This window comes from Artibeus jamaicensis, unplaced genomic scaffold (assembly GCF_021234435.1).
Source record: "Artibeus jamaicensis isolate MK-2021 breed Jamaican fruit bat unplaced genomic scaffold, CSHL_Jam_final contig_793, whole genome shotgun sequence".
Classification (NCBI taxonomy): Eukaryota; Metazoa; Chordata; class Mammalia; order Chiroptera; family Phyllostomidae; genus Artibeus; species Artibeus jamaicensis.
Window position 1 is genome coordinate 5,731,799 of NW_026521975.1, and position 283,149 is coordinate 6,014,947.

At 42.1% G+C, this 283,149-nt stretch overlaps 2 protein-coding genes across 4 annotated transcripts; one reads left to right on the forward strand and one right to left on the reverse strand.

Annotated features, from left to right (window-relative positions):
* The first annotated feature begins 30,929 nt into the window (after positions 1-30,929).
* GPR12 (G protein-coupled receptor 12) lies at positions 30,930-33,300 on the forward strand. The gene is made up of 2 exons (XM_037137142.2): positions 30,930-31,148; positions 31,844-33,300. The coding sequence occupies exon 2, from the start codon at positions 31,859-31,861 to the stop codon at positions 32,864-32,866; it is 1,008 nt and encodes a 335-aa protein (XP_036993037.1). The 5' UTR covers positions 30,930-31,148; positions 31,844-31,858; the 3' UTR covers positions 32,867-33,300.
* Positions 33,301-89,229: 55,929 nt separating this feature from the next.
* On the reverse strand, positions 89,230-240,623 carry WASF3 (WASP family member 3). 3 transcript variants are annotated; one of them, XM_037137146.2, is made up of 11 exons: positions 240,487-240,623; positions 227,512-227,607; positions 174,599-174,693; positions 129,198-129,340; positions 110,926-111,060; positions 108,839-108,992; positions 105,912-106,029; positions 97,212-97,378; positions 96,144-96,410; positions 94,449-94,816; positions 89,230-92,383 (listed from the first exon to the last, which is right to left on the reverse strand). In XM_037137146.2, the coding sequence occupies exons 4-11, from the start codon at positions 129,328-129,330 to the stop codon at positions 92,226-92,228; spliced, it is 1,500 nt and encodes a 499-aa protein (XP_036993041.2). In that variant the 5' UTR covers positions 129,331-129,340; positions 174,599-174,693; positions 227,512-227,607; positions 240,487-240,623; the 3' UTR covers positions 89,230-92,225. The 3 variants fall into 3 exon arrangements, with proteins under 3 accessions (XP_036993041.2, XP_036993038.2, XP_036993039.2); XM_037137143.2 differs by lacking the exon at positions 97,212-97,378 and adding an exon at positions 100,542-100,717; XM_037137144.2 differs by lacking the exons at positions 97,212-97,378; positions 227,512-227,607 and adding an exon at positions 100,542-100,717.
* Positions 240,624-283,149: the final 42,526 nt, after the last annotated feature.

Here is a 283,149-nt window from a genome sequence, read left to right on the forward strand (position 1 = left end):
CTTCTGCCCTCAGTAAAGTCTCACCTGTAAATGGGGTGACAGTTCCAATAATTGCCTACTACACCATGTTGCCTACAACAGATGATAAAGCCTTTGCTGCATGCGGTTAGTAAAACAAGACGTCATCTAAGGAGACAGCACACCCAGGCCTCTCTCAGGCCCGGACAGCAAAGGGTTTGGCTTCGGTTTCAGATTCCAGTCTGGGGACAATTTCCAGTAACCAAGCTCAGGAAAAACTGTAAGGGTGACTGACCCTTGGAGCAAGGCCCCTCACGAGGCCCAAGAAGCCTGACACTGCCCGCTGGATTTTCTGCTCCTGGCGCGTCTGTCCATCAGGGCGCAGCTGCAGGAAATGGAAACCACTCTGGCAGTATCAGCACGTTAGGGTTTAACACAAAGGTTCACGTTCTTACAAAATCTTTGGAAGGTCAGAGAGTCATGGCAGTATACCACCTTGGGCTTCCGGTTTCTGCTTTTAGAAGATAAATAGAAAGGACTCGGAAAACCTTTCTCTCTGCGGTATCCACCCTTGAAGGCGGGGCCTGGCTGTAAGTCACAGGCCGCGCCTCTGTGCTCCCCACCCCGCCCCCAGGGAACGGTGACCTATATGGGCGCAAGGGCCACCCAGAGAGAAGAAGCACACCGGCCGGCGCTGAGCAGGAGCAGCTGGGGGGAATCTGCACATTGCTTGTCGCCGTCTTGGGTCCTACACGCTTCCCTCACGGTGTCTGTCTGCTGGGGCCCGCCATGGTCATCTACTTGCAGTCAGAGAAAAACAAAGTGGACTTTTGACAGCGGATGCAGCCTCTATTGGGCAGTCCTTGGAACACAAACGGGGACAGAAATGACAAAGTCACTTCCCATGAGAAATATAGCTGCCGAAAGGACTACAGGACTCAGGCCAGGGCGTGGACCGCAGTGCTCTCTTCCCGGGGAAGCCCAGGGCCTCGCCCCGCCCTGGCAGACAGGGACGCTGGGCCACGTTTCTGCTGTCTGCCTCCGTCCTGGTGCGTTCCAGGCCTCACCTGTCAGAACCCTGCCTTCAGTCAGTCACGCCATCAGTTCCCATAGGTTTGACTTTATCCACCCACTTGAGATCCATTTGAGACAATCATTCTTTTCCGAAGCTCCTTCTCCCCCACCCAAACCATTCCTTAGGCTGTGACATTTCTGTAACAGACTGGTTTCAACAATGAACATTTGTTGCTCCTGGAGGAAACGTTCTGAGGGCGCCTGACAACCTCCCATGAGCACTTTCCCTTTCCACACCGCAGCTCGCATCTGCTTAGAACTGCCACCAGCCTGACAATTTCCATTCTCCAGTCCCAAGAAAGACAGAGGGCTCAAACCACGTGCTCTCTCAGAGCTGTCGGTCCTGGCAAGGCCAAAGCGGAGCAGAGGATCAGGAAGGGCGGGGACAGGGGGTGTGCTCTTACTGGAGGAGAGGGAGAACACCTCTGAGCGAGGAGCAGGGAGAATGGAAGAGGCCCTCTCTTCCGGACACTGGCTAAACTGGAGTTGGGTCGATACAGGAGACTGAATCCAATAAAGGGCAAAGCTGAGAGGGAAAATAAAAGCCGCACCTGGCTCTTCTCTTCACTTCCTATCTGTCAGCTTTGCTGACCTTCGTTATTGAATTCTTCGCTGCCCACGGTCATCATCATTCGCCGGAGGTTAAAATGAACTCTGAGGCACGGAGTTAATTTTTGTCTTTAATTCCAGGAAATTTCCCAGCAATTTACTACAACTTACTACATTTACTGCCTACTTCTTTAAACTATTTTTCTTGATATTATCAAATTTTTGTTTTTAAGTGTCTTATGTCTGTTTTACATTTTTTTAATTGTCTTAAATTATTTTGTGGGGGAGTAAGATAACATATGAGCGGGGACCCCAAAACTCTGATTTATTTATAAAAAACTGTGTACTTATTCTTACATGTTTAAACATGTAAGAATAAATTAAACTTCAGTCACCTTCAAAGTGCACCTTATTTGATGCAATACACCTATTAAGACATTTTTTTCCACTGCTCAAAGCAGTTTTTGAACCATCAATTTTGATGCCTTTTAGTGCTTCTGCCATTTTCTGTTTCACCTCTTCCACATCGGCAAGACATTCCCTTTGAGGACTTTTTCATCCAGGGTAACAAAAAAAAACGTCACTTGGGGGTGAGATCAGGTGAACGAAGAGGGTGGAACATGGGGGTCATGCCGTTCTCGGTCAACAACTGCTGAACACTCAGTGCAGTGAGGGCAGGTGCGCTCGTAAATCACCCATCATGAGAGGGGCTTTGAAAGAGTTCAGAAAAAACTCAGTGAAGCCGAACGCAGCCTCTCACAACAATACCAACTGGTACAGTGATACAGACGGGTTCCTAGAACACTCACCTAGCAGGGGAAACCTGTACTACAAGGGGCCCGACCTCCAAAAGATAATTCCAGGTTTTTTGTCCCCCCCATATAAGTGAAAAATAGCTAATATTTATTTTATGTTTTTTTACGTGGGTGCACCACTGCAGTGTAGAGTTTGGTGAAGAGGCTGTAGTGATTTCTGCTGAGGCGTCAGTAGATGGTAATGGATCAGCTCAGGTATTCATTCAGTTACTCACCAAAGCCTGTCAAGCACTGCTGTGTGGCAGCGCCATTCGGGTGAGAGGGATGTGAAGGCCACCCCGACGCTGCTGTGTCCTGAGAGAGCTGCCTGTCTCCGCGGAGATTTCTCCGAGTGCAACCTGTGGACCAGCATCAGTATCTCCTGGAAACTTGTTACAATGCTCATTCCTGGGCTCAGTCCCAGACTTAATGAATCAGAGACTCTGGAGGCGGAGGGAAGGGTAATCATCAGTGTGTTAACAAGCCCTGCAGGTGGCTCTAACACAGGCCATTTTTTTCAGTGGATGCTGCGCATTGGGTTTGATGTGGTTTTATACGTTTTTATAGACGGTGTTGTGTGCCTTTGTATATTGTTGGGGTGTGTTCTGTTAAGCAATTTCATCCTTCGGAGGACTAAATCAATCCTTGATTCTAGGTTTTATAGGGCGGATCCCGTCCTAATTTGGCCCCACCTCCAAGGCAATATCCTCTGAGATCACTACCTAATCCCCTGTGCATTATGAGGTCTTTCCTCCCTGGCTGACGGAGCGCACATTATGCCCAGTCCTGCATGAGCTCCATTGGTCTTTCTGTCTACTTCTCTCTGATGGTTGTTTCCTGGCCTCAGGTAGTCCCTTGCACACGCACTCATGTCAGTCCTCATCCACACACTCGTAGGACCCCTCTGCAGGCATCTGGAGTACTCTCTTTGGGAAGCTCCCTCTTCTCTGATATTTTTTCCTAAAAATTGTAGCCAATTTGGCCTCACTGAACTCTGATTCTGTCTACTCAATTCAGCCCAATCTCCATGTTCTGCTTGGGTTCCTTTCTCTGACATCAGCCTGGATGCTCTCTGCAGACTGCTGTTGACTAACCAGGGCAACGTAGGGCTCATTTCACTGTCTCCCTTTTCTCAGACGTTAGTATCCTCAGCTGCCTGTTGTCCAATGAATGAGAACTCTTGTGTCAGACATTTTGCCCATTGTTCTAGTATTAAAGCTGGGGGAGGTTCTGTGACTTCATCCTGCCAGCTGATGTGGAAGTTTCTCCATGCCGGGTCAGACGGGACTTCCACAGACATGATGTACCAAGGCGCTGAGAAGAGAAAAATGAGATAACAACATGAGACACGAATGCCTCAGTCTCTTGATGATTGGTTGTGGGCCGTGGCCCAAGGATAGCGAGCATGAGGAGCTTACTGGCAATTCGAGCTGTGCGTTGGGTCTGATGCGCACCACATTGCCAGAGATACGACATTACACTGTTTTCCCAGATGTGTCAGAAAGTGCACAGTGCCCTGCGAGCCTGCTGGGTAATTGGGCGTCTGTCTCTATGAAGTTTTTCCTGTGACCTGGAAAAGTCACAGCTACTGGTATTTTCCACATGGGTACAGCACGAAGTACATGGGAGGGAAGCTTGAAGATGAGGCTTGATTATGAAAGGCCTGAGTATTTAGCCGGAGAATTCCAACTTCTCCCACGCAGGTGCAGGGGAGAAGGAGGACAGACGCTCAGAGACATGTGAGCTGGTGCTCATTTGGGAAACATGTTTCAGAAGCTATTGGCATCGCCTGTGTGGCAAAAATAAGTATCAAATTTATATGTCACTGTATAAAATAAAAAAACTCAATAGTTCTATTCATCTGAACTCTGAGCCAACTATTTCATACAGACGCTACTTGATTAATGGGCTTCTCGTTTGGCTGAAGGAAGGAGGAAGAGGAGGAGCAGTACGCGAGCACAGGGATGACTGCAGACGCATCCGCTGCTCTAACGGGGGTAAGCTTGATTCTCAACCAGACACGGAGTGAGAAGCTGTGGATTCACAAATCAGTCGGCAGGATGAAAATGAGCAGAAAATGAGCCAGGAAGCGCTTTCTGGCTGACGGGGTAGCAACAGCCCCAGAAATAGATTAAAGAGTGGATTAGCCACGCAGCCAGGCTCAATGAGGCAGTGCAAAATAAAATGGTGGGGGAAATTTTACTTTCCAGAACCTCTCTCAAGATAAGTATGCAGTAGATGTGGTTGAAAGGAGTGTTGTGATAAGTCACTTTGTGGGCGCTAATGCCCTCCAAAAGTATGGCCCTGACATCCTCAGATGTTTGGCAGGAGACTCCTCAGTGGGGAGGAGGGTCAGAGCACCTGCAGAGCTTCTCTTGTGCTCAGCAGTGTCTGCCGGTGGTTCTTGGCGAGGTGACACTGCCTCCCCAGGGGCTTATGGGGCATGAGACTAGGGGAGCTACTATCACTTAGGAGACAGTGGCACCTGTAATGTGCAGAAAAGTTGGCATGATAGAGACGTGTGCCAGCCAAACACTGATGGTAAGAGGGGACGCTGACTCCTGCCTGCAGTGGTCTTCCCTCATCTCTCTCCCAGATAATCAGCCAACACGTATTTAAAGGCTGCTGGCTGGAAGGCACGGTTCGCTGTCCTGCTCACGTATGCTCAGTGATTGCTGGCCTGGGCCGTCCACACCTCTTGGCCTAGTTATCCCAGAATAGGCGACCAGGAGATTTAATAGCTCAGTGTTGGGGTTTCTACTCTTGCTTGCGACTGGGAGAGAAAAGACTCCTTTAGCCTGTGAGTTTAGACTACTGTAGCATGTGGGTTTCCCCAAGTCTGGGATAAAAGTCAAGATCACAGGAAGAGTATATTGGCATACCCTGGCTTCTCCCCTCACTTCCGCCATTCTTTTCCTCCAGTAGGGGAGGTCCCTGCTGTTGTTGCTAACAAGACCGCTGATGCTATATATCTGCCAAAAGCCAACGAGAGCCCCTCCAAAGTGATGGAAAATCACCTCCCATCACAGTCAAAGCAGCTGCTTCCTGCTCCTGCTCATGCCCAGTCCTTGGTCAGCACCAGGCTGCCCACCGAGCCCACACAGCGAGCCTAAGCCATCTGGTATGGCCAATGCTGCGGCATACGCTCCTCAGGGCATCCGGGCAGACTGGGGTCTCTGCCAGTTCAGGGAGACACCTGCTCCCTGCATCAGCACCTCCATTCACCATGGGTTTGGGGAGAGCTCGTCTCGGTTTCTCTCACACCCCTTCCCCAGGGCTGAGAGTGGAGTAAAGTCATGTGGACAGGCAGGAGGACAGCATGGGGTTGGGAGCCTGCTATGTCCCTACTAGCTGTCATCATCCTTGTTCATGGGACTCATTCTCTTGGGTTTGCTCTGCCCCAGCAGACCCCTTGTTCTGTCACAGAGACAGGCACCTGGCAGCCTGCACTATAAATGGCCACTCAAGCCCAGACTTGCCTGAAGTTCCTTGTAAACACAGGCTGTGTCAGGCCAGACCCTCCACTCTCAGCCTAAGGAGGGATGGGATGGTGCTTAATGGTGTTCTCCCTGGGACCTGGATTGCTCTCTGAATTGTTCTGAGATAGAAAAAGAGACTTCTAGGGAGAGGCAATACTTTCCAGGCCCCAGAGGACTTTCTGTGGGTCTTGTCGGAGGAACCCTTTCCTTTCTTCTGGCCTGCAGCTGCCAGTGTGGCCGACCTGGAGCATGCGGGTGCCCACAGGAAGGTCCCGTGTAGGGCAGCGAGTGAGGGACTTAGTGGTCAGTAGAATGGGAACTGCTTCTGGCTGCGAAAGTCTTAAGGTTCCCTTCAGGGGTGGGGAACCAGCTTTAATTTGTATTAAACTCTATAGTATAAAATAATGTTAATAAACCGTATCCTTATTTGGGACATCAGAGCAGAATATCTACCACTGAAATTCACCAGTCCAGAACCTCAACTCACCTGTGCAGGCCAGGCCTCCCCATCCACGGCCCGTGCCTGGAAGTCTTCGTCCAGAAGGCCTTATATCTTACTTCGCTGACCAAGAGTGAGAGAAGACTCTTTGAGACCAGCTAAGCCAAAGTCTTTAGAATGTTGATATCACATCCAAATTTGCTCCAGACTTAGGGCATAATGGGTAACTTCTATCTGCCTCAGTTAAGAATAAAAACTCTATCTACTTTACTCTAGGGGGCTCAGGTGGTTGGAGTGTCGTTCCGTACACCAAAAGGTTGTGGGTTTGATTCCCAGTCAGGGCACCTACCTAGGTTCCCAGTTCAGTCCCACGTTGGGGCGTGTATGGGAGGCAGCCGATCAATGTTTCTCTCTCACATCGATGTTCTCTCTCTTTCTCCCTCCCTTCCTCTCTTTCTAATCCTCAGATGAGGATTTAAAAAAATAGTACCTACCTCATAAATTGTGAGGATTGAGGATGTTTCAATATAAAAAGCACTTGTTGTTCCTTAAATATGCTCAACACATTTCCAGTTCAGTCTCTGATCCCAAGCCACTTCTGTGGCCAAAGGAATAGCTGTGGCCCCGCTGGATTCCTTATTTTGTGTCTCTAGTCACCCCCACGCTGGGACCTCTGCCCTAGGATGCCGGCATCTGGGTTCTGGGCCCTGATTACTTAAAACATTAATAATTGCTCACAGGCTCTTACAGTCAAACGTGGAAGTATCCGTTTTTCCCAACTGATTTCTAAGGAAGGCTGTGCTCTGCCGGGCGGTGATGCTCCCAAGGCCCAAGGCCCCTGAGCTTCTGTGTCTCCGTCTCTCTCATCTGAACTCCCGGGTCTGGGCTGGCGCTCCTCACGCACGGTCAATGATGGCTGCTCAGAGGGCTGTGGCCACCCTTCTGGGTCTGTGCATTATGGTGACAGAAAAGAGGGGCGCAGCTGGGGTTGAAACCCACTCTTTCCCTACTTAGAGCTGAAACTGTAAACAAAGTTTCCACTGTCTAAAATCTGTACACCATAATCATTTCCATGCAAGAACAATGAGTATCTACCAAGAGGGCTGAACTCTTCAGTCTTACTGTCTTCGTGTCAAGTGACACTTTCATTTACCATGGATGCATGGAGGAGGGGACAGGGGTCCCAGGGATGCTGCCCCGGACATCTCCCTTCTGTGACAACATTCTTTCCCCTTTCTCTATCATGAAGTGGGGGAGCCACAGGGTGGAACCTGCCTAGACCCCTGAGTTGCTACATGAAAGGGAGCTGCCTTGGAAAGGCATCAGAGCTGCAGAAGACTGTGTGTGAGTGAGATATAAATTCTGACACATTAAATAAAAGTGTGCTCTAATTCCCCATTATTTCTACAGGCTCCAAACCTTTAATAGGTTTTTCACTTCAACTAGCCGTGTGGGAATGGGACTTCGCTACACGCAGGAGCCAAGCACACAGAGCCCGTGCTCCGGTGATGGAGGAGGCTCATTTCTTTCAGTCCCAACACAGCGACACACCTGAAACTGAACTTCCACAGACACGAAGGCTTATTTCCGGCACTGCAGACCTGGTCCTTCCTTTGGAATTCACAGGTCAGCTTTTCTTAAGGGCAATAGTATCATAAAAATATTCTCTAGACTGGAAAAATAAGAGGTTGTTTTTTTCAATTAATTTTTTTGGTGACATTGGTTAGTAGGATCATATAAGTTTCGTGTACATTTCTATGAGGCATGATCTGTATGTTGCATCATGTGCCCACCACCCCAGGTCAAATCATCTTCCACCATCAACTATTTGGCTCTCTTCTCTCTCACCCTCAGCCCCCTTCTCTCCGCTCACCACCATATTCTTGTCTGTGTCTATGGGTTTCTTTTATAGCCCACAGAGGAGTGAAGTCACATGCTTCTTAGCCTTTTTTCACTGGCTTATTTCACTTAGCACAGTGTCCTCAAGGCCCGTCCATCCATGTTGTAGCAAATGGCAGTATTTCCTCTTTTCTCACCGCCGAGCACTATTCCATCGTCTATGTGCACTGCATCTTCCCTACCCAGTCCTCTGTCAGAGGTCACTTCAGTTGTCATCTGGGCCACTGCGAATGATGCTGCAGTGGACACATGGGTGCATATGACTTGGTGAATGAATATTTTTGAGTTTCTCAGGGAGATACCTGGAAGAGGGGTTGCTGGGTCATAGCATAACTCTATTCCTAATTTTTTGAGGAACCGCCAGAATGTTTCCCATAGTGGCTGAAGCAGTCTACATCCCCCCCAGCAGTGACTGGGGGTTCCTTCTTCTGCACAGCCTCTCCAGCACTTGTTATGACCTCTCTTGCTGAGAACAGCCGTTCTAACAGGTGTGGGGTGGCAGTTCATTAGCCTTTTGATTTGCATTTCCCTAATAGCTAGTGAAGTTTGACATCTTTTCATGTATCTGTTGGCTGCTTGCTGTTTGGTCCTATGTCTTTTGGAAAGAGGTGTCAGTTCAAGCCCTCTGCTCATTTTTTAATCAGATTGTTTGTTTGTGTGGTGTTTAATTGTATGAGTTCTTTGATTGTTTTGAACATTAACCCTCGTTGGAGCTCTTGGTTGCAAATATCAGCTCCTATTCAGTTGGTTGCCTTTTTGGTTGGTTGGTGGTTTCCTTTGCTGTGCAGAAGCTGTTTAGTTTGATATAATCCTATTCAGTTATTTTTGCCTTTACTACCCTTGTGTTAGGGGTAAAATTCATAAACTATTTCCTATGACCAAGGTCTATAAGTTTAGAACCTATGTTTTCTTCTATGTAATTTATTGTTTGATCTTATTTTAGGTCTTTGATCCTAAAATTTTGAATTTTTCGTTCATGGCAATCATCAAAGCAGCATGGCATTGGAAGAGTGAGTTTTGAATGAATTCCCTCTTTAGAAGCTCTGCTTGTTACACGTTGGACCCTCCACAGAGCTAAAAGGGAGCCCCAGGCATGAGACAGTCCCCGGACCCCTGTGGGAAGCACATTTGCTCACCAGGGTGATGCCTACTTCCCGTCTGTGGGGCTGTGCACTCCCTGATGTTCAAAGGGTTTTATAAATGACACAAAATACAAAATTTCTGTGAAAAGCCTCACTGCATACTCTGTTAACACAGTGAGGACATTATTATAAACACAGTACATCCTGGGTCCCGAAAACCAAAAGGATGCTGTCAAGGGACCGGGTCTGGGAGCTCAGTCCCACATCGTTCCACATGGCAGAGCGAGCCACTGAATGAACCCGAGAGATGATGTCCTCTTGAAAGGAGAGTACCAATTAGAATATGTGAAGAAAAACAGAAATTTCTTTCCTTTGAAAATTATGAAAATACCTCGTCTAGCTTCTAGGCAAGTTATCTGAACTGTGTTTATTCGGCCGAGAGGAGCCAAAAAGCAGACAGATGTAATTTACTGATAGGAAGTTTTGCTGAAACGTTGAATGGAGTATGTCTTTTAAAAGCACACCAACTTCTACATAAACTATCTCCAAAAAGATATTTCAATTAAGCAGCAACCGTGAGCGTTACCCTCCTTGGAAAAGTCTTATTTTACGGCTAATGAGAAATGCTATCTTAAATATGGTTATATTCAACTAATTGATATGACATGTTATAGCTAAATGCTTGCTGCCTTTTCCTCTTGACTTTATTATTTTTATTATGATTAATGGGAACAACCATTTAGATAGCCATCAAGGTGGATGGCAACATTTTTAAAAAGTTGTAATAAAGGAGGTCTCTAATAAAATAGTAAACAAAAAGGTGCTTTTTACCTCACTGACTGTACATGCACAGGGAGGAAGCGCGCCAGGCCAGCCCTCCGCTCCAGGTCAGTCCCAAACTTCTGGCCCCAAGGGGACAGCCCGGCCACCTCCATTCCTGTGGCACCAGAGCCTTATTCCTGGGGACAGTGGAGTGAAGGGACCCTGCACCTGCTCATCTGACGGTCGGCAAGCGTCTATTAAATCCCTGCCGTGTGCCAGCATTGTTTTAGCTGCTGCAGACATGGCCGTGGCTAAGACACACAGCCCCCATGCTCACTCAGCTTTGGCTCTAAGGAGGAATAGCAATAAGTAAACATGGTTTGTTGAAAACTGTTCTGGGGGACCCACAGGGTGCTGGGAGCATGGAAGAGCAGCGCCTCCCTCAGGCTTGGAGGGTGTGAGAGGCTTCCAGGAGGAAGTAGGACCTGAACTGAGAGCCCAGGGGTGAACTGAGCTTCTCTAGGCAACGAGGCCAGGAGAGAGAGAGAGGGTGTTCCGGGCAGAAGGAACAGCTTGAGCAGAAGGCCCTGGATATGGCTCATTTAAGGAACCAGAAGTCTTCAGAGGAGCCCCGGCAGCTGCCTGTGCCCAATCTGCAGAATCAGACCCTTGCTCTGGTCTCTGGTTAACAAGTCAGTTAGATTAACTGGAACTCTTTTAAAGAACCATCCAGAAAGTAGTGGCAGACATTTCTGAACAAAATGGACCAAACTGAGTTGAGACAAACCCTTAGAGTAAATAAATATATTTTCCAGAAACAGAGCTGGTAGCTTCCAAAGCTTCTCAAGTTTCTCTCCTGAAGTGGTGGCTGCATCTGTGACTTAGGAAGGATGGAGTCGAGCTGTGGGGATGTGCTGGGGATGGGAGTGGGAAGGAGCCTGCCAGGCAGATGGTGCAGGAGAGCCAAGAGTCAGAGCAGAAGTCTCAGTTGCCCAGGAATGTGCAGGCCCACCCGCCAGCCCAAACCGCGGACAAGAGACTGAGGGCATGGAGCCTTCCTGACCCCGTCGCCACAAACCCTCCCAAGCCATTGCATTCAGTTACACGGAAGAGGCTGTGAGGTTAATACAATCACAGGGATTGCCGAACAGTTCATGAAATCACAATAAAAGGATTGAATGACCACAATCTATTATTAATGTAAAATTTAATCTGATAATGAAGAATAATGTCACTGTGTTCATATCTTTCTGGGTGATCTATTGCTCTCTCCGCTCAGCAAGCACGTATTGAATATTTATTATTTGAGGCACACAAGATGCCAAACATTGGAAATATAAAGAAAAATAAGACCCAGACCTCAATTTCAACGAGTTGGGAAGAAGTCACTGCAAACAGCTCGGGAAGGGAAGAGTACGTTTTAGGTGTGTTTCCTACTTTTGTTCCTTCTGATAGCCTATTTCTGATGTGTTCCTTTTCATCAGTCACTTTCCTAGAAATTCTCCCTCATTATCACGTGATTTTATTGGCTGACAAGTCCTTAAAGATCATACAGCCTTGTTTTCAGACTGTTTGCGTCCCAAGGTTTTCTGGCATCCGGGCCACCCGCGGACAAGTGGGCTGCTCACTCACTCATTCCTTTGACAGAAGTATAGAAAACCTACTTGTTCTCCGCACAGCATGAGGCATTGAAGATATGGCAGAAAGTAAAAAAAACTGGAGGTGCAATTGGTCATGGCGGTCCCTGCCCATGTGGTATTGAGAGTCTGTGGAGAGGAACATGAGTGAAATCATATCACAAATATAAACTTATGACTGTGACACTTGTGTGAAGGAGAGGTATATGAGGTCTGTCCAGAAAAAGTCCAGCCATTGTTAATATAACGAGAACAGTTTGCATGACATCATGTAACCAGGCAGCCAAGGAGAGTGGACCGGAATGCGCATGTGTGAACAATGATGACTTCACTGTACTAGTATAGTCAGTGGGGGCAGTAGATGCTGTTGAGTTGAGCATGATTCTGTGTGGCCATCATATTCAAAATGATTGATCAAGTAGAGCAGTGAATCTGCATCAAATTTTGGACTAAGTTTGAACATACTTACACAGAAACTATTTAGATGATTCCAAAGGCTGAAGTTATGGGCAACTGGTAATTGGCAGCTTCATCACGACAATGCACCCACTCATGCATCTCATCTTGTGCAGAATTTTTTGGCAAAACATCAAATCATCTAGGTGACTCAGCCCCCTTACAGCCCATATTTGGCACTCTGTGACTTTTGGCTTTTCCCAGAATTAAAATCAACTTTGAAAAGGAAAGGATTTCAGACCTTCAGTGAGATTCAGGAAAACACACTGGAGCAGCTTATGGTGATTTGGAGAACTGTGTGAGGTTCCAAGTTGCCTATTTGAAGTCTTAGGTACACTGTTTCTTGTGTCTTTGTCTTATCAATAAGTGTCTCTTTTTCATCTCACATGGCTGGATACCTTCTGGACAAACCTCCTATCTCACATGGGAGTGTTGAGTAAAAGTGGGACCTGACCCCAACAGGATGCTCTGGAAAGTCTGCCCTGAGGCTGTGGGGGTTGACAGGAGGCCTGAAGGATACAAGTGCATTATTAGGTGGGAGAGGAAGGCAGTCACAGAGAGGAGTGCTGTGAGCAAATGACTCAAGATCGGGGAGATTTTGGTCTTTCCAACAGTGAGAAAGAAAGTCGTGGGTTGGGACTAAGGCAGTGAGGTGAATTGTGGAGCAAAATGAGGCCGGTATGCCGGGCCCTGTAAACCACACATGGATTTGGGTCTTTATGCTCTGAGCAATGGGAAGCCACTGAAGGAGATATTAATGATCACATTTGAACTTGAAAAGGTCTCTTTTCACACTGTGGAGAATGCACTGGCAGACACTGCACGAGTGTCAGGCCCGGCAGGGGAACTGCTAGAAACGCTTCAGGGAGGACACGATGCTGTGGACTCGGAAGCTGGTGGTGGGGAAGCAGCTGTAACAGGCGCTGCTTTGACCACACACACACACACACACACACACACACACACAAATGGATTGTGTGTAGGGTCCCATTTCTTTCAGGGTCTAGCTTTTTCATCACTATATGATGTTAAAATGGCTGCCAAGGGAAGGCATTGTTTGTGTGTTAGAAATGAACCCCAGCCCGGGCTCTCCAAGTGCCTCTGTGGTTCCCCCACTCAGAAACCCCTACACTTGGGGGGATCCTTGACTTTCCTGAAGAATTCATTAAATGGGCTCCAGGTCAGAATAAAACATTTTGACATTGAGCTGAAGGCCATGAACTCCTCTGGGAAGATCTGCACCCAGTTTTGCAGAGTGTCAGAGGAGTACAGTTTGACAAGGCACGGAAAGTCCTTTCCAGCCCATGCCACCACGTCACAGGATCCCTTTGAGGACAGCATAGCAGGCGAGGACAGTCAGAGCAAGGCACTTGTGGAGGGCTGCCCTCAGAGGGGTGGCAGGTGCGTCCCCATCTTCCTATAGCTTTGCTCAGCAGGAGCTGTGCCTGCCGAATTCTCCAGCAGGAGACGCGAGGCATGCGTGAAGGGCAGAGAGCACTGGCCTAAAAACCAGATGCTCTGGGGCCTCTTTCCTGGACAGCCAGACTTTGACCGCTGCCTTGACCTTTGACATACCTGGTTCCTCAAGCCTGCCTGACTCCTGAAGCACAGCCAGTGCCCTCCCTATCCCAGGGTCTTCCCTGAGTCCCAGGTTCTGTTTTTTGTTCCTGAGTCCTGACCCGGCCCTTTTAAAGCCCCTGCCCCTGAGGTAGGGAGGCTGGCCAAGCAACAGTGACAGTGCAGCCCCTGTGATGCAGACTGCAGGACATGCAGCCAGATATAACAGCTCTCAGAAACTTCTCGGTGACATTCCTACCCGCCCCCATATCTTCAGACTCAGGTCCCACCTCACATCAGCCCTGTTCCTTGCTCCATCAGACTAGACTTTGTGTATTTATTTTAAGCAAGTCATCATTCCACACCTCTGTGCTTCGTGTAAGCTGTTCCCTTTGCTACAACATCCTTCCCTGCCCACCATTGCTCTTCTCATGCTTCATTTCTTCTGAGACATGTCTCTGCTGTGACCCCCAAGGCTGGGTTGACGGTGCTTGCTGGAGTTCCCACAGCACCCTGTCATCATATATTACGTCATGGTGTAACTGTGGATCTCTCGCACTGCACTGAAAACTCCACTGCACTGTAAGCCTGCGAAGTTCATTCTCTGAGCCTAGCACTTAGCACAGGCTCAAAATGCTCTTTACTGATTGCATAAGTGAATGAACAAATGATTGACATCAGAGTGTGCTTGGGTGCACACACACACAGTGCAGCTGAGAGGACCAGCCACAGTTTGCTGCTGTTGGCCAGGCACAGAACTCCTGGGCCAGTCAGGTTTTGCTAACATAAAATAAAAGGCCTTTCAGCTCTGACTGGTGTGGCTCAGTTGGTGGGGCGCTGCTCTGCAAAGTGAAAGGCTGCCGGGTCGATTCGAGGTCAGGACACATGCCTGGGTTGCTGGTTTGGTCCCCAGTGGGGATGTGTACAAGAGGCAGCAGGTCGATGTTTCTCTCTGACATCAATATTTCTCTCCCTTCCTTCCCCTCTCTCTAAAAAAAGTAAATAAAGTCTTTATTTTTATTTAAAAAGATTTCATTTATTTATTTTTAGAGAGGGAGAAAGAAAGGGAAAGAAACATTAATGTGTGGTTGCCTCTCATGTGTCCCCTACTGGGGACCTGGCCTGCAACTCAGGCATGTGCCCTGACTGGGAATAGAACCAGCAACCCTTTGCTTCACAGTCCCGTGCTCAATCCACTGAGCTACATCATCCAGGGCTAATACAGTCTTTCTTTTAAAAAGGCCTTTCAAAGTGAAAGACAATAGGCATTTATCCAGATCAATAAAAGCAGCTATTTGGGAACCATTAATTCAGGCAGAGGCACAGATATGGTTCCAATGAGAAAGCAAAGGCAATGGGTGTTTCTAAGGAAAGGAAGGGGAGCAGTCACACCAATGGAAGGAAGACAGTCCTATTGGTGCAGATAACACAGCATAGTGACGTCCATTCTAAACAATGTGTTTCATTTTCAGTCCGGTAGTCATTTAGTCCAGTAGTCATCATAACTGCATTTGTGTTGTTATTGCAAACAGTTCTTCTGCAAGGCACGAGGCTGCTGAGGCGCAGTCCATCCGCGGGTTTGCCCTGTGTCAACATTCCGCAGGTTGGAGGCGGGATGCCCCAGGCAGGTCCTCTGGGGTGGCAGCTCCCGCTCCATCTCCAGGGGGCTCCGTGTCTACCACTGCTCACCGCTGCTTTTATCATCCACTTCACCCAGTGCTCAGAACTCAGGGCCATAGGGAAATAACACATATTCGAAGCCTTTTCATCTAGAAACAAGCGCAGAAGTGTATCTAATTATCTCTAGGTTATTTCATCTCCCAGGGAGAGCAGGATGTGGATAAAACCACACATCTAAAGCAGTCAGATTGCTTCCCTTACCAGTCATTTTTGGTCGCTATTGTTCTCACTTTCTGGGTGTGGTGAACACACCTACAACCCTTTATTCAAAATCTTTGAGGTCAAATGTGTTTCAGATTCCAGACATTTTCAGATTTTAGGAAGGTAATAAGTGCCAACATCATATTTTATGTAACAGCCCCAGGGTCTAGGACAGTATAATTAAACTCATTAATATTTCTGTAGCTAAGGGCATGAACAGTCACCCTAAGTGTAATGAGTTAAGATCCTAATTTTCCTCATGTTGTTTTAGGTCAGGCTTTGCCACCAGATAAGAGAGCGCTCCGATTTGGGACACGGGAATTGTACATAATGGATTATGTGCCTGTAATCCAAATTTTCTGGCTCGGCCCCTAAAAATCAGTTATTACACCTTCTTTCTTCCTTCTCTTTTGTCTTCCTTCCTTTGTTCATGCTCTTGGTCTGATATTGCAGGCTTCTCCTTGTCCCCAATCTTGTCATTCTGAATACCTCAGGTGTAAATGTCCAGGTAGTTTTCACTTTCCAGTCCTAAAGCTGCAGCCCCCTTTGCACTCACAGGGCATGCAGGCACACAGGGAGAGGGTCTGGACTTGGACTTCAGGCTGATGGAAACAGGTTTGTGTCTTACGGCTTTGCAGACTCCACAAGCTGAGCCACTTACAAAACATATGGGACCTCCTGTGTTTGAAGAGCTAACATTAAAAAGGACATTTCAAGCACCGAGCAACTCTCTCACCTCTCATTCGTTGGTTACCCAGGGAGGGTTATCAAATGGTTCCTAAGCAACCGATCTCATAAGACTCCAGGAGAACTGCTTTCTGGTTGCAAGTGACTTTCTGAAGCGGCCTGGAGTTACACACACCTGTTCGTGCCAGGACATAAAATCTTCAAAATCGTTCAATAAAAACAATCAGCTGTTTCAAACAGGACCCTGCAGTTATTTTACCCATAGGCAAATGCCGGTTTGACATCTCTCGGCTGGGCCTCAGTGGTGGGTGGTGGCTCCATGTTTTATGCAATTCACTCAAGAATTGCTACTTTTATTTGTGCAACCGAGTAAGTAACATTATTCACAATGGCCAAAAGGTGGAAGCCACCCAAGCACCAGGTTAACATATGGATGCTTAAACAAAACCTGGTATATGCATACAATAGAATATTATTCAGTCTTAGAAAGGAAGAATATTCTGACACGTGCGTCCCCATGGATGAGCTGTGAAGGCATTTTGCTAAGTGAAACAAACCATTTATACAAGACAAACACTGCGTGATCTCCCTTACAGGACACATCTGGAGAAGTCACACCAGCAGAGACGGCAGTGGCCAGGCGGTGGGGAAACGGGGATGCTGTTGAGTGAGCGCAGAGTTTCAGCTCTGTGCAGCGAGAAGATTCTGGGGGTTGACTGCACAATAATGTGAATATGCTCAACTCCACTGAGCTGTACACTTAAAAAGGGTTAAGATAGTAAATCTTATGTTACGTGTATTTTACCACAATTAAATATTTTTTAAAAACAGAAAAAAAGCTACTAAAAGGGGGGAAGAAAAATCTGACAGGTTACACATGGATTACGTGCAAAAAGCCAGGCACAAAGGTGCTCATCTGTGATGATTTGTTTTGTGTGAGGTAACCAGAGTAGTGAAACTCACAGAGGCAGAGAGGACGATAGTGGGTGCTTGGGGCTGGGAGAGGGATGGAGAGTGTGTGTTTCATGGGGTGGGAGGGCCTTCTGCTGCAGAAGATGGAGGAGTTTGAAGATGGACAGTGGAGACGGTGACACAACACTGTGAGTGTGCTAATTCCACTGAACTGTAGGCTTCATCGTTTGAGGGGTACATTTACATTACATGTGTTACCACAATTAGAAAAAAGAATTGCTAGTGCAAACAAAGATAACTCTCGTTTTGCAGAAATATTTTCTGCGTCAAGTGCTAACAGGAGCCTAAAATGATAGAACAAGGCATCGGCATGTACCTAAAACTAAAAAGCAAGAGGACAAAAATAGAACCGATCACATCCACAAAGAAAATCTTCCATATGATCTTGGGCATTTGCTCTTGTGTGTGAACACTTTGAATATACAGTGATAATGACTTTGAAAAAGAAGAACCAAGCGACTCTTGGCTTCAGGAAAACTAGGCTGTACTATCATTTATAGAAACAGGTGCCACTGGTTTTATTTGGAATTTTTTTCTCAACGATCTTCATGACAAATAAGAGCAGACACCATGTCCAATGAACCAGGGAACTTTGCTCATGGCCGTTGGCAAACTGCTGAGTTCCACGGGGATTGAACTGACCTCAGATGCCTCCACGCTCCAGCTTCCCAGCACTGCCGGGACAGCCAACTCCGGCCCGCAGCCTGCTCAGCAGCCAGGCTGGGGAGTCACACTTCACAACGTGCACAGTGAGTTTCCAGATGGCTCTCCACAGAGTCACATGTAACTGCCGTACGCGCCTCACCTTCACAGCGCTGGTTCCCAACCTTGGCCACACATAGACTCTCCAGGGAGACGTCACAAATCCGGGTGCCCGGCCCCTGCAGCCCGCCCAACAGAATCGGAATCTGTAGGTCCAGTGCCCACAGCTGAGACCCCTGTTTTAAAGTGACTATAATTCTTTATACGATATTTGCTAGAGTAATAAAACTATACATTTTCTCCTTAAAAATATATTCTCTATTGTCCTGGCTGGGTGACTTGGTTGGAGTGTAAGTGGTTGAATTATAGGCTAAGAACTGGCTTCTGGTGAACAAATATTTATTAAGTGCCTATTATTCTAGACACTGGGGATGAACAAGGCAACTTCTTAGCCCTTCTGGAAGCTCATTTCTAGAGGAAGCAGACAGATCCCTTTTGGGGCCAAACACATCCTTCCAGCTGGAGGGACTGCTGACCCAGGACACAGAGCTGAGCCCCTCTGGGGAGCTGCCTTTCCCAGGGGCTGCCACAGCCAGTGACTGGTCCATGAGGAGCGGGTCAGGGGGCAAAGGCCTGGTTTTCTTACCTTGATTTGGGGCACCCCAGAGCTATCCTAGCACTCCCAATGGGATTGGCAGTTGCTTCTGTTACCACAAAACCTCATTCCCTTGCCTCTGCCCGCTTTGCTGTCCTTGTCCCGCCTGCAAAGGTGTGGATCCCAAAGAACTTCCCACATACAAACCTCATGTTAGTTTTCCAGGGAACCTGCCTCACGTCCGTAACGGACATGAGGGTGGCAGTGATGTGGGTACGCCGAGGTGGCGCGGTTGCAGATGCGTGTGAAGGGCAGAGCTGCGACCGATTAAATGTGAGATGTGAGGCAGAGTGAGGAATCGGGGCTATCACCCAGGTTAAAGGGACACTCGGTGGGTGATACTGATGCTATTGGCTGAGATTCCGGGGCGAGAAACGCTGGCCACGGAAACCTTAGTGAGGTCTGAAAACTAAGGGCTTCCAACTACAGTTGGTAAATTATTAAGTAGTCCTCCAATAATAGCTATTATTTTTTTGCATTCTAAGCAGTTCATCTACATTAGGTACCTTAACTTGTTTAATTTTCACAGCAGCCCTGCAGGGCAGGCCTTATTTTCCTGCTCCCGAAACCCCTTTGACTCCTCACGTCGCACCCTTCTCCTCCTCTGACTCTGGCCAATAGGCTGCACTGGCCGTCTCTTCCTTCTTTGCATGTGCCAACACCCTGTGACCTCAGGCCCTTTGCATGTGCTGTCCTCTGCGTGGAGTGCTCTTCCCTCCTACCACCACCACCTCCTCCTCCGTTCTTCTAGCTGCACCTTCTTCAGCTATTACTTCTTCACAGTGGTTTCTGTCATTGTCCTCACAACAATGTTAGGTTCTCCTGATCAGACAGTACCCTAAAATATTCCTCTATTGACGGGCTGTATCGTATTCTTTTATTGAATAAGCGTATGCTATCTAATATTTCTTTCAGATTAACCTTATAATACTTCTTTGATGCTTCGCTACAATTATAATTACATGACCAAATGTGTGATGAACCTCTTCCTCGGTGGATTTGAAGCTCCCCGAGAGTAGGCACCGCCCTGCTCTGCTCTTGGTCCTTGCACGGTGCCCAGCACACAGGAGGCCCTCAAGAAACATTGGTCGAATGGATGCTGGAAACCTTGAGGCCTAATGAGATTACAGAACTTCCCCTAATTACCAGTAATTTTGTTGTAGAACTGGATGTGAACCCAGGTCTATTTGTCTCCAAAGGTCAAAACACATCATAATTTGCTGGCCAAAGTTGGGTGGGCTGCCCCGCCCGACTGGTCAGTGTCTGCACTGAGCCTTTATGTGCCACAATTCAAGAATGCTTCCCAGAACCGGATTAAAACCTGGGTTCCTGTAACACCCAGCTCTTCACTGGGACCCCTCCCGGAAGAGCAGTGAAACGATCATTTTCCCTCCACCCAGACAATTCTAAACCAGATTCAAGTGACATGTGTGCTCAACATGATGCTAAAAACTGGGAGGGGGGAGGACAAGAGGGAGGGAGTGACAGGAAGCTATGAAAATGGAGACTCAACTGGAATCCTCAGTGACTAAGACAGGGTTATTGTAACTGAGAAAGTCTTTTCTGAGTGAAGACGTATTCACTAGAGAACCCCTTTTATTTGAACCCTCACAGCAAATCTTTCTAAAACGGGTTACTTCATTTCCTTGCAATAATAAATACTTTTTACTAGACAAAAGTGACTCTGTCGTGATGCTAGAACTTCGCAGGGACCCGAGGTGACAGTCAGTGCTGTGATGGAGATGGGCGTGGCCAGGCTTACAGAGAGCGCTCTGCATCGGTGAGCTCACGCTGCTCACCGCCTCTTCCCGACGCTCAGCTGGTGAACAGGAGCAGTGAGGCTCGTCCGTGGGGACCACGTGTCTTCCCCCAGAAAGAATGGATGGGCTGCATCAGGGTTTGCCGCCCTAGTCTGACCACACCCCACCGCTGAGCTGAGTGCCACTCAGAGAGTTCACACATATATGTACGTTTATGTGGAAGTGAAACAAAAAATTTACGAAAAATACACTTTGTGATGCATTCTTTGATGTTTTTCTATTTTCTAAGAAATATTGTTCACTGATTTTATGATCTGCTGATGATTCCAAGGCAGCCTGAGCATCACCATGCCAGCCCTAGGTGTGTGGTTCTCAACAAAGAACTGGATGAGAGATGATGAACCATTTGTTGTTTTGAAAATTCAGTATCACATCATCTTGGTCATTTGCATCATTTTAATAAAAATTCAGTTAAAAAAAACCCACTTTCAGCCCTGGCTGGTGTGGATTGAGTGCAGCTCAGTGGATTGAGTGCGGCCTGCGAACAAAGGATTGCGGTTCGATTCCCAGTCAGGGCACATGCCTGGGCTGCAGGCCAGTTCCCAGTGGGGGACGCATGAGAGGCAACCACACACTGATGTTTCTCTCCCCCTCTCCTTCCCTTCCCCTCTAAAGATAAATAAATAAATAATCTTAAAAAGAACAACAACTTTCTGCTTAAGAGAGAATTCTGGAATGGTGGTAAATCTGGCTGATTGAGGTTAATTTAAAACCATGCCCCCACTCTGCACCCAGGTCCCTTGGGATTTACACCAAGGAAACAAGAGCTCAGTTTCATGTTACATGATCAAGGCCAAAGGCGTAGGCAGTGAGGGGAACACAGAGGGGAGCGAGGAACTGGGTCCTTTCCTCAGACTTGTCACCTCATCTGTGGTTTAAAGGGGTCGAAGTGGTGTTGCCACTGGCTCCTCTTCATTGCAAATGCCTATGTCTCTGACCCTGAGGTTTGCGAGTCCCCAAGACTAGTGTCGTTAGACGCAGGAGCCTCATGGCCATCGGTGGAGGCAGGTGAGAATATCCTGCTGGTCCAGCGGGGCCGGGCCCCTTTAATCCCACCCTGGACCGGGAGCCTCCCTGCTAGCATGGCGTGGCGGCCTACCAGCGGGGCCGGACCACAGGAAGACCGCATGGGCCTTGCCTTTGAAACCTCCCAGCAGCCTTGCCACAGAATAATCTGCCAACTTATTTTCCTTACGACCTGGGGCCTAAACGAGCTTCAGTGTGCTGGGGTTGGAAGACCGGGCCTGCAGCTCGTTTGCACCGCGGGAGGGGGCGTAACCACTGTGACTCACCTGTCAGCTGCATAGCGTGCTCAGCCAGCCCGGAAAGGTGTGGCTGCCTTTGTGCATCGGAACGTTCAGACTCAAGGAAAAGGATGAACACTAGGTTACCCTCACATTAGGGACAAAACAGGGACCTGAATCTGGGTATCTGGGTTTCCAATCGAATCCTCCAGTGCGTATTGCTTGAGCCTGAATGGAAGGAGGTTCAAGACCCGCGATAGCATCTTGCTTCTAAGCACTTCATGAGCACCTACTGTGTGCCAAGCCTTGCTCCAGGTGCTTCAGGTACATCTGTTAATTTAATCTCAAGACACAAACCTCATGAAACTGGCAACATTTCCTGTTTCCCAGCTAAGTAAGCCAAGGGTGGCAAATGGGGTGTTTGCACTTCCTCTAGGCCCGGGGTACTTTCAAAGTCCAAACGAGGGGGAGTGAGGCTGCATATGTCTTATTGAACAAAACCGAGACCGTCCTTGCCCAGATTCCTCTGAGTCATGGATAAATCCATTACAGAGGGAAATGAATTCAATTGAGCTAATTCAAATTTCATGCCACTTAATTTTAATAGGAAGAATATTAGCCTGTAAATAACACTTTTAAATAGTTCGAATATGAATACGTGCAATTCGATATTGAAGTGAAGATATTATTTCAACGTCATTTCATCTGATTCATCTCAGGGGAAATGAAGGAGGCAATTTAGGGGCCATAAGGAGTTGGCTGAAATGCTAATCAATCCGGGAGCGAATGAATAAAGCATTGTCGCACAACTGGTGACCAAAGCTTAAGCATCGTTGAAGCCTCTGGGGGCTCAGCCCAAGGCATGTAGGCGACCCCTTCCTCTTTGCTATCATTGCTGCCCCTGAGAGCCAGGCCCAGACCAGGTGCGATGTGGCCACAGCACAGGCTTCTGCACAGGTTCCTGCACTGTCTTGCTGCTCCCTCGTCTTTCTCCCTCGCTGCCTGTGAGCCCCGGTGTGCAGCGGCCATGCACCTTGGGGCATTATATCAGCAGACCCTCGCCGAGTGCCGATGGCCACTACTGCCAAGCGCAGGCAGCCCCGGCCTCTGCCCTCATGCACATTCCTCCATCTACAACTCCAGCAGCTGCAGGTCCCCCGGGACCAAACCCTGCTTGCCCAGCAGGCTTCATAAAATAAACCAACCACGTGTGCTTCCAACTTTCCTCAACCCCACAGCAGCACTGCCAAAGAAATTCTGGGAAGTGTTCAGGGACAGTCCAAGGGAGCTAAGAAAGGGTTTCCTGGCCGAGAAGGTTTGTGAAACCCTGGGGTAACTCAGTGCAATGTTTCTTTAGGGAAGACTCCTTGGAGCCGTAACATGCTAGTAAGTGCTATAATTCTCCTAGAAGGACATACAGCTTTCAGCTTTGCTGCCTTAGTTGGGTTCCCCCCAAACCCTTTGACCCTGAGTGGGCAGCACAGCCAGAGTGGTTTACACGCCATCTGGGCTGTGGTGGGTCCCTTCCTCCACCTGAAAAGTTACGCCAACTTGTTAGTCCACTTAACTGTGACCCAGAGAGGAAAGAGGGAGCTGGACATTTGTACCTCTATTCCCACGAGTCACTGGCAGACAGCTGCTCCAAGAACATAAATTTTCTGAGAAGCAGACTCAGCATAAGTAATTTATTTTGGACCTGATCCCAGGAGAAACCCTGTAGGGGTGGACAAGTGAGTCAGGAAAGAGAAAGCAGGCAATAAATAAGCTTTTTTTTTTTTTTTTAAAGCAAGTTACCCATTATGGACTAAATGCATGTATCCCCCTCAAAATTCCTATTTCACAGCACTGAGCTCCCGTGTGGCTGTGCTTGGAGATAGGGTCTTTACTAAAGTAATGAAGGTTAAATAAAGTCATAAGCGCGGGGCCCTGATCTGATAGGATTAGTGTCCTTACAGACACCAGAGACTTATGAGAACTTAGTGAAAAGGCGGCCATCTGCAAGCCAAAAGAGAGCTGTCCTCAAGGGAAACTGAATTCTGCCAGAATCTGGGTTTAGGACCTTTAGCTTCCAGAACTGTGAGGAAATCAGTTTCTATGGTTCAGCCACCTGGTGCGTGGCATTTTGTTATGGAAGTTCGAGCTGATGAATACATTTCCCCTGTGAGCGACGAGCTCAAGTCTGCTAAGAGTCAGAGTCAAACACACACCAGAGACTTGGTTGACCACAAGGAAGCAAACTTGAGAGCTTGAGCTGGAAGTCTCCAAATAATAATAAGGTATAAAGCAAGCTTCATCATGCTGGAGGTCTTGGCATATGTGGGACTGAGTGGGCAGCACAACCAGAGCAATTTACACAAACGAATTTATTTCTCACGGTGCTGGAGGCTGTGAACCCAAGATCAAGGGGTCGGCAGTGTTGGCTCCTTCGCTAGCCTCCCCCTCTGGTGCTCCTGCCTTCACTGGGTCTTCTCTCTGTCTGCGCATCTATGTCCTGAACTCCTTTCCTGTAAGGACACCAGTCAGACTGGATTAAGGCCCCACCCTACTGACTTCACTTTAACTCAGCGCCTTGTTAAAGGCCTTATGTCCACATACAGTCACATCAGGAGCGACTGGGCGTTAGGATGTGCACACATGAAGTTTGGAGGGACAACACAACTCAGCCAATAATACCATCACAATTCTGCTGAGAGCAAGGCAGGCTCTTGAAAAGGACGAAAGGGTTCTGAGGTGAACGGGAAGCATCTCAGATCTGATTCCACATGTTAGCATCTCTGAAAGAACCTGCCACTCTGAAGGGGGTTCTTCAGTCAGGGCGGAAAATCCGGGCTGAGTCCCACCCAGCATTGCCCAGGGGTTCTGTTAACCTCTGGGCAGCGAGTGTCCCGGGCCCACTGGGAAGACCAGCCCGCAGGCTGCAGGCCATCTCCTGCTGCCACCTTTGCAACATGCAGTTCTCCTCACTTCCCATCTCAATCCACTACCATTCATCAGAAATAAGGCACTCCTATGCACTAGGCAGGGTTCCAGACACCGGAGATACAGCGATGGAGCAAGTAGAGCTAGTATTAGGGGCAGGAGACAAATAAAGAGCAAGGTAAAGAAATAAAATCCCTAGCATGTCAGTGGTGTTAAGTGCTAAGGAGAGACATAAAGCAGGAAAAGTGAGCCCTGGCTGTACAGTGTCCAGTCTGGCTGAGGCCTCACCAACATGTGACTTTTGAAGAAAGACCCAAGGGAGGCAGGGGCGGTCAGGGGGTGTCTGGGGGGTGGGGAAAGCCTGGGACTACAGAGTAGCAGGACGGCTGGATGGTTCGAGACAACACGGGGACTCTGGTGTTACTCTGAGTGAGATCGGTCTGCACTGAGGGCTTTGGTGAGGAGGAACACGATCTCACAGAGACGCATTAAGAGCAGGCGGCAGGGAAGCAAGAGCAGATGGAGGAGGAAATCAGCTGGGAGGCTCCTGAGACGATCTAAGGAGACACGATGGTCGCCTGCAGCCAGGTGGGGCAGCGGAGGAGACGAGGAGTGATATTCTTTTACCTTATAATTTTTATTTGATGATTTAATAGGTAATTCACTGAATTGATGTCCTACAGTGTTCCTCTATTTTAAAAGGATTTTATTTATTAATTTTTAGAGAGGGGGAAGGGAGGGAGAAAGAGAGGGAGAGAAGCACCGATGTGAGAGAGAAACATCGATCCATTGCCTGTCGCTCACCTGTGCCCTGACTGGGGACTGAACCTGTGACCCAGGCATGTACCCTGGCCAGGAGTTGAATGGCAGCCTTTCCCTTTGCAGAACAATGCCCAAAGAACTGACCCATGATGGCCAGGGCACTGTTCCTCTATTTTTTCAAAAATAGACCTATTATTTAGAGAGGTTTTAGGTTCACAGCAACACTGAGCACACTTACAGAGAGTTCCCTACGCCTCCTGCCCCCCACGCACAGCCTCCCCGTCCGCCAGCACCCTCTCCGGGGGGCACATGTGTTCACGTCTGTGAACCTGCACTGACACGTCATTATCGCCCGAGGTCCACACTTCACGCTGAGGTTCACTCTTGGAGTTGTGTGGTCTGTGGGTTTGGACAAATGCAACATGATGCGCACCCACCATGGCAGTGTTACCCAGAGCAGTTCACACCGAGTCCTCGGTGCTGCATCTGTGTATCCCTCCCACCCCCAAACCCCTCTTTTATTGTGTCCACACTCGTGCCTTTCCCTGAATGTCACATGGTTGGAGTAAACTTTTCACACTGACTTCTTTTACTGAGTAACATACATTGACATGTCCTCCATGTCTCTTCGTGGCTGGCAAGCTTATTTCTTCGTAGTGGTACCTAATACTCCACAGTCAGCTTATACCACAGTTTGTTATCCCTTACCCATTGAAGAGCATCTTGCTTGCCTCCAAGTTTTAGCCATTAGCCACCCTGGGTGTATTTTGATGGTAAACAGAATTTCCTGCCAGGTTGGGTGTTCTGCAAGTGATGACTGCCGTCAGGAGGCCGAGGTATTTGGCCGGTGCAACTGAAATATAATAGGATTCGTGTGGATCCTGCTCACAGGCCGGCGAGCAGACACTACACTAGCAATGACCACACCAAGAGCTGCGGCCATTACTTACAGACCCTGGGCTTTCTCTGCACCAGGCTGGGATACCGGCGCTCTGTGCTGCGTCACACACACACCAGCTCCCGGAGGTCGATGCTGTTCACAGTCTCACGTTACAAATAGAGAACATCGGTGCATTGTTGACTTGCTCAAGGTCTGCTCATACCTGGCTTTGAGACTGTAAATATTTAGATGCTAGTTGGCATGTTGACAAAAATGTATCAGCCTAGTTAATATAAATCTCCCTAAACCAGAGTAAATTTGCAGAGAAATTAATGTGAGGCTTTGTGGGAGGCAGCCGGCTGGCCGTTTTCCCTGACGACAGCATCCAACAAGCTGCTGGCGGTGGAGCGTCCTAACCTCCGGGGAGTGAAGCGCGCGCTGCACAGGGCCTGGCAGGCGGCAGGTGCTCCACAAACTCAGTCTCAGTTTGGAGAGGCAAGGAAAGCTCTTGCGTGCCCAAAAGATAACTGAGTTTAGCCTCGGTCGGTGGGCCGGTTGGGTGGAGCCTCATCTTGTCCACTGAAAGGCTGGGGGGCTGACACCTGGTCAGGGCGCACGCCGGCTGTGGGTTCACTCCCGGGCGGATGCACGCAGGAGGCAACTGATTGTTGTTTCTCTCTCTCCCTTCCTCTGTCTTTAAAATCAGTAAGTGTATTCTTATGTGAGGATAAAAAAATTAGGAAGGAAGGAAGGGGGGGGCGGGACAGAAGGAGAGAGAGAGACAGGAAGGGAGGGAGGGAGGGAGGGAGGGAGGAAAGAAGCAAAGTGAGTTATCCTGCAAACAAGTAAATCCCAAATAAATGAATAAAAAACTTACCTTAACAGAAGTTCCCAGGGACTATCTCTGGAAGTGAGAGTACAGGTAATTTTACTTTTTAATTTTAGTTACAGGCTCCAAAATTTCTGTAACGAATATGTATTACTTTATACTGAGAAAAAACATTCAAAGTTTAAAACAATTCTAAAAACACAACAATATACATAGAACCGAGGCCGTGTCAGCACTGACGACAGAGCCCCCTTTCTCACAGACCCTCAGACTAAAAATATTTCCAGCAACATTACCTTTCTTTCTTGGTCTGATTTTCTCATGAAACATGTTTCTTCTCTGTTCAAAGTTTAAAGGGACGTATAAACAGGGAAAGGACTGGTGTGTTCTGGTTTTTTTGTAGGCCTCTCACTGTTCTTAAATAGAAGGCAGGTTTGTTTAAGTAGAGTATTAAATATGAAAGTATACTTTGATGGAGAAATTCTTTATCCTATGGGACATGGGATAAAGAATTTATACCACAAAGCCTAATAGAAATATATATGAATGAGCATCATGTGACATGTATAAGGATGTTTATCAAAGTTTTATTTGCAGTAGTCAAAATAACCCACGTTGATTAGTAGAGGGTGGATTAAAAAACTGGCATTTCTACAATAGAACATTACACAGCAGTCAAAAAGGTGGAACTACTGCCCCATGCAACCCATCAGTACCCCTCACAGAAATCATGCTGTGTGAAAGGAGCCAGACACAATAGCATATGGGGTATGTGATCCTACTGACATCAGTTCAAAACCAGGTAAACCTAATCTACGGTGTCTGGCTGCGGAAGAGTGGTTTCCTTCTCCCTGGGGGGCAGTAACTGGGAGGGGTCAAGAGGAAGGCTTTAGGGTGCCAGCAATGTTCCATTTCTCAAGATGGTTAGATGCCTCAGTAACTCTTCACCATCCAGTACACTTCTGAAACAGGTACTTTCTGCAGTAAAATTCACCGTAAGATAAAGAATTAGTAAAAATTAAACTTTACTTTGGACTCACGCTTTAATCTCAGGTGTGCTACAGACCCTTGGCTGACAGAAGACAGTATGGTTGAGCTGATCCACATCAGTGCCCCAGTTAAATACACACGGGGAGGAACTGACTGGTAACCATCAACATCAACAGGAAGCAGGCTGGTAACATTCCGACCCCATGGACGCTGGACAGCACTGGTTCAGGTCTGGCTTGCTCCAGCCCGTGATCTGGGACAGCTTGTGACTTACACATTCGATTACCCAGAAGGGTTAGTAAGTAGATGCAGGTGCAGGGTGATGGTGGTGAGGACACTGCATAGATGAAGACGGGCCCAGAGCTTTTTCCTCACAAAACGGTAATTGTTGTGAAAACGGTAATAGGTTGTAAAAATGCCCGATCATGCTTGAAGGTTTATAATTTCTTGCAAAGTTATAAAAAAAGTGACAAAGAGGATAAGTGATGAAAAGACAATAAATGTCACCTACTGAGGTCATCTGCAGCAGTGTGCTGCTATGGTGGTGAATACATTGAGAAGCACCTTGCAGACAGCTACTTCATGACCCACGTCACAGGGGCCATGGAAACCTATCCGCCCACCATACTGCAAGCTGTAGAGGACACCCAGTATCTCCCCACCCTGTGTCCCCCATTCACTTTTTCCCTCTAGGGAAATGCTCATTCCGTGAAGTTCAGATGGAAATGCCGTTGCGGAACTCGATGCACAACCCAGGCCTGGCCACAATTCATCCCTTCCCATCAGCCCTATGGTTAGTTCAGAGCTGGGCCCACACCAGGCTGGCCAGTCCTTTGGGAATTCCTCTTATCAGCTAGGAAGATGTCTCAGCATGCAAGCCAGGGGCCACCTGGGCCACCATCATGGCTGCATGGGAGATGCTTGTCTAGGAGAGGACAGTTTGAGCCTGGAAAAGACAAGAAATAAGTCAGGGACAGGGCCTGGCCAGGAATCTCAAGACACAGGTCGGCTTGTGCTCCTGCCCCTTTTCCTTCTCTGTGAACCACTGCATGGATGCTTCCCAGCCATGCGAGTCAACACCCATTTTTCTCTTTAAGCTACTTCGTATTGGATTTCTGCCCCTTAGCGACAAAAGCCTAAGCCAATACACCAATGAACATAGAAGTAGAAGTATAGTAAAGTTGACACTCTTTTTGCTGCAAGTACTCATTCAAGGGGAAGGATAACTGAACTGAACCGTGAATGCACAGCTAACTGTCCTGTTTCTTCCTCTAACTGCTCCCAGGATTCGCTGCAGAAACACACATACCTCTCCTACACCATCAGTTCTTCCTTTTTCCTTCTTTCCAAAGACTTTAAACAGGGGGTAAATTCCACTACTGAAAGCTCTGTGAGTGAGTACTATTGGCCAGAACAGTGCCAAAACATGTTGATTCATCATGTAGCACTTGGGAGGAAGAAGTACATTCATTTACCACATCATTTGCTGCCTGGTGTCATTGTGGCTTCATGCACATGTCTGAATCCGCATGCCCAGCGTTCGCATGGTTCTTGGCTGGTACAGGCATCCGATGACTCCCAGTCAGCTACAAGCGATTCTTAAAACTCCATAGAACCTTGCTTCTCCAAATGTGGACAAACGGACCAGCAGCATTATTATCACTGGGAGAGAGGATTGCAAATGCAGAATGGGGCTCTGCCGATTTGTGGTTGGGAACTGACAGGCAGGGAGAGCTGAAGAGGTCTTGCAGAGTCTGGAGTTGATGGATGGGAGGAAGGGAGGAGGGGAGAAGGGGATGTCAAGGGTGGGTGAGCTTGAAGGCTGGGTATGGAGTGACAGTGAGAACCAGGGGAAGGCTGGATGGTTAGAGAATAATGGAAGGAGTTCTAGGGTCCTGCGTCCTGCAGGCCATCTCTATTGGTACAGGAGCCTCCCAGTATATGTGAAGACAGGTAGTTGGAAAAACCTTCTGCTGATGGGGAAAGGCCAGTATATCAGGCCTTTTCCTTCTCCCATCTTTGAACTGGGAGACCATCTTTCAACTTAAGATCTATTATTAGGTGCTCTGGTTTTTGTATCCGGAGGAAGGCATAGGCTTGTAGAGCAACCTGCTATCAAGTTCTCAATCTTAGAACCTGTTGGTGTGTTAAAATGGAAAAATAAATGAACACTGCTACTTCAGTACCTAAGTGAATTGGTTTTTGGACAGCACCTGCAGGAAGCTTCTGCAGAAACTCAGTGAGTTCCCTTTGCAAACACAGCTCAAGGAGCACTTAATAAGCGCAGTCTGATGATACTAATGATGATTCACATAGCCAGGCCCTAATAAACAAACGTTCCTGGGAAAAAGTAATAAGGAACCGGGTCTAGGCACACCTAAGGAAAGGGACCCCTTTGGAATTGGGATGCAATGTGGTCAAGGGCAATTCCAGAACAGCTGGCTGCGCATTTTGCTGCTTTAAAGATCTGCCTCCGTAACCTGCTCACCCCACATTCCTGCTGCGAATCCTGAATACCACCCTAAGCAGTTCTTTTGACTGTGAATGTAGGTAGCAGTTTAGGGAAGGGCGGAGAGAAGAGGCCACTGGAGACGCGGACTCCCCAGGGAACCCTCAGGAACCAAGTAGGTCACGGGGCTCCCTGGCCCCAGCCCTACGCGTGCAGGCCCAGGACCGCCGGCGGGGCTGGCCTGCAGGGCGGCGGCGGGCAGCTGGGGTGACGGTGCATTTCTCAGCCTCCGGGTTCTCCGCCTCCCCGAGGGCGGTGCGGGGCTTCTGCCCGCGCCCCTTCGCAGCCGCGACCCGTGGGGGCGCGCGCCGATCTCTCGGGGCTCCCCGTGCGGGAGCGAGCGGGGCGGGCGCGGGGCCGGGCACGCGCGCATGCGGGGAGCCTGCGAACTCGGCCGCCGGGCGGGCGGGCGGGGAGAGCCGGGCGCTCCAGCCCAGCCCGCCGCTCACCTGGCGCCCGCCGCTCACCTGGCGCCCAGCGCGCCCCGGGTCCGCAGCCCCTCCCGCGCGGCCTCAGCCCCTCGCGGCCGCGCGCCGCGGCGCCCACCTGCGACACGATTCGCCACGTGCTCCGGACGCGCCGGACGAGCCCCCTCGGCCTGCGAGCGCCAAGGTGACCCCCTCGATGACCCCGGGGACGCGGTCCCGCCACCCTGTGTGTTCCCCTCGCGTCCGCCGCCGGTCCCCGCCGCCAGGGGAGCGGCGGCAGTGTCTGAGCATCTGTCGGTCTGTCTGTCCGTCTGCCTGTCTCCACACCTCCATTGCACACACCCGCCCATTGTGCACACGGGGAAGTCCAGACCCCTCTTTGTTCTGGCTGGGGGTGAGGACGAGTGTGAGCACGCGCGCCGGGGTCTCTTTTAGAGGGGGGCGCCCGATGGAAACGAGCGGTTTAAATGCGCGGTGGGGGTGGCGGCGGGCTCCGACTCCGGCCGCGGCGTGCGGGGCTCCGGCCGCCACGCGTCCCACGGCCGTGCGCTCCGGGTGCGGGGTGCGGTGCTGGCGGCGCGTCGCCGCGTCCAGCGAGCGGACCGTGCCGTCCCCGTGGGCCTGCCTCCCTCGAGACTGTGTTTTGAAGCCCTTTCCTGCGCTTTCCCCAACGCCACATGGCATTTTTTGCAGTGGGTTTTAGATCACGGAGACTTTGGCTTTTGTTTTATTTCGTAACAGTTTTACAATTCACAAAACTTGTGGCATTTGATAGCGGTATTGGAAGAGGGTCTGGCTTTCATTTCGTGTCGTTTTGCATGATGTTGGACTGTCCCCCTGGTGTACCTTTCCATTAAAAAAAATGTCTTTTCGTTGAAGAGGCCAGGGGTTAAAATGAACGGAGACCCGAAGGTCAATTTCAGCGGCTGGCTTCGGGATTACTTAGATGCCGGCGCTGCTCCGGAGAACGTCTCGGCTACTGCCTCCTCCCGGGTTCCTGTTGTGGAGCCACAGCCAGAGCTCGTGGTCAACCCCTGGGACATTGTCCTGTGTACCTCGGGAACTCTCATCTCGTGTGAAAATGCCGTGGTGGTCCTCATCATCTTCCATAACCCCAGCCTCCGAGCACCCATGTTCCTGCTGATAGGCAGCCTGGCTCTTGCAGACCTGCTGGCGGGCATTGGACTCATCATCAATTTTGTTTTTGCCTACCTGCTGCAGTCAGAAGCCACCAAGCTGGTCACAATTGGACTCATTGTCGCCTCTTTCTCCGCCTCTGTCTGCAGCTTGCTGGCCATCACTGTTGACCGCTACCTCTCCCTGTATTATGCTTTGACATACCATTCGGAGAGGACAGTCACGTTTACCTATGTCATGCTTGTCATGCTCTGGGGGACCTCCATCTGCCTGGGACTGCTGCCCATCCTGGGCTGGAACTGCCTCAGAGACGAGTCCACCTGCAGCGTGGTCAGACCGCTCACCAAGAACAACGCGGCCATCCTCTCCGTCTCCTTCCTCTTCATGTTTGCGCTCATGCTCCAGCTCTACATTCAGATCTGTAAGATCGTCATGAGGCACGCCCACCAGATAGCCCTGCAGCACCACTTCCTGGCCACCTCGCACTACGTGACCACCAGGAGAGGGGTCTCCACGCTGGCCATCATCCTGGGGACCTTTGCTGCTTGCTGGATGCCCTTCACTCTCTATTCCTTGATAGCCGATTACACATATCCCTCCATCTACACCTACGCCACCCTCCTGCCTGCCACCTACAATTCTATCATCAATCCTGTCATATATGCTTTCAGAAACCAAGAGATCCAGAAGGCCCTCTGCCTCGTGTGTTGTGGCTGCATCCCATCCAGTCTCTCCCAGAGAGCTCGGTCGCCCAGCGATGTGTAGCAGCCTTCTGCTCCCAAGCTCCTGCACACCCAGCACTGCACCCACCAAGCACTTCCACTGCCTGGCCCACGGTTGAGATGCTTCCCTCAAATTCCTTATACTGGGTTCCCTTTGGGTCCACAGGAACCCTGAGCATTTCAGTCAGATGAGTTAAGTGATTGAAGTGAAAATAATGTTACCAGTGTTTTCACCCTTTTAAAAAAAGGTGTTTAGTTCTTTGCTCAACATTTTTTATGTGTGTTTTGTTTGGGAATGGGGGAATTGTTTTGTATTTTATTTGGAGACAGGGTTTTTATTTTGTATTTTGATTGGAGGGTTGGTGGTGGTTCAGAAAGGAAGGGATATGACATGGCCATGATGTTATAAAAAAGTAAACTGGTCCCAGAGTTTTTACCTGGACTTTAAAATAAAACTGAGTTATTGAGGAAAATGAAGTTACTTTTGCCAGACTTTTTTTTTTAATGTCAAGGTAGATTTTTAACATTGCATGTAGCTAACAGAATGAAACCTCTTTCAAGCTGGTGAAAATATTCCACATGTTTGTGTTTGGAAGAGACCCGATTTTGTTAACATGAACTCAGCAATAAGTTACTGACACTGAAACTAGGGAGCCATTCTTATTCATCCTTCCTTTACTTCCAGCAGAAATACTCGGGTATTTCTGTGACCGTTGTAACGCTTTCTGCATGGTTGCCTGCGTTAGCTAGATCACTAGTTTCTAATGTCGCCATGGACCAGAATCAAATGAGTTCCTTTTCAACATAGGTTTTTAATATGGCCTTTTAAAGTGAGTGGCAAAATCGGTTTTGATTTACATATCAAGTGGGATTCCTCAGATTCACCCTGGTAGTTTCTTAAGTGACAGTCTGATTGTTTTCAGAAAACAAAAGGAAAAAATTAATAACTTTTGAAAGGAGATTCAGTTTATTTCAGTATATTCTGAAAAATAAACCAATGTAACGCTATCACAAAATATGAAAAACACCACTTTTTCTATCTTTAAGAATGCATTAATAGTTACTCTTGATTGAGACGAATAGAATTGATATTGTAAACCAAGTATTTCTGGTTCATATTGTCAGTGGTGTGAAATGCATTTGAAACAGGTAGTCCCTGGTTTTAATGGTTAATTTGTTTGTGGGTGCATAACGCCCCTATCTGACTGTCATATAGCATGTAAGTTCACCAGGGGCCATTCATAGAAAGCTAAGTTTGAACTTCTTTTCACCAAAAGAGCAACTTAAATGCAATAAAAAACATATTGCCTGTTTTCAGAGAGCAGAGATTTCATGAGGATATTACACAGGAGAACTGCTTTTAAACATATGGCAAAATCATCGTGTCTGGGAGCAGCATTCCCGGTGGTGCAGACAGACGGTCTGGGTATGGGCCTTCCCTCCCCGGACAGTGGGTTTGCAGCTGCATCTCTGCAGCCAGCGGGAGAATTTCTGTGCAGCAGGTCTGTTGAGCCCTTTCAGGTGGTGCTGAGACCAGTAGAAGGGTCCCGGGGGAATCATTAGCAGTAAATACCCCCCCGGTGTGTCCCCAGTGGTCTGCCCCCGCGGGTCTCAGGACTCTTCCGGCCACCTGCACACTGATGCCATCTCTCCAGAGCCCCTTCTTGTGCATCACAATGAGCAATGAATCCTCTCGAGCCTGTGTCTCCTCCCTTAGGCTACTTGTGGGGAAAGTTTAAAATATGTCAGAAATGGGAAAGGATCGTCAATGCATATTACCTTATGATCAACCTAATCAAGCGAACACCTTTGAGAAAATGTCTCCAACGTGTGATTGAGTTGGTATATTGATTAGAATGAGTCTGTTTTTTAATCCTTAAAGTCAATAGCATCTCCATGGCAGAAATAATTAAAGTCAGTGGGTTTGGTCAGGGGCTGGGAAATATTCCTAAGGAGGTTTGAGAGCAATAAACGATGTCTTTGTAGAAATGGTGGGTCTCTCCAAGCTAGAATTATAATCCTCATACTGCGTGCTGTTTCCACCGCCCTCTGTCTCCAGCCTCTCTCCTGGGGGCTCCACCCGCTCTCTTACTGCACTCAGTGCACGCGGTTGCAGGCAGGACGACTGAGGCTAAGCAGGGCTGAGAAATGTGCTTGAGGCCGCGGCTTCCAGGGCAGAGTTGGGCCGTGAACCCGGGTTTTCCAGCCTCTGTACCTGCCCTCTCTCAGCACCACTGCTCCCTCTTGATTTCTAACACATCATTCCCACTGCCTTTTAGTTCTACAGTTAAGATACACAGCTTCTCATGGTCACACGGGATGTGACTATCAGTACGGCCCTATGTAGAAAAGTTCTGTTTTTAGCATTCTCGTCTTCGCTCAGCATGTTCCCCTTTTGGAGCAAGGCCAGCCGACTCCCAGAGGCCCCAGCGCAATGTTTTACTGTGAATAGGTGAGGACACTCTCACTATAAGGCAATTTTCCCTCCGTTTGTTATTCTAAGCTCTAGATCATACACATACATCAGTATATATATATAATGTTCTTATCAATACTAGTTAAATGATTGCTTTTTACCTCTGTTTTTGAAACATCTGCTTTAAGCTAAGATTTTTCAATTCAACTATAACATGTTTACATTGTGAAGGTTTTTTGGAAGTTTATGTGGTTTCTGTGAGGTTAATTATGAAGAAGTGTGCACATGTCTTAATACATATGTCTATGTTTAGATATGTGTGTATACCTCTATATACACATGTAGCTTCGATAACATTAATTTTGCAACAAGACTAAATGCATCATGTAAAACAGTCATATTTCCAACAGTCCTGAGGTAGCAGGCATTCTTATTCCATGCAACCAAAAATTTTAGCTAGCAAAAAATTTCCGTCATTTCCAATAGAAACAGGTCTCCTGGACCATTTAGTTACCGTACCTGAATCCTTAGTTGAGGCTCACTATCCAGGTTGTAGCTATCCACGGTTTGGTTTCCTTTCATCCCTGTAACTCTATTTCCTTGTATCATCAAGCTTGTTTCTTCATTGTAAAGGGGGCCGTCTTCCTTCCTGGTACCTGGAGGCAGAGTTGGGGTGGAGGGGCAGAGCACCCCCTTTCCTGGCAGCCAAGTTCAGGTGGGAGAATTCCTCAACCAACTTGGTGAGTGAGAATGGTCTTAAAGTCCCCAGAATGTAAAGCGGGATTTAAACAAGTTTAAATGAGAAGATGAGAAATAAAGATGTATAGTGCCAATAAAATATCTTGGAGACTTCTTAAACATTTTTCTTAAAGAAATGCTCATCCATTATTAAAATAATGATTGATTTGTTTCATAGTAACATGTATAAAATTAAGACAACTTACTGACATACCAAATTTAAATTACATATTAAATGAGTGGTGTTATATGTCTCTACTTTGATTACATGCCTGGTGTAATAAAGAGACAGATTGCTTTCTTGTCTCCTTTAAAAACTGGTGATTATTGGATGGTTTTGATATCTGTTTGGCACCTTCAAATCTGGTGAGAATTTTGAAAGGCAGAAGTAGCCGATAGACTTCAAGGAAGTGTAAACATGGTTTGAATGAGCAGACAGATCGACTTTCCTTTAACCAACAATGCAGGAAAAATACTGGTGATTTCGACCAGAGACCCTCGAATTTAAATGTTTAAAGGGCATACATACCACCTAAGGATCTCGGTAAAACGCAGAATCTGCATTCTCACACGCCCCAGGGTGCTGTGGCGGCCTGCAGACAGCTGCGTGATGGTAACGGTCGCCCCTTCATCACTCCAAATCTTCTAAAATACACAAGTATGTGTTTTACATACATGTACTTAGGTCAGTGCACAGACAACTAACTAGTCTGTATTCTGTGGATGTGAACTTTGAACTTTTCCTAGAATTTCTAGTATCTAGTAAAGGTCTCTAAATATATTTATTCTATGCTTATGTTCTCACTTTTTAAAATCCTAATTACCATTATCTTAAGGCAATTCTCTCATAAGTTTTATATGTATAGATACACATGTGCATGTGTGTGTGTGTGTTTTCACATGCTGTGTGAGTGTGTGTGCCTAGCAACAAAGCCTCCACCTCCACTTCATCAAACGTGACCTTCTGGGACACGCGTGGTGTGTACGTGGGGAGCGGCATGTGTTTTCGTAAATATATTGAGATAATTAAGACAACAAATGTTGTTCTCTGTGTTCTAGAATTCAACTGAACTTATCCTGAAGCCACCTTTTCCTAGCCAGGTCCATCAGAGAAATTTTAAAATATCTCACCGTGGTTTTGAGATTTATCTGTAACCTTCTGTGACTTTTCAGCAGCAAAGTACCATTGATAATGGTCCCAGTGGTCGTTACATCCACTGTGCTTCTTCTCTGCCCCAGGGGGTGAGGACATCCTTTTACCCCATAGGAGTATGTCAAAGTACACAGCTAAAATGGATTTTAGAATATACCTTAAATATCTCCATGCTATAAAACATACAGAAGAAATCTAGGACAGTTTTAATCATCAAAATGCAAATAGTAACATCAAGTGCCAGCTTTCGACTGAAAATAGGTTTGGAGCCAAAATGAAAACATCTATGGGGCCCAGATGCCCCTGATACTCGACTCCCTGAATATTTTGAAAGGTAAGAGAACATCTTCTTGGCATTCTCTCAAAGGCTTGGGTGTGTGTTTCTCACCAGGCAGCGCCCTTCGGGAACCCACGGGGTTGCTGTTGGGTTGGTGACAGTGTTAGCCCTCCACGTGGGCTGGGGGTGGCCTCTCTTCCACACACGCTGTGGCTGCTGGGCTAAAACCCAAGGGGAAGCCGGTTCTGCTCCGACCATGTGCTTTCTTCTTCCAGGATACCCTGGAACTCTGAGCACATTTATTCTTGGACACCACAGAACCTAATCATTGGATGGAATCTTCTCGAGTGGCATTTTCTATACTGAATCGAAGTCGAGCTATCTTTGACACTGAGGTTCTGCACTTTCCCTCAGCGCTTAGTGGTGTTTCAATACCCTACTCGAATTCGGTTTGTCTTGGCTCAGCCCATGGAGATGCAGAGAACACTTCAGTCAAAGTTGACATTTATCCTTTGAAAATATTGATGAAACAATATTGTTCTTTTTCCAAGTAAAATGATCTCAATTACTTAAATCATTTTTTCAGGTTTATTTGACTTCATATCCTTTTGCTCACTTTCCGCATCCTTTTCCTATACCATCTGCCATTTCTCTGCCACACATTGGGCTGCCATAACCCACTAAACACAGCGCTATCCAGAGCGGAATGACTGATGGCCGGGCGCTGCTTGCTGCATAGCAGTGCGCCTCGCAGGCGGACCCCGGTCAGCGCGGGCGCACGTCCTGGGAATGTGTTCACAGGCAGTCTCAGGCCTCACCTGTACCTACGGACTCAGAGACTTGGGGTGCGACACCCCACAATCCATGCCGTGTAGCTCTGACTGAATCCCAACCTGGTACGAACATCATTAGTGGCACTAATGTCTCAGTGCGACCGGGACCTCTCGGGCTTTCCCCCGGCCTCTGCCAGGCAGCCCTCACGCTGTCCTCCTCTGGGTGGTTCGGCGTGCGGTGCTGCCTTGTGGTGAGTGCTCTCGCACTGGTTGCTGTTTGTGAGGTTATTTTCTTAGTCATCAGCTAGACTGAACTTCTGCCCTTCTATTAGGACAAGATCATTGTCATCGAGCACAACATATGACATGGTGAATTGATATAAAGACAATTCAGTGAAAGGGGAAACGTCTAGTCAGACCCGTCATCGTGGAAAGATGATTGTTTTTCTGTTTGTGACCTACGTGTGAAGCTTTCAGAATATGCCACAGTCGGGTCAGCCATCCAGCCATGTCCGTCCACACCCACCATCTCCAGTCACGTGACTTGTACACACACACACACATGCACACACATGCACACACAGTCACACTCTCCTCTCCTCTCACTGTACCTATTGCACCTTCATTCTCCAATACCCAGATCTGAAGTGTTTGGTGAGGAAGCCCAGAGAACCAGGACCTCGCTGGCGGGGAGCTGAGGCCCTGCAGTGCCCCACAGGCACAACTGGGCGAGCCCGTCAGGACAGAAACACGTGCTTCCAGACGGAGTGAAACGTTTTCTGGGAGGCAGGCTGGTTGACGCCTCACCCTGCCCTTACACTAACCTCGTGACCCTGTGATTTACAGTCTAGGAAATACAGGCGATAGTCAGATTTCAGCAGGACTTTCATGAATTCTAGGGCCCAACTGCAGGTTAGAACAAAGTTGCCTGAGTTGACACTACTAAGCAGTGTCATTTTCATGGGTGCTCTTCTGGTTACTTTTCTTTAGGAATGTGTGAAGCTGTGGAACATAGCCTATTTCAGATATGCAAAAATGCTAGTTAGTAAAGACACAGGACCCAGTGTAAGGCGCAGCAAATCCCACAGTAAGGGACACAGAGGGTCCCTCTGAATAGGCTTTGGGACAGAGGCAGCTGCTCTCCCAGCCCACGTGAGCCAGTGCTTCTCAGTGTGGGTGCATTTTCAGTTGAGAATTTGGGATGTCTTTAAGTGAAACTGTGAGTATTTCTGAGACATCTGAACCCAGAGGTTATGAGTGCAGTAACGAGAAGACCACACGCCTTACTGCGCCGGCCCCAAGCCCGGCAGCCACGGCCGAAAGCAGCCAGGGGTGCCCAGCGGACCTCGCTCTCTCTGGGTGTTCTCATCCCACATGGAGTCTGTTGCAGGGACAAGGGCTTCCTCTCCCACACCCACCTCCATGAATTTAACGCAAACCACACAGAGTGGAAAGCTGAGCTGGTCTGGGCTTTGGGGCTGCTTCAAAGCAGCAACACTGGATGAGCTGGTCTGGGCTTTGGGGCTGCTTCAAAGCAGCAACACTGGACGAGCTGGTCTGGGCTCTGGGGCTGCTTCAGGCTGTTCTGATTCAAAAATCTTCCCTCTGCCTAAGGTACTTGTTTTAGTTCTGAACAGTTGATGAATCCTGAAAGTTCTGTTCACATGGATATTTCAAAGCTTATTTCACTCTACCCAGCCTTACTGGTAGCGTGAAATTTCTTCAGCTTTTCAGACTTTGTTTCCCATTTAGTTACAAGCTATCTTTTACTGACTTAGTCCAGCAGAGGCCCATAGGATGAAGAGGTTCTGCTTGCAGGCATGAATAAACAACATGGACCACAGAAGCCATTCCTATTGGAATAAGGATAGGTTTATAATTTTAAGAGAAAAAGATGTGAACCAGTCATTATATAGTCTTCATTAATCAAGTGATTAGGAACACAGGCTGTGGCCCTAGAATCACTGGATTCATGTCCCCTTCTGTGTCATTTCCTATTGCACGGCTCTGGGCACATTGCTTACCCGTGGATCTCCACGTCTTTGCAGCACTGGATGAGATACAACACACGAAGGGTGTAATTTTGTACTTAGTGTATACCTACCGGTATGGCACTCTTCACTAGTATTATCATTACTACTGCTGCTAATGTGGCTTCCACCACTTAGTGAGCTGGCTTGCTAGATAAGAACTTTCCATGCATTCTTTCATGTAATTTTTTTCAGCAATGCTATGAGGCATGTATTGATATTCTCCACTACAAGGAAGGAAACTGGTACACAGAGAGGTCAAGTGACTTGCCTAAAATCACACAGCCTTTGTGTAGACCACTTGGTTTTGTTCTTTTTTCCAATTTTTATTTTTTATTGTATGTTATTGATTATGCCGTTACAGTTGTCCTGATCCCCCCCCTTTGCCCTACTCCACCCAACACCCTCAGGCAATCTCCACATCATTGTTCATGTCCATGGGTCACGAGTATAAATTCTTTGGCTACTCTATTTCCTATGCTGTACTTTACATCCTCTATCCTGTAACTATCTATTTGTACTTCTTAATCCCCTCACCTCTTTACCCTTTCCCTCCACCCTCTTCCCATCTGGCAACCATCGAAATGTTATCCATATCCATGATTCTGTCTCTGTTCTTGTTTGCTTAGTTTGTTTTTTAGGTTCAGTTGTTGATAGATATGTATTTTATACCATTTTATTGTTTATAGTTTTGATCTTCTTTTTCTTGAATAAGTCTTTTTAACATTTTATATAATAATAGTTTGGTGATGATGAACTTCTTTCGTTTTTTCTTGTCTAGGAAGCTCTTTATGTGCCCTTCAATTCTAAATAGTAGCTTTGCTGGGTAGAGCAATCTTGGCTGTAGGTCCTTGCTTTTCATGACTTTGAATAGTTTTCCAATCCCTTCTAGCATTAAAGTTTCTTTTGAGAAATCAGCTGACAGTCTTATGGGAACCCCACTGTAGGTAACTAACTGATTTTCTCTTGCTGCTTTTAAGAGTCTCTCTTAATCTTTAATCTTTGGCATTTTAATTATGATGTGCATTGGTGTGGGCCTCTTTGGGTTCATCTTCTTGGGGGCTCTCTGTGCTTCCTGGACTTGTATGTATATTTCCTTCACCAAATTAAGAAAGTTTTCTCTCACTACTTTTCCAGATAGATTTTCAATTTCTTGCTTTTTCTCTTCTCCTCCTGGCACCCCTATGATGCAAATATTGGAATGCTTGAAGTTGTCCCAGAGGCTGCTTATACTATCCTCTTTCTTTTGGATTCTTTTTTCTTCTTGTTCTGATTAGTTGTTTTTTTCTTCCTTACATTCCAAATCATGATTTGATTCTGACTTTCTTCACTCTATGGTAATTTTCCTGTAAATTGTTCTTTATTTCAATTAGTGTATTCTTCACTCCTGATTCCGATCACTTTTTAATGCTGCTGAGGTCCTCACTAAGTTCCTTGTGCATCCTTATAAACAGTGTTTTGAACTCTGCATCTGATAGATTATTTATCTCCATTTAGTTTAGTTATGGAGTTTAGATCTGTTCTATCATTTGGGCCATGTTTCTTTGTCTCCTCATTTTGGCAGCCTCCCTGTGTTAGTTTCTGTGTGTTAGGTAGAGCTGCTATGACTCTGTGTCTTGGTAGTGTGGCCTAATGTAGTGGGTGTCCTGTAGGGTCTGGTGGCAGAGCCTTCCCTATCACCCAGGCTGGGTACTTGAGGTGTGCCCTTTGTGTGAGCTGAGTACACCCTCCTCTTGTAGTTGAGCCTTGATTGCTGTTGGCAGGTCAACGGGAGAGATTTACCCAGGCCAGTCAGCTGCAAGGAGTGGCTTTAACTACTGACTACCAGCCTCCGCCTCTGTGTAGGATCAGCTGTGCACGGGCAGAGTGGCGGTGCTCCGATGTGGTCCATAGCTATCCACTGGATGCATTGGTCCTGGGGTTTCCTGGGTGGTGCAGGCCAAGATCAGCCCCTACCTGTGTTTTGGCCAGGTCACCCTGCCTGAGTTGTAAAGCAATCTGAGATGGCTGCTACTTGTGTGAGGCTTAGAGATGCCCAGGTGAAGCCAAGCTGTGAATCTAGTCTGGCTCCCACTGAAGGGAGCTATGGGGCTCACTGAAGCCAGCTATTTCTTGTTTGATAGGATTTAGAAGCCAAACCAGCCATTCTTAAGGAAAAGCAGCTTGGGTTTGCCCATAATTTGGGTTGGGAAGAGTCTCTGGGGATCTCTGAGGTTATCTCCAGTGTTAGCTATGTTGATGGAGTCTCATATGGCACCAGTTTGCGAGCTCTGTGGCTCTGCAGGGGGAAGTATTTAGGAAAGGGACGATGGCCTCTGCTCACCTCAATGCCAAGATGCGTTAGTTTCTCCCTTCATGCTGCTGGTGTCTTTCAAGCTGCTACCCCGGTGCTGGAGCTCAGAGGGAGTAAATCTCAATATGTAAGTCCATGTGTGGGTTCTTTAAGGAGCTGCTTGGGGCACTAGCAGTTTCTTTCACTGAATCAATCACCGTTGGATTTTTCAGCCAGAAGTTGTGGGATTGATCTTCCTGGCACTGGAACCCTGGGCTGGGGGAGGGGTTTGATGTGGGTGTGGGACTCCTCACTCCAAAGCTGTGTCTCCATTTTTACCTACTATCCATGGTTGTGGGACCCACCCTTTTCACATGTACACTCCTCCTACGGGCCTGGATGGATGTGGTTTCTTTAATTTAGTCGCTGTTAGACTTCCATTGAACTTGATTTCTGACAGTTCTGTGTGATGGCTGTCCTGTATTTTAGTTGTAGTCTTGATGTGGTTGTGCAGAGAGGCGAGCCATGCCTGCCCATGCAGCTATCTTGACCCAATGGGTGTTGGTCACTTTGTCAGGCATATCACTGTGACATACTGAGAAACTAGCGATGTCTGCTAAGAAGTGCCAGCCAGACTCACAGAGGGTGGCCTGTGCCTGAGAGTTCAGACGACTCTGAAGGCAGCCTGGGCCCAGTGTCAGCGGACTGGCATAGACGCACAGTGGGCACTCCACGACCTGAGCGGCGTGCCTTGGGGTCTAGACAGGCCCCATGAGGCAGAGGGATGCCTACTCTTTTAAAACATTTGGAGACTGCATTGAATGAACTAGCTAAGCACTGAAAGCACATGTAGGTGCTTTGTAAATGTAAGATTTAAATACATTTATTTATGTTTATTTAAGTCCACCAAAGTGTATGTTCAAAAAAGAGCTTAGCAACCAAAAGTTTGCATTTGTATAGACACGTATTTGCATGAATAAAAAATTCTTTAGAAACATTTTTTTTTAGTTATCTAATTTATGTGCAGACTTTTAAGACATAGCAGAGATTTTGTTTTCATTTTTATTGAAATGGATTTAGATGTGTCGGTAGTCACAGAGTCCACGTTCTCGAGCTGGAAAGGAGCTTGCACACATCTCACCTCACTGACCAGGAAGCTCCAGCCCAGGCTGACCTGCCAAGGTCATTGGCTTGGAACCGGGACTCAGACTGTGAACCCAAAATCAAGATTCCTTGTCCAGAACTTTATTCCAGGGGAGATTTTTATTGATGAGAAAAAGCTTGAAGTGAAAAGACCTGTCATTTGTTCCTTCCCAAGGCTGAATAATTTGCCATGACTAGTGACTATTAGAAATTGTTGTGATAATTTGAATAATAATTATTGCTACAAAGGCCATCACTTTCTGAGTACTCACTCTGTTTATACCATTCTCAGGGCTTTACGTGTATTACTTACCCATTCTGCACATCCTCAGAGGTAGATTTAAAGCGTAAATTCAAATCCTAAAAGGGGTGTCTACACATGCAAGTCAAGAGAAGCCCCCTGGCCCTACTTCCGGACCCACTAATCCTGTGCTCTCTGCATCCTGGAGCTCAGCACAGGTCTGGGCCCACATTGTCCAACGCTGTGTTCACTGAATAAGCAATGCTGTGTATCAGAAGTCATCGTACAGCAGCTTAAAGATTTGGCAAGTGCAATGGTCACTTTAATTCTTTGTCACAGCAGAGCCGGCAAGCCTTAAAGAGGGACATGCAGAGGTCCAGGACCTGCCGGAAAGTGTGTAGCCAGCTCCAGACCTTACAAGTCCGCCTTTCTAGCCTTTTTGAAAAGGGGCAACGATAATCTCTCAGGTGGCAGTGTGACGAGCTTGTGGAAATAATAATGGTACAACTGTTATTGAAAGTGACAACTAATGGCAAAACACTGGGAGATTGTTGATCCAGGTACTGTACTAGGCATTTTATTTATTTTTATTTATTTATTTAATTCTCACCCGAGGATATGTTTACTGATTTAGAGGGAGAGGAAGGGGGGAGAGAGAGAGAAACATTGATATGGGAGTGAAACATCAATCGGTTCCCTCCTGTACAGCCCTGCGTAGGGATCGAACCCACAACCTACGCAAGTGCCCTGACCGAAATCTAGCCTGCAACCTTTCGGTGTATGGGATGGTGCTCCAACCAACTGAGCCACGCAGCCAGGGCTAGGCACTTTACATAAACTAGCTCTTCAATCTTTACCATGACCCAATGACAGATATCATTGTTACCTGCACTTTTCTCATCTCCAGCGTTACAGGTAAGGAAGTTAAGGACTCAGAGACTAAGTAACACACCGAAGATCTTCCACCTGAAAAGTGGCAGGTCTGTCCACCACCATGACAGCCCGCTCTGCCACTGGACACACCCTTTCCCTTCCGTCTTGATGTTAAACTGGGTGTCTGTCCTTGACAGGCTTGTCTACTTGATACCGAGGGCAACTGCCGGAAGACGGGAGCTCAGAACCTCTTTGCTGTAACAACTCTAAATACAAGACTGTCTTCTATCACACGCTGGAGGGAGCTCCTTTGCCTCTGAGCCCAAGTCAGTGGACTGCATTCAGTGTTTGAAGAGAGATGCCTCTACCCCTACAGGCCCCCACAGCCCTGCTGGGCCACTGTGGCCCTGGACCTCTCAAAACTAGGTGATTTCATGAGCCTCAGTACTTCTGTAAAAGGAAATGTAGAAAACATTTGAAATTACAGAATGATAGGTACCCTGAAGAAACTCTCGAAATAAGATAACAAAAATAGGATTTTTTAAAAAGCAGGACAGTTAGTTGCTCTCTTAGTCCTCCTGAGGGAGAAATACAATTAACTGTTCTCCAGTCTGCCCGGTTTAGAAGCTTTTTTAGAAAATGGTCTACACTTTACATTTGATAAAATGCTTCAACAAAGACGAAGTTTAGCAGTCCATCTCAGTATGACAGTCAGGTGACTCACAGACCTGGAGACCCACAAATAATAATTCTTACTGCAAGCGACACTAGTGCACAAGCCTGCTTCCGTGGTGGGCGGGTGCGTGCATGCTTGCAGGCGGTGGTGCAGAGGTGTGGCCTGTGTATCCTTGTTCCAGTTTTGGCGATAACAACTGCGGAGGATGTACAAAATCAGGCTTGCTTTTTTTTTTTTTGCAAGAAATATGAAATAAAATTGTAAGAATGGGACAAAACAAGAGTTCAAGAATGCACACTCAGGTTTTCCAAACATGAGTTTTTTAAAAGCGTGCAATTCAATAGCTAGTGAGTTGTTTTTAATGTCAGTGTTTCATGTTGATGTTACCTATTTTGCATTGTGTAATTTTAGTTCTTAAATATTTACTATAGAACTATCAAAATTAAATGGTTACTGATTTATTTTATTTTATTTTAATTGCTGTTGAAGTAGTTTTCTGTCTTTTACTCCCATCCCAGCCCACCGCCCAGACTTCCCCACCTCCCTCCCATTTCCACCCCCCTTAGTTGTTGTCCATATGTCCTTTATACTTGTCCCTATAAATCCTTCCCCTTTTTCCCCTGACATTCCCTCCCCTCTCCCTTCTGGTCCCTATCAGCCTGTTTTCTATTTCAGTGTCATTGTTTTTATTTTGCTTGTTTGTTTATTTTGTTATTTAGGTTCCTGTTAAAGGTGAGAGCATATGGTATTTGTCTTTTACTGCCTGGCTTATTTCGCTCAGCATAATGCTTTCCAGTTCCATCCATGCTGTTGCAAAGGGTAGGAGCTCCTTCTTTCTTTCTGCTGCATAGAATTCCATTGTGTAAATGTACCATAGTTTTTTAATCCAGTCATTTACTGATGGGCACCTAGGTTGCTTCCAGCACTTGGCTGTTGTAAATTGTGCTGCTATGAACATTGGGGTGCATATTTTTAAAAGCTGTATCAACAGTTACTTGTTTTAAAACTGTATCAGCTGTATTTTCTGTTTTGATAACCTAGAAAAAGTCTAGACCAGGGCTGTCTGGTTGACATTTCTGTGTTGATGGAAATATTCTATGTACTAGCCAGCATAGTAACTACTGGCCTCATGTGGCTATTGAGCATTTGAGATTGGCCAGTGAGGTTGAGAAACTGGATTTTTTATTTTATTTCATTGTCACCCACTGAAATATAAAAAGGCACATGTAATTAGTGGCTACTGGATTGGGCAGCCTACACCTAGATATAATTTCTCATGCAGACAACTATAAGAAGGGTTATTTTAAAAAATAACTACAGATGTGATTTTTAGATATCAAGTTTCTGCCTCTCGGTGCTTTTCACTATTCCACCAGCTTCCAATTATACACTGTGCCCTGTTTTAAGAAAATCTAATGTGGAGATTTTAAATTGGTAAGACTAAAACATTAGGAGTGGTTATCACTTTGGACAAGAATTGTACTTCATAAGATTCATGTTGGTTTTTTTAAATAATACTTTTTTATCCTGCCTTTACATTTTAATTTATTTCATTAATCGAGGGGTACAAAGTTTCAGTTTTACAAAATAAGTCCTAGAGACCTACTGTACAGCAAAGAGCCTATAATTAACAATCTTGTATTGTATACTAAAAATTTTGCTAAAAGGACAGGTGCTGATAATTTTGCTAAAAGGGCAAGGGCAATCATACTAATAAGCAGTGGGTGTGTCTGTGCATTGAGGTGGTGATGGTTTCACAGATGTGTACTTTTACCCCCAAACTCATCGGGTTGAATACATTAATTTTGGACAACTTTTTTAGTGTCAATAATAGCTCAATAAAGAGGCTTTAAAAAAAAGATGTCGTACCAATTTTAACAGAGTTTGAAGAACATTAAAAAATATAGAACTCATTGATATGTGCGTTATCCCCCTGCCCCCACCCCCGCCACTACCGGACCAGGGCAGCAGGGATGGGAGAGTCAAGAGGTTCAAAGATTTCTCTCCCTCTCTTTCTCCTTCCCTTCCCCTGTCTTGAAAAATAAATAAAGAAAAATATTTTTTAAAAAATGGGTCTTCGAGCTGTGAACCGTGGTTTCAGAAGCACCAGACTGGCCATTAGGTTAGAGTTAGAGACAGTGCCTTTGCTCATGACATGTCTGTGTTTAGGTTAGAGTTAGAGCTTAGGTTAGAGTTAGGGACAGTGCCTTTGTTCATGACATGTCTGTGTTCCAGGCCAGCGGGGAAGCCGGCTGGACTGGGAGGGCCCACACAAAGTGGGTAGTCAGGTGTCTCCGGGCCCGGCCCTCATGGACACTCAGCGGGTCAAAGAACGGCGGGCATCATACACGCAGGTGTCTTCCGGTTCGACTGCCAGACCGCCTGCAGCATGGAATGCGTTTTCTTGGTTCTTACACAATACTTGCATTTTTGAAATTGTGTGTTTCCTACATTTCCCTCCCCACTGCTTCATTGATTTTTGAGGAATAGAGTGAGGAAAATGCAAGGTAATTCACAGTAGTCCTCTTTCATATAATTTTTCAGACGTTGCTTTCCCTAGGGGACTTGTCTTTATCTGAGCAGGGGACTTCAGCTCCACGCAGTGTGAGCTCCGCCTCCTCCCGTGGAGGTAGCCAATCTCACCACGCTGGCGCGAGAGCGGCTTTATCGCAGTGACACTGACTGGTGGCTGGCTGGTCGCATGAAGGTTCTGTAATTACCTTTCATACTGCCTCTTAAAAACTTGTTGTGACACTTGGATAGCTAATCCTTAAAATATCAGACATTAAAAATGCATTGAATTCTTTCTTCAATGTCTTCAAGGTTTCAACTCGATGAAAATCAGCTTCATGTGATTCATATGATAATGCACTTGATTTTAATTTTAATTTTTAAGGTGGTACAGATAATTCTTTTGTTGCTGCTGCTGTTGTTTTAATCCTCATCCAAGGATATGTGTGTTAATTTTAGAGACAGAGGAAGGGGAAGAGAGAGAGAAGCATTGATGTGAGAGAGAAACATTGATCAGTTGCCTCCCATATGCACCCCAACCAGGAATGCAACCCACAACCTAGGTATGTGTCCTGACCAGGGAATGAACCTGCAATATTCTGGTGCATGGGACGACACTCCAATCAACTGAGTTCCCAGCCAGGGCAGAACAAATCATTCTTTTTCAGGCATCACCATGGCACTATGCTGTAATTCTCTTGCTAAACTGAATGTGGACAGTTTTCTAGCTCGTGTTATAAAACTAGCCTAGTTTAAAACAAAATACTTGTCTATGAAGTTTGTATCATTTTATATTTGGTACAGATGACAAATAAAGTTTGCTTTGTAAAATGTTGTCCATCTCTTACTGTTGAATAGGCACATTTGTGGATTGCTTTCAATTAACCTAAGTGTACCCTTTAGAAATGAGGTTGCCTATGTTGAGAGTGTGGATGTTGAGTCTAGAAGTTGAGGTTTCAAAACCTTGGAAAAGCAATGAAATTTCATTTAATCGCCATGGCTGGTGTGGCTCAGTGGGTTGGGTGTTGTCCTGAAAACTGAAAGTTCACCAGTTCAATTTCTGGTCAGGGCACAGGCCTGGCTTGTGGGCCAGGTCTCCTTTCTTTTCCCCTGCCTTCCCCTCTCTCTAAAACTTTTTTAAAAAATCTTAAAATTTTTTCATTTAATTACATTGCTACAGAACCCTGATTAGATTTTCATATAAACTTCACAATTTCAGAATGTACAAGATCTGAAAGAGACAAAGATTATATGAATTGAGCCAGAGCTTAAGCAGCAAATAAATAAAATTTACATGTGCCCCAAAATATGAATTCCAATCTCGCCTTTGCGGATTTAGCTTGTTTTAGGACTACTTCTATGACAGCTATTATTGATTCTTTCCTTCTGGGCTGGGGGAGCCCACGGCCTGCCTGCAGGCTCCAAGAAGGAAGGTTACCAGCTTTCATCTCCTGTGTAGGGGTGCCCAGAATTTCAGCAGGACCACAGCCCAGGGAGGGTGGGTGTGGAGGGAGAGCAAACCCAAGCAGCACATGTCTTGTGGGTTGGAATTCGCCACCTCCTGTGCCTCTCCCAGCAGGTGTGTTCCCATGCTGCCCCAGGACTGCGTGTCTACGCAGAGAGTGTTCCCACGCTGCCAGCTCCGGTCAGTGGGCCCTACTAGTGCCACCATCTACAAGGCAGAGTATGGAGTCAGGTGAGGGAAGGCAGACATTGGCTTCAAACTGGCCAGCATGCTGCCTCATCACACAATATTGGTCTTTTTGTGACCCGCAAGGTTTACAGTCAGATTTTAGACCAGTCGGTCTACACCTTCTTCCTCTTAAAGATAAGAAAATATCTCAGGGGGTTGGGGAAGGAACAGGAGCAGAGCCCAGTCCAGAATCTAGGTTCAGCACCTCCTTTTCTCTGTAATCGGGGGGAGACATACAGGAGTCCCCTGGCAGAGGGAGCCATGTGCCGGAGCTCAGGGTCGGCCCTTCCATGGCCTCTGTTAGGGTGGCCACGGGGCCCAGCCCCACCTCAGAGAAGGCATCAGCTGTCTCCCACCCTGGGGGCAGGGGAAAAGAAACAGTAGAGAAATCCACGTATCTCAGTTTGTACACATTTAGGGTAGAAGTATTAGGGTGGTTGTAAAATTAAAAGCAAAATGAAGGCTGCCCTGACCATCTGAAGGGTCCCCCTTCCACCCCCCATCCTATGCTTCCTCTTTCATCAACCAGAGACAGAGGAGTAAGGCCTTTGCCAGAGTCCAGCCTGGCCCTGAGGGGGTGCCCCTCACCCCAGGGGGTACCTGCCTCTTTGGGCTTTTCCATTGGGGATTAAGCAAAGTTAGGTAATATCCTACATATGGGATTGGATCTATAGAATGGTCACCCGGGAAACTTCCTAGAGCAAGGGGCATGGGGTCAGCTTTACTCCCCATGTGTCAGAAAGCAACTCAAAGGGCTGTGGAGGAAGTGCCAGTGTGCACACCACACCGTCCCTGGAGAGTCACATCAGCCCTCACAGTGCCCCAGTTTTTGTGAGCTGTGAGCTGGCTGTGGTATGCGTGCTGTGTCCTCCCCACAGCCTGGCAGCGTGAACCTTGCCCTGGGGAAGGGTGGAAACTCCCCACAGGGCCACCCCTCCAGCTCAGGTCACCTAGTTTGCTCCATGCCACACCACCTCCGGCCTCCTTCTGGAACTGGGCCACAGCCCAGACCCTCCATCTTGCCCCATCCCACGCTCTTCCTTGTAGACCATCATGGGTAGAAATCACGTCCTCAAGCTGGTTGTAAGATAAATAACCCGAGCCACTTGTCCTGTGCTTGGTTGGTGCCTGCATTTGGGGAAACCTGTCTGGCTTCCAGAGCTCTTGCTTTCTGTCTGCGTCACCTCAGGGAAGTCACTTCGTGTCTCCACGCCCGAGTGCCCTCATCTGTGAGATGCGCCTGCTGAGATCATGGGCGCACAGCCGCATCTGGTAGGGCTCCAAAAGTGGAGCTATTTTTATTTTTGCAAATGAAAATTCTCCTGAGTGTCAGCATAAGCAAGTATCTTCTAACCTAAAAAAGTCAGATATTATTTGTTTGCCCAAATGGGTAAACGAAGCCTAGAGAAGTGAAGGGAAATATTGCAAATCATACCTGGAAAAATGCAGCGGCTTGGTGTGCATCTCCCACCGCCCGGCACGAGCTCTGTCTAAGGCTGAGCTGGAGCAACTGGCAGATGTCGGCGAGACTCTTCACAACAGTGAAGTCAAAGTTCTAGCTCATTGCTGACACTCAGAAAATTCGTAAAAGCTCAGAGGACACAAAGATCTGCAATTCTTTTGTCCCATTGGTAACCACTTGAAGTTGTGATGTATTTTCCTCTATTACTTATGAATGCTTCTCTAAAACCTCAGATCCCACTCTTAAAAGTGATGATAGTTAACCCTTGCAGGGCCAGAGAAAGTGTTAAGTGCTTACTTGCATTCTGTCTTACAATGTTTTAAACAACACGCACTTAATGTCCAGTGAACACATTTCTACGGGCGTGCATGGCATCCTTTAACCACATTCTTTTTAACAACTCTATAGAATTATGTCAAATGGAAATACTGTCATTTATCTCACCAGTTCTCTTTCCATTGACTCCCCAGACCATTCTCAATTTTATTATTGGAAATATGCTTCAACGAATAGCCCCATACACATGCTTGCCCACGCCGTGATTTTCCTTTAAGAACCCAAGAAGAGGAGCTACTGTAGCAGAGTTCCAAACCGCCTTCCGGATAACAGTTCACAGTCCTACCAGCAATGCATGCAAATGTGTCAACAGACTTTTGATTCCATTCTAGATACGTGTGCACAGGTGAGAGAAGCCAGAATGACTTTGCTGATTCTGTTGAGGGAATGGCTTCCCTTGCAGGCCCCACACCTATGGGACTATTGGCGGCTGCACCTCAACCGAGAGCACAAGCAGAGGAGAGACAAGCGCAGTTTGAGACCCCAGGCTCACCCCGAAGGTGGGCTGAGACCCGCCTTTCCTCTCATCTCGGCACCAGTCATGCTTCTGTCGTTCACTGTGTTCGAAAACGGTTGTAGACAAACTGAAATAAAGTCCATGTTAAAAGTGATTAAAGGCCGGAACATAGTCAGTGAGGAAAGATCAAAGGAATTGGGTTATTTGTCCTAAAGAAAAGGAGGCCAGTTAGTGACCTAATTACCCTCTTAAAGTTACAAAGAACTTGAAAAAGAGTGTGTTTTTCTTCCTTAGTATTAATGGAGTACTGAGTAAGCATAGATCACATTAAAACAGGATTTTTCCAGGTGGAGACCGGAAATGCTTTACACGCATTTTCTCATTTCATCTAATAGCCACCTTTTCATGGAGGTCCCATCTCCAGTTTACACCGGGACACTGAAAGGGACGACTTACCTGGAGAGGCCCCACAGCGCTCTGACATCCCCGCCACCCGAAGACCTAGCACTGTGCCTGGGAAAGCGTTTGTGTCTGTAAAGACCTAGTTACTGACTAGCGATCAAAGGTGGTAGGACTACGACTTGAACCCAGATCTGCTGGACCCCAAAGCCCAAGATCTTAACCACTGGGATACACTGTCGCCTGGCAGGGTCAACACCTGACGTGTTGCGCAGCTTCCGCACAACTCAGTATCGGCCGTTCCCTCACAGACGGGACAAAGCTCTTGGCCTTGTCCTCAGCTTCTTCCAAGCTCATGGGGGTACATTTTGGTTTCCACGTTTGTGAGGTCAGCAGAAGAGTCCATGGCTCAGTGTGTCCTCTCACCCTGACTTCCCCTTGGGCGTGCCTCTTCTCCATCTCTGTCCTCACCTGTCCCAGCAAAGGAGGCTTCTTCCCTCACCCCTCGCCCCTGGCCCTGAAGGGGGGGGGTCCTGAGGAGCTGATGGAAGCATCCACCCTCCCCAAAGAGGTCTCATCCAGGGAGAGTCTCACAGCAGCTGCCGAGAAAAGGACATTTACTCCCAAACATCTCGTTTAATAATATGTAGTGTTACCTGGCATGAAGATAGAAAAACCATTTTCTTCAGCTTGAGGCCACACAAACCTCCTGGCAAAGCTCTTTGCCCCGCAGCTGCCTGACCTCCCAGTCCCCTCGGTCTAACCACCAGCCCCCCCTCAGAGCACTGTCCCTTGAACTGCCACTGTGGGGTGCCCCCGGGCCTCCAGCCTATGAAATGCTCAAGGTCAGCATGTTCATCAAAGAACAACGTTGCCGGAGCCACCCAGGCACAGCTCAGGAGCCCTGGGTTAGAAATGGCTGGCAGCCTGCATTTCGAGAAGGAGCGGGGACTTGGTGGACAGGCGGAAGGTCACACAGAAACTCAGAGAGGACAAGCAGTTTTATTTTTTAAAGCACCCTTTCTGGCTGAAATTCAGTGGCAAAGGTGGGCTCAGAATTCGTGTGGGCAGAGTGCACACGTGATTTTGCACATAGTGTGGCTCTCCTGAAATTTCAAAGCTGCGCTGCACAGCACAGGCCGGTGCTGGGCCTCGGGTCGCCTCCTGCCCCCCGTCACACAGGACGTGGGGCACATGGGGCCCAGGGGTTCTCAGCCCACACTCGCCTCGATTTTTTTCTTTCTTGGTTAGTGAGGGCAGCAGGGACCGGAGCGCCACCTCTGCATGGGTGGTGGCGGATGTCCCGGTGAGGCCCATCCTGAGCCCTGTCACTCACACGGAGGCTGCCCCTCCTCCCGGTTCAATTTCACTCAAGAAAACATGCTGGGATGTAAGCGCGGGTGACAGTCACTCCCGAAACAAACTGGACTCTTTGAAATGGGTGAAGAGTCAATAATGCAAACTGCAGCTGTTTCTAGTCAGTAACGATCGCTCAGGACACAGAGGGATGCTGTGAAAACTTCGGAAACCCAAGGTAGGATTCTGAACTCTCTGGAGGGACAGAATTCCCACGCTGGTGAAAACAAGGCCATTTCTACAGACAAAACTCAGGCAGATGGATCAACACGCTGAGTGAGGGCAGAGGCTCTTGTTGCTGAGGGGTGATCACTCAAAAAAAAAAAAAACCACAAAAAACCCCCCAAACCTGAAAAGCTGAATGGGATTTGGGAAGGTGTAGCTCATCTTGGTGATGACCTGCTTCCTTCCCCGACCATCGCAAACCCCAAACCTGGGAGACAGAAATGAATGCTTCGGACTAACACACTGTGTGAAACCCTGTGCAGGTGCGAGTTGGGGTGTCTCATGACTCTGCCCCCCCACATCCAGCCCCCGCTAAGGAGGCTTGGACTCTGCTCACTCAGTTCCTTTTCCCCCAACTCCCAGTCCAGGAAAGTGTCCCAGGCTGGGGCTGGGGGTCAGAGTTAGGGGTGGGGGCTGGGCCAGAGAGCCCCAGAGCAGCTGGGGACATGTAACGAGTGTTTTTCTGGAGTCTTGCTGTAGGATCATAAATTGGATCTTTAATATTCTCCAAACGAGGCTAGTAACTATTGTCCCCCTCCTTCTGTTAGTATTATACCCGAATTTTAGGTGGGAGTGTGACTACCCGGAATAAAAACTACACTTACTCTCTCTCCTTCATTGTCCCTAAGGTGGCCGGTGGACTGTAAGCGAGATTGATGTGTATCACCGCCTGGAGAGGTCCTTCAAAGGAAGAAGCACGCCCTTCCCCCCTTCTTTCTTCAAGCTGGCTGGAACGCGTACACGGTGGCTGGAGCTAGACCAGTTTTCACAGCGGTGACACGCAATTCCCGTGCCGAGAGCCAAGGTGCCAGCTCGGGGCGCCCGCGACGTGGCATGCCGTTCCAGTCTGCACTGACCGTACTGCCTCCACCGAGGCCTCTGATGACCGACAACTTGCTCTTCCACCACCAGTTGCCTGTCCTGCTAGCCAGGTATGCACTGCCCTCGAATGACTTTCGATTCTGACTAGTCTTTAAATAACTAATGGAAGGTTTCCCCCTTTATTTGTTTAAACCACTGTTATCTGGGATCACCTATCCCTCACACATTACCTTGGTTTTAGTTAACATTGGTGCCATCCAATGTGTGAAAGAGAATGTAATATATGGCTAAGTGAAAGACATCAATTAGAGAAGGCTACAAACTATATGATTCCAACTATATGGCTTTCTCAAAAAGGCAAAACTATGTAGACAATAAAAAAATTAGCCCTGGCTGGTGTGGCTCAATGGATTGAGCGCTGGCCTGACAACCAAAATGTCGCTGGTTTGATTCCCAGTCAGGGCACATGCCTGGGTTGCAGGCTGGGTCCCCGGCTGGAGGCGTGTGTTTCTCTCCCTCCCTTTCCCAAATGAGCACTTGGGAAGGAGTCAACATTTCTGATTCTTACAGAAATGAAAATAAAAATTCAGGGCTGAAAATAAAAGTACCTTGGCAGAGCATCTACAGCCAGAATAGTCTAAACACCGAACTCAGAGAAAAATAAAACTTGGTCTGAAACAGTCCCCGGCATCAGCGAGTCGCTGGCTGGGCAGGCCTCCCACCCCAGCTGCTCACGGCAGTCCCAGGTGTGAGGTCTCACCGTTCCAGGCCAATGTCCACCATTAGATCTGGTGCGAGGGCAGATGCAGCTCAAAGGCTCAACGGCGCTGTCAGAACCAGGGCTACTGTGTTTCTGAGTGTGCCTAGAATGGAGAGAGCACCCGGAGGCTAAATGTGGGCACTCAGGCCGCTCTGCAGAGGGCCACCTCCCACCTCCACGGGGCCCTGGCCCTCCTCCACAGGAAAAGGTCGGACCAGCCGGGCACAAACACGATGACCATCTTGGCACATTGAGCCTCAGGGACCTCGCTGGGTGTGTTTTGTTGCAGAAGGCGGAGAGGTCACTGCCCCAGCATGTGACCTCTGGAGAAACACGCTGCGGCTGCTGGCTTTGCCAGGAAAGCAGGGCCACTGTCCTTAACGGCCAGTTCTGGGAAATGTCTGAAGCCACCCAAGGGGGACTGTTCAGAGGAGCAGTGTTGTCAAAACACAATCTGGAGGCAAACAGGGGAGGTGGCCTTCAATAACCTGAAGGATCCTAAAGCCTTTGCCCTGGCGAGTAAGTGTCTCCTGGAAGGACCTTCCAGACGGGATCTGGCTCGTCCTAAGCAGCTTGCCTGGCTCTTGCACTGATTTTGCCGTGGGCATGAGAGGGTTGTAAGGAGGGAAGGTGCTTTCTTTCCGCCCAGGCAGTGGTGGGTGCAGAGCCGAAGCTGCTCCCGCCCCTCAGGCTCCCGAGGATTGTGTCAGAGGGAACCACAGACTTCCCTTGGGCTGAAGTTGAAACAAGACCGCGTCTCTCTGAAGCGCATGGGTCTGCCATGGCCACGACCAAGTTCCAGAGTACAGGAGGAAATGAGCAGCACTTCTGGGTAACATGTTACCACCTCAGTCATAATAAAATTGCAGAACCCATGCTGTGATTCTAGGACTTTGTCTATTTCAACAAATATTTTCAAATGTATTAGCAGAAATACTTATCTTTTCAATGATGGTGTGATTTTTAGCAAAATCCCCTTTCTAATTCTGGACATTAATTTATGACTTCCTTTTTTTCTTTAACAGAGTTGCCAGGAGGTTGTGTTTTATTACTCGTCTAGAGGGACCAATCTTTGGCTTTCTTGATCCTTTTTTCTGTGCTTATTTTTCTGAGTTGTTATTTTTGGCTTTTATCCTCATTGTACTCTTACTTCTACTTCTTGGAAGTTTATTTTCCTGTTCTTTTTCAAACTTCTTGGGATACACTTTTAGCTCATTGATTTAGCATTTATTCTTGTTTTTACGTATGTTTTATTGATTATGCTATTACTGTTTTTCCAATTTCCTCCCCTTTATCCCCCTTCCACCCTGCATCCCCAACCCTCCAGCTTTCTCTTCACCAGGCTTAGTTCATGTCCATGGGTTGTACATGTAAGTTTTTTGGCTTTTCCATTTCCTGTACAATTCTTAACCTCTCCTTGTCTATTTTATGCCTACCACATATGCTTCTTATTCCCTGTACCTTCCCCCATTCTTCCCCTCCCCCTCCCCAATGAAAACCCTCCATGTGATCTCCACTTCTGTGATTTTTGTCCCTGTTCTAGTTGTTTGCTTAGTTTTCATTTTCATTTTTTTTAGATTCAGTTGATAGTTGTGTTTGTTGTCATTTTACTGTTCATAGTTTTTTATCTTCTTTTTTTAGATAAGTCCCTTTATCATTTCATATAACAAGGGCTTGGTGATGATGAACTCCTTTAACTTGACCTTATCTGAGAAGCACTTTATCTGCCCTTCCATTCTAAATGAAAGTTTTGCTGGATAGAGCAATCTTGGATGTAGGTCTTTGGATTTTATGACTTGGAATACTTCTTTCCAGCTTGTTCTTGCCTTCAAGGTTTCTTTGGAGAAATCAGTTTGTGGGAACTAGCCTGTGGGAAGTCCTTTGTAGATAACTCTCTCCTTTCCTCTTGCTGCTTTTAAGATTCGCTCTTTATCTTTAATCTTGGGTAACTTAATGATGATGTGCCTTGGTGTGTTCCTCCTTGGGTCCAATTTCTTTGGGATTCTGGGCTTCCTGGACTTCCTGGAAATCTATTTTCTTCACCAGATTGGGGAAGTTTTCCTTCATTATTTGTTCAAGTAATTTTTCAACTTCTTGCTCTTATTCTCCTTCTGGCACCCCTATGATTTGGATATTAGAACATTTACAGTTGTCTCAGAAGTTCCTAAGCCTCTCCTCGTTTTTTTGAATTCTTGCTTCTTCATTCTGTTTCATTTTGGGTATTTATTTCTTCCTTTTGTTTCAGATCATTGATATGAGTCCCAGTTTCCTTTTCTTCACTGTTGGTTCCCTGTACATTTTGCTTTATTTCACTTTCAGTAGCCTTCATTTGTTCTTTCATTTTGCAACTGAGCTCAATCAGTTCTGTGAGCATCTTGATTACCAGTGTTTTAAACTCTGCATCAGATAGGCTGTCTATCTCCTCGTCGTTTAGCTCTTTTTCCGGGGTTTTGATCTGTTGTTTCGTTTAGGACATATTTCTTCGTGTGGGCACACCTGTTACGTTGTAGGGGACGGGGGCTCAGGTATTCACTAAGGTGGGGCAACCCTCTACCTGCCCCGTGGGCTCTGTTGGGAGGGGGCCAGAGAGGGAGCAATGCCGCTTTCTCGCTACATTCCAACAGACTCTCCTGTGAGACTGGGAGTTTCTCCCACTGTGGCAACCCCTGTGGTCACTTGAGTCTTCAGTTTCCTACTCAGCCAGCCCCACCTCACTCACAGGCTTGCTGCCTCACCCGCTCAGCCTTCTGCCTCGCCCCAGGGGCCTCCCCACCTGCCCAGGTGCCTGCCTTTGTCTCTCCTACCAGTCTGGTGAATGTTTCTTTAACTCCTTGGTTGCCATGCAGCAGTTCCATGCAGTCTGATTTTCTGGCACTTCTGGTCATTTACCGACTTTAAATTGGTTGTTACCCTCCTTTTGGTTGTGCAGCAAAGTGAAGGGTTTCTATTTGTGCCTCCGTCTTGGCCAGAGCCTCCCTGATTTTTAGCATTTATTCTTATCTAATAGAAGCATTTTAAGGCTACAAATTTTCCTTCACATGTGGCTTTAGCTGTATCCAAAAAGTTTTGATACATAGTATTTAATCATAATTTAATTTAAAATTATTTTCAAACATCCTTATGGTTTCTTCTTTGTCCCATGGGTTTGTTGGAAAAGTACTGCCTAATTTCCAGACAAATAACAAGTGCCTTTTTGTTACTAGTTTTTTAGCTTAATTGTATTAAAGTGAAAAAATTACCTGTATGATTTTAGTCCTTTGAAATTTTGAGATTTACTTAACAGTTCAGTATACGCTCACTGCATCACTGTTCCCTTAAAAAGACTGTGTATTCTGCCCTGGCTGGCGTGGCTCAGTGGACCGAGTGCTGGCCTGCGAAGCAGAGGGTCGCCGGTTTGATTCCCAGTCAGGGCACATGCCTGGGTTGCAGGCCAGGTCCCCAGTAGGGGGCATGTGAGAGGCAACCACACATCAGTGAATCTCCTCTTCCCCTCTAAAAATGAATAAATAAACTCTTTAAGAAGAAAAGTCTGTATTCTGCAGCTGTTGAGTATAGTGCTCTGCATGTGTTTGTTAGGTCAGATTTGCTAATTGTATTGTTGTTCATGCTGTCCTTATTCTTACTTTTTCTCTTTATTAATGTCTGAAAAAAGGATGTTAAAATCTTTTGCAATAATTGTGAGTTTTTTCATAATTTGGCTTTATATATTTTAAAGCTGTATCATTCTATACACATAAATTAAGAATTATTATATCTGCCTGGACTGTTAAACATTTTACTATTATGAGGTATCCCTCTTAGCTTCTAATACTATTAAGCTTTTCATCCTAAAGCATAACGTGTCTAATATTAATAGAGCAATACCAGCTCTTCTACCTAGTGTTTACAAGCTCTATCTTTCTGAATCCTTTCCTTTTGAACTTGCTGTCTCTTCCTCATTAGATTCCAGACGTGTCTCTTACAGGCAGTATATAGCTGGGTTGTGTTTTTATTCAGTCTGGCAAACTTTGTATTAATTAATGTATTAATTAGATTATCCTATTTATAATAGATATTGTATATTATAGATTTTATAATTATTTTTATCCAGTTGTATGATTGCATTTTTATCTTATATACACTTTTTCATATTCTTCCAGTGGTTACCGTAAAGATTACTACTACGACATTCTAGTTGTGTCCCGGTCCACCATTAATGGGTCGGTCTGCTTATTTCTGCTGCGGTCTGCTTCCTGTTCCTTTTTGTCCTCAGCCCCAGACTGCTGAATGTGTTTAACCAGCTGTCCTGGCTGGGCCAGAGCTCAGGCTCAAATTGTCCTGCAAGCAGTCCGTGCTGCCTCAAGAATCCACTTGTAGTCAGGACTCTCCGCTGGGGGGGACACTCAGCCTTTGTCTGTAAGCAGCACTGGAACATCTGCAGGCCCATCTGAGACACGTGATGGGGGTGGCAGGTGGAAGCAACTTCCATGCGGGGTATCAAGGCTCCAGAGGGAAAAAATGCACTGCAGGGAGGAGATGAGGCAGAACACACCCACCTCTCCAGGTCGAGGTTCAAGAGGGTGCTGGTACCTCACTCCACCCTCCCCAAGATTTCTGGGCCATATGTGTGAACCCTGAGGAGCAAGATTAGCAGACTCTGGGCTGTGCAGGGCCACCTCCCTGAGGGTACCATTGACCGTGGGTGGGTCCTCTTCTCTCTGTAGGTGTCCCTGACTGGGAGGAAGTTGCGGGGACCTGAGATGAGGACAGTGCAGATCTGGCCCACCGTGTGAAATACCGGTCACCTTGCCAGTTGTCTGCAAAGGGCAGGTGCCCCCCGGCCTTCTGTGTGGGGGTGCACAGATACCCCCAGGACTGTTCTATGGACTCCGATGTGAGCATTCATGCGATTGTTTCCAAATTCACCAGCAGGGAAGCTGGATACTTGGGAGGTTTGTGGGAAAGAGGAGGCCACAGTCTAAACATGAAAACCCGCATGGGGGTATCTCGTCTAACAGATAAGGGGGGGTGAATGGGGGGGTTGGAAACCACCAGGCAGCAAACAGTCTTCTTGACAGGATTCAACAGATCTGAGGCTGTGTTCTAGTCAAATCTTCCAGGGATTTAATCAAATCTTATTTAGTGCTTCTTTAGTCATTTGTTTTTCCCCACGAATCTGCCTCTTAGACTGCCTTTCTCAGCTGAGACATCCCTCATTGTCCCCATGTCATGGCTGCTGCGGTGAAGCTCATTTCCAGAGTCATTCCCCTCCCAGACTCACCATAGCGGTGCCCAGGAGCCCATTAAGGGAAGCGGGGATCACTGCCCACCAGCCTTGATGCCTCAAAGTAACTCAAATGCCAGCTCTCTTCACAGGCAGCCATGGTGGCAAAGAGGAGACCACAGCCCTCAACCAGGACGCGGGGAAGACAATCAGTCAGAGCCTTTCCCTGAGAAGACAGGTTAGCAGAGGCCTGGAATAGAGCTGGACTCGTTTTTGATGGTTGGATGCCAACAGCTTTTAAGTTTTCCTCCTCTCTCTTTCCCACAGCTGGTCAGGAAGCCCCACGGGTTTTGCCTTTGGGGCCTGTGAGATTCAAAGCCCATGAGCCCCTGCCTGCGTGCCAGGCCCTTGCCCACACTCCCTAAAGCCCTCAAACTCCAAGCTAGTCTCTGCTCTCTGCTCTCTGTTCTCTGCTCAGGAAGCCTGCCCCGCTCCCCCAGAAGCCCCGCCATGCGAGTAGTGAACCTCTCCGCACCCTCTTGCTCTGCCTGTGCGGTGTCACCAGTTTCAACACGGAGCCCAGCTTTAGAGGAGTCCGCCTCGCTCCTGTAGGGCTCGCACAGCAAGGCCCAGAGGAGGAAGGGGCTGTGCACCGCACGGGTCCTGGCCCTTGCCGGCTCCTCAGTCAGTGTAGCAGCCCTACGTCTCCCACAGGAACAGGGTGTGCATTCACCTCATGGCTGGTCAAACGGCTTCCAGACCCAGATCTGTGTGGGTTTCTAGTGGGTGATGGGAGGGAGCCCTGCATGGTTACTCAGAGGACACAGGACAAAACCAAGTGTCACCTATAGAACCACCTGTGCTAAATCCATAGAGATTAAAAAGTGAGTATGTGACCCCTCCGGACAGGGAAATCCACAAAGCAGTTTCCTATCTCCTGTGATGCTCTAGACCCTGTTTTCTAGTCCCTTCCTGATGTTTTCCACTTCTGGCTTGCACACGCGTATATGCACAAACACACACACACACAGAGCCTGAGTGCTCTGGACGCCTCAGGCCCTGCCAGCTGCCCCAAGGGCTGACAAAGGAGGAGCACAGGCCCACCCGAGCCTCCCTGACACACCACTAGGGGGCACTGCACTGGGATGGCGGGAGGCTGGAGCAGAAAAACCAGCTGCTGAACCCAGCCCTGAAACTCACAAGACAGGCCGTTCAGCAAAGTCCTGCCCCTGTGAGTCCTGTGGAGACTCACGGAGACAACATGTGACAGCACATGAAATTTAACACACCATAAATTTTCGTTTTCTCTCTGACCCTATTTTCAAAAGAATTGTTAAGCTGATCTGATCTTACAGCAGACATTTTCTCCAACAGCCCCACCACCTCCAGATGGCACAGACCCTTCCCCTGACTCCCTGGGGAGGGAAGGGACAGGCTGGGGGGCTGGGGAGCAGCACCTGCAGAAGCTCTAAGCGCCCTCAGCCCTTTCAAAGGCCTCTTTTTGCCTCAGGCAGAAGTGGCCATTGCATTAACCAGAAAGAAGTTTTAGGAGGCACACAAGTGGATTTTTCAAAACCAAAAAAAATGCTAAGGTTTTCCAAACATTGTGAAATAATTTTTGAATAGTCTCCTTAAGAACGGTGTTCTCGCTAGGGTTAAAAAGAAGCAACAGGCCCCAATTGGAGTCACTTGTGCCAAGCCCCGCTTCAATGAACCAAGATTTAATACTCAACTTCATCTCGGCATCAGCCCCCAGGAAGGCACCCTGCCACCCATCGGCGCGGAGTTACCCGGGCAGCACTGGAGAGATGATCGGCTGACCCTTCCATTTCCCTCCAGAGGGCAAATGCACGCAACAATGCACTCTTTGCTAATAATTTCCATTTTCTACCCCCTTTCCACAACCCTGTGGAGCTCCTTTCTATTTTCAAGATGGGATGCTGCCCAATTCATGAATCATTCAATAAAGCCAATTAGATCTTTGATTTACTCAGGGAAATTATTTAATGCTAGCATTGAAAAAGGATCCTGAAAAATGCAATACAGCCTCCCTGCACTGTTTCCAAGGGAGAAAAAAAGTCAAATATCTTTTGGGGGGGACAGAGCTTTGGAAAAAATTATCTAGGACAGGGGTTGATGTGGGAAATGTAACTCTTGAATTTGGAGTATCAACCTAGCTCTGGACTACATGCCATGGCTTGAAAGCACAGTCTAACTTGGTATTTTGGGTTTCCCCAAACTCACAACGGAACCTAATTTTACTAGTACAGACCCATAAAACCCTGCCTTCGGATGCTGCATGAATCCAATTTGCAAGACAAAATGACCCTTCCAGGAGTGGGTCCCCTGGGACAGGCTATGGGCTGTGAATCTATTAATTAAATAAAAGACAAGTGCAGATGGAAATGCAGGCGGGGACCCTTCTCACCCCTACATCTGTTCACATGGCTGGGATTTTGATGAGGTGAACCTAGTGCACCTCAGAAGACACTTGCATAATACCTTTTAATTAAATTTACTGGTTAACAGGTTCACTCTGCAGGAGGGAGGAACACTGCTGCCAGGTCTTTAGAGCAGTCCACCCCAGCCTGAAAGAGCTGGAGGCTGGTGGCAATCTATTAGTGTGCTAGGGCTGCAGTACAAAGCATCACCACCTGGGGGGGCTCAATGACGGACACACATTCTCCCAGTGCTGGAAGCTAATGGTCCAAAACCAAGGTTGTCGGCAGGGCCGTGCCCTCTCTGAGGGCTCTGGAGAAGGATCCTTTCTTGCCCTTTCCAGTTTCTGGTGGCTCCTCGCATTTCCTGGCCGTGGCGACATCGCTCCAATCTTTGCCTCTGCCTTCCCATGGTTGCTTCTCCTCCGCGTCTCTGTGCGTCCTCTCCTCTAGGCACTGGTCCGTCTCAGTGGCCCAGAGCCTGAGGGGGGTCTTCCCAGGATGGTAGGTTTTCATTGGCCCTAAACACACAGAGCCGCAAGGAAAAGCAAGGCTCTTCTGGTTCTCCACCTTTGCTCCACTCCTGCCTGACCTCCAGTCTTCACAGACCTAAGACAGCCCAGGCCACCCGCCTGCCACCCTGGCACAGGCCAGACGATGGGACTCCCACGCTGCTGCTCAGAGCCCGAGTCCTCGTCTCAGCACTTCCTCCCTCAGTCAGGGTTCATCATATTTGTAGAACAGAAGCCCAACTCTGACCCACTGCAAGAGAAAGGAGTTGGTTTTTTTTTTAATTTTTTTATTGATTATGCTGTTACAGTTGTTCTATTCCCCCCCTTCGTTCCCCTCCACCCTGTCCCCCCATCCCCACCATTACCCCCCCTTTAGTTTATGACCATGTGTCTCCAGTCCTTTAGATTCTGTATTTCCCATGCTATTCTTGCCCCCCCATCTATTTTCTATCTACTGTCTATGCTACTTATTTTCTGTACCTTCTCCCCCCCTTCTCCTCCTCCCACTCCCCTGTTGCTAACCCTCCTTGAGATCTTCATTTCTATGTTTCCACTCCTGATCTCGCTGTCCTTTTAGTTTGCTTTCGTTTTAGGTGTGGTTGTTAATAACTGTGAGTTTGTTGTCCTTTCACTGTTCATGTTTCTTTAACTTCTTTTTCTTAGATAAGTCCCTTTAACATTTCATATAATAAGGGCTTGGTGATGATGAACTCCTTGAATTTGATCTTATCTGAGAAGCACCTTATCTGTCCTTCCATTCTAAATGAAAGTTTTGCTGGATAGAGCAATCTTGGTTGTAGATCTTTGGATTTCATGACTTGGAATACCTCTTTCCAGCCCCTTCTTGCCTGTAAGGTCTCTTTTGAGAAATCCGCTGACAGTCTGATGGGGACTCCTTTGTAGGTGACTGTCCCCTTAGCTCTTGCTGCTTCTAGGATTCTCTCCTTCATTTTAATTTTGGCTAATGTAATGATGATGTGCCTTGGTGTGTTCCTTCTTGGGTCCAACTTCTTTGGTACTCTCTGAGCTTTCTGGATTTCCTGGAGGTCTATTTCCCTTGGATCCTCACAGAACTGGTTGATTATACCGACAAATTAGACAAATATATGAAGGCAAAACTAATTGAAATGAATGGAATTGCACAGGACACCAATAGCAATGAAAAGGAAACTGGGGGACTTCCGCCAAGATGGAAGCATAGGTGGATGTGCCATGCCTTCTCACACAACCAAGATTAGAGACAACTAAATATTAGCAACAGAAAACACAGCCAGAACACGGAAAATTGAACTTTTCGTAAGTCCGTTAACAACAAATTCTTCAGCCTGACCGGTAAGGGGCGAAACCAGCGGCTGGTGAAGCGGGGTTGCACAGGACTCGGTCAGACGGACTCAGGCCCGCGGAATCCAGGCGCAGGGTCAGACCTAGTGAGCGACCCAGCAAGCAACCAGGCGAGCGACCGCGGGGGAGACAGCCGGGCCTGGGGCTGCGTGTTGACTGAGGTCGGGCATTTGTGCGCGGGTGGACAGGCGAGGGAGTGGGCGGTTGGACCGGGCCGGCAGGTCCCCACGGCAAGCAGCGGTGGAGGGCGCCACCATTTCCCTGTTTTGACCCCACCTCCACATACAGCGTCATAACCCAGCGACTCTGAGCGGCCCAGCCCAGGTGAACCACCTAAGGCACTGCTCCTCCGCACCCAGCTGTGAGAAGCGGCAAAGGGGGTCGCCATTTCCCCACTCTGGCCACGCCCCCACATACAGCGTCACAACCCAGCTACCTGGGAATCCAAGGCGCTGCTTCTCACACTTAAAGCGCCCGAACAGACCAAGAATGGCGCAGGAGGATCTCAGAGCCCCAGAGCCAATAGATCTAAGCGATGAAGAAATAGTAAAACTCACAGACGCACAGTTTAAAACATTGGTGATCAGGATCCTCACAGAATTGGTTGATTATACCGACAGATTAGACAAATATATGAAGGCGAAACTAATTGAAATGAATGGAATTGCACAGGACACCAATAGCAATGAAAAGGAAACTGGGACTCAAATCAATGGAGTGGACCAGAAGAAAGCAAATAATGGCCAAACAGAAAAGAGTCAAGAAGCAAGAATTCAAAGAAATGAGGAGAGTCTTAGGAACCTCCAGGACATCTTTAAACGCTCCAACATCCGAATTATAGGGGTACCAGAAGGGGGAAAAGACACAGCCACCAGTGGAAAACTTATTTGAACAAATAATAAAGGAGAATTTCCCCAATCTGGCAAGGGAAATAGACCTCTTTTCTTTTTTAAAAAAGAACGTTAGGAAGCCCCTGGAGGGCCAGAGAAAGGAGACTTGATGCTACATGCCAGAAGCAATATCTAGAGAGTTTCAAAATCTCTTCAGGTGATTCTTTTTTTAAAAAATTGTATTTAATTGATTATGCTATTACAGTTGTCCTGATTTGTTCCCCCTCCACCCCTCCACCCAGCACCCCCACTCCCTCAGGCAAACCCCACACCATTGTTCATGTCCATGGGTCATGCGTAGAAGCTCTTTGGCTTCTCCATTTCCTATACTTTACATCCCCATGGCTATTCTGTAACCACCGATTTGTACTTCTTAATCCCCTCACCTCTTTACCCATTCTCCCCTTTCCCCATCCCTTCTGGCAACCACCTGGTAACTAACTTCTTTTCTCTTGTTGCTTTAAGAGTCTCTCTTAATCTTTAACCTTTGGCATTTTAATTATGATGTGTCTTGGTGTGGGCCTCTTTGGGTTCATCTTCTTGGAGACTCTCTGTGTTTCCTGGACTTGTGTGTGTATTTCTTTCACCAAATTAGGGAAGTTTTCTTTCACTACTTTTCCAGATAGATTTCCAATTTCTTGCTTTTTCTCTTCTCCTTCTAGCACCCCTATGATGCAAATGTTGGAATGCTTGAAGTTGTCCCAGAGACTGTTTACAGCATCCTCATTTTTTTAGATTTTTTTTCTTCTTGTTGTTCAGACTGATTGTTTTCCCTTCCTCATGTTCCAAATCACTAATTTGATTCTCAGCTACATATATTCTATTGTTGTTTCCCTGTAAATTGTTCAATTAGTGTATCCTTTTTTATGCTGCTGAGGCCCTTGCTAAATTCCTTGAGAATCCTTATAAACAGTGTTTTGAACTCTGCATCTGATAGATTGTTTATCTCCATTTCGTGTAGCTCTTTTTCTGCAGTGCTGATCTGTTCTTTCATTTGGGCCATGTTTCTTGGTCTGCTCACTTTGGCAGCCTCCCTGTGTTAGTTTATATGTGTTTGGTAGAGCTGCTATGACTCTGTGTCATGGTAGTGTGGCTAGTGTAGTAGGTGTCCTGTGGGGTCCAGTGGCACAGCCTCACAATCACCCAGGCCAAGTACTTGAGATGCTCCCTTCATGTGGGCTGAGGGCACCCTTCGCTTGTAGTTGAGCCTTGGTTGCTGTTGGCAGATCAACAGGAGGGATTTATCCAGGTCAATCAGCTGCAAGGACTGGCTGTGACCACTGACCACCTACCTCTGCCCTCTGTGTAGGATCAGCTGTGCAGGGGCAGGGCAGTCGTGCTCCAATGTGGTTTGTAGCTGTCCACTGGGTGCGCTGGCCATAGGGTTTCCTGGGTGGTGCAGGCCCCCACCTGTGTTTTGACCAGGCCATCCTGCCTGAGCTATAAAACAACCTGAGATGGTGGCTACTTGTGCTGGGCACAGATGCCCAGGTGAAGCCAAGCTGTGAATCTAGTCTGGCTCCCACCAGAGCTCACTGAAACCAGCTATTTCTTGTTTGATAGGATTTAGGAGCCAAGACCAGCCATTCTTATGGAGAAGCAGCTCAGGTGGGCCCATAAGTTGGGTGGGGCAGGGCCTCTGGGGATCTCCAAGGCAGGTCAAACAGTGTCAGCCAGACTGAGGAGTTTCAGACCTGGCACGGGCTTGCTGGCTCTGTGGTGGGGATTTAGCAAAGGGACAATGGCCTCTGCTCACCTTGATGCCAGACACTTTGGTTTCTCCCTGTATACCACTGATGCCTTTCATGCTGCTACCCTGGTGCTGGAGCTCAGAGGGGGTGAGTCTGAGTAGGTGAGTCCATGTGTGGGTTATTGAAGAGGAACTGCTTGGGGCTCCAGCAGTTTATTTCACTGACTCAATCCCCTCTGGCTTTTGCAGCCAGAAGTTGTGGAAACTTATCTTCCTGGTGCTGGAACCCTGGGCTGGGGGGCCTAGTGTGGGTCTGAAATTCGTCACTCCCAAGGTATCCCTCCAGAATTTTTATCCATGTGGGTGTGGGACCAGCTCATTCTGCATCTGCATCCCTCCTATCAGTCCAGGTGGATGTGGCTTAATTCTGTAGTTGTCAGACTTTAATTTGATTTCATGGTCATCAGACTTCTGTTCAGCTTGATTTCTGACATTCCTGAGTGACGGTTGACCTACATTTTAGTTGTGATTTTGATGTGGTTGTGTGAAGAGGTCAGCCACGGCTGCCAACACTGCCATGTGATTACAGAGGCAAACCCATAGGTCAGGCCAGCAGGAACGACAGGCTGGAAGCTGCACTCACAGGTGAGATTTCTCCCTCCTCAGGTGATTCTTATGTGCAGCCACCATTGGTGACCACAGCCCCATGCCACCTAGGACACCCCTTCCCTATTAACTACAACCCGATGAACAGGGCAAAAACCACAGGCAGCTTTAAATGATTGTTATATTGAGGTTGCATTATGCTAAGAAGATTCAGCTAGTTTGTCATTTTGTCCTAATCATCATAAAGTGGCATTGCATGGCATAATTTAGAATCTTAATGAAAACTGCTTTCTTAGTTTTAATTGGATTCCAACTTGCAGCAGTCCTTCATAAAAATCTCTCATATATTATGCTTGCTATGCCAAAAATATTTTGTTAGCACTACATTTTAAATGAGGCAGCTCATTTTAAAATACATTAAAAGGCAATTATTCCAACACCATTTATGGAATAAACTGTCTCTAGCCCATTGTATGTGCTTATATTCTCAGTCAAATATTGACTATAAAGGTGTGGGTTTATCTCTAAGCTCTCCGTTCTGTTCCATTGATCTGTGTGTCTGTTTTTATACCAGTATCAGGCCGATCTGATGACTATGGCCTTATAGTAGAGCTTGATATTAGGTGGCATGATTCCTCCAACTTTGTTCTTTCTCAGGATCACTGTTGCTACGTGGGGCCTTCAGTGATTCCATCTACATTTTTTTAACTATTTATTCTAGTTCTGTGAAGTACATCATTGGAATAGTGATGGGAATTGCATTGAATCTATAGATTGCTTTGGATAGTATGGATATTTTATGGTGCTAAATCTTTCTATCCATGAACACGGTATGTGCTTTCATTTGCTTGTATCTTCTTCAATTTCTTTCTTCAATGTCTTAAAATTTTCCAAGTATATGTCTTTTATATCCTTGGTTAGCTTTATTCCTAGGTATTTTATTCTTTCGAAGTAATTATGAATGGAATTATTTTAATTTATTTTTCTGTTAGTTCATTACTGGCATATAAAAATGCAATTGATTTCTGGATATTAATTTTGAATCCTGCTACTTTGCTGAATTCATTCATCACTTCTAGTATTTTCTTGGTGGAATCTTTGGGGTTCTCTATGTATAGTATCATGTCATCTGCAAATAAAGACAGTTTTACTGCTTCCTTTCCAATTTGGATGCATTTTATTACTTCCTCTTGTCTGATTGTTGTGGCTGGGACTTCCAGTACTATGTTGAGTAAGAGGTGAAAGCAGACATCCCTGTCTTGTTCCCGATCTTAAGAGGAACATTTGTAGTTTTTGCCTGTAGAGTATGATGCTGGCAGTGAGTTTATCATATATGGCCCTTATTATGTTTAGGTGTGTTCCCTCTAGTCCCACTTTGTTGAGAGTTTTGATCATAAATGGGTGCTAGATTTTATAAAAAGCTTTTCCTGCATCTATTGATATGATCATGTGGTTTTTATCCTTCATTTTGTTTATGTGGTGAATCACATTTGTTGATTTGCGAATGTTGTACCAACCTTGCATTTCTGGAATAAATCCCACCTGATCATGAAACAATACCACTGTCTTACACCACACACAAAAATAAATTCAAAAGGATCAAAGACGTAAATGTTAGACCTGAAATCACACAAATCCTAGAAGAAAATATAAGCATCAAAATCTCAGATATTGCTTGTAGAAATTTTTTATTGGATATATCTCCCAGGCAAGGAAACCCAAAGAAAATATAAACAAATGAGACTACATTAAACTAGGAAACCATCAACAAAATAAAAAGACAACGCACAGTTGGGAGAACATATTCACCAATACATCTGATAAAGGGTTAATATCCAAAGTTTATAAAGTACTTACAAAACTGAACATAAAAAAACAACCCAATTAAAAAATGGACAAAGGACCTCAATAGACACTTCCCCAAACAGATGACTAGTGGACATATGAAAAGATGCCCAACATCACTAATCATCAGAGAAATACAAATTCAAACCACAGTGAAATACCATCTCACACCTGTCAGAATGGCTATCAACATTAAATCAACAAGCAACAACAAGTGCTGGTGAGGATGTGGAGAAAGGGGAACCCTTTTGCACTGTTGGTGGGAATGCAGACTGGTGCAGCCACTGTGGAGATACCTCAAAATTTAAAAAATGGATCTGCCTTTTGATCCAGTGATCCCTCTTCTGGAAATACACCTGAAGGAACTCAAAACACTAATTCAAAAGAATATAAGCACCTCTGTGTTCACTGCAGTATTACTTACAATCACCAGGATATGGAAGCAGCCCAAGTGTCCATGAGTGGATACAACAACTGTGGGACATTCACACAATGTCCCATTTATTTCTTCTTCTTGTCTGATTGCTATGGCTAGGACTGGAATACTAGTCACACACAAAAAAAAATTATACCCTTTGCGACAGCATGGATGGACCTGGAGAACAGTGTGCTAAATGAAATAAGCCAGTCAGAGAAAGACAAATACCATATGATTTCACTCATATGTGGAACCTAATGAACAAACAGAACTAACAAGAAAAACAGAGACAGATCATAGATGGAGAACAGATGACAGCTAGTGGGAGGGGTGGTACGGGGTGGAGGGATTGAGCAAAAAGGAAAAAGGACTCACGGACATGGACAACAGGGTGGTGATTGCTGGGGGGTGAGGGGTGTAAGGGGACTAAATAGTAATGGCAAAAAATATAATAAAGATTAAATTTAAAAAATTAAAAATAAAGTACACTAAAAGGCAAAAGCACATGCCAGCACCTCAGACATGGATGAAGCCAACGCTCGATTAGAGAGACCATACATCTGCCTGCAGGAGACAGACAGCATGAGCTCCGGAAGTAGCGTGATTCAGGATGTGACCCTGCTTGTCTGTAGCCACAAAACCCTGCCTAAGCCACCTGTTTCTCTGGGTGAGAAAAAGATCACAAGCTCCAACCGCTGTCAAGCACAGGGCCATGTTCCCCACAATCCTCCCAGCAACACTATGAGAAACACTGTAAGAACTTGCTTTAGTTCTGGGGAAACTGAGGCCCAGTCATAGCAATAAACAGTCTGAAATTACATAACCAGGAAAGGCAGAGAAAGGACTCAACACCAGGTCCCTCGGAGTCTAAGCCAGTGCGCTTTCTGTCCATGGCACTTGGGTGTAACTGTTCTGCCTGAGATCCAAACCGGTTCAGACTTGAAGACATCATGCTAAGTTAAATACGCCAGACACAAAGGGACAAACACGTGTGATTCCACTGCCGTGACATACCTACAGGGGTCACATTCACAGAGAAGGGGAGCAGAGTGCGGACTGCAGAGGCGGGGTGGGGGAGGGAGGTGCGTGGTGGTGACTGCAACAATATAAATGTCTTTAATGCCCCTGACCTGTATACTTAAAAATGATTAAGAAGGTAAATCCCAAATTAATGTTGAAGGTTTTAACACTCCTTTTAAAACAACTGGTATGATCAGTTTTTATCTATCGCTGCATTACATGCTAGTGACTAGAATAGAGGAAAGTTTTCCTCCTTGTGTACTTTCTCTGTGGAGGAAAAAATTGGATCACTCGGGTTTGGGAAGGCCTTTATAAGTACACAAAGGCAAAAAAAAATTAGTACATTTTTACATTAAAAAGTTTGCACCTCAGATAATTCCCTTAGTAAGATAAAAAAGTAAGTTTCCACGGGGGAAAGATATTTACATAATTTTATTTCATCATTAGCTAGCGTCCATAATTTATTACAAAGAGTTACTGCAAATCATTGAGATAAAAAAACATACCAGTAGAACGTGGGCCAAGGATGTAGACAGTTGAACAAAGAAGAAATACAGTCAATTCCTGAGGGGGAAAAAAGTAACTGCACCAGGACTGAAGGAATGCAAATTAAAATATTTGATCCCATTTCTCCCTTGTTATGTTGGCACACAGTAAGCAGAAGCATGAGGCACAGTATCATTAACAGCTTTGAGATGGACACTAACTTTGCTGGTTTGGTAGCTGACGTGACTCAGTGAATGACGCCTGGGCGTGTACATCGGAATCCCCGAAGTGTGCGCCGCCGGTCACCACCCCGAGGGAATCATACGCGTGTGGTCTGAAGCCAACAGACCTACCGGGACATTCTATGTCAAGGTCTACTGTTTGTAGCAATGAAAAATTAGAACAACATAAATGTCCTACAAATCCACATGCTGCTGCGTAGCAATTCCAAACACTTTTAAGAATAATATGCTTATGAGGGAAAATGTACAAAATATTTTGGGCAATAAAAGTATGAAACAGCGTATAATGCAGAAGTTCAATTATTTGAAAATGCATGATCAGGCACAGAAAATATTATGGGAATAATAGATGCTAAAATATTAGGGGATATAGATATTTTTCCTTTTCTTTTTTGAATTACTGTATTCTACAAGTTACAATAAATAAATAGATAAATGGTTTTTTGGTCTGCGTCCATGAATAAAGCATTACTTAACTCTCTCATCCAAAGGGAGTAAAGATGGAGGTGACGGAACCCTTGTTTCCCCTTGGCAGTGGGAAGAGTGGAGTGGTGGGGAGGGCAGGAGGGAGACGGCACACCTCGGGCGCTTCCACTGGCCACGCTGAGCCCGTCCCTGGTCCAGCGGTGTTCCGTGTCAGAATTCAGGATCTATTACACGGTGTACTGCTCAGGGTTCAGTTGCAGACACTGAAACCCAGTCTGGCTGATGTCAGCAGAAGGTGTTCACTGAGAGTTATTACTGGGTGTCATATAAAATCACTCCAAGGCTGGAGAAGCAGGCTGGAGGCTGTGCTTCCAGGAAGAGAGGGCTGAGCTGCCCACTGAAGAAGATGCTGCCCCGCCCCTACCAGGAAGCTGGCGGGCGGGCAGGTGAGACTCCAGCACCACTGCCGGCTCCACACAGCCTCTCCTGTGTGGGGCCCAAGACTCCACCACGCAGGGAGCTGGGGACCAGAGGCCTGCGCCTCTGCGACCACATCTGCACACAGTCCAGATGCCCGCCACCTTGCTGGGACGTGGAAAGAGCAGAAGAGTGGTCTGTCTCAAAATGTTTGCTTTCTCCTACACAATTTTACCATTCTAGGGGGCAAAAGCTGAATCCTCATGCAAAACCCAAACTGTGAGGGAGTTTGGAGAACGTGGTCTGTGGCGGTGCAGCTTTTGGCCGCGATGAGGCACACACAGCACCAGGGTGAGGAAATGGGGCAGCCTGAGCCGGGCTGCTCTGTCCCACACCAAGGCACGGGACTGCAGGAGAGAGACCGCACCACGGTCTCACAGACACGCGTGATTCCACGTCACAGCAGTGGAATCACACGTGTTTGACCCTTTCTGTCTGGTGTATTTAACTCAGACCCAAATTAAAGAGGCTTGAATTGTACGGACTTTTGTTGCTGTACTTATATAATAAGTAGTCCAGAAGGAGGCAGTTGCAGGATCAATGAATTCAGTGGCTCAGTGAGTTGAAAGCTCTTGTCAAGCAAAAACTGAGAAGGTCTGATATTTTATCCTACTTACAGTCTCATCCGTTAGCCTGCCAGCATTTCATGGCCACTGGCTGCCACAGTTCCTGCCTTCACAAAACATTACCCAGAGATGAGGAGCAAGACAACCAAGGTCTCTTCAAGCTAAGGTATGATGAACGGCCGGAGAACTGACGTGGTCTTATGTGAAGAAAATATAGGTGAATTACTGCTCAAGTAATGCAGTCCTTTCACCAGAACGTCAAGCTATTCCCATAAACTCCAAGATGACTTCTTTCAGGATCCACCACTGACCATTCCCCCACCACCAACCACTCCTCCAATGCTCAACTGTTGCTCCAAGATTGCATTTATTTTGTTTCTCTAGAGAATCCTGACTAACACAGGGGACATGAAGAGACCAGCGATGATTCTGCACCTGGGCAGGTCACCCTGTGTTACATACCTACTCTTCTGGGTAGTAGCAAGAGGGTTGCTAGAGTCACATAGCGGCCACTAAAGTCTGAGTAGACACAGGATTCGGGAGTCCTGGCCCCAGGGAACTCTATGGGGCCCTTTCTTCAGAAAGATCAGTAATGTAGCACTGCAGACATTCACGAGGCTGGCTAGCAGGTAGGACGTGAACCCTCTGCCTCAGCTCTGTCCAGGTGGTCAGTGCTTTGTGACAAAAGGAGGAGCAGATCCAGCCACAGTGAAGCTCCTCAACTTGGTGTTCCCCAAATCCCCGATTCCCAGTCCTGCATTTGCTGGGCTGGAATTATGGCCCAGAAAAGGCCCCAAGCTGCTTTTCTCTGCTCCTGGTTTTATCTGCTTGAGCTTTCTTCTGAGCACAGGCAAAAAAAAACCCAAAAAACCCTTAATCCTTTCCACAACACCAGACAGCCCCAGAAGTTTTGACTCTGAGGAGTGTGTTTTGGTTGGAAGACTACTGTTCAGAATGAATCGGCCCAGGCACCCAGGATGCAGAGTTGGAGCGGGCTGTCAGGGGTGTGCCCAGCCAGGAAGAAGGCCACGTGCAAGGTGTGGTGTGTAGGTGAGATCGCATTCAAGAGCAAAACTGAAATGTCAGCTTCCTACAACCAAGCCGTGAGAAGCCCTCTGAACTGACAGGCACAGGGCAATTTCCTATTGATGTCCGTGGACTTCCACAGGTGGGCTAGGTTAACAGAGACTAGAACCTGGAAAGAATTAAGCTAATGTCAGTTGACCTTGACAGGGTCACACTGTTACTGACACAGCTCAGTTGAGATTTCTACACTGAGACGCACTGAAAATCAAAACCAATGATTCAGAAAAATTCTCCCAAAACCTTAAATGCAATCACCCCACCTTCTGCACTCATTTACCTAAGTATAGCTTATACCAGATCACCTGTGAGTATATATATGCTTAATTCTCTTCCTGGGAGAAAGGGAGAGTGCCCCGAATCTTCGACAAGTCGGAGCGTAACACTGGAGAAGCCTGACGAAACAGTGACGGGAAGAGGGCGTGGAGCAGGGACAGGTTTCTTAGACCCAGATCCATGACGCACTAAGGCGACAGGCAGTTTGGTTTTCTACTTGAACTGCCTTTGGTCCTTTAACTCGAACTCCTCGGGAGTGTAGGAGGGAATGCAGATGTGCGGGCTGAGGCCCTCCTCCCTCCCACCATGTAACCGCCTTCCCTCTCCTCCAGCCCTCTCCGGGGGCATGAACAGAGTGCGGGGTGAGGGGAAGCAGCTGCACGCTGCCCTGCCGAAGGGGAGGAGGGGAAAGGGGAGAGGGGAGGGGTGCCTGCTGCTGAAGCCACGGCTGGACTCCCCCACTGCCCTCTGTAGAGGGCCTCGGGGCGGGGGGGAAATGGAGCCTCCCCTGCTGCCTCCCCCTCCCTGTCCCGGCCCCCCAGAGGGCCTTTGAGGACCCAAAGCACAGGTGCAGACTGTGTCTGTGACTTCCCACTGTCACTCGGCCCCGTCTCCACGCAGCCGTGGGCACGGGTGGCCTCACTGGCTGCTCTGGCTGACTCGTGCCTCAGTTTCTCTTTTACAGCAGGCTGATGGCACCAAACACTCACCTGTCAACAGTGTGTCTTGTGACTTCTTTTTCTGAGCCAGCAGCTCCGTCCAGCTTCATGGAACACAGCGGAAGACACGCAGTGAAGTTTCCAGGGCTGGAGAGGCCACTCCAGGAACCCGGCTGTTTAGTCGGAAGTGACAGCCACCACGACTTTAACACGCAGCTCTGTCCACACAGCCCTGCTCTCCACCCAGGTCTCGCTGAGTGTCATTCACGCCTATCAGCCAGCACCCAGACGGTACGAGGTGTCAGGGGACACGCCATGGAGACGGGCACCCGTCTTCTGACGGTAATGATCCCTACCTAACACTCCTGTGCTCCGGGCGCGAATCTGGGTGTTTGAGATGAATTAACTCCTACAGTTCCCATAACAACCCTGGGAAACACAGACTAAGTTCACGCCCCTTTTGCAGAAGTTTACCTAACTACTGAGAGGCAGAACTGGGGTCCAACCTGGGGCAGTAATCCTGTAAACACATACCTTAAGACAGAAGGAGGTACCTGTAGTGAGCGAAGGAAACGCAGAGTCTAAAGCCAGGAGAAGCTCTCTCCAGGGGCTGGGGGTTGAGGTGAAAACGCCAGAAGTCTTCGTGGCCATATTAGCAGCAACGGTGACCCTCTCTTCAGCACTCAGCAGACGCCTGGCCTCGTGCCAGGCCCATTACACGTATTAACTCTTCCAACCCCACACTCACCGCGAGGGGAAGCCATTCCCCATTCGAGGAGACCGAGGCGGCCTGGCCCCACTCCGAGCTGGGCGATGCCGGCTGAGGGCCTGGTCACCAGGGCGGGACTAGAAATTGGCAAAAACTGCAAATCAAGATTTTTTTAATTCTCCATTACCAGTACACCTCAGAGGCCAGCCTGCCCGAGTCACCCAGTAACCAAGCTGTGCCACCTCCAGAGAAGGCTCCCCCACTTCTGCAGGAAGTAAGGGCATTTGAGCCCAGTGACGTGCACGTCTGAATCCAGAACTAATGACTTCCAGGGCACAACTGCTAAACACCTGCTCCTCTCGGGTGGGAATGAAGACACCAGATCCATCAAGCAGACGTTCCATTAGGTGGGAATAGGCTACCTTCCAGCAGAAATAGCCCTGGGGAGCAGAAGTTTTAGGTTGACTCACCTGAATTATGTGCTCTTCACTTAAAAGGCTCAGCTGATGGGCTGGGAAGCCAGGTGGCTGCAGGGCCGAGAGGACAGACACAGTAGCGGCGCCCACCTGGGGCAGGTGGGAGGGCCCCAGGTGCCTCTGCTGGCCCCACAGGGTGGAGAGGGCTGCTGGGCCCTGGCCATACCTCATCCTCATTCAGACACGGAAAGCCTCTGAGTTCCTGGTAAATCAGCCGCTCAGAAAGGCCGGCCTCCGCTCTTCACAAGCACAGCAATTGTGTTAAACTGTGTCCAGCTTTTGCAGGGTCCTCTATGGTTACTGAATTTACTGCCCAGGCCATTCAGTCAGTGACAGGCAGGTGAGAAGCACTCCGTTCAAGGTCAGGGCCCTTCACTTGCCATTATGCTACCTGCACAGCCCCTGCCTATTCTTTCACCAAGGCCACAGTCTTTTGATGGCTGTGGTTTTAGAGTAAGTCAGAAGTCGGGTAGTGTCAGTCCTCCAACTCTGTTCTCCTTCCCTGCTCTGATGCCTCTTTGGGGTACTTTTGCCTGTTCCCCTTTGCAGCCCAGCTCTGGCCCATCCCACAGCGGGCTCTCCTAGAGAGAGGCCGGCCCCACCAGGTCTGTATGCGTTAGCCCGGTCAGGCCGCTCCTGCGGGTTTGCTCCAGCCTGCCCACGTCCTCTGGGAACAGTGGGCTGCTTCTGCAGACCAGCGCTGGGTCACTGTCTCGGGCAAGTGTTTGTTGTTTTTGCCACCAGCAGCCCGCAGGTTTCCATGGCAGCCACCCTCTCTTTGGAGAGGCTTCAGCCTTGGGGGGGGGGGTCCCTCTCTTAGTCCTGAGTTCTTTGATGTCTACTCTTGTTCAGCCTAGAAATATTAGCTGTTCTTTTGTTACACGAGAAACTCCCAGTAACTCAGTTCTTCTTGCCAACGCAGTAAGGAATTACAGATCAGCAAGTCTATTAGCATACAAGTAGGATTTATTGGTGATCGTTCTCATGGAGGAGAATGGGCCTAGTTAAGGTGGGAGTCAGAGCGGTGAAAGGCAGAGGTTCGGGGCAAAGCAGGGTGAGGGCGATGAAAGTAAGGGCGGCCAAAGCCCACAGTGGCCTGAGAGCTGAGAGAGCCAAGGGTGCCAAGCTGAGAGTCCTGTGTCCGGAGGACGTACACAGTTGGCGGGATGGGGTGAAGAAGTTCCATACTGACTGATGGAAGTGGCAAGGCCCAAACCCCCAAAAAAGGCCACCCCCCCCCCAACAAACCCAAACCACAGTCACTCAGTGACTGGAGCAGAGTAAAATAAAGATGTTGTCAGGTGAACACAGTAAGAGTTTTACCACCAGCAGATCTTCTCTCAAGAAAATTCTGAAATAACACACGGAAAAATCTGAAACGATCCCAAATGGAAGGTCTAAAATACACACAAATGATGACAAAAGTAATGATAAGTACTGCAATAAATCTATAAGGACACTGACTACATGAAACACCTCCATTTTATGAGGTCAAGAAAGAGAACAGCCAAAAGGTCACGTGGACAAAACCAAGGGCGGGTGGGAGCAGGGGAGGGTGGGGGGTTTGGCTGGGGTGGGGGGAAAAAGCAGACAACTGCAGTTGAACAACAATAAAATAATTTTTAAAAAATAAAAGAAATAAAATATTTAATTGAAATGCTTTAAAAATAATGACCAATAAATCACTCAGCATGAGAAGTAACAGGGCTGAATGACTGATAAATAAACAGGGTAGCTGGCTCCTTTCCATCCATCTTGATGACCTCACTGCTACGTAAACAGTAAGACACACGATCGTGATTCATGTTCCCGTCAACTCCCATCTCCAAAAAAAAGAACAGTCAATAATATTGTAATAACTACATATGGTGTCAGATGGGTACTGGAATTATTGGTGTGACCATTGGGTAAGTTATATAGTGTCTAATCATTGGGTTACAGAAATGAATAGTATATGTTAACTATAATTGAAACATAATTTATATGAAGTCGAAGAAGAGGAAGAGGAGGAAGAGGGAGAGGAAGAATAAGAAGGAGGAGAAAAATGTACGTCAGACAGGGGTTGCATGTTCCCTCGAATGTGTTCACCGAGGCCCTGCCCTCCCTGGGACCGCGTCAGCACTCAGCAGAGGTCTCTCTCTGTATAGCTGAGGAAGGTTTTTAAAAAACATGCTGATGGCAATCTTAATATATAACAGTAACCCATTAACAGAGTGAGGCATGAAAAAGACATAAAAGTTATAAAGATCAGAAAAGAAATAAAGCTGCCATGATTCAAAAGTGATAAGCATATACACATATATGTGAATAGTACATGTGAAAATACTTAACATAAAAGATACAAAAAGTATTTTAAAAAGTTACTGAATATATCCCTGAAAAATATAAACCAAAATAAAATGAGTGTAGTAATTTTGGTATTGAAGTGTTTTAAAACCAAAATTTTAAAAATCAGGAAGAGGAAAGACTATTGTAAATCAAGAGAAAATCAGTAGCTGAGTTACTGATTTTTAAATATTCTTCCTGAAAGGGATACAACAAGCAGACAAGTCACAATGAAATGTGTGGGGGATTTGATGAATGTGCCCGATAAGCTTGGTCAATTAGATATTAGGGAAAGAATCCGTGGGACCTTCAACGAGACACAGAAGCTCCGCGCATGCGGCCTGAAGGCCGGAGGCGGCGTCGGTGCACACGCGGCGAAGGAGCAGCGTGACTGACGCTGCTCTGACCTCATCGAAAAAAATACACCAGCAGTAAAGCATCAATTTATAAAACCCCATATAAATGAAAACTAAAACCCAAACGTAATGTAACAAAAAATCTTTGGGATAAAAGAATAAACAAAATTATTAAATGTTTGCAATGGAATGGCCACATGTTAAAATGTAGAGAATAAAGCTGAAGTGCTACATGTAAAATTAGTTTAAAATACATTTATTAGAAAACAACAAATGAGTTATGTTTCAATAAGCTCCAAAAAAAAGAAGAAGAAGAAACCCAAGCAAGCAAGCAAACCAACATCAACAGAGAGAAGTATAGAAATAAATGAAGTAGGAAATAATACGAAAAACAGAGATGAGTAAAACCAAGTAACTTGTTCTTTGAAAAGACTCCTAATGTAGGCAAGCCAGTAGTAAAACTAATCAAGAAAAGAAAAAGGACATTTAAATAAACAAAAACATAAAGTAAAAATAGAAGATGAAACAGACACATTTGTATAAAAATTTAAAATGTTTAAATAAAATAGAAATTCTGAATCGATCAAGCGCCAATTGCCCAAAACTCAAGAGCCCTTTGAAATTAGATCTAGTACTCTCCCACCGGAGGGAGGAGGAACCTACAGAACTAGTCACTGGAGTGACCTGGCCATGCTGCTTGGGCCAAGGTCACGGAGCGGAGCCAGGATCTGAGTCCCAGCGGCCTGGTTCCAGAGGCTGCCCTCTGTCCCCCCGTGCTTTCCTGCTTTGCCTGATAACATACGTTTCACAATGGTGAGCAGGAGCTAGGTCCTTCCTCTGTCACCATATCTAGCGCATCAAAAAGGCTTCATACATTTAAAAATAGTGAATTGCCCTGGCGGGTGTGGCTCAGTGGATTGAGCACAGGCCTGGGAACCGAAAGGTCACCGGTTAGATTCCCAGTCAGGCCACAGGCCTGGGCTGCAGGCCAGGTCCCCGGTGGGCAGCGTGCAAGAGGCAGCCACACATTGCTGTTTCTCCCTATCTTTCCCTCTGTCTAAAAATAAAATAAATAAAATTTTTAAAAAGTCAATTTTTAAGATAGGTGAGCATTCACTTGGTTATGAAATTTGCAGGGATGACGAGGGTCTGTAATAGAGACTCCACCACGTCATCCCTAGAGAAAGCCTGGGGCCTGCCCCCAAGGCAACGTTAGTCCTCTCTTGTGGGATCTTCCAGAAATATTTTCTGCACACACCAATAAAGACATGTATTATTTTTTCCTCTTTTAACGAATGCACATTTTATTTCACTTTGACAATGTATCCGGAAGATCATCGTGATTCATTTAACAAATTTTCATTCTTGGTAAGGTGGCAGAGTTCGTTACTGTCTCTGTGCTACAACTTAACAACATGTTGAGAGAACAGCAGGTATCTTCCATCTTTTGTCACTTCAAATAACGCTGGTGACCGTGTCACACGTGCACATGCATTTCTGCACATGTGCAGATAAAACTGAAAATATAAACTAAAAATAGAAGATGAAACACACACTTCTATAAAACTTCAGAATGTGTAAATTAAAGAGCATCTACATTGATCAACAGCCGGTTACTAAAATATCTCCAGCTATTACTAAAGCTGTGTGCATGACAAATTGCCCCGAATCTGAGACACCTAAAATGACGCCCATATTATGCTTGTTCCCAAATCTGCAGGTCTGGCAGGCAGGCTCAGTGGGGTCGATGGCCTCTGCTCCGCGGGGCTTGGGCTGCAGCAGCTCCCGGAAGGTGCTGGAAGCCTGGCCCACTCCTGGGCTGCCAACAGATGCTGGCTGTCGGCCGAGACCTTCCTAGACCCGCACCTCCGCCTGTGCCTCTCCGGGTGGCCTAGGCTTCCTCACAACCTAATGGCTGAGCCCCGGAAGTGGCATGCTACGAGAGGGATGTCACCCAGCTGTGTCATCCAAATGTTACCCAGCCTTTGGGGGGCAGGGCAGGGATAGAATCCACCTCTTGACCTGCAGTGGCAGAGTTCTGGAGGAGACGGAAGCCTAGTAATACTGTCACCACACTTCTGCAAAATCTGTCTGCTGCCGACATGTTTCCAAATATGGACTTGTTCCATCCCGGATATGTAGTTTAAATTTTAATAGAGGTTTGCCAACTGCCCTTCAGGGGCTGGGTACCAATTCGTGCAGTAGCAGTGCATGAGAAAACACACATCTGTTTAAGGAAGGAGTGAAAGGATTGGTGAAGTGAAGGGTTGAGTGAACCAGAGAGCCAAGTGCCTGCCCTGTGAAGCGGGTCTGAGGAGATACTTCATCATCTGGCCACTGGAGGGCAGTGTGTTCCCACAGAAGGGCGCAGGGAGGCACCCTATGAACGGTTAGTTAGTGCTTCAGCGACATTGGCCATTGGCGGGAGGGGAAGGAGGAGGCGGCCAGGAGTCTCCCCACAGCCAGGCCCTGGGCATTCCCGTTTCATCATTAAACACTCTGTGTGGACTGGGTGAGGGAAGACAGGATCACAGCTTTGCGTTTCATTTTGTCATCGCAGTATAGGTGGCCTCTGATCCTTGTGTCAAGTCCATCCAGACCCACAGGCCCAGAACTCAGAACCAACTGGCTTCTCTAGGGATCTCAGGGGAGTTGAGGCAATTCCTTCAAAAGCAGATTTCCAAAGGGTTTAGTTTTAAGGCTACAAACGCTGGGGCTGGCACAGCCTGGGAGGACTGGAGTTGGTCTGTAGAGCCCCCCCCTCCAGCACCTCCCCAGGAGACTCTGTCCCTCTACCCTCCTTCACAGAAGACCCTAGCTCAGTCCTAGGAACCACTCATAGTCACCAAGACACACACCTCGCCTGCCTTGTCTCCACTGCCCAGGGAGGGCCGGCGGGGCCCTGGGCGTGGCCTCCGGGACCAGCTAGCAAGATTTTGCCACTCCCCAGCTCTCCCTTGGCACAGATGCACCCTGCTTCTGCCTCTGTCCATATGGCCTGGCCACTGAACTTCACCTTCTGAGACCCCAGGCCCGCCCAGATCACCCATTCATACAGCCGCTGGTTTCCAGACACACCTACCCCCTGAACTCTGGTTGAGTTCTGAGTCTGTTCTCTAAACCATCCACCTTCCGGGTCCTCCATCCATGTGCCAGATGCCACCACCCAAGCACAAAGGTGCCCTGGCTGTGAACGCACCCACTCCACACAGAGGTGCCGTCCACAGAAGTGGCCGAGCAGCCCCCCTTTCCCTGGCAGGTCCCACAGTCCGCGCCTGCTTCCTGCCTCCCAAACATTATCACACGAGCAAAACAGAACATCTTGACAAGGCCGCTTGGAAGTCGGGATGATCCCAGTGGGAGTGAGCTTTCTAAAAACTCAGGTGAGAAGGCAGGTGTCCCCCTGCCCATCTCGAATGTTACCTCCACCACTGAGGTCCAGGGTGAGCTCGGAGAGGGGCGGGGAGTCGGGGACGATTCCTGGGAGGAAATAAAAGGTCTCTGAACATTACCACCTGCTTTAGACAAAGTCAGGGGACCAGCAGGCCTCTTTGGCCAGCCCTACAGCCTGCATTAAGAGGTACAGCATTGTCCAGATAGGCCAAGGTTGCTGGTTCCATCCCCAATTAGGGCACATACAAGAATCAACCAATGAATGCGTAAATAAGAGGAACAACAAACTGACCTCTTTCTCCAAAACCAATTTTTTGAACACAGGCCATGTTGCCACCTGCATTAAGCTCATCTCCTGCGGGAGTCCATCTGGGCCCCACCTTCACTTCCACTCGCAGCCCTGCCTCAGCACATGGAGGCGCAGCCACGGCGAGGGCCTGCAAACCGGACCGCCGAGTCCCCTGAGAAGAGGCCTCCCGAGGCCCCAGAGAGGTGGGGCTAAAGTGAGAGGGGCCCAGACATGTCAGGAAGGCCTGGCTTTAACCTTGGTTCTGGGACCCTGGGCTGATGACGGGGCCTGTTTCCTCGGAGAAATGACCGTGGAAACGGACATTTCTCACTTCCTAGAATCACTGTGCGAATTAAATCAGAGGGCAAATGCAGCCGTCTCAGCTCAATGCCAGGCACAGAGGGGCCACCACAGGCCAGTTCCCACCACTCCTCTGACCTTGCAGCTCGAACACCAGCTTCCACACAGGAGACGCAGGCATTTGGGCTGCACTCCGGCGCTCCCCAGCTGGGGGACGGAGTGATGGCTTGTTCTCCCGCTGGCCCCTCAGCAGGGCAGGGGTGTCAGGCACCAAGTGCTCTTGCCAATTAGGACCAATCACTGGGTCATTCACTGCTTGATTATGTAAGATGCTGGCTTCACACTGGTCCCTGTGTTGGTGGCCCAAGTGACATCGTCTCTCTCCTACCCTGGCTGACCTCTCACTGTTCCCTAGTTAATACCCACTAAGGAATTTGAACACAGGAAGCCCTACCTCCTGCTCCCACAGTCCTGAGGAATACACTGGTGCTAACCTAGTTCCAAAATTTCTTTCTTGCCAGGGCCTCAGAATAGACAGCGCTGCCCGGGGTTCGGTGTGTGCTGGGAGTGAGTCCAGCAGGTCCGTGGGGGGAGGGCAGGCTGGGCCCCCGGGCGGGGACACGTGGTTCTCCTCTGTGCGGTCCTGGGCCACCAGGCTGAACTCAGACGCGGGTCTTTTCCGTAGGAGGTGGAGGCCCTCCAGGGTATAAATCAGTCTCTTCGGCCGTTTGTCTTAGCAGAGGGCAGATGGCCAGGATTACCAGGTATGGGGCTAGAATGTTTATTCTGTTTCCCATTTAAAGTCAGTTAACTGGGAAAGGACACCCTGAGGGAAGCCCCAAATGGAACCAGTGAGTCCCACAGATTTACTGCATGTGAGGGAGAGAAGCCTTACTTCTCCACTGCCCAGCGTCACAGACCACTGCCAGCCCCCGACAAAAGCATCTCTGTCAAGTCCGTGACCCCAAGGAAATCAGCGAGGCGATCTGCTCTTCCACGCCTCCTCTAACGCAGCCTGTCCCAGCAGGGACCCCGGCAGAGCTCCTGTCACTGTTGCTCATTGCCTCACACACCTCAGCTGCCTGGGGAGCAGAATGTGCAGCCAGGAACGGCAGGAGTGGGAGGAAAGAAAGCAACAGCCAGGACGAAGTCAGGGGTAGGGAATCGGGCCCTGGAGGAAGACAAGGGAGCTCTGAAGAGTGTGTGCGCCGGCATGGCCAGGAGAAAACGGGGGCAGGTGAGGGGTGGGGGGCTGAGGGGCCGAGAACAGGAAGGAGCCACAAGCTGGAAGCTCTAGGGGATGGATGGTGACAGTGACAGGGGTATGAGGATGACAGCCACCGTGAGGATAACAGGAGTGGGATGCAGGTGCAGGACCTGAGAGCCACCCAGAAACAGGGGAAGAAAAGGCGCAGGGCTGGCTGGAGGCCCAGCAATGCCGGGCCAGGTCCCAAAGGAAACAGCGCAGCACTCAGGTCAGCCTGCAACAGACCTGCCGCCACGAGGGGGCGCTCGCGGAGGGAGCCGTCGGGTCCTTGGGGAGTCATCCGCTGGGGTCACTCACTGCGCGGTTCTTGGCCCCCGACCTCGAGGAGGCACAGGTCCTCGGAGCCCTCTATCTTGCTAATCAAATGAGTATGTGGTCCTTGAAATATTAAAAGACATTTCAAAGGAGCCGAAAGTTGACACCCTAACTTAATTATCAAGATCGCAGTTTTGATTTCAAAAGGGCAGAGGTGCATTTCAAGCCGCCACCAAGTACACACAGGAAAGGCAACGCCTTACCACGTAAATGCTAAGCTATGCTCCCATTCCCAGGACCTGCAGGCCACGAGCTCTCACATCCTCTGACTTCTGAACAGCTGAATCACATCTTAGAATATTAAATGCTTTCAAATGTCACTTTATGGCAAGTACCACTTGGTAGGTTCTAAATGACTCTCAAAGGGCATATTTTCTGTATTTGTCCTCACGGTGAACCATCTCTCAATTCACCACTTCTAATTGTGGTGCCATTTTTGAAGTTAATTACTCAGATGGCAAGCGCAAGGATGAAGGCAGGAGGGTTTGGGAAGATGACATATGCAAATACACACAGTGGAGAGCTATTGTGTTTTGGCAAATAGATGCCCGAGTGTCAGCTCTGTGAAGGATGTACACTTTAAAAGCAAATCTCTTTATCGTCTAAGTCCCTGTGGAGATACCTCTACAAGTCACTCACACGTCCAAAGGAAGTACGTGAGTCTCCTCAAGCCTCTGGCACACCTCTGCATTAGGGCTCCCTCCCAAGAATGCGAATTAGACTGCGGTACAACACGCTGTCATGGTGTGAAGACTTCTTGGTCTAAAGATCAGAAATCAGGCAGTGATGACGTGAGGCAGTGGTTATCACACTTTTAAGCAGTGAAACTCTTTCTTGGAAAGAAACCCCATAATAAAATATAAATATTATTTGTATTTGTGTAGACTTATCCCTCAATTGAAAACACTATTATTTGGTGGACATACAAATTTTGAGACTATAATTAAGGCTGGTAAAAGTAGTCTTAATCCCCACATTATTGATGCTCTATGCTCTGCTCACACAGTTTTGAGGATACTCCGAGTCACAGAGAGAGGGATACATGAGGGGCGTGCGGTTCAAAGCGCACCATGCAACCCTTGGGTACCACTCTGTTACATGAGATGCCACCAGTTCCGTTGTAGGACCCCAGCAAAACCAGTCTGCCTGGCAGAAACACTGCAATGTCGGTCACCTATTACAATTTGGTATTCAGCAGCAATCTGCATTTCTGCAAATTACATGTAATAGTATTTTTTAAAAATAAACACTGCATCAAATATTTATAGAATGAGACTCTTGGGAATGGAAGACTAGCCCAGTCCAGACCAACTCTTTATAGATAACTATAAACTGAGTAAAATACACTGCACAACTACTGAAGGCATCGGAGAGAAAGAAAAATCAGAAAGATATTAAAGGAGAATGATGCTTGGAAGGAAAAGCCTTTGGGTGCATTTCTTGTTTTTTAATGGCTTTTTTGCCAGAAGCCAGGCTCTGTCCTGCCATGCAGGGCAGCTGAACTTAAACAGAAAACCCATCACCTTGCTGGCGTACCCCACCCACAGCCTTACTGGCTGAAGAACTGACAGGACCAAGTGTAGAGTGACTTGGGTAGCAAGTGAGGGGAGAATCCCAGAAGCAAGAGCCAGAGAGGGGGATCCAAAAATTCTGTGTAAAACTGCTCCAACCTCTGGTTGATCCTATAACCAGACATGAACAAGGACAACTCAAAGTGGCCTGGTTAATAACTCAAGAGATTTCTGTACCTGTTCATTGTGCAGGATGAGGGAGGGGAGGATGGGAGGGCAGAACTAGGTCAAGTCCAGCCATGTTGGCTGCCTCCCTTTAAAAAAAAAATCAGTATTTTTCCAAGGAATATAACAGAATTCAGAATCTCTAAAATATATGATGCATAAAGTTTATGATATAATCCAAAAGTACTAGGAATGTGCTCAAGAGCAAAGGCAATCAAGAGATTAATCCTGAAAAGATCCAGATGTCTGAATCAGCAGGCAAGGGTTTTTAAAGAGTGAATGTAATTATGTTCCAAGAATAAAGGAAAATAGGCTTGTAATAAATGAACAAGTAGGAAATCTAAGCAGAGAAACAAAACTATACAAGAACCAATAGAAAATTCCAAAGTGGAAAAGACAATGTCTGAATAAAAGATTTACTAAATGGGCTTAGGAGCAAATTGTAGGTGACAGAATAAAGAGTCATTGAGCTCGAAGGTAGATCAATAAAAATCACCCAGCCTGCAGAACGGAGAGAAAAAGCAATTTTAAGTTGAAAGACCTTCAAAGAATGGTGGGTCAACTTCAGAAGGTCAAATATATGTGTCATAAGAATATTAAGAAGGAGAGGACAGAAAGGGACAAAAAATACGTTTGAAAAAATAATGCCCAAGTATTTCCCCATATCGTGAAAGGCATAAATTTACACAGTCAAGCTCAGTGAACCCCAAGCAGGATAAATACAAAGAAAGTACATCTAAGAATGTGAAGCGACATTGCTGGTACGCGTGAAATATTGCAGTCACTTTGCAAAATCTCTGGCAGGTTCTCTTTTAGGTTCTTATGAACCTAAAAAAAATAGCCCTGGCTTGTGGGTCTCAGTGGATTGAGTGCCGGCCTGCAAACGGAAATGTTGCTGGTTCGATCCCCAGTCAGGGCACATACCTGGGTTGCAGGCCCGGTCCCCAGTTGGGGGTGTGTGAGAGGCAACTGGTTGATGTTTCTCTCCTCTTTCTCCTTCCCTCCCCCTTTTTCTAAAAATAAATAAATAAAATGTTTTAAAAAACCACCTAACTAAAAATATATCTACCCACGACACAGCGGTTTCATTCCTATATATATCCAAGATAGGATGAACACAAATGTCCAAAAATTACCTGTATAGGTTTAATCTAAGAGAACAGATGAACTCACTGTGGTATATACTACAGTGGAACACTAGTCAGTGATAACAAGGAGTAAACAATACATGCAATGATATATGAATGAATTTTAAGAACTATGTCAAAAAAAGCCAGATGCAAAAGGATACATACTGTTTTACTGCATATACATCAAGCTGAAGAACAGGCTAAACTAATCTCTAGGGAAAAAAATCCCAACAGTAGTTGTTCCAGGGACCAGTACAGGGGAGAACGGACTTGGGCAGGGCGGAGGGAACGTCCTGAGGCTGTGGAAATGCTCTTCCTTAATGGCATCTGTGTTACGAATGTTGCCTTGTTAAAACTCCGCTTAATGGTATACTTAAGATGTGTGTATTTCACTCTAAGTATCTTTTACCTTAAAAAATATTAAGTACAAATAGTAAATTCTAGTCCGTGATATGAATACTGAAGGGTTCAGGGGTGAAGAGGCTGGAGTTTACTCTGAAATGCAGAAAATACGGTAAATGCTAGGTGGCTAGATGGACAGACGCAGATATATGGGCATTTACTGAACAATTTTCTTGTAGGTTTAAATTTTTCCATAATAAAATGCTGGAGAAGAGGCACATTTACCTAACACTTGAAGGTCTACTGTGAAACAAGGGGTCACAGTTGAAAAGTGAAGAATTAAGAGCCAAGCCTTGAGACCCACGCAATGCAAGCAGGGGCCAGTTTCCCGGCCTTAACACCAGGAAGCAAGGGCTGAGCACTGAGATCCTTTCCAAACATAACCCCAGTGGCTGCCTAAGGCACCAGGCTGTCCACACCATCAGATGATCCAAAGGGTGCAGATACGGAGACTCTCCGTACATCTGCAGCTGCAGCTGCGGTGACAGCTGCTGGGTCAAAAAGGTCCCTCCCTCCCATGCGCTGGGGACTGAAGACTTCCACCGCCTCGGTCTCCCGTCTCACGACACTTCCTCCTCCTCACACCTTCCATGTCACCGATCCTCTGGTTCCATTATCACCCACATTGTCCTTTTCACATCAGGGAAAGTAAATGCTGTCCCTGCCATCAAGAAACTCCTTTTCCTGCCCTTGGCCCTTCGTTAACTTCTGTTCATTCTTAGATCTCAGCTGCCCTTGGCCCACAGGCTACCCTGGGCCTGTCCCCTGCCCCCGACTGAAGCACTTGTCAGGTCACCTCAATCGGAGGGCAGAGGAGGGCAGAACCGGGCTCATTCCCTGCAGCAGGGACTTCAGATGACAGTGATGGCCGGCATTCACAACACTGTCAGAAATAAGCCAAACCTTTTAGGGTTAAAAGTGTCATTTTATTTCGATGTTACTTGTACATAATCTATATAGTAAGATATACAAACAGATAAAAATTGTTTGACAGGAGGTTTTTGAATACCGCTTTAAATCCAGTTCACATCAGTACCGGTGTTACTGCAGGATGGCAGACACTCGGGTTCAGAAACGAAAAGCACCTGTGCTCTGGCTGACGCGTCCCTACGTCCTTAATGGGTTAGAATGTATCACGTATTTCAGTCGCAAATTATCACAAAACTTTCACAACCTGGCCATTTGGTACTCAGAAAAGACTTTGAGAGTCTACAAATTCACGGAAATAAACATGTTAATTCTCTAACAGTATACGTTTCACTAAAGAAACATGTAAGGGAACGGAATCTTAGGGTTTGGTTTAGGCGAACAGAAGGAAATCGGCTACACCATGTTTGTGCTGCTGCCGTGTGACAGTGCGCAGTCAGGGCCCGCAGCCTGCTCTGTGCTGTGAAAGAGCTGGTAAGGTATCAACGTGAAATGCACGTGGGAAGAAGAGACTGGGGACGATTTAAAGTAACCTCACGATAATACAGAACTACTTTAAAATGTGAAAGTCATAGATATGAAATATGCTTTTAAATGCTTTTCTCTATTTGTTTTGGTAAATCCTTTTTGAAAATGAAAGCTGAAAATTCAACATAATCACTTTTTTCATATAATACCATATTAGAAAAAGTATGAACTTAAATTTTAGAATCAATCAAATTTGCTGAGAAAAATACTGCCAAAAATGATCGGAATCGAATTTTCGTCTTTTTCCATTCTTTTAGATGCTACAGGAAACAGCTCAGGGCACAAGGTGTTTCACTAGTCTGAAAATGAAGCTGAAAAATAACTTGTTGATGAAATTACAGGAAGAAAACTAATAACTAATAGGCTTATGAATATTCATGATAAAGTGCCGCTGATTTTACGGCAGTAAGATAGAAATAGAAGAAAGCTGACACCGGTAGCAGCTTCATGTGCCCTCCCCATCCTGAGAACAGAGGGACACGACACACAAAGGAGCGTCACCAAACACGGACTCCAGAACTGCAGGTCACTCCTAATCCAAAAGTAACAAAAACACAAAGCACTGTTACTAGTCAAGGCAAAATATTGTTACAAAGACAAAATAAGACTAAAAATGATAAAACCCCAAGAATAATGCCAACAGAGTAGGCCTCTACGTTAAAAAAAAAAGGAGAGAAATTTAAAGGCTCATTAATAACTACTGCTTATTATATTGCACAAAACTACAGTGACGGCCAAGTGGTGACCGGCTCCGAGAGGCAGGGACCCCAGCAGCAGGCGCGCAAACCGCCGGGGTGGCCGAAGGGGCTCGACGGCCTGTGTAATCACGGCCTTGGAAAAAAGATGCAGATGTGAGGCTTCTCAGAGTTTCAAAATCTATGTGACTAAACCCAACGTACGGGCTGCATTGATGACCACATACAAGCCAAGCCAGTGTCCACTCAGGGACACACAGACATGCTGGGGGGACGGGGTGGGGGTTCATTTCCGAACTCATTCACACAGCTCTGTCACAGTCCTGTTTACTGTACATTCCTACCATCGACCCAGACAGCTCTGTCTTTAGCTCAAGATTCCTCCATCATGATGGAGTATCACTGGTACCTGCCATCTGTTTGAAATGCTGGGCCTACTTAAGAACTCCTTGGTAAGTAAAGTGTCTTAGTGTATTTGTGCAGTCCTATTTATAATCAAAACCTAGGGTGCTATTTATTCCAGACAAGCCGTTATCCTTCACTCAAAATTATAAAATATAAGCTCTCATCCACGAGCTTCCCCACGTCTGCCTTCACCAGGAACATGAACCCTGTGGGTCTCCGCATTACCGTGTGGGAAGAGGAGAAGGAAGGGTGAAGGGGAAAGGAAGGCAATCTGCTACAGCTACAGGTCTAATCTAATCTGAGGTACTTGTTCAAATGTAATGTGCTGATGACAGTCTGAGAAAAGAGAACTGTGTGCTTCTAAGACAGAGCGAAGGCCCCGTCCCTGGGATGGAGCCCCGATCTAAGAGCTGGCAACACCTCTAGTCACCTGCACCTAGGCTCCAAGTTCAGACCGTGTGGAGCCAGGTGCTGTCTGGAGCGTAGGGAGCTAAGAACTCCACCCGGCCTCACTCAGGACAGGGCTCCGGGAAGGGAGGTCTCCTTTGCGAGCAGAGCCCACACTCGGCAGCTCTGCCCGACTCTGCCCGCAGTTTCCAGACCGTTCGCCCTGCTCTGCAGGGCTGGTGCCCAAGCTGAAGGGAAAAGGACCCTGTTCCTCACTTTTATCACTACTGAGCTGTTTACCTCGTACAGAAATCATCAACAAGCATTGACGAAGTGAATGCCCACTGGGAATCCTGCCTGGAAAGGGCCCTTCCAATTTCACATTTTATAAGAGCGTGCAAAGGCAGTGACATTATTCAACAGAACATTCAAATTCACGGAGTCTACCACGCCAAGAAAACGAAAGCAGAAGCATTGGATTCTCCTTACTTATTAAATCTTTCTCTCTAGAACCAGTTTCGGAGACACACACACACAAAGCTGAAACAGTATCACGTACTGATTGGAAGACGTCACTGTGATGCACAGTCATTGGCCTTGCCAGGGCCCAAGGCCAAGCAGCGCCACGAACACACAGCAAGTCTGCAGGATTACAAGGTACGAGTAAACCCAAACTGCACTAAACACTTGCATAACCAAGGAAAAGGAAGCCAACTGCTGTTTTCAGGACAATGCAATAGTTACAGCGTGTTCCTCATGTGCAGCACGATTTGCTATATTTAGTGGCACTTAAGTATTACACAGTAAATGCTTAAGGAACCCAGAATTTTTGGATGTGCAAAAGCAGTATCACGTTATTAATACAAAAGTCGCTAAGCTACAGGATTATAATACCACTATTTGGGTGTTGAGAACACTTAACATTTCCAATACACCTCCCCACACGGCCCCGTGCCGCCCGGCGACCCGCCTCAGTCAGACCAGTCGTTCTCGTCGAACTCGGAGTCATCGTCAGAGTCGCTGTACTCCACGGCAATGCGCCTGGACAGGATCGTGGCCACGTCGTTCCCCACGGGCTCGCGCTTGGCCTCTTGTTCACGCTGCTCCTGCACCTTTTTCAGCTGAATTCCTAAAGACACAATACACAGTTTAGATTTAAATCCTTTTACTTGCTCCAAATTAAAAGAAAACAAACTAGTAAGTCTACTTCACTGTCTTTTCTCCCTGCTGACACTAAGAATAAAAACAGTTTTGAAAATCTGAAATGAGAAAAGCTGGGAAAATGACACGTTTCACGACCAAAGAAAGTAAGGAGCACACAAGGTCATAATATTTTTGGTAGTGAAGTAAGGTGTTGAAATATAAAACTACTATAATTTCAGGGCACATGAACAACATTTAAGAAAATCGGAGAGCTGCACCATCCAACATGGCAGCCACTAGCCGCAGGTGGCTGTGCAGGTGACCGGCAGTGGCGAGTGGCTACCACGCTGAACCGTGTGGACTCAGAACACCTCTCTCATCACAGAACAGTTTCCGGCACAGGCTGGATGGCTCTTGGCTAACCTACAGAGGTGACTGACAAACATCTGTTTCAACAATTTATTGTCGGAATGGGTATGAAATCCAAACATCTACTCTCTTACCTAGTAAGTAACAAAGTGGGCTATTTTCTTTCTGAAACCATTTCTGATTTATCCAGTAGCTGTAAGACTAGTATTAAAATGTTCCCATATGACCTACACGTCCAGATTCCCCAAGTGATAACCTGATCACATTTGTTTTACAATCTCTATCGCTGTTACTAATATACACATGGACACTTTTTTTCTGGACAATTTGAGAATAAGTAGCATGTAATTGGGTACTTTGCCCCTAAAATATTTCATGTGTAATTCTCAAAACAACGATGATCAAATTCAGACTATTAGCAAAGACATAATACCACCATCCAGTCTACAAATTTTACTTAAGTTTTGACAACAGAGCTAATACAGCAAATGAAAACTGGTTTCCACCAGAGTTGGGATCCATTCCAGATCACCTATCACGTCCGGTGTCAAGTTTCATTAATGTTTCTCTATCTGGGCAGCTCTTGGTGTTTTATGACCTTCACGTTTTGCAGAAAGTCCTTAATCGGGGCTCGTCAGAGGCTTTCTCATGAGCGGACCCTCATGGGTGGACAGCTAGCTGCACGTGTATCATTGTTACCCGGCAGGGCTCACAGCTGTCGAAAATCAAAATGCTGTCCTATTATGACTCCAAGTTTGTTCTCAATAAGGTATTAAAAAACTCTGGGACTTTTTTCTTGACAAAATCAAAACGTGTCAATGACATTCCAGACAGACGAGAACGCTCGGGTCTGGAGGCGGGTGTGTGGGCCGCGCTCAGGCCTGGCTCGCGGGCGCTCTGGCACAGAGCAGAGGCGGCCGTGTCCCAGCGGTCCGGTGGAGGGCGCCACTGATGCCGCAGCCAGGCTCCCTCAGGCCCTGCCCGACTGAAACAACCGAACTGTGGCCAACAGACCGGGCAGCTCCTCGATGCTCGAGAAGCTTTCGGAATTATTCTGCATCCTGTTGGTGACCCTGGACCAGCCAGGGCTGTGGCCTGGGGGAAAGAATAAGAGGTGGGAAGCCGATGTGCAACTAGGGTCCTGAAGGAAGGCATGTGGGTGATGGGCCAGCTCCCCGGCTCTGATCTGCCCAGAGATGCGCTACTTCTGTTTCACAGCCTGCAGGTCCAGGGTCGGACTTGCATCGGACACAGGAGTTCTGCAGCTACATAAATGTTGGAAACTACTGGCTTAAGCATATCCAGCTAAAAACATGAAAAGTCTAAGCTATATCTTAGGTATTAAAAAAACAAAATCATTAATATGATCTCATTTTCTTTCATTTATACTTTTACCCTAAGAGTAGAACACAGAGAAAAGAGTTGATTAATTAATAATCATTTATATTATTTATTTCTAGTCAAGTAAAGCTTTCCTGAATTCTCAGTTCTTTATCATTATGTGTTTACTTTGCTGGCAAAAACACATCTATTATTTTTTAAAATATCAAATAAAGCTCCTTTAACCATATTCTAAAAACCAATCTACTGTAGGGAGTAGCCGTTTGAAGATTAGGATACAGCTGGTTGGAGACATAAATCTCTTTCTGAACGGGAGACGGCACCTTTGGGGACCCACTCACCCATTCGAATAGCAGCAAGAAGATCACTGCGAGCATCGCTTACGGGTGGCTGTGCAGTTTCTTGTCTCTTTGCCTCAGCTACTGGAGGGCCGTGCATGGGGGAAGATGAGAGAGAAGAGCCTGGGCCAGGAGGGCCTGGCGGGGGAGGTGGGGGTCCCGGGGGAGGTGGGGCCGTGGCCACCAGCCCTGTGGAGGGTGGATGAGGAGGTGCTGGGTAGGAGGACCCAGCTGATGCTGGGAAGGAGGGCTGCACGGGAATCTGGAGTGGACTGACAAAGGCGGTTTGTGCTGAAGGGATCATGGGGGGCGGTGGGGGAGGAGGAGGTCCTGAGGGGCTGTAATATTCGATGATCTGGGCTGGGAGCATCCTAATGAGAGAGCAAACACGGAATCATTAAAGCAGCAACCAAGGGCCACATGTGAGGTTCTGACATCCCTAATAGAAAGACCTCCCCCAAACACAATACGTATTGTCATTTGGATTTAAAACACTGCAGGGGCAAATATCTGCTCTTTGGCTTCACAGGTCTACATTATTCACTGTGGTGGAATTCACAACCATCCACTAAGATCCATTCAAAGGATAACCACTCAGAAAGTAACTTTCTGTGAAATGCTAGAACAAAATACACAAATGCTTCCTTTAAACTGGCCATCTCGAAAGCAGGGGGCTCACAAACTTGTCTTATAAGGGTTCTGTGGCCAATTAGATTTGGAAAATTCTGTATTTTATACCTCATCTCCATGGAAATTCTCCAAGCCCACAGTGCACATCAGAATGTCAAAAGCTTTAAAAAGTCCTACAGCCAAGAAATCTGCTGAATTCTGTTTAGTCAATGGTTTTGCTACACAACTGGACTCCAGACGCTCTTTCTGCCTGACACTTAGAGCCTCAGAACGAACTCTGGGTGGGAGTCCTGACTTAGAAAGAACCGGCGATGGGAAAGAGCCTGCTGCGAGGTCAGTGAGGGAGAAGACCTCTGAAAGCGGAGGGACGTGCGTCGAGGAGGTGACGCCGCTGCTCTGCACTGCAGAACACACGGCCAACGAAACACATACCCGGCTTTCCGGGGCAGTGACTCTGAGGGGTGACTCTCTCAGATTAGGGTTAAACCAAAACACGGAGGGCAAGGATAGCCCATCAAAACACAGGTGGGGGCTTGAATTACTAAATGTGTGAACACGAGGATCTCTCTAGGGGTGTTCGAACTGCCCCCATATGACAGAGAAAGAGGTGGCAGCATGATGACTGGGGAGCACCATGCAGCCGAGTGTGAGAAGCACACAGGGATGCTGCTGCTTTGTGTGGTGCTCCCGCCTGTGGTACGAACTCTCTGTGGTTCACCCGGGACACGTGCACAGTTCTGGGGACAGGGACAGGTGCACAAAACCACAGCTCCACCTTTCATTGATGCCTTGGCTTAACAACCCACTCAAACATGCATGAGCGTGTGTATTAAGGGAGCGTACATGAATACGGACACACACCCGAGAATTATCTGAAATTTAAAAAAAGTGACGTGACACTGCATTTTTAGACGTAATTTGTCATAAGCAATAGTATCTATAGTCAGTCATTCGGGCTACATTCTGGCCTCTAAAATATGATTATTCAATTAAAATCCTCATACTGCACACAGGGAGATTTCACTGCAGTGATGAGCAGCGATTCGAGTACGAGGAACACAGAATTACCCGTAGTCCGCTGGAGCCGCGGGCGCCGAGGCCTGGGGCCCCTCTGCAGCCTGTGCTGGGGGTGGCGGAGGCGGCTGCTGAGGTCTATTCAGGGCCATGTGCCTGGCCGAGGCAGAGGGAGGTCGGTACTCGTGCTCGGGGGCCTGGCCAGCTGGCCCATGGGGCGGCACATCACCCGCTGCGTAGGAAGGGGTGACAGGCTGCGGGTGAAGAGAATGGTTGGGAGTGGCCGGGTAAGAGTAATCTGTGACATCCGACGCGTGAGACCTGACGTTCAAGGAAAGGAGAAGATTAAGTTAAAAAGACTCCCCAAACAGGCACAAGCCTATATTTGAATAGTAACCAGTGCACTGAAAGCACACGTTTACTTCCTTTACTGTCAACTAGGTCTAACCCCACGAGAGCTTCCAAGCAACAATGTTATGACGACTTCAGTAGCAGGCTGAGTGTTAACATGGATTCAGATTCAGAGCTTCGGAGTGAGTAAGTCAGACAGGTCAGCAAGCAGGAAACAGCAGAGCCCCATCTCACAATATTTCAGCGTACCTTTCCGTCAGAGAGGGTACAAGTTCCATTTAATTTAAAGACAGTATGGAAGACAGAGGACTTCAGGGCCCATGAAACCGATAGCATCTCATCAGAAATTACAAAATGGCAGGTAAACTGGATAAATATTAACAGCAAGAACAAAAAAGGAAATCAAGAATGCAATATGGTGAAATGTAGTTTTCTCAAATAGAAGAAATTTATTTAGCCAAAAGAGAAAGAACACGGTGGAGTGTGGAAGGGCCTTCCTGTTTCTCTGAACGCACAGTTGCAGGGGAAACTCTGGGAGACACCGAGACTGCGTGTTAGCCGACAGCTCGGACGGACGCCGGCCAGGCCCTCGGGAGGCCCGGGGACCCGTGTGCGCCGCAGCTGCACAGCGCGTGGTGTTAGTAACGGACATTCGAGCTCCTGGCCTGGTTACGGGACACGTGGTCAGTACGGGGGGCTGCACATCCTCTCCCAACAGCCGAAGCGGGTGGGCGGCCTGAGGCCGGCAATCCAAGAAGCAAAACGACAAACCCTCTGGGCGTCCTGTCCTCTTTCGTGCTCCCTGCCTGCTCCAGGGTCCTCGCGTCACTCATAAACTCAATGCCCATTTTCCTCCTCTCCCACTCTTCTTTTCTTGTTCTGACTTTCCTCACGTGTGTGTGCTGGCTCCGGGCAGGACTCAGCTTGTGTTTCTCTCTCTGAAGGAAACAGGCAGACACACGTGGGGAGGGGGAGCGGCAGGGGAGACACCGGCTGAGCTTCGATCTCGGGATTCAGGCGGCGGCTTCCCTTAACTGGAGCACTGCAGGGCACAGGAAGGCTCTCTACAAAAGACTGCTTCCTTTCTTCCCTAATTGCAGTAATCATAATAACTAATAACACATTTTGTTCTGCCCTAGTTGCAGTATAAATTCTATATTATGATACACTTATATCTTTTGAACTACGTGAACTACTGGCAAGTAAGTTTAAAATATGCTTAATGGGGGAAGAACCTCAGCTATATTTAGATTTAACCTATTTTTAGAGTGTAAATAAACACCTAAAACTCTGGAGGCACTGGTGACATGTGCTTGACTCTGTGTGTGTGGCTGTGTTACAGGCCATGCATATGACTCTGTAAAGGAAGCAAAGTCATCTAGAAAAATACGGAGTTCTTCTCATGAGATGAGGAGCCAAGAATTGTAATTATTCTGAATAATTTAGCATTATCCTTATAAAGTAGCTTTGCGACTTGAGTTGAAAGAGGCCAGTAAAGAGGGGGATACCCAGATGGATGAGTGAGTAAGGAACGGGCAGGGAATGCCTGAATTGGAGAACTCCAGCAGGGGAGCGGTGGACGGCAGGACTTGGAGGAAAGGTGCGCAGGACAGGGAACTGACTGGGTGAAGTGCAGCTTACCTACGGGGGCCCAGCAGGCTGGAGGACAGGCGAGGAGTGCAGTGACTCTAGGAGACAAAGACCCCCACGAGGAAGGCACAAATCAGCCACAGAGACACTACGCCAATGTGGCCGTGAGCGGGGGGCCCTGTAACTCTCTGTTACAGGGCAGAGCACTGGTGAGAACGAGGTGATTTGGAAACAGGGAGAACACAAGGAGAGGGGCTCAGTGGGAGAGTCCAATGACTCCCCCAGGTGTTGGTGGGCAGACGGGTGGGCAGTCAGAGGTGCAACACAGGGTCCAGAACGGGATGAGAAAAGCACAAGGCCAGCTGGCGAGGCAGGCCGCACAGCCCCCGAAGAGTGATGACAGGGGGCAGTGGGCATTCGATCAACTCCTATCCTAAATTTATACTTAGAATCCCATCTTTCCTGATCAGTACAGAGAGCAAAAATGCAGAAATTTATTGTTAGTTTATGTGAACTGGGTTAGAGTATATTACTTACATGAGCAGCTTTATTATATGTATGCCATGAAACTCAATATTCAAACTTCTCCCAGTTATCCTAATATAGCCATGAAAAACCATGGCTCCAAATAACATTCAAAATATAAATATAAAAAATAAAGAAGGGAAAAGATTAAAAATACAGGACATGATCTCAATTTTGTAAAGGAAACACACACACCTGTATGGGAAAAAGACCGAGGGGAAAGCACACACTAACGTGCGAGTGGAGGTTTCTCTGGATAATAGGGTTTTGGATAATAGTTTGTTTTCTGTGATTTACAAATATAAAAATGTATTTTACTTTATAATAAGAAAGAGTGATATACTTTAGTAAAATAAAAAGTTTCCAAATTAATTTACAGGATGTGATCCAAGTACAATGATTAATTATAATCTATTTATCTAGTACACGTATTTCATGAGAGGCCATGAAAAACAGTATGAGACAAAAGCAAATTCTAAAGAAACAAAACTGGTAACTCCATTTGATTTTTGGAAAAATAAGTGAAGGTATATCTAAAAAAAAAACAGATACAAAGGCAAAATGCTAAAGCATCTGAGTGCGCACCAATTTGATACCCAGCATGGGGCAGTTATGTCAGATGTTGGAATATGAATCAACCATTCGACTGAGGGATTAAAAAATCATTTTCCATCTGTACCTATTGAACTAAAAGAATACATATGAAGTATTATAAAATAAAGTATATGTTCTGCATGAGTAAACAATACAACTAAATTAGCTCAAAAAACCAAAGAGCGAATCGACATCCTGGGAGCTGTCAAGTTTAAGTGCTCCTCCCACCCAAAGAACTACCAGCAGAACTGAATCATTATTCTTACTGTTGACAGAAATAAATTGACACCAAGATTCAAACTTGAGACGAGGGCTCAATTAAGGTCCAAATATTCTCTAATATTTTGCAGAAAACCCCTTATACAGAGAAATTACCTAGAACTGGCCTCATCTCCAACCAATGACTTGCAGCCCCTCTGGGTGGGAATGTTTACGGGTCCTGACCCGACGCTAGGCGGCTGCAGTGTGTGGGGCGCGGGCTAAACACTGACGAGGCAAAAACAAAACTGGTCTAAAAAGGACACAGATCTAAGGCCAGGTCCTGGGAGTTGCTGTTTTTTGAAACCTCTTTCAATCACATGAGAATTCTCTGTTCAAATTTTTAAGTGCTGACGGAGGACTTGGAGCAATTCTACAAATACAAGACAACTTTACAAGAGCAGAAGAGGAAAGGAAACTGTAAGTTAAAATTGACTACTTAGTTCCTGTTGTTCACTGACTCCCTTCTGTGACAAATGTGACTTACTGACCACACCATTCACACCTGTAAGAAATAGTTTTACTTAATTGTTAACATGTTTTGAAGTAAACGCCAACAGAATTCTTCTCCTGAAATCAGAGTACATAAGATTAGTGAACTAAAGAAATAAATCTCTTTTGTTCATCAGTTTTTAAAAGGCTATGAAAAAGAACAATGAAGTTACTCCTTAATCACATCAGTTGCTACCTACCAATCATTTTTTGATATCAAGTAGCAAAGAAAAGTCAACATTCTAAGCTAAATAATAAGACAAAGAATTAAGTGATTTACAATAAAAATGTAGGTCACTGGCAGTCATTAAGCCCAAATTCAGAATCCATGTTAAAACACTACTTATCTAGAGTAACTGAATAATAAACTAAGTCAGAGATACGAAAAAGCATACAACATAACCCAATGTTATATTGTAAACTAAATGCTGTAAAGCAAACTTTACAATGTTATGTTGTAAAGTAAATTAAAACCGCTTTAAATTATTTCAAATTCAAATACATGCATGTACACGCACATAAAATTTTTAAGGAAAGATTTGAAACATATTGTGGCCACATAAATGCCAAAGCTACTACTAGTCATTTCCAGGTAACAGTAAACCGAAGCGCTGCTCAGGGCATCACCACACACGCACACACCTAGTGTCTGGGGACAGGGATCCCTCGGAAGATGCTCCATGGTACACACTCTGAGACAACCTGTTGTCGGGTCTGAGCTCTTTGTCATACGCCATCATATTCCACTCCTGGCGCCTGTTCCTGGCTTTTCTAACCTTTTTCACCTCACGGGTGGTGCCATCTATACGCTTTTGCTCCTGAGGTCCAGGAAAAGAAAGCAAGCATGCCAAGACAGAAGGGAAAGGAAAACAGATTAAACACAGTTATAATGCTCCGGAACAAGCCTGGTGTGCGGACAAGAGCAAGTCCCCTTCCCATCACTCTGATGTTAGAAAATTCTAACACAGCCACTCTCTCACCCAACGCAGAGTAACCAATACTTAACTATTTAACCTAAATAAATAAAAATTACTCTGCTGCAACTACCAGAGTTTCTTACCGTCAGTTTCAATAAACATTTCTTGCCTTACTAGGCTTTTAGCTTGTTTTAAAGGCACCATATGTTTTAGATCTACATTATACAGATGAAATGTCTGATGACATCCTAGAGAAATCCCTTCCCACCCCTACGTAATTCTGACTGGTTTGTTAACATGCAATCATCTTTCAAAAGGAATTCAAGATGTTCTGTTTTCAGTTTCTAAAAGAAATACTCAAGCTAGTCCTGCAATGAGCTGAACCCCAAACAAAAATAAGGTAAGAACTTACCTTCCCATACAGACTCACTCTTGCTCCAGTCCTACTTTGCCAGCAAAAATGTATCCAATAAATACCTGGGTCTCACATAAGTGCTTCTTCAAAGGTGAGAACAATTATTTCTATGTGTGTTTGTATGTTTTTCCTGCCTCCCCCATAAATTTTATGCTCTCTAAGGACAAGAACTAGGTGCCTTTAAGACCTACACTCCTCAGACGGTCTCTGCACACGTGGTTTTACCCAGAGTGTACACTCAGTCATCAAGTCCAGGTAAGCTTATGGGGCTTACTACATCCCAGCCCACGCCAGGCAGTGATGATAAAAAGGACAAATAACAACAACAAAAAGACAGGTGTCTGTCCTCATGGAGCCTGCAGTCCAGTGGGGAGACTACACAATCAAAGAAATAAATGTGTAATTATAAAATGTGGTGAAACAGCCCTGGCTGCTGTGGCTCAGTGGATTGAATTCCTGCCTGTGAACCCAAGGGTCACTGGTTTGATTCCCAGTCATGGCATATGCCTGGCTTGTGGGCTGGGTCCACAGTTGGGGGAGTGCTAGAGGCAACGGATAGATGTTTCTCTCCTTCTCTTTCTCTCCTTTCCCCTCTCTCTGAAAATAAATAAAAAATTTAAAATGTGGTAAAACACAAATGCATTGTGTGTAGAATGCTGTCTATTCTGCAAGTTGGGGACAGTGCCTAGGAGTGAGTGAAAGGCAAGACCTGTATAGAGTGGGCATTAGTTTTGCAAAGAAGCTCACGTCAGATGCATGCCAAGAGGGGACAGAGTGTGGGAGGACTCTGACGAGCAGGGAGAGCATCACATTAGGAAAAATAAAAGAAGATAAGTGGTGAATGAGGGTGAATGAGGGTGAATGGCCCCCAAGATCAGAAAAAAAGACAAGATCTTAACGGCTACATTAAAAATGTTGTTCTTCTAGTCCTGTCTGAGTAGCTCAGTTGATTGGAGCATCATCCCCATATGCCAAGGTTGCAGGTTCAATCCTCAGTCAGGGCACATACAAGAATCAATCAGTGAATGCATAAATAAGTGAAACAACAAACTGATGTTTCTCTTTGTCTAAAATCAATAAATTAAAAAAATTTTTAAGTGTTGTTCTTTATCCCAAGAGCGATGGAGAACCACTGAACAGTAAGATGGGTGGGGTTGACATACTGAAGAGGAAGAGGCATTTGAAAAAAATCCCTCTAGTAATGGAGAACAGACCGAGGGGAAGGCAGAGACACCAGGAAGAAAGCCAACTCCGGGGGCCTGGCTGACAGGAAGGCAGGCAACTCAGGGCGGCAGTGCAGACAATGACTGGACTGTTTTTGGAGGAATCAAGGAGGCGCAGACAATGTATTGGCAAAGAACATCTAAATATGAAGTTCACAGAAAATATATAAAGAGTTAGTAAAGATGAACAGATATGTAATGTATATTAGATTTTTGGGGGGGTGGGAAGAAGGCTCATCAAAAAAAAATATCCACAGAGGAGGAAGCCTGTTGAGAGTATACACTGGTTTGGTGTTTTAAGGGTCAGAGGCAACATGATGATATCTTTCAAAATTTCAACTCACATTCAGCTTCTAGAAATTTACCCCAAAGAAATATCTGCATATGTGTACAGGGATACCTACTATAGTATTGTAATAGCAACAATTTAGAAACAACCTAAATATTCATTAATATAGTAATGGGTAGTTCATGACACATCGTAGTTTAGAATACTACACAACTATTAAAAAGAATGAAGTGTATCTCCAGTTATATCAATTCATGTGTATGCTTGTATGTATTAGTTGTATGTAGTACATTTCTATCTATGTAAAAATACTTTGTGTAATGTATATGCATGTATTTATGAATGCCTGAAAATAAAAATACTAAATCTAAAAATATGCATGCCAAACTGCTAAATGTTAATGTAGTCAGTTATGCCCAGGGGAAGGGAGACACCCCAAACTTTCCAAACTAATATATTGACTTTAGTGTAATTTGAGCATTTTACAACCAGTATCTATTGTGTGTATACTTCTAAAAACTAAAATTATAACAACAACAAAAGAAATAAAAGGAAGGAGATTTCAATGGATTCCAACATATATCCTGATTAAATTAATTATATGTTCCCCTTACTTTTAAGAGATGTTTGTTGACATATTTAGGGACTAAATGTTATAATAACTGTCTCTGTAAATGGTTCAGCCTCAGATTTGCCCACCAACATGTGCACACCACGCACACAGGGAACCAGGTACGACAAAGTGTTAGCAGTGACGTAGCCGTACTCTAACTACACTGACCGACACCCAAATCCTAGAAGAAGCCAAAGTTGTTTCTTAGCCCAGAATGATCTTTGCTACTTCTACTTAGAAGGCTCCTCAATTCTAAAGCACCCCGCCTCCTCCAGCACCCCCTCACCTACACATGAACACACATGCACCCACACACTGACTGATCTCGGTGAAGGACACCCCTGAGAGGCTGTCCTTGACACTCCACTTCCTTTTCACTGTCCTCCCCCACGCTGTCATCTGACCCACAGCATGCCATCTCCTTCAAAACACTCACCAGCAGTGTAACCGCATACTTAAAAACTACGTATTTACTTGAGTAACTTTTAAAATGTTTTTACACTATGAAAGTAAGAAAACAAAGTTCAAAAACAATGGAATTCTCATACCCAAATTTTCTAAACTAATTTTTCTTCAGAGAGACTAGGCAGTTCCAAATTGAAAGTGACATGCTTTTCAGAAACCCTGGAGGATTTCCAGAACAAAGGATATCTTGCTGCCTCATTTTCTGTTCTTACATAGAGCAGATTTGCATTACAATTTCTGAATTTCTTTCCCTCTATGAGTTTCAGGGGGCTGCATGACTGTTTAATGTTTGTTTTCCCCACTCTACTGCAATCTCCATGAGGGTGATAATCCTATCATTTGCACCACTGTTTATCTAGCATTTAAAGGCATTTAAAAAAAAGAATCATTAAATAAATGAATGAATAAGAAATTCTTATCAGAATTTTATGTGTTTGAAGAATGTGCAAGACCGCCAAGGAAATGACAACTAATTGTGATGGCCTGATTATCGTACGTAGGTAACTGTCCTCCCCTAAAGAACACTGGTGAAAAAATTATAAATATTTTCATCAAAAGTTATCACTGAGAAGGGAAACCTAGATGATCATTTGAAAGGCAGGCACATTTTAAAGGAAATTGCTCTTAAAATCCCTGGCATTTTGCCCTTTTACTACCAAGAGGTGTGGCCATCAAGACCAATATGACTTTATTAAGTATCTGTTTCTTTTCTGTTCCAGAGAATGGGATCTTCCTTTTCTTCACTTGATCACTTTATAGCTTTTTAGGTGGAATACTCCTCCATCTGAATGAATACTCAGTACCTCTTCCAAGACTTCCCAGTTAATCTCTCCAACCCAGGAGAGATTCACTGTGCACACCACGAGCAAAAGAGGAGAGGATGACTAACCAAGCCTATGGAATTCTCTCCTAGAGTTCAGTAACATCTTACACTTACAGTTCGTAAATTATTTTCATGTTCCCTATCTTAAATCCTGTTTTCAAATTTCAAATTATCTTCCATCCCAAACTGTCACCCCTACCAAGCAATATGTCTAAATGCCTCAAAACCTTAAGACTGAGAACCCACAAAAGGTAAGCAGTTCTCTTAACTAAAGCACTCTAATATTCATCAAGCACTCTAATATTCATCAGGCACTCTAATATTCACCAAACCAGGTGGTCATATTTTAAACAGCTTACTTGTGAAAAGTCTTAGCAAATATTAGCCTTTAGAGAATTAACTCTTCTTAGTGCTTAAATCTAATTTCTAGGCCCCAAAGGACATCAAAACAGAAGCCCCTACACCTGAGCAGAGTGGGCTTGTCCCTCCCAGAGTGCTTACAATGCAGGTGCTGGTCAGCCTTCAGACTTGCAATGACCTTGCCCACCCCTCCCCCCACAAAGGGATCTCCTTTCCTGTAAATACCACCCGCTGCACCTGCAGATCACACACACTTTCAATCCAATATGAACAGCCCGTCAAAGCATTAATTATACCTAAGTGGCAACCCAGCAGTGAAGAAAGCTTCAAAACAATGAGAGCAGATAACTATTTCTGATATGGAATGTTGACTGCTTTTGAAATCTAAGTGGGAGAAAAGTTCTAAAACATGGCCCTTGCTATTGTGGCTCAGTGAATAGAGTGCCAGCCTGTGAACCAAAGGGTTGCTGGTTCAAGTCCCAGTCAGGGCACACGCCTGGGATGTGGGAGAAAGGGGCACTTGAGAGGCAACCACACATAGATGTCTTTGTCCCTTTCTTCTTCCCTTCCCCTCTCTAAAATAAATAAATAAAGCCTTAAAAAAGTTTTAAAACATGGTTACAAACAAAAGTGAAATTTTAGCCACTACTTTTGTGAAAGCAAAGCAAGTGTCAGAGAACAAATCAAGAGATAATTTATTAAAAAATAGTATTACGGTGCTAATCCTAACAATATTACAAGTTAATACTAAGTTGTCAGTATCTTCACATAAATAATATAATCTCTAAAAACCTTCATCACTAAAGTGAACATCTCAACCATTCAAATGAAGAATTTACTGATGTCCTTCTACACAAGAATCCATTTACACATTTAGATGTGCATTTCCCTTACTGGAATTATTTACCTTTTGTCGCCTTTTCTCTTTCCTTTTGTCTTCTGTGTCCTGTAGCATTTTTTCTTTCCAGAGGTCAAAGAAATAGGAAGGATCAGTATAGAACTTCAGTCCGTCCTTTTTATCATCTCTATAAATCAAGGTATTACAAGTCAGAAAAAAGGGTTGTTAAATATCTACATATGAGCTAAGACAATTCACTTTTAACTCATGAGATTATAACATCTGCATGAGGCATTTTAACTGTCTTAGACATTAAGTATCTTAGATTTCCTTACTTGAATCAAAATCAGCAACTTTTTCCAGAATAATTAGCTAAAAATTCCAAATTTGGATTTAAGTATAGAAAAGTGCTCCTAAAAATCAAGATATGACTCATAAACAGTAATATTAAATCCCTTGATCATTTCAGAAATGTTCTGTTTATTCCCAAAGGGGGCCATACACAGAAACAGGTGGATTCTTCACTCACACACACGGTCACTTCCATTCAGGGTGTCAGTGTCATGAGGACAAAGATTAGTAATACTCTATCCCTTTTTTTCAACCAGGTTTGCCCAATATCTAAAAATTCATTTAGAAAAAAAGCAAAATATTGTGACTAAGATGACCAATGATGAAATAGTGTCAAAGTGGAAGTAACCCACAAAGAAAATTCACTTGCAGCCATTTGATTTTTAAGCATTGCTACAATTATTACGGTTTAGATACTATTTCAAGTCTTTATATAAGATATTCATTTATCATAAAACCAGTAAAAATGCAGCCAACATGAGTACAAAGTGCTAATATAAATCAATAATAAATCTCAAAATAATCATGATACTAAGTAAACACTTATTGTATTAATGCTTTAAAAACTAAAGAGGAAGAAGAGGAAGAGGGAGAGGGGGAAGAGGAGGAGGAAGAGGAACAGGAAGAGGAAGAGTTACGTGAATTACTCCAGGAGCAAAGCCTGCCTGCCCTTGAGGCGCCTGCTGTGCCCCGTTCTGGTGCACTCCTCACCAAATAATGAGGGCTGTTCTGCTCACTCACTCTGAGAATCACCAACAAACCAGTGCTTTTCATTCTATATCTAATCTCAGATTACTTAAAATCCTGCCTCTGTTTTCCGAAATCCCTAGTTGATGAGCACCCGAATTACAGGTTTCATTAATAACATTATTGCGAAAAAAATGTAATTTGTTTCCCTAAATACTAGGCCTCTGATATAGGTGAAGATAAAGAAAATCTGAGCATGAACTTGCTGCAAAATTTAAGATGTATAAAATTCACATTAAAAAATGGAGCTAATACTTAAAAGAGGGCAGAACTCACATAAGCTAACAAATGTTAACTTCGACATAAAAACATAGCAGAAGTGTCCTATGTTTATAGCAACTAAACACTTGATTTTTCAGTCACATCGCACTGCTCGTATATTAACTGTGTCATGAGCATCATACTCAAGTTCAAATGCAAAAGTTTGTGTTTTACATATGCAAAATATTACTGTATTAACAAAAAGTAGATTTGAATGGGCTCTGCTATTCTTAAACACACTATTAGAAAATCAGACATTTTTATTTTCCATAGAACTAAATACACACATGCACAATATATATGAGTTAATTCTTTATGAAATTAAAAATTTTAAATCACCACATATATTTCATGTTGATCTTGATTAGTCAAATGTGTTAGTTGAGTTTTCTGGATTTTCCCTTTAGGACAGAATATTTAGTGAAGTGTTTTACAAAAATCTCAGCAAGCAAGCCCTCAGGGCTCCCAGTACCTAAGTAAAACTGAAGCTGCTGACAAGCAAAACCGTGAGTTAAAACATCAGGCTTACAATAACGCTATTTACATATATCATTCATTTTAAATAAGTGTGCTAACACCTCCGGAGAGGTATACTTGTTCCTTGGTAAACTGGCATCTCGGCCCTCCTTTATCAGTGTCTCCGTGGCTCTCCCACATCCTTGAGAGAACATTTCTGTCCCTGCTGAAAGGACGGGGTGTAGTCGGAACTGCTGCGTTAGCAGTGGAGCAGTAGGTCCAAACATGGACTCTTAGACCGTGAGGAGGGACAGGAATTCAGACCAATGAAGACTCTGGGCACCCCCTGAAGAGGACCAATGGCCTATGAAGGCAGTAATTCTGAGAGGCAGGAACATCACCCACAGAGCAGACACTGTGGCAGTGAGGACGACTCCCTACCACAGTCTGTCATCAGAGGCTGAAGGAATATACTCCACAGGACGGGTAAAAAGATGGGCGAGGGACTCAGTGTGCAATGAGAAAGCACAGGACAAAGGGAGACAGGAAAGAGAGTGACAGAAAATATGGGAAGAAAGAAGCGATGCGGTGGGGGTGTAGCACAGGTGTTATAAAAAAGCATTTTTAGTTTCTTAATGTTAATTTTTTGCACTTACTTATTTTTCATTCTTTTTCTTGGAAGTCTGGTTTGGATACTGTGTCCTACCATTTTACAACAACAGAAAGTTAATGTGTTGATTGTATTTCCACTCTTAAAAACCCCTAATGCTGCAGAATAATTTTTCTGTATTAAATAACAAAGGTCTCTGCAGGGCTGCAATGCCGAGACGGTAATTTTGCTGCATTATAACCGAATTGTGCGTCTCCTTTCAAACTGACTCGGACTCCGAGGAACAACATAAGCACACACGATACTGCGTACTGCACCGTGCTCACTTCTACTTAAGATGCCTACATTGAAAAGCTAAAATTAGAACTCAAACATTTCTTGGTAAGTTTATCTATATTCTGAAATATAGATAAGCTTTCTAAAACTTTAACAATTCTGCACCAATGTCTAATTTCTTTGTCTATAATACTGCAATTCTTATTTTCGAAGTTGAAAGATTATGTTCACGGCGCCGTCACCCTCTTCCGCCTTCTCTGTGCTGAACAGGCCCCGGGAACACAGGAAGCCTTACCTGTACGGTGTCAGAATGTTCAGAGGAGGTGGCTTATCGCTCTGGTTGTAGATGTCCGCAACAGGGTTGGGGATGCTGTTCTTCGAAACCACTTGCTGGTCCTGGACTGTGGAACTTTTGAAAGCTTTTTTCATGTTGATATCCTGTAGTGACACTATTTAGAGAAAAGTCCCCCAAGTTGAGTCACATAAAAATATTTTAGCTGTTTAGAAACAAATATACTTTAAGTCACAATCATAAACATCTCTTAGAATAACCAAATAATATTTTTTAATTTAAAAACATGCTGAAGTAGCCTGTGCATTCCTTCCCTCTTACAAATCACAGTCATCTTTACGAAGTCAAGTCACAGCTTTCTTCTTTTGTAGCAATCGAATCATTTCATTAAACCTACTATTAGAGCATCATTATTTATTTAAATAGTACTTATTTAAAAACACACAGAAATATAGTTATGACTATAACATCACGTAAATGCATAGATCTGGGCATTCTGGGGCATAGAGAGGACATGTGAACAGTTAGTACTAGTTTAATTATAATATATGTAGGAAAGATTTCTGCAAAAAAGTTTTTAAAAATTGTTAAAAAAGGCATTAAGTTCTTCTGACACTATCATTCAGGAGAGACAACAAAGTTTTTCAACATATAGTCCTAAAAGTTAAGTAGCATGATACAAAACTATACTAAAGAGTGAGAAAATCAGGGCTAATTATACTCATTTCTTGTGTGTGAACAAATGTTACATCTCATGTATTAAGTCATCTGAATTTGACACAAACTTCCTAAGGTGAGCAAACTGGTTCATTCACCCACTTGACCAATGGAACTGAGACTCAGGAGATACCATCAAAATCTCATTAAATTTAACCTACAGGTTAACCTTTTCCAGTGTAAGTTTTATCACAAGCATTTCAGTTCCAAGGGGGGGAGGGACACCGAAAGAAGATAAATATTTAAAAATCACTTTGATACTAATTTGAAAAGTGAATGATTTACTTAAGATGTCAAAAGTCCTTCTCTAAATAAGCCAAGTAGCTATTAACATTTTATTTTTTAAAAGTAAAAAGATAAATTTTAAAAATCAGACTAAAAGGAGCATGCCTTTAGTTCCATTATTGTTGAAAAATCAGTAAGAATGTTTATAACAGATATTGAACTTTCAATGTTCTTCACTTTTGTTAAATTTCTAATTCATTGATTTAATTCTGCCCTTTGGAAAAAAATGTTAAATGAGGGATGAAGTCCATAAATAACCACATAAAAAAAATAAAATCTTCAACTTTTACTAATACAACTATTATAGGTCTAGTAGAAAAAAGTCAGATGCTAGGATCATTTTAATGCAATAAAAGAAATTGTAACTTCCATTATATAAAAATAAAAATAATTTGTAATTGAACATTTTTCTCCAAGTCAACATATAACAACATTTCTTATAGGTTTTTTACTGATTTTTTTCCCAGTCTAATCTCAATCCTTTATTCAAAAGACACAGCAAGTGAAATTTTAAAAAAGGAATTGAGTTTTAATTTCGCTGAGACTGCCACCATTTCAGGGTGTATCATCAAAGTGATTAGAGTTAACTACACAGAGTTTGCCCATATTAATACTATTTTAAGAGCTGGAAGCCTAAGGGGTTTCAATCAATGCTATTTTTGAGACATTAAATCACAGAGATTATTTACAGGCATCAACCCTAACAAGAATATGGGGGATAAGCCTTCATTCTGTCACACTCTGTACATATAACCTTCCCTCTTAGTTGGACCATATCTCTGGGTTGATTCTATCATTTTTAGGTAAGAAATATCTTTAAAATAACCACCAATAACATAAATTAGGGCTTCTAATACTGACTGCATTCAAAGAATCCTCTAAAACAAATACGTACTTTTTTTTTAAAGATAGTATGACATACGAAATAAACAAGATATCTTTTAATCACGAATTAACCTCACTGTTGTTCTAGCAAAAGATGAAAAATCAGCGTATTACCCCAGGGAAAAAAGCAGTAACTGCCCTGCAATCAATTACTATCTCTCGTCAAGATCACTTCTGGTTCACGCATTCATGCAATTACCTACCCTCTTCCACTGTTGAATCCAGTTGGGTAACTTTGACAGCAAGGCGATCAATTCTGTCTTGAAGAGAGTTTGCTCTGATGTAAAAGTTGTTAGCCTCATTAAACAGCTCACCAAATATGTCTTCAGCATGTTTGCCTATAGGAGAAAATGAATGGAGGGAGCCATCTGTTAAGAACTGCTGAGGCGGCCGGCACACGTTCTCACCAACGCTGATCACTGTCAACATGTGGGATTTTGTGTAAATGATCATGAAAACGGAGTGTCACAGTCAAGGGCCTTGAGAAGTTTTGAAAATTTATTAGAGTTGTTCACATATATTTGAAATTTACCCAAGTTGTAGAATTTTAAAACACCTCAGATAGTATAGAATCTTAATTTAATTGCTACATGAGCTATCATGCAAGTTGTTTCCACTAAATTAAACTTCTTTGAAAAAAAAATTACTCTCATTTTGTAAGCTTTATGCATAAAGAGAATCTCAGGACCTAAACTTTCCTTTTATTTCCAAGGATAATTCAATAAATCATGTTGTTTTCTAAATTTAGGATTTTATCTTATTCACAGAAACATTAGATATCTTACATCACGCCTCACACTTTCCAATGGCATTAAATTGTTGTAATTCATAGTCTGAAATCCAGTTATACAGTGCTGCCTCTGGAACTCTCTAAAAATCAATATTTTGAATTTCGAGTTAAATTTTTCTGTATGGATCACCTCTACATTCCTGTGAGTGCTGGACATGGCTACTTTTCTTCAAGTGTAATTAATATATTTCTGAAAATCTAATAAGCAACATAGGAGTCACATCTATGTTGAATTTCCAAATGCTAACACCATTCCTTTATTCATTCGACAATCATCCAGTAACTGTGCGCTCTGAACGGACCAGGCATATCTGCATCCTAACTCCTCTGACAGGGATACCATTTTTTAAGATAAACTTCCTTTTTAAGGACAGTTTTAGGTGCACAGCAAAAGTGAGCAGAAAGTACCGAGTTTCTCTACATCTCTACTCCCTCACGTGCACAGCCCGCTACCAACATCGAGCACGAGAGCAGAACATTTGTTACAACTGACGAACAAACAAAGACACATCATCATCACCCAAAGTCCGGTTTACATTAGGCTTCACTCTTGGCGCCATACATTCCATGGATTTTGACATATGTGTAATTGTGTGTACCTACATTTACAGCATCATACAGAATAGTTTCACTGCCCTAAAAGTCCTCTGTGCTCCACCTACCCGTCCTCCATGCAACCTCTCATCTTTTTACTGTCTCCATAGTTTTCTCTTTTCTCAAATGTCATATAGTTGGAATCATACAATATGTAGCTTTAGATTGGCTTATATCACTTAACATTATGCATTTAAGGTTCTTCCATGGTTTTTTTTTTCATGGCTTGAAAATTCATTTCTTTGTGTCACGGAATAACATCCCACTGTCTAAATGTATTACAGTGCATTTATCCATTTAGCTATTGATGGATATCTTGGTTAGTTCCAGTGCTCTGTAATTGTGAATAAACATTTTGGGGAAGATTTTTGTGTGAACATAAATTTTCAACTCATTTAGGTAAATAACAAGTAGCATGATTGCTAGACTGTATGGTAAGAGTATGTGTAGTTTTATAAGGGGCCAAACTGTCTTCGAAAGTGGCTGTACCACTTTGCACCAGCAATGAGTGAGAGTTCCTGTTGCCCCACATCCTCGCCTGCACTTGGTATTGTCGGTGTTCTGGATTTAGCCATGCTAACAGATGTGCAGTGGTATCTCTCTTTCATTTGCACTTCCCTCACGGCACATGATGTGGACCATCATACGCTTAGCTGCCACCAGTGTATCTTCCATTGTGAGTGTCTGTTTAGGTCATTTCCCTAATTTTTTTTATTTCCCCATTAGTTTTCTTACTGTTAACTTTTAAGAGTTCCTTGTATAGTTTGGTTACCAGTCTTTCTTCATGTTGTCTTTTGAAAATATTTTCCCCCAGTCTGTGGACTTGTGTTCTTATTCTCTTGACAGTATCTTTTGCAGAGCAGAAGTTTTTAGTTTTAATGAAATCTAGCTTATCAATTATTTATTTCATTTGTCAGGCCTTTGGCATTATATCTAAAAAGTCATTACCATATGTCATCTAGAATTTCTCCTATGTTCTCATCTAGTTCTAGAGTTTTATATTTAAGTCTGTGATCCATTTTGAGTTAATTCTTATAAAAGGTGTAAGGTCTTTATTAAGACCTATCATTTCTTTTTACTTGCATATTCTATCAATTTATCACTCAAATGAGAAGAGAAGCTGAACCTTCAGTGAGAAAACTTACTCGGAGCAAGAATGACCATTATGTTTTCCTAGCACTTTATGTGGTGCTCTCATATCCACTTTCCAGACCCTCTGCTGTGATCCTCAAGACCATACACTCAATGAGAGTGAGAACCACGTCTGTCTGTTCAGTGCCACAGCCCAGCCCTAAACCACTGCCTCCTGGCCCACACCTGTTCAATGAATGAGTGAACTCATGAGTTAAACAGGGAGCTACTGTTTTCACTTTCCAGATGACTAAACTGAGCATCAGAAACATGGTCTACTCAAATTTTATGACTAGTAAGTGGGAGAAATAGATCAAACAAAAACTTGGTCTCAAACTTCTAATTCCCTTCTCTTATCATATATTTTCCTGAACTTCCTTAACTAGAAATTAGTAACTTCCATGAATTATTTCAGGCCTCAAGACACTTGGTAATTTCCTGTTTACTTAATAAAATGGATGCAAATATTTTTTTGCTTAAATGGTTACTTTCAGACAGTGAATATTTCTTTTGAATTTAAACTAGTATGATTTTGTAAATTCTAACAGTGTAACTGTCTTAACAAGAGGAACTTTCTATGAAAATATGAGAGCAATAAAGAAATCAATAAAAACACCAGCCCACCACAGTTGAATAGCAAACTGCTTCTCCTAAAGTCACGGGTCTACAGTATGGCCCTCCGGAGTCTCTTTAAATTCTGCTGACACTTCTCACTCCCACAACATACAAAATGGTTCCAAAAAGGCAAAGAAATAAAGTCTTCATACAAATTATGTTTTTAAACACTATAGCTAGATGTGCTACCCAGAATTAATGTTTGTTTGCTGCTCTATAAACTTCTTCTGAGCACTAGACCTGTGTATCTAAATCTCCTGTGCTGATGTCCACGTCCAATCCCGTACAAGTTCTAATACAAACTAATTTTCACATTAACTCAAACCTGCATTCCCATGTTGAATGGGAATCATCCCGTTCGGATAAATGATTGTGCAGATAAACAATCATCCAAAATGAAGCCACCTGTGACTATGCCCTCTCTCTGCAGCTCATGTGTGTTAGGAATCTGCAAAAGAAACCATTCGCATGCCACGTTTTCATACTGACTGGGCCTGCAAACACCTTTTAACGTATTTCAGGACTACTGTCTTATGAAGCCTACTGGGGAAATGCCCACCCGTTCAACCGGATGGTCTGGAAACAAACACCATGCTCCAAATGCTTTACATTCAAGTCTGTCAGTAGTTTATTTTGAATGTCAGACAGAGTCAAAACGTAACCAAGGAATTTTTGTTTTTCTAGTTGACCACTTAGAGTTAAAAAAATTATTCCAGTGCAACTCCAAAAAAAAAAAAAAACACTATTCCTTTCCCTTCAGCTATGGGAAATTAGAAATCTAATTAACAGGGACAGCTTATGTCACCAAGAATGTGGGAGTCCACAACAGTCCCTTGCAAAAGTTACATCAGCATTCTCAAAGCAGGGCAACTACGATTAAGAACCACACTGAGACACTACATACACCTAAGCTGAAAAGGATACATAGTAAGTGCTCTCTACCTTCAGTGCTCAACCCTATTTGAAAAGATATATATGTAATTGATACTATATTCCCACTGGAAGTTCTTGAGTTACTGAAAGAACAACAGAAATTAAACACTTCCATATTTAATCTTTTGCCAGCTGCTGAAAGGTGACAAATGAGTAAAGAAGAGAATACTGAAGGAACTATATTTACTGATGAACAAGAATAAAGTGTTGCACCCTGGCTGGTGTGGCTCAATGGACTGAGTGCTGGCCTGCAAACCAAAGGGTCACCGATCCAATTCTCAGCCCGGGCACATGCCTGGGTTGCGGGCCAGGTCCCCAGTGTGGGACACGCCAGGGAAACCACACATTGATGTTTCTCTCCCTTTCCTCCTCCCTCTCTTCTCCTCGCTGAAAATAAATAAAAAATGTAAAAAAAAAAATAAAGTGTTATATTACAGTATTCATTTTTGCAACCAGTAACTTATTTAAACAGCTTGATTTTAATCAGTTTCAATGGCATGTCCATTAATAGCTAAACTAAAATAATTTTGAATTGAATTGAAGGCCACATTGAGGTAAGTGTAATTCATTCCTTCCTTATTGACAAAGAATCCTCTTATGGATTTATCAGGCCCATTTTGACCTTGTATACAAGTATGGCAGGTTGAAAAGTATGCCTCCACACTACCAGTGTAAAAGTATAAAAAAATTATGCATGGAATTTCAGTTGTATTTAAAAGCAAAGATTCAGTAGAAACCAGTATGTCTGTGATGAGTCCTTACTGTGGAACAAGAAATCATGTACAACAAGGTCCTTCAAAAATTTTAATACACACATCTAGCACCTAGATCTTGGGTGTGTCAAGATTTTGCCTTTTCATCCTCCATTATAAGGAAGTAGGTGTCTTGGAAAAATGACTGGTTCTAAAGCTCAGGGTGAAAAGGTACAAGATGAGCTTAGAACATCTTGCTGTGCTTGTCTATGAAAAGTAAAGAAGTACTCAGACACTGGTGGGGGCAGGTCAAAGGGACAGAGGAGCCACCCTGAAAGAGCTCTGGCTGACCAAATCTGGGAAAATGCCAACATCAAAATGAATAATAAAGACAACAGTTATAGCCAGACAATAAAATAAGAATCCATGAGTTTATACTGATAGGAATAAACGAATGAATAAATAGGGAAAGAAATGAAAACACTTGCGGCAGAATTTCAACTATTAAATGTAGAAGAAATTATAGAATAACAAAAAAATCACCATTCTGTATTGCTACAATAAGCATTTTGGGTAAAAATCATCAATGGATGCTCAGACTCGTGGGGAGAAGTGGGGTGGCGACGGGAGATTGCAGTCTTGATGTGTCTCCCCATGAGATACTTACGAAGTATGCAGGGGTGGGGGGACTTGACATTAGAAAATCCTATGCACAGATCACCAATCATGGATCAAGGTTAACATGGACACTTACGGGGCAAGCGGATAATCGGTGCTTCCTGATAAAACGCACCGACAACGGTGTGCCCCCACTGTGTGATAGTCCTGCCAATAACCTGCACCCAGTCATGAGGAAAACTCCGAAGGCACAGACCAAGGGGCGCTCCACAAAGTAAGTGGTTGGTTCCCAAAAATGTCAAGTCACAAAAGTAAAAAAAGACTGAGAGCTATTCCAGATTTAAGGAGATATGTTTATTAACATGTATATATGTATACATATATACATATACGCACCTATGTAGGGGAGAGTGAGGAGAAAGGAGGACTGCAGAAAAAGAGGCATCTCTGAGAAAAAGAAAAACACGGTAAAATGAAATATGGGTGAAAGTTCATCAGAATTCTTTGTACCGTTTTTGAGTTTTGTAAGACTGATATCATTTCAAAATAAAAATGTTAAAAATAGACTTTTTTACAGTACTCATAATAAAGTCCAGTCATGACTGATTTATATAACAAGTTATAATTAGTGAGCCCTAATTTTTAAAGGTTTTTTCCTACTATGAAAACAATCCATACTTATTATAAGAAATATAGAAAACATGGGAAAGTAAGTAGGAAAAATGGCCCAAAGTCCAATCTAAAAAATCAACTACTAACATTTTGATTTATTTAGTCTCTGCTGTGTTTATAAGTCTGTGAAAAGTCAAAGAACAGTATATACCCTGATTCTTTGAAATGTCTTTGTGAGTACAAATGTAGTAATACAACCTAATGGGAGAAAAATTGGAAAACTCAGGAAAATAAAAAGTACAAAGTGTCACCCATAGTTAAACTACAGTGAATATTTTTGTATACTCTTTACAATTTTCTAAGCATTTTATAAGAAATAAGATAACATGTTGATTATTATTTGCTGTCAATTTACCCAGCAAGTATTTATTAAGCACTATGTACCAGGCATTTAAAAATATACAGCAGTGAACACAGCCACAAAACTTATATCACACACACGCAGACAATGGCACATGAAGAGCAGCATTATGAAGAGAATAGGATGGTAAGGAAATAGAGAGGGGTAGGAAGTAAGTGGTATTTCGATGGTCACTAAAGGCCACCAAAGGTGACAAGGGAACTATATGGATAACCAGGAACCTTCCAGGCAGAAGGCAGAAACACACGTGGTATGTAAGAGCAGCACCAAGGAGGTCAATATGGCCCAGTGAGTGGAGGGAAAGTGGTAGCAGCAGACAGAGAAATGAACACCCTTCCCTTCAGGGGTGGGTGACTAGGACACAGCAAGGAAGTCAGATAGGAAGCTACTACAGAGCAGTTGGAGACTATGGTGACTCGGACTAGAATAGCAGCAGCAGAGGTGCCAATGGGCACACAAATTTGTTACATATTTTGAAGACGTTTGATGTTACAGAAAAAGAAAAAAGCAACTGAAGAGTGGAATTCCCATCTGCTAATAGACGGGGGAGAGATAGAGGAAAAAATAATTAATTCTGTTTTAGACACGCTGAGTTGAGATACATATTAGAAATCCAAGTGAAGATACCCAGTACATACAAGTTTGAAATCTAGGGGAGAAGCCTGAACTGAGGACATAAATTTGGAAGTCTCAGCAAAAAAAAAAAAAATTGGTATTTCAGGCCACAGGACCAGATGAGATTGCATAATGAACAGGAATAGGCAGCAAAGAGCGTCAGTGTCCCAGCCCTTCGGCACTCAGAGGTTGGGAAGATCATCAAAAGAGACTCAGTCTTTAAAAACTTCTAACTTCATATTTACTTTACCGTAGTACATTAGAATTTGCTATTTTTCCCCCCTCTTCTTGTGAATGTAGGAGTAAACACCAATTAGTGACACTGGCACAGAAGCCAGTGTAGAGGTGCAACAAAGTTTCCTCAGAGATGCTGCCAATGGATCAAGGAAGAGAGCGGCTGAGCACTGGATTTGGCAACTCGGAAGTCACTGTAACAATGGCAAGCAGTTTCAAGAGTGAATGGGACCAAACTTAATGGGGACAAGAGACAATGAGGGAAGTAAGGGCAGTGGCGATATGAATGGTTCTTTTAGGAACCTTGCTGTGTAAGAAGGAGCAGAAATTAGCACAGAGGCATGGGAGGTAAAATAGATCCCAAAAAACTGATCACCTGATTTTCTTCTTTTTTTGTACTTGAAAACTAAATAAAAAAAAAAAAAAAATAAAAAATAAAAATAATGACATAAAAAAAAAAAAAAAAGAAATGAGTCCACAGATAAAGGATGATCTCAAGTTTATTTAGTTGGAAAATTTCAACATACTCGTATTTATCAGGAATGATGTACATGGGGGATGGAGGATGCAAGCAAGAAGGTAGATGCATGAGCGTGAGGGAGAGGTAATTCAGTGTTTTAGAGAGAAACATGAACAGACACCATTTTAATGGGAGATGAGGGGGACAGGTAGTACAGAGGAATACCAGATTTGGCAGAAAGGAGATGCTTTGTTTTCCTCTCACTAGTTTTATTTTCCCAGTGAAATGAAAAAAGCAAGGTCACCAGCTAAGCGGGGAAGTTTGAGGTGGAAAGAGAAGATATAAAAGGGGCAGGAAAACCAATTAGTACAGGAATTACAGCAGGATTTCTGAGCAACAGTGAGGGCTCACAGAGGAATGTGCTTGATTTTAAACCTTTCTTCTTCTCTAACATAAGCATTTAAAGCCATAAATTTCCCTCTAAGACTTCTGTAACCAAATCCCGCACATTGGCATTTTGTGTGTTCATTACCACACAGTCAGAAATAGTTTTCAATTTCCGTTTTTATTTCTTCTTTGATCCAAGGATTATTTTAAAAGATGTTGCTTCATTTTCAAGTATGTGAGAATTACCTAAAATATTATAATTATCTCATCATCACCATACTGTTTACAATATCAGTCCTCTCACATGGACCACTAAATCGCCAAGCGTATATTCCACCATGGTGAACATGTTAACATTGAGAAACTGTGTATTCTACAGTAGGGTGGTTTAGTATTCTATAAAGATCAATTAAGTCACATTGGTTGGTAGCGTGGTTTAAATTTTCTATATCCTTACAATTTTTTGTCTATTTGTCCCATCAATTACTGAGAGAATTTTGTTAAAATCTCCAACTATGATTCTGGGTTTGTCTATTTCTTCCTATCTATTTTTTACTTTATGTACTTTGGAGCTCACTTATTAGGTTACATTTAAGATTGGGTATTTTTCACACACTCTCTTATCACCATGAAATGTCCTTTTTTATTTCTATTTTATACTCTATTTGATATTCATACAGCCACATAAGCTTTTTATGCTTTGTGTTTACATGGTATATTTTCCCAGTATTTTCTTTAAATCTGTGTTGTCATCCTTAAAAATACATGTTAGCTTTTAAGTAGAATGTTTCCATTTAATGCAATTATTGACATGGCTGGGATTAATTCTATCATCTGGGTATTAGTTTTCCATTTGACCTTTCTGTTCCTTATTCTTTTCCTGCCTTTTTCTGGGAGAATCAAGTAATTATCTTAGGATTCCATTTTATTCCTCTATGTGTTATCCTAGAGGTTACTGGAAATTAAAACATGCATCCCTAATTCACCAAGTTGTACTTCCAAATTTTATAGCATTTCATAAACAATGTTAAACAGTATAAATTCCATTTACTCCCCTCTACCCTTACAGCTCTTTATATATTTTATTTTACACAGTAAACAATCAATAATCTTTTAAAGAAATAGATATGAACACATAATCTTTAATCATCATTCTGATGATCTTTATTCCATCTTGTGGATCCAAGTTATCATCAGCCTGAAGAATGTCTTTTTTAGTGTTCTGGGGTTTTTTTTAGTGCAGGTCTGCCAAAGACTAATCCCATCAGATTTTGCTTAAATAAAAGGTCTTCAGTTCACTTTCATTTTTGAAGAACATGTTTCATTCGTTATAGAATTACAGAATGACCATTTTTTCCTTTTGTCACCTTACTCACTGTTTTCCGGTTTCCAATGTCAATATCATTCTTCACATTGTTTTCCTCATATTCCCTCTCGCTTCTTCTAACATTTTCTCTTTATCTTTGTTCTTTTAGCAATATTATTATGATGTGACTAGATGTGTTTTTTTTTCACTTACACTCCCTGAAATTTGCGGAAATTCTTGGATCTGTTGGTTTATATCTACCATCAGTATTCAAAAATTCTCATCAATATTTTGTCTGCCCTTCTCTCCTTCTCACCTCTTCCTCTGGAACTCCAATTACAAATTGGAGTTAGATCATTTGATATTGTCTCATATTTAGATGCTGTTCTTTTCTTATTCATTTTTTTTTAATGAATCAGTTTAGATAATTCCCACTGACTTGTCTCCAAGCTCACTAATCCCTCCGGCTTATGTCCAGTCTGCTATTAAGCCATTAAGTGAATTACCTGATACTGTATTTTTTCAGCCTTAGTATTTTTTTCTTAATAGTCTCCATTTCTCTGTTTGAATTCCCTATTTCTTCATTCATGTTTTTCACATCATTCTTTCTTCAAATGTATTTTTTGAAAAATATATTTTTATTTATTTTTAGAGAGAGGAGGGAAGGAAGGGAAAAAGAGGAGAGAAACATCAATGTGTGGTTGCCTCTCACACGCCCCCTACTGGGGACCTGGCCTGCAACCCAGAAATGTGCCCTGGGATCCAACCGGGGACCATTTGGTTCACAGGCCTGAACTCAATCCACTGAGCCACACTAACCAGGGCTATTTTTTTATTCTTTTTAGAATTTCCATATCTCTGCTCATATCATCCATGTCTTGAATACTGTTTACTTTTTCAAGAGTCCTTAGCATATTAATCATATTTATTTTAAATTCATGGCCTGATAATTCCAACATCCCTGCCACATCTCCATCTGGTTCTGATGCTTATCACACCTCTTCAAACTGTGTTGGTTTTTTTACCTTTAATATGCCTTTAATATTTTTAATTAAAAGCCGATCATGACACTGTTAAAAGGACCTGGGGTGTGGTGGCCTACAGTGATGTGTTGGGAAGGGGTGTGGGAGAGACGGTGTTCTACAATCCTGTGATCTTTTCCCCATATTGAGGTATAAGTAATTGACAAATAAAATTTATGTATTTAAAGTATACAATGTGACGATTACATATGAGTAAATTGTGAAATGATTACCACAACTAAGTTAATTAACACATTATCACTTCACATAGTTCCTTTTGGAAGGGGCACTTATAATCTACTCCTTTGATTTTCCAATATTCAACATAGTATTTTAAATTATTGTACAATAATATCGTGCAGTATTGCACCTTATTGTACAATAATTCTGAGATCTTATTCATCTTGTAATTGAAGGTGTCTACCCTTGACCAGCATCTCCCACCCCCTACCCCGTCCAAGCCTACAGCTCCTGTCCTGGAACAGCCATTCTGTCCTTCGTTTCTATGAGCTTGACTTTACTTTTAGATTCTACATATAAATGAGATCACACCGCATTTGTCCTTTTCTGTCTTATTTCACTTAGCATAATGTCCTCTACATTCACCTATGTCACAAATGGCAGGATTTCCTTCTTTCTTGTTGCTTAATAAGATCTCGCTACTTAATAAAATAAAAGTGTGTGTGTGTAGCAGTAGTAGTCATTCCCCCTTACTTGTGGTTTCACTTTCCACGGTTTTGGACCGGTGGACAATGTTTATTCTATAAAAGGGCCTGCTTTATGGAAGAAGACTACTTTAGGCTGCCGATAATCACAATCACGTGCCTGATGGCAAATCTTAACAGTCTATTTTTTTAGAAAACACTAAAACTTTCAAAATCTTCCTTCAAAGTTTTTAGATGACATACTTTAAAAGTGTAAATCAAAACAATCAGAAAATACCTATAAATCACTTATGACATTTTACCAGATGCCTGTAAACTCATGAAGTGGGGAAAATAGAAATGATAAACATTAGAAGTTTAATGATAAGCAGGACTGAACATCAGACTTAGCTGACTCTCCTAATCTGTGCTCTTCAGAATTATCATACATTGAAATACTGCAGTGTTAAAATCTATCTAGGGAAGGGAGAAATGAAAAGCAACCTAACTCATAGTTACTTCTATAAGCCCGTAAGGAAGTATTGCTGATATTCCAGGTGAAACGATGGGTTGGGAAAGTCCCTGAATTTCCAACAACTGTAACCTTCGGTGTGGAGGGGGCTCACATGACACTTGTCACCAATTCTACTGCTGGCAGACCTTTTACCTTATAGCTTAAGTATACATCACTTTTTACCTCTCTTCATGACTTTCTATTTTTGTCCATGAAAATGCAAATACTTATCTCAGTTTGAAGCATTAGATTTTTTCAAAAAAATCCTGCTGTTTCTCCAAGTAAACTTCTGTTAATGTACCCTTAACCCTGGCCTTAACTTGTATTGACACATACTTGTGATCTATTTCCATCTATATTGCAACTGAATCTGCCCTTTCCCTCTCAAATCCCACTGGACTAAAGACATCCAAGAAATCTATTCAGTGCATGCCTTCAAAGTATTTAAGTCTCTATTCTAAGTAGAACTGTACTTGGAATAATCAATTTATACAACTACAAATTTCAGATACAATTACATGAAGCAATTATACTGTAGTGCAATCCCTTAAGAGAGTATTTTTATGTCAATTCATTTGATTTGATATGAAACATGTGTACCAGAGGGTGGTTAAAATATTAATCACTTATTAAAATATCTGAGAAGAAAACAGACTTTTCTCATTTACTTATTTTAATATTCACCCTAGGATATGTTTATTAATTTTAGAGAGGGAAGATGGAAGGGAGGGAGGGAGGAAAGGGAGAGAAGAGACAAGGAGAGGGGGGAGGGAGAGAAAGACATCAATGTGAGAGAGAGACATCAACTGGTTGCCTCTCGTACGCTCCTTAACAAAGGATCAAACCCACAGTCTAGGTATGTGCCCTGACCAGGAATGGAACCTGTAACCTTTTGGTACAGGGGACGATGCTCCAACCAATTTAGCCACCTGGGCAGGGGCAAGCTTTTCTCACTTAGACAATTACTTGAAATGTAAAAATTAACAAAAAAAAAATCAAAATAACTTTTTCAAAAGAGAAGGATGTTTAAAATTAATGGAGTCTCAACGTTTATACCACTTATTAGAACTATTTTTGCTCTTTTTGAGGAACTTTGATAACTTATAAAACAAATATTTTTTTAAAAGCTGCCTAAAATAACCAGACATTTATCTATCAATTTGATACAAAAATTTATGATAGTGTCCCCCAATAAAGAAACAATGTACAGAATTGGGCAAATGTAGGTTTACAGTTGTTGATAGGGAAAATAATACAATAATTAATAAATAATAATACAAGAATAAAGTCTTGTGTTTCAGGTACGCATAACTATAAGTCTACTTTTGATCCCCCCTGTATAGCCCAACAGCAAAAAATGGTTAAATAATTGCCAATATTATATCATAAACTCTAGTTATTTAAAAATGTGTAAGAATCAACAAAGATGTTTACTATATAAGTAAGTATAGACTACAAAACCATATGTATGATGAAATACCACTTTTATAAAGTTAAAAACAAAGCATTATCAATGATTTTCTGTAATGAAAATTTTGTCATTTTTTGCTTTGTGCTTTCCTGTGCTCTCCCAAGTTCTCTGTATTATCTAATGAGCACCATTCAATATAACCAAAGCCTTGCGATGCACTGACGTTCTTCTAACTCCTTTCTCTGTGACATCTTGGGGGCCTTCTTAGGAGGGGAAAAGCAGGACAGCTATAGGACAAGAACAAGGACAAAGGGAGTACAAATAGCCTATTTTATTAAAACAGAACTTGTGCCATCCTGGGTACAACGGCCCTATGTTCCCATTTCCTTCTGTAAGCAAATTAAACCGAAATTTGATTGTGAGATACTATAATTTAAATTGTGCAACTAGTTGATAGGAATAGAAACATTCAGATTAATCAATGAAAATAATTTTTAAAAAGCACTCCTGAGTCAGTATTAACTGCTACACTAAACTGTTATTATTTGAAGGAAGAAAATCAACACCTCAGACCTACAAAACCAAGGATTTCTTTTTTACAATCATCCAAAACTGTTTTTAAAAGTAGCTTTCATTCCCCTTCCAACTGTCCCCCTTCCCCTGTCATTCATATTAAAAGTTAATTTAAAAAATCTAAAAATTACTAAAGACTAATTTCTCTTTCATCAGATAAAACTTTGAAAGATTTAGATCTTTTTTCTTTAACTATAAGGCTACACAAATTACAAATATCCCCTTTCTATAATTATGCTTAAACTCAATACCAATAATCAATATTTTCTCATTACAAAGATTCAAATCCATTAAAAGCCTAGTGAAAATCTAATGCTGACAAAAGTTCTGGCGCTTTAAAGTCAAGTATCTTAATTGAGTGTGATACTTGGTAACTGATAAAAAACCTATAGATTTCCCAGAAGCTCTCTAGAGTTGTAGGGGATTCAGAGGTCTATTTGGTATCTAATACCAAGATTCTTTTTTTTGCTTTCTGTATCATATATATCCTCACCACCCTGAACTGCCCCAGAGATATGATGAGACTCAGAATAAGCTAGTGAATCAGTGCCTGTATTGCTGGTCTTCCTTTTTGGAAAAGATCAAAGAAATTCATTCTGGACTTCTGGTCTCCTCTTCCTTCCTTAGACCACCAGAGAATTAGTTATTCAGGAGATTTTCCAGGGCAAGTCTGCTGCTCAGGCAGGTATGACCAGTCTAGGGTTAAGGCAAGTCCTTAAAGTTCCCCCAAGATGGCACTTGTAGTCAAGTTCTAGCCTCTCTCTGTATCATTTAATTGGACATCATCTATCCCCGATCTGGGGATTTGAAGTATTTGGAAGCTTTGAAAACAGGGATGTGAAAGGGTGAGCAGGGAAGTGGGAAAGATTAAAATGACCCATTCATTTCTGAACCTACTGAATAATGGTCAAATACTCAAAGGAATAAAAATATAGATTCTGTTTTGATAGTATCTTGGGAATTAATGGTCAAATAAAAGACTTTTAATAACATATTCATGCATTCCTAACACTTTAAAAATACCTAATAATTAAAAAATTAGAAAATAACATGAAGGCATTCTTTTAAATTCTTATTCTTCCTAACGATTTTAAATCACACAAAAATTTTGCATATAACTTACCTCATCTCCTATAGTATGTTTCTACTCAGTGGAAAACTCCAAAAAAAAAAAAAAGATTTGCCCAAAACACAGATATCATTTATTATGTATTAGTGTTATAGCAGGTCATAATAATTGCATATTTTCTATTTTATGACCATACTGATGTCAGATATATGTGCTTTTTCAACTTTTAAGTATGTACCAAATTGATTTCATTTGCTGTGTGTTGCACAGAGAGGGGTATTGAGTGAATGAACACTAATAAATAAACCACTGATAATCAGTAATTTGCTATTCCACCAGCAATTAACAACTTAGTACCTCAGTTTTCCAAAATTATCGCCCTGCCACATATCTCACCATATCCCTCTTTTTGTAAGGCTTTTTGGGTTCCGTGTACAGATGCACCCAAGGAACTTGAAGAAGGGGATTTGCTCTGAATACACCCATGCTCCTTGAATGGGAGCTGGAAAGGGCCCTGTGCAGGCCCAGAGACCCACTGTTCTCTCTTCCTCCCTGGGTCCTGTGGTCTCTCTCATGTTCAGCTCCAGGGTCTCTCTGCACATTCGTTTGCCTTTCTTCACCAACTTGCTTCCTCTGACTTCTCAAGCTCTGCCCCACTCCACAACTTTGGTTCATCACCATGATTTCTTTGGCTTGCAGGCAGCAGTCCTGGATGACATTTCAGCAGGAGATTCTATGATAATCTAGCAAATTTACTAATTCTTAGTTCAAACCTCCTGAGAATACGGCTCATCCAGCTCATCTTTTCAATCTATATGCACAGTATCTAATTCATAGACCACACCTTTGTTGTACACTCCAATCAGTCTCTAGAGTTATTCCTAGCCTCCTGTTTTAAAGCTCCCTAACTGATTCTGGTAGAGACTGGGCTGAGATCAACTGAGGCGACCTACCTGTGGCTGAATGTCCTTGAGGCCAGTACCTCACATGAGGCTACCGTGGATTACGTGTACAAAACATAACCAGGGCTAGAGTGGTACATTAGTTTCCTATGGCCACTGTATCAAATTGCCACCGGTTTAGTGGCCTACACCAACACAAATGTATTATCTCACAGTTCCAGAGATCAGAAGTCTGCAATCGAGGTGTTGGCAGAGCTGTGTTCCTCCTGGAGGCTCTAGGGGAGAATCCAGTTTCCAGAAGCTGCCTGCATTCCTTGGCTTGTGGCCTCTTCTTCTATCTCAAAGCCAGCAAGAGACAATTGAGTCTTTCTCACATCAGAAAGATTCTTTTACTTCCTTCTTCCACATTTAAAGGACTCCTCTGATGACACTGGGACCATCTGAAGAATCTAGGATCACCTTCTCTTAAGGTTAGTTGACTAGCAACCTTAATTCCCCCATGCCAAGCCCCAAAGACTACCTGCATATCTGAGGTTTCAGGGTTAAGCAGTGGACCTCTTTGGGGGGGCTGTTATTATCACGCTTACCACAGACTATGTGAAACAAAACAGACTATGTGATTAGTTTCACTTACAAGAGATGGTGGCCAGGTGGGCACCATCAACACAGCTAACACTGAACTGAGTATTACAGCATGACATACAGCTCAACCAACGAAGCAGTTCATGTGAATTTTCATCACTTATTCTGTATGTCAACAGACATTTCAGCATTAAGAACAGGAGACTAAAGCATACTTACAAAAATATATAAATACAAACAAATATTTTACACTCAATAATTTGCAAGGTATCTTTCTGTAATTATACAAATTTATACATTTTATCAACAACCACTACCAAAAGTCATCTGTAATTAGTTTAGATTCCAGAAGAAATCTGTTGTAAAATACATTTAAGTAACTTCCAAATTACTTTTCACTTTGCCAATGATTATAGATATATTAAAGCCATCATAAACAAATCAACAAACAATAAGTGCTGGCGAGGTTGTGGAGAAAAGGGAATCCTAGTGCACTGTTGGTGGGAATGCAGACTGGTACAGCCACTGTGGAAAACAGTATGGAATTTCCTCAGAAAACTAAAAATGGAACTGCCTTTTGACCCAGCAATCCCATGGCTAGGGTTATACCCTAAGAGCCCTGAAACACTAATTCAGAAGAACCTATGCACCCCAATGTTCACAGAAGCAAAATTTATAATAGCCGAGTGCTGGAAGCAACCTAAGTGCCCCATCAGCAAATGAGTGGATCAAAAAACTATGGTACATTTACACAATGGAATACTATGCAGCAGAAAGAAAGAAAGGAAGGAAGGAAGGAAGGAAGGAAGGAAGGAAGGAAGGAAGGAAGGAAGGAAGGAAGGAAGGAAGGAAGGAAGGAAGGAAGGAAGGAAGGAAGGAAGGAAGGAAGGAAGGAAGGAAGGAAGGAAGAAAGAAAGAAAGAAAGAAAGAAAGAAAGAAAGAAAGAAAGAAAGAAAGAAAGAAGGAGCTCCTACCCTTAGTGGCAGCATGGATGGAACCAGAGAGCATTATGCTGAGTGAAATAAGCCAGGTGGTGAAAGATAAATACTACGTATCACCTATAAGTAGAACCTAATCAACAAAACAAACAAGCGAGCAAAATAGAACCAGAGACATTGAAATAAAGAGCAAACTGACAGTAACCAGAGGGGAGGGAGAAGGAGGATAATGGGGGAAAGAAGAGAAAGGGTCATCAAGGAACATGTATAAAGGACCAGTGAACAAAGCCAAAGGGAGGAAGAATTGAGGGTAGAAGGTGGGGGTGGGTGGGGTGGGGGAAAGTGGTAGAGAGAAAATAGAGACAACTGTACTTGAACAATAAAAAATAAATAAAATGAAATAAAATTAATGAGTAATAATACAGTATAATTCTTTAAAATACTACTTATCTATCCATACTGTTTCTTCCTAAAAATAAAAGAAGTATTGTTTTTTAGGAAACATTCCCTGTGCCTGAGCCTACCACAATGTGAGATTTCATGGAGGATTTTCTAGTTATTAACAGAGTTTTTGAAAAACGTAACTCTGAAAACCTGTCACCCAAAATGCAGTGTCCACCAGCTAAACCAAAAAAGAGTGGGATGAAGTGAGAAAACAAGATGATATAAATGTAAAAGTTGGGGGGGAAACATTGCAACTTTAAAGAGCTTTGAAGGAAAAAGCATTTAAGTCCTAAAACATAGAATAGTCCTTGGGTATTTCATGTGAACATTAAAAATTAAAACAACAGAAAGGCTTTTTTTCCTCGTATTTGCTTATATTTATATAACCTAGGTATCTGATGTGTATATATGTAACAATCACATTTGACTTCCATTTGGAAGTCAGTAGCTGCATTTTAACTTTCAGTAGGTTAAAATTAGCAAATCTTAATGACTTTTTGGATTTATTCTTTGATTAATTTGTAATATTACTCAATCAGCAAATATTTATTGAGTATCTGCTTTGGGCCAGGCATATTACAGGTGTTAACTAGTTCTCAATTTATTATATTTTAAATAAAACTGTTCTGTCCAAGTTTAATGAGATACTTCAAAATAATGTTAAAAAACTAATTATCCTAACTTTAATAAGTTTTAAAAAATTATGTAACACTGCTTCATACCAACTCATTTGGTCTCATCTAATAATTTGTGAATTGGTCTATTATAACTTTATGTCTTCATCACATAAAGTTTGTGTCACGAGACCAGAGAGGGTGACAGTTAATTTCACACAGAGACGTGTAGGCTGCAGTCCCATCTTAGGACAAGCGCAAAACTACTGAATTGAAATCTATTTGCTAATATTGAAATTAATAAAATGCCATTAGTAATCAGAAAAAAATTGTTCGAGAAATGAGATGACTTACTCAGACTGCTTAACTGGCGTATAATAGCAGCAAGGGTACTGTTGGTTACACATTCAAGTTCGCTGGTAATCCCTTCGGGCAGGGCACCCCGGCACAGATGCCGGGGTTCGATGTTCCTCTTCACTAAAGGCATGGCTCAAAATCTGAAAATTAAACAAACATTTTTTTAAAAAGCTCCACGTACATTTTAACAAATCAAGTTTTTATTCCCTTGAAAATTGACTCTCTTTAGTCCTGCTGGTGTGGCTCAGTGGATTGAGCACCAGCCTGGGAACCAAAGGGTCACCAGTTTGATTTCCAGTCAGGGCACATGCCCAGGTTGCCAACCAGGTCCCCAGTAGGGGGCGCATGAGAGGTAACCACACATTGATGTTTCTCTCCCTCTCTTTCTTCTTCCCTTCCCCTCTCTCGAAAAATAAATAAGTAAATTTAAAAAAACAAGAAAATTAATTCTTTCCTAGGAATTTTCATTATCCTGACATTTCTACATGAAAGAATCAGTTAAATACGCAAAAGGTATATAGAGTATCAAATCTACTCATGCAACAAATCTTCTCATACCACGGTCGAAAATTCAGTGACTGTCATTTTGTCAAGATTGTCATATTGCCCAATTTGCAGGAGCAGAAACACAGAGAAAAGCCTAGGACTTTGGTGACATCTGTTAGTAATCAAACCAGCCCAAATGCCCACCTGGAATTCTTGTTGTGTGAGAAAGTAATGTCATATCTGGTTAAGCCACTGCAGCTGGGCTGTCTGTACCTTGGTGTAAAACTTATTTTCACCTGGTACAGTAACAGAATGGTCTACTATACCTAAAGAGCCAGATGCGGTCAGTATATAATCCATCTTTGCTTTTCTTCCACCTCTTCTCATACCTTTGTTCATGCATCTAAGAAATACTTTTTGAGGACCTGTCATTCCCCGCAGCATGTGAGGTGATGAGGACCCAATGTTGAGTGAAAACAGACAAAGCACCCCAATGGAACTTTAGTGAGGAAGTGAGACATTTATCCAACCACACAGGTTAATGGTGGGGTGGGGTTCTGAAACTGTGTGGGAGTGGAGTGCTGGCATCTCTGATGAACCATGGGCGGCCTCCCTGTGTAGGTGACAGACTGAAATCTGAAGGGTGAGAAAGGGCTAAATCACAAAGGGCCCTGTGGCAGAGGCGGTATGGAAAATGATGCAGGAGAGAGCAAAAGTGGTGCCAGATATATTGTGCAGTTTTCATTGACTGCCTCATGCCCATTAACATGGTGGCTGAACACAATGACCATATCCGGATATTCAAATACTACTGCATCTATTGTCTCAGGTGCATTGCCTACAGCACGTCACTTCCTGTGCTTCAGTTTCCTTCCTGTATCTACCTCACGGAGTAGGGAGTTACTGAGTTACCACGTCCATAATTACTTGGAACAGTGCGTGGAACATAGTAACACTCAAAATTATAACCAATAATATTAATTTTAATATATGTTACATTGTTATAATGTGAATTATTATTGTGATTATGGGAATAAAAAAAGAGCAGTTGACTCGTTGAGGATAAAACTGAATCATGAAAAACAACACTGTTGACATTAAAATTATGTAAAAGAAGCGGCACACACAGAGGAAGGAATGCTGTAACATGCAAGTTCCAAATACATGTCCCTGGGCCAAAGTGTAAGATTTACTGTGAGTTGTCACTCTTTCTTGGAGAATCAATTAGAATATGTATTAGGATGATAACTAATCACAATACAATAAACCAGAATTCGTGAGAAAAAAAGAAAATCATTAATAAACCTAATAAAAGCATAAAGGGTGGGAAAGGAAAATACTGAAAGCTGATCAGCAGGGACTCGTTCCATGAAAACTAGAAGGAAATCAAGCAACAAAACCACAATGTCCATAAGGAAGCACAGAGCAACAGCAGAGGGGCACACTTGAAGATGGCACAGAGAAGCTAGTAAACGGACAGACCGCAGGGCCCTGAATTCATCAGCAGTGTGCTTGGAACACTGCTTTGTGAGATGGGCATAATAAGCATGAATTAGCTTTTAAGTAATTTCTCAACAGAGTTTTTTTTTTAACAGTTTGGGATAAACATGAGATTTAGGAGCTGAATGCTGATTGCGTATATACTATTCCCCCTATCCACATTTATTTTGTCCAGGATGTAATGCCACCCTTTCCCCTTAATTTTAATCTTTGACATGCCCAGAAACATGCCAGCACAGCACCTCCCAGCCTACCACCCACATTTCTTTATACTCAGAATTATTCAGATAGATAGAATCTATTATGCACATACACACACAGGTCCCACCAGCGTGTCCAAAATACATCCGAAGCTAGTAACTACCTTCTCCCCTCCCCTTGACTGTCATTATGGCACACCCGGGAACTAGCACAGGCTGGTTTCCACTCTGGGAATCTAGAAAACGTTTACAGAATTTTCCTAATGCTCTTGGTTAGAAGTGCCTGCAGCTTGCTCTGATGCCCAGCCTAACCCCTGCCAAAGGCCCTCACTTACCTATTTGACGTCTCCTTCCTATGCCACAGCTGATCATATGCTAAGAACAGCGATGCTCCATGCATTTGTGGCAAACCTTGCTGACAGTACTAACCTGGAGACTTGCTTAAGATGTCATATGAGAACAAAAGGAAAAGCTTAATTCTATAAAGATGTATGAAGCATGTCTACCTTTTAGATTCTGATGCTTTCACATCTGAGGCCCTGCTGACCCTGCAGGGGCTGCCACTCTTGGGACTAGCCAATCCCAGGAGCTAGTAAACAACTCACAAGAGCTGGCTTTTCATATGCAAACCTACCAGTTTGGAGCCCACAGAATTCTCACACTCAGGACCACTATCCCCATACCTAATCATGCAGGACCAGGTACCAGACAACAAGAGACAACACCATGCCTGCTGAAATTATTCAAGCCAGCTGGTCCTAAACCTGCTTAACCTCCCTCACTTATTCTTCATGCCCTAGTCGTAGTCCCCACCTCCCACCTCAAAGTACTGGCAACCTCGTGCTTCGTCATGTGCCCTACATACACATATCTATTCAGCGCAGCCTTCACCTGGGCACTTTGCCTGCTGTGGTATTTCAGCTATGGCTAACTAAGCCTAGCCTTCATTTCTTGCTATCACGATACCTTTATTCGGAGCTCCCACACTTGCCAATATACAGAGAGAGGACAAGCTACTGTCTTTACAATTTTAGAAGAAGGATCTCATAGCTCCTTTTAAAAGTTCTAATTACCTAATAATGGCACTTATGGCTTTCTGATTGTGTGTAGTACTCTTAACAGATGTATTTTTTCCATTAAAGCCTTTATTTCAATTTGATACTAATCTGAATAAATTGAACAGCAAAGAATAGCTAGAGGAGAAAATGTTGGGTCAGTCATTACTCTTGAGAAGGCTTTGCAGAAACAAAAACAAACATGTAATAAACTAACCCAAACAGCCACCAATGACAAGTACGCCTCTCAATTACTTCACTAGAAGACCTGTGACCCATCTACATCCTTCTCTGAAGCCATTCCACAGATGCTTAAGGATGATTAGCAGTTATATAAGGTGTTACTGTTAAAACCTATAGTCTGTACAACTTTTCTGGGAAATGTTTCACTTTAGAGACACACAACCTGGTTCACATAACTATGAACTAGATTCCAGACAGCCAAAACCAGGCCACTCCTTCCCTAGGAATTTGAAAGTGGGGCCATGACATCAGCCTGGCTGCCGCTCTCCTGATCCGCAGAGTGGTGGTTCTCCTACCACATGAAACAGAGGCTGACCAAGTCAGTCAGAGCGCAAAACCAGAAGGAAATAACTGAAACCGGCACAGAGGAGAGGAAGACAAGGACTCCGCGGTGCCCTTGCCCAGTCTCCCTCAGACCGCACCATGGACTAGAACCTCCTCCCCTCTCCCCTTCATCAAGGGTCAGACTTGGGTCACGGTTTGATGGCTCTTCCAGCCTTTTCAAGCTATTTCCTTTCACACAGGCATTCCCCTAATCAAATCTTTGTAGGTGTAATCCACCTCAGTGTGTTTCTCAAAGGACCCAGACTAATTCAGGCGGCAAGGAGCGCTGCAACAATACAGGTTGTAAGATGGGACTCAGACTTGCTCTGTACCACTCCATGGGTCGACATGGATGCCATCCTAAACACAGGCAATGAACGGATAATCCTGTCACAAGGTCATGTTCAACTGTCAAAGACTTCACTGTTAAGTGACTTGGAATATGTCCTGGTGGAGGGAAATGCCGTGACATGCATAATAGTGCAGGCACTCGGACAACACATGAAGAAAAACACCTACAGAGACAGCAGAGCTAGCTCATTACTGCTAGGTGGCACAAGATAGTGAGGCACTGGAAGCTATTAACAGTTCATAGCTAAGTGTGAGAAACTCAGAGCCCTCTTGCTGGATACAAAGTGGTCCTCATCATGCCCTGCAATGGAAGTGTAGGCTGAGGACCCAATCATGAGAGTTACAGAATTCAGGACATTTGAATGTTCAGTCAAAGCAGGACTCTCAATATCCCAGGCCACAGCAAAGAAAACCTGCAATCCTGAAAACTGGATCAGGGACTTTCGGTGGGCACTGGTGGTGACGGTGATCCAAACACCTCCCACCGCCATGCCAGGGAGTAGGACGTTGACCTCACACCTCTGAAGTGGTCAGCACACTAGTGAGCTGGAATATGCTGCAGAGGCCTCTCTCCACGAGTCAGTTCTAGCTGCACAAATCTCTTCCCAGATGCCTTGTTGATAACTAGTTCCGGACCTGATGAAGCAGGCAAGAGACTGACATCATGATGACTTCATGGAAGGGGCAAGAGGTGGGCACCTAACACACTGGAGGCCTAGGTAAGGCACATGCTCCTTGGTGTGGGAGATAAACCCTGTGATGATGCAGAATCTGGCAACAATAGTGAAGTCTGTAGGGGCCTAGTGGTCAGAGGGATGCTGGGATATCCCCTCCTAAGTAAAAACATATCTTGCACCCACCACCATGAAGAAAGAAGCATAGTGCCTGTTAGGTGCAATCCTAGGACACTGCTCTGGCCCACAGACATGGTTATACAGTAAACTGGCAATTATACTTTGCAGCACAACAAAAACAACATATTTGCAACGACCAATTCGCTTAGGCATGAAAAGAACAAAATTAGCCGGGCGGGGGCAAATCCCCCCAACAGCCTGGTTATGTGGGCAGGGGAACCAGACTCTGAAAAGCAGGTATGGCAAAAGGCATGTGGGGAAGAAACCTGGGAGTGGGCATAGAGTGAAAACTTTTCCATCATATGTTAACCCCCACTGCAAGGTGTTCCACCACAGAAGCAGCAGTGGACGGAGAGAAGATAAGAGTCGCCAGCCCGCAGCACTGGTTCCTGAAAACCGGCCCAATGGGATCCCTCATGTCACCACATCTGACCAGGGGCCCACTCCACAGTGCAGGCATCGGGAGTGGGCGGGTCACGGCGGTGGGATCGCACACCACACCACTCGGAGGTGGACGGCCTTCTCGGGGTACACTGAAGCACTGCTCAAGGGAAACTGAAGAAATGGGTGCCACCATGCGGTCTGATCATGAAGTCAGACTTCCATAGGACAGCGCGGTTTAGGAGCCAGGGGGTAGATGTAGGAGTAGCCCCACTTGTCACCGCCACCCCCCAACCCAACCCCGGGGGCCTGTGCTTCATCCCTTCCCACTGGGCTCTGCAGGGCTGGGCATCTAGTCAGAAAAGGGACTCACTCTTGCCAGCAGCAGAGCCAAGGTCCCGCTGACCTGCAAGTTCCATTCTGGGTGGTACTCTGGACTCATTCTGCTTGAGAACAGAAAGTGAAGACAAGTCCCCATATTTTCAGAGGAAGCTGGCTGTGACCAGGAGAATGGTGGACTGCATTTACAAGAGGCCAGAAAGCAGCGTGTATGAAACCGGCTGGCCCATTTGGGATCCTTGCACATGTGAGCCCATCTTGGCATCTGCTTCAGAGAGGATCTGATATCTTACTGACCTCTAATACTCACTGTGCTAATCTGTGTGTGGATGTGGGTACACACGTGTGTGTGCTGTATCTACAGACACTTGCTAGAGGGTTGTACTTATTATGAAGAGCATTTCTCACAGTAGGGATTGGTTCTCTGCACTCTGTTTTATGAGTCCCCTTATAGAGCAACTTTGTGTTTGCTTCTACTGAGACCCTAGCACAGCAGTAAAAACCAACTTCTCACTGAAGAGTTTGGATTTCTCTCTTACTAGTGAAGCCCCAGGCAGGAGACAAGCTATTTTGCAGGGTTAGAGAGCAGTTTTTCTATTTAACTTAGAAGGAATCTGACAACCCTGTAAAAGTGCCAGGATTTACTCAGCGGACTCAGCTCTAGGCCATTCCTTAGGCTGGCTTGAGGCACATTCCTAGCTCGCAGTGCAGGAAAAGGAGCTCCCAGCACCCACCACCTCAGTGTACAGCCTATTTCAGCTCTCTGAGCTTCTCACCCCCATGGAGGAGTCACCAATTTGTCAGCATGGTGACGTTTTTAAAAAAGTGGAAATGTGGACACACTTTATCCAGCACTCGTATGTGTTCACAGCAACTGCGGGGCAAATTCCACTGCACAGTGTCACTTGTGAGGAATCTTTTCAGAACCCTAGGCGCCGCTGACTCATGCTGTAACTCACCACACTCCCCTGTCCCCATAGCCCTCCTTAAAGTAGTCCTCGCTTGTATTTTGAATGATAAAGGGACACTTATCAACTGTTGGCTAGGGACAGAGAAAAACAAAAAAGGAGAATAAAGTGACCCAGAGAGAACGACACAGATCAAGTATTACAGAAAATACAGCGGAAGTGTACACTCAACTCTGACTTATTACCTAGTCATACTGAGCCCATGAGCCCCTGTGTCCACTAATGACACCTTCCTTGCCCTCTTTACAGGATGTCGGGAGGCTCCCATACAAATATGTGCTGGGCCAAAAAACAGAAACAAAGCCTCAGATTCTAATGATATTACTTTATTTTTAATATCACAGTCATTGCTAAAATATGATCCTTAATGTTTTCTAATTTTATTTATTGTACAATTACCCTTAACCTGAATTTTTCTGAAATTTTACTTATTATGAAACTAAATGCCCAAGCATTGGCATTTGACTTCTCCAAGTACTGCTCTTTGGATTAAAATCAAACGATTAAAGAATTTAAAAAGTCCTATCAAGCGTGCTTTCTACTCTAAGACAACTATTTACCTTCCAATATCTTATTTAACCTCTTCTTTTTAAAAAGTTTATTTATTTATTCACTCATTCATTCATTTATAGAAAGGGGGCAGGAAAAAGAAAAAGAGGGAGAGAAACATCAATGTGTGGTTGCCTCTCATGAACCCCCCACCAGGGACCCAGCCCACAACCCAGGCCTGTGCCCTGACTGGGAATCACACTGGTGACCCTTTGGCTCACAGGCCAGCACTCAATCCAGTGAGCCACACCAGCCAGGGCTGACCTCTTTTTAAAAATTCCACATACTAAAACTGTTAAGTTTTCCTATGCCATGATTAATTGAATTTTTCCTTAAAAAATGAAATTATAGAAGCAATTCAATGAATGTCTAAAACAGTAGGGCGTTCTCTGAATGTCTCCTTCCATATACACACCTGTCCACACTGAACCATCTGGAACGCCTACTGGGATGAGCAGTCAGTCATCTTAGCAATCCAAATAACTGGCGGAGTTTTCCAGATCTTTTACTGGTGCCAATTTTCAGTTTAATTTCATTGTGTTTAGAGGACATGCTCTGTCTGATTTTAATTCTCTTAAATTTGTTCAAACTGCTTTATGGCCCAGAAAATGGTTTACTTTGTGAATGTTCTATGTGAACTTCAGAAAAATGTGTGTTCAGCTGTAATAACTGACAACGTTGTGATCTTATCCTTAACTGATTTTTATATTTTTATTCTATGAATTATTGAGAAAAGTGTTGAGGCTAACAATGATAACTGTGGATCTGTCAAGTTCTCCTTTGAGTTCTATTAGTTTTTGCTTATGCATTTTGAAGGTCTGTTGTTGAATGTATACACAATTTAAGATTATTATGTCTCCTTGGTGAAATGATCCCATTGTCATTATGTGATGGTTCATTACCACTGGTAATAATCACTGTCCCAAAGCCTACTTTGATCGGTGTTTATACGGTACAACTTTTTCCTTTTAATATAAAGGCCTTCTGTCTTTATATTACTAAGGTTTATTTTAGGCAGTTGAGTCTTGCTTTTTTATCCAATCTGACAATCTCTGACTTACAGTTGGTGTGTTCAGGTCACTGACTTCAAGGAAGTGTTGATACGGTAGAATTTAACCCTCTATCCAGCTAATGGCTTTTCTGTTTATCCCGTCTGTTTTTTGCTCCATTTTGCCTTCTTTTAATTATTTTTATATCATTTAATCTCCACCACTATCTTTTATTCACTTTTTGTTTTACCTTGGTTTTAGTGGCTGACCCAGGTCTTACTATGTAAGTTTACAGTATCACAATCTGCCTTCTAATACTAAAATACTTCATATTGTGCAAACACTGTAACTTTAGAATTGTATATTGGTTTTCTCCTTCCCATGCTTTGTCAGATATTGTCACATATTTTACATATGTAATAAACCCCACAATACGTTGTTACTCCTTTTACTCTTGATAGTCAATTCCCTAGAAATAAGTGAAAAATAATCTGTTTACATTTAGCCTCATGTTTACCTTGTCAAGGTCTCTTCACTTCTTTTGGTAGATCCAAATTGCTATCTAGTACTCCTTCTGCCTAAAGAACTTCTTTTAACATTTCTTACTGTACAGAACTCCCTTCTGCTTCAGTTTGTCTAAAAAAATCTTTATTTCTTAAAAGATACTTTTGCTAGGTATACAACTTTGTATTGACAGGGTTTTAGCACTTTTCCCCCTCCTTTTTGTCTTCTGGTACTTTAAAGATATTATTGTATTTCACTGTTATTCTTTTCTTTGTTCCTCTTTAATGTTTCTCTTCACCAAGACTTTCCTCTTTATCTTTGGTATTTCAGTAGCCTGGTGCTGGTATTTCTAGGATTTGAGGAGGGGATGAGTACTGTTTTGTTTGTCTTGCTTGGAGTTCTTGTATTCTTGTATCTGATCATATTCCATTAATTGTTGTGTGTGTGTGTGTGCGCGCTTCCATTAATTTTGAATAATTCTCAGCAATGTCTCTTCAAATATCTCTTCTAGACGGTACTTGCTCTCTTTTCAAGTTTCCAATTACATGTATGCTGGGCCAGTAATACTGTTGCACATCTTGGATATTCTGTTCTCTCCTCCCTTTTTTCTCTGTTTGTAAAATAATAGGAATATATGTATTTATGTTGCTCCCTGGTTCCTTGTACAGAGTTTTAAAAACACTTGTAATTTCCTAAATTCTACAAATGATAAGACCACTTGGTGCATCTTTTGATCTAATATTTTGTCTTTGACCCCAGTTCCTAACACCAAGCTATATATTCCTTAGAAATTCGGTGACTCTTGCTGTGCTCCTGGATGGTGGCTGGTCACCAGAAAGACTGAGCCATGATTAGAAGCTTGAAACTTTCAGCCCTACCCTCTATTGTCTGGAGAGGGCAAAGAGGCTGGAAATTGAGTTAATGATTGATCATGCCTACATGATGAAATCTCCATAAAAATCCCTAAAGTATGGGATTCAGAGAGTTTACAGGTTGGTGAACACATCCACATATTGAGAGGGTGGCGCATCCCAACTGCACAGGGAAAGAAGAAGCTCCTGCACAGGGACCCTTCCAGGACTCATCCTATAGACTTCTTCACCTGGCTACTCATCTGTATCTGTTATAATATCCTTTATTATATAGTAAACTGGAAAGTATAACTATTTCGCCAAGTTCTGGGAGCTGTTCTAGCAAATGATCAAATCCAAGAAGGGAATTATGGGAAACTGATTTATAGCAGGTTGGTCTAAAGATCTGGTGACAATCTGGGACTTATGACTGGTGTCATAAGTCATCTGAAGTGAGGGCAGTTTTGCGGGACTGAGCCCTTCACCTGTAGGGTCTGCCCTATTTCCAGTTCGAGTCAGAACGGAATTGAATCACAGGACATCCAACTGGTGCTGCAGAGATTTGCTTGATGTGGTGCTGGAAATGATGTGCATGCAGCAGAGAACCGAGAGCAGAAGAGAAACGCAGAGAGGATGCAGTCTTCTCCTACACACGCTGCTTTCTTTCCCTGCCTCTTCTGTTTCTCCCTACGTTCTGTTGACTTAATCCTCGGTTACCTGTTTCCTTCCTCAGCTTTGTCCAGTTGGCTAACAAACCTAACATATTTTTTGTTCCCAACCGTTTCCATTTAACTTTTTATTTTTAAGTTTCCCATTCTCTGTTGATATTCTCTATGGTTTAGTGCATGTTGTCCACCTTTTGTACTATATCCTTTATACATTAATCACAGCTATTCTAAGGCCCCGGTCTGGCAGTTCCCACACCTGGGTTATCTCTGAGCCTGTTCCTGTTGATTGCTTTATCTACTGACAGTGGGTTGTTGTTTCTTGCTTCTTTTTTGTACCATTTTTTACCCTGAATGCATCACTTGTAGAACAGTAGCAACTGACACAACATATTTCCACCTGAAAATGGGTTGCATGGACTCCTGGTATGACATTGGTACTGGGGATTGTATCAGCCTACCAGTGGTTTTACAGATCTGTTGCTGTGATTTATTATGGCACAGCAGTAGCCCCCCGCCCCCACAAAGGGCTGTGACCTGGTGCCAGGTGTGGGGTATGGAATGCCAGATTTTTCTTAGCATTCTCGCTCCACCCTGCAGTCCCTTCACACTTGTGTCACAAAGTATTCCCCTCCCCATGCCTTCCCTTCCAGCAGAGAACTGCTGTTGCTTTGTTTCTAGATGCAAGGTTCATGGTAGGGGCAGAGAAGTTCCAGTTCTCCTGGTCCAGCCTTAATCTGTGGACCGGGACCTCAGTGTGCAACCTCCTCAGCACATGCATCTCTTTTCCCCATGACAGCTCAACTCTGCCTGGTATTCGTCCCTGTCTCAGGCACAAGTTTTCTGCCTCTGATCAGCAGAAACAAAATTCTATTTGTATCAGTTACAGATCATGGGCCAGAGAGGTTGTCCTGCTTTTGCTACCATGCTTTGTCGAGAAAGCAGAGGATCTTTGCTGGTTACCAAGGGCAGGACAGAGGGGTTCCTAGCCCTCCACCAAAAGCAGTAAATATCTGCCTGGATCCTGGGGGGTAGAGGACTTGCTGCCCTCCCAGGAACTTTAGTGTTATAGAAGAATCTGAGGAAGCAGATGCCACATTGTGCCTGTCCCCAAGCACGAGTACCTCCTCTGTGGCTGTACCATGAAAGCGGTTGTCCCTAGTCTCCAGGGTTGCCTCTAGTCTTTCTCATGAGTGCCCAGTGGAGGTCTGAGATAAACAGCTGTGCACGTGACCTCCCCTTGTCTCTGGGCTCCCAATTACTCCACACTGATGTGTTAATTCACATGTAACCTTTAAGAACTCATTCTACCTACTCCTGCAGTGGTCATCTGTTCCTTCTTCCCACGCTCTGCTAAACGAAACAGCTCAAGTGTCCTGTCTCTCCTCAGAAGGGCTTGTTCCTCTTTAGAAGTCAAGAAAAGTTATTCCTTTTAGATTGTCTGGCTTTATCTCTTTCTTACTGATGGAAGCAATGTTCTCTTGTGATTTTTTTATATCCTAATTGGAAGAGAAACTCTGTCATCACAGTAAGAACAAGAAGACATTGGCTTCTTGTTAAGACTTTAAACTGCTAACTATATTCACAAAGGAGAAAAGAAAACTGACATTGTTGATTGAACATTTGAGCACGCTATTTTCGAAAGAAAAGGATACTACTACTGCATTAGTACAGATAATAGCTAGCTTTCATGCACAGAACATACTGCAATGGGCAGCATAAATTAAACTGAAACCTATAACTGTGATCATTCCCTAGTTTATATTGTGGAAGAATTGATGGGATGCAGAATAACTTATATTAACCACATTAAGTCCTTATTACATAGTTTTTTTTTATTTTTATTATTTATTTATCTTTAGAGGGGAAGGGAAGGAGAGAGGGAGAGAAACATCAATGTATGGTTGCCTTTTGTGCGTCCCCTGCTGGGAACTGGCCTGCAGGGAACCTGCCTGCAACCCCGGTATGTGCCCTGACTGGGATTCGAACCGCGATTGTCTGGTTCGCAGGCCCGCGCTCAATCCACTGAGCTACACCAGCCAGGGCCTTATTACATAGTTTAAAACTATTTTACTGGTAGAGCTGGCTGACAGTACAAAACTGACTGAATAGATTTTGTGATGGATTTCGTTCTCTACTTTGCAGACCACCCTGTGAGTTTTGAGAGCATGCACAGTTTGCAGAACCTGACAGGGTTAATGGTTCTGTCTTTTCTCTTCTTGATGTACTGGTAACATTTACTGATTGCTGAGTGCCTGACAATTAGAGTACAGTCCTCGGCAGAGCTAAAGCACAGGGCACAGACTATATTATACACACCAAATTAAATGTGCACAGACTCAGATGTCTGGCTTTTTAATCATGCTGACTTGTATCTAAGACTTTTGTACTCAGAATACAAGTGGCCTGAGCAGAAGTGGTCCAGTCCTGTCCCCATACCCATACAGTGCACACTGACAGAGCCCCTTCCTTTGACTTCCCACTGTGCCTTTTTTCATTTTGAAAGGCAAGGGCCATGTCTGCTTAACCCAGTTTTATGGCTCCCCGCTTGCCTATTAACATTCCCCAGAAATTATTCACCAGTAATAACACATTCGCACAGCCAAAGAGGAACCTGGGCTTCCTCAGCTCCCAAATGACTGTCACATTACCTTACAAAGCTACACGGCTTCACCTCCTCTTATAGTTAAGGTTCAAGTAAAAATTGTGATGCAGCTGGGGGTAAAAAAGTGCCTGAGGATAAATGCTTACATTTTGCTATTCAGAGCATGGTCCACACATCTCTGCATGAGACAGAGTAAAAGAAGACTGGCTTAGCAGCTGTAGACACAGGTGCTAGTCCCAGTTCTCAGCTAACACTGTATAAAACCCTGCGCAAGTCTGGTCATCAAGGTGGCTTTCAATTTCCTCTTTTGAAATCAGATTTGCTTCCCTCAGCTTCCCTCCAACTCTGACATACTTTGTTTCCTTTCAGTTCAACATTCAGCTGCCTTTCAGAAACGACATTTTGGATTCTCCTGCTCTCCAAACATCTCATGCCTTTTAATTTTGCTCTAGCCAGTGGAAAGTACAAAGAATAAACAGAAAAAACAAAATCCCTTTCTATCAAGGAATTCAAAATGGCCTAATAGGACATATAAATAAAGTTACAGTCAAGTGTGACGAGCACTACATTAAAGGCATTCCTCATACCTGGAAATTAAAACACAACTAGACAGACTCCTTTGAGGGGTGGGGTCATTGTAGTTGGGCACACAGACGCTGCACAATAAACATTAGAGATGGAAGAACAGAGTTCCTATTCAAGGCTTACAAGTACTATTCAGTTATTTTTTAAAATAAACTGGTCTTTGTGAAATAGCAACTAAATAATAACTATCTCGAGGTGGGGGGGGGTGAAAGTAGATTTATGTCTATGGAATAACATGGAGACATATCTAAATCTTCTGAAGGAAGTTTCACTCAAAGGTAAGAACTAATGATTTGTCTTTTGTGGGCCACAAAACGGCACCTCAAGACACCACAGGTAGAAGCTAATATGGTTTCAATCGAAAAGCCAGAGATTAGACATCTATGTAGAGATTTCCTTCTATGAAGGTTTTCGCCATTGGCTTTTGTCTTGTGTTTCTCTACTGTGGAAAGAAACCTTAAACCCAGTGAAGGTGAAGAAAAACAATCTACCCTAAGTGGGAGTACAGAGAAGTAAAGTGGAAGCCTGCTGAAGAACAGTCCTGGATCTCTTTCCCCATCCTTCTCTCCTGGTATAGAAGAGGACGGTAATAAAGGCTCAAGCCCCTCCCTTCCCAAAACACCCTGCTGTTCTACAACCTTCCACTATTCATTCCTACTTAATCTATACTTCAATTGGGTTTTTATGATCTGTTTTATCCTTTAGTTTAGATTTTTATTTTAATTTTTTTATCCTCATCGATTGGTTACCTCCCACATACACCCCAACTGGGGATTTAACCCACAACATAGGTATGTGCCCTGACCAGGAATCAAACCCATTCATTAACTTTTGGTTACTGGGCAATGTTCCAACCCATTGAATAACACCTGCCAGGGATTATTTAGTTTGGATTTTTAAAAATTTTCCATAAATTACTGAGTTCCTATTGTATGTAAAATATATTTAATAAGTATTCTTATTTTATTTTCAAGTCCTTTTATGGCTCTGGCATCCATATAACCAGATACTCAGCACATTTGTGACTGAAATACATTTTATGTTTGAATCTGTACCTGATTTATATTGCTTTTTGTGCATGAAAGTTTACTCTAGTGCATTTACTAATCCAGGAACCTCTGAAATGCTTTTACCAGGAAATACTGTCCTTTCTTGTTTTAACCAGACAAAACTAGCTATTTAATAAAATAACAAAGTTGTTTAGATAAATGGAACCTGGGAGATCTAGACTAACATTTTCATTTCACACTCAGAGATCCAAAGACAAACAAAACCTCTCAGACTATGGAGATTTGCCGAGGATGAGTAAACACTAGAATCGCAACCTCTGACTGCTGCTAGTGCTCTGCCCGTCACATTACAAGCCCCATTTGTAAACACAGGGTGGGGAAAAAGTAGGTATAGAGTAGTTCGTACAGAGAATAATTTATGAGGCACATACTCACAACTGTAAACCTACGTTTGCCCCACCTGATATACCAAAGTCAAGGCTACTTCATTTCTGTGTCTTATCAGTATATAAAGGCAGGCAAGATAGCAAAAATTGTATGCCTCAGTGTCCTAACAATCTATGATTTATAACACAATGCTTTTACTCTGTTCTCTCTCCTGCCCTCTATCCCTCCCAACGTTGAACTGCCATCTGCCATGAGTGGTTAACTGTGACTATAAAAAGAATAAGCTGGTCTACATTCCCAAGGTTCTACTTATAAAAGATATTTTCTTTTTATTTTTTCCCATTTTCATTATAGTTCAAGTACAGTTGTCTCCATTTCTCCCACCAGCCATATCCACCTCTCATTTGTGAACCTACTCCCTTTTGGCTTGGTCAATGTATCCATTATAGACATTCATTCATAACCCTTCCCTTTCCCCCGTTATCCCCTTCTACCTCCCCTCTGGTCAGTTTCAAAGTTGCTGGTTAAATTTTGCTTGCTTATTTTATTGATTAGGTTCCACTAACAGACCAGATCATATGGTATTTGTCTTTTACCGCCTGGCTTATTTCACTTAGCATAATGCTCTCCAGATCCATCCATGCTAGAGCAAAGTGTAGTAGCTCCTTCTTACTTTCTGCTGCATAGAATTCCATTGTGAAATATACCAGTTTTTTGATCCATTCATTTACTGATGGGCACTTAGGTTGTTTCCAGCACTTGGCTATTGTAAATTGTGCTGCTATGAACATTGGGGTGCATAGGTTCTTTTGAATTGGTGCTTTGGGATTCTTAGGGTATAATCCCAGCTGTGAAATGGCCAGGTCAAAAGGCAGGTCCATTTTTAGTTTTTTGAGGAAATTCCATACTGTTTTCCACAGTGGCTGCACCACTCTTCATCCCCACCAACAGTGCACTAAGGTTCCCTTTTCTCCATATCTTCGCCAGCACTTGCTGATCGTTGATTTGTTTATGATGGTCAGTCTGACCAGTGTGAAGCGGTATCTCATTTTAGTTTTAATTTGCATCTCTCTGATTGCTAGTGATGCTGAGCATCCTAGCAATGTCTCTGGACTCTCTGTATGTACTCCTTGGAGAAATGTCTGATTGGGCCCTTTGCCCATTTTTTAATTGGGCTGTTTGTCCTTCTGGAGTAGAGTTGTGTGAGTTCTTTATATATTTTGCAGATGATCATACCTCTGTCCAAGGTATCCCTTGCAAATATGTCTTCACATATGGTTGGTTCCCTTTTCATTTTGCTGATGTTTTCTTTAGCCATGCAGAAGCTTTTTATTTTCATAAAGTCCCATTTGTTTATTCTTTCATGTCCCTTGCTCTAGGGGACATATCAGTGAAAATACTGCTGTGTGGAATATCTCAGATTTTCCTGCCTATGTTTTCCTCTAGGGCTTTTATGGTGTCCTGACTTACATTTAAGTCTTTTAACCATCTTGAGTTTATTTTTACATATGATGTAAGTCAGCAGTTGAGTTTCATGTAGCTGTCCAGATCTCCAAACACCATTTGTTGAAGAGGATATTTTTACTCCAAATTATGCTTCTTCCCCCTTTGTCGAATATTAATTGACCACAGAGACTAGGTTTATATCTGGGCTCTCTATTCTGTTCCATTGGTCTATGTGTCTGTTTTTACACCAGTACCAGACTGTTTTGATAACAGTGGCCTTGTAATATAGTTTCATATCAGGTATGGTGATCCCTCCTCCTTTTTCTTCTTCCTCAATATTGCTGCAGCTCTTTGGGGTTGTTTATGGTTTCACATAAATTTTTGAAATGTTTCTTCTATATCTGTGAACTATGTCATCAGTATTTTAATAGGTATTTTTTTAATCTATAAATTGCTTTGGGTATAATGGACATTGTGATGTTAATTCTTCCAACCCATGAACACAATATATGCTTCCATTTATTTCCATCTTCCTTAATTACTTTCTTTGGTGTTCTGTAGTTTTCTGAGTACAGGTCTTTTACCTCCTCGCTTAGGTTTATTCATGGATACTTCATTTTTCTTGTTGTCGTATCAAATGGGATTTTTTTTTTCCTGATTTCTGTTTCTGATATTTCATTGCTGGTGCGCAAAACTGCCCTAGATTTCTGAATATTGACTTTTTATCCCACTGTTCTGACAAATCTGCTTATTAGGTTGACCAGTTTTTTTGATGGAGTCTATGAGGTTTTCTGTGTACACAATTATGTCATCTGCTTCCTCCTTTCCAATCTGGATGCCTTTTATTTCTTTTTCTTGTTTGATCACTGTGACTACTAGTACTTCCAATACTATGTTGAATCAAAGTGGTGAAAGAGGACATCCTTGTCTTGTTCCTGGTCTTAGGGGAAAAGCTTTTAGTTTTTGCCTTTTGAGTATGATGTTGTCTGTAGGTCTCTCATATATGGCCTCTATTATGTTAAGGTATGCTCCCTCTACCCCCACCTTGCTGAGTGCTTTTATCATAAATGGGTGCTGTACTTTATCAGATGCTTTTTCACATCTACTGATATAATCATGTGATTTTTGTCTTTCCTTGTGTTTATGTGATTATATTAGTTACTGATTTGCGAATACTGTACTATCCTTGCATCTCTGGGATAAATCCCACTTGATCATGGTGTTTGATCTTTTTCATGTATTCCTGGATGCAGTTTGCCAATATTTTAATGAGCAATTTAGTGTCTATATTCGTCAGCTATACTGGCCTATAGTTTTCTTTTTTTGTTGTGTCTTTATCTGGTTTTGGAATTATGATGATGCTGGTTTCATAAATATAGCTTGAGAGTCTTCCTTCTTCTCGGATTTTTTTAGTAGTCTATCAATGACAGTGGTTAGCTCTTCCTTAAATGTTTTGTTAAATTCCCCTGTGAAATATTTTGGTCCAGGGCTTTTGTGTGCTGGGAGTTTTTTGATTACTGCTTCAATTTTGCCAGCTGTTATCAGTCTATTCAGGCTTTATACTTCTTCTTCGTGCAGTTTTGGAGGATTATGTTTTTCTAGGAATTTGGCCATTTCAACCAAGTTTTCAAATTTCATGGCATATGACTGTTTGTAGTAATTTCTTACAATCCTTTGTATCCCTATTGTATCAGTTGTAATCTCTCTTCTTTCATCTCTGATATTGTGTATTTCGGTCCTCTCTCTTTTTTTCTTGATGAGCCTGCTTAAAGGCTTGTCAGTTTTCTTTATTTTTCCAAAAAACCAGCTTCTGGATTTACTGATCCTTATAACTGTTCTTTTAGTCTCTATGTCACTTAATTCTGCTCTGATCTTGGTTATTTCCCTCCTTCTACTTGCTCTGGGCTTTGTTTGTTGTAGTTCCTCCAGTTCTTGTAGATGTAGGGTTAGGTTGTTTATTTGAAATGTTTCTATCTTTTTTAGGTAGGGCTGTATCACTATGAACTTCCCTCTCAGGACTGCCTTTGGTGTGTCCCATAGGTTTTAGACTGTTGTGTGTTCATTTTAATTTTTTTCCAGAAACTTTTAAATTTCCTCCTTGATCTCAATATCAACCCATTCATTGTTTAATAGCATGCTATTCAATCTCCATGAATTTGAGTGTTTTTTAGTTTTTTTCCTTGAGAGTGGTTTCTAGTTTCAGGCCCTTATGCTGAGAAGACACATAATATGATTTCAATTTTCTTGAATTTCTGAGGCTTGTTTTGTCCTATAATGTGGTCTATCTTTGAAAATATTCCATGTGCATTTAAAAAGAATGTGTACTTTTCTTCTTTAAGATTAAAGGTTCTATATATATTAGTTAACTCCATTTGATCTAGGGCATTGTTTAATACTGCAAAATCCTTGGTGATATTTGGTTTTGATGAGCTATCCACTTTTGACAGTGGGGTGTTAAAATCCCCTATCATTAGTGTGTCGCTGCCTATATCTTTCCTTAAGTCCTCCAAGAATTTCCTTATAATATTTGGGTGCTCCTATGCTTATAATGTTTCTGTCTTCTTGATGGATTCTTCCCTTGAGTATTATGAAGTGTCCTTCTGGGTCTCTTTCTATGGCCTTTGTTTTGAAGTCTATTTTGCCTGACATAAGTATTACTACCCTGGCTTTTTCCCCCTGTCCAGCAAAGCTGGGAATATTTTTTCCAACCCTTCAGTTCTAGTCTGTGTAGGTCTTCTGATCTGAGGTGGGTCTCTTATAGGCAGCATATGTGTGGGTCATGTTTTCTTATCCATTCAGCTACCTTATGTCTTTTGATTGGAGAATTTAAACCATTTACACTTAAGGTTATTATTGATAGGTACTTATCCACTGCCATTTTATGCCCTTGGAACCTCTATTCCTCTCTCTTTCATTCTTTTTCTTCCTTTTCTTGGAACAGTCCCTTTAGCATATCTTGCAATGCTGCTTTAGAGAAGGTGTATTCTCTCAGTCTTCTTTTGTCTAGGAAACTCCTTATTTCACCATCCATTTTAATTGACAGCCTTGCTAGATAGAGCAGTCTTGGTTGCAGGCCTTTGCTTTTCATTACTTGAAATGTTTCTTGTCATTCCTTTCTGGCTTGTAGTGTTTCCACTGAGAAGTCAGCTGACAGCCTTATCAGGCTCCTTTGTATGTTACTAGCCATTTTTTCCCTTGCTGCCTTTAAGATTCTCTTTGTCTTTAAAAATTGCCATTTTAATTATGATGTATCTTGGAGCGGGTCTCTTTGGATTCATTTGATTTGGACCTCTGTGCTTCCTTGACTTGCATGACTTTTTTTCTTATCAAATTAGGGAAGTTTTCCATAATTACTTTTTCAAACAGGTTTTTTTCTATCCATTGTTCCTCTTTTTCTCTTTCCGATACCTTACTATACATATATCATTCTATTTCATGTTGTGTATTTCACTTAACTCTATTCTTTCTGAGACTTTTTTTCCTTTTCTTACTCTTTCTGGGTTTTTTTTTTTTTTACTGTCCTCCATCTTGCTGATTCAATCCTCTGCTTCATCTAGTCTGTTTTTGATTCCTTCTACTGTGTTTGTCAATTCAGAGATTGTCTTCGTCATTTCCTCTTTGCTCTTGTGGACAGTATCTATGTCCTTTTTCATGCTGGTGTAATTGACAGTAAGTTCATTGTAGCTTCCTTGTCATTTAAGGTAATTCTCACTGAGCTCCTTGAGCCTATAACCATTGCTTTGAATTCAGTATCTGATAACTGACTTGCCCCCATTTCATTTAGCATTCTTTCTGAGGATTCCCCCTTTCCTCCTTTCATTTAGGGGTTATTACTTTGTCTTCCCATTATTTGGGAGACCCTTCTTGTTAGTCTCTGCTTATTAAATCAATCTGTTTTGACTTCCTGAGTCTGTAGTATGAAATTCTATCGTAGGAGTCCTACAAGAATCAGTGGTGCAGTCTCCTTGATTTCCTGAACTGGATGCTTTTGGGATGCCCTGTATGCCGTTTATGTTGGATCTCTGGATGTAACTGGGTTCTGAATGTTGTTAGGATCCTCCTTGGTGGGTCCTGACCTCTAGCTGGTTGACTGAGGGTCACTCTGCCCACTATGTCCTATGTGCTGTCGTGCAGATGCTGCCAGAAAAAAGCCATAAATCCCAGGGAACAAACCCACATCTGCAAGTATCTCCCCTTGCCCCACAATCCCACTATCAACAACAAATGAACCAGTATTAATAAGAGTATAAAGAGATTAAGACTGTTAAAAGGAGAGAAATAAACTACAGTGTAAATTCTAGTGACTTAAAATGCACAAACTTGCTAGATAAGAAATGAACATTAAAAAGCTATGCAGGAAAGGAAATACTGCTAATCATAGAGAAGACCACAGTGGATTTCATCTTGGTAGCCTCTAGTATTTACCACGTTTTTTCCTTTCTGGGTCCAATTCTGGTAATGTCAGATGTTCACCTCATCTGACCTTAGGCAGTCTGCTCCAGGACTGCCATGGATCTGCTGTCTGTGACTGTCTCTCCTCCAGTTGTTAATCTAGTCACTCTGCATTCAGCAGTCAGGCTTAAGTCCCATAGGTTGGGGCAGAATCCCTCCTGGTGTTGGGGTTATTGTTTCCCCTCCAACTACTGCTGCTTGAAGGGGAGTGGTCTGCCTGAACAGGATGGCTGCTGTGTTAGAGGTGATGACTCAGCACCAGAATCCTGGCAAGTATTCTCCGAGCTCTCTCCCCAAAGCTTCTGTTCACAGTCTCTCCTCAGGTGTCTCCAGCTCACCCTGCCCCCTACTTTGTCAGAGCCTTGGGTAAGTGGCTGCACATAAAGATTTGTACACTGGTCTTTTAACAGCTCTTTGCATCTCCAGCTGTCTGTCTCCAGCAGAGAGCAACCTTGGGGCTTCTCACCACTGGTTGTTATCTGTGTCCTTTTTTGGCTCTGGTGCTCTAGGCTGGGGATCCCAGCTTAGAGCTTAGACCCCACACTTGTCAGGGGGATCCAACAAGTTGCTTAATTATCCCTCTGGCACTGCCACCTATGGGTGCCTAGACAGCTTTCTTGTGATTCCACTGTACCCCTTACCTGTCGGACAGGGCTGAAGATTACTCTTCTGTCTGTCCAAGATTATAAGGCTTCTCTGTCACTGTTGTTCAGTTGTTTCTACTGGGTAATTGCTCCACAATTTAGTTGTAATTCCAGATTGGTCCTGGGAGGGGGTTAGTGTGGCTTCCATTTACTCCTCCGCCATCTTGCCTCTCTCATAATTATTTTTAGATTAATCCAGTTGTTCAGAAAGCTACCATAATATTTTCTTCTAAGAGGCACTAAATAGAGTGGTTAAGACCATGCACCTAGAGCAAGACTGCCTGGTATTTTCTTCAAGAGATAGTTTTGTCTGGTCCTTCAAATACTGATACTGCTTCAGGGTCCCCTAATCTTATTCTGTCCTGTACTTCAATATATCAATATATTCGTATTGTGACTGGTCTTGGGTTAAACACTGTAGAATCCCAGGGATCTGTGTCCTTCCCATGTCAGACCAGACAATCATTTCCCTAACCATGATTCAGCATTTGAAATCCGCCAGAAGCTGTGCATATAAGACTGGGTATATATGCAGTTTCTAAGGAGATTTAGAGAAATGTTGTTGTGTGTGAGTAAGGTAAAGAAAATGACAATTTAACATAATCATTGGGCCAAGAGAAAGAGATCATCTCCTTTTCCCCGACTTGAAATTATAAGCAATTTACTGTTATTTTTAGGCCCTAACAATGCAAGGCAAATTTCTCAATTAAAGTAAGACATTTATAAGAACTAGGGTATAAGTGTATGTGTAGTTCTAGTTCATTTATAGAGAATCATTGCACAAGCTATGTAATTTAAATTGGAGGACTGAAGAATAAGAAACAAGACTAGGTAAGGAGAATGAACAGGAGCTTCTCCTTAGGTTTACTATCCCCCCAAATGACAAAAAATCTATATAATATCAACAACAGACATCCGGTGAAAATGGCAGCATAGGAAGAAATAGCTAGCCTCTTCGCACAACCACATCAAAATTACGAATAAAATATAGAACTGCCATCACTCAGAAACAACAGAAATTGAGTTGAATGGAAGTCTGACAATTATAGAATTAAAGAAACCACTTCCATTCAGACTGGTCAGAGGGTGCAGATGTGGAATAGGCTGGTCCAACACTTACTTGTGGTAGATAAAAATTTGGGAGGTATACCTTGGGAGTGAGGAGTCCCAGACCCACACCAGTCCCCAAGCTCAGAGTTCCAGTGTCAGGAAGATAAGTCCTCATAATTATGGCTTCAAAAACCAGGAGGAACTGAGTTGGTGGAAGAAACTGCTGGAGATCCAAGCTCCCTCCTTTGGAACCCACACGTGGATTCTCAGAACTCACCTACTCAGACTCACTCCCCTGCAGGACTCCAGCTTGAAAGGCACTAGTGGCATAAAAGGAGGAGCTGAAGTATCTGCCATAAAGGAGAGCAGAGGCCATTGACCCTTTCCTAAATCCTCCCCTCACAGAGCCATAGAGCCCACAAGCTCATTCCATATCTGAGACTCCATCAGTAATACTGGTTAATACTGTTGGAACCATTTTGGAAATCCCTACAGACTGCTGCACCCAACTTACAGGCCCACTCAAGCTACTTTTCCCATATGAATGGCTGGTCTTGGCTCATCTTTCACAACTTCCGGAAATCCTCTCAAACAAGCATCAACTGGCCTCAGTGAGCCCCAGGCCTGGTACTAGCAGTAGCCAGCCTAGGTTCACAGCTTGGCTTCACCTGGATACTTCCAAGCTCAGCACAAGGAGCAGTCATCTCAGATTGCCTTCTAACTCAGGCAGAGTGGCCTCAGGCAAAACACAGGTGGGAGATGAACTTGGCCTGCACTACAAGGAAAACCTCAGGGCCAGCACACCCAGTGGACAGCTACAGACCACGTTGGAGCACCACCTTGCCCCTGTGCAGCTGATCGTACATAGCAGTTGGAGATTACATGGCCACAGCCAATCCTTGCTGCTGACTGCCCAGGTAAATCCCTCCCATTGATCTGCCAACAGCAACCAAAGCTCAACTACAAGAGTGGGGTGTACTCAGCCCACATAAAGGGCACACCTCAAATACCCAGCTTAGATAATAGGGAAGGCTATGCAACTGGACTCTACAAGACATTAGGACACACTACCAAGACACAGAATCAAAATAGCTCTACCTAATACATATAAACAAAAACAGAGAGGCTGCCAAAATGAGGAGACAAAGAAAGATGGCCCAAATGAAAGAACAAATCAAAACTCCAGAAAAAGAACTATACAAAATGGAGATACGTAATCTATCAGATATAGGGTTCGAAACACTGCTTATAAGCATACTCAAAGAACTTAGTGAGACCTCAGCAGCATAAAAAAGACCAAGTCAGAAATGAAGGATACATTAATTGAAATAAAGAACAATTTGCAGGGAAACAACAGTATAGTGGATGAAGCTGAGAATCAAATCAATGATTTGGAACACAAGGAAGCAAAAACAACCAATTAGAACAAGAAGAAAAAAGAATCCAAAAAATGAGGATAGTATAAGCAGCCTCTGGGACAACTTCATGAGGGTCAGCATTCCCATATAGGAGGGTGAGAAGGCAAAAAGAAAGAGCAAGAAATTGGAAATCTATTGGAAAAAAATAATGAAAGAAATATTCCCTAATTTGGTGAAGGAAATAGACATGCAAGTCCAGGAAGCAAAGAGAATCCCAAACAAGATGAATGCAAACAGGCCAACTCCAAGACATCATAATTAAAATGCCAAAGGTTTAAGATAAAAAGAGGATCTTAAAAGCAGCAAAAGAAAAGCAGTTAGTTACCTACAGTGGGGCTCCCATAAGACTGTCAGCTGATTTCTCAAAAGGAGCTTTGGAGGCTGAAAGGGATTAGCAAGAAATATTCAAAGTCATGAAAAGTGGGGACCTACAGCCAAGATTACTCTACTCAGCTATCATTTAGAATCAAAGGGCAGAAAAAGAGCTTCTCAGACAAGAAAAAAATTAAGAGTTTATCATCACCAATCCACTATTATATGAAATATTAAAGAAACTTATTTTTTAAAAGAAGACAAAAACTCTGAACAGTAAGATGGCAAAAATACATAAAATACATATCAACAATTGAATCCAAATAACAAACTAAGCAAAGAAGAACCGAGATAAAACCATGACTACAGAGAGCATTCTGATGATTGCCAGATGGGAGAAGGGTGTGGGGAAAGGGTGAAGAGGTGAGGGGATTAAGTATAAATAGGCAGTTACAGAATAGCTATGGGGATATAACGTACAGTATAGGAAATGGACTAGCCAAAGAACTTATATGCATGACCCATGCACATTAACAAGGTGTGGGGATTGCCTGAGGGAGGGGGGAATGCTGGGTAGACAGGGGCAAAATCAGGACAACTATATTAGCATAATCAATAAAATATAATTTAAAATAAAGAAAATTGAAGCTGAAAAGAAATAATAAAATATCTACAATACTATAATACTAGGGAACTATAAATGATAGATAATCTCCTAAATTAAATGGCAATAGGATCAGATTAAAGGAAGAAACAAGCCAAACATGACAGAGAGGACATGGTCATCAGTGTTTGTCTAAAAAACCATAATGGGAAGCCTCATGCAATTCACTTCAGAGAACTACAAATACCAACCAACCATGAAATAAGAAGACTCCCCATTTCACTAGCAACAGGATAGTGGGGAAAAAATAAAATACTATTTCCCCCTTATCAAACTAACAAAAACTTAAATGTGATTCTATCAACTACTGGAAAAATAAACAGTAGTTATTTGATGGACATGTAAATACATTCAAATTGCCCTTCCAAAAGTTACTATATGATAAAACTAAGAATATCATGCCCTTTATCTGATATTTCTTAATCTGAGAGAAATAATCTTGCCCACATACAAGGATTCATGCACAAGAATGTTCACTGCAGTACTTCTTGTCAGGGTGAAAAAACTGGACATGACTACCCATAGGGGAAAAGCAGCTGTTCAAAGTAACAAGCTAAATATACACTACATGGAGTGAACTCCAAAACACAGTGATGAATGAAAAAGCAAAGTTCATAATAACTGTATACCATCTGTGCAAAAATTACTATGTGCTTCCTGTGTGTGCATGAATGCAAACACAAAAGACACATACATACACACGACTACCAAAGGATGGGAAGAAACACCCCAAATTAATAACAATGGTTACCTCTGTGGAGGATGGGTGGATGTGAAAGTCAAAGGGCCTTTTAATCTCAAACATGTTTTTAAGTTTTGTAAAGAACATATACCAGCATTATACGTGTAATTATTGTTTTAATTTAGTGCAGAAAGCTGGAAAATACTGAGTGTATCAGTAATAAACCATTACAGCAGAAAAAAGCTAATAAAGTCAACAATGAGCAAAAATTTTGATTTTTTAAAAAAATAAAGGCAGTTGCCCTGGCTGAGTGGCTTAGTTGGTTGGAGCACCAGCCTGTATACCAAAAGGTTGTAGGTTTGGTCCTCCGCCGGGGCATGTAAAGCACACGGTGATTGATGTTTCTCTCTCACATCAATGTTTCTCTCTCTCTCTCTCTCTCTCTCTCTAAAATAAGTAATATCCTCAAATCAGGATTAAAAAATAATAAAAATTAGAAAATAAATTAAGACACTAATAGTAGCCATCCAAATTAATTACAATAACAGGTGAACTGACCTATTAGTATAATAGTTAAGATTTATATAATGTGTTAAGCACCGTTAGGCACTTTACATATATTAACTCACTTAATTCTTAACAAAATGATATAGAAACTTTAAGTATTTCTCATCTACAAGGAAGGAAGGCGCCAAGAATTAAGTAAACTTGACCAACACTAGACAGCCAGTTTATGGTAGAGCCTGAAGTCAAACCCAGGCACACTGGACCCAAAGTCATTGCTCTTACCTAATACACCAGTCTAGTAATAGAAAGCAATGCACAAACTCAGTTTAAAAAAAAAACTCTAAATATTCAAAACCACATCTCAAACAAACAAAAGAAAAACAGGAAGGCTGAAAATTAAAACACTTTTAAAACACACCAGGCAAATGCTAACAACAAAAAGGGCAGGTATAGCAATAATGAGTAATATAAGACACAATAGAAACTCACATGAAAAGCAATAAAATAGATGAAGGCTAACCAACATTTGATATTGAGAAATGTTATCCCTTTTGTATTAGACACACCATTCTTATCTCAGAAACAACAAACATTGTAAGATTTGAATCATACAATTAATGAACTTTTAACTGATAGTATTTTTTAAATCTGTACAACGGAAGAATGTATTCATTTCAAACATATGTGAAGAATTGTTTTACAATGGGCATGAATTAAGTTATACAAAATGTTAACAAATTTCAAACAGTTGAAATTATATAACGAGTACAAATTACATAGTGAGTACAATTAGATTAAAAATGAACCATTTAATTAAAAGGGAGATGATGGTAAATTCTGTCTGCAGGATTTGCACCAATGATTCTGAACCCCTGCTCTGTTTTGTGATAATGACCGAGGTATTTCAGGCCAGGCCTAGAATGCTTTGATGGTGCTCCAGGCAAGCCAAGTCAATCCTGATCAAAACTGTAATGGCAGTCCAGGCTCAACAAACAATGCACTGACCACCCTACAGCCAACAAACACATTCACTGATTAAGGATCACTTCTACCCAAAGAGTGAGTAACACCCTGAAAAGGATTTACTCATGTATGCCTAGCTGAGAACCTGGCCCTAATCAAAGAGAATACAAACCAAATACACAGACATAAAATGGAAAAAAGGGAGGAAAAGAGTAAAGAAGATGTCAAAAAGTAACTACTTTGGGGGTGAGGAGGTAGGGAAAAATGTCAAAATAAAAACAAAAAATAATCCTACAACACTCCCAAAATATCATTCTGGGGTTAAAAGGGGAAATTTTCTAATAAAATAAATAAAAGTAAAACTCATATTTAATAAAGTGTTGATCATATATCTAGTATCTTTTATGTGCATAATATTAAAAAACTCTCAAAACTCAGTAAAAATATCCTGGACAAGAAAAAGCTGAAGGTGTTCATCACCACCAAACCAATATTCCAAGAAACATTAAAGGGTCTTCTTTAAAAAGAAAAACATTTAGAACTAAAGTATGAATAATAAAATGTCAAGAACTACATACCTATTTATATTACTATAAATGTAAATGGATTAATGCTTCAATCAAAAGATACAGCATGGCTGAATGAATGAAAAAACATGACCTGTAAGTCATATGCTGTCTACAAGAAACCCACCTCAGAACAAAAGATACACACACAGACTGAAAGTGAAGAGATGGAAAAAATAGTCCATGCAAATGGAAATGAAAATAAAAAGCTGGGGTAGCAATTTTGTATCAGACAAAATGAACTTCAAAACAAAGGTCATGCCCTGACTGGTGTGGCTTAGTTAGTTGATCACAGGTTCAATTCCCAGTCAGGGCACATGCCTGCCTTGCAGGTTCAATCTATGGTTGGGACACATATGAGAAGGCAACCACTTTGTGTTTCTCCCACTGATGTTTCTTTTCTTCTCTCTCTCTCTCTCTCTCTTCCTCTCTGTCTCTCAGCAATGAAAAGTGCTCTTGGGTGAGGATAAAACAAATAACAACAACAAAAACAAACCAAAGACCACCACAACAAAGATGGTCACTACATAATATTATAGGGATAGATCCAACAAAAGGATATAACCTTTGTAAACATTTACACACCCAACATAGGAGCACCTAAATAAATAAGTAAAACCTTGGTGGACATTAAGGGAGAGATTAACAGCAATACAGTCAAAGTAGGGGACCTTAACACCACACTGATGTTGATGGATAGATCCAGACAAAAAATCAAGAAGGAACAATGGCCTTAAATAACAAATTAGAGCAGATGAATTTAATTAATATTTTATTAATTAAATATAATTAAACAATAATTAATTAAACAATTAAACACTTCAATGCAAAGCAGCAGAATATATATTCTTCTCAAGTATGTATGTATACATATAAAACATTTTCTGGGATAGACCGCATGTTAGGACACAAAACAAGTCTCAATAAATTTAAAAAGACTGACATCATATCCCGCATCTTCTCTGATCACAATGGTAAAAACTAAAAATCAATTACAAGAAAACTAAAAAAACACATACACAGAGGCTAAATAACATGGTAATAAACCATGAATGAGTTAACAAAAAGCTCAAGGAAGAAATCAAAGATATCTTGAGACAAATAAAAATGAAAACACAATGACACAAAATGTGGGACACAGCCGAAACGGCCCTAATTTTGAAAAGGGAAATTCTAGCATTACAGACCTACCTCAAGAAAAAAAAAACTAAGATAAACAGTCTAACCTTAAACATAGAGAAAAAAAATAAACAAAGCCCTAAGTGAGTGGAAAAAAGGAAATAATAAAGATCACAGCAGAAATAAACAAAAATTACCACACATTCAGTAAGAAGTGAAAACCTGTTCTCAATGTATTCCAGAAAACTGAAGACCAGGGAATGCTCCCAAGGACATCTCATCATCTCATCTCATCATTTTATATCCTCATCTCACCATCTCATTATCTCATGTCCTCATCTCACCATCACATCTTCTCTTTATCTCATCCCCTCTAATAGCCTCATCATTTCATCTCTTTATCTCATATCACCATCTCCTCTCATCATCTCTTCTCAATATCTCGTATCATCTCATCATCTCTTTTGATCATCTCCTCTCACTATTTCATTATCTCATCTCATCATCTCTTCATCTCATCCCATCTGCTCTCATCTCTTCAAATCTCTTCTTGTCATCTCATCTTCTCACCATCCCATTATTTCATCTTCTCATCATCTCTTCAGCTCATCTCACCATCTCTTCAGTTCATCTCTTCTCATCATCTCCTCTCCTCTCCCCATTGCCTCTCATCTCATTATCTCCTCTCATCTCATCCTCTCCCCATCCTCTCTTCATCTCATCTTTTCTTCATCTCATTATCTTCTCATCTCATCCACTCCTCTCATCATCTCCTGTCCTCTCTACAGCACCTCTCCTCCTGCTCATCTTTTCATCACCTTGCTTCCTCATCTTTTTACCTCATCTCCTCTTTACCTCATCTCCTCATTTCTGCACCTCACCTCATCATCATCTCCTCTTACCTCCTTATCATCACCTCTTCCTTGTGTCACCTCATCAAATCTTGTCATCTCATTGTCTGGTCTCATCACCTCATCCCCCAACCTCACCACCTAATCTTATCTCTTCATCTCATCATCTCACCTCATTTCTCTTCATCTCACTTCAACTTCTCTTCATCTCACCTCTTCATCTCATTGTCTTTCCTCCTCTCCTCACCACCTCCTCACATCCCTTTACTGCCTCCTTGGCTCATCATGTCTTCATCTCATCTGTTCATCAGCTCTTCACCTCATCATATCTTCAATCTTTATCTCTTCACTCCATCATCATACCATCTCATCATCTCTTCACCTCACCTCCTTCTCATCTTCATCATCACTTCATCTCATTATCTCATCTTCTTAATCATCTCATCTTCTCTTCATCTTACCTCTTCATTGTCCCATCACCTCCTCCTCACCCAGCTTCACCTCAATGCCTCTTACTAGTGTCTCACCACCTTCTTCAGCTCAACATCTCTTTATCTCATCTACTCATCACCTCATCTCATAACCACATCTCATCACCTTTCACCTCATCACCTCTTCTCACCACCTATTACCTCATCTCACCTCATCTTCTCTTCATCTCAGCTCATCTTCAGTTCTTCCCCTTATCTGCTCATCATCTCTTCATCTCAGCTCATAATCTAATCTCATCATTTCATCACCTCCTCATGTCTTCCTTACTTCATCTCATCTCATCATCTAACCTCCTCATATCTTCATCTCACCTCATCATCTCACCTCTTCTTCCTCATCTCTTCATTTCACCTCATCATCTCTTCACTTCATTATCATCTATTCATTCCTCTTACCTCATCATCACTTCTCAACTTCTCACATCCTTTCATCTCGTCTGCTCATCATCTCTTTATCACCTGATCTCATCACTTCCTCATCTTACCTCCTCCTCTCTTTGCCTCACCTCACCTGACCATTACCTCTTTACCTCACTACCTCATCATCTCTTCATCTCATTCTCTCTTCTCATCATCTCATCTCATCTTTTCATCTCCTGATATCATATCTTCATCTCATCTCATCATCTCTTCTCATCTATTTTCTCCTCTACTCTCATAATCTCATCTCATTTCACCTCATCTCTTCATTTCATCATTTCATTTCATTTATACTGTTGTCTCTATTACATACAACTCCCATTTATTTTATGAAATTGTGCTTACCCTCCTTCCAAAACCAGACACTACACAAAAAGAAAATGATAGGCCAATATTTCTTATGAGCAAAGGTACAAAATTCCTCAACAAAATATTAGCAAACTGAATTCAGCAGTATATTAGAAAGATTATACACATGATAAAGTGGGATGTATTCCTGGGATACAAAGTAAAACTGCCATTATTTGCAGATGATATGAAACTATATACAGAGAACCCTAAATATCCCACCAAAGAAACTATTAGAACCGATGAATGAATTCAGTAAAATTGCAGGGTGCCAAATTAATATTCAGAAATTGCTTGATTTTTATGCACCAATAATAAACTACCAGGAAGAGAAATTGAGAAAACAATCCCACTTATAATTGCTTCAAAATATAAAATATGAACAATTAACTGAGGAGGTAAAAGATCTGTATTCAGTAAATTATAAGACACTAAAAATAGAAACTAAAGAATAAATAAAAGCATATACTGTTATCATAGACTGGAAGAATTAACATTGTTAAAAAGTATATACAACCCAAAGCAATCTATAGGTTCAGTGGAATCCCTATCAAATTACCAATGACATTTTTCACAGAACTAGAATAATCCTGTTTTTAAATTATATTTTATTGATTATGCTATTACAGTTGTCCCAATTTTTCCACCTTTGCCCCTCTCCACCCAGCCCTTCCACATACCGTTTATCCATGTCCATGGGTCATGAATATGTTTTTCTTTCTATTCTATTTCCTATGCTGTACTTTACATCCCCTTGACTATTCTGTAACTACCAATTTGTACTTCCTAATCCCTTCACCATTTTCATGCTTCCCCCTGGCCCCTCTCATCTGACAACCATCAAATAGTTCTTTGTATCTATGATTATGTTTCTGTCCTGCTTGCTTATTTTGCTTTTTAAGGCCCAATCACTGATAGACATGTATTTGTCACCGTTGTATCATTTATAATTTTTACTTCTTGTTCTTCTTAAATAAGATTCTTTCACATTTCATATAATTCTGGGTTTGTGGTGGTGTACTCCTTCAGCTCTTTATTAGCTAGGAAGCTTTTCATTTGTCCTTTAGTTCTAATTGATAGCTTAGCTGGATAGAGTAATCTTGGTTTTAGGTCCTTGCTTTTCATCACTTTTAATATTTCTTTCCAATTCCTTCTAACTTGCAAAGTTTCTTTTGAGAAATCAGCTGACAGCTTTATGGGAGCTCCCTTATAGGTAACTAACTGCTTTTCTCTTGCTGCTTTCTTTGTCTTTAACCTTTGACATAAGTAAAATGTAAATGCATTTTAAATTTAGCCTTATGGTGGGCATCTTTGGGTTCACCTTGTTTGGGACCCTCTGTGCTTCCTGGACTTTTATGTCTAGTTCCTTCACCAAGTTATGAAAGTTTTCTGCCATTATTTTATTAAAGTAGGTTTCCAGTTTCTTGACCTCTCTCTTCTCCTTTCAGTAACCCTGTAATGTGAACTTGGTATAACTGAAGTTGTCCCAGAGGCTCCTTGCACTATCCTCAGTTTTTGTTTTTTTTTTGGATTTATTTATTTGCAGCTCTGATTGGGTGTAGTTTGCTTTCTTATATTTCAAATCACTGATAGGATTCTTGGCTTCATTCACTACACTATTGATTCCCTTTAAATTGTTCTTAATTTTAATTAGTGTATCCTTCATTCCTGACTGTTTTTTTTTATGGTTTCCATGCCTTTTTAAAAAATGCTGTTGAAGTTTGAAGTTCAGTGAACATCCTTATAACTAGTGTTATGAACTGTACATCTAGTAGTTTGTCTCCATTTTGTTTAGTCCTTTTCTGGAGTTTTGTTCTGTTCTTTCATTTGGGCCACGTTGATCATTTGGCAGCCTCCCTGTGTTTGTTTCTATGGATTAGATAAAGCTGCTATGTCTCCCAGATTTTGTAGAGTGGCCAAATGTAGTAGGTGTCCTGTAAGATCCCATGGCACAGCTTCCCCTCTTACCCAAGCTGGGAACTCGAAATGCACTCACTCTGTGGGCTGTGTACACCCTCCTCTTGTAGCTGAGCCTTGATTGTTGTTGCCACATCCAAGGTCAGGCACCGTCTATGTTCTGCCCAGGGTCACACAGCATAAACTACAAAGAGATCTGTAGATGGCTGCTACTTGTTCTGGGCTTAGAGGTGCCCAGGTACAGTCAAGCTGTGAACCAAAGCCAGCTGCTGCCAGTTCTGGGCCTTGAGGCAACATAGAGGTGACAGAGTTCACTGATGCCAGGTGCTGCTTGTTTTGAGATAATTGAGGAAAATCTGAAGCATGGACCAAGACAAGCCATTTGTTTGGAAATACTACTAGAAAAGCTTGGGCTGGGTCAAAAGTCGGGTTGGGCAAACCCTCAAGGAACCACTGTGGTGGGACAAACAGCGTGCGTGAACCAGGTTGATGGAGTCTCAGATATGGTACCTGCCTGTCAGCTCTGTGGCTTTGGGTAGAGAAGGCACAGAAAAGGGACAGTGGCCTCTGCCAGCACTGCTGTCTGGGAGAAAGCTGACCCCCAGCTCTCACTGGAATGCTGGACAATTCAGTTCCTCCCTGTATGCCTCTGATGCCTTTCAAACTGCTGGCCCCATGCTGGAGCTCAGAGCATGAGTGTAATTCTGTGCATGGGCCCTTTAAGAATAACTGCCAGGAAGTCCAGAAGTTTCCAGCTTCCATAGCCTCAATCCTCGCTCAAGTTTACAGCCAGAAGTTTTGGCATCTTCTCTTCCTGGGACTGTAACCCGGGGCTGGGGGGCCTGGTGTGCAGCTCAAACCTTTCACTCCTGCGATATCCCTCCCAATTTTTAGCCACTACACGTGGGTATGGGACCAACCCACTCTGCGTCTCTGCTCCCCCTACCAGTCACAATATAGCTTCTTCTTTAACCTGTAGTTGTAGGAGTTCCATTCAGCTCCATTTCTGATGGTTCTGATGGTTTTTCTATAGTTTAGTTTTAGTTTTGATGGCTGTGTGAGGAAGTGAGCTGTGTGTACCTATACCACCATCTTGACCCCTCTCCAATAATCCAAAAATGTACATAGAACCACAAAAGATCCCTAATAGCCAAAGCAATCTTGAGAAAGAAAAACAAAATTGGAGGTATTGATATATATGTATCAGAAATAAACCCAAGTCTATATGACTAATTAATTAATAACACAAGAGGTTAAAGACAGTCTCTTCAATAAATAGTGCTGAAAAAACTGGACAAATACATGCAAATATAATGAAATGACTACTTTATGCCACATACAAGAATAAACTTAAAATAAATTAATGACTTAAATGTAAAACACAAAACTGTAAAAGTTCTAGAATTGCTGTCAGGAATTTTGCATTTTCTTTTATCAGGAATATGACATTGCTCTTAGTAATATTTTTTTGAATATGTCTCCTTGGGCAAGGTAAACAAAAGAAAAAAATAAAGAAATGGGACTACATCAGAGTAAAAAGTTTTTTCCCAAGAAAGGAAATCATCAATAAAATAAAAAGACAACCTATTGAATGGAAGATATTTGCTAATAATATATTTGATAAGAGGTTAATATCCAAAAATATAAAGAACTTATATAGCACCCAAAAAACCCACCCACAATCCAACTAAAAAATATGGGAAGAGGATCTGAGTAGACATTTCTTCAAAGAGAACGTAGAGATGGCCAATAGACATATGAAAAAACGTTCAATCAATATATCAACAAAGAACAAATGTTGAAGACGATGACGTGGAGAAAATGGAACCCTTCTGTACTGTTGATGGGACTGCAAATTGCTGAAGCCACTGTGAAAAATACAGAGGTTCCTCAAAAAATTAAAGATAGAATTAGCTGTATGACTCAGCAATGCCACTTCTGTGTATTTGTCCTGTAGGGGACCGGTTTGTCTTGGCCTGGCAAATGTGACGCAGCTCTGTATGGAAAACCTACAGATGTGAAATGGTGGGCAGGAGCCAGACCTTCAAACCGAGTTTTCCCAATGGAATCAGGCCTAGAAAATACTTACAGACTGTTATGGCTTGCTCTTGCTAAAACTCCCTCACCCTGGTCTAAAGCAACAAATGTATATTGTTTATTCTCAAGGTAACTTCCAAAGCCTGTGTGAGCTCTCCCAAGGACAGAGCTAATGAGCTCATTGCCATCCCCCTCTGCATGCTATTTTTATTCCCTTGATTGTACCTAGAATGTGGACAATAATGTTCTGTGTGATAGATAATAAATTTTTCTATGATGTAAGACCCCAGGAAAACAATAAAAGCCTGTCTAGGCAAGGGTCAGGGCACTCCCCTCTTGAGGGAGTGGGCAAGGCACCATAGGCACTCTCCCCTTGAGAGAGTAGTCGTGCCTGTTCCCTTTTTCCACACAGGATTGTTGTCGCCTGTGCACTGATTCTTACTGTCAACCACAATAGGCAGACTCTGCTGGACAGGGTCTGCAACATTGTCCAAAGAAATCTAAAACACTAATTTGAAAAGATACATGCACCCCTATGTTTACTGCACATTATTTACAATAGCCAAGATATGAAAGCAACCTAAGCATCTATGGACATATGAATATATAATGAAATTGTGGTACATATATAACAATACGATGGAATACTACTTGGCCATAAAAAAGAATGAAGTCTTACCATTTGCAACAACATAAATACCCAAGAGGGTATTATGCTAAGTGAAATAAATCAGAGAAAGATAAGTATCATGTTATTTCACTTATATGTGAAATCTAAAAAAAAAACAAAATGGAAACAAATCGATGGAAACAAACAGATACAGAAAATAAATCGATGACTGCCAGATGGGAGAGGGTTTGGAGGCTGAGTAGAAAAAGTGAAGGAATTAAGAAGTACAACTTGGAAGTTACAAAATAGTTACTTGGATGTAAAGTACAGTATAAGGAATGTCATCAATACTATTGTAATAATTATGTATGCTGTTAGGTAGTTACTAGACTTATGGGGGAATCACTTCATAAGTTATATGTTTAACCATATGCTGAAAACCTGAAACTAATATAATATTGAATGCTAATGTAATTGAAACTTTTAAATTTAGGAACTGAAAATAAATAAACAGAACTCAATACAATTATCCGACTGAAAACAGAAACAAAATACGTGAACAGATACTTCATAGAAGAATACAGATGGCAAATAAGCACCTGGAGATGTTCAACATCTCCTAGTCATTAAGGAGATACAAACCAAAACCAAAATGAGATACCACTACATACCCAAAAGAATGGCTAAACTTCAAAAGACTGACCATCCCAAGTACAGATAAGGATCTGAAGAACCTGGAACTCTCATACTCTGCTGAAGACAATGTAAAATAACCCAATCACTTTAAAAACAGTTTGGCATTTTCTTAAAACATTAAGCACACACTCATCCAGGAGATCCAGTGATTCTACTCCTAGGTGTTTATGCAAAATAAGTAAAAACATTTACCCACATAAACACTTGTACGTGAATGTTCACACTTTATTTGTAATAGCCAAAGTAACCCAAAACTCCATCAACAGGTGAATGGATAAATTAATTGTGCTAATAGAATAACGTATACATGGAAAAAACATGGATGAATCTCAAGATAGTTATGCTGAATGAAAGCCAGACCAAAAAGAAGTATATACTCTGTGATTCCATTTACATTACTACAGTATAGTGATTTATAAGAAGAAACATGTACTTATTCTTCATCCTCATTTTTTGACATAGAGCTCCTAAAAACCTGGGAATTTGTTATTGCCAACTCATGACTAAGAGCTTAATTTTGATAATCCTAACAATCCCCTGTGTATCTCACATAAGTATATTAATGAGGTGACTTCTGGGAGGCCCCTGAGGATGGGGCTGGTTTCAAGAGGAACCAGCCATGTGATCAAAAGGTTGGATCCCCACCCTCCAGGCTACCCACCCCCACCTCCCCACCTAAAGGGAGAAGCCATGGAAATTGAGTTAGTCACCAATGGCCAGTGATTTAAACAACCATGCCTATGCAATCAAGCCTCCATAAAAACCCCAAAGGATGAGTTCTGAAAGCTTCTAGGTTGTCCTCACACCAAAAGGGTGGTGCACTGAAAACTACACAAGTATAGAAGCTCCATGTTAGGGACCCCGCCATACCTCGTCCTACGTGCTCTTCATCTGGCTGTTCATTTGTACCTTTAGCATCTTTTGTAATAAACTGGTGATCTAGTAAGTAAACTGGTTTCCTGAGTTCTGTGAGCCACACAAACTAATTCATCAAACCACTGTAGGGTGTCACAGGAACCTCTCAATTAAAGTTGAGTGGGGTATGGAGCAGACTTGTGAAACAAAAGCCCTACCTGAGGGATCAGATACTATTTCCAGGTAGATAAATATCAGAACTCACTGGAACTGCAGGACATTCAGCTGATGTTGCCAAGTTGCTTGATGTGTAGAAAAGCCACACATCTAGTATCAGAAGTGAAGCAGTTGTAGTGAAGTACTGAGAGTACAGGAGATACACAAAGGAGTATTTTTTTTCTTTACAGCAAGATTCTGTGAGATGCAAACTAATCTGTAGTTACAGGGAGCAGATCAATGGCTACCTGCAGGTTGGGGACACATGGGGGGGGAGATGGCAAAGGACCATTAGGAAACTTGTGGGTAATGATGTGTTCATTATTTTATTTGTGGCCATGGTCTTATGGATATATACATGTCAGAACTTAAGCTATACATTTTAAACAGCTAGAATTTATTGTATGCCAATTATGCCTCAATAAATCTGTCTAAAAAAGGATCAGTGGAGGTGGGTGAAAGATAAAAGCAGAAGATAAAGTGGGAGGTCACTGAACATTTATTTAATATTTATATTCTAACAACATGGTCAATGAGAAATAAACCATGAGCCACTAAATATTACAACAAAAAAAACAAATATAAAAAATAAATTTAGTGACTGCACAGGCGGACCTCCAAAAGAATATTTACAAAAGGCCACAGTTAATGGCATTATTAAAAACAGCAAGCAGAAATGCTAACTCGATTCCTTAAAAAGGTTTTCCTCCTACACAATTCTCTCACCTGAAGGGAATTCATCTCCACCGACCTAATCAGATAGGGTTCCACTTCAAAAAGCCTGAATACAGACAGCTCTTCTTCAAGGGGTCTGGCATTCTGGCCCAGCAGCCATACCAGGGAAGTAGACAGAGTGACAAACAGAAGCTCCAAATTCTTCAAGATCCGAGCCCTGGAGAGGTAGTTATTCAGTCCCACTTAACCCCAGTCCTTATTTAAAATAAGGAAGCAACAGTATCTGCTTACCTTGAAGTACTGTGACGAGATGATACACTTGAAAGCCATGAAGTGGAACACACACACTAGACGTTATGCCTATGAAAAAATACTTGACGAAAAATTTCACTACCTCCCTTTTCACTTTAATTAGATAAGATGAAGAGGCTAGTTATCAGAACCACAATCAGACTGTGATCAATATGAAACGCTCATAAGCTATTCACTACATTAAAATATAGCAAAACATCAAAATACTCAGAAGCTAAAACCTCGAAAGTATTTTAACACTTACTAAGGAGACATACCTTCCTGAAAAACACCAAACTCAAAAAAGTTGACAACTTCAAAAAGAATTTTTAGGTACTCAGAATCTACTCATTATGTATGACCTATGGCCTCAAGTTTTCATTTTTAACAATCTTTAGTTTTTGTTTCTAATTATTTAGTTAACCATAAAAGTTTTTTCAAAAATGAGTTAGCATTTTTTCTTTCTGCTAAGAAAGATATAGCACATATTTTTTCTTTTACTCTTTTGCCTCAATTATTTGAGAATGACATTCACCAAACAAATTAACAAGAAAAATCCAAAATGCATTAAAAATAAATTTAAGTTCCTAAACAACAGATTATAAAATACCAAATTAAATGTTTGGCCCACTGTGTAAAGGAACCAATGTTACCAAACCCTGAAAAGCATGCCAAAAAATAAGAAATGACCACTTTTGTTGGTCAAAAATAGCCAAATTTTGTCAATTTTATATGCATAAAGAAAACAAAATAATATAAAGTCAAAACAGGAGTAAAGCTATATTATACATGCTACTAAACCTGAGTTTCTGTATTTTTAGAAATAAAAATCATCATGATGGTAGTATTTTTGACAACTAGAAAATGTGTTCATGAAAGTTAAATGGTTATTTGAATGAACTATTCTCAACAGTCTGACCCATGAAAGCAGGCAGAGGAATACTAGATGATAAAATATCTCAAATTTGCAACTTATGTGCTTGAACTCAATCATCAAGCCTGGCACCCTATCAGCTCTATCCTTCTCGACAAATCCGACAGTAAATCCTGATTACCATCAAAGAGGATTAGCCAGGGTTTCTAGGTAACTTCATAGAAAATCACCTAAGAAGCAAAATCATAAAGCTATATTGGTACACCAGTTTAAAGATGATAAATGAGAATATTTTACATATATGAGCATTTTCTATACATTGTCTTTTACATCCCACTACACCTTTACAGGTTGGTATTGCCCCTACCTACTTAACAGATAGAAAGAAATTAGGGCTCAAAAAGTAACTCATCCAGAATGACATGATTAATAAGTATAAGAACTTAATTGAGTACCAGTTCAGTCAGATGTCATGTTTTTTTGTGGGAGGGATGAGGTATAATAGACATTAATATTATATTAGTTTCAGATATACAACATGATTCAATATTTGTATATACAGTTGATCCTTGAACATGGGCACAGGGGCGCTGACTACCTACTGTAGTAAAAAATCCATGTATAACTTAAGTCAGTCCGCTGAATACCCAGATTCCCAACTGGGATGGAAAATAAATTTTCCCCCCGAACATGTGTTTCTATGTATAAGTGAACTTGTGCAGTTCAAATGCATATTGAAAGACTCAACTACACTGTGAACTGATAACCACAGTAAGTCTAGATAATATCTGTCACCATATATAATTACTAAAAATTTTTTTCTTGTGACTGAGGATTTTACAGTCTACTCTCTTAGCAACTTTTAAAAATGCCATATACAGTAAAATTAACTTTGGTCACTATGCTGTACATTATATTCCCAGGACTGAATTATAACTGAAATTTAGATGTTCTGACTCCCTTCACCCATTTCTCCCACCTCTTACCCACCACCTCAGACAACCACCAATCTGTTTTCTGTGTCTATGAATTTGGTTTTTGTAGTTGCTATTAATTGTTGTTTTTAAACTGCACATTTATATAAGATCAATTGGTATTTCTTTTTGTGTCTGACTTACTTCACTTAGCATAATGCCCTCAAGGTCCATCTGTGTTGCTACAAATGACAAGATTTCATCCTTTGTTATGGCTAAATAGTATTCCATTGTATATATATCGCATCTTCTTTATCCATTTACCCATCAATGGGCACTTAGATTGTTTTCATATCTTGGGTATTGAAAATAACAATGCAATAAACCTGCAAGTGCAAATATCCTCAAATTTGTGTTTTCCTTTTTTTCAGTTACCCAGAAAAAGGATAGTTGGACCATACAGTAGTGCTATTTTTTATTTTTTTTAGGTACTTCCATACTGTTTTCCAAAGTGGCTGCAACATTTTACATTCCCACTGGCAGTGTACAAGTGTTCCCTTTCCTCTGCATCCTTGCCAACACTTGTTAATTTCTGTCTTTTTGATAACATCCATTTTAATAGATGTGAGCTATTATCTCATTATGGTTTTCATTTGCATTGCCCTGACAGTTCATGATACTGAGCATCTTTTCATGTATCTGCTGACTATCTGTATGTCTCCTTTGGAAAAAATATCTATTTAGATCCTCCACCCATGTTTAAAGCACAGTGTTTGAGATTTTTTGCTATTGAGTTGTATGAGTTTCTTATATATTTTTTCCATACTAACCCCTTATAAGATATATGATTTGAAAATACTTTCTCACTTAATAAGTTGTCTTTTCATTTTGTTGATGGTTTCCTTTACTGTGCTAGAGCTTTGTGCAGTCCCACTTGTTTATTTTTGCTTTTGTTGCCTTTGCTTTGGAGTCAAACGCAAAATTTTATCTCCAAGACCAATGTCAAGAAGCTTACTACCTACGTTTCCTTCTAGGAGTTTTATGGTTCAGGTTTTTCATTCAAGTCTTTAATCCATTTTGAGTTAATTTTGAGGTATGCTGTAAGATAATGGTTTAGTTTATTTTTCATGAAGCTGTCCAGTTTTCCCAAAACCATTTATTGAAGAAACTATCCATTCCCACACTGCATGTTCTTGGCTCTCTTGTTGTAAATTAATTGACCATATAAGTGTGAATTTATTTCGGGACTCTATTCTGTTCCATTGACCTCTGAGTCAGTTTTTAAGTCAATACTATACTGTTTTGATTACTATAGTTTTGTAATATAGTTCCTTTTTTCCCCCAGGAGTCTTTGGCAATTTGGAGTCTCTTGTGGTTCCACACAAATTTTAGAGTATTTTTTATTGTTTTACTTCTGTGGAAAATTCCATTGTAATAATTTTTCTAACCCAATTCAAAACCAGTTCCCTCAGTTTCCAGTCTTTTAATATTTCTCCAACAAAGATCCTCTATTAACATCGCCATTTGAGTATCCTTTGTCTGCTAGATACTCTAGCATTGTTTTAAAGTTTTCAGCAGCTCATCAAGATTACAAACTTCCATAAGGCACAAAGTTTCAGTTATAAAATAAATAAGCACTAGGAATGTAATGTACAACATGACTATGGCAACACTGCTGTATGCTACATAAGGAAATTGTTAAGAGAATAAATCCTAAGAGCTTTCATCGCGAGGAGAAAAACATTTTTCTTTTTTCTTCTTTCTTTACTTCTGTTATCTCTATATGAGAAGACAGATGTTATATGAATCTATTATGATAATCATTTTACAATATATGTAAATCAAACCTTCATGCCTTACACTTTATACTTATACAGTGATGCAATGATGTATATCAATTATTCTCAATACAACTGGAAATAAAGATTATTGTCCTCCTTTTACAAATGAGGGAAATGAGGATCAAATGAAGGTTTTGCTCAAAAGCAAAAAAAAAGTCTATTTTTCAGCATTTGAACCCGAGATTTTCTAGTAACTGCCTAGAAAGTTTTCAACTTACACTGCCTCTATTGTACCACTTTACCATCCCAAGTATACAGCACTGACTGATTTGGTCACTAATTAAAGTAGAAATGCATAGTTATTCAATTATATACTTGTATACATCTGTAAGCATTCTACTTATGCTGAAAAACTATTCTATTACAAGAAACTTAAAAAATGATTCCAGCAAACCATCCAGAGACAGTGTCTTGTCAAATAACTATCCCAGGCAATTGGGAATAGGGCTTGAGATTTCCTTAATTCTACACTGCCAACCATCATAAAATTAAGCAAGCATTTGAAAATTATGTAGCAGAAATCAACAAGCAAAATACATGGCTTATATTATCACATAAAACATGTCAATGCATTCTAAGATATAGATAGCAGGCAAACAAAACAATTTGAAATCATCCAAAGCCAAATGATAGTTACAAGAGATTTAACAAATATTTTGTTTGCCCTCTTAGGTTTTAAGAGAAAATCTTGATTTTGTTTCACTTTCTTTCTTTATAACAAAAAAGAGCCATTTAATAAAGTTTTAATGCATAACTTTTAAGTACTGCACAGAGCTGTTTGTACTATTAATAGAAAGAAAATGCTAAACTTAAAACTCCCAACAGGTTATGCTGACTTTTAACTTTAAAGAAAATAGAAACTTAAAACCACAACCGAATATAAGTGTTGTCTTGGATTTTATGATTTTCAGATCATAACCACAAAAACCTAAAAAAATCCAGTTGATGTTGTCTACTGGCATTGAGTATCTATTCTGATCTCCTCCGAGCCTTTCCTCTCTATCACAGAGGCTAGAAAGCCAAACTCCACATTTCTCAGGTCCTTTGCTATGGTAATTCTGAATTTGATTTGTTTTCTTTCTTTACCCAAAGGTCTTCTATTTCTTCTTGCTTTACTGCACTGACTAGGACAATTCTGAATAGGAATGTTGATTAACCATCCTTCATTGTTCCTAATGTTAGGCAAACATTTAGGTGCTTCACAAGTAATTATAGTATTAGCTATAATGTTTTCATACATACATATTATTAAGGTGAAAAAGTTCCTGCTCCCTTCTAATCCTATTTTTTCTGAGTTTTTATCATGAGTGGATGATAAATATTGTTAAACGTTTTTTCTACATTTATTATGAGGATCATACGGCTTTTGAAAATTCAATTGTTTAGTTTGTTGCTACTGTGAGCTGTACTGATTTATTTCCAAATGAGGAAGCAATCCTGCATCACTGGAATAAACTGTACTTTGGTATGACATATAATCCATTTTATACAAACTCTATTCAATTTGCTAATATTTTATTGAGAAATATCTTTGGTTTTTTTTGTATCAGAGTAATACTGGCCTCATAAATTAGTGTTCCCTCCCTATTTTCTGAAGTTTATATATAACTGGTATTATTAATTTCTTATTAGGTTGGGAGAATTCACCAGTGAGTCCATCTGGACTTGAGACTTCTTCTGGGGAGCATTTTTAACTACAAGTTCAATTTCTTGAGTAAGGTGGTAGCTATTGCTATATCTCTGATGGAATTCGTCCATTTATCTAAGTTTTAATATTTCCTTATCTTCCCTTTAAATATCTGTGGGGTTTATACTTATGGTCTATTTTCTGATACTAGAAATTTCTGCTCTCTCTTTTTTTTCCTGATTACTGTGACTGTATATTTATCAATTTGCACATATTAGAAGCCAGAAAGAACAATTTTCTGTCTTCACTGACTTTTTAAAATTATTTTCCTGTTTTCTATTTCAATAATTTCTGCTTTTTATTATTTTCTTCTGCTTGTTCTGGGTTTCATTTGCTCTTTGCCTTCTAATTTCTTCAGGTGAAACTTTAATTCTTTTAAAACTCCTGTTTTCTAATATAAGACTTTAACACTGTAAATTTCCCCTTGAAGTAATGTTTTAGGTGTATCCCATAAATTTTGATGTTGTATTTTCATTCAATTTAAATTAATTTCTAATTTCTTTTTAGACTTCCTCTTTGACCCATGGTATTTTCAGAATATAATTTGAAAATTTGAAATTAAATATAATTTCAAAATATTTGGAGATTTCCCAGTTATCTGCCACTGATTTCTTGCTTACCATATTTTGTTGTGTATAATGTAGTCCTGTGTATAATGTGATACCGTGTTTTGGCCCCAACTTTCAGAAAAAAAATTCTTTCATTTTAGTTTTTTAATTCAATTTTTTATTTATATTTAAAAACAAAACCAATTATCATGTTCCAGGGTATCATTTTGCATAAAGATATCATTATTGCTTTTTAGAGTTATACTTTTAATGCATAAGCATAAATAAAAGAATTAAAAAACATTTATATAGATACAAATTATACATGACAAAATACAGTAATTCCACTGTAGTCAAAGAATAGACATATTCCTGAAAATTTATCTGCAAAGTATGAGAATTAAATTCACTTTTCCAACAGTAAATTAATAAAGTGATATTCCCAAAGTAGAACTGAAGTAGGATTTGAGATCAAGTCTTCTGTCATCCTCTCCTCTAAGCAGGGGTGTCCAGCCTGCAGCCATGAATCCCAAGATGATTATGAATGTGGCCCAACACAAAACCATAAATTTACTTAAAGCATTTTAAGAATTTTTTGTGATTACATGTCACAATGCATTTAATGAGTGGCCCAAGACACTCGTTAAAGAGCTCTTCTTCCAGGGTGGCCCAGAGATGCCAAAAGGCTGGACACTCCTGTGTGGATATTAAAAGAGTATGTCCTTTCTTAATACCCATCTCAAATCCAAAGGCCTGCTATTTCCCTTCTACACTTGCCCAAAAAAGCAGGGGGGGGGGGAGAGGAGGACACTTCCACATGCATCATCTCATTTGATTTTTACAACTCTACAAAACATTAAAGGCAAGTGATGGCATTTTTATACATGAGGAAAGTGAAGCTCAAAGGAATATCTTATCTGAATAGTGTGCTATGTCTTATTACTCTTGCATTATCCCTCAAAGACAGAGCAGCATAAACCATTTAAATCCTTAAATAATTCAAAATCTCATATTAGCCACTGTTGGAATCACCAGCACTTCAGTTCACTTCAGTTCAGAGTAAGAGATGGTAAAAACTGACAAGTTTTATCATCTTGACTTCTCTTACCAACTCACTATTAACAAGGTTCAGAGAATAAAAGAACTACTTAAACCTCAGGAGGTAAAAAGTAAATGGGCAAATATATAGGGGTGAAAATGAGACCCCAGTTTAATAAACTACATAGTTATATTTAATATTCACATGAAATATGAGAATATATAAAATTCTTACTGTTGATTAAGATTCAAAGACAAAATATTAAATATGAAACACTATCTCAATATTTCTGTTAAAATATATTAACATTTAATACTTTAAATATTAATGTATTTTTCCTATTTATTTCTAATTAAAATTCTAAACTACAACATTACGAAAATTAAATGGCTTTAAGGGTAGAAGGCACACACTCTTACCGTGTCAGTGTTGACTTAGGGATGTAGAAATTTCCCTCAGGCAGCATCACCACTTTGGCTCAGATATCAGTAGTAACAGCAAATCAAAATTAAAACTAAAAAGAAAAAAAAATTAAATACTGGCAAGCAAAACGCATTCAAGTCTTTAAGAAAGTCATAAATTCAAATTTCACATTTTAACAATTTCATCAAGAGAGCTCTAATCCCAGAAGTAGTTCTTTTTAATTTAAAGCAAGGAGCTAATGAGGTATGTGAATTCCTATATAATTCCAACTCCCTAACCTGGAGTAAGCTCTGAAATTAATTTCAATGAATCATAGTAAATATTAACCAAAGGGCAAAAAGATAAAAAGCCAAAGATATTATAACTTTATTCAACTGATATGCTCAATTCATTTACCAAAAACAACACCTACATTTTAGGTTTTGTTACAGACCACAAGAACTTACCCTTCACACAGGAACTCTATCAGATATGAACACCTGAATTAACTTGACACAAAAATATTTAAATTCAAAAAAATCTTGGCAATAATTATATATATGTTTTTTGACTGACTGTTGCTCTATTACAGTTGTCCCAATTTCCCCCCATTGTTCTCCCATAACTTACCCACACCCCGCTTCCCAGTCAATCCCCAACCTCTTGTCCATGCTCATGGGTCACTGATACCTGATCACTGATTAGACCCTTTCTTTCCTGTCTTATGCCCCACCCACCATCCCTCTAGTAGTCACTCACTGTCAGTCTGTTCCTTGTTTCCATACCTCTGGTTCTATTTTGCTTGTTTGTTTTACTTACTAGGTTCCTCTTATAAGTGAGATCATATGGTATTTGTCTTTTGCTGCCTGGCATTTTTCACTTAGCATAGTATCCTCCAGTTCCACCATGCTGTCATGAAAGGTAGGAGTTCCTTCCTTCTTTCTGCTGCATGGTATTCCATTGCAAAATATACCAGTTTTTTGATCCACTCATTTACTGAGGGACACTTAGGCTGTTTCCAGCACTTGGCTATTGTAAATTGTGCTGGTATGAACATTGGGGTGCACAGGTTCTTTCAAACTTGTGTTTCAGGATTCTTAGGATATGATCTCAGCAATGGGATCGCTGGGTCAAAAGTCAGCTCCATTTTTAGTTTTTTGAAGAAATTCCATACTGTTTTCCACAGTGGCTGCACCAGTCTGCATTCTCACCAACAGTGTACTAGGGTTCCCTTTTCTCCACATCCTCACTAGCACTTGTTTGCTAATAATGGCCACGCTGATCAGTGTGAAGTATACCTCAGTGTGGTTTTAATTTGCATCTCTCTGATGGTTAGTGATGTTGAACATCCCCTCAAATGCCTCTGGGCCCTCTGTAAGTCCTTGGAGAAGTATCCATCTGTTCAGGTCCCTTGCCCATTTTTTAATTCGATTCTTTGTGTTCCTGGTGTTGAGTCCTGTAAGTTCTTTATATACTTTGGAGATCAAACCCTGTACAAGGTACCATTAGCAAATATGATTTCCCATAGAGTTGGTCCAATTTTCATTTTGCTAATGTTTTCTTTAGCTGTGCGAAAGGTTTTTATTTATTTTTTGAAAGATTTTATTCTTATTTTTAGAGAGGGGAAGGGAGGGAGAGAAACATCAATGTGTGGTTGCCTCTTGTGGGCCAAAAACTGGGAACCTGGTATGCAACACAAGGCATATGCCCTGACTGGGAATTGAACTGGCAACCCTTTGGTTTGCAGGCTGGTGCTCAATCCACTGACCCACACCAGCCAGGGCTGTGCAAAAGGATTTTAAACTGATGTAGTCTCATTATTATTTCCCTTGCCCTAGAGGGAATATAATTGCCAATATATATTAGCAAAAATATTGCTGAAAAGGATATCTGAAATTGTATTGTATATGTTTTCATCTTGTAGTTTTATGGTGTTACTGTGTATGTTTAAGTCTTTTATCCATTTTGAGATTACTCTGGTACTTGGTGGTCCAGTTTCAGTTTTTTGCATATACCATTCCAGTTCTCCCAACATCATTTGTTGAAGAGGCTGTTTTTACTTCATTGTATGCTCCTGCCCCCTTTGTCAAATATGAATTCACCACAGAGACGTGTTTATTTCTGGGCTCTCTATTCTGTTCCATTGATTCATGTGTCTGTTCTTATGCTACCACCAGACTGTTTGGATTACAGTGGCCTTGTTATATAGTCTGACACTGGGTATTGTAATCCCTCCTACTTTGTTCTTTTTTCTCAAGATTGTTGAGGCTATTTGTGGTCATTTTTGATTCCGCATAAATTTTTGAAATATTTGTTCTAAATATGTGAAGTATGTCATTGGTATTAGGGGATTGCATTGAATCTATAGATTGCTTTGGGTAGGATGAACATTTTGATGATGTTAATTCTTTCAATCCATGAACACGGTATATGCTTCCATTATTTGTATCTTCTTTAATTTCTTTCTTCAGTATTCTGCCATTATCTGAGTACAAGTCTTTTACCTGCTTGGTTAAGTTTATTCATAGGTACTTTATTTTTCTTGTTGCTATAGTAAGTGGAACTTTTTTCCTAGTTTCTATTTCTGATGTTTCATTGTTGGTATATAAAAAATGCCTTCAATTTCTGAACATTGACCTTGTATCCCACTATTTTTCCAAATTCACTTATTAGTTCAAGTAGTTTTCTGGTGGAGCCTATAAGGTTGTCTCTGTACGTTGTCGTGCCATCTGCAAATGACAGTTTTACTTCCTCCTTTACAGTTTGAATACCTTTTACTTCTTTTCCTTTCCCGATCACTGTGGCTAGAACTTCCAATACTATGTTGAATAAAAATGGTGAAAACAGAGACACTTGTCTTGCTCCTGGTCTTAGGGGAAAAGCTTTTACTTTTTGCTTTTTGAGTATGATATTGGCTGTAGGTTTCTCATATATGGCCTTTATTATATTGAGATATCCTGGCTCTATCCCCACTATGCTGAAGGTTTTTATCATAAATGGATGCTATACTTTATCAAGTGTTTTTTCAACATCTATTGATATGATCATGTAATTTTTATCTTTCATTTTGTTTATGTGACATAATTACAGTTATTGATTTGCAAATATTATACGATACTTGCATCCCTCGCATAAATTCCACATGATTATGGTGTATGATCTTTTCAATGTATTGCTGGGTCTGGTTTGCCAATATTTTGTTGAGGATTTTAGCATCTATGTTCATCAGTGATGTTGGATTTTCAGATTCTTTGTTGTGCTTTTCCTTGTTTTGGAATTAGGGTAATACTGGTGTCACATACAACAAGCCTGGGAGTCTCCTCTGTTCTTGAATTTTTTGAAATAGTTTGAGAAGGGTAGGAGTTAGTTTTTTACTGTTTGGTAAAATTCACCTGTGCCATCCAGTCCAGGGCTTTTGAGTACCGGGAGTGTTTTGACTACTGCTTCCATTTCACTAGTTTATATTAGTCTTGTTCATACTTTCTGCTTTTTTTGCATTCAGTTTTAGTAGATATTTTTTCTAGAAATTTGTCCATTTCGCCTAAGATGTACAATCTTGGCCTATAGTTGTTCATAGTAATTTCTTACAATCTTCTGTATTTCTATGGCTTCACTTGTAATTTCTCCTCTTCTGTTTCTGATTTTATTTATTTGGGTCCTTTCTCTTTTTTTCTTGATGGGTCTGGTTAAAAGCTTGTCAACTTTTATCTTTTCAAAAAGCCAGCTCTTGGATTTATTGATACTTTAAATTGTTCTTTTAGTTTCTGTATTATTTATCTCTGCCCTGATCTTGAATATTTCCTTTCTTCTACTCAGTCTATGCTTTATTTGTGCTCGTTCCTCTAGTTCTTGTAGATTTGGGGGTAGGTGGTCTACTTGAAATTTTTCTATCTTTTTTTTAGATAAGCCTGTATTACTCTGAACTTCTCTCTCAGGACTCGCTGTATGCCATAGGTTTTAGACTTCTGTGTTGTTTCCAAATGTTTTGATTTCCTACTTCATCTCATTATTAACCCATTTATTATTTACTAGCATGTTGTTTAGTCTCCATGAATATGAATGTTTTTGAGTTTTTCCTTGAGGTTGGTTTCTAGTTTCAAGCCATTAAGATCTGAGAATATGCTTGATATGATTTCAATTTTCTTGAATTTGATGAGGTTTGTTTTGTGTCCTACCATGTGGTCTATCTTTGAAAATGTTCCATATGCATCTGAGAAGAATGTATATTTTGCTTCTTTGGGGTGAAAGGCTCTGTATATATCAATTAAATCCATTTGAGCTAGAGTGTTGTTCAATGCCACAATATCCTTGTTGATTCTTGGAAGATCTATCCATTGTTGACAACGGGGTTTAAATATCCCCTACTATTATTGTATTGCTGTCAATATCTTTCTTGGAGTCCTTCAAGATTGCCTTATATACTTGGGTGTTCCTATGTTGGGTGCATATATGTATGTATAAAGGGTTACATCTTCTTAATGAATTATTCCCATAAATATTATGAAGTGTTCGCCTGTGTCTCTTTTTATGGCCTTTGTTTTGAAATCAATTTTGTCTGGTAAGTATTGCTACCCCCGCTTTTTTTTCATGTCCATTTTTTGGAATAGTTTTTTTTTTTTCCCCATCCCTTCACTTTCAGTCTCTGTAGATCTTTTGTTCTGGCATGGGTCTCCTATAAACAGCATGTATGCAGGTCCCATTTTCTTCTATTTTGCTACCATTCAGCTACCCTCGTTTTTTGATTGGAGCCTTTAATCCATTTACATTTAAGGTTATTACTGATAGGTACTTATTCAGCGCCATTGTTTTCCTTTGTACCTGTGCTGCTCTCTCCCCATCTTTTTCTTCATTTCTTAAAGCAGTCCCTTTACCATCTTTTACAATGCTTGTTTGGTAGAAATATACATTTTTAGCTTTTTTTTTTTGGTCTGGCAAACTCTTTATTTCACCTTTCATTTTAAATGAGAGCCTTGAAGGGTACTGGTGGTCTTGGTTGCAGGTGTTTGCTTTTCATCACTTGGAATATTTCTTCCCATTACCTTCCGGCTTGTAGTGTTTCCATTGAGAAGGCAGCTGATAGCCTTATGGGGACTCCTTGTGTGTTACTAGCCATTTTTCCCTTGATGCCTTTAAGATTCTCTCTTTGTCTTTAAATTTCGCCATTTTGATTATGATATATCTTGGAGTGGGCCACTTTGCCTTCATTTTCATTTAGACCCTCTGTGCTTCCTGGGCTTGCATGGCTTTTTCTCTCATCAAATTAGGGACATTTTCTGTCATTACTTTTTCAAAAAAGATTTTCTAGCCTTTGCTCTTATTCTTCTCCTTCTGGTATCCCTATGATATAGATATTATTATGTTTCATATTGTCCTACAGCTCCCTTAACCCCTCTTTGTCCTTTGACTTTTTTTGTTTTGTTGTTCTGTGTGGAAATTGTTTTCTACCTTGTCATTTAGCTTGCTGACTTGATCCTCTGCTTCATCTCACCTGCTCTTAATTCCTTCTACTGTGTTCTTCATTCCAGATATTGTATTGTTCATTCCCTCCTGATTTTTACTGATAGTTTCTGTCCTTTTTCATGCTGGTGTAGTTTGCAGTAAGCTCCTTGTAGTTTCCCTGGAGTTGTTTTTTGTTCTCACTGAGCTCATTGAGCATCTTTATAGCCATTATAACCATTATTTTGAACTCAATGTCTGATAGTTTGCTCGCATCAATTTCATTTAGGACTTTTCTGGAGATTCCGCCTTTCCTTTCAGCTGGAGGTTGTTTGTCTCCCCCTTTTAGGTGACTCTACTTGTTTGTTTCTGCTTCTTAGACTGATCTGCCTTGACTCCCTGTCTTCATGGTGTGACCTTCTGTGGTAGGAGACCTGTGGATTTAGTGGTGCAATCTCTTTGATTTCTTGAACTCAATGTTCTTGGAATGCCCTTTATGCCATTTACGTGGGCTGTCTGCTTATAACTGAGTTTTGGCTGTTGTCGGGTCATTCTTTGGTGGGTCCTTCCCTCTGGCTGGCTGAGAGTCACTCTGCCCACCACATCTTGTGTGCTGGTTGCACAGGTGCTGCCAGAAAAACACCAAACAGCCCAAGAAACAAACCCATACCCATAAAATTAACCCCTACCAATAATCACAATATGAACAGCAAATGAGCCAATAGTAATAAAAGTGTAAAGTGATTAAGACTATTATAAGAAAGGAAAAAAGAGTATGAGCTAACTGAAACAAGAATGATTTTGAGAGAGTTGAGGGAGAAGCACTAAAAAGAGTAGGGAAGATGTATAAAGGGAAGAGAGAAAGAAAGAAGAATTTACATCATAAATAAAAGAGGGAGGGAAGAAGACAAAATAAAGTTAAGAGAAGGGAAGCATATAGTATTAGGTTTAAATAGAAATTTAAAAACAATAAATTATTTTTTTAAAGTAGTGAGAAAGAAGAAAAAAGGAACAAAATTGGAAAAAAAGATCCACTACAGCACCATTAACAATACTGAGCAAAGATTAATATAGGTGGCAGGGGCATAAGAGGGGGGAAAAGAAACAAAAACTTCAGAGATGTCTAGAGGAAAAAGAAGCGATTTTCAGATAATAAGAGGGAGAAGGAATACTAAGAGTGAGGAATGAAAACCAGGCTAAGATAGATAGGGAACTATCAAAATTTAAAACCAAAGAAAAGGACAGGAGGTAGGCAAAATGGAGTAGGAGAGGGAATGATAAAATTTGAGATTTGAAATACAAAAGTAGTGAAGATCTATAAATAAAATTGGAGGAATGCAACAACTACCACCATATTCACAACTGATAAGCAGAGATTTGATAAGGGTGGAGAGAATAAGGTATTTTAAGAATGGGAAAAAGAATGTGAGATGAATAATGACAAGAATAGTAGTTTTGAGAGGCTGGAGAGGGGAAAAATAGTAAGGGTGTGTAAAGGAAACAAGTTGTAGCAAGAGAGTATATAAGATTTGAAACAAATATAATAATAAGAAAAGGTAAAATGAAATAAGAGAAGGGAGGAGCAAAATATAGGATTTGAAATAAACTATACTATAAAAACTAATGACTTAATATGCACAAACTTGAAGGTCAAGATATCCACATTTCTTGAAGGTCAAGAAATGAATTTTAAAAAGCTATGCAGGAGAGAAAAATAACACAAATCATGAAGAAGTCCACAGTAGAATTCATCTCACTATTTTCTCTTTCTGGATCTGCTCCTGGTGATATCAGGTGGTATTCCAGTCTGGCCTAGGCAGCCTGTTTAAGGCTACCAGCAATCCACAGCTTGCGGCTGTCCCCTTCCATTGTTAATCTAGTCAATCTGAAATCAGTAATCAGGATTATTAAGTGCCACAGGGTGGGGCAGAGTAATTCCTGGGAGGGGGGCAGCTATTGCCTCCCTCAGGCTGATGACACTTGGAGGGGAGTGTTCTGCCTGAGCAAGATGGCTCCTGCAGTATGGGGGATGACTCAGCATGGGCATCTTCTCAGCTACTCCCTCAGTTCTCTCCCCAAAGCCTCCATCCCCAGACTTTCCTCCAGTGTCTCTAGTTCACTCTACCCACCTTTTGCCAGGGCCCAGGATAAGTGGCTGCAGTCAAAATTATGTTTGTTGGGCCCTCTAAAAGACTCTCTGTGACTTCAACTGTCTCTTCCTGACAGCCAGAAAGAAACCCTGCCACGTTTCACAGCTAGATGTTAGTTGGGTTCCTTTCCTGGCTCTGGTACTGTAGGCTGAGGAGCCCAGCTTGGGGTTTAGAACCCACACTTCCCAGGGGGAACCCACCAGCCACTGGATTTCCCTCGTCTCACATCTATATACATATTTTAATAGTATATAACATGGGGACAAAATAACAAAGATTGAGTATCTGTTGAATTGACCCCATAAAGTGTTTCCAAGATAACTGATATTCACAGCAAGCCTATAAAACAATCTGACATTTGTTACAATGTGCTGGAGCTGTGAGGTAACAAAGAGTAAAATACAGTTTTCTCCCAAGAAGAGCTACAGTTTACTTATAAGAGCTACAAGAAAAATTAGTGACTAAGCATTTACTCATTCAGCAAAACTTTACCAAGCACTGTGTATAAATCAGTCCCACTATAAACAGTGCAAACACAAAAATAAGTAAGAAATTGAATGCTCATCAAAGAACTCACAGTTTCATGAATATAACTAATTATAATACAATATAATAAGGTAGATGGCTAAAAACAATAATATGACACTGAAAGTGAGGTGGGGTATATAAAATAGCTTCAGGGGAAGTTAAGACAGATGAGGAGGAGTGAGACTAGGGAAAGGCCAGGCAGAGGAAAGGAGAGGTGTACAATTTCCATAGGAAAAAAAAAAAAAGCAGCTTTCAGTCTACTACAGAGAACTATCTGGACATGCATGAATTATATGCAGACCTTTAGATAATAAGATCCTACATAGTCAAGACTGTCAATATCTTTTTGAAAGTATGAAAAAAATAGAAAGATTATTCAATGGCATTCTAATTTATGTAAGTCCTACTAGCTTGCTTATTTAAAACTAAAAGCAGAACATAATTTTCTTCTATTTCCCTAGGAGCAGCTGTAGAGCACACTCTTGATTATAGAGAATAACAGGGAAAAAAGTGAGTTTTTCCTAAGTAATTTGGGTAAGTGATCACCTTATTTCCAAATACAGAGAACTGCCCCTGGGTTTTAGATTATGCAGGCAAAATTTTACTTCTCCCAGATCATCTTATTTACATAATTTTGAAAGTAACCAACACTATACATTTCACTTTAGGGATTTTTTTTAGCTATGTTTTTTGAATGACCATTTATGTTTAGTAACATGTACAAACTCTTCCTTTGGAAAACACAACTATGAGTTTTCCCATTTTGTGAAAGGCTATGTAACTATTATTTCATTAATTAGCTATCAATCAGTGAATGCTTTACTCAGGACTAAGCATAGTGCTAATATGTGTAATAAATATTTAACTTACTCTTCACAGGGCCAGTGATAGCTCCATTTAAAAATAAGGAAATTGTCCTCGCTGGTGTGGCTCAGTGGATTGAGTGCTGACCTGTGAACCAAAGGGTCGCTGGTTCAATTCCCAGTCCAGGCACATGTCTGGGTTGCGGGCTGAGTCCCTGCTTGGGGGCATGTGAGAGGCAACCATGTATTTCTGTTTCTCTCCCTCTCTTTCTCCTACACTTCCCCTCTAAAAGTAAATTTTAAAAAATTTATTTAAAAAAAAAGGAAATTGAGGACTGTAAGGTGACTTGGCCAGGATAACTTAGCTTAAAAGAAGCAGGGTCAGGATAGGTATGTCTGGCCAGTCACTTTAAGTACTGTGTCAGCCTTTTTCTTTCCTACTGTGCTGATAACATGTCTAATATAAGTCATAGACTTTTATTTCTATAACTTAAAGTTATAAACTATAACCATAAGGTATTGAAATATTAACTAGATTTTGGGAGCACGTGACCTAGTTTTACAGGGCAAAGTTATCTTTAACTCCTCTGAAGTTACAGGTTAAGGTTATTAAGGGTGAAACCCAGCACCTCTACTAAGAGGTGCTATGTTAGCAAGCACAGGGAAACACATTTATATGCAGCACTGAAATTCAAATTCTGTTTATGTCCCCTGGCTAAGCTCTGAATGATGCCAAAAATGTTCCTTTGTGGCTAGTCTAGGAGCAGAGATGCCGTGTGATTTCCTGCCAATGGGCTTGCATTCCTGATGTTCCCCCCACATGAAAGCCCTCTTTTCTTCTAGTTTCCATACATCATAATTGTCTCTTGTATTCAGAATGTAACCTGGTGCAGCCTCCATCACCTATCCATTCATTGCTCTATATGCTAGATACTTATTTTTTTATGGTAACAGGTTGGGCATTGTATGTGGCCCTCCCCTCAATAATTAAAACGCAATTCTGCACCTCCAAGAAGCTCTTGGTCCCCCAGAAGAAAAGTCATAGAAACAAGGGATTAGCATTCAGTGTGGTAAAGGTATATACATAGTATCAAGAAAACACAAGGGAAGGCTAACTGCCATTGGAGATAAGGTGTGGAGGGAAGGATTCAGAGGGCTTGGTAACATTAAAGCTTTAATTCAGATGACAGAAGATGAAGACCTAAAATGAGAGAGGGCAGAAAGCTTTAACGGGAACAAACTTGAGATGTAGCTGTTGGATGATGAAGTGGATGGGACGCTGAGATGTATCAGAGGGTGAAATCAAAGAACACTGTGGCAGCACGGTCTGGATGGACTCCTTGCAACGGTGAACATGTTTTATGGAGGGGCAGCACCCAACATGGCAGCAGAACACTTGACAGAGTGCTTGAACTGTGGCTAGTGTGACTAATGAACTGAATCTTTATTTCATTTTAATCAATATTAATTTAAATAGCAACCTGTGGCTAGTAACTATGGTACTGGACAGTGCGGCTCTTAAGTTTTCAGGCTTGAGATAAGAAGTTAAAAGCTTTATTATCAGTACCTGAGATAAGAATACCAAGATGAAGAATGCACAGATGTTCAAATATTTGTTGAAAAAAAATGAATGAACAAGTAATAAAGAAAGGAACAAACTGCTTGATCTTTAAGAACTCCATCCTCTAACATCCCATCAAACGAGTATCTATCCTTGCGCAGATTTCAAATAAGGTCCTCAATAAGGTGACACCAAAATGTATTCATACTGTCTCCAGACCTCAGTTCAACCTGTAAAATAGTATTACTAAATTAAAATTCCTTATGTTAGTCATGCAGGAAAAAAAACTCTATCATGAAACCATAGCAAGTCACAACTGGGAAAATGCTCACAAACAACAATAAGCCAGGACAAATAACTGTCTAGGAAAATATGTCTGTTTCAGGAAGGAAGGGAGGGAGAGAATAGGGGGAGTGGGAAAGGGCCAGAGAGAGAGCTTTATGACGAGTTCAGGTCATTTCAAATGCACTACAGACCATTTACCTCCTAAGCAGTTCAGTTTACATTCAGCTTACATGCCTGTGTCCTCTGGTGAGAGAAAGGACTGAATTTTTCTTATGAAATGTCTTCTTTTGTTTTACGGAGCATTTTAAAAGATAATAAAGTTTTCCCTAATAATATGTCCTTTAATCTTAGTTATCCACAACATCCAAAGTCAATATAAAATTAAAAATTCTGTGACATGAAAACATTTAACCTGAGAACAGGTTGTGTCTAAATGACTTACTGTTAATCTGCCAACATTATTCTAATCTGATTATATTAGGATTTGTTTACTATTTTGGTCCTTGTCATCTCTCTTAAGCTTCTGAATTCCAGTTTTAGAAATGAGAAGCTAGCATATTACAACACTCACACATGTTCCAGGTATCTGCTTACTCCTTGATTTTCCAGTGCTACCTTCTTAACCAAACTCAAATTCTAAATTCCTCTCTATCAATGAGATCGTGCGTGGCATTAATGTTCTTACCTACCCACAAATAAAGCTTTGTTTACAAGAGTATTAGATACTTTAGAACATGTAGCTCTATAAGCTTCGGAGAAACAGATCTCATCAGAATGTCTAGTACGAACATTTTTAGCAGTAAGTACATGGCTAACACCCTTATAAAACAGCAATCTTTGTGCTTCCCTTGGCCTCTCAGGTTGGTTATCTGAGCCTCAATTCCCATTGCTAGAATGGTCCCACATTTTTTAAATAAGAGCCTGTACGAACATACTTACCTGGCCCCATTATTCAATCTAACCCATAAGGGAGCTTCTTATGTAGAAGGTAAGGTAAAAACAATGTTACCACATTTTGCCATGTATAATGTGGTCCCCTGAATAATGCATACCCATGCTTTTGTGCACATTATACATGGGATTATTATACCCATGGTATGTAATCATTATACTTATTTATAATGAGTGTCCTTACTGCTCCCTCAAAAATTTGGGCAAAAACAGTGCACATTATACATGGCAAAATACGGTTAAGTAACAAGACAAAGTTTTTGCTCCCAGAAAGCTTTAGCTGGTGGGAAAGAGTAAAAAAATGTAAAACAAGACAAGACACTGCTATAGTAAAAAATAATGTTAGCCAGCCACCACCCATGGAACACTCATGGGCATCGGTCTCAGCTACATACACTTTCGGTTAACAATTGAGAAAACACGTTATCTATTTCATGAGAGTGCAGGTGAAGACAAAGTCTCCCAGTTGTGAGTAATGTGTTCATTTAAAAAGTACTTATCACAGACATAAATACAAGGGCCATAAAACATATTTTCTTTCCCTTTACTTAATGAACAGTGACTGCTCAGTAAACTATGAAGAACAATCAGTTCTTGATATAGTATGACTTTGCAGAGATCCACAGATGGCCAGTACCTCTGGGTGAACAGTCCCTGGCCAAAGAATCTGACTGCCCAGATACAACCACTCATTGACTTAACCAGACATTTACTGTCCTCCTCCTATGCATGAAAAATACAACCATGAATCAGACAAAGGTGATGCCTTTTACAAAAAGTCACAACACTCCAAGCTGGAAAATGCTCTGTGGCAAGAGTTCCATAGAAAGTGCCATGAGAAAAGCAAAGAAAAACTAGTGTCAGCTGCAGTAAACAAGAAAGACTTAAAATCTGCATGTGGAACAAAGTGACAACAAGAGACTGATTACTGTCCTTTCAGATGCACAGCATAGGCAGAGTTAATATAAAGGTAAGTGCTATTACTGCCCCTAAATTCAGGGTCTGGCGCAAGTAAGGCCTGCATGAGTGTGGTTGGTAGGGTAATAATATGGGTGTATTACTTTACAGTTTTCATTTGAACATTCCACCTGAAATGTCATGTTGTGCTTGAGTATCATATTGTTGTTACCTAAGTACATGCTTATGATTTTGTAATAAAAGAGGGGGGCATTATTTGTGCCAGACCTTGTATTAGGACATCATGAGGAGATCCAAAAGTCCTCAGATCCAGAGTTATATGTGTCTGAAGGCCTATGTCCAGGGAACTCACAGGCCCACAGGCTTGAAGAGCAGCAAAGACAAGAGCTGGAAGGGCGGTGAGACCTGCCCCTATTTAGTGCAGGGCCCTCTGTACCATATCCCCGTAAACTTCTGTTTGAACACTGTTCAGGGAGAGGGAAGTGATGAGTTTGTAAACTCATGAACTAAGAAACAAGTTTGAAATGGGGCTGTCTTTACATTCAGGTAAAGCCCACATCTTCATAACTTCTTCAAACCAATGCTCTCTGCTCTGCCCAGCGAAATAAGAATCTGTTAAACCCTACAAGTCTACAAGCTTCCAAGTATGTGAAGCTAGGCAAAGGTTCCAGTCTTACCAACCTTTCCTAGGTGCTCTTCAGGTCATCCTTTAAGAGACGCAGTGCTCAGAGTGGCAGACATCAGGTGTGGCCTGGGGGAGGCAGCACACCCGCCCATGAACACACGCCTGCCTGTGCCACTGGTTTTATCTTCCAATCCCTGACACTGCTGTCATGTTGGGCACACTCTCTGCCCCACTGGGGAGCAGCCATGGCCAATTCCCGAGAACAGGATGCTAGACTTTCCCTCCAGCTGCCTGTCAGGGTGGCCCCTGCCATTTCTCATGCTGCAATCACACCATTTGCATTTCCCTACACTTGCCATCCTGCTGGCTAGAACTCCAAACCCCTTTCTGGCTAGAGAGTGGATTCAATGGTCACTTTGGCTGCAGAGCACTGCTCAGCTAGCTGCCTGGCAGAGTCCACTCCCCCGTACCTATGCCCACCAAACCAGAGGGGCAAAACAAAATGCCATAATGCTCGGGGCTCTCGAGCCAAACACAAGGTCAAACTGGTATCCCCAGTGACACACTCTAAGACTCCGGATGATTTAGTTCAGTATCAATTTCCCTGAACTATGAAAATGAGACAGTGAGAATTCAATGAGCTAATCCATGGGCCTCACACATGAAAACACAATATAGCACAGATCACTGCCTGCGACTAACCCACCACCACCACTACTACAACCTGTTCTACACTGGACTGTGACACCCACTAGGGTGGGATGGGAAGGGGTTTACAGCAAACTCTCATCAGTGTTGGGTCCAGCACAAAACAGTGAACAAAAATGGCACACAAAAACCTAAAACCAGGTGACTGAAGAAATTTAGGTTTAGTTCTAGTCTTAAATTTTCCCAGTTACTCATCCACGACAGAAGTTCTAAACTGCTAAGACACCTGAGAATTTAGAAGTTGAAAATATTCAGGAATTCATAGTAAACAGGATCGATTTTTAAAGGATCAATGAATTATCTACTTGTATGATGTTTTTGCTACATAGGACCATGTAATTTTTTTTTCATGTTTTTAATGTTCATGGTTGAGAGATCTGGCCCTAAGCAGCCCCAGGTAAATCCTAATACTTTTGACTCTGAACTCCCCTTTCTCTTCACTATGAAATATCTTTTTCATTTTCCCTTTTGTACTTCCTACTACCTGGCTCAAGGCCTGGCACACAGGCAATACTCAAAAAACATTTGTCTCAAATAAGTGAATTTTCTTGAATGGCCCCATTTCAAGAAAATCACAGTGCATTTTCCTGACCTACTTCAACCGTAAAAGTTGGACCTGCCTTGTGTCTGGTGACCTCATGTCGGCCCATGTTCACCACTTTAAGTGCTGGGCTCCACCCAGGCAAAGAGTTAAGAGAATTTGGGTCAACAGAATATTCATTTCAATTCAGCCAGTTAATGAGCTTTTGTGAAATGGGCATAGAAAGATAAAATAGTAACAGCTTACATAAGATAAAATAAGGCCTCCAGATTGAGAAAAGATTGCAGACTAACAGCAAGTGCTTAAAAAGCGGGTTAGCAACATCATGGAACAACCTACAACACTAAATACAAATGTGGTAGCAACTGAAATCATCAGGCAGTTTCTTTTGCAAACCTCAGAGCAGAGGCAGGCTGAGAAGGGAGAGACGACAGGAGCAGACAGGACAGACATACAGAGGAACAGAGGTCCTGATAGGCAGGGATCCTTGAAAGAATTTGTTCCAGAATTCTGTAGATAACATACATGCAATAAGCTCACTCTGTTAGAAATCCCAGAATTCTCTAAATTTCCTTTCTTAAAAAGTGGGACACTGTGCCCTTGGCCAGTGTACTGGCATTTTCCTTGTTGCTTGCCACCCCACAAAGATGACAAACCAGTGATTCCAGGGAGGCCCCATCTGTAGGTAACAGTTGAGACTTCCAGTCAAGATGGAGGCACAAGCAAATATGATTTGCCTCCTTGCACAACCATAAGAAGGACCACAACTAACCTTAAAAGAAAAAAACACCCAGAACTGCCAGAAAATAGAACTATATGGCCCAAACAACCAAGAATTTAAAGAAGCCATGTTCATCCAAATGGATAGGAGAAGCGGGGCCAGGCTCAGAGGATGTGTTATGTGCTCAGCAAAGTGACAGGCTGAATGGGCGGTCCCACATTCACGTGTGGTCAATAAAAACCAGGAGGAATACCTTGGGAGAAAGCCATCCCAGCCCCAAGCCAGATTGCTCAGCCTAGAGTTCCACTGCCAGAAAATAAAGCCTCAAAACTTCTGGCTGTAAAAACTAGTGGGGCTCTGGGGGTAGCAGAAGAAAATGCTGGTCTCTCAGGAGAGTCCGTTCAAAGTGCCTGCAAAGTCCTAGAACATAGGCTAACCCATTCACTCTTGGAACCACCACAAGGGTAAAAGGGCTGCCAGTCGCATACAGGAAGCAGGTCAAGTAACTGGAAATGGGGTGAGTGCCAAGCAAGCCTCCAGCAGCCAGGCAGTGGCACTGTCCCCTCGACAACTCCTCCTTCACATACAGAGCCACAAAGCAGTGAAGCAGGTTGCCCTACCCTGGCAATTATCTAAGGCTCTGCCCTATACAACTTAACAGGTGTACTAAGAAAAGGTGTCAAAAGCGGCTCTACCTTACACACAGAAACAAACACAGGGAGGCTGCTGAATTGAGGAGACAAAGAAATATGGCCCAAATGAAAAAACAGAATAAAACCCCAGAAAAAGAACTAAACAAAACAGAGATCGCCAGCCTATCAGATCCAGGGTTCAAAACACTGGTGTTACAGATGCTCAGGGAGCTCCCTGAGAACAGCAAAAGCATAAGGGAAGAAATGAAGGCTACACCAAGTGAAATATAGAAAAAAATCACAAGGAGCCAACAGTGAAGGGAAGGAAGCCAGGGTTCAAATCAATGATTTGGGACATTAAGGAAAAATAAACACTCAACCAGAACAGAAAGAAGAAACAAGAATTCAGAAAAGAAGAGAGAATAAGAAGACTCTGTGACATCTCCAAATGTGCCAACATCTGAATCATGGGAGTCCCAGAAGGAGAAGAGGGAAGGTGAAAAATTGAAAAACTTATTTGAAAAAATAATGAAAGACTTCCCTAATTTGGCAAAGGAAATAGGCATATAAGTTTAGGAAACACAGAGTCCGAAACGAGTTAGCCCCAAACAGGGCCACACCAAGACACAGCATAATTAAAATGCCAAAGGTTAAAGATAAAGAGAGAATCTTAAAAGCAGCAAGAGAAAACAGAAAGGTACCTACAAAGAAATCTCCACAAGACTATCAGCTGATTTCGCAAAAAAAACTTTGCAGGCAAGCTGAGACTGACAAGAAGTATTCAAAGTGATGAAAAGCAAGGACCTACAAGCTAGATGACTCTATCCAGCAAAGCTTTCATTTAGAATGGAAGGGCGGATAAAGTGGTTCGCATACAAGGTAAAGTTAAAGGAGTTCATCATCGCCAAGACTTTATTATAACTATGAACACCAAAATGAATGACAAAAAACTCACAATTATCAACAACTGAATCTAAAAAAGAAAAACAAACTAAGCAAAAAACTAGAAAAGGAAGACAATAATAGATATGGAGATCATTTGGAAGGTTACCAGGGGAGGGGGGGAAGAGGAAAAATGGGGGAAAGAAGGGATTTCTTCTTTCCACAGGGATTAAGAAGCATAACTGGTAGGTACAAAACGGACAGGGGGAGATTAAGAATATATAAGAAATGGAGAAGCCAAAGAACTTATATGGTACAACCCATGGACATGAACTAAAGAAGGGAAACTGATGGAGGGAACTGAGGTACCAGGCAGAGGGGCACAAAGGGGGAATATTGGGACAACTGTCAATAAAATATACTTTAATAAAAATTTTTTTAAAAAAGATAACAGTTGAAACCTTGAAAGAGATCCAACATAAGTAAAAAGATTTTCTTGTCTAAATGATATTTTTCTATGCTTTAATTACTAAATCACGTCACTAGAATTTACCACTGATTCAAAGAGATGCTAAAGATAATTTGTTTTACACTCTAGACTGAGAAACATCATGTAATTCTGCTGCTAGATAGACTCCTATTTTTTCACAGCTCCATAACTTACTCTTCAAATAAAGTTCCTTTTTATTAAAAATGTAAAACACTTCAGATATACATTAAACATTATTTTTCAATACTAATTATGTATTTGTAAGTTAATAAGTAGAATTTCAGACATATACTAACTTTACTTATAAAGTCTGTTGACGCTTTCCCTCTACAGCTAATCATGCTCTTCATTAAACACCTATGACTGCAAGAATACAATCTTTTACATATGATGAATGAATTAAAACAAAGCTGTTAGCAACAGGCTCTCCACTGTAAATGGCAAATTATTAGTAACAACTTAGATCTGAATCCATGGTGCCATTTACAAAGGGCTTTCACATAAATCATTTCAGACTACAGAACAACACAGACACAAGTAAGAAAAGTAGAATTTAACTATCTCACAAATTAGGAAACAAGCTCAAGAGTGCAACAGCAAGTAAGAGTAGGAGAGGCACTCACCTACATCCTCATCTTAAGCCCCATCTTGTATTCCAACCTCAGCTCCTTCTATGACTCACTCTATCTTCTTCAGCATGTTCTGGGACCACCCCAGCCCAGTCAATTCACCCTTCCCTCCATATTTCAACAGAGCTCATGATGAGTATCACCCCCGTGATATCCAACACATCTCCTTTCCATTGTTGTTTATCTTTGCATGAATATCACCTCTCATCTCAATCCATCGGAAGCCCCTTCAGGGTTAAGATACAGTCTGTTTCCTAATGCCTAGAATAATACCATGTTATAACAGTCATACACTGAATTACTATTTATGATGCCACATATCATCAAGAAGACAAATGTCTCTCTTTTCCTAACTTCAGCATTCCAACTATGGCATTACTCTCAGCTTTGGCCCCACCTTCCCAGCTGTGACTAGGTTAGAAAACCCTGGATGTCGTTCCCAGTCCATCATAAATAAATAAAACAGAGGTTCTCTTAACAGTCCTTCAAGTTGCTTTACACTTTTAACTGGCTTGAGCCTGTGCTGTTCTCCATACCAAATACTGTCCCTGGCTTCTGACTGCATGTTGGTTCCTGACACCTGAGAACCTGACCCACTGGTTATCTGTGTTTTTACTTCCTTGATACAACCTATCTTGATTCTGATATTCACTGAGTTTTTGTTCATGCCCAGATCCACGCCTTTAACTTCCAGCCCTGCCTCAGTTCTCTTGACCCTAACTTTCTAACCCAAACTTACATCAACCGAGTCCAACCCCTACCATAGCTACCACCCCTACCACCCCAGGCCCCTACACAGGGACCTGCTGAGTCTTCTATGAGTGGCCTGAAGAAGGATGTTACCTTCTTTACCTTCAGCTTGTACCTAGAGTTCTGAATTTCCACAGCTATTGCAAAAGAAAGACAAATTAACACCAGTAGCAAAGACAGTCATTATACTTCTCATGACTCCATATCCTTCCTCTTCAAACTCATATTAAACAAGATGACAACCTAGACTCATATACCATACAGTCGGCCAAAGAGATCATAACCAAATCAGGATCACCATTTTGGTTCACTACATATGTTGAATCTCAAATTTGGACAAAGAAAATCATTACATAAATGCACAAAAATTACTTAGGCAATGTGCACATTATCAGATGGAAACAGCAGCTATAAATGCTGCACTGAAGTCTTTTTTTAATTTCCATAACAATTTTTACATATTCCAGAATCAAAATATGTGTTAAAGCTAGCTATGTCATAATAAGCCTGAAATAAAGATTTTATGTGCAATTTGACTACTAACTCTGGTTGTTTTACCCCTAGGATCAAGAAAAATAGCAGCCACAATAACAAATGGGTCCATAAACTTCCACCCCCAGGAGCCCCCGTGTGTTAAAACAAGACTGTCAAACATAGTCGTCGCATTTTACAAGCAGTCTATACTAGATTCTCCTGAGCCTCTAATCAAAGCCTAACATACACTATATCTAAAATAATCAGAGAGGAATGGCTCATTACCATACTACAAGAATACTGTACCACAGCTTACATATAAGACAAGACAAAGAAGGGAAAACATTATCACTGCCCAGGAGTGAATGTCAAATTCCAATCACCTACAACTAATTAAAAAGCTCCTGCACAGCTAAAGAAAACATCATCAAAATGAAAAAGGAACCAACATATGGGAAAACATATTTGCCAATGATACCGCAGATAAGGGTTTCATCTCCAAAATCCATAAAGAACTCACACAACTAAAAACAGGGAGACAAACAATCCAATTAAAAAATGGGGAAAGGACCTAAACAGACACTTCTCCAAGGACTTACAGAGGGCCCAGAGACATATGAAAGGATGCTCAACATCACTAACCATCAGAGATGCAAATTAAAACTACAATGAGATACACCTCACACTGATCAGAATGCCCATCATTAGCAATTCAACAAACAAGTGTTGTCAAGGTTGAGAAGAAAAGGGAACCCTAGTACACCGTTGGTGGGAATGCAGACTGGTGCAGCCACTGTGGAAAACAGTATGGAATTTCCTCAAAAAACTAAAAATGGAGCTGCCTTTTGACCCAGCAATCCCACTGCTGAGATCATGCCCTACGAATACTGAAACACAAGTTCAAAAGAACCCATGCACCCCAATGTTCGTAGCAGCACAATTTACAATAGGACAAGTGCTGGAAGCAACCTAAGTGCCCATCAGTAAATGAGTGGATAAAAAAAACTGGTATATTTCACAATGGAATACTACACAGCAGAAAGAAAGAATTCCTACCTTCCACAACAGCATGGATGGAACTGGAGGATATTATGCTAAGTGAAAAATGCCAGGCAGCAAAAGACAAATACCATATGATCTCACTTATAAGAGGAACCTAATAAATAAAACAAATGAATAAAATAGAACTAGATGCATGGAAACAAGGAACAGACTGGAAGGAATCAGAGGGGAGGGGGATAATGTTGGAAAGAAGGGGAAGGGACTAGTCAGCGAACATGTATGAATGACCTACAGACATGGACAAAAAAGTGGGGATTGACTGTGGGAATGTGGGGGAGACCAAAGGGAATGAAATTGGGACAACAGTAACAAAACAACTAAATATTTATTAATAAATAAATAAGTTCCAGTTACCTGCAAAGTTACTCATTACCACTGAAATATTTCTAACATTAAATTCCATCTCCTATTGATTAAGGAGTTATTTTTTAATTAGTGGCATTCACTATTACCTTGTAGGAGACATTTTCTAGGGACCCGAGGCTGCATGGTAAAGGGAAAAAAATAGGTGTGGACATCAGCGATCCAAGTTCCACACCTGCATCTACCTCCGAAAGCTTTGCACCCTGAGATTACTACTGACTGGGCCTCAATCTCCCCATCTCTAAAGACAGGCTAATAAGACTCCGCTTATTGTATAAAGATGGGGGGCAGCTATTCTGGACAAAGAGCATAGCAAGGTGGCAGAAATACTTAAATAGTGTCTGCTAACCCTCTACCAGCACAAGTTAAACACACAGCTGTCATCCAACAAGGAGACAAAAAAGGCTACCTGCCACGATGAGGCAGTGCCCCATCACTTCATTCTCAAAAGACAAAGTGCATGCTTGTGGCAAGAGGCCAACGTGCTGGAAAGATAATGATGGCCAATTTATCCACTGAAAGGGCAGAAATGTGGATATTCCAAACAGTAGGTATTTTCATATTTGAAATCTTCATGTTTATTTAACTAAAGAAATCTCTTTTTTACTTTTGTAGTTTTCTGTTAACAGGTTGAATTCTATGTTAAATGCCAGCTGATCTGTCAATCTTGGAGACATACAGATATCAAGGTCCAGATTCTGTCTCTATTCTCTCCGTCACTCACAACCCCCAGTAGCTGATAGCATAACTTCTCTTGGAGTCAGAATTGCCTATTCTCCCAAAGGCCAACCTCAATTCTCTAAAACCTTTCAGCACAGGGTCACAAGTAAATGACTAAATGACTCCACATGTAAACTGAGGAAATTATACTCTGGGATAGTTAATAGACTTGAAATCAAAATGTACTTTGGCAAGTAACCCCCCTTGCCCCCTACCTCCCTCTTTTTTCTTCTTTTTTTTTTTTTTTTTTTTTTTTTTTTTTTTTTTTTTTGTTTAACTCCTTAAAATTGGACCAACATTCCACCAAAAAAACACACCCCAAAAAACACAAAAAAAAATCACCACAAAACAAACAACACAACAAAACAAAGAAACAAAGGGCCGACAGAAAAGAATGGTTAAAAAAAAAAAATAAAAAAAAAAATTTAAAAAAAAAAAAAAAAAAAAAAAAAAAAAAAAAAACTTATATCCAATTCTATCTTCTCGCGTCACAAGTACTAGGAACATTTAATAAAAATAAATGCTATATAATTCAAATGCCAAAGATGTCTAATGCACCAATTTTGATGTACTATAGACAGACATTAAATACCATTTTTATCTATCTTAATGTTTAAAATTAATGACCCCTTAAGCCCAATTTTTAACATAAAAAGTGGTCAGAAATTTTTAAAATCCATTTGAAAGCAAGTGATTGAGTTATTGCACCTAAAAATACTGAAAAGGCATTATAATTAAACCACCAAAATCGTGTGATTTCAATGTATTATGATGCTCTTTACTACATAACATAAACTTAAGCACTGTCAACCTGAAAGAACCATATACTGATGGACTCCACCCTGACACCAAGAAAGCAATCACCACCACCATACACATATTCCTGCAACAGCTAAAGAAGGAAGGAAGACAGAAGGGAGAGGGTGAAGAAAGAATGTGGAGAGGAGAAATGACTTTAAGATTCACCCGAGCTGTGGACTGTTTCTTCTGGGAGACAGTAAGGAATGCAGAATGGGTGCTCCTGTTCTATTTTGCTGATGACTTGAACACAAGGAGATTAAAGTCATGAAAAGAGAAGCTGAAAACATCTGGTCTCCAAAACTAATGACCCCACAAAAGAAAAGGCATCCCAACTCCTCTGAACACTTACGATTTCTTATTTAAAACACCTTTTTAGTTGAGATTTGCATCATTTATTTTCTGCTGGGATGAAATGTTACCCAGGAATGTACCTACTCACAAAAAGGGCATTTCTCAAAGAAAAACAGAAGCATAGTAACTAACATTTGCTGAGTCTGCAACACTATGGCAGGCCTAGGCTTAAGTGCTTTATGGGCTTATGTTTCTCACTTAATTTTAACCACAACCCTATGAGGCAGGAGCTCCATTTTATGTAAGAGGAAAACTAGGAAACAGAAGTTAAGTGATTTGTCTGAGGTCCTATAGTTTGAATGGAGTTTGGATTCAAACCTAAAAAATCTGCTTCCAGAGACTAAACTTTTAACCACTATCCCACTTTCCATCATTTGAAATTAAATAATCTCACTGTTTAACACAACTCAGGAAATGGAAAGCTATCAGGTATCCATTGCACTCACCTCACTGTGCACTCCACCACTAAAGATAAACTTCAAAATCTTGCTACAGTGATCCTAGGTAAACTATTCAAGCCCTGGACAATCTACTAGTATTTCTGCATAAAATACATGTAATCCTCAAAGCCCAAAGAGAAGGGTAGAGGTGGGTATTATAATCCCCAATTAACAAAAGAGTAGTTTTCAGGGAGCAGATAACTTGAATATTACCACAAACTTCTAAGTGGCAAGGGCAAGGTTGGAACTCCTCGAGCCACTTAGAGTAGATGATACCTTTGAAATATTTTGCCCACTTTGTCTAAATGAATTGGATCCCATAAGATGACTGAAAGTTCCATTATAAAACTCCACACTTATCAAGGAAGCATCCTTCCTGAAGAATCCTGCTGGGTTCTAGTTGGGCCTTCAGGGGCCGGGGGAAACAGCTACTCTATCAGGGCCAATAAGGGAGCTGCCTTAACAAAGGCAGTGATATCACTAAGAATGTTAGCAGAGGAGTTGCTCTCGAGACACACAACTGGCTCTAGTTCAGTAAGGCAATGGTCTACAGGTGCAGGTCACGGGTGGGGGTAGGGGTGAGAGGATGGAAACACACAATGACAGAAGAGGGGAAGAGAAAAGAAATTAAGCTTTACTCATTTTTAATACACATAAGACATTACATCTTCATAGGGACCGTTGGTCAGCAGTCACATATCACAGGAGGTATAAAGCCACCCTGTGAGGAGAACAGAGTTCCAGTTCCAGGAGCTGTCAGCAGGCTATGATGGTCTATGGGGTTGCAGTCTACAGGAGCCAGGCAGAATTACAAATTCAGTCAGTTTTAACAAAACTAATCCTAACAAAATGGTAGAGAGGTTTTTAAAAAAAGGATTCTTGAAAGAACAACCTTGAAAAGGATTCAAGATAACATTGATAATACAAGAAAAAGCTAACAAGAGAACAGTAAAGTTGACACTTGTCCGGGCATCCCCTCTTCCTGTCAACTACAAGAGTTAAAATAATCATCATCTAAATAGATCTACACAAAAGCAGTTTAACATTTTTAAATCATCAAAAAAGTGAATTGAAATAAAAATTTATATCCACTATCAACACAAAATGAAAAGAAAATGTTTTAAGTTTTATCAATATTATAATTTATAATGTCTTAAATGTGAAAATACAATTCAAAACTAGTATAAATCTATAATTTGTAAGCTATCTGTACATTGGGGGTTTGTGCTAGTTTTTTAATGATGAAATACATGAAAGGTTTTTGAAAGGTTTTCACAGGCTCTGCCAAGGAAGAAATGCCAATCCGCCACAAAGTTAGGCAGTATAGAGCTTTATTGGGGTCTGTGCGCCTGGGGGAGGTTCTCTGGTCAGCAGAGTGGGGCCAGGGAAGTCGTGCCCAAGCAGGGATATGACGGGGTTTTACTTTGGTTGGCTCTCTTCATGGGAGCTGGGGATTGGCCTCCTTTGAACAAAGTGGCAGTATATCATTGGTGGTTCTCCTCGGGCTGGATATCCATTTTGGCAAAGCCCACCCTTTCGGCTCTCTGGTTTGACATCAGCCATCTTTTCTGGCTGACGGAAAGCCATTACTTAAGAGGTCACCTAAGGACGAAAAAATAATACAGGTACCATCAACGTTTCAGTAACAAAATGAGGAACGTATGTGTAGCTAAGAAAAATTAATAAAGAAAATTTCCCTAACAATGAGTATAAGCTTAGATAAAGCCATAAAACCACAAGTTTAAAAAAAAAAGCCCAAAGAAAGCTCAAAATACAAAGAAACTTAAATGAAGCAAATCCCAGATAAATCCGAAGGTCTTCCTAGGAGGGGAGTGATCCACAGCTGTTTTCATTCTTTGCAGAGCGACACAAAGAAAATTTGCCAAATATAAGGGTAAAAATACCAACAGAATCGTTCACAAACTTTTTTAATCTCAAGGAATCCCAAACACACATCCAGTCTGCACCCACCAGTCAACTCTTTCCCTTAGGTCTTTACCAAATACACATGGGTAGCGTACAGTGAGACAGAATAGAAGAGATGAGTAATGCCCTTATCTAAGGCACCTGTGAACTTCCCTGTATGCAGAGCAGCAGACTAACACCAGGAAGAAAATGAAGAGAGAACTGAGAGAGATTCCTCTAAACAACGGCAGAACAAAGCAAGATGTTATGAGGAACAGAAAGCCACAGACTGGAGAAAGCAAAGACCACTACCTCATCAGTGTCCAACAAAACTAGCAGCCAAACTATAAAACTAATAGAGATCTCCCATTGCTCAGAAAGTTAGCAGCTTGTCTCTAAAACATAATGTATACAGATCTCCAAGGTCTGGCTGTGGCTCATTCTGAAGCTCTGCTAAAAACAAAGTCCTAAGCAAAATCTTGAAATATTTGAAGCTAAGAATTAACTAAATCTAACTACTGCTCCTACTAAGTCCAGACCCAACTCAGTCCCCCACATTAAAGTGTGACAAAAGGAAGGACAGGCCCTATTCTGGACGCAGATATTCCCCAGTCTTTACTGTTTGGTTTTTACACAACACAATGTCCAGCACACAACAAAAAATTATGGAACACAAAGAGAAGAACATGATTCATAAAAAAAAAAAAGAAAAAATAATCAACAGAGATAGAGCTGTATATAACCCTGACCTATATATAACCCTGACAGTGCAATCAGAGAGCATACCTATGACATGTGCACTAAAAGGTCACGTAGGAAAGACAGGCAGATGAACATGTATGGTGAAGAATTTCAGAATGAAATTGGAACTAAATAACTACATATACTTACTTGAATGTAAATAAAGTAACAACAATATATCATTTCACAACCATTAGATTAGTTAAAACTGAAAGTGCAAAATACCTGCTGCTAAAGAGATTTGGGGGGAAGGGTAGTCTCATACATATGAAAATGTCTTTTTTAATGAGTAAATAAAAGCTAGAAATAAAAATTACATCTTCGGAAATAAAGAACTCCTTCGATGATGTCAACAGCAAACTAGATACAGCAGAGGAAGGTTCTGTGAATTTTCAGAGGAAAATACAATTTAAAAATAATGAAACTTTCCAAGATCTGTGGAACAATATCAATGTCTATGAACACAACACATGTAACTGGAGTCTCAGAAGGTGAGGAGAAAGAGAAAATGGGACCCAAAAAATCTGAAAAAATAATGTTTAATTCAAATGTAATGAATGACATCAACTTACAGATCCAAGCTCACTCAACTCTGAGGAGGATAAACACAAAGAAAATCACACCTCAGCACATCATAGTCAAACTGCTGAAAAAAACAAAGATGAAGAGAACATAGTCAAAGCAACAGAAGAAAAAAACAACATATTGGTTATGGGGAGAAGTAGTAAGAACAACATTTAGGAAGGCTACATTCTACCAAACATCATGAAAGTCAGAATACAACAGACTGATATGCTTAGAATTCTAAGGGGAAAAAAAACTGTCATACAGAATTTTTTATCCAGCAAAATGCTTTTAAACAGAAAGCATCAAAATTTACAACTCCTGAACTATGAAAGACATAAACATTCATAGCCACTTTACTTATAATATGGAAATCATAAAAACAGTGCAACTGTTGTTTGGATCAACAAACTCTAGTCTAATGTCCACACAATGGTACACTCAGCAATAAAAATGAATGAACTACTGATACACACAACCTGAATGGACCTTAAGGACATTTAACTGACTGAAAAAGGTAAATCTTGAAAGCTTACGTACAGTGTATTTCCATGTACATATGATTCCAAAATGATACAACTATAGAGACAGAGAACAGGGTACAGGGACCAGGGCTCAGAGTTGATGCGATTACAGAGCAATGGCACAAGGGAGGTCTTGTACAGTAACTGAACTTGACTGTGGCAGTAGTTACACAAATTTACACTTGTAATAAAATTGCACAGAACTTCACACACGTACACTAATTTTTAGTGAGCAGTGAATAAAGTCCATAGCCTGGTTAATAACAGTAATGTACTAATGTCAATTTCCTGGTTTGATATTGTACTACCAGCTATACAAGATGTCCCCAGTGGGGAACATTGGATGAAGGGTGTATGGAATTCCATTTTGGGTTTTGTTTTTGGCAATTTCCTGTGAAAATATATTTATTTAAAATAAAAGGTTTGATTCATTTTTTTTAAAGATATCTTCTGACAAACCAAAGCTGAGCATATCCATACTATAAAAATGCTAAAGTTCTGCTCACCAAATATGAATGAGACCAGACAGAAGTAGGAAGAAAAAAACACCAAAAATACATTAACTCAAAGTATGTTTCTCCTGAGATATCCATTAATTCGACAATGTTCATTAAATATCTTTTCTACAACAGTCTCTATGGTAAATGCCATGGAATCCTAGATAAGTAACACTCAATCATACATGTTGGCATACGAACCTATAAATAAGTATTACCAACAGATAACACTGAAGGTTCTGTAATGGAAGTACATAAACACTACTGGTAGTTATGCAGAAAAGGAAGCTGTCACTGGAGAAGGGTCCATAGAGAAAGTCTTCTCAAACTGCTGACAGATAGTAAGTGAACAGTGAGAGGCAGTATTCTAGACAAAGTCCAGCCAGAGGTGATGACGGGGAAGGGCAGGCAGAGCACAACACCTCTGATAGGTCAAACTTCAATCTGTAACCAACTGGGAGAGTTTGCAGGAACTTACTTTAATTAGGAAAGGAATATAAGTTTGGTAGTGATGAAGTGATAAAGAAGGTATGTTAGGCAATCATAGCCCCAGAAGAGGTGGTAATAAGCTTAAATGAACAGAAGCAAAAAGTGTAGAAATAAAAGGGCACAGCCGCCAGAAAGGACATTGGGGGAAGAGGTGGTGGAGGGGGTGGGTGCAGAATGGAAGATGATGAAGGGATTAACATTCATGAACCCATTGACAGGAACAACAGCATGAGGATTGACTTGGGGAAGGGAGAAGATAGGGCTGGTGGTGGAGGTGAGGAAAGAGAAAAAAACAGAACTGTGATAGAATAAACAATAATATATATATATATATATATATATATATATATTTAAATAGACATACATAAACTCAGGATAGAGAGGAAAAGGGAAGAATTGAGAGTCATTCCTACTTTCCAACTTGGATGCAGGAAAGATTTTAACTTCATTTACCTCAAAAGGGAACAGAGCAGCAAGGAGTGGGTTTTGATGGAAAAATAGTAATTATGCTCTGGAAGTGCAGGGAAACCACCAGGTATCTAGTAAATACAGAGTTAAAGCCTGAGGAAGAGCTACAAACCATCGGCACTGAGTGTACCTGAAGAAATGGGACAGACTAGCAAGAGACAGGACTGCCACAGGGATTAACACAAAATGAAATCAGTATTAATCAAATCCTAGGAGAAATCCTAGGGCTCTTTTAAACAATTAAATAAGTTTTTTCAATTAAAAATAAATAAAAATAAAAATTAAAAAAATTCCAATGGAAGTATAAATTGTACTTTTGTTGTCAGTGTATATTAAGAGGCTTAAATTATTTAAATTATTTCAACTAATAATTTTTAGTAACATATCCTAAAGGAATATACAAAAATGTGGACAAAGATTTATACATAAAGATGTTCCCTTCAGTGTTATTTATAATAAAACACAGCAGAAACGAAATATGCCGAAGAATTTATTGAACACAAATTATATGAGATCTATAAAGTAAATAATGAAGCCAAGTATGTACAATTTTAGAAGACTTTAATTATGTAATTAAATTCTTATGTCATTAAATGGAAAAGCACACTAAGTAGTATTTATTTATGTAACAGTATTTATTGAATATCTACTAGTACCTAGGTACTAAGAATAAAATGCAGTAAAAGACAATTCCTTGTTTTTGTGGAGTTTGGATTCTACTGGAAAGTGACCAGAAAAGGTAAATAAATCTGCAAGAGAACCTCATATGAAATAAATGCTAAAAAAAGAAGTATTACAGGTGATACAAGATATTATAAATTATATAAAAATATATGAAACTGACTTAGAATAAACTGCAAGATTAGTAAAAAAAAGTTAAAAAAATTACAAAATGAAGCAAATTGCAGGTGGCTTACAGTCAATGGTTTAGAAAAACACAGGTGTAATTAAAAATGGAAAGTGTTTGGGCCTTTAAGATTTATCCCTCCAGCATACTCAGTAGGCAGAACATTCGCAACCTCTCCTTTTTCTCTCTCTCAAACCAAAAACTCAGAAAGATAGAAAAACAATGTGTCTAAGGAGTCTCGTGCTTCTGCTGAGCTGCTTTGGACCAAAACGAACTCTTCAATAACACCAGGAGTATTTTTTACATTTCCGTTTTCATCACTGTAGAATCTTCTTCCCCCATCCACACACACATTCACCTAAGGTCATTCATTCATTGAACCAACAGTTTATGGCAGCATTCCCTAGATATTTACTCAAAATGCTACAAAACTTAAGAACCATTTCCGTAGTGCAAAAAGTCAGTTTGCTTAAGCAATTTGTGAAAAGGCTAAACTGAAGAAAAGCACTGAACATACTAACACAAATTGTACAACATATTACAGAAATGCTTGTTGAAAATTTGTATCTAAAACACACACGAACATAGCTGAATGACATTTATCCTCAAAACATTACCCTTAAGTGGATAATTGATATTAAAAAAAAAAACAAACAAGTACTCAGAGACAGAGAAAGTGAGAAAACATCGTAAAACAAAAATACTGTATAACTCCATGAAGAAAATTACTGGGATTCATAGCACCCCCCCCCCACACACACACAAAGTTCCTAGTATTCTAGAATCTCCCTGAAAAGAAAACATGATTTAAATAATACTAACTACTTCCCTTAAAAACTCAACTGCCAGAATGAATTACTATATTATTGGAGAATGATTAACAAAAGCACTTCACAGAGGTTGGTGACATGAACTTCACTGGAACCATAATATAGCAAAGCTTACCAGTATGGAGGTCAAGCAAAGTCCAGAATAATCTGGAATCACTTTGACATAGACAGCAAAAGAGAAAAACAACTTGCTCTTTCTTGTTAGGTCCTTTAAAACTACTACCTAATATTTCCTCTAGGTAGATGTTCATTCTGAAGTAACAGGTAAGTACACTGGAGTTAAAATGTGGTAGTGAACCAGGTCGAGAAGCAAGGATCTCAAGGACTAACCAAGAGCTAAAGTCATCAACCCAGCTGTCCCTAAAGCTTCCCCAACATGAAGCATCATGACTCAGTCCCTAGACCTGTTCCTCCTTTCTCCATACTCCCCCAATCTTTCATGATCTCATTCAATCTGATGGTTTTAATGCCTAACACACTGTCAACTACCAAATACACATCTCCAGCCAAGACCATTCCTCTGAATTTCCACATGGTATGTGTACCCAAGAGCTAACTCAACATCTTCCCATGGAGGTCTAACACACACCCAAATCTAACATGCCCAGGGATGCACCCCTCATCTGCACCTGCAATCTGGCCTTTGGTCTTCCCCAGAGCAATAAATGGCAACTCCAGATTTGCAGCTGCTCATGTCAAAACCCCAGGAACATTCATTTCTTAACTTTTCTACCCCACTCTTCTCAGATCAGATCTACCAGGAAATCCTTCTGGTGGTTCTATCTCCTAAATATATCAAAATGAGATTTCTCCTCCCCCTCAACTGCTTCCACTCCAGCCCTGGCCACCGTCAGCTCTCACCTGATGAGCAAAACCTTCACCAGCCTCCATCTGATCTCCTGCCTCTACCCTGTGTTCCCAAAAGCCTGCTTTCCTCCAGAGACACCAAAGCAATTCTGTCCAAGGGGAAGTCAGATCATGTCTCTCCTCCAATGGCTATTCAGCTCACTCAAGTACAAGCCAAAACCCTTACAGTGACCTACCTAAAAGAGCTACATGACCTGCCTCCTTCCCTCCCTTTACTGACCTGTCCTCATTTCTCATTCTCAATCTGTTTCCTTCACTCTACTTGAGGTCTCCTCCCTGTTCTCCCTACAGCCCGGAGAGCACCCCACCACAAGACCTTTGTGCCTGCTAGGCCTTCTCCTGGATTGTTCCTCCCACATATCCCACAACCTGGTGCTCAGTCCCTCACACCTGCTTCAAATGTCTGCTCAAATACTATCTTCTCTGACCCCACCCCAAATAAAATTGCACCACCTTGTCCTTCCTCACTGATTTTATTTTCTCCATAGCGCCCTACCATCTTGTGATATGATCTGTGTGTATATGTGTGTGTAATTTACTAAGTTTATCTTTTTTAATGCCTAGTTCTCCCATTAAAATCTCAGCTCTGCGAAGGTAGGGCAGGGATGTTATTAATATTTTGTTCACAGATGTATCCCCAGCATCCAGAATAGTAATGGTTCAATAACTAGTTGATAAAAGAGGGAAGTTTGTGTGGCATTTCATTTCTATTTTTACAATGAAGAAACTAGAAAATTGGAAGAGCACCAGATTTTAGGTACATTTACTTGGCCCTTTTCCTTGGTGATCTCATCTACATCTGCCTTACACTTAAATCTCATTGAGATTACTTTATATGAGTAGATTTTTAGGGGATACTTCTGGTTTAGGACCAACATTTTGAAGATGAGAAAAGACAAAGACATCTGTAGGAGAAAAGATACTGAAAGACAATAATCAACAATATTCCACCTTATGCCTTTAGGTTTTTCTTCAAAAGGTCAAAATTCAAAAAGAATTACTAAAGCCAAAGCAAATACTATATTACATCTTTATACAGATAGTAGAGAGACAGCAATCTCATTAGTACAAAAACAATTAAAAACAGATATCAAAAATCTAACCTTTTTTCTAAGTGTGATTAAGTAGGGGGAATAAACCTTTTCAGCAGAGGGTCACGGATAAGAAATCAGCAGGACAGAAATCAAAGCATCCAGGCTTCAAACCAAGAACATCCTGACAAGTTCCTGCAAACTGAAGACTGACAAAGCATATTAATGAGAAATACTGTTAGAATGCTATTCAGATATGGGTCTTCATTTCAGCTTTCCCAACGGAACTAGTTTCAAAGGGGAAGAGGAAAGCTACACATACAAAAGCAAAAGCATATTTATGTTTCCCATCAAATATTCATCTGCACTGGCAGAAATCCATAAAGGAAGAATGGCCAAAGAACTCACACAAAAGAAATACAAAATGCCTTCAACCACATGACTTTGGCTTTGATTCAATGTAAGCAGCAACACAACAGCACTAATATCAAAATCTAAAGAAATATCTAGCCAAACTGAGTATATTTATGTGTTCGAGACAATCCAAAGCATGAGATGCAACATTCTCTCAGGGAAAGAAGGGACACCTCACCCCAACCTACACATGAAAAGGATTGTTTTTAATTTAATTTCAAGAGAACTATGTGCATAAATCTTGCCTAGCTATGCTGTGCTTTGAAGACACAATAAGAAAAAAGATGTAAATACTAGATAATGCAAAATCACTCTAAAATATTATCATTGTACAAATTTTATTCTTGACAGTCAACTAATGTTAAATATACGGCAAGTCCCCTCATACAAATGCATCTGTTAACAATGGCATACCAGGCTGAGATCTCTCAGACCCCATGGGACTTTGCCAGCTATGCCCATAAGTAACTTTCTGAACTAGACAGTCCTTGATCCCCACTGAGCTCAGCATGCAGTACTGAGTTGTTGTCCACTGATCACAACAGTCCCCACCAGGACACCCCCCAGGACACCCCACTCTGTCACTTCCCTTCAATGCTTTGCTGGCTCTTGCCCACCCTACTCCAAAGCCAGTCCTAAGGTGAACCGTTTTCAGGGCTAAATTTTATGCCTGACAGAATAAATTGTAACTTTTTCCAAACTAATACTCTCACAAAACACAAGACTCTCCATAAACCAGTAATTTGGTTGAACAAAAACAGAAGAGGAAAAGTAGACTTAAAAAAGAAATACCCAACCGCATACACTAATAAAGAAATACAAATTACAGCCACAATATGTTATTATACCATTTTTAATTATTAAATTAGCAAAGATTAAAATATTAAAAATCTGAGTGTTGGCCAGAATGGGGGTACATAGGCACTCTTAGACTTTGAGGTAGAAATACAAACTGTAAATTAAGCTTTTTAAGACTTCAGAGGGCCCACTATATCCAACTAGACTCTAAGGGAAAAAACATGTATTTCCCAAATGTCATCTGTGATGACAACTGAAATGAAAGTCAATTCTGCGGTACTGTCTGACTGTCACAGAGACACAGGTGGTTAATAACCTCTGTAATCCCTGGATTTTGGGACCCCCCACCCAGCCACCTCCTGGCCAAAGCAGGCTGGACCAGGACAGACCTCCCAAGACTGTGTGCCAGTTACCACCACCGCACCACAGGAGCTGGGACTCCGATTCTGGTCACTCTAGTCACACATGGTCCTGAACAAAAATGCACCCTCCCATCAAGAGCTTTACCTTAAGAAGGCCCACATTCCTGAATATTCTATTCCTATTTGGCACACAAGCAGCATTTGAGAATTCAATAAACTGACTTGCACCTTGAATTTTTCGAATTTATACTGTAGAATCATCATCTGCTTATATTCTTGTTTTTCCTGAACTCCCTTCTCTAGTTTTTCCAATTTCAATAATGGTGATTTATATCACATTTGTCTGATTATCACATGTATTCCTGCTCAAGAACATCATTTACACTCTTTAAATAGAATGAGTCTGGTATAACTAGACTCAACAAACCCCAAACCTCACGCTCTACTTCAGAATATTATCCTTGACAGGACTATAGGATTTCTGGTAAATTGTTTTAGAATGTTCTAAGTCCTGAAGCAATTTTAAATCAATGAATCCTGAAAATAATTTTCCAAAAGTAGCAAAAAGAACTGTCTCTTCATTTAAAAAACTCGCCTTAATTTAATGGTGATTGCCATTCACCAACAGATGAAGGCCAATTTTCTCTCCTTATTTGTTCCACTATTTTCCAATCTGTTACAGAATCATACAAACTATAGAACTAATTTACCCTTCAAAATATGAAGTTTGACTTTTGAGAATTATCATAGCCTGACAGTCTTCTCCCATAAACCAATCATTCTGTTCAGTGTTCTCGCTCAACCTAACAATGAACACTCAGAAAGGGAATAGGATACATGTATACACACACATTTCAACCATGGTAGTCAACTATGACAACACAAAGAATCCAAGCTTTCAAGTACTTAATTCTGCTTAAGATGCTATTATGTTACATGCTTCAAAAATAACATACTCCCTCATCCTGTTTTTAGAGAACACTGAAAAATGTAGACAATATGCTTCTTTTCAAAACACCAACTGCTTAGAGAGGAAAAGAAAGAAACAGACAAATGATCTTGCCAAGAACCATTTCTGTAATTTCTCTAGGTAGAGTAGACTTTTCAGTGGCCACAATGATTTAAATTCAATCCCTGATTGCACTGATGATAGACTTTTATTTACTTAGAATTGAATCCTAGAACAAAAAAGAGCTCAGAGAACTCCAATTCACTTAGCTCCAACTTTTCCAAGTATCAAGACTTTAATGGAACACTAAAGATTTCTGAGGATTCTTACAGGAGTTGTACCCAGAGACTGGGGAAAAAAACACCTCCCTGCAAGTACACAGTAATTCTTTTAAAGCATCTGCAAACATGTATAAAATAGTAAAACCTAAATCTGTATTTTATTACGGAGCCACTTAATGTCAGAATTAGGTTCGAAACCAAGTCTCTAGACTTATCACACAGATGGGGCTCTAAGAAACCAGAGCATGATTCATCACAGAGGGAGGTTTTTTAAGTATCCCCAACAATTCTCTTAGGAACTAGACAAGCTGATTTTAAGATACAGAAAAACAAGCAAAGATAGACAATTCTGAAAAAGAAGACCACAGAGCATCCCTAACAGCTACCTGTGGACCCTGAAAAAGAAGATACCTACCAAGAAGGCAGGTGGTGGCTAACTGGGCTCAAATGCAAAAACAGAGCCTCTCATGCAAACCCACAGTTCAGGGAGAAGCCTGCACTACAGCTGCCTACCTCTGCTCTGAACTGCCTGCCTGTACTGTGTTTCTGCCTTCTAAGTCAGTCCTTATAAACGAGTTCCTGAAATCCTATTGCAATCAATGCGTAAGAGACTTTCCTGGTGTAATCAGAGCTGTGCAGCCATGTCCCCATTAGCATCTTCACCAACCTTAAGTGCAATTTCATTCTGACGAATCAGAACACTGCTTTATAAGCCAATCAAACTATGAGGATCTGGAGCCCTCTTTTGCATGAGGATGGGCCAATCAGGGACCAGGGATGGGGACTTCTCTTTACATAAGTCAGCTTCTCTCTGGCTCAGAGAGCACACTTTCCCTTCCACCAAAAACTGCATTTCACCAGACTTCTCACTGGAACAGAGCAGAGGAGGTAGAATGGAGCAGGGCAGAGTGGAGCAGTCCATACTGGACTGGAGTAGAGCAGAGCTGTCTGGCCAGAGTGGGGTGTCACCCCAGAGCTACCTCACAGCTGGGCTGTTCCCCAGGCATTCTGTTTTATGCTTGAGCTGTAACACTACTGACCTGTTCCAAACCATGCTGTTCTCAGAGCTGTGCTGCACTCACAGCCATACTGTATCACAGCCAAACCCTTTGCACTGAAGTAGCCTTCTTCACCACACTCCAAATTGAGGATTCCTGCTGGTGTTGCACTGGTGCCAGTGACCACTGGTTGACATTCCAAAAATCTGCACAGCTACAATAATTAAAATAAGGTAGTGCTGGAACAGTTTAGGAAATGCAGAAATTGACTAATCCCTACTCAAAACTCAACATAAAATAAATGTGATATTGAAATCACTGAGGTAAGCATTATTCATTAAATGCTACAGTAACAAATGAATACCCATTGGGGGGGAGTCAAATTGAGTCCTTACCTTACACCAAAAGAAGCTCCAAATCAGGTAAAAATGTACAAAATGAAACCACTAAGGAACCTTAAGAAACACAGAATTTTTTTAAAATCATCTTATAGTGCAGAAGGTCTTACAAAAAATTCTATAAACAAAGTCAAGACTATACAATAAATGAAGTCCCTTCAGAGCATCATATTCTAACTCGGGTTCTATGCCATCAAAGCACAGTACTCTTTCTGTATTCCATACAATCCTAAATCACCCAGAAGTTTTAGAACAATAAGAAATCCAATCTAACAGAAGCCATTTAAAACCTTTCTTTCTTGCCTAGGCCTATGAAATGAGATTTCTACAACACCATCCTCAGCGATTATCACCACTGATATTAGAAACAACCAGTCATAAAATAAGGCCATGTGTTTTATTATGTATTTGGGGCCAGAGATTAATATTAGCAAAATATACACATAGCAAAGCAATAACGGGTCAATAGTTTGTTTTTTTTTCAAAATAAGCTTGTTCTGGGATATATGATCTGTCAACATGCAGGTTCAGCAGTGAATGCTTACCAAATTTCTAACATCAACATAGATTACCAAACACCTACTGTCTGTAAGGTATTATGCAAAACTCTAAGATGAAGAACCAGTCTTCTGCCTCCGGGATGCTTATAATTTATTAGTCAAACAAACCATGAGGATATCTACTTATCAAAACAGGAATGTATGTTATGCTTCAATCTACAAATCTCCCCATGTAACCAATCAAATGAAGCAAAATTAGTTATCTAACTTAATACCATATTATTTTTTAAAAAACTAATTTATGGGTCTACCTAAAATGACCCAGCCCCAAACCTGAAGGCACGACTGTGTGGCCTATGAGCTGCATGAGATACTCCAACCCAGGGTAATGTAAACTGCAGCTCTTTAAATTCTGATCATTAGTTCAGTATCATTCTGATCTTGAAATCATGTATTTTTATTCCCGTGGACTGTGTCCCCTCTGATCTTATCTGGTATTTACCCAATTTCTTATCAATTTATTGTTTCTTCTGGATATGGAAATGTTATTTATTATAACTATGTGTTGGCTCACTTTAGTCAATTTTTAAAAAGTTTTTCTTTCTTTTTTGCTTTCTACACTATTTTTTAACTTGTGTTCCATTTATTAGAAGTTCAGTTTCCAATGGTTTCACTTACTCTTTTATTTCTCACACTGCCAATATTTTGACATGTGCGATGTTTTTTCACTAAATTTACTGGGGTGGCATTGGTTAATAGAATTATATAGGTTTCAAGTATACAATTCTATGATACATTATCTGCATAATGCATTCTATACCATTGCTTGGGAGAATCCCATATATTATATACTGGTATTTTATGACTGAAGCTCTGATTCCAAGGAGGAAATTTGCCACCAAGTAACGCTTTTCCCGGAGAATGAAACATTAGTATTCCCCCACTCTGCTGGCCATCTGGCATAACCTATCAGAACTACCAAAGGAATAAAACCCATTTTTTTTCTTTCCTTTTCCTTTTTGACTTAACAAAGGCTTTGAAACGGTTGTAACTTTCTGTAAGATCAGGCTTCAGGGCAGCGCCTGCCGACTCCGCAAGGTATTCCAAAACCTGTTGTCCTATAGGTACCTTCAACACACAAATACTGCAACTAAAATTCCTGAATAGTTATCTCGTGTGTTTCTTTGTTGCCTATGAATGTTCCCTTGATAACTGAGCACAAAATTGAAGACTATTTCACACATTCATTACTTTAAGAACGTGACTGAACTCAAGATATATCATTTGCCTGGCAATTACAAATAAATGAATACAATCATAAGTAAACTCCAATAAGTTTAATAAATTTCTGTACTAAATAATGCCACTGGTTAACAACCAGAACTCTCAATACACTGCAATAAATGTATCAAATACAGATTAGATTATCAGAGACCCTGCAGTCTTAATTCCAGATCCTAGGACTATTGTTCCGTAAGAATTATGTTCACTGCTTAGTACTGAAAATTAAAGTGTTACTTTTACTCTAAAAATAAACACTCAGAAGTACTTTTGGCAAGCATTTCCTAAGAATTAATAAGACACACTCTTTTGCCACAGTCAGGGACTTTCATGGCAAAGATCTTGAAAATCCTGAGATGTTTCATATGTGTTCCAATAGAAGCCAGTCAGCCGTCAAGAGAAAACAGTAGGCTAAGGCTCCGCTATTCTGTTACTTTACTAACTTCTTGCAACTAAGTGACTAATCTCTGATATAGAGAAAAATAGGCACCCCCCCAAAAAAAGATGCCTATTTATCTCTGTATCAGAGATTAGTCATTTAGTGTCTTTGTTATAAAGTTTGCTGGGTTCCATAATCCACCAAAGCCAATGTACCTTTTTTTTTTGGGGGGGGGGGGGATGGTTAAGTGAGCACCAAGAGGACCACTTAAAAGGGGTTTAAACTTAGACAAAAATGCAGTATCTTACAGGCGGTCAGATATTCAATGAGTTGAGCCCACACATATTTCACTGAATTGAGTCCTCTGGCCCTTCAGGGGCGGTTGACTCCACTGATGAGCCTTCGAGCTTCTGCACTCGCAAGCCTTCTGGCCTACTTAGGTGGAACCATAACCCTGACTCCTGTTACTATCTGCTGCGGCCATCTGAGGAGACTGAAACGGCCCTGACACAGCCGCCCCATCAGAAGGACATCCGCAGAACGACAAAGCTAGAGTGGCTTCATCATAACACTGCCCAGGTTGTAAGAAAGAGAAGAAGGACACTGTACATGTAAAACACGGGGTAGTTTCAAGAAAGTCCAAACCCCATAGTAGAGCGTGTTCAGGGACACTTTTCTAGAAAATTAATCGAAGAAATATATACTCAAACTTGTTTTTAAAAAATAAACAATTTCCAATGGAATAAGAAATTTCCCATGAAAATACCACCTAGCAGAAAAAGGATTCCTGCTTGGGTTTGAGGATCCCTAGGGTCTAGCTGCACTCTAACAGCTCCAGTTTGGGGCACAGACAGGCCTGTCTGGGGAACAAGCCCTGGCCTATCACCAGGAATTCTGGAACCAGCTTTATGTATACACTGGCTGTGTGTGACCATGTGAACTTTTCTGTGTCTCACCCATTAGGGAAAACAGTTCCACTATTGCTGATCCTTGTGTGCGCCTTTGGCACTTGCCCCCAGGCAAACCAGGGCCATTTGAATAATAAGCTAAGGTACAGGATTGCTATAAGCATCAAACACGGTGATGCAATTAAGACACTTAACACCAAAAATTATTATACAAACAGGCAATCTTATGAAAACTGATGCATGTCACCCACACTTTATCCTATTTGTTGTTCTTTTTCACTAAGACTCCAGGCTTCAAATTTCTAACTTAGCATTAATTTCTTTCAGCTTCATTTTCAATATCCATAGAGGTACCTGTCATCATCTTTCTTACTGAGTTATTATGTCCTCAAGGTATCTACCTATTAGAAGATATGTTGATAGTTTTAAAAGACTATTGATAGTTTTAAAAAGGACCAGTTTCTGGCCCTCTTTTGAAGGTGTGGTCTCAAAACATACACATGGATCTGAAGCTTTCTTAAGAATTTTCTTGCTATTGTTGCGCTTTTTTTTTACCAATTTCAAAGGATGTACCTTTATTTATTTTATTATTCAATAACAGCTGTCCCAATTTTTCTCCCACTGCCCCAATTTTTCCCCTGTTGTTCTCCACCGCTCCATCCACACCCCCCACCCCACTCCCACAGTCAGTCCCCACCCTGTTGTCCTTGTGCAGGAGTCCTTTCTACGTACGTGCTCCTTGACTAGACCCTTCCCCCTCTTCCTTCTGTCATCAACCTCCCCCCTCCCCTCTGGTCATTGTCAGTTTATTCCTTATTTCCCTGTCTCTGGCTCTATGCTGCCGTTGTTCTTTATTCTACCAATTACTGGGTGATTTTCTATTCTCGGTATGGTGCTCAACCCTCAATTATTTAAGTGGTCTCCTTTACTCCTACAGCAACTCTGGGAAGTAGACATAGTTTTCTTGGATGAGGAATCAAGGCTCATAGAGGTTAAGGAATGTCCTCCAAACCACACAGTTAATAAATGGTAAAGCCATTACATGAACACAAATTGCAACTATGTCTCATCAGACCCTAAGAGAAATCAGTCATCTAGCCCTGAATCTAAAACCTACATGGGAGCAGGTTCAGTCGGGGCCGTCCACATATGACTGCATATATGTTCATCCCATGGTGTTCCAAAATGCAAAATAGCATTTATTGGAACTAGGTAAAAGAAAAAAAAACAGTAACATTAAATGAAGTAGAAATGACACATGTGTGAAAGGCATCCCTTAGAGCATTTGAATCATTTTCTTCAGGTGAACCACAAGAAACTTGTAAAGGAGAATCTGAGGTATTACAGAATTCAGTGTATGCAAGCCATAATCCTAATAACTACTCAAAGAAAGTACCTTTACTCCTGATTCTAGGACCAAAAAGCAATTTCAGCCAATATATTTAAGTCCACACCTGTTAACATGATTTCAAGGCGAAAGCTGAACAATCGCCATGGCATCCCCGCTTTATCCACTATTTCCCTCTCCACAGCTTCAGTCACCTGTGGTCAACCATGGTCTGAAAAAAGTGGAAAATTCCAGAAACTGCTCATATGTTTGGAATTGCACGCCGTTCTGAGCAGCATGATCAAATCTCAGGCCACCTGCTCCATCCCATCCACAACAGCAGTCACCCTCCGTCCTGTGTCTCTACACTGCACATGCTTCCTGCCCATCTACGTTATCACATCAGCTGTCATGGCAAACAGAGCCTGCATTTAAGTAACAACGATTTGACTTAATAATGGCCCCAAAGTGTAAGAGTGGTGATGCTGGCAACTCAGATATACCATAGAAAAGTCATAAAGCGCTTTCTTTAAGTGAAAAGTAAGCATAGCACATTGTACTTATATTGTACTTACATTGTACTTGTCACTTTGAAAGAGACCACATTTGCATAATTTTTATTACAGTATATTATATAATTGCCCTATTTTATTAGTTATTGTTGTTCATCTCTTACTGTGCCTAATTTACTTTATCATAGGTATATAAACATAGAAAAAACATAGTATATATAGGATTTGGTACTATACGTGGTTTTAGGCACCCACTGAGGGTCTTGGGATGTATTCCCCACAGATAAGGGGGAGGGAACTAATTGCATCCTATATATCTTCTTCTTCTAAAAGTAAAGCCTAGTTTATAACACATGACAGTCAAGGAGATAATCTCTAGTAGACACCGGTTCATTAATAGCAAAAACCAAATGGTTCTAATTGCTTTCCGTTGATGACAAGATAACTTGAGACCCCTTATCCACAAAACCATTGCTTACAAAAAGTTACCATTGGTTTTATAACTTTTTTAACAGAACTTTCTCTTTTAAATAAAATTTTCATCAGAACTCCAAGCAGCTAGAACAAAGCGGCTCGGTTAGAACAAGAGTGGAAGGCTTCCGACTAATTCCTCTGTCTGGACTTGTCTGCAACCTGGCAAGTCACTTGTGACTATTCCATCTTTGTCAGACATATAAAGCTACCCATCTCCTATCACTGCCTTTGACCAAAACAAGGATGTGTGAAGTTTACCCCTATTTTCCTTCCAAAAGTAGCAATCATCAGCAAAAGTTAAACTCATAAAAGTTTAGTAATAATCCTACTAAACACATACATATATATACATACATACATATATACACACACAGGAGACTTCATCGAAAAGAAAAAATAGCACATTAAGAAAAAGAAGCAACTTATATATGACAGCAAGAAAGTATTAGTGACTTTAAAAAAGTAGTAAAACTATTCTAGGCTTAAGTTCAGTACTCCATAACCAGAAACACAGCATGAAAACACGGCCTTCGAAGGGACAGTATTATTGTGTCTGCTTCTGGTGCTGAAAAAAGGGAACAGATCAAAATGCTCTGGTCAACTCAAAACTGCTCTGGGTTCCTACTTATTCAGCTTAAAAATTTTTTTTTACTTACTTATCTTTAGAGAGGAGAAGGGAGGCAGAAAAGAGAGGTAGACAAACATCAGTGTGTGGTTGACTCTTGAGCACCCCCTACTGGGAACCTTACCTGCAACCCAGGCATGAGCCCTGACTGGGAATAGAAACTGAGACCCCAGGCCAGCAATCAATCCACTGAGCCACACCAGCCAGGAACTTATTCAACTTTTTTTTTTTTAATTTATCTTTAGAGAAGAAGGGAAGGAGAGAGGGAGAGAAACATCAATGTGTGGTTGCCTCTCGTGAGTCCCCAGCTGGGAACTGGCCTGCAACCCAGGCATGTGCCCTGACTGGGAATCAAACCACGATCGTGTGGTTTGCAGGCCCGTGCTCAATCCACTGAGCTATGCCAGCCAGGGCTTATTCAACTTTTTAAAAATGTGGTTTAACCAGCTAATTCTTTATTTCTCTATCATTTCAGAAATACTGGGAACAAATTTAAATGAAATTTGCTAAATTTTATGATTTATTTTAGTACTTTAATAAGACTAGGGTAAATAAAATTCTACTCAATTTAGGAACAGAAATTATATTCCATCCACCCAGATAAGGGTTAAAGGATCCTCATTTCAGCAACAACCAATGCCAGAAAAACAAACATAATCTTTAAAAAAGAAAGAAAGAAAAAGAATTCAAAATTTACCGGAAATATTTTAAGGCTGACACTAGAATTGAGGGGTGGGGGCTGTAGGAGGGTTCAACAAGCACCAAAGTATAATATGTAAATCTAGCACTTCAGACGTTTGAAATCTGAATGCTAATAGGTTCTACAAAATATGAATCTAATGCTTGGCTGCTTTTATACAAAGCCCATTGAAAGTGTCATACTGTTCAGTAACATTCTTGCAGACGTTCTTGAAAGCAATGGAAAACTACACATATTTCTAAGCTACACTATGCTACAGCACTTCTGAGGGGAAAAAAGTGTGAAAGCCAACTTTGGGACACATTCATATTCATTAGCATCTCTCCTAATACTCCTCTAAAAGGAAAGGTTTAAGAGGTGATTTTTAAATGAAATCTAATGTATTAAAAAGGCAAAAATATACAGTCCGAAATTACTGGAAAACAAGGCATCTCCAATTTTCAACATGGAAGGTTTCAGGACTGCAGCCATTCTAGAAATCATTTGTTTTCCAGCATGACTCAGTTTCATTTTTCCTGGCCTCATTACTTCCTTTGCCACTTCACTCATTTCTGACGCCCATACATAATCAGTGTTCACATTACCATTAGGAGTGTCATCTCCAGGTGGAAAAGGGTCATCACAAGGACATACCATATCTATAGGAATCAGGGTCCGGGGGAATGCAAAGAAAGCCATGTTTCTCTCCCCGCCCCCTTTTTTAGAAACTCACAGGGGAAAAAAATAACAGTAAAATAGGCAAGGTGAGAATGTATATGAGATTTTTTAATATCTGCAGAACAACCCAAAATACAAATGTCTCCTCAGTAAAGGAGGACTATTATTATTTTCAACCTTATTTCCTATCCTTGGCACTTCAATTTAGTATTTGTCTGAAACTGGACTATTCACCCATATATTCCACGCAATATTAAAGTAACCAAAATTTACTCATCTATCATCTAAAATTACTCAATAAAAGGTAAGCAAAATAATTATTATTAAATTAAATAATTTGTTTATAACAAATCAACATCACCCTTCCCATTCTCTAGCTTGGATATTTTATTTACTTTTGTATTTTAATCTAGCTTCTCTCTTCTTATTTTTACAGATACTAAATATTAGTTTAACTTTCAAAAAACAGTCCCAGACAATCATCATTCTAAGATTCTTTAGTCTAAAACAGTCACACATGTGAGATAAGTCATTTTTTAACAATTTTGAGGTTAAATTTTCCTAGAGCATAAGATATTTATAAAATTGACTTACCTTTAGACTGACCAAGAAAAAAAGAGAGAAAGCACAAATTGTCAAAATCAGGAATGAAAGAAACAAGATGTCAATCACTACCAACCATACAAAAGTTTACAAGAATTATAAGGAAATTCTCTGAACAAATTTATGCCACCAAACTAGACAAGTTAGATGAAAAGGAAAATTTCTGAGAACATATAAATAGACAAAACTGACTAAAATTGAGACAAGTTAGATGAAAAGGAAAATTTCTGAGAACATATAAATCGACAAAACTGACTAAAATTGAGAAATAAACTCATAGCAAATTAAAAGACTAGGTTGACTGACAATTAAGAATCTTCCCACAAAAAAAAGCTTAAGCCCAAAAGGTTTCACAGGTGAATGTCTAAAGAAGAAATACCAATCATTCACAGCTTCTCATAGAAAATAAGAGGAAACACTTTCTAGGTCATCCTAAAACACCAATTTTACCCTAACACCAAAACCACGCAAAAATATCACAGGAAAACTATATATTAATATCCCTCATGAATACAGATGTGAAAACCACATGATCTCAATAGATGCAAAAAAAAAAACCCCACAAGTATTTTACAAAATCCAACATCCATTTATGATTAAAATGTCCAACAAACTTAGAACTGAAGGCAACTTCCTCAACCTGATAAAGAGCATCTATGGAAAAACTAGAACATCATACTTAATGGTGAAGAACTGAATGTTTTCCCCCTAAAGTCAGGAACAAGGCAAGAACGTCTGCTCTTACCACTTCTATTCAATGTTGTAATGGAGGTTTTACCCAGTGCAGTAGGCAAAAAGAGAAAGGGAGGGAGACCATCCAGATTGGAAAGGAAGTAAAACTGTCTTGCTAGTTAATTTCATGACCAGTACATGTCATTATCCTATGTGTAGAAAATCCTCAGTAATCCACAATAAAACTACTAGAACTGAAAAACAAGTTCAACAAGGTAACACAACACAAGTCAATTTACAAAATCAGCTGTAGCAACTACAAAGAAAAAGCATGAGGGGCTCCCCTGTGGTAATGGGAAGTTCTGTAACTTGACAACATGGCAGTAATTACACAAATCTATACAAGTGATTAGGGTGCAGAGAACACAAAAATAAGTGAACGTAAAAACTAGTGAGATCTGAAAAATGTCTACAGATTATATCGATGTCAATGTTGTGGTTTTGATAGTGTACTATATTTATACAAGATGTTAAACCACGAGGGGAATCTGGATGAATGAAGGGAAAGTGTAACAGTTTATATGACCTCTCTGTACTACTTCTGCAACTTCCTGAATCTCCAAGTGTTTCAAAATAAAAAGTTATTTTAAAAACAAAGCCATTGTTTCTCTACATAAGGGCAATAACCAAAAATGAAATTAAGATTCCCCAGGTGATTCTTTTGTACAAATTTGGGAACCACAGTTACAACTTTCACAAGAAGACAAAAACAAAAGGTACATAAGCATATGATACACCACCATTCCAAACTATCAGTACAATTCCCAAGCTTTCCTATACATTAAAATCACCTATAAATCATTAAAACTTTGAAAGCCTATGCAAAACTCCCAGACCAATTAAATCACAATTTTTGGGACTAGGACACAGGCAACAGCATTTTAAAAATCCCCCAGGTGAACTACTGCTGTATGAAGTAACAATTCTCAAAAATTTTTGCAGAACCTCTGGCAATTTAAAACCCCTAAGAGCAATACTACTCATGAGTTATATTTACCAATATTTACCCTACTATAAATTAAGACAGAAATGTCTTAAATATTTATTAAATTATTAAAGAAGACAAGGTAAACTTATGTTAACAAATACATTTGAAAGGAAAATGTATTTCTAAAGACAAAATAAATTATTGGCAGTTATATTTTTGCAAGTTTCTTTACTGTCCAGCTTAACACAGCTGGATTTTCATATGTGCTTTATGAATCCAATCTACTGTGCTTGTGTTGCTTTGGTTACAGTATGTGAAGACAATTCAGTCTCACGCACATCTAGTTAGAAAAAGGGGTGTTGAATAGTCTTTTCAGATTCTGTGGCTCCATCATCATGTTGCCTCTGGGGAAAAAATGGCACTATATGCTCTGAGAGAAATCTGAATTAAAAAGGGCAGATACTGTCTTCATATAATTACAAAAATAAGTATGACCTTCCTGATCCTTGAAAAGGTCCTGAAGACCTCCAGGAGCCCCATACCACACTTAGAGAACTGCTCCTGTAGGCTACAGAAGAAAGGAAGACTAATGAGGTCTGAAGCTGTCAAAGAATTTACAGAGCAGTAGGACTTCCGCTGAAGGCTGGACACGTGTAGAACTTACAGGGAAAGAGGGTTTGAAAAAGCATCAAAAACCAAAGTGATTTCCATCGAAAGATTAACAGTTAAGAATGAATCAAATAAAAACTAGACACTAGCTAAAGAGAACTATAGTCAAACTTTAGTATAAATGAATATATAAGATAAATCCAGCATTTAAATTCCACATTGCCAAGATAAAAAAGGCATTTTTTTAAGTTACATAAAAAATTTATATGGAAAACTATGTAATAAAGATTATGTATTTTTTAAAAATGTGTACTAGACTCAAATGCCTCCTCCCTTTTCTTTTTCTACTTTAATTTTTAAAACTTTTTCTTGAAAGTATTGCCCATATACAGAAAAGTTCATAGTGCAAAAATTTACAGCTTGAATTTATTATTATAAGGTGGACAAACCCAGGTATTCGTCATCAAGATCAGAAAAGAGGGCACGGCACTGCCACACCCTCAGAAGTGACCCTCAGTTATACATCCCTTCTTCTTCCCCAAAGAAAATCACTTTTCTCACTCCTAGCACCCCTTTTTAATTTTACTGAAGTGAAATCTTACACTATGGATTCTATAATGTCTAGGGTCTTTTACTCAACATTAAGCATGCGACATTATTACTGTTATTGCATGTAGCCAAAGTTTTTTCATTTCTATTACTGAATAGTATATGAATACACCACAATTTACTTGATCATTCTACCGATGATGAACATTTGGGTTTCCAAAGAACGCTATTCAAATAACATTGCTGTGAACACCACCATGCATATCTTGGTACGGTCATGCATGCATTTCTATTGAGTGTATACCTAGAAGAGAGATTCTGATTCACAAAGTAGGTGTATCTTCAACTTTAGTCACCAATGCCCAGCAATTCTGCAACAGGCTTCTACCAATTTATGGTCCCACCAACCAGGTATAAGAATGCCAAAACTAAAGAATGCCAGTTCTTTTCCATTTTAGCCAATCTGATGATTATATGCTTATATCTCATTACTATTTCAAACTGAACTTTCCTCATTACAAATAGTTTAAGCTTATTTTCATTTGTTTATGAACCATCTGTACGTCCCATTATTTTTAAATATATTTTATTGATTATGCTATTACAGTTGTCCCATTCCCCCCCTTTATTCCCCTCCACCCTGCACACCCCCTCCCACCCACATTCATGTCCATGGATTGTACACATAAGTTCTCTGCCTTCTACATATCTCATACTATTCTTACCCTTCCCCTGTCTATTTTCTACTTATCTTCCATGCTACTTATTCTCTGTACCTTCTCCCCCTCCCTCCCTCTCCTACTCCCCCACTGATAACCCTCTATGTGATTTCTATTTCTGTGACTCTGTTCTTGTTCTATTTGCTTGCTTAGTTTGTTTTTGTTTTTGATTTTGTTTTTAGGTTAGGTTGTTAATAGCTGTGAGTTTACTGTCATTTTACTGTTCATATTTTTTATCTTTTTCTTAGATAAGTCCCTTTAACATTTCATATAATAAGGGCTGGGTAATAATGAACTCCTTTAACTTGACCTTATCAGGGAAGCACTTTATCTGCGCTTCCATTCTAAATGATCGCTTTGCTGGATAGAGTATTCTTGTATGTAGGTCCCTGCCATTCATGACTTCAAATACTTTTTTCCAGCCCCTTCTTGCCTACAAGGTTTCTTTTGAGAAATCAGTGGATAGCCTATGAGAACTCCTTTGTAGGTAACTCTCTCCTTTCCTCTTGCTGTTTTTAAGATTCTCTCCTCATCTTTAATCTTGGGTAATGTAATTATGATGTGACTTGGTGTGTTCCTCCTTGAGTACAACTTCTTTGGAACTCTCTGAGCTTCCTGGACTTTCTGAAATTCTATTTCCTTTGCCAGATTGGGGACGTTCTCCTTCACTATATTTTCAAGTAAGTTTTCAATTTCTTGCTCTTCCTCTTCTCCTTTTGGCACCCCTATGATTCAGATGTTAGAATGTTTAAAGATGTCCTGGAGGTCCTAAACCTCTCCTCATTTTTTTTTTTTTTGAATTCTTGTTTCTTAATTCTGTTCTGGTTAAATGTTTATTTCTTCCTTGTGGTCTAAACTGTTGATTTGAGTCCTGGTTTTCTTCCCTTCACTGTTGGTTCTCTACACATTTTCCTTTATTTCACTTTTCATAGCCTTAATTTTTTCCCCTCCAATTTGACCATATTCAACCAATTCTGTGAGCATCCTGATTACCAGTGTTTTGAACTGTGCACCTGATAGGTTGGCTATCTCTTTCTCACTTAGTTGTATTTTTTCTGGAGCTTTGATCTGTTCTTACATTTGGGCTTTTTTTTTTTTTTTTTGGTCTCAGCATATCTGTTAGGTAGTATGAGGGGAAGCCTTAGGTTTTCACCAGGGAGGGGCAACACAGGTAGCTGCATTGTGGCACTGTATGTGGGGGAGGGGTCCAAGAGGGAACAGTGCTGCTTGCTCCACTCTGCCAGATTACAGTCACTTCCTCCACTTCCCACAAGCAAATTGACCCTTCCTGGTGCTGCTGATCCCGGGGCAGGGGGGAGCGTGGGTTTGTGTACATTCTAAGTCCCTGTTGGTCTCTCCAACAAACTCTCCTCTGAGGCTGGGAGGTTCTCCCACTGCCGCCTCAACCCTGGGTTGTTTGGTCGGTCTCGCTTCCTCGCTGTTCCTCCTGTTTATCTGCACGTGAATGCGGGACCACCCAGTATGTAAGCCTCCACGCCCCTACCCCTGGTCCAGCAGCCCCCACCTTGCCATGAGTCCTTTCCACCTGGCTGCCCATCTCCACTCCTCCTAACAGCCTGAATGAATGTTTCTCCTTTAACTCTTTGGTTGTCAGACTTCCATAGAGTTCAATTTCTGTCAGTTCTGTTTTTTTTGTATTTGTTGTCCTTCTTTTGGTTGTGTGAAGAGGCACAGTGTGTCTACCGACACCTCCATTTTGGCCAGAAGTCTTGCACATCCCCTTTTAAAGTGCTTGTGTAGGTAAGTCTCTTACCCATTTTTCTATTGGATTATCTGGCTTTCTTAGTGATTTCCAACTGAGTCTTTAAAATTTTCTGGGTAGGAGACATATCAGTTTACTTGTGATTCAAACATTGTCTTCCAGTCCATGGATTACTCTTCTACTTTTAATGGCATATTTCAGTAAACAGAAGTTCTTAATATTAATTTAGTTCAATTTAGCATCTATTCATTTTTGGTCAGGGCTTTCTGTTTCCTGTTTAAGTAACTTTCCCACACTCTTAGGCCATGAAGCTTTTTTTTTTTTAACTGTTTACCTTAGATCTATAGTCTTATCTGTGTATGGTATAAGTTAGAGGGCAAATGGTCAAATGACATTTATGGGTATCTATTTCAGGGACTGCACAATAATTATCAAAAAGAACATCCTAGACCAGCCGTGTTCAGGGTGGTATGGACTTACTGGTGGCACCTTTGCAAGTATGTGACTATCTAGCCACTATGCTGTCTATCTGAAACTAATACAAAATAATACTGAATGTAAATGGTAACTGAAAAATAAAATTAAAAAGACCATCCTTTCCATACTATTTTGCTGTTAACATAGTCAAATGTCTACACACATGTGGGTCTGTTTCAGGGTTTTCTATTCAGTTTCCTTAATCTATTTACCTATACTTATGCCAATACCACACTGCCTTAAATACTATGAACTTTATAATAACTCTTAATATCTGGTAAGTCCTGCCACCCTGTTGTTCTTCAAGAGTGTCTTGATATTCTTGAGCTTCTACATTTTCATACAAACTTTAGAAACAAATAGTCAATTTCCAGCCCCCAAAACTTTTCAGGCTATGGACTGGGGTTGGATAGAATCTATGGATCAATTTAGGGAGAATGGACATCTATATAATAGTTAGCCTTTCATTTCATGAATGTAATCTGTTCCTCCTTTATTTACCTTTTCCTTAAATTCTCTAAATACATTATAGTTTCTTATTTAAAGGTATAGTAAGTTTCTTGCTAGTTGATTCCTATATGTTTGCATTTTCAATGTTGTAATAAATAGACACCTTATTAATTCTATTTTCTAATTGTTCATGGATACAGAGAATTCAGCAACTGTACTAAACACACTGCTTAGTGCTAACAACTTTATATACATTAGATGCTTTTGGATGTTTCTACATATAAAACAGCATTGTCTGCATATATTGAATTTTTTCTTCCAATTCTTACATGTTTTATTCCTTTTAATTATCTTATTGCACTGGCTAGAACTTACAGCATATTGTGGTAATAGCGAGCATCCATATCTCATTCCCAATTTCAGAAGATAAACTTTCATCATTTCACCATTAAATATGCTATAAGTTTCTTTATAGATACTCCTAAAATTACTCTTCCTAGCTTGCTTAAGAGTTTTTCATCATGAGTAGCTGTTAAATTTTAGTGTTTTCTGCAACTAATGATAACTGTATGGTTTATTTCCTTCGTTATCATTTTTATCACATATTATCCTTTTACATTTATAGATCTAATTGTTTTTTTTTAGGATTTTTGCATGTATGTTCATGAATGAGACTGCCTTATACTTTTTTTCTTGTAATGAACATCCTTTACAATATCTGACATTAAGATTATGTTGGCCTGGCAGGACTTCCAGACTTAAGAGGATTTTAGCCACTGCATTCCAAATCTCACCACACATCCTCCCTAAAAACATCTATACATTTATACAAAGAACAAAAAAGTCACATATAACTCATGCCCCCAAACATTAATAGGAGGCAATATAATAGCCTTCAAATTGCCTACAAGCAGAGAAATAAACAATTCCAACCCAGCTTGCACCACACACCACTGCAAGCCTATGGGTAGAGATAGGGGAGGAAAGATTAGAGGTTCTGTAAAATAGAGTAGAAACACACTGAGGACTGAAATTTCCACAACACCCCTGAAAATAAAGAAAGTCTTAAGTCAAGGCTTGGTAGTTCATAAAACTGAGCACAGAAATGAGGCTTGAAAGCAAGTAAAACTAGAAGTTGCAGCCTTGGAGAAGCAATGCTTGTGAAACAGAGTTAGATGTTTAAAGAATGTCGGTACCCCTCTGGAGACACAGCAGAGAAAGGAAATAAATAAAGAAGAGAAAAAGTAAGGATATATACAAATAAAAGAAAAATAAGATAGCCACCCACTCCCCCCTCCCCTAAAAACCAACATAATCCATTAAAGGAACTGCAGAGAAGGCGAGACTGGAAAGAGAGTTCTCCAACTAGAAAATCTACTCACAAAATAAAGAGGAGTTCAAAATACTAAATAAATAAATAGAGCTCACATTCACATGAAACTACTATTAAAAACAGAAAATGTGAATTAAAGCATTTCATCTAATGAAACTTCTCCCCCAAACAACCAGAAATAAAAGAAAACTAACACAACACTCAAAAGTGAATTACAAGTGAATATACAAACAAACATGCAGAACACTTATACAGAAGCTAAGAATAGAAATGGAGGAAAAAAGGAAGAAACAGAACAAAGTTGATTAAACTAAGAAATAGAAGAAAAAACATATTAAAAATGAATATTACATAAAAAGGTGCCCAAAGGAGAATAAATTCAAATGCAAATGTAGTAAAGGCATTGAGGAAAAGAAAACAATAAAAAGAAAAGGATAAACAAGGAAGTATGCCAAAAGGAAGTGACTTATAGAAAAAAGGCAAGAAAGGCCAAACACTCATTTAAGTGGAGATAAACTTACTCCAAGATGCTTGTGTACAAGAAAGACTCTGGAAGAACATATTCAAACACTGAGACAATATGTAAAATAGTAATCCAAGAAAACTTCCTGGAAATGAAAGAAAATTTAAACTACACATTTAAAGAGCCAACTAGGGAAAACTTAACAAGAACAAAAACTGTACGGATACTGACTTACAGAGACTATAAAACTTGAACAATACAGAAAAGATCCTCAAGGCCTCCAGGCTAAAAGATGAGATAACTTATGAGAACAGAGAATCAGATTGGTATCGATGTATTAAAACCGTATATTAAGCAAGACAAAAGTAGAAATTCATTTTTAAGAAACTTAAAAATAGTGAAAACAAAGATTTTGTATCTTCAAGTTGTCCCTTGACTATCCAGGCATAAAAGAATACTTGGAGAGGGAAAAAAGAATACTTGAACAAGGAAGCATTCACAAAAATACTTCCACATGCACCTTTCCTAAAGATTTTAATCACCTTTCTCAATCCAGCTCATCAACTGAATGGCAGATGCAGAAAATTACCTAAATGACTATTTTTTTAGTTCTCTTACAGATATGCAAGAGTATAATTCTAGCTGCACAGAAAAGAAGTTAATCCATTGAATTCAATGGATGCATTAGGATTTAAACTCCATCTAATCAAGTGATGACAGAAAAAATTTAAGCAAAAGGACTAATGAGTTAAGTGAGCAGTTTACGTATTTAATTGTAGATTAAAAACAAGACTGGGCTCAAGGAAAAAGAATGCTGTGTAAACAAGTTCTGACAACTTAAAAAATACAACTAAAATAATAGAAGAGAGGAAAGAGAAAAAAGAGCAAACAATAAAATCACTGACTATTGAATGGGTAATAGGTGGAGAAGTAAAGAATGCCATTCAAAGTTGACATACAGATAGTAAAAGGATAGGTTATAAAGTGAGAAGGATTAAAAGCACTAAAAAACATTATACAAGTGAAAGGTAATCACTGGAAGAAAAATTCAGTTCTTCCAACATATCGAAAGAGGTATTTTTTAAAACTCTGGTAAAACACACAACAATAAACATAAGTATGATACAGACAATAATTATAAAATGGCAGGATAGAAAAACAAACATCAGTTAAAACAATTAATGTGAATGAACTTACCTTGCCTATGTGAAGATTTCAAACTTGCTTAAAGAGCAAAGTGTACCTCTATGCAGTTTGTATAGGACACACTTAAAATGCAGTTGTTCAAAAAGGCTAAAAATAAAGGGATAAACAAATAATACTTATCAGGCAAGTGTACATAATCAGATTGCAGTCACATTAGACAAAATTTAAGCAAAAAAATTCAATGGACAAATCTAGAAGCACGCAATGAAAAAATAAGTTATTAATATCTATGAGCCAAATAATAGAAACTACAGTCAATCTAAGAATAAGTAGAAATTCACTATAAATAAGACTCACACACCACTCAGTATGAGAGAGAGTTCAAGGGGAAACAAGTAATGGCATAAATGATCTAAACAATATAACCAGTAAGGTGGGTTTTTGGACATATATTGAACACTAGACTCTAATATAGAAAATACACCTTTTTTGAACAAACACAAAAAATCTTTCTATATTAAGGCACGAAGAAGTCATTAATATGGTCATAAAATAAAAATATTTTATTTTATACAATTATTTGTATAATATTTTATACAAATAAAATATTTTATACAAACACTATCCTCTGATTATAATGCAAAAGAAACCAGAACTTAAGAAATACTGGAAACATTATAAATACCCACCAAAAGGAGAAATGGATAAATTAAATATTATACAGCAAAAAGAATGAATGACCTAAGAGTACTTGCAACAACAGATACATTTAACAAAACTGTTCAACAAAAGATCTAAAGACAAAACCATATGTAATAATGATCTAAATTCAAACTCAGGCAAACTCATTGATGCTCGAACTCAGCATAACAGCTGCCCTTTGAGAGAAGGGTGACGATGACTTGAAGTGGACACTGTAATGTCTGGGTGCTGGTTTCACAGGGAAATTCATTTTGTAAAATTTCACCAAGCTCTGCATCGGTATCAGTAAAACTTACAAAATTAAAAAAAAAGAAAACTAGAAACAAAATACAAAAATGTCTTTCCTCCCAAAAGCTGAAACAACTCTTATATGAAAGAGAATATATACACAAATCTCGAAATTTCTGAAAAAGAGATCGTGAAAATGTTACATACCAGAGTTCATGGAACAATTTAAAATAATAATAAGAAAAAAATTCAGACCTCTAAACACCTATGTCAATTTTGTAAGTAAATTAATTAATTACATTCCTAACTCAAAAAGCTAGAAAAAGAACAAGGTAAACCAAAAGAAACTACAAAGACAGTAATAAAGATACAAGTAGAAATTAATGTTGTAGAGAACAGATCAAATCAATCAAAATCCTGGTTCTTAAGAAAACCGAACCCATTTATATGAGGTATCTAAAATAGGTTCATAAACAGAAAGTACAACAGGGGCTGGGGGTGGGGCCTGGGGAGCTATTACTCAGTGGTCCAGAATTTCGGTACGGGAAGATGAAGAAGTTCAGGAGAAGAATGTGCTAATGGTTGCACAACCATGTGAATCTATGTAATGCCACAGAACAGTGGCATCTAACCACTCAGAATGGTTAATATGGTCAATTTTATGCTACTTATTTTTTACCACAATAAAAAATACTGAAATAAAGCACACACAAATTCTGTCAAAGAAAAAGGGAATACACAGATGTAAAAAAGATAAAACATAAGTCTACTGTACTTACTTCAATGCAAATGCATTTTAAAACCTACATGAAATGGATAATTTCTTAGGAAAATACGGTTTACCAAAATGAACCCTGGCAGGGGAAAAACACTTAAATCAACTAATTTCCCCCAAAGAATCAGAGAAAGTTATCAAAGAGCTAACCCAGGGTCCCGCAACCACGCCCCCACCCACGAGTCTGTGGCCTGTTACTGGAACCAGGCTGCACAGCAGGTGAGCTTGAATGTAATGCACTTGAATCATGCTGAAGCCATCCCCTGCCAACACGGGTTCACGGAAGAATTATCTTCCACGAAACCGGTCCCTGGTGCCAAAGATTGGGGACCGCTGAACTAACCCACAATAAGAAAAAACCTAACATGTACTTATTTTTTGGACCATAAGACGCATCCAGGTTTTAGAGGAAAATAGAAAAAAAAGTTTGAAGGAAAAAATGTGGTATAATATTTAACAGCATAAATAACATGTTTCACCAATGTAAATGTAAATAGAACTCAACAGCAGCATTAACAACCACTGTTCCTCCCCAATGTGGGGTCGGGGTGCATCTTATAGTCCAAAAAAATACGGTAATGTTGGCAGGGTTTTGTGTGATGTTCCCTTTTTCATTCCTAATATTGGTTACTTGTACCTCTGTTTCTTTTAAACTGATTTATCTCACCAAATTTATTGATGTCATTGATCTTTTCAAAAGACCAGCTAGTATTGCAGATGCCCTCCAGTGTATGTTTGTTTTCCATTTTATTATCTTCTCCTTTTGTTATGTCCATCTACTTCCTCTGGGTTTAGTCTGCTGGGGGTTTTATTTCCCCCCTAACTTCTTGAGATGGATGCTCGGATCACTGAATTGTGTTCAGTCTTTCTTCTTTCCTAACATGCATTTAAAGCCATAAACTTTCCTCTTAGTATGACTTCTGCTATACCCCACAAATTTGATATACAATATTTTATATTAACTCTGATCAAACTATTTTCTCAGTTTTTCTAATTCCCATTGTAATATACCTTCTATGACCCATAAGTTATTCAGAAAAGATCTGCTAGCTTCATTTTGCTATTGATTTTACTTTAATTTACAGAACACTCTTCTGTTTGATTTCAATCCTCTGAAATCTACTGGGACTTGCTTCTGCCCCGCAAGCGGACAGCCTGGGTGAACGTCGGCCAACACTGGTGAACACTGCGTATTCTGTGGTTGTTCTGGGCAGTGTCTAGACTGGCAAAGCAACCTTATTAATTCTGCTGTTCAAGTCTTCTATATCCTCACTAAATTTCATTCAGTCAGTCACAAAGATAGTATAAAAAAATCTCCCTCTATATTGCAGAACTATCTATTTCTTCTAAAGCCTGGGTTATAATTACTAAAATTTTTTTTGAATGATCTAGATCCTCTACTATAGAGAACACACAGGCGAATAACCAATAAAATACTCTCTACGCCAATAAAAATAGTAGCTAATTATTATGCAAAATGGCTTACTATCACTTTTCAGAAATAAAAATCATTTTATAGACATCCTTCAAACTCGAACTGGATCATATCCAATAATTCCAGAGAGCAGACCAATTTGTTAATTCCTCAAAGGTACAATTTACACCTAATTCATGCTGCTGGGCTCATGGGGAAAGTCAGCAATGCTCTGCAATATATTCTATGGACAAATTACTGAGACTTTCCTACAATCATATGATACTTATTTGTCCAGACCAAAGTTACCTTAGGCCTCCTGTCTGGCAAGATGGCAAACGTCACTCCCACCCCCTTAGTGCCCACTGCACTGTATCCCACTGGGCCTTGATGCTGTCTTAGAATCATTCTCCCACAATGCTCCAAAGAGCACTCGTTATGATCTGTACTCCTTATGGGCAGTGAAACCCACTGCTACCCACCTCTGCTCTGTGGAAGAACCTTTGATGACCTGGCTGAGCGTCTGTTTGTGTGGTCCTTCTAAGAACCCTGAAGCTCTGGTATAAAATGGACAGGTACAGAGTAGCATCCTCAGGTCAAGTATCATCTGCCAGTTTGGATGAAGCTCCTTCCCAAGCAATCCCAAGGCATCTTTTGTGTTTCCACCGGTCACAGTACATCACAGTGATCTTTTCCTGTCAGCCCCTCGAAGACAGGAACCATTTTGATTGAATTTGATATCCTCAGCATCTAGCACTGCCTCGCATAGAGACACATGTTCCTTCTACTCGCCCCCTCTGATCTATCTCTACATAGCACCCCTACGGATCCTCTTAAAATCCAAATCAAAGGATGTATCATTTCTCTGCTCAAAACCTTGTGATGGCTTTCCATCTCAGAAATAAATACAAAGTGCCAACTTATTCTATGCGACCCTGCATGATCTGGCCCTTTATTCTATGACCATGCACACCCCACTTACTCATATGTCCTCCTTATACTCCAAGAGCCATTACACTCGCTGTACCTTCCCCCATTAAGTCTCTTTCCCAAAATACTTGCCTGACTGGCTCACTCCTTCACTTTCATTCATACCTCTGCTCAAATGTCACCTCAGAAACACCTTCCCTGCCCACGCTGTGAAAAACGACAGTCCCTGACACTCTCTTCCCTTGTTTTATTTTCTTTACAGCCCTTACTACAACATATCGTAATGGTGTTTATTCATTATCTTTCTCCCCCACTACAACGTGAACTCCATAAGACAGAGCAGAAATTCATCCTCTAGAAGACGGATCGGGAATGTTTGCTGTGAAGGATCAGACAGTAACTACTTTATACTTTGCACGTTAGTCCCTGCCCCAACCACTTTACTCGCCTCTGCCGTACAGCAGGAAGGCAACCAGAACAATACACGAACAAATGGGCACACTGTGTTCCAACACAATTTTCTTTACATCAGGCCAAAGGCAAGATGTGGCCCACAGGCTATAGTTCAGCAGCCCCTGTTCTAGAACAAGTGTGGCATACAACACACTGAATTAATCAATCATGTCTCTGTTCCTACCTCAAAGCTACCTTTAATTAACAACATAAAATAACAGCACTCCAAGCTCATCAGAAAAGATCATGTTAAACTAGCCAGTTTCTATATATATTTTACCAAAAAATCCATTTGATGTTAATTATATTCCTGAATGGCTGTTTGAAGGATATGTAATTCTTGCCACTAAAAAGTACATAAATCATGTCAGTTTGACCCTCTGCAAAAAAACTTTTAAGGTGTACTTAACTTCATGTAAGGACACTACAAAAATCAGCCTCCTAAGAACCACTGTTCTAGGTGCTGTAATGATGTCACTGAGCACGCCACCCCGGACAGTTTTCAATGTAACCAGTATGAAGCCCCAAGTGTGAAGTCAGGAAACATTACTAAGGAAAACAAACTGGCGTGTTTGTTATGGATGGTGAAAACTACAGGGTACAGCTGAGGACACCTCCTTTCCATTTTGGCCATCACAGAAGTTCGGCCAAGTTCCCATCAGCCTGTGGAGACTGGTTACATAACCACTACCCCTGTGCTCTCTTCCTCAGGGTTCATCGCTGGACTATGTTTTTGAGTCTGAGTATAGCCAGGGGACCCATAAAACCTTCCACAGGACTGTGCTCCTTCACTGCCCACCAAGTGACCTGAGCAGGTTCCCTGTTCCTCTTGGAGGCTCAGTAACGAGCTAAAACAAGCCTGACTACCTGAATGCCCTGTGAAAGACCACCCCACGACAAGCCAACACTGACCTTAAACGAGGATGAAAAATAGATGCTGTGCTGAATCAATGAAAGCTTGAATTTCATAAAGTTAGCCCACTACATGTAAACCACTGGCCTGCGGGGCTTGAGCTTCAATGAAAGTATAGATTTTTATTCTTTTATTTCCTGATCCCCATGTAATTTTGAGTCTCATTGTTTATATTCAGCTCTATTATAACTAGTTATTTCCATAAACTAATTTAAATCTTTATTTAATGGGGGACAAGAAAATCAAGCTTTCACATTGCTTATCTTCAATAAAATCGTAAGCAACTGAAACGATAAAAATTTGGATAAAATATATATTCCATTTAAACAAAACTTCATTTGCAACTTTCACTGATACACAGTTAATCTAAGTTATATCAGTATCCAATGTCCCAAATGGGGAAGAAATAACCAGCCTAAGTAAATATTAAAATGCAAGGCAATGTATTTCATCTTTATGAAATTTGACAATTAGAAACCAAACAATCTAAGAAATAAACCCACAAACTTCTCAATTCCTGTACAGCAAGAATAAGTAACCATAAATGTAGCTTAAAAGAAAAATTCTGATTTAAATCCTTTAATGCCTAATCCCTAGACAGTTTTTTTTTCAAATGACGTCCTCAGGTTTTGTTGTTTCCATATTTTTTTAAGTGTTAGTTAGAGAGGGAACTTAACATGTCAGGAATAGAAGTGTTTAATTAGCCTGCATAACACAATGGACAAACAGCACAGAAGCTATGAAAATTTTAATTGTGGCTCAGGCTCAGGTATGAACTCCATTATCACCGATAAGCCTTGTAACCACTCAAAATTACAATGCCAACTTTTAAAAAGGAGTAACGTTTTAATAATCTTCCTCCCTGGGATAGCTCAAATTCACATTTTAGTAAAGTCTTTGGAAATAGTGCTGTTTCCAGTGTACAATTAAAATCTGAAAAGAGGTGACTAGGGAATTTGAGCATTTCTTTTATTCTAAAAGATGTACAAAAATGGGAGACAAATACCATGGAAAACCAAAAACCAAGATATGTTTTCAATTCTACAGGGTTGGTTAAAGAACAAAATGTTTTTTTCTCTTTCTGTTGAAAATGGATGCATGTCCTATACTGGAAAATTACACTCCTCCTCCCCCCATTAAATTAAGATCTCACTTTTGAAGAGATGGAAAGTAAGTCCGTTCTTCCTCATTCTCAGCTACGCAACAGCCTGTCTCGGAATAGACAACATAAGCATAAATTGCTCCCTCCCTTCCTTGCAAACTTTCTGGTTAATGTCATCCATCAAATTGGACTTCTCTCCCTGTGTCTAGACACTGTTCCTTCCATGCACCACATGGAGCAATTTAAATCCATGAACCTCTCCATAAGCATTAATTCTAAACTGCGTAATGAATATGGTCCAGCACAGAGTTATGAAGCCAATTCAAAGGTGAAATCTGCCTAGGTAATAACCCTAACATAGGATTACATAAATAAAACAGGCAAAAAGCAAAAACAAATGTGTCACGTGCATATTTGGGGAATTAAAAAAAACTATGATATCTATCAGTAGGGTAAAATGACTCAAGACCATTTTCTAAATTACATGGTAATGATAGTGTAAGGCTTATTGTATGTTCATGAACCAACACATATGACATACTAAGTCAATGAAAAAATATTTGTTGAGGATCTACTATATTCAAACAGCATTCCATTTAATTGATAAAATGTGAACACATGAATTCTAGTTCACAATACACCTGCGCTGTTCACGCGTACAAAATGGGTAACAACACTTAATCGAGAAGGGGCTATAAGCTGAACTAAAATAGAACCACTGCAGCATGGTAATAAACTTCGGCATACAATGAACTCAACATTTAAAAATCCAACATGGCTTTCAAATGCTAGAAAAAAGAAGTACTCAAGACCCACCGAAAAGAAACAAAGACCGACTGAAAAGAAACAAAGTAAAAACAAAAAGAAAGAAAAATTAAAACACAAAACACGGACAAAGCTCAAGAACAGATAGACAATAAAAGATATCTCTAGATCCACCTCAAGACCATTGCTCCCAGAAGTCAGGGGGTACCCTAAGAACAGACCCAAGGGAAAATTTCACAAGTAAAAAGCTGAGAAATGATCCCAAATGCTGGACCTCACGCTCAAGGCCTAGAAGCTCTAATAGACTGGAAAGATGAGAAAATGCCTTGGATGTTTGGGATGTTTAAACTTAAAAAAAAAAGTCAACAAAAGAAAATAATTCACCTTAAAGACCAGAGGCATAGGTCCAGGGAAGAGGAAACAGGCCAGAACTGGCTCCAGAGATGAAGACTGAATCCGAGTGTGGAAAAAATATTCTACTCGAAGGACATCTATTAAGACAGGAGGATGGGCTCTGATTTAAAAAAAAAAAAAATGACGACAGCGACCCTGGCCTGAGGTGAGGAGCACAGAGAGAACAAAGAACGGGACAGCCACAGAGGACGGTCACAGACAGACAGGACCCCAGAGGACACCAGGACCTAGAAAAAGGCAAGGCCATGCCAGAGGATCCAACTCTCAGAAGGGCCAACCAGTTGTAAGAAAAGCATGCTCTGAGAAAGGAAGGAAATAAGCATCTTTAAAAATACTTTTTAACAAGAAAATAGTCAAAGTCCAAAAAAAACTGCACCATGCACCAACTCTGCAGATCTCTCTCCCTAGGGCACAAGTTGCAAACGCAAGGCCCGAGTTCTGAATCCGGCCCTCCTTGTTTTATCCGGCCCGAACCTCGTTTCTACCAGGAGGCAGCACGCGGAGCTCTTGCATAACTGTTAAGGAGTAGCTACATCTGTACAGTCCTAACATTACATTCAGCCCTTTGAAAGCAACTGCAAGGCTGATGTGGCCACTGGTGAAAATAAGTTTGATACCCCCTGCTCTGGTGAGCGCATTTTCTCCTTTTCAAGCCTTTTCTCCTCTTCAAAATCAAGTTTTAGAAAGAAATGCCTTCACTGGCTGGCTACACACACACACCCCACCCCCTGCAGCACCACTCACTCTTTAATCCACAGCAACAAGGTTTGCATGAGACTCTTCTTACCAAAACCAGTTATGACATTCTAGAGCTAAATCCAATGGAAACTTTGAAACCACTATCCAGCTGGCTCTCTCTCCAGCACTCTCTCCCTCTGGATTCTTTAACGTGCTCAAATCCCGCCATTTAAAAACTGAAAGAAAAAGAACAAAAGGATTCCCTTTTACTGAACCTTTTACAGCACCGCCACATTTCTTGAGTTGTACACACTCACTGGCTCAACTTTCTTGCTCCCAATCACTGTTACACCCTCTTACAAACTGGTCATCTCACTCCTGTCCTCATCGCTATGTTGCCACTGCTGTCACCTACATTACTAATGACCCTCTGATGGTTAAGATCCTCCTTACTGAGGTTCTCCTGGACCATGGCTTTTAAGACTTCATTCACACCTCCCGGGCCCCATCCTTCTCAGTCTCAGCATGGGGGCCTATTATCTGGCCTGTCTTTCAAACCCGGCAGTGCCTTAGATCGCACTCTCCATCACTCCTTTTCTCAGTCTTTACATGCTTCTTAAATAATCTCATCTACCCCAACAACCTCCATAACAAACGGGCAACAGTGGTGGTTCTAGAAGTCTCTCTGTCCACTGCACCAGGAATCGCTATTGAGTAACAGAATCATAGATAAGTTCAACTAAACTGAAGTATTTATGTCCTAACAATTTTAGCGCCCATTTGGGGGGAAAAAAAGAAAAAGCATACTTCAACTGAGCAAAACGTGTTTTAATTACATTTTTAATATACCACAAGTGTTTACTGATGGTATAGGTACATATGTTGAGCACCTCGCAATTTTTCAGACTTGATAATACCTCCTTCACTTCCTGTTCCACACGGATCCCCATACATGGAACAGCAACCACTTGTGGGCATCAGTATGGAACAGGAATGGAGTGCAACCTATTGGAGAAACTGCTAACTACCCTGACCTATTAGTTCCCACAGGGTTGGACAGATGGTACACAATGCTGGGTATCCTTCAACAATTTAATGTCCTGTGGTCTCCCTGTGATTTCACTACAGCGCCTCAGCAAAGACTTTAGAGACTGTGGTGCTAAGAATTCTCAAATACGTCCCCAGTCCAGACATCTCCTGATATCCGGATCCCTAATGTAGCCAACTGAATAAATACTATGTCCTACAAACACCTTAAACTTAGAAAGGCCAAGTGTGACCAATCATCTTTTTCTCCCAAATGGCTGCTGCTCCTGCTCCCCAAGGACAGCACCATCACCCACCCACCCAACGATCCAGCCAGAACTCACTACTGCCCTCATATTGCATACACACTCACGACCAACAACCAAGTCCGAGCAATTCTGCCTCCTCCAGTACCCCTCCTTCCAGTCTTGCCCCTTCTATCCATTATCCAGGGCATATTTGATCACGTCCTTCTTTGGTGCAGAATTCTTCAACTGTTTCCTACTGTTCATTGAGGGGTCCTTATAATAAGAATCACAAGTCCCTAAATGGCATGGCCCTTAGTTACTTCTCCTGACTCGTTTCCTGCCACTTACCTGGCCTTGCACTCTACAGCACCACCAAACTAAACTCTGTTTCCAGTTGCTCCAATGCACCATGTCCCCTCAACAAGCCTTTGTACACTCTCTCCTCTAGCTAGACTTTGATCAATTCCTTCTCATACTTCACTGGGAAGCTTTTCTTATCTCTCTGAAAAGTCCCTAAGCTTGGGTTTGCAGTCATCCTCTGAGCTCCTGTGACTAGCCCCTTTACGCTGCTTTTTAGTCAGTGGTTAAATCTGTCTGAGAGCAAAGCTGAACAGTCAGCTCATCTGGGGCTCACAGAGGTATCACCTTGTTTACCTTTTTATCCCCCAAATATATGATAAACTCTGAATTCTCCTGAATGAACAAAGCGGGTGACTGGATGGATGAAGTCACTCAGGTGATGTTCCCACACCCCTCCCTGTTTCCTTACTATCACAGCACTCACTGCACCGCACAGAAATTGTGTCTCAGTAGACTGTGTGCATCTGAAATTCAGCTCTCGTCTCTTCTTTTTGCAACCCCAGTATTAAAATAGTGCCCAGTACTTAGCAGAAATTCACTAAATAGCTTCTGAATAAAAAAGGTTATTGGAAAAAACTCTGGAAGGCTATACCCAGAGTATTAAGGGTGGCTACTTCTGGAGAAAGACACAGGACAGCAAAACAAAAAGGGAACTGAGACTTTTTACTCCACGAATCGTGAGAGTGATATTAAACTTATTTTACAATATATTCTATTTATGTATTACTAGTATATTACTAGTATAATATAGGAGTATATTACCAGTGTATAATTAAGTCATGAGGGGGAAAAAAACAGTCCTGAAGAAGAATGTATGGACTGGAAGCAGCATTTGGGTCTCAATGCCCAAAAGCAGGTCCCAAGAAAACCTGACCTTAAAAAGAAATAGAAGGTGTGAAGAAAAAAAGACTGAAAGAGAAACTGAGAATTTAAGTAAAGGTCCATACAGCATATGGAGTCACTCCCAAGAAAATAAAAGAAATGGTGACAGCTTTTGAGTGGGAAACACTCTGAATATTCTTCCAAGACAGTTCTCAGAACTCTACAAAGAAGACCACTGGTAGGGGCCCACTAGTACAGAAAATTCTTTCCAAACCTATAATGGCAGAGGTTTTAATGGGAACATTCCAATAACCAAATGGATACTTACTTGCCACATGCAGGTTCCCATGGTAAGTGTAAAGTATGTCTGCAAAGACACACTGAGAATACAGAGAGGGGGCTACAGTGTTGACATGGCCACACTAGCAAAGTGAGTTCCACCTTTATTTTCGGGATTTTTAAAAATAGTGTAGCTCATCATTGACTATTAGGTTATAATTTTAAAGCAAGCAGATAAAACTACAGAGCAACTCCACATCAGCAACTGGAAGGGCAAGGATAATTTTTATAGGTATATAGTTCTAGAACAAGCTTCTTCTCACTATTTAACAGTGAATACAGGCCAGACAGTAAATATATAAAGTCAATCAAACTTTCCATCCTAATGAGCTTTCGACATCTGCAAACGCAACTTTTGTGAACATAAATTAAGAGCTTTAAAAATGAAAAAGAAAATCGACACAGACACTGTTGGGAAGGAGACCAGACACAGTAAGAACTGCCTATGGGAAAGGTCAAACCCAGCTTTCTTCTGTTTAACCTCTCAAGTAGATAAAAGAACGAGCTTTAAAGAATCACTGCATTGTTTCACAGCTAGAAAAGGAAAGTTGAGTAAAGCATATACAAAAGGAGCAACTAACTTTCAACAGAATTGCCCTACAGGAAATAGAAAAACAAACCAATTGTAACACTTTGAACTTAGTTTTGATAGAAAAGCACACATTTTAAATGTTCAGACAAACATAATTTTTAAAATGCAAACTATTTCGACCCCTTCCCCCTAAAAATGAGATCCCAAATCTTACATTAAAATGTCATACCCTGTTATGCATTTGATTGGGACAGCTCCAAAGCAAAAACTGGCCTTAATTTTCAGCTTCTAAAACCTCAAAAATTATTGCTGGTAGTAACTGCGATTTTTAAATCTCCAAATGAGAAAGAATTCCTTCACCGCCCAATGGCGTGGCGAAAATAAGATGCTCCCACTCATCCCTAAACCCATCGTTTAGTTTCTTCATAAACAAGAACTCTGCTCTCCACCAGGTAACTATCCCCTTGCAGAAAGGCTACGCAGAAAAGAAATCGCCATTGCCGGTTAAGTACCAGAGAGAGACAGGAAAAGATTTTCCACTCGCCGAATCTCCGTCGCAGAGGAGGCGTGAGAGCCAGGCGCCCCGACCCCCACTGTCGCGCGTCTCCCGGGGACGATCCCTGTAGGCATGGCAGCTCCCGGGAGCGCCGCCCTCTCCCCAACAGTGCCTTACTGTCCTCGCCGGGGCCCGACCCCTTCCCTGGGCTCCGAGAGCCGAGCCTGGCTGCTGAGGCCGGGAGCGTCACGGGGCCCCAGCCCCGGAGAGGGGGCAGCGGGCGCGGGGGCCTTGGAACGCACAGGCGCCGAGAGGGCAAAGGCGAGGATTGAGAGGGTCGGACCCCGGAGAGGAGAGCTCGCGGGGCTGGGCCAGAGGCGGGAGAGGACACGCGGAACTGGGAGGGATGTGAAGGTCCGGGACGCGGGGCAGCTCCGGGCGTCGTGCGTGGGGTGGAGGCCCCGGCGCCACCTGCAACCGAGTACCGCGGACCGGGTAGCGCCGGGGCCGGAGGGCTGCAGGGCCGGGGGGCGGCGCGAACGAGGACGGCCGCCAGGCAGAGCCGCGACGGCGGGAAGCCGCGGTCGGCACGGGCGCCGGCGAGAACGGTGCACCCGGGCTGCGGAGTAAGACGCGGGGATGCGCCGCGGCCCGCAGTGGGCCCTGCCACCCGCTCCAGCGCACCCGGCGCGATGCAGCAACTTCACTTGGCCGCAGGGCTGAGGTGTCTGGCCCGCGCCCGTCCTCCCCCGGGGCAGCTGCACGGCTCGGAGCGGAGCGGGAAAGGGGCAGAGACCTGGGAGCCTGGGCGGCCGCAGCCCGTACTCACCGGTCCGCCGTGCGGACGCCGGCGCCGGGGTTGCACTCCGAGCTCCATGGTCCCGCCGCACCGCGGCCGCCCGGCACCTTGGCTTCGCACCACACCACACGCAGCGGCGCCAGCAACGCCGCCTCCGGCCGGGCCACGGCCGCGGCCACGCCCCCTCTCGGCTGGGGGCCCGGCCGGATCAGGAGGGGGGCTCAGCGCCGTCTCCGCCAACCAGGGCCCGCTCACCGGGCCTCTTCGCCAGGATTGGCGAGCATCTTGACCAATAGGAAACGACAAGGGCCCCCAGCTCAGCGGCGCCAAGGGGCGGGGGATTGCGGAGGAGGTGGCGCTCCCTTCCTCCGTAGCCTCGGCGTGGAATGGGGTTTTGGCTGAGGTCCCTTCCACAGTGGAATGGTGGGGCTACTTTGGGCGGAGTGTATTGTGGGTCTTTCGTCTCGCCTCTGTGTATGATGTACCCGTCCGGTCCAGCCCCTTTGAGTTTCCATCCATACTCTAACCTTACCTGGGTTTCGAGAGACTCCTGGAAACAGCTGTATCAACTTGCCTGTTTGCAAGCAACCCTGTGAGGATTATAGCCGTGTCATCGGCCGGTTCCCTGCCGTTAACACCATGTTAACGGACCTACAAAATCTTTTCATCTCCCTCTACAGATGCTTTCCTTTTTCGTCACACTATCTCCAGTCTCCCTCCAGCCGAGAAGTGAGAAAATCCACAGTATCTGTGACACATAGGATGTCCCTGAAACTACCAACCTAACCGCATGGCGATGGAACACAACCAAGTGATAACTGATGACTCCAAAAGATACGAGAAAAGGAGGGAGGAGGAAAGGAAGGAAGGAAGACAGAAAAACCACCGACGTTCTCCTGGATCCTGAAGGAAAGGGGTTTAAAGGCATCAAATAAAAATGTTATCTTTGTGTTACTGGCATGCCTTCATTCTTTACAAATAAGATCACCACATCGAAAAAATTACAGGAAAAAAAGTTCCGGTCAAGCGTCCGAGAAAAACTAATTCAGGTTTGTCTTGTCATTACAGACCTATGATAACTATCTGCATCTGTTCCAGCTAATGACAGGCAACAACTAACGGCTAGAGGAAAAAAAGAAAACAATAGCATTTCATAGCAGTTTTAATAAAGGTGGCTTCATCTGAAATACAGAAGAAAAATCATGCACTCCTCTTTATGTGTAATCTATTTGCCCATGTTCCTTCCCAAAGGAGGGATTTTAAAAGCTCTGTTTTAAGACAACATATACTTAGTTTCAATGTGAAATGTACTAGTAATTAATAAGATAAACAGGATTTTAGTAAATTATTACCATGCTCTGAATTTTGAAATATTGATACTAGAATAAATTCCTGCTGAATTGGCAAAGTAAATTACTTTCCTTCATTTTTGTCTTCATTTACCCAAGGGAATAGCTTCCACGTCTATATTTAGGTCATTGATTTAGAACTGAAATATATGAAGATGTAGAATACCCGGAGTGAGTGTTCGGGGTTGCTAATCACATTTCCCTCCCTCTTCCCCACTTGAGTGACCGACCCCACCTGAAAGGAACTGGTGTTACATTTCGTTCACCCACAATTGGCCCTTAATCTTACCATCCTGCCAGTTTTATCTCTAATTAAATGATAAGTTCCAGGAGGGTAATGTCCTTATTTTATATTCCTGTTTCCTCCCCCCATAATGCCTGGTACAGTGCAGAACATGTAGTAAATATAACTGTATTTAGTATTATTAGTATTATATTATGTAACTCTATCCTTGTATACATACCCATAAGATACAAATTTTCAAACACAGTACTTCTGTGAACTTTAAATAAAAGTTGCTCAGAGTAGTCTTGTTAGGAAGCTAGTAGCTCATGCTTAACAGTGCTTAAAAAATGTTGTCAGGTCAGGGAGTGAATTGGTTGTCTGTAGCAGAAATTTTACTTAAGTGCTTCCCAACTAGGGGGGGTTTCTTACCACAAAACAAGAAATCTGGAGACAGCCCTGGGACTTCCGCAGTTTCTCCCTGGTGTCCGTGTGTTCGGGCTCCTTCATGTCATTGGCTCTACTGTCCTTGACCTATATGACTTTGTCTTCCTCCTCGAAACATGGGTGCTTCCCCTCTGGACATTGTATCATATTCTGGAAAATGGTAACAGGATGTGTAAAGGGCAAAAGATCGTAGAGGTACATGCCAACTCAGTCTTCCCCCTCAATAGTCTTTCTGGAAAACACCTTCTGCTTGCTTTTTGTAGGCCAGGCCCACGTCACACCAATGATCCCCAAATGTAAGGCAGCCTGAAATACTAAGTATTTTAAGCCAGGGCCTTATTTGCAACAATGCCAGCGTTCTGTCAGTAAGGGAGAAGGGGAATGCAGTTTCTGCCATAGTTATTGAATAAATGAACACATGAATTACTCTCTTAATTCATGAGAAGAACCATAAAGTAGCCATTCAGATCTCTATAAGAAAACAAACAACCCAGTTTAAAATGAGCAAAGGATCAGAACTTTGCCAAAAGTAGACATGGCAATATACAGATGGCAATTAAGCATGTGCTCAATATTATATGTCAGAGAATTGCAAATTAAAACAACAATTAGTACCATCTAGAATAGCTGAAGTCCAAAAAATAATACCAAATGCTGGCGAGGATGTGGAGCTCATTCAATGCTGGTGGGAATGCAAAATGGTACAGCTACGTTGGGTAACAGTGACAGTTTTTCATAAAGCTATGCATAGTCTTACCATATGATCTAGTCATCACGCTCCCTGTTATTTACCAAAAGGAAGTGAAAACTTCTGTCCAAACAAAAACCTGCATCCAAATGTTTATTTATAATCACCAAACACCAGAAGCATCCCTGACTTGTGCGGCTCAGTTGGTTTGCATCCTACAAGGCCGAGGGTCTCAGGTTTGATTCCCACCGGGGCACATACCTAGGTTTCAGGTTTGGTCCCCTGTTGGTGTTCCCCGGCTGGTGGTCCCTGATTGGGGCACATATGAGAGGCGGCTGATGGATGTTTCTCTCACACATCGATGTTTCTCTCCCTCTCTTTCTCCCTCCCTTACCCTCTCTCTAAAAATAAATAAATAAATATTTTTAAAAAAATACACTGGAAGGAACCAAGACGTCCTTTAGTAGGTTAATAGATAAACTATGGTACATCCAGACAATGGGATTTCATTCAACGATACAAAGAAATGAGATAGCAAGCCAGGAAAAGACACAGAAGAACCTAAAATCAGCATCATGCTAAGTGACAGAAGCCCGTCTGAAAAGGCTCCATACTGCATGATCCAACTATATGACATTCTGAAAAAGACAGAAGTTTGGAGACAGTAAAAAAGATCAGTGGTTGCCAGCGGTTAGGGGAAGGGAGAGGTGAGTAGGCAGAGCACAGAAGGGTTTTAGGGAAGTAAAACTATGCTATAGGAGAGTGTAATGGTGGACACATGTCATTATATAGTTGTCAAGACCCATAAACTGTAAAACACAAAAGTGAACCTTAATAGAAACTGTGGACTTCAGTTAATAACATACATAAATATTGGTTAATTAATTGTAACCATGGTAATGGAAGATGCTAACATAGGAGAAACTGTGAAAGGCAGAGGGGTTGGCTTGGGGGAGTGTATTGTACTCTATGTACTATCTGCTCAATTATTCCATAAATCTAAAACCACATTAAAAAATGTTAATCATTAGAAATAGTGGAAACCATAGTTAAGGTAACAAAGTTAACAAAGAGAAAAAAATTTGGAGGGGTCGACTTTACGGACCTTTAATGCATTCATGGACAAATTCTATTCCCTTCCACTGTTGCTAAATCTTAAAAAATTCTTTGTCACATGCATGTCTGTTTTAGTTTGAAGGGGGTTCCTCTGATTTTTATATTGACAGTTTTCAAATGTAAAGAGAAATGGCAGAACGAGCACCTACGCACCTTCCACCCAGCCCCCCAGCCCCCAGTGCACCGCCACACCCGCCTCTCCGCTCTTCATCCCACCTCCCCACCCTCACCGCAGAAAACAGGAGCCTCTGGCTTTTCAAGACTTCAGTGTTCATTCTGGGTTTTTTCCTTTCCTGTAAGTATTTGTCCAACCTTGTACATAATACCCTTGTCCCCATGAACTGGTGTTACGATGAAGTAGAAAAATTAAATTTGAGAACAAGGGAGGTGGTGATTTGGCATCATGCTAAAGAGAATTTCAATGACACAGGACAATCTGTCATTTGTGCTCCGTGAATTGATGTGTTTGAAGCACATGGTCCTGGACCCACCATCCAGCTGAATGTGTGCTGTCTGATGTCACTACTGTACAACTGAAAAAGCTGTCAAGCATATTCCTAATAAAATCTTCCCTTTAAATGGGCCATTTTTATTTCTCTTTACCCTTGCCTGGTCAAAACCTTGGATAAATTCCCAAAATTAAAATGCAGGCAGTTTTAGTGTCATCTTTACTTTGAGTTGAATAAATATAATGGTGATGACACAGTGGCTTTTTCAACACACTTTATAAATTAGATACTTGCTCAGTGATTTGTCTAAGTTCTATCATTACTAAGTCATTAGTGGAAAAACAATTGTCATTCTCTTTACTTAATAGCCTGTCATCTTACATAAAAATTACAAACAGTTTTGCACTAGGAAGTGAGTTCAGTCTCACTTTGGGGAAGCTAAAGAACAAGAGTGTTTGCTAATTAGATGAACATTTCTTATATATTCTAATAGGTAAGAAATCAAATTATAAAGCATAATAATTGTCATCATTTTTGACATATTCCCTTGTACTAGTTCTTACAATGAAGGGAAATAATGACTACAAATACCAATGCTCAAGAATTAATTTAGCTTCATGCATAAATTTTTATAAACAAGCTTTACCAACTAGAGCTTCTTTTGAAGGATAGTATCTATTTTTATCTTGACACTAAAGTGAAATAACACATCAACATACCCAAATCTCACAACAGTAAAATCTTCCCAGAAAAATAAGAAACTTTATCTTAAATTAGAATCTGAACCCAATTGTTTCATGAGATTAGGGCAGCATATTGTTGTGACCTTATTTCCAAGTGAAGACAATGGTGGGAAGGTGAAAATAACGTACTGAGAATTCACTATTTGCAGTGTGGTGACTTACTCTATTTAACATCCATAACATCTATAGGTAACTGGTATTATGTACATTTTACAGATAAGTCACAGATAAATGACATCATCCACCCAGGGTTCCCCAGACTCTGTGATATTTTCATGGGAAAGCTGCATTTCCAATGAACCCGGGTAGTAGTGGAAGTCACACAGCAGCAGCAAGATGTTGACACCATAGCCAGTACTTCTCTCAAGTCTATTCCTACTCCCTGCCCCCACCTTTCCCATCGCCTCTCCCCAAGTTGAAGTGATTGTCATCACCTTCTGTGCTGTGACAATAATTTTCACACTCCCTTGGCTTCATTCCCCTTTAACCCATCTTCACGCTATTTTATGGGTGACTTTTAAAACATATATCTGCTTGCACCTCTCTACTGCTCAAAACCCTTTAGAGGCCCCCCATTGTCTAAAAGATAAGTCAAAGAAAGCCCTTTATTAGTATCCGGCTCCAGCCAGTTTTCCTAGAGCATTTTGCCCTATTTGCATTCTCCCTATGTGCCTGAGCATTTTGTCTGAATACCCCGCCCTCCTTCACCCGGGAGGTTCCCCTCCTCAACCCTGCCCTGGAGCCTTCCTGCACAGTTCTTCACACCCCTCTCTGTGCTCTCCTTGCACTTCTTCACCAGCCTTTCCTACAACAGTTATTTCATTGTCCCTCACCACATGGGAAATTCCTAGAAGGCAGGGACTGGTGTGTACTCATCTGCAATCCCTGGTTCCTAACACACAGCTAGGCACACTAGGCACACAGCTAATATTTGGCACAGCTATCCTAGGCACACAGCTAATATTTGGTGAATGGACTTTCAAGATATTATAGGAATAACTAATATCCAAGTGCTCCAAAAAGCACTTGAAGACAGAGTGCATCAAGGCACCAGACTTAGAAATTTCCATGGGGAGCATGTGGGGAACAGGTTTCCATCCCCACAAAGACCATGAGGCCAAGGGCAATAGCATCAGGAAGACTGAAGGTGTCCTGGTGGCTGTTACCAGGCAGCCTTATATGCTGACTATTCCCACACTGCCTGGGCCTACAATGCCCTTGTTAGCTCCTGGCTTCACCTCGGCACACAGTCCTGACCTTGCTAGTGGGACAACACTTGGATCTGAAGTTCCCTAGCTGATGAATATGCTAAACGAGATAAGCGCAGTCCAGAATTAAACACCATTGGTGGTCTGCTTACTCTGGGGCCCCAGAACCTTGGGAGGTGGGCGGGATGGGATGCAGAGAACAGGGCCCTGGAATTAACCAACTCAGGCTTTACGTGCCACACCCACTGTTTACTTATGAAAATAACATCTCTGAACTCCAATATCCTTCATGTAAAATGAGCATAAAAGTAGTTGTACGATTGCCAGTATTCAGAAAATATTACTCACCCTCTTCCTCCCCTCTCCAGACTGCTCTTGTTGATGTATTAGCTCCATTCCCTTCACCACCTGAAGGAACTCTGTTTTAAGTCAGTATTTTACAAACAGTGAGGAAAGTGGTACCTGCAAACGACTGAACCAAAGCTTATGAAGTGAACTAAACTTCACTCACATATTTAAACAAATGATAAATAGGGTACAGAATGGCCCTAGGTACAATAATTTTTTTTCATTTATTAAAAATATCCTCACCTGAGGATATGTTTATCAAAGAGAGAGGGAGAGAAGGAGAGACATTGGTGTGAGAAACATTGATCGGGTACCTCCTGTCAGCACCCTGACTGGGGAGTGCCCTGACCAGGAATCGAACCGCAGTCTTTGGGTATATGGATAATGCTCCAACCAACTGAGCCACCCACCTAGGGCAATAGAATTTTTTAAAAAAATCAAAGCTTGTAGCCTGGTGTTGCTGAGAGTGAATACCCCTTGCTGGTCCCATACAGACTCTCCTCTACTATGTCCATCCCTGTCTGGGACCAAGGCTGCTTTTAGACCCACATGTACCCTGTCTTTACATTATCACAAAAAGTAAGCGACTGCTCCAAATCTTGTTATTAAACTACAGTGTCTTCATTTTGTTGCTTGAGTTATGATTGTTCCTAATTGGCTCCCAAGACGAATGTGCACCATTCCTGTAATGTGTTGTCCACAAAGTGACCTGCTGCTGTCGCCCAGGACGGCTCTCATCCCTGTGCTGTGGTTAGGCAGAGCTGTAGAAGCCACCTGGGATTTGACAGGAGGGACATGACTCCAGACTGATCAGGGCCTGGGGATTTTGCTAACTAACCATTCCAAACCCATTTCTATGTGGATTATTTATGCAATGGCTTTTCCTAGAAAATTTAAAAATCTATTGGATTTGGGTGTTTTAATATTTTCATTTTCCTTAGAAAAGTCCTTGAAGATGGGATATTTGACTGACAAGTTGTCTAAGACAAAAAGACATTGTATGACTTGCTTAGAGTCACAGAGGATTTTTATTTAACAAATCCTACAAGATTGCCTGATGTCTTGGTGTTTAGTCTGTCATTCTTGCTAGAAAAGGACTGTGTTTCATTCATCTTTGTGAGTCCCACCTCACATCCACTAGCCCTCGCTACCTATAAGAGATCATCAAGTTTTCTCAGTTTTACTACAAAGCTCTGATTATACTCAATAAGCATTTCTAAAAGGAGACATAGGGTACAAGGCGCTCTGGAGGATGCTGAGCCAAGTATATCATTCCTTCCTGCTGTCAAGGAGAACCCCTACAGCATGGGAGGAAAAATTCAGGCACATTCTCAAATGTAAAGATTGTAAGTCAAGAAAAAAATGTAGTAGTTTTTAGGAGAAAGGTAAATTATAAATGAAAAGTCACTAGGGTATCATGGAGAGGGAAAGGATATCCATCCAAGTAGAAGGATGGAAGAGGTAACATATAAGTTGGACCTTGAAGGGTAGATGCCATTTGAAAAGCGGAGATAACTGGAGTGGGTTACTCCAGTATGTGAAATGGCACAGGTGAGGAGAAGCTGGGAGAAAATATTGGGGTTTAACTATGTAGGGTAAGTAATGTCTTGCTAAAAAAATTCAGATATTATTGCATATACTGTGTGGAGCCACTAAAGGCAGTCTGTCCATACAGTGGTGTATTCTCCCTTAGGCTGCACCTGGCACTGTGGAGAAGAGTTAGTACTGCATGTCTGGTGAAGAATACTCTCCTCCAGTTGGACTGCGTTGGAGAAGAGAGAGGAGGCCAGGAGATGAGTTACAAAGCTCTCACAATAAATGAAAGTTAACTGAGAAACTGACAAAGAGAACAGCAGTGTGGGCCATGTTGCAAGGGTACCATCCACAGGCTGGAAATAAGAAGACGAGGAGATTAAAATGTCAGAGATTATCTCAACTTTTCAAGCTTTTGAAGAGGAGCAGGAGGATGTCATTCCAGCCAGGGAAGACTGAAGAACAGCAGGTTTGAAGGAAACTTCTGCAGTTTTATGGTGAATGCTAAGGAAATATATCGGGTGCTGTATAAATGAAAAGATAGAAGTAATACAGTCAAATATATATATATGTGTGTGTGTGTGTGTGTGTGTGTGTGTGTGCAGAGGTTTACTTATTAGAATCTGCAAATCTGAACTATCCCTCTACAAAACTGAATATAAGGTCAATCCATACCAAACCAATTGATCTATTAGAATAGCTGTTAATCAGATGAAACCTTGTTCTCCAGGGTAAACCAAGAAATTTTAGGTAATGCCATTTTTTGAATGAACGCCGGATTAAATGACCAGATCAAATCTACATAGAAAATATAGTACTTCACCCAATCAAAGGCCTGTACCTCTAAAAGTGCTCTTGCTGGTTTTTATTTTCTATTTTGTCACCCATTTCAATGAGGGAAAGTTTCCAGAGCACTTAACAAAAATGTTTAAAAAATTGAAAGCCTCAGCCACCGAGGAATTTGCAGTTTAGTGGAGAAAATCAAGAGAAGCAAACAGACGATTACGGTTAGAATACACTCTATTCTCGAGAGTTCCGTGACAGCAGAGAGGAACATCTCGGGTGGAAAGTCAGGAAAGAAGGAAACTGAAAATGGCTTCTCAAGGAGATTCAAAATCCTAAAGTAAAGCAAGGGGGCTACTCTAGGTAGAAGTTATGGCAAAGGCAAAGGCATGAAGGATGCATGGTGAACTCAGGTGTCACCATTAATTCTGGGTAGCCCTTGGAACCTGGTGCATGTGTGTGTAGAGAGGAGGAGAGAGATATGGAAAGTTATTCAGAAATGAGACTGAGGAGGTAAGCTGAGGAAGGTCATATATATCTAGTCAATTTGTACATATTAAATTACAAATAATATTTAAGGTGCCTTATAATATATATTTAACAAAACAATTAAAATTCATGAGGAAATCAGAGAATAAGCATGTGGATTGGACATTTGTGAAATAATACTGAAATGATGAAGAGAGATTAAAGGTGGATCACCAATTTGGTTCTCAGCTTCCTAGCTGCAAACCCAAAGAGCAAAACATGACTCATAATATCTATGAAATAAAAAGAACTCAGTTACTCAGAAGACGCAGTAGCACTTGAAATGTAGAAAGTGCTCTTTAAGGTTTGCTGGGAAGAAATTGTGTGGATAGGAGCATTGAGACCCAACAAGTAAAGATTTGGAGAGAACTATCCTTGCCCAAAGAAGGACAAGAACCAATTTAAAAAGAAACATAAAAACAACGAGAACTGCCAGAAATATAAAACTATATGAAAACCCAACAACCAAGGAGTTAAAGAAGAAACATTTAACCAGACCAGGAACAGGGGCAGAGACCGGCAGTTGGGTGGAGAGGATGTGTGACAAAATGGCAGCTGGTGGACTGGGAGGTCCCACATTCCTGTGCTGATAAACCAGGAGGAACAACTGGGGAGTGAGAGACCACACAACCCAAGTTTCCAGTGTGGGGAAATAAAGCCTTTAAACCTCTGCCTGTAAAATTCTGTGGGGGTTGCAGCAGTGGCGGAAACTCCAAGTCCCATGGGAGAGTCTGTTGAAGAGACCCACAGGGCCCTAGAACATGCACAAACTTGCTTACCTGGGAATTAGCACCAGAAAGGCTCAATTCACTAGTGGGTAGTGGGGGAAGTGACTCAATGTGGGGCAAGAACTAAGCAAGTGGCATTGTTCCCTCTCTGACCCTGCCCCCACATGCAGTGCCACAATGCAGTGACATGGGTTGCCCCATCCACCCCTAGTGAATACCTAAGGCTCTGCCTCTTACAATGTAATAGGTCCACCAAGACAAATATGGCCCAAATGAAAGAACAAATCAAAACTCCAGAAAAAGAACTAAGTGAAGAAGAGATGGCTAACCTATCAGATGCATATTTCAAAACACTAGAAATCAGGATGCTCATAGAAGTGATTGAGTAAGGATGCAAAATAAAGGAAGAAATGGAGTCTATACAAAGTGAGATAAAGAAAAATACAGGGAACCAAAAATGAAGGCAAGGAAACTGGGACTCAAATCAATGATTTGGAACAGAAGGAAGAAATAAACATCCAACTGGAACAGAATAAAAAAACAAGAATTCGAAAAACTGAGGAGAGGCTTAGGAACCTCTGGGACAACTTTATATGTTCCAATATCCAAATAATAGGTGTGCCAGAAAGAGAAGAGGAAGAGCAAGAAATTGAAAACTTATTAGAAAAAATAATGAAAAAGATCTTCCCCAGTCTGGTGAAGGAAATAGACTTTCAGGAAGTCCAGGAAGCTCAGAGAGTCCCCAAGAAGTTGGACCCAAGGAGGAACACATTAAGACACATCATAATTACATTACCCAAGATTAAAGGTAAAGAGAGAATCTTAAAAGCAGCAAGAGGAAAGGAGAGAGTTACCTACAAAGGAGTACCCAAAGGATATCAGCTGATTTCTTCAAAGAAACCTTGCAAGTAATAAGGGGCTGGAAAGAAGTATTCGAAGTCATGAAAGGCAAGGACCCACATCCAAGATCACTCTATTCAGCAAAGCGATCATTTAGAATGGAAGGGCAGATAAAGTATTTCCTTGATAAAGTCATGTTAAAGGAGTTCATCATCACCAAGCCCTTACATGAAATGTTAAAGGGACTTTTCTAAGAAAAAGGTCAAAACTGTGAACAGGCCCTGGCTGGCATAACTCAGTGGGTTAAGTGCAGACTGAGAACCAAAGGGTTGCCAGTTAGGGCACATGCCTGGGTTGTGGACTAGGTCCCCAGTATGAGGCACAAGAGAGGCAACTGAGGCAACTGCACATTGATATTTCTCTCCTTCTCTTCCCCTCTCTCTAAAAAATGGATAAATAAAATCTTTAAAAAAACTGTGAACAGTAAAATGATAACAAACTCTCAACTATCAACAACTGAACCTAAAAAAACAAAGCAAACAACTAGAACTAGAACAGAGTCATCAAAACGGAGATCACATGGAGGGATATCAGCAGGGAGGGAGAGGCAGGAGAATGGGGGAAAAGGTACAGGGAATAAGCATAATTGGGAGGTACAATATAGACAGGGGGAGGTAAGAATAGTAAAGGAAATGGAGAAGCCAAAGAACTTATTTGTATGACCCATGGACATGAACTAAGGGAGGGGATGCTGGAAGCAGGAGGGGTAGAGAGTGGAGGGGGGTAAATGGGAGAAAAAATGAACAATTGTAATAGCATAATCAATAAAATATAATTAAGAAAAAGGAAAGGCATGAAGCCTGATTAAGAGCGTAAGGGGCTGCCTGCAGGAAGGAGTGAGGACTCCAGTGACTTCTCTTCACAATAGGAGCTTCTTTCTTGCTATTATGAAAATAAATCAAGGTCATACCCTAGGCTGCAGGGGTGTCCAACCTTTTGGTGTCTCTGCACCACAATGGAAGAAGAGTTGTGTTGGGTCACACATTAAATACATTGCTACACATAATCACAAAAATTCTGATGATGTTTTAAGTAAATATATGATTTTGTGTTGGACCACATTCACAGTCACTCTAGGCCACAGGTTGGACACCCTTGTGAGGTTGCCCGACTCAGTCTCAGAGAAGGTCTTACAGTTATTTACACATGTTAGCGACAGACATTCTACTTAGTTCATACTGGGCGGAATTTGTGGAGAGCCAGGGTTGCCCTTGAGATACAAAATAGGCAGAAACACAGGCTGAGCAAGTTTAGCTTCATTAGATGTCCATGATGTGGTGAGACCTCTCTAACCTAGAGTCTGGTCTTTACCTTGATGGGTTTAGGAGACCTCATTCATCAGCTCACTCAGCTAAGAGTCCATGGTAGCACATCCCACCAAGTAAATGGACTCAGTAGATGTCTTTACTCTGAGTAATACAACACCAACTAACAATGGCAGATTCTCAGAGGAAAAAACAACTTGCATGGTGACATTACCTTAGACATGTTAAAACTAGGTCTAAGCTTCATTTCTATCATCAGTAATCACATTCTGGTGTTTTCATGAGAGCTGACATTCACTTAATTCTCTTGGAAATACAAGGAGGTATCCTGTGGCTCCGATTCTCTTGGACCAGCATTTGCTACCCCCTTTGTGTGGGAGGTAAACTTGAGGTAAACATTATACTGAGTGCGAAGCACTCTTCTGGCCCACCAACAACCCTTTAAAAATTTTTCCTAATTCTTGATATAAAATCAATACAAGTTTATGTCTTACCATACTTCTTATGTACTTATGTTCCCTATGAGAAGATCAGAAGAATGAAGAATGGGCAAGGTTGTGACTCATTTATGGTTTCCATTTAAAGAAGGAAATCAAGAGCTAAAATTCACCTTGTATTTTTGAATCCATTCTTAATATTACTCACCCCTTTCTTTCACCCTCGCATCTATTCTTGACAACTAAATAAACTGGCATGGTAAGGATTTCCTTCCCAGGCCTGGCTTAGGATCCTTAAGAATTCTTTCTGCATCTCACAAATCACAATGTTGTTATTGGGACAGAGCAGTTATATACAGGTATGCATGAAAAAAAGCCTCCTTCATCCATCCATCAATCACCTATTCACCTATCCATCCATCCATTCTTCCATCTATCCCTCCAACCAACCATCCATCTATCCATCCAACCATCCTTCCATTCACCCATCCGTCTACCTACCCAGCCATCCATGACCCATCCATCTACTGATCCCTTCCTCTCTCCTTCTCTCATTCCCTCCCTCCCTCCCTCCACAGGAATGAGGTTTTAAACCTTAGGGACAAAAGGAGCCAGAGAGCACAGGTCTCTTTTTTTTTATGATTGATCCTCTGCACCTTTTCTTTTTCTTACTTTGGCTTTCTCCTCCTCTTGAACCTCCTTCTTTTCTTTAAGGGACCTTTATTTTTACCTCTATTCTGGTCACCCTGTGAAGCTGCCTTTTTATACTTTTTTCCTCTTTCTGTCCTGTTTTTGTTGAGCAGAGTCAGTTGCTGATGAAGATACTCCAGGGCAGTCTGGCATGGATCTAACGGTCTTAAATGAGAACATGGAAAAGATGGGGCAGGGGAGTTAGGAGTGGGCAAGAATTAGTGAGATTAATAGGTGACCTCCTCTGCACCAGGGGCTCTCACAACAATCCCATGAAGGAGATATTTATTATCCCCACTTTTTAAAAATGGAAAAACTACAACTAAGAAAAATGCTATGATTACAATGAAGAAACACTGAAGCTAGGGAAGTTGAGGGAGATCTCAACCGACAAAAGCAAGAAGTGGAATGCAAAGAAACCCAGGGTGAAGAGGTGTCTTCAGTGTCGTGGGTTCTCTGTAGAGGATCCACAGAGAGATGAACACCCACGTTCCCCAAGGTCACTCATGCTTGTCCTGCTCCACTCCCACCTTCATCTGCTCCCTGTCCTTCCTTGCCCTGCATCATCTTTCAGTTCAGGCAATGGGAGGCACTGGCAGATGTTAAGAGGTCAGGGAGAAAGGGGACAGCTTATTTGTCCCCACTAACCCCTGTCACTCTACAGCTACTCTCTCTCTCTGTTCAGCCACCTCTCTTTTACAGCCACACCTATCCAGGGGCTCCAGCAATGCTGCTCCCTCCCCTGGTCCCTCAGGGCCAGGTCTGCTACCGACCTGCCACCACTGCTAGTCCCTGGGTTTGCACCATCCTCCTCAGTCCCACACCTTTGTAACGTGTCCCTTTGTTAAACTACTCAGTGACACCCTTGGAGTGTACCACCTGTTTCCTACAGGACAGTGTCTGAAACTCTTCCTGGTCAGTTCCCCCAAAATAACTGCCATGAAATTATGTCTTTTCGGTGCTTACTCATAAATATGTCCGGAAGTGACTTAGCCTCTCTATTAGTCTGCTTGGGCTGCCATAACAAAGTCCCACAGGCTGGGGAGCTTAAGCAACAGAAATGAATTTTCTCACAGTTGAGGAGACTGAAGTCCAAGATCAAGGTGTCAGCAGGATTCGTTTCTGCCCAGGCCCCTCTCCTCAGTTCACAGGTGGCCACCCTCGCACTGTGTCCTGACATGGCCTTGCTTCTGCATGGAGCCCCCAGTGCCTCATCCTCTTCTTATGGAGACACTGACCATATTAGATTAGGACCCTCCCACAAGGTCCCATTATGACTTAATCACATCTTCAAAGATCTTATCTTCGATTATAGAGACATTTTGAGGTACTGGGGTTTGGGACTTGAACATATGATATTGGGGATACACAGTTCATCGCATAACAGCATCATGGATCATGTCTAACTAAAAAAACATTGGCTTCAATTTGTACTATTTCTCCACTGGTTTCTAATCTTGTATATGTACGCCCCAGTGCATATGAGAGATACCTCACAGCTCTGTTTTTCAGACCCTCCAATGACAGGTGCCCTTAAGAAGAATGTGGCAGAGGAGTCCATCCCGGACCCAGGGAACAAATCAGAACTGAGGGTGGAAGTAGTGCCAATTCCCACACCCAGACCTAGAGTCATTGTTTTTTAAGAATTTTTTGAGGAACTGGCCTCTTTTTCAATAATAAGTGCTGGAATCTTAAAGATTGATTCTTGTAGGTTTAAATATAGCTAGAGTTAGTGATTTATGGATTAGTACAGTGAGACCCTGCTAAAAGCAGTTTCCCACTCGATTGCTAGTGGAAACCAAGAGAAGTAGTCAAGCTCAGCCAGACTGGGAAAACTAACAGAGCCCTACAATCTTTCAATAATTCTTCTGTTTTAAAGATAGAGAACCACCATGCAGGCAGGTATCCAGAAGTGAGAACGGATCTGTTCTCTACATACTGTGGAGGCAGCGGGGGCTCTGAGCACTACAGTTAGGCTTGTTTGGCTCTGCTCCATCTTCCCACCACGTGTCTACACCTCCCCCTCTTTTCCTTTCCCTAGAACTTGGCCTTTAGAGATGAATTTAGGAGAGCACTGATCTATTACTCTCCCCTCCTCATCCACACTTGCAATAGTAATAGTAATACTTCTCTTTAAATGATTTCAAATAATTTCCTCTTTGAAAATGACCCCTATTATATTTTTTAAATTATAAAGGAAAACAAAAGGCTTTCTGAATCAATAAGTAATATATTTTGTCCCTAATAACTTTTCCAACTTTGACCCCATTATTTTAAAAAATTGTTTTGAACTTGGTAGACATCCATTTATCCATCTATGCTTAACTCCTTCCCACTTTCTTCCCTGACAGAGGAAATCCCAAGAGCCAAGGAGAAAAGCAGGGATGCTTCCATATAAACAAAGACCCCAGGGTCAAAGTCAGGGTAGACATGGTCCTGCCACCTCCACATCACCCCAATATCCTTCTGCTCTGAAATGCCTTAAAAAAGTAGAACTCAACTTCCCACACAGAACATGGACAGGACACATTATCTCAGTGCCATGCACTACCCTCCACGTGTTTTCACTTTCTTTGCCACCTTGGCATTTCCCCATCTCTCTAGCCCAAGGCATAAATGCTTTGTCCCATTAAATTTGGGCTCTTTATACACAGGACCCTATTCCTCTTTGCCTCACTATTGCCTCTCAATGAGTGACATTAAATATATGCCTCAAGACAATCCAATCCAATAAGCATTTATTGAGGATCTATACCATATACTCAGAGCAGCAGTAGCACATGCTAACCAATTTTCAGTGGACTTGGGGCAGGAGGTGATAAGGAGTGTTGTCCAACCCAGATAAAATGTGTTAGGTATGTCACATTGAGCTCTCATTTCCAGATTTAACATTTCAGTATATGTCACTAACACACAGCTTTGTGCAAATAGGTGCTCAACATTAACACCTCCCCAGCCATAGCTTTTGATGCAGTACTGCAATTAAGATTCTGTGGCTCTCTGGCAAATGTAACAAAAACACTTGAAAAGGAAGTATGGTCTAGATGGAGAATAGCAAACGATTTCTAGTTTGTTTGCCAAGACGTGTAGGAGGCAAACATAAAACACAACTCTAGCAAGTTTAGCATTTCCCGTTTCCAAATATAATGCTGCTGACTACAGGCCCCTAGCACAGCCTTGCAGTTTCTCACACTAAAACTGGCCAGAACGAGATGCCATCACTGTTCAGCATGCAGATGCCACCAGGGACACTGCGAGTTTGTGGCCAGATTCTGGTTTATTCAACCTGCAATCTTATTTATAACCTACTTTGGAAATAACTAAGATGATAATAGTGGTATTCTTTGATATGTTTAGCTTTTACATGTAACCAAAGGTCATAATCTTGAATGTGTCAGTAATCTTTCCTATATGTGTAAAGCAAGGGGTTGTGGACAGTTCCCATGAAACAGTCAACCTGAGCGCTTCCCAGGTGCCTAAGGGGGAGATTTCATGTAGCATTTTCGGAGGGCAAAAGATCATCTTCAGACCACACAAGTCAACCCAAACAGTTCATGTACACTTCAGAGTGGAAGGCATGACACAGCTTCCCAGTGAATGGGGCCAAAGAGGGAATGACACAAAGGCACAAATAACTGGCAGGAAGTCAGGGTACACTCAGGGCTGGGGGCCTGGGGCAGAGCGAGGGATGATTGAGGGGAAAAGGAGACCACTCCTGGGTGGAGGCTTAGAAAAGAAAGGCTTGAATATAGGATGTGGCATTTGAGTCGGAGTTTAAAGAATGGGTAGGATTTCCAAGAGATAAAGAGGAAAAATGCAAATGCTGTTAGAGGGTCAGGTAGATTCTCCACCCAGCCCTGCCTGACTTATCTTCCATAATAGCTAATGTATATTTTTTAAGATTTTATTTATTTATTTTTAGAGAGAGAGGAAGGGAGGGAAGGAGGGAGAGAAACATCCATGTGTAGTTGCCTCTTGCACATCCCCTACTGGGGACCTGGCCTGCAACCCGGGCATGTGCCCTGACTGAAAATCTAAGGGGCGACCCTTTGGTTTGCAGGCCCGCACTCAATCCAGGGAGCCACACCAGCCAGGGCAGGAGTGGCTAATATTGATTGCATACTTACTGTGTACCAGGCACCAATTGAAATAATTGTTGCATAATAGGATCCATTTAATCCTCTAAATATTCGTATGACACTATCCATATGATAATCTTATCCCATTTTTCATATTAGAAAAACAATGCACAGAGAGGTTAAGCAAGTTGCCTGGGGTTGCACAGCTATCAAATGGTGAGTTGGAATTTCAAACCCAGGCAAGCATCTAATAGTTACAGCCATAAGCACCTCTCACGCTGCTGCCCTTTGGAGCTTGGGCCTCAAACTTTGGGCTTTGCTGCAATCTCCAGTTTTTCATTTGACTCTGCTTTATGGCCTCTCAGTTGGACCTCTGCCTCACTTCTGAGAACCAGGTCCCTGAGTAACCTTATATGGTTTCTTTATAAAAATAACATCTTTTTATTGTTTTCCTTATTAAGAAGTAATACATATTTACTGCAGAGTAATTAGATGATAGAGATTTTTTTAAAAGAAAATTGAAGACTTCCATAATTTCACACACCTCCTCCACTGCAGACAGCCATCCTTCGTATACTGCTGAGTGTCCTCGCAGACCCTCCTGCGTAGGTATCACATAGCTGGGTGAACACACGCAAATACAAACTGTCTTGCAATCTGCCTTTTCCACTCAGCACCCACACAAACATCTGTCCATGTCATTAAGTATTTATCCACAGTCCGATTTTAAATTGTTCTGCCTAAGCAGAAGTTAGATGAGAGCAGAGGCAAAGCATGCAGGTGCAGGGAGGGCAGCAGGTTTTTCAGGGTCTGGACCCAGAAGTCCCTGCAATGGACCACATGTGGGAGGGAGTGGGAACAGAGCCCATACATTGGAAAGGGGCTCACAGTCCTAAATCTGGTCCGAACGGGACAATGGGGCATGGCAGGTCAACCAGTCTGAAGCTGGCACAGGTGCCCACAGGGGCTGTGTCGGGACCTGACACTGACGAGGCCTCAGGAGATCGGGCCGGTGCAGAAAGAACCAGGTCAGCCAAGGGAGTCAAAAACGTGAGAAAGCAAGGTCCAGCAGGGCGGCAGGAAGGCCAAAGCCCCAAATGAGGGCAGGAGAGCAAGCGCCGACAGGTGGCCCAGCTCACCCACTGGGCCTGCAGGACTTGGGCCCAGGATCAGGCAGCCAAGGACTGAGCCAGCTCTGCTGAGAGCAGGGAGCCAGAGCTATGGCGGTGCTCCCTGGGTGGAGGCAATTGCCTTAGGAGAAGGGTGCAGACAGCAGATTTCTGAACGCTTATTATTGAAAATTGGGGGGAGCCAGGCTGGGGGAAGGATTGACATTCTACCTGGTTCTCATTGCCCAATGAGGCTTGATAAGCAGTCCATTCAGGGCTCTGGGAACACAAATTCATAGCTGGGAGCCTGCTCTGGCCTGTGATCTTTCTGTCTGCTTATACCTCTGACTGTAACTACCCTTACCTCACTCCAATCCCTGCTTTGGGCTCTACTCACACGTTGCCTCCTGCCCCTCAGATGCCAAGCTCTGCCTGCCAGATAGATGGGACTCCTAGGCTTGCACCTGGGCCAGGCCCTCCCAGGGCCTCTGTACTGCAGGAGGGAGCTAGGCTACACCCTGTCACGTCCAATATCATGGCACTAAAAGCAGCAAGGGAGGCAGGAAGAGGAAAGAGGCAAGCCACAGGCACCAAGGTTGAGATGAGCTGGGCCATGGCTCCAAGTGTCACGGTCAAATTCAGAAGTAAATACAGAGCCTCTGAAAGGTTCTGAAGAATGAGACTGAAAGGTTTCTCTGGAGGAAGTATGAGTGGGAATGTCCAGGTGGAGTAGCTGAAGCAGTGGTCAGTTCTGGTGACCTTAAAGTCATCTGGAAAGTTGTTCTTTTCCTTTAGTGCCTAGGTACCTTCAGAGACTCACATTTAACTTGACTGGGAAAGATTGTTTTTAAAATATCATGAGAGTCTTACCTGAGAATGAAAAGTCTTACAGAAAGGAAATATCCTGGAGCTCCAGTGGCGCAATCGGTTAGCGCGCGGGCCTTGTACAGAAAGGAAATAATCCTCAAAACACCACTGAGCAATATACTCCTTCTTCTAAAGCATTCAGTGAAAAGTCATTTATGGGCTTACATTCCCTTACCCACTTCCTCCTTGGGTTTCTGCTCTTTCATTTTTGCATTGTTACCTGAATTTGGGTTCACTCTTCCAGCACCCATCCCTCTTCTCTGCCCCTCCACCCCTTCTTACCAGTCCCCACTTCCACTCAGTAGTTAGCCATGCAACGCTCAGTACTTAACCCTGACTGGGGTTCCAAATTCTGCCTTTGTCTTCCTGACTTCACTTGCTATGGCCCATTGCTTTTCAGGCTCGCCCACACCCCCAGTCTGTGTATGAGTGGGGGGATCTGAAGGCAACGCAAAAAGAATCACATAGGTCTCGGCAATGGATTGAATGTGACAGACTGTGATTACAGCTGCCAGTGACAGACTGCCATTGCAACTGAAGGAAGAAGAGCAAGAGTCCATTGAGCGACTGAGAATTTGTGCAGCTTATTAGCCTTTTCTGAACGTACAAGGCATGTAGTCTGTGGGAAGAAAAATATTTCCTAGGTTGCACATCTTTAGCTGTAGGAGGATTTGTGTTTTGGGCAACGATGTGATCGTGATGGTTAAGTAGAGGAGGAGAATGAATTGACAGGTGTGCAAAGCAGAGCAGGAGCCTGTCATAAGGACAAGATAATAGCGATGAGTAAACCCCAGAGGAAGGGGGAAAGATTAGAACTATGTGAGATGCCAGGGGGAGGGAAAGACTCAGTGTGAAGGAATGTTCTGGGGTTTGACTTGAGCCACAGTAACTTGAGCAAATGAGCTTTCCCTAGTATATAATAAGGATTTTCCCTCCTAGTATAAAATTAAATAATTACAAATGAGTGTATACATAATTTTTATATTCCCTCCCTCTGTGAGTTTAATGGTGAAAATGGGCTTGCTTGGGAATCGGCACATAAGACAAGGAAGTTCTGGCCTAATGGGAACAGACTTGAACTTTCACTGTTAGGGAAGTCCCAGTCAGCTCTGACGAGTCCTGTTAGGCACTCACCCGGGGACCTCAGCCTGAAACTCCACAATTTGGTATGTATTTTCTTATGTTCTTTTCCCTTTGGTCCTCTTCCTAAAATTCAGACTGTCATTTAGTAATAACACGTTTGCACCAAGGTGTTAATGATTCCTTGGGTCTTCCTTCCTAATGACAAAATGCTAAGCAAGGGTGAAAACACAGGAAACTTGGATTATGAAACAGAGAGAATTACTTGTACATCCATGTTTATTAGCAGCATTGTTTGCTGTATCCAAAAGGTAGAAGCAACCTAAGTGTCCACTGATGAATAAATGGGTAAGCAAAATGTGGTATATACCTACAATTGAATATTGTTCAGCCTTAAAAAGGAAGAAAATTCTGGCACAGACTGTAGTATGGATGAATCTTGAAGCCATTATGCTACGTGAAATAAGCCAGTCATAAAAAGACAAAAGACAAATATGTGATTTGACTTATGTGAGGCACAGAGAGCAGTCAGTCACAGAGACAGAAAGTATAATGGTGGTTGCCAGGGACTTGGGGAGGGGGAGGGACAGTTAGTATTTAATGGCTACACAGTTGCAGTTGTGCAAGATGAAAAAGCTCTGGAGACTGGTTGCAGAGCAATGTGAATACACTTAACACTACTACTAAATTATGCACTTAAAAATGGTTAACAACCTGGCTGGTGTGGCTCAGTGGACTGAGTACCAGCCTGCAAACCAAAGGGTTGCTGGTTGAATTCCCAGTCAGCGTTCCCAGGGCACATGCCTGGGTTTGGGGCCAAGTCCCCAGTAGGGAGTGTGCAAGAGGCATCCACACACTGATGTTTCTCTCCCTCTCTTTCTCCCTCCTTTCCCCTCTCTCTAAAAATAAATACAATCTTTAAAAATGGTTAATAAGGTAATTTTTAATTATATGTATTTTATCACAATTTAAAAAAGAAAAGTTAAGGGGAGTGAAAGCCAAAATAAATTTGCCAATTTTGAAATTTTGCACAGAGCAGACCCTAAATAAATTTTTTTATTTGTACTTGTGTGTTGAGAGACATGTCATGGTTATTGCTTTTCTATTCCCATCTCTGAATCCTCCTTGGTGGGCATCAGTGTCTCTCTCACCGGCATCACCACGAAGGCCTCCCCTAGTGTCGGGCACTCAGGTGGTTTCTTTTCTGCGTCCTCACAACAGCCCCAATGGTAGGTAGTAAGTAAAATAGGAGGTAGTAAGACTCCTGTTTTTACAGGTGGAGAAATGGAGGCCTGCTAACTCCTCGCAGATCAAAGAGCTGGCAAATGGTGGACTCTTTCTTTGGAAAGTTCTTTTTTAATTTATTTACTAGTATGTGTATATGCACTAATTTATTTTTTGCTCTAAGATCAGTATTTGTGTCCCTACATCTTTATTTACCTTGGAAGACTGCAGAACATTGGAAAATGAGTGTCTTCCTAGGTCTTCTTAATAGCAAGTGGGAGGACCAGAGTGAGCGGAAGAGTCCAGCCCAGCGCCAGCCCACGGTGGGTGCAGGTTCAGCACGACTTCCCGTATGCTTAACCCTTATGCATTTAGTTTAAACTCAATGTAAGAAAATGCTTCTTATTGTTAAGATGTTTATATGCGAAGTTAACAAACGTATGGAAGATCTTGGGACATCAGAAAGCAAGAATTTCTGAGCTTATTTTCTCTCTTTCAATCAGGTAAGGAGCTTACAGGAAATAACTGTGTTTCTATCGTGTTCACACTTTAACATGCATGGGTAGAGGTGACCTTCTTCATTCTACTATCCACGGAATGGGCTGTCATCCCAGCCCTAACTCCTGTCCCAGTTAAACCTTTCACTGGCTCTCTCTGGACCTGGGTCAGAACCCACACTCTGATCTACAAGGCTCTTATAAGGTGACCCTGCCCCTCCAGCCTCCTTTCTTGGCTGACACAAATGTGGCCAGTTCCAGCCTTAATAAGTTACTTGTTGTTCTCTGAACACACCATTTTTTAAAATTCCTTTCTCATGCTAGTCATTTCCCCTGTTTATCAAGTGGGCCAGGCATAGTGTTAAAGGCTTAATGTATGGAATCTCCTTTCATTTGTAGAGTTATCCTGAAAGGAAGGTATTCTTACATTCCATTTTATAGATGAGGAAACAGAGACTCGGAAATACTCAGGAATTTTCCCATGGTCACATAGGTAGTAAGTGAAAGTCAGGATCTAAACCAGGCCTGCCTGACTCCAAAGCCGGCACTCTCAACCCAGCTTGTCTACATGACGAAATTGTGTGTCTTAAAGCTCTACTCATATTCTATCACTACCAATTCTTCTTTAAATCCTCTTGACCACTCTACCTCTGCCCTCCGCACTCATGCACACTGTCTCTCCTTCCTGCCTCCCTCATCCTGGCCATATTTACTACTTGTGTTAACACATCGGATTTGAGGACCTGCTATGGGCCAGTCCCGTGTGGTGTGCTCCTGACAGCAATGTTAAAAGATCATCACCATCTGTCTAGGGCATAGCTGTGGTTCCCTCAATGGCAGGGCCTGGGTTGCTCTTTCGCTGAGCTCTCTCATCCTGCACAGCTTCCTGGCTGTTGACTAGAGAGACTGGATCCTCATTCTCAGCCTGGAAGCTTGATAATTAGGAGCAGGTTTGAGGGACCTTCTCCCCGGCTTTGTAGGTTTTCCCAAGGGGGATTTTCTCACCTCTCTAAATCCTTTATTATGCCCACATGTAACAGAGCAATTCAGAATTGAGGGTCAGGGCAGCAGGCCACAGACCCATTTCTCCTCAAGGTGTGTCCTCAGCATAATGCCCAACTAATCGTTTCTTTTAACAAATTTTTCCAAAAATAATCAGGTCAGGAAAGTACCATTTACAAGATCACTATTTCAGAGCAGTCAGAACACCTGACTCATTAAATGGCTCCACCCAAACAGGCAGAAGGAATTAATAAGCAAACAGAGGACTTGACTATTGATTCTGTTCCTTAGGAATTTGTCTGCTTTGTGAAACAATTCAAACCAGGGAATTTTATCACATTTTATGGAAATCTTCAAATAGCAGTCTCCTGATAAACTGCTAATAGGCCACTCAGTGTTTTACCTTGTAACTGTCTTAAATCGTCAACATAGAAGACTAAAACAGCTTCTGGAAATGGTGATCAGACATTAATTAACAGAAGAGGCTTGCCTTGTTATGTAAATACAGGCTCAGATGTGATTTTTCTTTCTTTCTGGTACTTAGGTCCAAACCTTTCCCTCCATTTTCCTTTCACAGAGAAACACTGTACCTATGAGACTGGGCTTATACAGGTAAATGTTCTAAATATCTCACCTGGAGCTATTTTTCTGTGTGCACCTGTTTTATATTGCCTATGTTTTAGGTGTTTCTTTTTAAAAAGGCAATATTAAAATTTGTATTTGCATTGTCTTCCATTCAATAATTTTTATTCTGGAAAAATGCTCCTTAATAGACTAGGACTAAACTGTGGTTATTCTGGAGAAAAGGAGAGGGAACCAGGTTTGGGGGTGATACAAATGGGAGTTTGGTCTTTCTCTCTGTTGACTATTTCCTTAAAAAAGCATATATTCACCCATTACTCATGTAATTGAAAATTAAATTTTAAAGAAGTATAAACAATAATGAGACAAAAATATGTTGCAACTGATTTGGGGGTTGGTATTATTTTCCCCCAATACAGCTAAATGTATTCATTCCTTGGGTCCATGCCACCTTCTGAGGAATTTATTCAGTCTGTACAAGCTGCTCTCTGCTGCTGCTTGGCCAGGCCTATGGACATCCCTCCTGAGCACTGGGCACCCACATTTCCTGCCAGTCATTTCTGCCACTGCCTCCTGGGGTGATGCTGCACCTGCTTCCAACATTCCCAAAGTTGCAAACTCTCTAGGAGCCCAAATAACCTTCTGTTTCCTCCAGACCTCCCAGCTCTAGAGACTGCCTATTTGTGTATAAACTGGGGAAATGTTCCTCTCTCCCACAGGTTGGTTTTTGTCTTTGGAGTCAGGATGAGCACCAGATACTGGGCTCCCTGCTTCTCTTCTCTTTGCCTCAACTTAGAAATTCACCTTCTTCATTGCTTTCTCCTAGGACCTTCAGAATGTTCCCTTCAAAGACCCTCTTTCCCCTTGCAAATCACTCAGGAAGATCATTTGGAAGGGAAAAATGAGTCTTCTGTGGCCCACATCTATGCAAATAGCTTAGACCCAGTCATATATATTTACTTACACATGCATATGTAAGAATATGTGCTTGTATATTTGAAGGTATAAATCCAAATCTATATGTGCATGAACAGACAATTTGAAAAGGGACTCAAGCAAATACTAAGAGCAGTGTTCATTTCATAATTTTATTATTTGTTGCTTTTGGAATTTTACTTTCACTGTAATCCAGTACATCCTTATTAACATAGTTTCAACTTATAATTAATTATCAATTGATACATTATTTTAATATGTTTGGAATGATTTTATGCTTTTAAACACTGCTATTTTTTAAAACTTTGTAAAGGTCACTACAGAGTAAAAAGATTTCAAAATACCAGAGATTTATTACTAATGCTACTTTTACAAGTTAAATTAATGATAAGAAATGATGGTGAAAAATTCAGTAACTAGCCATGATCCTCAGAGAAAAGTATGGCGGTTGCTTTTCTTGATATGTTTTTACATCTCTGTATCCACTGCATCTTTTTTAAGTGGAATTGATATTGCTGCTTATACAGTTAATATGTATCTCGTGAGTGTGATACATATACACAAATGAGGTATACATCCCTATGAGTAAATGGAAGAGGCAATGAAAGTATTCTAAAACAAAGGAACTTACTTGGTTTTCTTAGAGAACTCTCTACGTTAATTAGCTGGTTGTTGGCTCTTAAGGTGGCTACGCCTGAAAAATCGGGCTCACAAACATCTGTGACCTAGAAGAATAATCTTTACTCCAAGACAAAGGAATAAGAATAAAGTAAAAATGTACTGCTGCTCATCTGGCTGTGACGCATGGGCTATTTCAGGCGAGGGGAAAAAAGAAAAGGTGTGCAAGTTTACCTGCCTCTTTCATTTACAGTGTCTTGGTTCTGACATAATGCATACACTCGGCAGTATGAGATAGCTTGCTTAATTACTTAAGAGACCCAGAGAATAACAGCAAGATCTTTATTAATGGAGGTATGTCTGGCCTCTTGTGCTTCTTTCTTTGATAAGCTGGTTATTGCTTTACTGGCGCCAGTCTTTTCAGGACCACGGACAGCTCCACCACCACAGCAGGGAGCATGTTCCCTGCATCTGCGCTTATCCTTGTAGATCTGAAAGATTAACTATGTTCACATCTCTACTCTACAGAGGAGGAAATGGGTGCCTGTAACTTAAAGGATATGTCCAATTCACAGGCATAACTCCAAAAAGCAGTGTCTCCCCAACATAGCAGAGTGAGTCAGTTTAAACCCATAGTCTGCCTTTAACAGCTGTGTGCAATTTGGACTTCAGTCCTCTCATTCTGTAAGAGAGGTGTAAGAATGTCTTCCAGACGTGATAGTGAGAATGAGAGATAAAGCAAGTACAATTACAAACTCAGCATGAAAAGTAAGGGCTCCATAAAGGATAGCCAGTGACAGTATCAACACTCAACCCACACACCATACTGAGAAATAACTAAGTGCAAAAATACACCCCCTAAAGTTCTGCTTGCACCCAAAATTAGTGAGTTTGAATTTCAGAGAGCTCTTGACATCTCATAAGGCATTCTCGCTCTTCAGAGCAAGGAGTTTCAGAAATAACTGTTATCCTCTTTTTTTCTTTCAAATCATAAGGTTTAAGAATTAGCAAAACCAAAAAATAACTAAATAAAATTAATAAAAACAAAACAAAAAAAGAATTAGCAAAACCATGTGTATATAACTGGATAGTTTGGTCCCAGATTTATCAATGTTAGCAAAATGGAACCTTCTGTTTAATCTCGAAATCTTGTTCTATAGCCTTCTAAACTTTATGCTGTCTGTAAGTCTTTCCTACTCTCTCTCACTCTCAGATAGTATTAATATCACTAATATCCATTCTCCCTTTCTCTACTCCTACCACTCCACTCCAAAGTGGTACCACATTTCCTTCAAAAAGGAAATGGCATGGCTACTCTCTTAAGGGGAGAGTACCTATGGATGCTTCAGCCACTCCCTCAAGAGGGGAGCGCCTTGACCCTTGCCTAGACAGGCTTTTATTGTTTTCCTGGGGTCTTATATTAGAGAAAGATTTATTATCTATTACATAGAATATTATTGTCTACATTTTAGGTACAATCAAGAAAATGAAAATAGCATGCAGAGGTGAATGGCGATGAGCTGATTAGTTCTGTCCTTGGGAGAACTCATACAGGCTTTGGAAATTACCTTGAAGATAGACAATACACATTTGTTGCTTTAGACCAGGGTGAAGGAGTTTTAGCAAGAGCAAGCCGTAACAATCTGTATGCATCTTCTAGGCCTGATTCCCATGGGAAAACTCAGTTTGAAGGTCTGGCTCCTGCCCACCACTTTGCTTCTATAGGTTTTCCATATAGAGCTGCGTCACATTTGCCAGACCAAAACAAACTGGTCCCCTACACCCACTCTCTTCAACTTCCATCTTTTTTCTTTTTCTTATTTTTTTAATCAATATTAAGGATCAGTAAGTTTGTGAAGCGAGTTATATTAGGAACCAATCAGCAGAAGAAAAGAAATGAAATTGATAAGAAAACAGTACTTAGCTTATAAATAATCCATACTAAATTACATGACATCTAACTTTCCTTCCCATGATTTATTATTACTGCTTTATAAAATGAAAATACCAGCTATCCTGTGTTTAGTAATGTATGGCAGGCATTGTGTCAGGGAGCAAGGATAAATATTTTATTAATTAATTTATTTTCAATGATTGTTATTAGATTTCTCACACTTAATATTGTTTTGTCTCAGTTTGAGATGCACAGCATAGTGGTTAGGTAATCATATATTTCACAAAGTGATCCTCCCAATATTTTCAATATCCATACCCAGCTGGCACCATATATAGTTATTACATTATTGCTGTAATAACTGTATTACAGTTGGATTTTACAACTGTAAACCTGTGCTGTATTTTACATCCTGATGACTGTTTTGTAACTGCCAAGTTGTATTTCACAAGCCCTTCACCTTTTTCACCCAGTTCCCCAACCCTGATCCCCTCCAGCAATCATCATTCTCTTCTCTGTGTCAATGAGTCTGTTTCCAGTTTATTTATTCATTTATTTTGTTCTTTAGATTCTACATGTAAGTGAAATCATATGGTATTTGTCTTTCTCTGACTGACTTATGTCACTTAGGGTGATACCATCTAGGTCCACCCATGCTGTCACATATGGTAAGATTCCATTCTTTTCCATGACTGAGTAATGTTCTATTGTATACATGTACCACAACTTTTTATCCACTCATCTATATGGGCACTTGGGTTTCTTCCATATCTTGGCTACTGTAAATAATGCTAAAATGAACATAGGGGTACATGCATTCTTTTGAATTAGTGTTTTGAGTTTCTTCATATATATACCCAGAAGTGGAATTGCTGGGTCACAAAGTGGTTCCATTTTTAAGTATTTGAGTATCTTCCATACTGGTTTTCACAGTGGCTGCACCAATATGCATTCTCACCAATAGTGCAAAAGGGTTCACCTTTCTCCACATCCTCTCCAGCACTTATTTTTTGTTGATTTATTAATGATAGCCATTCTGGCAGGGGTTAGATGATATATCACTGTGGTTTTAATTTGCATTTCTTTGAGGACTAGTGAAAAGTTTCTTTGATGACAAGTTTTCCTGTGGGCACTGACTGTTTTTTTCAAATTGGTCATCTCTATATCCTATTTGGAGAAGTGTCTATTCAGGTCCTCTGCCTATTATCTAATTGGATTTCTTTTGGTGTTGAATTGTATGACATATTTACAAATTTTTTATATTAACCCCTTATCAGATACATCATTGTTCTACTTATTCTGAAGCAAAGGTGCCCTTTAACCTAAAGTGATCCAAGTCCTCTTAGTGGGCGTTCTCTACTCTCCACACCCTCAAGTCCTTCTCTGACTGCCTAATACCTACTTATCTTCCCAAATTCACCTTAGGGAAAAACTCACCACCTCTTCTTGGAGGCCTTTCCTGATCCTTTCTCACCCCAGCCCTAATTTGTTAAATACACCCATTCAGTAGGTTGTCAGATAAAGATGTTATGTTTTTTTTTTTATGGAAAGGACAAGATCCTTGCCTTTAAGAAATTTCTGGTCTATTGGGTAGACAACATTGAAATCAGATAACTTTAATGTACTTAATAAATGACATGATAGTTTTATACACAGACTGTGTAATCAGCCTATAAAAGAAGTACTTGATCCAGTCTGAATCAGTTATGAGAGAATTCTTAGAGGAGGTGAAACCTGAGCAAAATCCTTTGAGGTAAATAAGATTTATCAGGGTGAAATGAGGAAATGCATTCCCGTCCAGGTGGGCAACATGAGTACCATTGAGGAGGTCTAACCTGAAGGTGTGGTTGAGGAGAAAGGCTCATAAAGGAAGCAGCAAAATTCTCTTCTTTGTTACAGCCAAATGATCAAGGTAAAGAGCAATAGCAGTTAAATTTGGAACATAGATAGAAACGAACCTCATAACCACTGGGAAGCCATAATTTTTCTCTGGTGGCACTGTATTATCTACATTGTACACATTGTATGGGATTAAAATTCATTCCTGAATATATTTTTCACAACATTTGTTCCTCTCACTCAGGCCTATAATGCAGGAGGTAGAGCTTGGGGTTCCTGACGACTCGTTCTGAATAAGCCAAAAAACCCACAAGGCGGACTGGATGGAGCAGGCATAGCCTCTTTTACACTACACGGAGCCTGATGGCGGCAGATCGGTGAGACCAGACTGAACCTCCCTGAGTCTGAGACTCATTTTTAAGGAGTCCAGGCAAAGGGAGCACGTGTCTTGCATGTGACTCTAAACTATATTACCTCAGTGTATATATGCAGAGGCAAAAGGTCAAGAAGCAGTCCCACGAGTCAAGAAGCCGCTCCCCAAAGGACATAAGGAGGGAATTCCAATCCATTTCCAAGACAATGCACATTACTCTGGCCAGATGCCCTCCTGCCAGCCTTCCCTAATGGATTTGGGAAGAGCCACGTCCAGCATGACCCCACAGGACCCCCAGTGGCACCAGCAGCTACAGTTTCTCAGGATGCGCAATGAGGTAAGAATTTTTGTTCCAGGTCATTCATTCCCCAAGTATTGACATTGAGCAGTGCACTAGGTGCTGGGCAGTAAATTCTAACAAGATCACACTGCCCTCAAGGATCTCGCAATCCATTGTGGGGAGGAAGCACGAACCCCAATGATTCTCCAACTCTAGGGTACAACAGACACAAGTATACTCCAGTTTTGTCAATGCTATTAACTGAATTGTATCCCCTCAAAAATGGTATTAATCAGCTCTACTGCCATCAGAAAATACCACAAACAGGGTAACTTAAATAGCATAAACCTATTTTCTTATAGTTCTGAGTCTGGAAGCCCGAGATCAAGGCGTCAGCAGGGTTGGTTTCTGCTGAGCTCCTCTCCTTGGCTTGTAGATGGCCATCTCTCCCTGTGTTCTCACACAGCCTTTCCTATGTGCACAGCGATGTCTGGTGTCCTCTCCTCTTCTCATAGGGATACAAGTCATATTGGATTAGGGCCCATCCAAATGACCTCATTTAAAGTTAATCCCTTCTAGAGAGACCCTATCTCTAAATACGGTCACATTCTGAGGTACTGAGGGTTAGAGCTTCAGCATATGCATTTGGAAAGGATACAATTCAACCCATCAGAAGAGGTATTTAACAACTTGGGCCTAGGGTAGAAAAGGATCAGGAAAGCCCTTCAAGGAGACAGAGTGAGTTTTTTCCTAAGGTGAATTTGGGAAGATAAGTGGGTGTTAGGCAGTCAGAGAAGGACTTGAGTGTGTGGAGATCGTAGAACGCCAGCTAAGTGGACTTGGACTGCCTTAGGCTATAGGGCACCTTTGTGCTTTAGAATAAGTACAAGAGGCTCACATGGTGGCTCTGCTACATTTTTTGAGGCCGAATTGGTTGTGTTGATGCCCAACACAGCACCAATGAGGAAATAAAGTTCTGTTCATGCTATTAACTGAATTGTATCCCCCCAAATTCCTATGTTGAAATCTTAACCTCCACTACCTCAGAATGTGACTCTGTTTGGAGATGGGGTCTTTAAAGAAGTGATTAAAGTTAGATGAAATCATTAGGGTGGGCCTCCATTCAGTGCTACTGGTGATCTTTGTAAGAAGACACACAAGAGGTGTCTGAGCACAGAGAAGAGGCCATGTGAGGACACTGGGAGATGGTGGCCACCCACGACAGAGGCTTCAGGAGAAACCAACCCTGCCAACACCTAGATCTTCAACTTCCAGCCCAGCGCTGTGAGAAAGTAAACTCACTCTATGTAAGCCGCCCAGCCTGCGGTATTTTGTTGTGGCGGCCCTAGAAGACTAAGGCCTTTAGGTAACACATATTTAGATAGCTTAAATCGACTTCAAATCAAAAACTTTCCAAATGTCTAATCATGTTTGAAGAGATCTATTTCTCAGCTGTACCTATAAATTACAACATCATTAGCATATTCTGACCCATCATTGGTGCCATCAGCCCTGTCTACCCTTAATTTACTTCAGGTCATAATGTAGCTCTGCCGCGCCCTCAGGCACTTGAGAACGCAGACGTACCTGCCTCCTGTCCAGCCATCCCAGGCCACTGTGCTCGTTGAGGGTCTGTTTTTGATTGGTCTTGGTCTCCAGGATCACACCCTGTTGTGATCTCCACCTGCTTTTCATGTTCTTGCCTCCAAAAGCCTTCTGCCTTCTTCCAAAGGGTGGCTCTTAATGGCTGTGCGTTGGATACCAGATAACCAGGTTTGTTAGAATTCCATGTAAAAATTCATGGATTCTGTGTACAAATTTTGTGATGTCTCTTATAAACCTTCAGAGTCACTGTGACTCGCCTCCTCGATTTTTGGCAGCATCAGATAGTTGAGATGACCACCTAAATGACTGCCAGGTGAGCGAGACATTGTGTTTTTTTGTTTTTTTGTTTTTTGCCAAAATGATGGAGGGTTGTTCATAGGTGTGAACAGTTTCCCCGGGGTCTGGAATGTGAGTCATTCCCATCTCCCACCTGTGTCCTGTGTGCCCCTCAAGAATCTGTGGCCCTCCAGCATGTGCTGGCCGCTCCATGGTGCTGATGCTGGGAATGTGTCCCTCCTCGCCCTCCCCGCCAGACATTCTGCTGAATCGGTAAGTTTCATGGAAGACAGATGCAATTTATCTTCCTACATCTTTATCAAGATCCAGAAAGATACACTAATTTGTTAGACTTCATTCAGAACCATCACACAAATCAGAGCCCATACATAGACTGGCAAGGCAATTTTTTAAATGTCAAAACAAAAATCTGGAAGCCCAGAACTGAAGGTGAGCAAATCGGCTCTGAGAGAGAAGCCACCCAGAATGGGTTCTGATTTGGCTCTTTCTCCCACAGGGGCTAGGGGCAGGCTGGCTCGTGAGGGAAAATGTTCAATTTTTCCCTGTGCTTTCATGTAAGGGAAGTCAGTCATCCCTCCTGTTCAACTCTGAGCAGTCCTGCGTTAGAGACCCCGTGTACTTGCTGACCTCTGGCCTGTTCACTGCTCAAGCTCGTTTTATGGGTTTCTGAGCACAGTGGCAGTGCACCGGGGGGAGGATAGGTGGGAAGGTCATCCTTTCAGCCACCTCCACTGCTGCTTCCCGAACCACAAATTCTTCTGCCCTTCATGTCCTCCCCACGGGATTTTACATCAGACATCCTTACTGTCAGCAGTAAGTAAAGAAAAGATATGTTTCAAGTTTATTTTATGGATATATTTTAAGCCAATGAACCATTCAAGGCAGAATGTTTACTTAAAAATGCAGGCACCCAATGACAGAGAAAGCCCACAATCCCTCCCCTACCATGTCCCCACCACCCCCTACAGCCCTTCTTCAGCCCCAATCACCTGCTTCCTGGGACACTGGTTGACAGGATCAGCATTGGAATTAGCAAGATGAGGCTTAGTGACCTCGGGACTATCAAAGAGCTTTCTTAGAGCTGCAGTGTCCTCAGAAACAATGTGAGGAGGTAGGACTGTCGATGAGTCTGTTTTTAATCCATATTCATTCTGTAAATATTAAGGATCTACTCTGTGCGAGCTACTGAGCTGAATCCCATGGGAAAGGTACCTGAGGTCAGGCAGGCAGACGTGAACCCTGCCTCCAAGAGCTTGCCGGTTAGGGTTTTTTGGAAGGGGGCAGGCAATCATACACAAATGCCTAGATCTCAGGGTAGAAAATGGAGAGTGTTGTGGTGGATCCAAGCGGCTGACGGTTCTTTCCCACTAGAGACAGGGTTTCATTCTCCTTTCTGACCTTAAACCTAACTGGCCCCGTGGCTTGTCTAGACCAACAGAAAGTGATGGTGAAGCCCCAAGACTTCTGAGCTGGCTCTAAAGAGGTCTGCACCTTCTGCCTTTGCTACTTGGAATGCTACCTCTTAAAGCTACGAAAGTAGTTCAACTTGCCTGAGACCGCCATGTGAGGAAGCCCAAATCAGCCACACGGAGGAACGGACCCGTGGGGGCAAGCGTGTCAGGATGTTGGCTCTCGCCTCTTTCAGAGGAACTGCACACCGAAATGTTTAGGTGTCAAGGGATCAAACATATGTAACTGACTCTCAAATACTTCAGGAAAAGTCTCTCACTCATTTAAAATCGATATAATATAATATAATTAGTAATATACTATAAAAAGGAGCAAATAATAACAATGTGACTCTAAGAGATACATGTATTCTGCATACTATTCTTATCCTTGCAACTTTTCTATATATTTGAAATTACCTATTTTCAAATTAAAAGTCCCTAAAAAAATCCTGATATGGACATACTTGTCCTTGTGGATAAATAGTTATATTTACCTCACGTTGACCTATGGATACCAGTGGCTCAGAGAAACCACCAGCCTTGCTGGTTCTCTGGGTTTCCACTAATAAAAAGGAAGCCGCCACATTTGCCCAAGGCCTCTTGGTAACTCAGTGGAACGGCTGACACTGCCTGCTCCCCATTGGTTAACTCGGGTTAGGAAGCAGTGCCAAACAGACACAGCGGGGAGCCTTGTGTTTCATGTGTTTGTCTCGGCTCCTCTATCACAGCCCTAACTGGGCAGGGACCTGGCCACTGGTAATAGGGCATTCATTCATTTAAGCAATCATGCACTCACATGTTCATTTAATGTTGTCCAGTATTTAGCGGATGACTCTGGTTTTGTCACTCTGGCTTGTCTTTCTCATATTAACCAGAATAACTTCAGACATAAGGTGCAAACTCAGGAGGCTAGGTGGCATGGCCCCAACTCTGACCAGCAGGTGTGTCCATTGGGGAGGGGGGGAGGGTATGCAGATGGCCATCAGACTCTGCCTGTCCCCACACATGGAAAAGCACGGCCCAGCTCTCACCCTTTAGGAGGCGGAGCACTAGCCTCGGTTTCCTTTGTACCCTCATAGGACAGAACCATTGAGCTGCCGGCTTAAGAGAAAAGCCTGTGCATTGCCTGACCCCACCCTCATCTTCATGACCCACAGTGGTTCTACATCAAGTGTTTACCAGACGGAGCTCAGATGTTGAGGGGCCACCATTTGCCTTGTGCTGTATCTTAATTCATGGTTTAGCAAGGGGTAGCTTTATTGAATATTAAAATGTTATGACTTCGATACCTCCATTTCATATCATTTTCACAGAAAGAGGGTTTGGGGGAGCCCCTTGGTGCTGATCTGAACTATCCTCTGCAGCCTTCTCAATCTGAGAATTTTAGCCTGTTTTTCAAAAAGCAGGGACTTGTCGAGTGCAATCAGAGGTGACCTTAATTAGTGTCTAGATCTTCTAACATCTCCCTGCTGGTTAGTGCCACTTTCAGAAAAAGGCTGCTCTAAGGGAAGCTGCAGTGTACTGTGTGTGTGTGTGTGTGCGTGTGTGTGCATGCACACACACGCACACACACGTGAAGCAGAGTGAGAAAAGATGATATTCCTGTGACTGATAGAGGCTTGGGGGTAGGATTCCCTTTACTTTCAAGTGTTCCTGGTGTTGAAACACCTTTGGTCCAGGGAGGAGAGACTTAGCTAGTAACCTCTACTCCTGTTATTTCCCATTTCCTGGCCCTCTCCTCCCACCTCCCACCTCCCACCCTGGTAGCTGTGGTCTAGGGAAGGAGGAGAGGCTGAGAGTTAGAGAGGAAAAAGCAGACTGGGGATAGGATGCATGTAGTAAAGACAAAGCTGATTAGCTCTCCCTCCCCCACTCCACCTTGCAGCTGAAAAACAACTACTGCTCCTTTAACTTAACTCTAAACTCCCCGGCACCGATGGAAAAGTGGTCCACTTAGCAAAGCTACTTTTAGCTTTTGCCCTTTGAAGCAGAGATGGAAAAACAAGGGAATTCTGTAGGACAATCACCCCTTTTTATTTTTTCCCTCCAATCCTGGAAGAGAGAACTCATGTACATAAACAAGAAATTTTTAAAAACACGAAGAAAACCTTCCCTATGCTACTACTAGATTCGTGCCCTTAAAAAACTCTGTAAAATAAAGCTGATCTGAAGGGGTGTACAACAGATCGGAAACACACTACCCCAAAAGTGGGCAGGAGAGAATAATGAAAACATTACCTGTTTAAAAACCTCTGCTCATGCAACGCATCACCTACGATATGCCATCTGGTGAGCTACAGAGTCAGTTTTAAGCGAGTGCACCTACTATCATTTTAATTATTATATTTTGTTTACCCAAATTTCTCTTTGCCATATGGCTCAATAATAAGGCCTGTTCTCATAAGCTTTATGGGGTCAGGATGAAGAATAATGATGCTCCATAGCAACATATTGTTCCAGAATAATGATGTCCCAGCCATAACCGACAGTTGAGGTCCAGCCCAGCCTTGGCAGCCGACCTGGAAGACTTAACATGGCCTCCCCTGTTGCTCTCAAATCCTGTGGGACGTATTTGCGTTGGTTGGTCAGAACATACCCTCAAAGCCACTCCTCCTGCCCAGGGTGAAAGGGCTCCCTCTGAAATATACACATTCCTGAAAAAGAAATATTTTATTTTGTCATAAAAGTAATTTTTTAAAAGTTAGATTTTTTTCTGAAATGGCATATTTCACAGTTAGAAGGCTTTTTCTACCCTGTCAGGAAGAGGAAGCTTTTAAATAAATCTAGTGTTCTGTCTTTCCACTGAGAAATTCTCTCCTGGTGAGCCTCTGAATTAGTCTGAAGACTGGGGTTGGGGAAGGGGGAGGATGTAGACGTCACCAGCCCCAGGGGTTCTCCATTGCTTTTTATTTCATCTGTCCCAATCTGGTCTTGCCTGAGAGTGGAGAAGGGAAAAGAGGCATTAGCATTTTCATAGGGAAGACGATTGTTTGTTCCCTGTGTTTGATCGGGACTCAAAGCCATGTTCAGAACAAGTGGCAAAAGCCTTCCTCTGATTTGCTCCATGGCCATCCCCGGAAAGGGCTGGGCCCCTCAGTAAACCCGGGACCAAGAGCCAAAGTGGATGGCGGGTTGAACGGTCATAGATGGCTGAGGGGTAAGGAGTCTGAAGGCAGCAAGGCTCAGCCACACCAGTTTGAGTTCTGGCTGCGTGGAGGTGGCTCTGTTGTGCAGGTCTGGGCAGGACATCACTGTGCCTCAGAAGCAGCCGGACAGGTTCTACAGAGATGCTCCTGACCACATGGCCAGACAGAAATCCTAAGGGCCCACCTGTTGTTCTCCACCTTGTTTACAGTGCTTCTACGGGTGGTCATCATGGCGAAGGGGATGGTGCTGTGATGACAATGACGACAAGTCATCTCTGTTATTCTGCCAACTATCCAGTCACTTGGTGCATGTTGCCTCATCATGAGGTAGGCAGGTTGAGTGATTATGCCTATGTCAGAAATAAAGAATCAAAGCTCAGAAAGTTTAAATGACTTTTTTCAGTCTCGCAGTCAGAAGTCAAATTATTCAGAGTATGTACCTCCAAATCCTGTGTTCTTAACTGCACCAAGTGCTCTTCTTAAGAAACCTAATCTGAGAAAAGAGGGCTGGCCTTTAAGGCATCTCATAATGCTGAATTGTGTGTTTGGCCTGCCTGTGGCAGGATTTTTAAGTAAAGTCAGGTATCCTGCCTTCTGTTTAAACTTTCTATTTGACCAGTTCAGGGTTGCCTGGAAACAACTACCAGAAGAAACAAAAAGCCGACAGCACATTTTTATCAAATCCAAAAATTTCATGGAATTTAATACTCAGATGAGAATTCTGGATTTTAAAGTCTATTTTTATATAGCCTTTGGAAAGGTAGCTTTTTTTTCACTTTAATTGTTTGGAATAACTTTGTAAATTTACAAAGGCCTTGGAAATCTCATTAATTCCGATAAAGCTTCCTATTAATTACACGGTGCTTGGTACCATGGGGAAGGGAATATAAAATGTATTCCTTACCCTCACAGTGCTTATGATCTGGTTGGGATTGGTCGTATAATCACTGAAGGAAAAGCAACTGGATGAATGAAGCCCAGAAAGGAAGGGGGGTGTGAATGGGGACAAGCAGAGACACACTGATCAGTACCTGAAGGCTGGCAGGGAACGTTAAAAGGGTGGTTGGTGGGTGGTGGATGGTGGACCAAAGACTCTGCAGGCAGGGGAAATGCACAGGGGCACCAGCAGGGGTGAGCCAGGGGCACAGCGAGTGTAAACACAGAGCTTTGGTGCGGAGGGTTCCTGGATGAAAGCAGAAGACAGACTTGGACAGCTGTGTTCAGACAAATATGGAGACTCAAACAGGGCAACTGGGATTTTGAATTATACACAAAGCAGAGCCTTGAAAAGTTCTGGGCAGGAACACTGAATGATCTAATGGCTTATGCCGAAGTGATGTGGATGCAGAGACCTATCAGGAGGCTGCTGGACCACGAGTCGGAGATTGAGAGCCTGACTAGAGAGACAGTAATGAAAATAACAAGAGAAAGGGAGATCGAAATAGGCACCGTGGCTATCGTTACTGAATGGTAAAGGCTTCTTCTGCAAGATCCTAGTCAGGGAACCTCTGGGCTTTAACCAGGTTTGGTGACACCTGAGACAGTCCTCAGGTGGCCAAGGAGATAAGGAACCAAAAAGTAACCAGAGAAGAAGGATACAATGGACCTTTTTCAGACACAGATTCTGCCATTTGTAATGCTCCCCAGCCTTTTCTTACTTCTCTGTCTTGAACTTCAAGGCTGCCCCCAACTATCCAGTTAGCCTGCCAAAAAATAAATACTTAGTAAGTGTCTAAAACTGAGCAGGAACCATGCTAGCCCAGTGATTCCCAACCTTTTTTATCTCATGGCACACATAAAGTAATTACTAAAATTCTGTTGGTATACCAACAGAAATATTTTTGCCTATCTGACAAAAAATAGGTATAATTTTGGTTTATTCACCCTGGACAGCTATTGTTGTATTGGCTGTTGTCATTCTTTTACTTAATAATCCCAAGGAAAGGAGGTCAGTGCCCCTGACTAAATAGTCAGACTAAATAGTCTGCATGTTTTACAGTTTTTTGTGGCACCCCAGTGTGCCACGGCGCACCGGTTGAGAGTCGCCATCTCATCCTGTCTGAGACCACCTTACTGATTTATGTCTCCTCTGCAGCCCCTCCTCCCTGCAGCCTTTCAGTTTCACTGGGGCGGGTTCCCATGGCTCCATGCCCAGGGCTTCCCAAACTGACCCTGGCTTCTTTGGTATGGGTGTCTGCATGATTTTTATGACTATCAACCTGAAGGGACTTTCTAGGGTTAGTTCTCAGAGCCACAGCATCCAAGTATAAACCAGCTCGGAGGCCTGTCCCACTTCTGTCCATTGGGTCCCCCTTCTCAAGCAGTGAGTCCTAGATTAACTTTGCAGATCCCTAGAGAGTTCACCATTGCACCTTTTTTGCTAAAAGCCTCTTCAGCAAATTTCCCTTTTACGTATTCTTTTTCTGTATATGAACCCTGCCTGCTTTAATGAGCAGCCAACTTCTAATCTCACTCATGGCTTCCATTTACCAAGCCCCCAGTACTGTACATACTAGGTGTTTCATGTTATGTCTAGGTATTGGTGTAGCTAAGGAAAAGGCAAGACAAGAACTTTAATCCATCCTTCTAAGGGTGTTCTGTTCTTGGTTGTCGCTAAGGCATCTGTTATGCCAGTTTCTAGCCTAGAATACCCCTGGAACTCATGAACTAAATTTTTGTGACACTGCTCAAATTTTATTTCTTCCCTGAAGACTCCTATAAGTATAAGCATCTAATGTCATCTCACACAACAGAAAATGGCCTGGAATCAGAACTTTTTTTGAACTAGAAAGGATCTCAAAGATAACCTCTTTTAACCCCCTCTTTTTACAGATGAAGAAACTGAAGCCTCTGAGATTTTGGTGCTTTTTCCCCAAGGCACTAGCTGTTGGTGACAGCAGTGGCACTGGCACTCCCATCCATGCTCCCACTTCTGCTCCCAGCACAGAACCGTTGCTCCCTGGGCACCACCAGCAGTCAGGGTCTGAGGCACACAGTGTGAGGGGTCTAGGTGCCCTTCTTAGCTCCCTAACTGCTTAGCCTTATATTGTCTGATTTCTAAACAATGTAGTTGTTGTGATAATATATTCTAAATAAAATTGTCTGCCCCACTGCAGTCTGGCTGACCTTAATGCTATTTGCCTTTGCCAGGTCCTGAGAAATATCTGAAGGCAAATTAACAACCAAGTTGATTTTTTTAGAAGGTTATGACTTTGATTTTAGTTTCCAGAATGCTGCCATTTTATCTCAGCTTTGGAATTTTCCCAAGTTTTTCTTATTTATGAATGCGCCACTTTCAAAACTACACAAGCAACCAGGAGCTGGGTGTCAGATTCAACTTGTATAGGAACTAATTAAAAGATTATGCTCTGCTCACTACAAGATGTCTGTGAGTCAAGGTGTAGGCATAGCTAAACATGATTTGCCTCCTCACACCACCACAGCAAAAAATTACAACTAGACCACAAAACAAATATCACCCAGAATTGTCAGAAAAATCGAGCTGTATGGAAGTCTGACAACAAAGGAGTTAAAGAATCCGCATTCATCCAGGTGGGTAGGAGGAACAGATGTGCAGAAACATGTGGAGAGGTGTGGAGGTGCAGATAGGTGAAGAGTTGTGGAACAGGCAGTCCCACACACGTGTGGTGGATAAAAATCAGGAGGGATACCTCGGGAGCAAGGAATCCCAACCCCACAACAGACCAAGTTTCCAGCACCAGCAAGATAAGTCCCCAAAACTTCTGGCTGTAAAAACCACTGGGGGTTGGATCAGCTTAAGCAACTGCAAAATTCTCATGAGTTTCCTCTTAAAGGGCTCACAACAGACTTAGCACTTAAGCAGACTCACTCCCTCTGGGCTTCAGCACCAGGGCAACTGCTGGGAGGGCACCAGTGGCATAGGGGAAAAATTAAAGTGACTGGCATCAGGGTGAATGCCAGGAGGCAGTTTTGTCCTGGGCAAAACTCTAGAGGCCAGGCAGAAGCATTGTCCCCTCTCTGAGCCCAATCCCCCATAGAGCCACAGTGTGGTGACACAGATTGCCCCACCCTGGTGATTGCCTAAGGCTCCTCCCCACCCGATTTACTAGTGTGCTTTTCTACACTAGGCCACACTACGAAGACAGGGAGTCAAAGCAGTTCAACCTAATACTCAGAAACAAACATGAAGACTGCCAAAATGAGGAGACAAAAAAATATGGCCCAGATGAAAGAACAAAACAAAACTCCAGAAAAAGAACTAAAGGAAATGGAAATAAACAATCTATCAGATGCAGGGTCCAAAATACTGGTTATTAGGGTGCTCAAGGAACACATTGGGTACTTCAACAAAATAAAAAAGACCCAGGAAGAAATGAAGTTTACACTAAGTGAAATAAAGAAATATATACAGGGAACCAGCAGTGGAGGGGATGAAGCTGAGAATAAAATCAATGATTTGGAACATAAGGAAGAAAAAAAATTCAATCAGAACATCAAGAAAAAAAGGATTCCAAAAAACTGAGGACAGTATAAGCAGCCTCTGGGACACCTTCAAATCTACCAACATTAGAGTCATAGGGGTGCTGGAAGGAGAAGAGAAAGAGCAAGAAATTAAAAAACTTATTTGAAAAAATAACAAAAGGAAACTTTCTTAATTTGTTGAAGGAAATAGACATACAAGTCCAGGAAGCAGAGTCCCCAAGAAATGAACCCAAAGAGGACCACCCCAAGATACATCATAGTTAAAATGCCAAAGGTTAAAATAAAGAATCTTAAAAGCAGCAAGAAAAAAGCAGTTAGTTACCTACAAAGGAGTTCCCATACAATTGTCAGCTGATTTCTCAAAAGAAACTTTGCAGACTAGAAAGCACTGGCAAGAAATATTCAAAATGATGAAAAGCAAGGATCTACAACCTAGATTACTCTAGCAAAGCTATCATTTAGAATGGAAGGTCAGGTAAAGTGCTTCCCAGACAAGGTAAAGCTAAAGGAGTTTGTCATCACCAAGCCACTACTATATGAAATGTTAAAGGGACATATTTAAGAAAAAGATAAAAAACAATGAACGTTAGAATGACAATAAGTTCACAACTCTCTGCAACTGAATAATCTAAAAAGCTAACAAAGCAAGCAAGGAGAAGAGAAACAGAATCATGGGTGTGGAGATTGTTTGGAGGGTTATCAGTTGGGAAGGGTAAGGGAGAGAAGAGGGGGAAAGGTGCAGGGATTAAAAAGTACAAATTGGTAGGTATAGAATGGACAGGGGGACGTTAAGAACAGTACAGGAAATGGAGAAGCCAAAAAACTTTTACACATGACCCATGGACATGAACTAAGGGAGTGGAGAATTGGTGGAGGGAATGGGGGTACTGTGTGGAGTCGGGCAAAGGGGGAAAATTGGGACAACTGTAATAGCATTATCAATAAAGTATATTTTTAAAAAGCTATCTGCAAAGATGAGTGTAGACTATGCCCTGAATATGGATTTCTTCTCATTGTTTCTGTAATGTAAGGTTGCATGGTTAAATAGTAAACAACTAACAACTGTAAAATGGAAACTGGAGACAGACTGTAATTTCACACCAAAGAGGAATGCAATTTGTAAGAACGGTATTGTCACTCTGATTCTTTCCTTATACATTGCCTTCCCTTTAACACAAACTTTATAAAGGATCCCACATTTTGAAGTGTTAACACCTCCAGTGAAAGAACCAAAAAAGAACTTGAAATTTGCCTAGAAGCCTTCAGTCTTGCTATTTTAGCTGACGGTCTACCTCCACAGAAAGCTGCCATTGCCAGAAGCTTCAGGAACAGTCTTAAATTAGTAGAAAAATGTGCTTTATTATCTTTCATTTAAATATGGCATGTTAAACATCAACTTAATCACATTTTCTCCCAAACCCTGTTAAGATGACAGCAAAGAAATAAACCATTATGTTTAAAATATTAATTATGATTTCAAGTATAAGACATTCTGAAAGAGCAAAACTGCAGACAGTAAAAGGATCAATGGTTGCCGGGGGTTGGGGGAGGAAGAGGTTAAAGGCAAGAACAAAGGACTTTTAAGGCAGTGAAAATACTCTGTAGGATACCATAATGATGGATGTTTGCCCCAACCCCTAGAATGTACGCCACCAAGAACAAGCCCTAATGTGAACTATGGGCTCTGGGTGATGATGATGGGTGGAGGTAGGGGGTGAGGACTACCTCGGGACTGAGGTGGGGGGTGTTGGTGATGGAGGAGGCTGTGCATGTGTGGGGGCAGGGGGCATATGGAAAATTCCTGTGCCTTCTGTTCAGTCTTGCTGTGAATTTAAAACTACTCTAAAAATAGCTTACCAATTCAAAAAATACAAATTAATCCCAAAGACAAGGAGCATAAAGGGGAGGGACACTG

Coding starts and splice junctions, on each gene's coding strand:
- GPR12 (XM_037137142.2), top strand. CDS start 31,859: ATGAACGGAGACCCGAAGGTCAATTTCAGCGGCTGGCTTCGGGATTAC.
- WASF3 (XM_037137144.2), bottom strand. CDS start 129,330: ATGCCTTTAGTGAAGAGGAACATCGAACCCCGGCATCTGTGCCGGGGT. Junction 106,030..108,838: donor AACATTCTGACACCGTACAG/GTAAGGCTTCCT, acceptor CTTGATTTATAG/AGATGATAAAAAGGACGGAC. Junction 92,384..94,448: donor TCTTGCTGCTATTCGAATGG/GTGAGTGGGTCC, acceptor TTGTGTCTTTAG/GAATTCAGCTGAAAAAGGTG.